This window comes from Bubalus bubalis, chromosome 10 (genome assembly GCF_019923935.1).
Source record: "Bubalus bubalis isolate 160015118507 breed Murrah chromosome 10, NDDB_SH_1, whole genome shotgun sequence".
In the NCBI taxonomy this organism is placed as follows: Eukaryota; Metazoa; Chordata; class Mammalia; order Artiodactyla; family Bovidae; genus Bubalus; species Bubalus bubalis.
This window is the reverse complement of record NC_059166.1, coordinates 89,007,757-89,252,416: the sequence shown is the minus strand read 5'-3', so window position 1 is coordinate 89,252,416 and position 244,660 is coordinate 89,007,757. Positions and strand designations below refer to the sequence as shown.

Below are 244,660 nucleotides of genomic sequence, written 5' to 3'. Positions count from 1 at the left end.
ATAGCTTTTCAAATTACTGTTTTCATTTGGGGAAGATAAATACTCAGGAGTGGAATTACTGGGTCATATGGTAGTTATATTTTTAATTTTTTGAGAACCCTCCATACTTTTCCCAACAGTGAATGCACCAATTTACATTCCTACTAAGTGCACAAGGCTTCCCTTTCTCCACATCCTTACCAACATGTATTATTTGTGGTATTGATGAAAACCATCCTGACAGGTGACTTCCCAGGTAGCTCAGCTGGTAAAGAATCCACCTGCAATGCAGGAGACTCCCAGTTCGATTCCTGGGTTGGGAAGTTCCATTGGAGAAGGGATAGGCTACCCGTTCCAGTCGTTCCAGTATTCTTGGGCTTCCTTGTTGGCTCAGATGGTAAAGAATCCACCTGCAATGTTGGAGACCTGGTTTCAAACCCTGAGTTGGGAAGATCCCCTGGAGGAGGGCTTGGAAACCCACTCCAGTATTCTTGCCTGGAAAATCCCCATGGACAAAGGGGCATGGTGGGCTACAGTCCATCAGGTCACAGAGTCAGATACAACTGAGCGACTAAGCACAGTACATCACATTCTGTCAGGTATGAGGTGATACCTCATTGTGGTTTTGATATGCATCTCTCTGATGATTTGTGATGTTGAACATCTTTTTGTGTGCCAGTTGGCCATCTGTGTGTCTTCTTTGGAAAAACATCTGTTCACATCTTTAATAAGTTTTATTAAAGACTTAATAATCCTAATAATCTATAGCTCTTATTTTACTTCTGATAATTAAAAAAACTTCAATGAAGAATGACATTATTATAAAATGAAATTTTGTGCAGACACTGAAAAACTACCAAGGATTTAATGGCCCATGGAAATACAATACAAAAAGTGACTTAATTGTAATACCAAAGTAGTGTAACTATATAGTATAAAAAGTAAATAGTAATAACCTCCACTGACTGGATGGAGAATGTTTTTCCTCTACTTCTTTGCAACCAAATTTTCTGCAGGAAGTATTTATTTGTAGAAAAGAATTTTTAAATTATATATGCTGCTGCTGCTACTAAATCGCTTCAGTCGTGTCCGACTCTGTGCGACCCCATAGACGGCAGCCCACCAGGCTCCCCTGTCCCTGGGATTCTCCAGGCAAGAACACTGGAGTAGGTTGCCATTTCCTTCTCCAATGCATGAAAGTGAAAAGTGAAAGGGAAGTTGCTCAGTCGTGTCTGACTCTTAGCGACCCCATGGACTGCAGCCTACCAGGCTCCTCCATCCATGGGATTTTCCAGACAAGAGTACTGGAGTGGGGTGCCATTGCCTTCTCCATAAATTATATATAGCCCACGTTAAATTGGCATCTTTGAAATCCAGAACAGAGAGTAATTCACATCACTTAAAAAAAAAAAAAGGTCCCCAAACTTTACTTTCTTTAAGGCTTTGTCTATCGTTAGGCCTTCTGGAAGGTGAACTAAGGGAAGGGGAACTAAAAGATTGCTTGGGCCTCGTAATTTATAATTATATGTATTTTCAAAAAATGACTACAAGTTTCAAGGGATGAGCCAATCTAATATTTATCTAGCAGATAACTCATTTGCTCATATAGCAACATTTATCTCTCAAATAATTAGCATAGCACTGGTAACATAAGTTGATCTATATGTTGTATTGATCTATGTAAATTTCCTTTCAACCTCAGGCACAAGTGGAAAAGATTCAGCTATCAAAGCTAATGGAGAAACGTTTTGCTAAGTTTTGTTGGCTTGTGTGTGTTGGTTGCTAAGTCGTGTCCAACTGTTTGCGACCCCATGGGGTGTAACCCACCAGGCCTCTCTGTCTGTGGGATTTTCCAGACAAGAATCCTGGAGTGCGTTGCCATTTCTTTCTCCAGGGTCTGTTGGCTTGTAATTATATATAAACAACAATGGACGTAATGCAAAAATATAAAACATAAGGCAAGTTTTTTTTCTCCCCATTTCTGCTTGCATCATTATACCCACTAAAAATGTGATAGTTCCTTAAGTCAGAGATCCCCAAACCCTGGTCTGCAGACTGATACCAGTCCATCGCCTATTAGGAACCCAGGCCACACAGCAAGAGGTGAGCGACATGCAAGTGAAGCTTCATCTGCTGCTCCCCACTGCCCGCATTACCTCTGCCTCTGTCCCTGGAAAAATTACCTTCCACGAAACCCATCTCTGATGCCAAAAAGATTGGGGACCACTACTTTAACTGTGTTGGTATTCCAGCGTTTTGTGAGACTGGTCAAGTATTTTGCTTTCAGGGTTTTGTTGTTGTTGTTGTTGTTGTTATTCTAGTGATCTGAGTGATCATGATATATTTTTTCTGATATACTGTTTTTATTTTTTTTAGTTTTTGTTTGTAGAAAAGATTAACTTCTTGTTTCTTCTTTTCTAATTAAAAAGTCCATTTTGACTGAAATATAGACCTGTGTGGCTGGGTCCCTTGTGTTTAGCTGGGTCCCTTGTGATTAGCCAGGCCCCTTGTGATTTTAGTACCCCCTAACACTTAGCAACTAGAGAAAAATAAATTCTGATTAGGCCTTGTTTGCAGAAAAGGCAATGGCAACCCACTCCAGTACTCTTACCTGGAGAATCCCATGGATGGAGGAGCCTGGTGGACTACAGTCCACGGGGTCGCAAAGAGTCCATGGGGTTGCAAAGAGACACAACTGAGTGACTTCACTTTCACTTTTCACTTTCATGCACTGGAGAAGGAAATGGCAACCCACTCCAGTATTCTTGCCTGGAGAATCCCAGGGATGGAGGATTCTGGTGGGCTTCCATCTATGGGGTTGCACAGAGTTGGACATGACTGATGCAACTTAGCAGCAGCAGGGCCTTGTTTGCTCACACATGTTGGCTCCTTGCTCCCTGCCCAGCACCCCTTGTTTTCATGATATAACTTTTAGCTGCTGAAATGCAATTTCTTGGTCAGGCAGGAGGAGATAACACCAGGGTCACAAGGAGAATTTATGAGTTTGTGTTGCAGAAGAAATGGATGACTTTAAGGAAGATATGATCAGCTGCTGGCACCCAGAAGTCTGGTTGCACCAGTGGTTTTCTGAGACTGAAGAAACATAGATTTCCCCCCTCAGTTCCCTAAAACTCCCTCTCTCTTGCTTCCTAACCATGTAAAATTCCCCCACTTAGCTTCTTTGTTAAGAGGAAGCTAAGCAATCTTGCTTCTAGTGTTCTCAGTTTGGCCAAATCAAATAAACCTTTCTCCATGCACACTGGTGTTTCAGTATTTGGTTTGGGCTGCACATTGGACACCCAAGCTTGAATTTGAGAGGTTTGCTAACACTTGTATAACTGAAAGCTTTCTTACATTTTTAATCTAAAACTTACCTTTTCAGATGAGGTCCAAATGGTTGAAATGACTTTTCCAGACTCCTTGATATCGTTCCAGTTCCTTTTCCTCTACTATGCTCTGCCAACATAGTAGCTTTACCCACCTAACTTTTTATTCACCGCCACATCATTATCTCTGTGTGTGTTGTAGATGTGTAAGATTGCCAATGTTAATCTCTAAAAGAGCTCTATTTAATGGGCATAAAGGAAATTAAGCACTTATATAAATACTCAGAAATATTTTAAAAAACTAACCCAAATGAACTTCAGGATCATGAGATCTAAGATTAATGATTAATGAATGAAATTAAGTTGTTGGTTTAATTAATATAGGCATGTCTTTAGAGTCATTAACATTAAGTATAATACTTTTATTATTCCTGTTGTTGTTCAGTCACTAAGTCATGTCCGATTTTTTGTGACCCCTTGGACCGCAGCATGCCACACCTCCCTGACCTTCACTGTCTCCCAGAGTTTGCTCAAGCTCATGTCCATTGAGTCAGTGATACCATCCAACCATCTCATTCTCTGTTGTCCCCTTCTCCTCCTGCCTTCAATCTTTCCCAATATCAGAGTCTTTTCTAATGAGTCGGCTCTTCACATCAGGTGGCCAAAGTGTTGGAGCTTCAGCATCAGTCCTTCCAATGAATATTCAGGATTGATTTCCTTTAGGATTGACTGGCTTAATCTCTTTGATGACCAAGGGACTCAAGAGTCTTCTCCAGCACCACAGTTTGAAAGCATTGGTGCTTCAGCTCTTAGCCTTCTTTCTGGTCCACCTCTCACATCCATACATGATTACTGGAAAAACCATAGCTCTGACTAGATGGACATTTGTCAGCAAGATGCTGTCTGCTTTTTAATATGCTGTCTAGGTTTATCATATCTTTTCCTTCAAAGAGCAAACCTCTTCTCATTTCATGGTTGCAGTCACCATCCACAGTGATTTTGTTTTGGAGCCCAAGAAAATAATCTGTTACTGTTTCCACTGTTTCCCCATCTATTTGCCATGAAGTGATGGGACTGGATGCCATGATCTTAGTTTTTTGAATGTTGAGTTTTAAGTTAGCTTTTTCACTCTCTTCTTTCACCTTCATCAAGAGGCTCTTTAGTTTCTCTTCACTTTCTGTCATTAGGTGGGTATTATCTGCATATCTGAGGTTGTTGATATTCTCCCAGCAATCTTGATTCCAGCTTGTGATTCATCTAGCCTGGCATTTCACATGATTTACTCTGCATATAAGTTAAATAAGCAGAATGACAATATACAGCCATGTATTCCTTTCCCAATTTTGATCCAGTCCATTGTTTCATGGCTGGTTCTAACTCTTGCTTCTTAACCTGCCTATAGATTTCTCAGGAGGCAGATAAGGTGGTCTGGTATTCCCATCTCTTTAAGAATTTTCCAGTTTGTTGTGATCCACACAAAGGCTTTAGCATAATCAATGAAGCAGAAGTAGATGTTTTTCTGAAATTTTCTTGCTTTTTCTATGATCCAACAGATATTGGCAACTTGAGCTCTGGTTCCTCTGCCTTTTCTAAATCCAGCTTGTACATCTGAAAGTTCTACTAGAAGTCAAATAAGATTTTATTATTCCTGTTATAAAATTTTCCAGCAAGGAAAATAACTTGATATGATGAAAGTATTAAATAAATTAAATATAAATGAGATAACATATTGATTACAGATTGTAACATTTACTTACCTTTTAAGTAATGTGTTATAACTTTCTATATTAGCTTTTGAATTTTTTAATATAAATTTATTTATTTTAATTGGATGCTAATTACTTTACAATATTGTATTGGTTTTGCCATACATCAGCATGAATCTGCCATGGGTGTACATGTGTTCCCCATCCTGAGCCCCCCTCCCTCCCCATACCATCCCTCTGGGTCATCCCAGTGCACCAGCCCCAAGCATCCTGGGGCATGCATCGAACCTGGACTGGCAATTCATTTCATATATGATATTGTACATGTTTCAGCGCCATTCTCCCAAATCATGCCACCCTCTCCCTCTCCCACAGAGTACAAAAGACTGTTCTATACATCTATGTCTCTTTTGCTGTCTCCCATACAGGGTTACCATTACCATCTTTCTAAATTCTGTATATATGTGTTAGTATACTGTATTGGTGTTTTTCTTTCTGGCTTACTTCACTCTGTATAATAGGCTCCAGTTTTATCCACCTCATTAGAACTGATTCAAATGTATTCTTTTTAATGGCTGAGTAATACTCCATTGTGTATATGTACCACAGCTTTCTTATCCATTCATCTGCTGATGGACAGCTAGGTTGCATCCATGTCCTGGCTATTATAAACAGTGCTGCAATGGACATTGGGGTACACATGTCTCTTTCAGTTCTGGTTTCCTCGGTGTGTATGCCCAGCAGTGGGATTACTGGGTCATAAGGCAGTTCTATTTCCAGTTTTTTAAGGTATCTCCACACTGTTCTCCATAGTGGCTGTAATAGTTTGCATTCCCACCAACAGTGTAAGAGGATTCCCTTTTCTCCACACCCTCTCCAGCATTTATTGCTTGTAGACTTTTGTTACTTATTGTTACTTTGGTTAAGAAAATAAGCATTGTCCCACAATGACCTATGATCTTATTGACTAAGTGTTTTGAAATCTTTTGATATTTTTTACAAACTTCTCAAAGATCAGATTCTAATTGAGGTTTCATTGACCTTTGTGACTTTCTAAAGGGCCCCTGGAACAACTCAAAAGATTCGTTTTCTCAATAAGATTTGGTCTTATTTGGTGTGTTAAATTACATGGAAAACGTTGTCCAATGAGTGCTAATAACCTTCTTATGTTGTATTAGGTAAACGTCATGATATGAATGTTCTAGAGATTGTGTGAAATTTGTAAAAGTTGATTGTGTCCTAGTAAAATGTTAGCAGTAATAATTCTACTATTATCCTAATATGTCTTTTGCCACAGCAATAACCAACGTTGTCAGTTACATTGTAATCAGCTTTCTAACCTTGCCAAGTCTTGTCATTTATAGTTATTGTTTTACTGATGTTTTTGCAAAAAAAAAAACACACACACAAATACTTGATCTTCAAGAAGATTCATAGAAAGAACTTTATGACAAACACAAGCTTCTGGTAACTTTTAGGTCATAGTGCTGAACTGGGTAAGAAATGAAAGAATTCTAATGGAAAAGCCTGATGGCTTCATAAAACTGTTAACAGAATATTAAGATCAAGAATTAGTCACATAGGATTGAGGGAAATGATGAATATGGTTATAATATTTTTGTGGTTTTTTTTATCTGAAATATTACTGATTTTTAATCGTTCCCTTGAGTTAATTATGACTTACAACAATTTGGTAAATTATGCCTTTGTATGTAGAATTGTAACATTTATCTTTTCTCTCTACCTGTTCTCTCCAGAAATTGAAAACTCTTAGGTTCCCAGCAGCCTTATCAGGTGAATAAGAAAGGCCACTTCCTGGTAGGTGCAGGAATTGCAAGATATCTTGAGGACCTTAAGAAGACAGTCTGTAGCTATTGCAGGCAGAATGTGATGGCAAGTCCTTGACATGACTTTCCCAGCCTTGATGCCTCTTAAAAGTTTACTTTGAGATTCCTTATAAAAATTTCCAGCTTAGCCAACTTAAAAGAGCCTGTGTAATTGCCACTCCTGTTTTGGACACCCAACTTCAACTTAGACCAACACTACCAGACCAGGACAAAATGATGACATCTTCTGAACTAGACAGCTGACCCAAGTTACTGGACCAGGACTATGTACTAATTACTTTGATAATTGTTCATATCTTACTTATGAACAAAATGTATTTATTCCTTGGGCTCACTCATTTGCAAATTTCAAAAATCAATCCAGTTGGTGGACGTGTGGCCAATTACTGCATTCAGTACTCCAGTATTGGTAGATTTCTCCTCTCCAAGGTTCTAGTTGAATGGCCCTTAGACATTTGGCTTAAAAGAAAGAAGCCCTAGTACCATGCAAGCTACCATTACTGCCAATATTACTAAGTGGGATCTTCTTACTGGACAGTTTAACCTGCTTTGAACCTGGCCATGAATATTCCTTTTCACCAGATGCTAAATATTGGGTAGTTCCTAAAGGGACCAGTAGATTTGTGGAACAAGTTTATGGCCTTGGCTCTCCCCAGGTTGGTGAGGAATATGCACAGTTGGTTTCTTTTGGGGCCAAGGTCACCTATGTGTAGCCTTGGAAACAGTGCTTGTCAATCTGCCTTTGATGTTTGCATGCTGATTTTCTATCAGTTTTCCAATGGTATGATCATTTGGCCAGTATATTCATTCCTTCACTTAGAATGGAAGATATCATTAATCACATAGTGGCTTTAACAAAATTTACTGAGCAAACTTTGAATGATAGTCATCAAGCCAATAGTTTGCCCAATTCTGAAGTCTCTATGATGAGAAAAGTGGCCTTACAAAATGAGGGAGTTCAGTTCAGTTCAGTCGCTCAGTTGTTTCCGACTCTTTGCGACCCCATGAGTCCCAGCATGCCAGGCCTCCCTGTCCATCACCAACTCCCGGAGTTCACTCAGACTCAACGTCCATCAACTCAGTGATGCCATCCAGCCATCTCATCCTCTGTCGTCCCCTTCTCCTCCTGCCCCCAATCCCTCCCAGCATCAGAGTCTTTTCCAATGAGTCAACTCTTTGCATGACATGGCCAAAGTACTGGAGTTTCAGCTTTAGCATCATTCCTTCCAAAGAAATCCCAGGGCTGATCTTCTTCAGAATGGACCGGTTGGATCTCCTTGCAGTCCAAGGGACTCTCAAGAGTCTTCTCCAACACCACAGTTCAAAAGCGTCAATTCTTCGGAGCTCAGCTTTCTTCACAGTCCAACTCTCACATCCATACATGACCACTGGAAAAATCATAGCCTTGACTAGACGGGCCTTTGTTGGCAAAGTAATGTCTCTGCTTTTCAATATACTATCTAGGTTGGTCATAACTTTCCTTCCAAGGAGTAAGCGTCTTAATTTCATGGCTGCAGTCACCATCTGCAGTGATTTTGGAGCCCAGAAAAATAAAGTCTGACACTGTTTCCACTGTTTCCCCATCTATTTCCCATGAAGTGATGGGACCAGATGCCATGATCTTTGTTTTCTGAATGTTGAGCTTTAAGCCAACTTTTTCACTCTCCTCTTTTACTTTCATCAAGAGGCTCTTTAATTACTCTTCACTTTCTGCCATAAGGGTGGTGTCATCTGCATATCTGAGGTTATTGATATTTCTCCCGGCAATCTTGATTCCAGCTTGTGCTTCTTCCAGCCCAGCGTTTCTCATGATGTACTCTGCATAGAAGTTAAATAAGCAGGGTGACAATATACAGCCTTGACATACTCCTTTTCCTATTTGGAACCAGTCTGTTGTTCCATGTCCAGTTCTAACTGTTGCTTCCTGACCTGTATATAGGTTTCTCACGAGGCAGGTCAGGTGGTCTGGTATTCCCATCTCTTTAAGAATTTTCCACAGTTTATTGTGATCTACACAATCAAAGGCTTTGGCATAGTCAATAAAGCAGAAATAGATGTTTTTCTGGAACTCTCTTGCTTTTTTGATGATCCAGCAGATGTTGGCAATTTGATCTCTGGTTCCTCTGCCTTTTCTAAAACCAGCTTGAACATCTGGAAGTTCACAGTTCACGTATTGCTGAAGCCTGGCTTGGAGAATTTTGAGCATTACTTTACTAGCGTGTGAGATGAGTGCAATTGTGCGGTAGTTTGAGCATTCTTTGGCATTGCCTTTCTTTGGGATTGGAATGAAAACTGACCTTTTCCAGTCCTGTGGCCACTGCTGACTCTTCCAAATTTTCTGGCATATTGAGTGCAGCACTTTCACAGCATCATCTTTCAGGATTTGAAATACCTCAACTGGAATTCCATCACCTCCACTAGCTTTGTTCATAGTGATGCTTTCTAAGGCCCACTTGACTTCACACTCCAGGATGTCTGGCTCTAGGTGAGTGATCACACCGTCATGATTATCTGGGTCATGAAGATCTTTTTTATACAGTTCCTCTGTGTATTCTTGCCACCTCTTCTTAAAATCTTCTGCTTCTGTTAGGTCCCTACCATTTCTGTCCTTTATCGAGCCCATCTTTGCATGAAATATTCCCTTGGTGTCTCTAATTTTCTTGAAGAGATCTCTAGTCTTTCCCATTCTGTTGTTTTCCTCTATTTCTTTGCATTGATCACTGAGGAAGGCTTTCTTATCTCTTCTTGCTATTCTTTGGAACTCTGTATTCAGATGCTTATCTCTTTCCTTTTCTCCTTTGCTTTTGCTTCTCTTCTTTTCACAGCTATTTGTAAGGCCTTCCCTTACAGACAGCCATTTTGCTTTTTTGCATTTCTTTCCATGGGGATGGTCTTGATCCCTGTCTCCTGTACAATGTCACGAACCTCATTCCATAGTTCATCAGGCACTCTATCTATCAGATCTAGTCCCTTAAATCTATTTCTCACTTCCACTGTATAATCATAAGGGATTCAGGTCATACCTGAATGGTCTAGTGGTTTTCCCTACTTTCTCCAATTTAAGTCTGAATTTGGCAATAAGGAGTTCTTGATCTGAGCCACAGTCAGCTCCTGGTCTTGTTTTTGTTGACTGTATAGAGCTTCTCCATCTTTGGCTGCAAAGAATATAATCAATCTGATTTCGGTGTTGACCATCTGGTGATGTCCATGTGTAGAGTCTTCTCTTATGTTGTTGGAAGAGGGTGTTTGCTATGACCAGTGCATTTTTTTTACAAATTGGGGAAATTGATGATATAATGCATAATGCATGTTGAATTTTTATACTTGCTATGTCTTCTGGTGTAACTTATGACACATATGAAGAATCAAATTTCTGTTCTGAATGATCATTTTCCCAGTTTAGTGGAAATATGAGGAAATGGTTTGGAATGGCTACCTACTCCAGTATTTTTGCTTGGAGAATTCCATGGACAGAGGAACCTGTAGTCCATGGGGTTGCAAAGAGTTGGACACAACTGAGCAACTAACACACACACACACACACACACACACACACACACACACACACACGAGGATCTTGGCTTAAGCCTTTGTTTAATGACATTGTTGCTCCAATTGACAATTTTGATTACAGTTGGTGTGACTTATAAAGTGAGAGTTTCTTGCCTTTTGCACTGTATATCACCTACTCCTATTAAAATAATGATACCTAAAAGCTTGACACTGCTGACCACATCCATAGTTCTCAAAAAATTAATGAACATGAAAAATGCGTATGTGAGGTAACACTGACATAAGTCCTCTTGGACAACTTGGAATTTACCGCTAGTCCATGCCAGACATCTCACTAGTACAACACCCTAAAAGGAAAGAAAGAACCAAGCTATAAAGATGCAACATGAAGGGACATGGTAGAGCCAGGACAGGTAAGCAACAATCCTGGCATTGAGGGGCCAAATGTTTATTCACCTAAAGCTTTCCATTAAACGATTAATGATATAAGAGGGGGAATTGATGAAATAAAGTCATATTTCATGACAAGACAAAAATTTGAACATAAAAATTTTCCTCTGCTTATTTGAGCCTCTTCCCTACCCTTTAGTTTGTATTGTGAATCTGCATTAGCCATACCTCCTTAGGAGTAAACCTTTCCTCTTATTCTTGTAAAGGGCCAAGATGATCCACTAATCATTTTGTACATGCAGATCTGGACTGTATAAACTGTCAATACATTTGAAATATAACCCTTTGTCTCAAAAACATATATCACTGTGCTTTGCTTATGAACCAAATGTATTTATTGTGACCAGCTATAAGGAAACCCTTCCCCTTAAGCTAATTATGAAGAGAAATGAAGTCACTCAGTCATATCCAACTCTTTGCAACCCCATGGACTGTAGCCCACCAGGCTCCTCTGTCCATGGGATTTTCCAGGCAAGAGTACTGGAATGGGTTGCCATTTCCTTCTCCAGAGGATCTTCCCAACCCAGGGATCAAACCCAGGTATCCTGCATTGTAGGCAGCTGCTTTACTGTCTGAGCCACAAGGGAAGCTAAGCTAATTATAGCTTACAGCAATTTGATAAATTATACCTTTGTAAGTGAAACTGTAACATTTATCTTTCCTTTCTCCCTGTTGTCTCCAGAAGTTGCAAAGTCTTAGGTTCCCAGCAACCTCATCAGGTGAATAAGAAAGGCTACCTCCTGGCAGATGTAAGAATCTCAAGATTTGTTGAGGACTTCCTGGCCCATGCAGCCACAGCATCCCCTTTTGGGCTTCCCTGGTGGCTCAGACCAGGAATGAAGCAGGGCAAAGACTAATAGAGTTTTGCCAAGAAAATGCACTGGTCATAGCAACACCCTCTTCCAACAACACAAGAGAAGACTCTACACATGGACATCACCAGATGGTCAACACCAAAATCAGATTGATTATATTCTTTGCAGCCAAAGATGGAGAAGCTCTATACAGTCAACAAAAATAGACCAGGAGATGACTGTGGCTCAGACCATGAACTCCTTGTTGCCAAATTCAGACTTAAATTGAAGAAAGTAGGGAAAACCACTAGACCATTCAGGTATGACCTAAATCAAATCCCTTATGATTATATAGTGGAAGTGAGAAATAGATTTAAAGGACTAGATCTGATAGATAGAGTGCCTGATGAACTATGGACAGAGGTTCATGACATTGTACAGGAGACAGGGATCAAGACCATCCCCACGGAAAAGAAATGCAAAAAAACAAAATGGCTGTCTGGGGAGGCCTTACAAATAGCTGTGAAAAGAAGAGAAGCAAAAAGCAAAGGAGAAAAGGAAAGAGATAAGCATCTGAATGCAGAGTTCCAAAGAATAGCAAGAAGAGATAAGAAAGCCTTCCTCAGTGATCAATGCAAAGAAATAGAGGAAAACAACAGAATGGGAAAGACTAGAGATCTCTTCAAGAAAATTAGAGATACCAAGGGAACATTTCATGCAAAGATGGGCTCGATAAAGGACAGAAATGGTAGGGACCTAACAGAAGCAGAAGATTTTAAGAAGAGGTGGCAAGAATACACAGAACAACTGTACAAAAAAGATCTTCATGACCCAGATAATCACGATGGTGTGATCACTCACCTAGAGCCAGACATCCTGGAGTGTGAAGTCAAGTGGGCCTTAGAAAGCATCACTATGAACAAAGCTAGTGCAGGTGATGGAATTCCAGTTGAGCTATTTCAAATCCTGAAAGATGATGCTGTGAAAGTGCTGCACTCAATATGCCAGAAAATTTGGAAGAGTCAGCAGTGGCCACAGGACTGGAAAAGGTCAGTTTTCATTCCAATCCCAAAGAAAGGCAATGCCAAAGAATGCTCAAACTACTGCACAATTGCACTCATCTCACACGCTAGTAAAGTAATGCTCAAAATTCTCCAAGCCAGGCTTCAGCAATATGTGAACTGTGAACTTCCAGATGTTCAAGCTGGTTTTAGAAAAGGCAGAGGAACCAGAGATCAAATTGCCAACATCTGCTGGATCATCAAAAAAGCAAGAGAGTTCCAGAAAAACATCTATTTCTGCTTTATTGACTATGCCAAAGACTTTGACTGTGTGGATCACAATAAACTGTATGAAATTCTTAAAGAGATGGGAATACCACCTGACCTGCCTCGTGAGAAACCTATATACAGGTCAGGAAGCAACAGTTAGACCTGGACATGGAACAACAGACTGATTCCAAATAGGAAAAGGAGTAAGTCAAGGCTGTATATTGTCACCCTGCTTATTTAACTTCTATGCAGAATACATCATGAGAAACGCTGGGCTGGAAGAAACACAAGCTGGAATCAAGATTTCTGGGCGAAATATCACTAACCTCAGATATGCAGATGACACCACCCTTATGGCAGACAGTGAAGAGTAACTAAAGAGCCTCTTGATGAAAGTGAAAGAGGAGAGTGAAAAAGTGGGCTTAAAGCTCAACATTCAGAAAACAAAGATCATGGCACCTGGTCCCATCACTTCATGGGAAATAGATGGGGAAACAGTGGAAACAGTGTCAGACTTTATTTTTCTGGGCTCCAAAATCACTGCAGATGGTGACTGCAGCCATGAAATTAAAAGACGCTTACTCCTTGGAAGAAAAGTTATGACCAACCTAGATAGCATATTGAAAAGCAGAGACATTACTTTGCTAACAAAGGCCCATCTAGTCCTGGCTATGGTTTTTCCAGTGGTCATGTATGGATGTGAGAGTTGGATTGTGAAGAAAGGTGAGTGCCGAAGAATTGGTGCTTTTAAACTGTGGTGTTGGAGAAGACTTTTGAGAGTCCCTTGGACTGCAAGGAGATCCAACCAGTCCATTCTGAAGGAGATTAGCCCTGAGATTTCTTTGGAAGGAATGATGCTAAAGCTGAAACTCCAGTACTTTGGCCACCTCATGTGAAGAGTTGACTCATTGGGAAGACTGTGATGCTGGGAGGGATTGGGGGCAGGAGGAGAAGGGGACGACAGAGGATGAGATGGCTGGATGGCATCACTGACTTGATGGACGTGAGTCTGAGTGAACTCCGGGAGTTGGTGATGGACAGGGAGGCCTGGCATGCTGGGACTCATGGGGTCGCAAAGAGTCGGACACAACTGAGCGACTGAATTGAACTGAACTGATGGCTCAGACGGTAAAGCGTCTGCCTGCAATGCAGGAGACCCAGGTTCAATCCCTGGGTTGGGAAGATCCCCTGGAGAAGGAAATGGCAACCCACTACAGTACTCTTGCCTGGAAAATTCCACGGACTGAGGAGCCTGGTAGGCTACAGTCCATGGGGTCACAAAGAGTCAGACATGACTGAGTGACTTCACTTTCACTTTCACTTTGAGAAGAGAGGAATACATTCAAGTCTATAGCTATCGCAGAATCTCATGACAGGCCCTTGACATGCTTTCCCAGCCTTCATGTCTTTGAAAGTTTAATTTGAGATTCCTTATAACATTTTCCAGGATAGCCAACTTAAAAGAGCCTGTATGATCAATTGTTGTTGCTGTTTAGTCGCTAAGTCCCATCCAACTCTTCTGTGACCCGCCAGACTCCTCTGTCCATTGGATTTTCCAGGTGAGAATACTGGAGTGGGTTGGAGTTTACCATTCTACCAGACAGAGCAGTCCTCAGAGCTTTCTCAAAGACTGCTGGGTTATAATCCTCAGGCTGGCTCAAATAAAATTTTCCATCTTTTTTCTTAGACTGACTGCAGTTAAGTCCCCTACATACAAACTTTCAAGTTTTGAAGTTTTAAAGATGCAAACATGCTTTCACGTGTCCAATCATGTCACGTGTCTGGCACACAGTCACGTGCATGCATCCTCTGCAAGTAGCTGTGCTTTTGTGTACTTTAATGCACAGTACTGTATAGAGCACAGTAGCACAGTATCTTTATTTCAAGCGAGATTTGCAAGAGGATATCTTCATTGAACTTCTTACTGTGCAGCACGAGGAGCTTACTAAGGAAGACCTGATGGAATGGAGGCCCAAAGAAAGAACAAAGGGAGACAAGAGGAAGAACAGTAACTAAAGAAATTTACGACACAAGAAAGGGCAAGGGGATTTTCTCTATTTGAGGAGGCACTGATAATTTTATTTTTTTAGTATGTTATTGGCTGTGCCAGGTCTTATTTGCAGCAAACAGAATCTTCCATCTTCGTGTGTATCTTTAGTTGCAGCATGTGAAATCTTAGTTGTAGCATGCAGGATCTGGCTCTTGGACGAGGGACCAAACCTGGGCCCCTTGCATTGGGTGCAAAGTCTCAGCCATTGGACACCAGGGAGGTTCCAGAGGAGACACTTAGTTTTTGAGGCAGGGGACCCAAACGTGGAATGGCACACAAAGATTGCAGAATGCAATCCAATGTCATCTACGTTGAGAAAAAAGATCTACTACCCAGACGTCATTGGATCATTTTTTTCTAAAGGATGGGCAGAACCGAACCCAGTAAGGAACCAGAACCTGTGCCATCAATGTCAGGGGGGAGTGAAACTGCAGCTCGCCCTCCGTCTCCCATCGCTGACGATCCTTCGGCTCTGCCGTCTCCCACCGCTTCTCCCTCCTCCAGTCAGCGACTCTTCTTGCCGTTCGCTTGATGCCAGCCCCTGTGTGCAGCTGTCATGCTGCTCTACTTTTAAGGTACTGTACTTTAAGATTAAAAATGTTTTCTTTATTTTTGTGGTTTTTTTAATGTATTATTTGTGAAAAGTATTATAAACCTATTATGGTACAGTACTATACAGCCACATGTGTTAGTTAACTAGTTAGTTAACCGAGGCTAACTTGGACTTGGATACAAATTGCACTTACAAATGCACTCTCAAAACGGGCCTCATTTGTATGTAGGGGACTTACTGTATTGATTAATTTTTCATCAGGAATATAATCTGATTTCTTGTATTTATTGCAACAGAACTTGATCCAAACTGTTTTTAAAGTTCATCTTTTTCTGCTTTTTATGTAGGGTATTTACTAAACTTTCAGATAGGCATTTAAGAAAATCCTTTTGTTCTCACACTGAGATTGTCTAATTAGCCTGAGCTCATTGACTGTGATAAAGATTTTGCAAATCCATGAATAACCGCAATCAGTAGTCAGAAAGACAAGTCAAACAAGATACTTTAATGGTTAATCTCATTAGAGGAAAGATAATGACACCAAAATTCCTCGTAGGAGGTCTAAGAACTTTGGGGAAGGAAATAAAGTTCCATTTCTCATAATTCTACATCGTTTCTCAGCCTTTTGGCTAAGATCAAGTGTAGTCTCATAATTCTACACACTCCTTAAATGGACGAATACAATTCTAATGAAACCTCAGGCTCCATAACTTCCACTGTGTGGCTTGCTTAGTTACTCAGTTGTGTATGACACTTTGTGACCCCATTAACTATATAGCCTGCCAGGCTCCTCTGTTCATGGGGTTTTCCAGCAAGAATACTGGAGTGGGTTGCCATTCCCTTTTCCAGGGGATCCTCCCAAAGCAGGGATTGAACCCAGGTCTCCTGCACTAAAGGCAGAGTCTTTACCATCTGAGCCACCAGGGGATCTTCCCTCTATTGTGTCGAACCTTGTCAGTTACTTCCCATGGTATGTATTTTTCCATCAATTATCAATTATGGGTGCCATTAGTTATCAATAAGGTCTTCCTTTCAAATGCAACATTACAGTTTCTTGTTTGATAGCCAACTGACATATGTGTAACAGTGAAATTATTTTTTCAAAGGGGAAGGGCTATGAAGGAAAGAGACTTTACTTGCTCCATGAGAATCATTCAAGAGATGCAGGAAAGTAGAATCTTAAAAATCTTAATCTCATAAATCACATGTTGGACCATTTTTAGACTTGAACTTACTTTGTGCCATTATTCCAAATACTAAGTTGTTGGAAGTTTGGAGGGAATGGGTATTGCAGGCATTTCATCTTTGTTTGTTTGTTTTTGAAACCCTTGGGCCACTACTATCTATTAAGTTACTCATTTTTTTTTAATGATTTTTATTTATTTATTTATATGTGGCTGTGCTGCATGGCTTTTTATCTCGTTGTGGTGAGTAGGGGCTGCTCTCCAGTTTCAGTGTGCAGGCTTCTCATTGCAGCGGCTTCTCTTGTCGCCGAGTGTGGGCTCTTGGGCAGTGGGCTTCAGAAGTTGTGGCCCATGGGCTCAGTAGTTGCGGCTCCCGGGCTCCAGAGCACAGGTTCAATAGTTTGTGGTGCATGGGTTTCATTGCTCTGTGGCATGTGGGATCTTCCCGGTTCAGGGATAGAACCCATGACTCCTGCATTGCCAGCTGGATTCTTTACCTCTGAGCCACCAGGGAAGCCCCATTTATTTCTTTAAAGTAACTTTAACATATACTTGAAGGATGACTTTCATAAGACAAACTTAAAAGTGAAAGTCAGTTTTTACTGAGCCTGATTAGTCCCATTTTAGTAACTGGAACTGAATATTCAGGACAACAAACATCAAGCCCTCCGGGGATTTCTCCCTGACAAGCACACTGTAAGGAACAAGGTTCGGCACACTGTTCCACCACATCATTTTTATTGTCACCAAATCTCCTGGGAGGAAAAATCTGCACTCACTGCCTTCAGCACCCAGACACTCAGTGACCTAGTGCTCCCAGAATTCAGACCTCTCCTCCACTGAAACTGCCTTGTTAGCTAATTCCTACTCAAACTTCAAGATTCAGGACAGTGGCCAGTTCAAGTCTTTGTCCCCTCAGACTGAGCTAAGAACTGTTCTCTGAGCACGTGGCAATATATACATATCTCTATACCTGCAATGGCACCCCACTCCAGTACTCTTGCCTGGAGAATCCCATGGACGGAGGAGCCTGGTAGGCTGCCGTCCACGGGGTCGCTAAGAGTCTGACACGACTAGGCGACTTCACTTTCACTTTTCACTTTCATGCATTGGAGAAGGCAATGGCAACCCACTCCAGTGTTCTTGCCTGGAGAATCCCAGGGACAGGGGAGCCTGGTGGGCTGCCGTCTATGGGGTCGCACAGAGTCAGACACGACTGAAGCGACTTAGCAGCAGCAGCAGCTATACTTGCACTTACTGTAGTATCAAAAAATATATTTTTATACCTGTCTTTCCTACTGGGTATAAGCTTCTCAAGGTCAGAGATGTTTTTGTTAATTGCTGTATCTCCAATATCTGTCAAGGGAACTAGGACATAAAAGAAACTCAATAAACTTGTTGAATTAACTTAATCTACTTTGAATGAACTCAAATTTGCATGAGAAAGACAATTTACCAACAAACAATTGAAAAATAATGAGGTCAGTGGCATATAAAATGTGTGCTCAGGGTCTTATAGGGGATCTGAAGCAGTACCACACCTTATCCTCTTTATGATGTCAAAAACTAAACTGTGAGGAAATAGACCCTAAGGTCTGAGTGATATTGTGGTTCTCCACCCAGGAGAGAGGGCTTCCCTCTCTCAGTAGGTAAAGAATCCACCTGCAATGCAGGAGACCCCAGTTCGATTCCTGGGTTGGGAAGATCCGCTGGAGAAGCGATAGGCTACCCGGTCCAATATTCTTGGGCTTCCCTTGTGGCTCAGCTGGTGAAGAATCTGCCTACAATTCAGGAAACCTGGATTCTATCCCTGGGTTGGGAAGATCCCCTGGAGAAAGGAAAGGCTACCCACTCCAGTATTCTGGCCTAGAGAAATCCATGGACTATCTAGTCCATGGGGTTGCAAAGAGTTGGACATGACTGAGTGACTTTCACTTCACCCAGGGGAGAATAGAACAAAAGATAAAGGGACATAGAGACAGTTGAACCTTATACTACACTTGTTATTAATGTTTTGCAAAACTGTATATATACCCTTGGTGTCCGTGCTCCTTTTCTCAAGCAAAATCTTAGCAGGTCACAATTTCCCTATGAACAGAGTTGTCTGGTACCCTCCTCTTCTGGGAGATGCTCGGTTTGTTAGCTTATAGAGTCCCCTTGTCCCACTGACTACTTGCACCAATGCTTTATGTGGGAATCAGTGCTTACCTCCTTTGTGGCTCAAAAATGGCTGAATACATCTCTCCTGTTTTGGTAGCCTAGACCATCTGGTGATCTGATAAAATGAGGGCCTTTTGTCTTTGCAGAGTGAATCAATGAGTATTGAGACTCTTGTTTCATCCAGATATTCTGCCTCTGAAAACTTCAGTGGGTACAGAGGCTTCTGCAAGGGAAGAATCACCAGGCAAGTCAATTTGGTGAGGAAGATCTAACCCAGAACACACTGCTGAAGGAGCAACCCTTTGGGATTAGGAGTCAATTACCAAGTGCCTACAAAGCACCCTGCCATTTTGACTATGCACATACCTCGCTTTCAAGGAGGAGAGACAAATGGGAGTGAGAGTCAGTCAGAAAAACTCCAGCTGACTATGTGCTTATGGTCACGGAAAACCATGAGGCAAGGCAGCTGGGAGAAGGAATTATATTGCCCTTTGCAAACATTTATTCAGAATCTTGTATTCACTCTGAGGAATATGCAAATCCTGCCCTTGAGAAACTTACAGTCAAACTAGAGAGACAGCATTGTGTCCTAGTGCTAGTCAACATAAGGCAGAAAGAAAAAAAGGACTCCCGAAGAGAAAGAAAAAGAAAGACTTTATTCTTAGAGATGTTTATCTCTGAAAGAGATGCTAGAAATAATGCCAGGCAAAACTAAAGAACTGATTATCTTTTTAAAAAAATTGGGCACTGCAGAGAACTGGGTTCCTACTGTTTTCTGTGGATCAGGTTGTGATCCGGCTGCGCCAGGAAACTTGCAGTCTAGGGTTGCCCCAGCTGATTGACATCTTTCAAGGGTCAGGAAGATCTCCTGGAGAAGGAAAAGGCAATCCACTCCAGTCTTCTTGCCTGGAGAATCCCATGGACAGAGGAGCCTGACAGGCTACAGTCCAGGGTCACTCGGACATGACCTAGTGACTAAGCAGCAACAATAGTTTCCTTGGGATTCACTGAATACAAATTATAAATGTGGAGTTTAATGACATTCAAGAAAAAATTAAAGAGTTTCGTGCAGTGTGTCCTATTGCCAACAAACGTAAAGCCCAGATAAGTTGCTCTGGTTTCTCTATACCTAGGGGAAGCACCTGTTCTCATTAAAAGTGACTCTAGCTCAGGGCTCAGAGACAATAATCCATTTGAGCATATATGATGGAAAGCCTGAGACCCCTTCTCCCGGGAAGTCATGAAATAAAGAGTCTTTTGGCAAGTGCTCTCAAACCATGTACCCCAAAGGGCTCCACACCTCCAAGAAGAGAAGCCAAAGAGCTGTCCTTGTGGTCAAGACCCCTAACATCTGCAGCTTTCCTGTGGAAGGCATCTTTGTGTAGACAGCAGCCTTGCCTGGTTTTTGGATATGTGTTTATCTTTAAATAATAAATAAGAGAAACCCATTCCTTTGTCTCAAATAAGGCAAAGATAAGTTTCAGATTGGCTATGGCAAGGGACCACCATTTCTGGCACAAGGCTGGCAAATAAAGAGATCAGAGCACAACCCCACCGTCATCCCCACCCCACTTTTCTGAAACCATTATCCAGCTGCCTATGTGGGGGCCGGGCTGACAGTTGCAGGCAAAACCTCAGGAGCATTTGCTCTGCTGAGCACTCTACCTTTAGACAGACAGTGGAAGGCAGTGGGAAGTATCTGAATGTTGATCAACAAAGCATTTGGGGGAGGCTAATGGATAAGGGAAACCCTGTAACCAGTTCCATCTCTTGGTGTCTTGTAGGGACTCAAACCATGATATAACACAGAGAAAAAGCATCTCTCATTTTGGGAGATCTGCTATTTGACTTATGTTTATTCACACTGAAAAACACCATATTTTAAAGAAAATACGAAATGCAGAGGGGACATCTATTTTAAAGCAAATAATTTTAAGTAAAAAGAAGGTCAAATATTCATTTTAAATGATTTTAATTTGATAACTATTATGTTCCAATTCAAAAAAGAATATTGCACAAATGCTTTTGTATCACAATCGTTATTTTTTCTCACCCTGGTGAGATTTTGACAAACATAGTTGGCTTTGGGAAATAACATAGAGAATGTCTTAATTGGTTTAGTAATTTCAATAGCCTGTGAAAAAAATGAAAGTAGGATATTACATTCATAGAAAAGAAAAGAATATATCCACAAATTCACCTGGCTGTAGTGAAAAATAATAAGCTTTTCATGGATTTAATAAAACTTAAAGAAGACAAAATTGAGAATGCTGTGAAAATAGAATGCAGCTCACAAACTTTTTAATGCAATCCTTTGCTTTCGAAAATCCATTAGACCTGCAAGAATTCTAAGAATATTTGATCACACTATAAATCTCTCATATTGGAAAAGTTAACATCTGATATTTTTAAAGCAAAAATCTAAATAAATACAGACCTGAATTGTTCAAATAACAAAATCTGTGAATGGTGAGGTAAAATTACCAAAATAACATGAACAAACAAAAAGAAAACAACACCAGAAAAAAAAAATGAATCTTGTTATGGCACCGATAAACATTTCTGTCTAAATTTATGAATATATGACATTTTCTCTAGGTAACAAATACAGTTTTCATCAGTTATGTAGTAAATGCTGAGAATTTAAGAAAATAAAAATTTTAGTGCTCAGCAAGCAAAAATAATTCCACGAAACTCTCCCCATTTTTATGAATTCATTACAGCAATTTTTATTGTTCTTCTTTTTTGCCTTCTAATTAATATTTTTAGCAGAGGCATAGCACTGGAGTCCAGAGGCACATATATGCCTCAGGTGCCAGATGTTTTTTTTAAAAACTTCCATCTTGCATTTTTGGTGTTTTTAGAATTGTTGCTCATCACATTCATGAACACACCCTACTCTAGCTATACTTTTAATTTATTTCCAGGAAAATTCAACCACAGTATATAGAAAAAAGGCACAACCATATTAATTACATTGTTTAACACACCATTTTATATTTCCTTTGTCACTAGTTTTTAGAAGCTATGAGTTACTTCAATAGTGTTGGTGTTTCTGTTAATGTTTAAGCTATATATTCCATATCATGATTTTTTTTCAAATGGTTGTCCTAAGATACAATTAATTCTTCACATTTTGTGACCATTCCAGGCATCTGATATCTGGAATATTTACAACTAACTTCATCAAACCTTAATGTTTTATGAAATACTTGAAAAAAAATCTTTGTAATCAATACTGTCAGAACACATTCTCCTATCAAAAAGAAAAGGGCAACATAATGAATTAGTTCAACTATGCACCTTAATCTGGAAACACTGATTATGACTCTGCTTCAGAAAACATAATTATTCCATTCAAAATGGATTGTCATTCATACTGATGATTGGAGATTTACTTAAAATAAAATATATAGAAATTATGTGAGCCTGGGATGGTGCCAGGATTGAACACAGGGGCAGCTTTTTCAGTTGGATATTGATAAGGGAATGGCAACCCGCTCCAGTGTTCTTGCCTGGAGAACCCCATGGACATGGGAGCCAGGTGGGCTCCAGCCCATGGGGTCACAAAGGGTCAGACTCGACTGAGCAAGTAATGCTCTCACACTTTCATTGGAGTATGACTGTTTATGATCTTGTTTGTTTATTCACTAGATAAAGACTTCTGTGTTTATTTTCTATTCATTTTTAATAGTTTATTATTTTTGTCAAGACAATTTTTTATTAATTTAGATTAATTTTACTCGTCTGTCACTCACATTCCATTAGAGTTTAAAGAAAGGACTTAATCATAGCAGGGGCAGAAAAAAGCAACCATCTGAGTTGCCCTGATCACACTATCATCCTCTACAAATTTCATTATAAATGCAGGAGAAACAAAATCTTTAGATCCAAATATACATAAGTTACTTGTAATATTTTAAATTAACATCAAGTAGTATTTAAAGTTTTATCATCTAGCCTTTTCACTCTTTGTGTAATAAAATTCTCACAAGTTAAGAAAGGTATCTGCTTCAAAATAAATTCTGTGGTATATCAGAATATTTTTGCCATCAGAAGTATAAGCATTGGCAAATAGGGAATTTAACTGTGAGTTGAAAAATATAGCAATACTAAATAAAACCCCCTTCTCACTGAAATGGCCAGTTCAGAAACATTTTCAGAAATCAAAACCCATAACAATTTTTAAAATCTTCACACGTACACACTCTAGTTTCATTAATCAGTAATGAAAGCCCTGCATGTCTGTGATTCGTTCACAATTATTCATGCTAAGACAAACCCACTGTAGCATTTCTCTTACTTACAAAACTCATAACTGATTTTACATAAAATACAGTTATTTAATTTTTAATACCTACTGAATGTGACTCGCTAATTCCACAAGGTATACCTTAAAACCTAATGTTTCTGTTCCATAGATTCAGTGTGTATTCCCCTCATGGCCTCAGGAACCTGGGTAATGTTGTGGACCAGAGAAATGGGCCAATAGTATTACCTGTGTGCTTTCTAGTTATCCTTGTGATGCTAACAAGCATTCTTTCTTTAATCTCAATAAAGTGACATGATACATGATTTATGCTCCTAGAACCTGATGTGTCAACTCCTTATTTGTCTTCAAAATGATCTTTTTAAAGACCTTATTGAAAACATATCCATATTAACAAAATCTTTTTTAAAAAAAGCTACATCATTAGAGTTTCAAGTAGTTTACTGATGCATATTTTCACATAAACCTAAATTCAACAGCAGGTCTGACACTGAGATTTGATTAATGCATATTGTGCTTTGAATCTTTAAAGAGTATATTATCTAACCTATAGGGGATTATGAAAACGTGTCCAAATCCTAGCTATCAAGAAAAAAGTTTATGTATCTTGGGATTTCTTTTACCACTTTTAAAAAAATGCTGATAGTATCTAGGTCAGTTTTTATTTTCACGTTTTCCTTTGGATAGATTGTGAGGAATAATCTAATATCACAGTCCTTATTATACATCCTGTACATGTAAGTACATAATGCAAACAGACATACAATAGAACTGTCAGGAAAAGCTGTTCCTTTAAGGCTTACTGGTAAAATTTACACAGCTCCTTCTATTAATTTGTTCCATATGAAAACAAATTCATCCAGGGTTTTGGGCACAGAACACCAGAAAGAGCAACTTTAAAAAACTGTCTTAAGTATTTAAAATTAAACTCTTAAATCACAGTGTTGTTTGTTAGTGGTGAACCATGATCAGAACCAGAGAATTGTACAAACAATAATAACAGATCTTCCAGGACCTCCTGCTTTGGTTTTACCTCTTGAATTTACCCTATAGAGTGTTGTACTTTATTTTTCTTTTTTTTTTTTCAGGAATAGCAAATTGATAGAAGAAAATAAGCAGAGCTTACGATTTTGAATGCACCAATACCAATACTTTGGTGAACTGACAGTGTAGTCTACAAATACATGTGCCATAGACTATGAAAGAGGAAACACTTTAGGAAAAAATAATCACATTACAAAGTGTATTATAAAAATAAATTACACAGCATGTGCCCGTGGACCTGAAAGCTTTGCCAAAGGAAGAGAAATTTGACACAAAGATTGAATTGCTCTTGCTACCTATTTTTATATTATCAGCAAAACCATTTTCAGCTTTTACGTTTATATCCTCAAAAAAAAAATTCACTGGAAGAAGGAAATTATTTCCAGTAGTGATCAGTAGCATGGAGGACCTTAGTGATGGTGGAGGGCTGGAGATATATTATCCATTCAACAGGGATTCAGAGGAAATACGCACACCCAGTATGTGCTTGGTTTACCATTTCATCTTGAGTTCATACGCAACTGGTGGATGATGATGCTTTCTATAAAGAGAAGAAAGATACAGCATTTTCAATTAGACTGAAACTCACATCAGTAGTTTACGTGAGGGTCAACACCATACCATTTCACTAACAGACCATAGGCATTAAACAACAAAACAAAAACAGGTGCATGCACCCAGTAGCTTCTCTGGAAGTTCTGTCCTATTCTTGGGTTACTTCTTTATATTGACATAGGAGATTTACCTCTAAAATTCTTAAAGCCTTTTAGAAACCATGTCTAATATTCTAACAATATTCGATCAGTTTTACCCAAGGAAAGCCCTGACTTTGCTATAGATGAGTCGCATAATGGAAACCAGACTATTTCCTAGAATTTCTGTTCTGAATGATATTCACATACTTTTATTTTTTTATGTCTGTGGTCTTGAATTTTAATAAAGAAATATTTATTTTATTACCAGGAAGTCACTAGATAATATTTATCTTTATTCTCAGGAATAATAATAATATTTATATTATTAAAAATAATATTTATTCCCAAGAAGTCACTAAGTACAGATGACTCATTCTTGTCTCTGCTTCTTTTTGTATAATCTACCTGGGAAGATGCTTTATAATTCTTTATATGTTTTTCAATTGAAATTCATTTTATAAAAGTAAATAAAAATAGATTGAGATAGTAATTAGAAGAGTACCAGCAAAAACAAGTGTGTACTCTTTATATTTATTTGATTTATTTCACTTTTATCTTAACCTTTATGCCTTTATGAACATGTATCTTTTTTTTTTTCTTTTCATTGTGTCATTGAGGTACTATATGCCCATCACTGCTGGGCATAGGTTTCCCAGGTAGTAGCCCTAGAGGTAAAGAACCTACCTGCCAATGTAGAAGAGCTAAGACATGCAGTTTGACCACTGGGTGGGGAAGATATCCTGGAGGAAGGCATGGCAACCCACTCCAGTATTCTGGCCTGGAGCAACCCCTGGACAAAGGACCCTGGCAGGCTCTAGTCCATAGGATCACAGAGTCGGACATGACTGAAGCCACTTAGCACTCATGCACTGCTGGGCATGGAACTACATTGGTGAGCAAAATGAAGCATGGTCCTGCATTTGCTGCGATTATAAACAGCAGAGGAAAGAAATAACTAAGCCTCAAATGGTTTCTCTGCCTGAAAAATGTATTGCCTCCCTGTAAACTAATGTAGGGCTTCCTAGGTGGCTCAGTGGTAAAGAATCTGCCTGCCAGTGAAGGAGATGCAGGAGACATAGATTTAATCCCTGGGTTGGGAAGATCCCCTAGAGAAGGAAATGACCCACTCCAGTATTCTGGCCTGGGAAATCCCATGGACAGAGGAGCCTGGTGGCTTACAGTCCTTGGGGTTGCAAAGAGTCCACATGATTTAGCGACTAAGTATGCGGTGTGCTCACAAACATAAATTGAAGCACACTAGTTCACTTTCACTTTTCTGCATTGGAGAAGGAAATGGCAACCCACTCCAGTGTTTTTGCCTAGAGAATCCCAGGGACGGGGAGCCTGGTGGGCTGCCGTCTATGGGGTCGCACAGAGTCGGACACGACTGAAGCGACTTAGCAGCAGCAGCAGCAGCATGTTGTAGACCTAGAGGTTTACTTCACACTGACCACTAGGTGGAGATATTTCCACTCCGTCTCTTGACCTTTCTGAATTGAATTTGGGATAAACAAATAAGCAAAGTAAAATGAAATACATAAATGTTTTATATACTTAATAGTAACTAGTTATGAATGTTTTGCAAAACTTTTAAGACATATATGTGATTTTTCACTGTACCAGAAACTCGGAAAAATCATTAGCTCATTTTGTCTTTTGAAAGTTGTTCTAGCCTCAATTTTTTTCAACACTTAAAAATGAATTAAAATCTTCACGTAAAGACTAAAAACACTAAATAAAATATTATGTAGTTAAAAATCAGAGTCTCTTTTTTAATTTAAAAATTAAAATGCTATTTCCTACTCAACACTGTTTTTTTAAAAAAATTTTTAGAGTCGTTTTCAAAGAGTAAAAACACATAGGTCTCAGACCTCCCTAACAGAATCCAAGTATCTTCCCCATTTTCCTCCCCTAAGAGACTACAGGAAACATATGTTTAAAAGAGTGAAATCTAGAATTGTTCTTATTGCAGATATAATTCAGAATGTGTTTGCCTTGTTTCTTCACTAAATTCTCTCTCAAGTCCCTGGCAGGACTAATATTTTGTTTTACTGTGATACCTTCTTCTCTCCCCTTAAGTGTGCAAACCTCTAAATTCCTAGATTTGTCTTCTCCTAATCCTAGAGTTTTATAGTCTCTGTAATAATAATAGCTTTTCAAGATACATGCACCCCAGTACTCACAGCAGCACTATTTACAACGGCTGGGGCATGGAAGCAACCTAAATGTTCACTGACAGAGGAGTGGATAAAGAAAAAGTGGTACATATATACAAGGGAATACTACTCAGCCATTAAAAAGCACAAAATAATGCCATATGCAGCAACACGGATAGACGTAGAGATTGTCATACTGAATGAAGTCAGACAGAAAGATAAATAACAAATTACATCACTTATATGTGGAATCTTTAAAAAAATGATACAAATGAGCTTATTTACAAAACAAAAATAGTCACAGATATAGAAAACGATTTTATGGTTACCAATGGGCAAATGGCGAGGGGGGATAAATTGGGAGATTGGGATTAACATATGCCCACTACTATATTTACAATAAATAATAAGGGCCTACTGTATAGCACAGGGAACTCTACTCAAAACTCTTTAATGGCCTATATGGGAAAAGAATCAAAGAATCTAAAGAAGAGTGGAAACATATCTATATCTATATACATATATAAAACAGATTCACTTTGCTGTACACCTGAAACTAACACAACATTTTAAATCAACTGTACTCCAATAAAATAATAATAATAGATTTTCAGATTAGTATTTGGTAAAAATACATATGGCAAAAGAGTCCATATATAGAAACAATGTCTTGGTTGGACCATTATATTTTATTATTATTTTTAAGGTAACAAACTGGTAATCCATGCATGGTATTATATATTAATGCTATTAATCAGATTGTGTTACTAAAAAAAACTATCTCAAAAATACTTGATAATGCCAAATAAGAGAGCTTATTTTATTTAATTCAACTTAATAATAAAAGATGGCATTTAATATTTATGTACATACAATTTACTTAAAGGAATACAATTAAACCCAAGTTATTTTATTTTATATAGTGACATATTTTACTTTGCTTCTAAATATAGTGAGACAAGATCTATATGACAGTGAATTTATCATTTGAAACTTATTAAGGATATTTACTAAATCTATGTTTGCTTATCTACATTTTCTTCAAATCTATAAACTGACTCAGATAAGAATCTCCCAGCCAATGCACAAACTTGTGAGAAAATTTTTAAAAAGGTTGTTTTAATGCATTAAATTTTGAGGTGACTCATTACACAGCAAAGCTGTCTGATTCAGAAGGAGTCATGGTTGCCAGCAAAAAATAATAATAATAATAAAATAAAAGTGCTTTGGAGAAGGCAATGGCACCCCACTCCAGTACTCTTGCCTGGAAAATCCCACGGATGGAGGAGCCTGGTGGGCTGCAGTCCATGGGGTCGCTAGGAGTCAGAAAAGACTGAGTGACTTCACTTTCACTTTTCGGTTTCATGCATTGGAGAAGGAAATGGCAACCCACTCCAATGTTCTTGCCTGGAGAATCCCAGGGACAGGGGAGCCTGGTGGGCTGCTGTCTATGGGGTTGCACAGAGTCGGACACGACTGAAGTGACTTAGCAGCAGCAGCAGCAAAAGTGCTTTAGGGATTAGTACCATTATTTGTGTGTTTTTTTAAGGTGGGATTTCCAAGTCCCTTCCTGTTTCTTTATGATTTAAGACGATAAGATAATATTACAACTTTATTGAAGTTATAAATTCTGTCAGCAAATCTTAATTTATCTTCGATTCTGTCGTCAACTCAGAATAAGATCCAAATAGAGGACCAAAGGCCACAGTTCAGCCTCTATCAGCAAACTCAAAAGAGCAAAGCACTTAAATTTGGGGCCCTCTGATGTGTAGGTATTTAATAACAATTTCTGTTTTTCTAATTGAAAGAAGAACTGCTGTACTGCTAAGTCGCTTCAGTCGTGTCCGACTCTGTGCAACCCCATAGACGGCAGTCCACCAGGCTCCCCTGTCCCTGGGATTCTCCAGGCAAGAACACTGGAGTGGGTTGCCATTTCCTTCCCCAATGCATGAAAGTGAAAAGTGAAAGTGAAGTCGCTCAGTCGTGTCCGACCCTCAGCGACCCCATGGACTGCAGCCCACCAGGCTCCTCCATCCATGGGATTTTCCAGGCAAGAGTACTGGAGCGGGGTGCCATTGCCTTCTCCGAAAGAAGAACAAGACTTCTAAATCTTACTCAGCATATACACATGGGTTCATTGCATTCTTACATATAATTTTATATTAACAGTTGATCAAAGAACTTACAGACGTTTTCCATCATATATTTCTCTTGTGTTACTTTGAGTTTTTTTTTCTTAAAAAATTTCAGGTAACACATTAAATACATTGTTTGCTCTCATGATATTATTGTGAAGTGATGTGGCTTATGAATTCATTCTTTTATTACACTAGCTGTTGTATGACTTCCATGGAAAGGATGCATTGTTGTTGTCGTTGTTTAGATGCTAAGTTGTGTCCAACTCTTCGGGACCCCATGAACTGCAGCCCTCCAGGCTTCCCTGTCCTTCACCACCTCCCTGAGCTTGCTCAAAGTCATGTCCATGGAGTCAGTGATGCAAGCCCACCATCTCATCCTCTGTTGTCCCCTTCTCCTCCTTCCCTCAATCTTTCCCAGCATCAGGGTCTTTTCCAAGAGTTGGCTCTTTGCATCAGGTGGCCAAAGTATTGGAGCTTCAGCTTCAGCATCAGTCCTTCCAATGAACATTCAGGGTTGATTTTCTTTAGGATTGACCAGTTTGATCTCCTTGCAGTCCAAGGGACTCTCAAGAGTCTTCTCCAGCACACAGTTTGAAAGCATCAATTTTTTGGCACTCAGCCTTCTTTATGGTCCAACTCTCACATCCATACATGACTACTGGAAAAACCATAGCTTTGACTATGTGGACCTTTGTCAATTCCTAATTACACTTGAGTTCTGTCCTTACAAGCATGACTTATTTATCCTCCATGGGTGGTATCCCCAAAAGTCCTGGCCAGTCAGATGACTTGAGATCCAAAGCCATATACACAAGACAGGATTGGGGGGAAATTTGGGGGAGAATGTCTCTTGAGTGCTAGCATGGGGCAACCTGGCAACAAATTAAATTCTAATTCCTCCCAGGAGAGCCCCTTCAGCTAAGGAGTAAGAAAGATGTATTCCCTGCAAAGTCAGTGCCTTCCTCCTGACCAATGCCTATGTTCATGCTCTGCCAAACTCAAGAGAACCCTTGAGCTCTAAATTTTAAAAATTGGCTCTAGTAAATGAGACCACATCACTTAGAAAGCCTCCAAACTCACCCACCAGAGCAAAAGTTTGACTTGTAGCAGGACTTTGCATTAGTAAAGAAGGGCTGCTTCATTCACAGGAAACCACACACTAAGTTACAGGAAACGGTTTCTGTTGGTTTCTGCATCAACTTGGCTGGTGGATGGCTTGTTCCCCTGTTCCATGGCCCCTGCTCCCAGGGGATCTGCCTAGAGAGCCAGACGCTGACTTAGGGCTCCACTCTTCTTCCTACTTTCTTCCTTCTTCCTGGAGTTTCCTTCTACCAAACCCCAGCTTTGAACTTGCTGCCTGCCCTCCTGCAAAAATGTCCTAGTTCTCTATACCTTTTAGAAGTAGGAGTGCCTGGATATTGTTTACTTTTAAGGTTTAATAAACTGCTTTTGTATTCAGTCTTGTTATTATCACATTCAGACATTAATCAGAGTTCTGATAAAACATCTGTTTTAAATAGGAAGTCCAATAAACTTCCTCTGTGGACTTGGACTTGTAGTCCCTCTTTTGGATTCAGCTCAACTAATTAAAAACACTTCCGCTAATCAGTTCTGTCGTTTGTTTCAGGAAACTTTTGAAGCAGATGACACAAGGTCTCTGGAGGTTTCTCAACCACGTAAGAGTTTATTTGTTTCCTTCCAGAACATTTCCCACTCCATCATCAGACCAAGTCCTCACCTCCCCAATCCCCTCCCTGCTCCTAGGTGGCAGAAGTTACTAATCATCACAGTTATGACTGATAGCTTCTTTTTCAGGCAAGCTGGTTGTTCTCTCTCACACAGATTACTGTTCCCCAGATACAAATAAATTGGAACTAGTTATCCCATGTGTGCATGCCTGATAAGTCACTTCAGTCATGACCAACTCTTTACAACCCTATGAACTGTAGCCTGCCAGGCTCCTCTGTCCATGGGATTTCCCAGGCAAGAATACTGGAGGGGGTTTCCATGCCCTCCTCCAGGGGATCTGTCTAATCCAGGGATTGAAACTGCATCTCATATGTCTCCTGCATTGGCAGGTGTGTTCTTTACCACTAGCGCCATCTGGGAAGCCCAGCCACCTGGGAAGCCCCGTTATCCCATAGGCAACATTAATTATAAATAAAAGTAAATGGTTAGAAAATAGTTAAGTCCTTGAGCTAAGTGTGCTCAGGTTCTACCTTTTGGACACAGGTGCTAGATGCTGGATGCTGAGATCAACTTAGGTTGACATAAGTCTACAACTGATCACAGGATGGCATGGAATACAACATTACGTATGAAAATTGAGTGGCAGCTGTGATTTTTAGGTAAGGCCAATATTTATCAAAGTGCTGTTCTGAGAACTTTAACATAGAGTTACCATGTGCTATGCTGTGCTACTATGCTAAGTCACTTCAGTTGTGTCTGACTCTGCAACCCCATGGACTGCAGCCCACCAGCCTCCTCTGTCCATGGAATTCGCCAGGCAAGAATACAGGGGTGGGTTGTCATGCACACCTCCAGGGGATCTTCCCAACCCAGGAATTGAACCTGCATTTGCTGCACTGCAGGCAGGTTCTTTACCTCTAGCGCCACCTGGGAAGTCCCAAGAGTTTCTGTGTAGATAGCTCAATATCTCAAAACCTTTGGCAATATTATTTTGGCCCATTGAGTGGGTATTTTTATCTATAGATGAATATACACTTTGCTCATTTGAAGTAGTTTCATCATATGAAATCATGAATAAGGTACTAGAAGAAACTGAAACCCTGGTTTCATCATTGAGAAGATAGACACTCTAAGCCTTGGGTTTTTTTTGTTTTGATTTTGTTTCCATCTTTAATAATAGGGATAGTTATCTTGTTGACTTCTAAAGTCTGGTTCATTTCTAAATAGTCCTTGACTTTGCAATTCTATCCATTACACATACATAGTATTAACACAAGTAAAGAGGTCAAAACTATTTTTACTGGGTAAGCAATTAACTATTAGTTTTTAGGAAAAGCATTATGACAGAATCTTTTAAACTGCTTACTGAACAAGAGTGAAGCATATCGTATTATCACTATAAGCAGGAATGTCAGAATCATAACAGATAATAGCTAAATGTAAGCCGTAAGCCAAGGTGAAGTGGTTTGCCAAAGGTTACACTGTTTTCCTCTGATCTCTGGTCAGTCCTATGTCCGTTCAGCAATCCACCTTCTCTCCCTGTTCACCTTAATAACTATCTGCAATCTAAATCCTGCATATGGTGGTGGTGTTCAGTCCTTTAAAAGGACAGCCTCTCTGATCTCTTTTGGAGGGTCCAGCATGAAACTAAAGAGCATGACGAATGACCTGAAACCTTTTCTTTCCTGAACCCCTCTAGGGGACTCAGAAAGGATGAGCCATTCGTAATTCATTCAAGTATGTTTATAATTCACAAGAAGCTCTCAGGTCCCCTTAGTTCTTCACACACATGATGGCTTCAGAGGTGAGAACTTCCCAATCTGGGACTCCTGTTTGTTTTGAATCCATTACCTTCTATGGTAATGATGCTTTTGAACTGTGGTGTTGGAGGAGACTCTTGAGAGTCCCTTGGACAGCAAGGAGATCCAACCAGTCCATCCCAAAGGAGACCAGTCCTGAATATTCATCGAAAGGACTAATGCTGAAGCTGAAGCTCCAATACTCTGGCCACCTTATGAAAAAAGCCAACTCTTTGGAAAAGATCCTGATGCTGGGAAAGATTGAAGGCAGGAGGAGAAGGGGATGACAGAGGATGAGATGGTTGGATGGCATCACTGACTCAATAGACATGAGTTTGAGCAAACTCCAGGAGATGGTGATGGACAGAGGAGCCTGGTGTGCTGCAGTCCATGGGGTCACAAAGTCGGACACAACTTAGCAACTGAACAGCAACCACCTGCCACGGTGCCTTTGAAGGGAAACAGAAGTAACTTACACCACCCAGAATGGCAGCGCTTGGATTTTCCCCTAATTCCACCCACTCTTTCCCTCTGTGTTCTCAGGCATGAAGTGTTGGCATCCTCCCCATCATTCTCACAGGTTTGTACTGCAGACCAAAGAGGAAGCAAGGATGCCTCTCTCTTCTCTAACTCCTAGCCATCCTTCAACTGCTGGTTTTCTCCTCTACGGTAAAGTGCCTGGTTTTGTTTTGTTGACAACATTTTCTGTAAAAATGTAAAAAAAAAAAAAAATAGGACAGGCTTTAAACCTTGACTTAGATTCTGAAATAATGATCTGTCTGTGACAAGACTCGTGACTAAGCCGCCACCAGCCACCACCGCCACGCCTTCACGGAGGGCGATGCTTTTAAAAGAGACTTTGGAGAGAGAAAGACAGAACCACCCAAAGGAGATGCCAGAGGAAGGGCAGCTTCCACGGAGAGGAAGCAAGTCGAGCAAGTCAAGCGAAGGTGAGCTGGCTGTTCTACAAGGCATTCTGTGGGCCTGGGGGTGGGAGTTCAGCTGGGGGGCAGGCAGGGCGGGGCGGTCAGGAGCCAGGTCACAGATCCTGGGTGCCATATGGTCTTTTAGCGTTGACTGATATTTTAACTATGTGTACGAATTACTTTAACAGAAATAAGGCTCCATTAAAGAATAAGTGGGAAGCGGAGGCAGACAAGCTTGAGCATCCTGTCAATGGCTCCACGGGTCAGGGAAGACAGAGGAGTAACTCGCCAGAGAGGATGATACAAGTGAAGGAAGAATTGTGCTGAGATGGAAGGGGCCGGTGCATTGATGTCTTGTGTGGACGTAACAGGTGAAAAAGGGAAGCTGAAAGAGCAGAGGGGTGAAGATGATCATTTGTGTGTGTCGGCTGTTTCTGCATACTATGATGGTCCGTGGTAAAGAATTTGTCTGCCGATGCAAAAGCTGCTGGAGATGCAGGTTCAATCCCTGGCTCAGGAAGATCCCCTGGAGGAGGGCATGGCAACCTACTCCAGTATTCCTGCCTGGGAAATCCCATGGACAGAAGAGCCTAGTGGGCTACAGTCCATGGGGTTGCAAAGAGTCAGACAGGACTTAGGGACTGAAGAACAACAAGACCAGGGCTGCTGTGTAGCTCTGTGAATGGGGCCCCATGTGTCCCCACATTGTAATCTGTGGCAATGGTACCCATCTCCCTCCCAGGATGAGATCTGATGGCATCTGTTCACAGTAGCCCTGGTGAGATCCCTGATACACAATACTTTGTTCCAGAACAGAAGGGAAAAAAACCTCTCACCTTTTCACCCCATTCACTCTTACAAAAGCACATGCATCTTAAAACAAAAACAAAAACAAAAACATTAAATTCACACATGGAAGCCAAAGTTGGAGTGCACCGAATCCTCCACCTCCAACCCCCAGCGGATGTCACTTCTAATATGCAGTTTAAAACAAAGCTAGCCCATCAACGTTGAGTTGGAGCTAAAATTACAAAGGAAAACTGCCACAGCGGTTGCTCTTTATCATTTCTGAAAAGCGAATATGTGTGGTGCCGCCAAGTTTTCTTAGCGGGCTGTATCCCAAGACCCAGATGTATAAACATCCTGTCCATGCATGGTTAAGCATCTTCTGGGCCCTCCCTGTGGATGGAATGAGCTTCCGGGCAGAACCCCTGTAAGCGTGATGTGTGCAGGTGAAAAAGCAAAACAGCAGCAGCAACAGTTGATTAGGAGGTCACTGAAGAATGGCAGGTAGAATAAAAAAAATGCAGCGTTTCATTCTCTGGACTCCTCCGTTTGTTCAAATACAACATGTTATGGTACAACAACACGACACAGCCTAGATGCCAGGGAGGCATTTGAATAACAGTGGAGCATCTTTGTTTTTGAAGGGGATGATGTCCACTCTACAAAAGAGGGGCGCTCCCTTTTGAAAGAACACAAGTCGATATTCCAAATGGCAAGATCTCTAGTTTAAACGTGTTCAGAAAGTTCGTGTTTTCTTTTTTTCTCATTCTCCCTATTCTTCTACCTTGAAATTCCCTTATCAGGGCATGTCGACCATGGTTGCTTAACGTTTTAAAATATGTTTGCTGAGAACTGAGCTGTCGGCTACAGTGATCTAATTAAGTGAGTGTGAATACGGAGACGGGTCTACCTCCTTCATCCACAATTTGAGTCCAGGTTCTACAGGAAACAGGAAGTCCGGTGTGGAAAGAACTCAGAAGACAGTCTCTTTACCCTGAAGCTCAATGATTCCCTAGTGGCTCAGATGGTAAAGAATCTGCCTGCAATGCAGGAGACCCAGGTTCAATTCCAGGGTCAGGAAGATTCCCTAGAGAAGGGAAGGCTAACCATTCCAGAACTCTTGCCTGGACAGAATTCCAGGGACAGAGGAACCTGCCAGGCTATGGGGTCACAAAGAGTCAGACGACTGAGCCACTAACACTTTCAGTTTTGTTTTTGTTTTTTTAAGGGCTTCCCTTGTGGCTCAGCTGGTAAAGAATCTGCCCGCAGTGCAGGAGACCTGGGTCTGATCCCTGGGTTGGGAAGATCCTCTGGAGAAGAGAAAGGCTACCCACTCCAGTATTCTGGCCTGGAGAATTCCATGGACTGTATAAACTATGCAGTCACAAAGAGTCGGACATAACTGAGTGACTTTCACTTTTAAACAATGGGCTAAAAACTAATCATATATCTTAAAAAAAAAAAAATAAAACAAAAAAAACACTACCTTTACACAAATATCCAGAGCAGGGACTAATCAAATGATTTTGGAACCCTCACAATTTAGAAGTGGAAAATAGCAACCTGTAACTAAGTACTTACTGTGTTGTAAAGTTGACCCAGTTGGCTCAAAGACTTGGAAAGGTGCTGCCTACCTGAGACTTCAGATGCTAAGCTGAGGGTTATCAGCCTCATTTGTTATCAGCTCATTTGTGGTCACCTGACTACGAAGCACCACATCCACATCAACGCGGTTATGCAGTTAATCTTGTTGACAACAGCATTTTGCTTTCACTCACTCTTCATGCATATTAAAACATGCTTAAAATAAACAACAATGATACAAACACAAGTAATAATACACTTCACCACACCACACCACACTCACACACACACACACACACACACACTCATGAACTGGTACTGAACTTGCAAAGTACTTGACTGTGAAAATGTTTAAATTCAATTAAGCTTTGCATGATGTCATTTTATGTCTTGGCAACAAAGTATCAAAATTTACTGACCCCTATTCTCTATGCATTACAATCTCTGTTGAGTTATAAATGGCCACTTGGCAGCACCACTCCACAATTTAAATCAACTGCACACTTGAATAGAGCGTGAGTCTGACATTAATGGTTCTAAAATTCCAAAATCTTTACAATACACACAGACACACACAAATAAGTAAAACTCTGTTTTTAGAATTCCATATATTATTTCCATTTTATTTCACATTCAAATTGTTCCCTGAAATTGGCTTCAGGGCTTTGTTTTTGCAAACCTTTAGAGGCCCGGGCCCTGTAATAACTAGGAGATGGCTTCTGCTTTTTGTTTGTTTCCTGCACATGAAGCAAATTTGGAGTTCGATAGAAGCAAATGACAATTGGTAAACTATTTCCTATTTCAGAAAAGAGCTTTTGCAAAATAATTATGGTGGAACAAGGCCTACTTAATTTCATTTACAATTAGGAAATACGGCAGTGGCTTTGGAGAGGTGGTGATCCAGCCCCTACTCCCCACCCCCCAACCCCAATCTTACTGGTTCAACTGATGAGTCTACCTTCTCGAAGCAAAAATGGCTCTAGAGGTCAGGCCCTGCCTCAGGCCCAGCATTCTCCACCAGGCGCGTAACATACAGTAGTTTTGCTAGTGAGTTCTATGTCCCGGCCTCAAAACAAATCCACAAAATAGGAAAGACACATGGCTATTAGTTGATTATTTTATGAACAAGGTATCGAAAACTCCAGTTAGTACACACAGCGAGTGGGCAGGGACAGACAGCAGCAGTAGCATCTGCTCGACCTACCCCCTCCGCCACTGCCCTCAGCCCTTCCCCCCTCCAGGAGAGGTAGCGCTGCTGGCTGCAGATTTCTTCAGCTCTATTTTCATAGACTGAGTCTCAGCTCGAGGCTCGAATTTGGTCAGATTTCCTGCTCCTGGGGCTGCCACTACTGGCTTTCCTGCTTTCATACCTTTTGACATAGGAATGCGGGTGGGTGTAGGCCGCTGGGCTGACCCGTCTTGTCCCGACTGCAAGAGAAGAAAAGACAGAGACACAAGGGCCACGTTGGTGAGTCTCCCCCTGGAAATGGCATCATCTGAACATAAGCACACCACAGGACCACCCACAGATGAGTCCGCCCCAGAGAAGATTGTTGTTAGAAAGTTGGGAGTTGCTTGCAGTCTAGTCCACTTTCCCCTTTTCCCTCTCCTTGAACATCTATGCCCAGTGTCTTTCTGTTCTCAAGCCCCCGACTTTCACTCCTGTTTCACAGAAAAACTATAGGCCACCCTGCATACACTCGGGCATTTGTATCCCTCCTGTCCTCAAACCACCTCCACTTCCTTTAGATGAAGCAGCTCTCCTTTCCCCTCCTAATGAGGCTAACTCTTCTCTTTTTTGTCACTGTTGACCACATCCTCCCTTTTGTTTTTTTGGCCTTATGACAGGGCATGCTAGATCTAAGTTCCCTGATCATGAATCAGACCCCATGCCCTCTGCAGCAGAACCGTGGAGTCCTAACCACTGGACCGCCAGGGGATTTCCTTACACCCTCCTTCTTGAAACAACACAGTGACCTCGGTTCATTTCCAAGGCTAACCATTCAACACCATGGGAATCCAAGTCTATGCCTCAACCACTGATGCCAAAGAAGCTGAAGTTAACAGGTTCTGTGAAGACCTACAAGCCTTCTAGAACTAACACCAAAAAGAGATGTCCTTTTCATCAAAGGAGATCAGAATGCAAAAGTAGAAGTCATGAGATACCTGGATTAATAGGCAAATTTGGCCTTGGAGTGCAAAATGAAGCAGGGCAAAGGCTAACAGAGTTCTGCCACGAGAATACACAGGTCATAGCAAACACCCTCTTCCAACAACATAAGAGATGATTCCTTCTTGAAGGAGTTCCTAAAACTCTCCTGCTGTGATATCTCACTTGGGTCTCACCCATCGCCCTCGTGTCCCTGACTCCTTTTCATTCTCAAAATGGCTTCCAGTTCCAGTTTGCCTGCCTTCTAAATGTGGGTATCACTGTGCTCCATCCTCAGTCCTCTTCTCATTTTCCACACTCATTCTGAAAATCACCTGATTTGTCACCCACATGTGTCTGAGACCCTGAACCTTGAGCCATCAGTTCAGTTCAGTTCAGTCACTCAGTCGTGTCCAACTCTTTGTGACCCCATGAACTGCAGCACACCAGGCTTCCCTGTCCATCACCAACTCCCAAAGCTTGATCAAACTCATGTCCATCCAGTCAGTGATGCCATCCAACCATCTCATCCTCTGTCGTCCCCTTCTCCTCCTGCCTTCAATCTGCCCCAGCATCAGTGTCTTTTCCAATGAATCAGCTCTTTGCATCAGGTGGCCAAAGTATTAGAGCTTCAGCTTCAGCATCGGTCCTTCCAATGAATATTCAGGACTGATTTCTTTTTAGGATTGACTGGTTTGATCTCCTCACAGTCCAAGGGACTCTCAAGAATCTTCTCCAGCACCACAGTTCAAAAGCATCAATTCTTCAGTGCTCAGCTTTCTTCATGGTCCAACGCTCACATCCAACACTCAGAGAACTGCAACCATCATATCTCTTCCCTCAGCCTCTGCTTCCTCCAACTGATCCTTTAAATTGCTTTATAAACATATCTAAAACAGAAATACCGTCATTTAAAAAACTACTACCCTGTTTATGGCTCCCTTTGCCTCCTCTCTGAGATTAAATGTCAATTCCATACTAAGACACATGCGTCTTCAGCATCTGATCCCGGTGTGCATCTCCTCTTCTGCTCCTGCAGGGTCCCCAGGTTCGACTGCTGCAGCCCAAAGGGACGGCTCACTGTCCCCCATGCGACGTCTCCCCACACTGCCAGCCCTGTGCACATGCTGCCCTCTCTCCTTATCTGTGAACACCTCTGCCCCCAGGGAAGACTTCTCCACTGGTTCCTTTGTACACCACGCCCTCACAGAACCACTAGGTGGCTTCCAATCCTGCCTCTCCCACCAAGCCAAGAACTTCAACAGTCCTCTCTACAGTCAGAACCCAACCTGGTGCCTAAAGTGCAGCTAAAATTGCACAAATGATCTAGTCACACTATTCATCCCAAACTTCTTGTTGACCTCGATTCTATGGAAGCTGATCTACCTAAAGTACATGGGCCAGCATTTAGGCCTTAGAAATCTTAGACGGTTGTTTAAAGTTCTACTTGCATATGGGCTTTAACCAGTAATCCAAAATGTTATTCCAGAAAAGAGGGCTATCTCGATCTGACCCTTAAAATGGGAATAAGATGTTCTAGCGGAAACTTTGCTCTAAATCACAACAATTACACCTCCGCTAACTTTTATAAAAAAATCCAATCGATGCTGTGTTGTTTTAAAAAAACAGTATTGAACCATTTGAGAAGGGTGAGCAGTTCTGAATGATATTTAGCTTCTGTAGAGCCAATAACAAAAAGCCTGACCAACAAAGCAGTTTGTAAGTACTTCACTCTTTGAAGCCTGTTCTGGTCTATGCTTGTGCACAGAGAATTAAAGTAAATTATAGTGAAGATACAGGCAAATAAGCCAGTTTCTATACTTAAATAATAAGCTTCCTGTCTTTTTAAGACTCTAATATCTGCTGTAGAACTTGCTCAGAGATTAGGGATCACAATTTCTAGTCTATTAGCTTAAATTAATATCTAAATAATACATCATCTTCTATAATTTCATCTACCAATTGTTCCCAATAAATGAAGAAAATCACTGGAGGTATTTTGAAAAACAGAATTTATTTTTAAGTTCTGGCCTTTATACTTTGGACATACTTTCCTATAATCCATTCAGCCTTCCAGCTGGTTTTAACTAAATATTTATCAAGCACCTGCTCTCTGCACTGTACTATTAATAAAATACAGTGTTTAGACATATAAATTCACTTCTTTTTTAATTTATAAAAATTTTTTGATAGCATAATCTTTTAATCTTACCTTTCAAGTGAAGTATGACTATGACCATACATAAATGAATATCAAATGTCTCAGGTTCTAAAAATATAACCCAGGAATAGCTTTCATTTTTTTGCACATTGGCCAGTTTCTTCCAGCCTCCATTTTAAAAAATACTTTAAACATTAAAAATCAAATTTTCAACCTTATTATTAGCATAAGCTGAGGTGGCAAGAGGCCATCTTTGCAAGAGGGTTTTGGAGTCCACATGATTTAAGTGAAAAAAAGAAATTATCCCTCACAATTAGCTCAAATGAATAAAAGAGGAGGTTCCTTTTTATTCTCATTTCTTGATGTAGACAGTCTCTTGGGAAACATCCGGTAGTGGGTTCCGCAGAGGAGAGACATGTGCTTTGGTTGCCTTTGGGACACTGGGTTATTCTGTCTTCACTTCCCTGCCTGACCCCCGCTTTGGCCTGAACCAGGATCCGCCCTCTACTCACCACTGACTGGGTTCCTCTGGCTGATGAAGTCGTGACCGGGGTAATGGTGATGGTGCTGGTCACTTTGCTCGCGCCAGGGCGGGGCGAGAGGTGGTTCCTGGGCGAGCGGAGGACTGTGCCGGTGGACACCTCCTTCTCAGCCGTCACGTTGACCGGTCGGACAGTGATCACTGGACTCGCCCCTTCAGCCGAAGTCCCCGGGCCTCGCTTAAACTGAGAGCCTAGGTGAATGTGGATTTTGTTGTCTTCCGTGGTTATGATATTGGCATTGGCGTTGTATTTCCGGACTGGGGTTGGTCCAGGCTGCTTCTCCGGGGTGACCTTGAGGACCGTCCTTCCCACGGGCATTTCCTGGGATTCGGGAGGGACATTGATGTCCGTCGGGGCTGCCGATGTGGACACGGTCATGATCTGGATGGGGGACGTGGGCCGGTCGGCAAACGCCCCCCTCCCGCCCTCTGGGGTCTTCTCCCTGGAAAAGGTGGTGATGGTGACTGGGGACATGGCTCTCTCCGGGCCGAGGGTAGCGTCTGCGCCTTTCTGCTTCTGAGACAGGACGTTTGGGGAGGGGATGATGGTGATCCTTGGCTTCTGATTGCCCAGGGTGGGGATGACGGTGGTGCTCGAGAAGAACTCTTCTGCTGTGGGGCTGGTGATCTCCAGAGTGGCGGTGCTGTTCTCGTGGTCCGGGGTCACGCGAATGTGCAGCGGCTGGCCCTGCTTGGGCGAGAGGACCAGCTCTCCCGGGTGCCCTGGGCTGGCACTGGCTCGGGGCCCCTTCTCTGGAGCCACCGGGGGCCCGTTCTCCCTCTTCCTCATCCACGGGATCCAGGACTTCCTCATGGTGAGCTCGTTGGCCGCGGGCGGATACCTGTCTAGAACCGACGAACGTTCCAGAGGCTTCTTCAGTCCTACCTGGCGAAGGTTGCTCATGATGTGGTTTTCTTCCTGAAAGGATTTCCGAATGAACACGGCCGGTGTGTCCTCCTCCGCCGCCTCGCTGCCTAGGGCATCCGTCTGCACGCCCGTGGATGTCACGGGAACGTCCACCATCCTGCGCCCGTTCACGCTGGGTCGCAAGGCGCGGCTGTACCGCTTGGACAGCTCCAGCTCTTTGGTCAGATGGAGGACCTCCTGGCCCATGCTTTTGTTCTTATTTTCTTCTTCCATAAACCTCTGTTGAAGGACAGAGTAATCCACTTGGAGCTGAGAAAGCTGATCTTCTTTGTTCATCAGTTCGTGAATCTTCTCTTTAAGAGCTTGGACCTCAGCTTTTAAATCACGACTTTTGGCTTCTTCCAGCCGAAATCTGTGTCTCAGCTCGGCTTCTTGGCTCACTGCCTCGCCTTTCTCTATGGCTTTGTTCTTGGCGATTTGGTGTTTGATCTCCTCAAGTTGCTGAGAGAGGAAATTGGCCTTATCCTGCTCGGTTCTAAATTTCTGCTCCAGCTGGTCATACTCATCTTCCGTTTTCATCAAGTCTCCTTCCACCACCTCCAGTTGTTGGAGACGGTTCTTCAGTCTCTCAATTTCCAGTGTTAGTTCCTTAATTTTGTTATCTTCGGGGCAGGTGAGCTCAGGTCCTTTTCGAGACCTTCCTCTTGTTATTTCTCTCTCCACTTCCTCTATTCCATCAAGTCTCTTCTTTAATAAGTCCACACTGCAGCTTAATTCAGAGGATTTTTCTTCTTCACTTTTCAGTTTGCCTATTAACTCATCTCTCTCTTTTGTTAAATTGTATACCTTTTCCTCCATTTCAGATTTCAGCTTTAAAAGCTTCTTACTTTCTTCGATGAGTTTTTCCGTGACGTCCATAACCTTTCCTTGTTCCACCTTAAAATTTTTGTTGAGTCCATCCACTTTTTTCTCCTCTTGCTTTATTTTTTCCATCATATTTTTCCTTTCATCCACCAGCATCACGGTAAAGGACTTCAACTTTGTAAGATCGTCTTTGAGGCTTAATTCAGCCTTTTCCAATCGACTTTCAGAACATTCCAGTTCTTTAACCCGACTCTTGACCACCTCCAATTCGTTGAGCAGGTCCTTGGTTAAGTTCTTTTCTTTCTCCAGATTTAAGTGCAGCTGGGTGCACTCGGATTTACTCTTGCTGAACGCTTCTTCCAATTTCTCCAGTTCCGACATTCTCTTCTGTAACTTCTCAACTTCAAGTTTGAGCTCCCGGCTATGGTGTTCTTCCTCCTGCAGTTTCTTCTTCAGTTCCCGGCACTGGGACTCGGTTTTCGTGATCTCTTCGTCTTTACCTTCCATCTCAAGCACGCGCTTCCGTAGATTTTCCACTTCTGCCATGAGGCTGGAGTTGCCGCATTCCCCTTTAGCAATCTTATCTCTTAGTTCCTGAAGCTCTTCTTCTGCCTTCTGAAGGTTTTTGTTGGTCTCTTCCAACTCCTCGATTCTCTGAGTCAGGCCAACCAGCTTGAGTCTGAGTTGTCTGTTGTGAGACTCCTGACTGGCCAACTTAGCATTCATCTCTTCATGCTCCTGGGAAAACCTTGATGCCTTGTTTTCGAAGTCCACTTCCAACTTGAGCAATTTCTGCCTGTCTTCTTTGGACTTGGCAGTGATGGCTTTGAGCTTTTCTTCCTCTTCCCTCAGTTTCTGAGTCAGGTCCTGTACTTTCTGGCTCTGCAGGCCAAGTTGCTCGATATGCATTTGCCTTTCATCCACCAGCATGAGTGCAAAGGACTTGAGTTTCACAAGCTCATCTCTCAGTTTGTTGAGCCGCTTAGCGTTTTCCTTTTCTTTGCGGGCTTGGTAAGCTTTTTCCTGTTCAAGGAGTTTTTTCAACCTAGAAAACAAAATATATTAAAATATCTTATTTTATTACATGATATTTTATTTATGATATGTTTTTATACATATTAGAAGATTGCATGCATGCTAAGTCTCTTCAGTCGTGTCCAACTCTTTGTGACCCTATGGACTGTAGCCCACCCGGCTCCTCTGTCCATGGGATTCTCCAGGCAAGAATACTGGAGTACGTCACCATGCCCTCCTCCAGGGGATCTTCCCAACCCAGGGATCCAACCCATGTCTCTTAGGTCTTCTGCATTGGCAGGCAGGTTCTTTACCACTAGCACCACCTAGGAAGCCCATTAAAAGATTAATCAGCAATAAGATTGTCTTAGATATGAACCAAAAATAAAATGTTATTATAATAAATCCCCTGTCAATTACTGAAATATGAAGGTTTAACACATAGCCATAAACAAAACCAACCAGAAGTCAGGATGCTGGCTACCCATAGTAAGGGGTAGCAACTAGAAGGGTGCCTGGAGAGGGCTTTTCACTAGTTTCTGTTCCATAATCGGTGTGCCTTTTACACAGAATTATTCAGCTTCTGAAATTTCAGTAAGTTGAATCCTGATGAGTACCTTTCTATATATATGTTATACTTCAATAATATAACAATGGAGTAAAATTTAGGTTTTGCAATAATAATGACTATGTAGAATTTTCTGTATTCTAGGCAGTAGTCTTTACTTATTCTCATGGCAAGCCTCTGAGGCAGGTACTCCCACTGTCATCCCAAGGAAGAGTCAGAAAGGAATGGGTCTGGGGTCTCATGCGGTACAGCCCAGGATACTTGCTCTTCACCTCGCATCGTCAGACTTCAAAAGATAAATTTACTTTAACTGAAAGGGAAGACTCAGAAAAGAAGATGCTTTGGGTTTCCTTGTATTGTATGACAGGAGCAGGGCAAGACAAGCTTTCTGATAGAGAGCTGAGCTACATAACTGACTTTAGTTAACACCAGGGCTGGTACAGCATCTTGTCTCTGTTTTCTGATTTAAACATTTCCTTTTAGATTGAGAGCCAGGTAGGGAGGAAACACAAATTCCTATCAATCCAAAAAGACGTGGCAGTCACAGGAATTACTGTTGTATATGCATGAAATGCATTTTCTCTACGGTGGTGGTGGTGTTTAGTTGCTAAGTCGTGTCTGACTCTTTGCAACCCCATAGACTGCAGTACTGTAGCCTGCCTGGCTCCTCTGTCCGTGGGATTTCACAGGCAAGAATACTGGAGTGGGTTGCCATTTCCTTCTCCAGGGTTACGGTGTTAATGTATAGATTTTAATGTTAATGTATAGCTTTAAAAAGTAGAAATATAAGTAGACCAAAGTATATTTACAGTACTTATGGCTGTCAGTTAGCTTACACCAATTTTTAACAGTTCTTTTCAATTATCCATAAAACAAAGTTAATATAATATTTACCATATGTAGTATAAGAATGCGTTTAGTAATTTATGCTTACATGAGAAGCAAGTTATAAACAACCACTAATGTATTTGTTGTAAGTACATTTTTTTCTTTCAGTATATTTTGAACTTTATTTATTATGAAAGATTTATTTCATAATTAGATGAACTTGGATTAGATTAGATTTACTTGGATAACAGCTAATCTGACAGCTGATAACAGCTAACAGTTAATAGTGTCATATTGAACTGTGCAAGAAATGATTGAACATACACAGAGTAACTATAATCAAACCCAGCGTCAGACAGTTACTATAGACATAGCTCAGCTCATGTCATTAAGTTTTTTTCATAGAATTTATTTCTATAAAATATACCGTTGTATCTAAGCATCTATTAACTGAAATGGGTAACTTCCAAACTCATTATGGCTTTATTTATAAAATAAGACAAAAATATTATTTTCAAATCCATGAGTTGAACGAGTATACTGTAACAGCTTCACTAATTGTGGTTCCTACTGTGTAAAAGGGCATTTTATTGATTATCTTATCTTTTTACTTGGCGTCAAAACAACTGAAATGTTACCTTACTGTAGAATAAGAGACTTCAGGGGATATTTTCAAATTCCTTGACCTCACTAGATTGTTAGAGACAAATTCCTTTAAAATATCACTATTCTCAAATTTAAGGCTTAAAGTGTTGAAAGTTCTAAAGATAGTTGTTGAAGAATCTTATGCGTCTGCTATTAGAGGCAGAGAGTAGGAATGGCTAAAACATAGACTTTGGGGTCAGACACAACTGTACCTGAATCCTGGCTCAACTGAAACACTTGACCCTATGTTTTCTAGGCTGTAAAGGAAGGTGAAATGGATACTAAAACCTCCCTCACAGGATGTTCTAAAGACTGAGAGATGGTAAAGTGACTGACACAGACTCAACACATGGATATAATAAAACACAAAAACAAATATAAGAACTAGAGGGCACACTATTTCCTCCACATGGGAAGTCTGTTCAATGCTTTTTGTGTTTAATCTGTAAGTATTTTTACATCATTATCTTGACTTTGATAGTAAAACCTGGGGCAGTGATGTTTCAACCAGAGAAAAGCATAGCGTTTTCTGCTCAGTAGATAATTCTGTGAGCCAAGGGCATAACCTTAGATCTTGGCTCCATAAAACCACATTTTTCAGGTCCTCTTACCTGTGACTGGTTCTCTTTTTCTAGGCCCATTAAACTTTCTCTCCTTCCCTCTTCTTTCACATTTTAAGCCATTCTCATCTTTTAAGGGCTTCCCTTGTGGCTCAGCTGATCAAGAATCTGCCTGCGATGCAGGAGACTTGGGTTCAATCCCTGGGTTGGGAGGACCCCCTGGAGAAGGAAAAGGCTACCCACTCCAGTATTCTGGCCTGCAGAATTCCATGGACTATACAGTCCACGGGGTTGCAAGGAGTCGGACACCACTGAGTGACTTTCACTTTTACTTTCATCCTTTAAAGTGGACCTAACAGCGATACACAACCCATTCTCGGCAGGCTCCCAAAGCCCAGTTTCCCAGTTGGTGTAGCTGAGGGTTAGATCCAGGACTTGGTAGACTTGTATGGCTCAGTCAGGACACTCTGCCAACAGTCTTTCTGCACAGAGACCTGCATTCAAGTGTCTGTAGGCAGGGCATTGGGGATGGGAAGAATGAACTGCGAAGACTTTGCAAAAGATAATGTGGACTTTGTGACTGCTCACTCACTGGCAGGAAGAGAGAGAGAGAAAAAATTACTTCAGTCCTTTAGGTCTGAATAATTGCAAATAGTAGTGCCTTTAATAGAAGCAGGAAAAGAGATGAGAAACGGTATTGGCAGAAATTGAGAGTTGAAGCAACACTAACTTGCAAAGTATACCAGACAATAGTTAACAATACTATATTGTATACTTAAGAAAAATTTTAAGACGGTAGATCTTGGGTTTGTATTTCAATAAGGGAAGTGACAGTCCCTTAAACATGGGAATAAATATGATCACCAAAGGAGAAACTATGCACAGAGAGAAAAAGGAAAGGATGGAGGAAAAAACTTTGGGAAATGCCCAGAAATAAAGGGCAAAAGAAGGAGGAGGAGCTATGGGAACACATGTGGGGAGAGGGGGAGAGGGGACTGAGGTGGGGAGATATAATTTTCTTCAAATTATATCTGAAGAAAAAAACATTAAGAAAAAGCCCTGGAAAGTTTTCTAAGATGCCAGATAAAGGGAGAGAGTTGTAAACAAATACAAAGTGGAATGGAGAGAAAGGTGCAAGGAGAGACCCATGGAACAAAACAGGGGCGCCAAAGAAAGAGAGGGCTTGTCTCCACTGACCTGCCCTTTCGGTCAATTTTGGCATTCCATTTTCAGGTGGCTTTTTTTTTTTTTTTTTCCCCTTCTGCCATATCTACAAATCCTCCTTTTTACATTAAACAAACATTGAGAAGCATTATTATATCATTGTGCACATTTCAAAAACCGTAACGACTATGGCATATTATGTTTCTATTTCAGACAATTTTCTAATAGTTACACTTTCACATTGTACTTTAAACACTTAATTTGCTCTACATTACAGGGCACTCTTTCCACATAATTACATTGTTGAAAGAGAAAATTAAGAGGATTTTGGTGCTTTATGTGCCCACTGGTCTTACTACCTCCCTCTGCTCTATTTTCTATCCGTCTTGCCTTTCTTCAAACATACCCTGGCTCTGAACATATTAACATTAAAAGGAAACAAACCAGAAGACCAAGACTAAGAAAGTGAATTAGTGCCCTAATTCTCATCAGCAGTTGGAAGCAGAGCATTAAGTATTCTGAAATCAAATTTATTCTTGGCAAGTTCTTAATTTTCTGCAAACATTTTATCTTATTTAGAGGACAAAAGGAAGACAATAATCTAATAGATTCTTCATAATTCTCTTGCCTTTCTTAATAACTATTCTTAAATGTAGTCCTCATTTCTCTTTCATACCCAATAAAACTATTTTTTTTAACTTACAAATTTGTCGTTTATAAACATGTCCAGAAATTCAATAATTTTTGTTAAGATGTTAAAAGTATAGGCTGAAATGTTCTGTTTATGAGGTACACATTTTTCAAGACTCATCAAAACGTATAATTAAAATTGGTGAATTTTGTAATATATAAATTATATCTGAAGAAAAAAACATATTAAGAAAAAGCCCTGGAAAGTTTTCTAAGATATCAGATAAAGGGAGAAAATTGTAAACAAATATAAAAGAGTGGCTTAAAATATGGTAGAAAACATAAAATAGGTTTATTAATCTTAAGGCAGAAAGAGGTGAAAGCAGAATTTGAAAAAATTAAGAGAAGGCAGCTGTGATTTTCAGATGGAGTTTGGACTGATAAGAAAACTTTTTCTGGGAAAATAATGTTTCAGGCACTAGAAAACCTTTAGTTCTAAAATTAGTTCTAAAATTTCAAGAGGCTCTTAAAAGAACTTCCCAATCTCAAATTTTTGCTGATACTTGATTTTTAAAAAAATAAGAGATAAGAAGAAAGGTGTTCTGATAATAAAACATTTTATTTACCAAGCGTCTAATATAATACATCCCTGGCTGTGTTAAGTGTTTTTATTAGTTGATTTCATTTTTATAACAATCCTTTGAGCAAAGGTTACTCATTACTATACTGTTTTATAAACAGGGAAGTTATTTGACTTAATCAAGGGAACAGGACTAAGAAGGTAAGATTGGGATTTTGGACCAGATCTGTTTGACCACAGTGCTTTTAACAATAATGTTATTCCTCAAGTAGGTATTGCTTGGAGAGCTGAAGTTTGCAAGACTCTGTTTAGGTTGCATGCGTGCGTGCTAAGTCGCTTCAGTCGTGTCCCACTCTTTGCGACCCAATGGACTGTAGCCCCCAGGCTCCTCTGTCCACGCGGATTCTCCAGGCAAGAATACTGAGTGGGTTGCCATGCCCTCCTTCAGGGATCGAACCCACATTTCTTATGTATCCTGTATTGGCAGGTGGGTTCGTTATCACTAGTGCCACCTGGGAAGCCCGTTTGTTTAGGTTAATTGTGTCTTATTTGATTTAGCGTATCTTTCTGGAACTGTCAAGATCCTCCTTGAACTGTTTCATCATACACCCAGTGTATCAGTTTGTATCCAGAATTTGTCAATGGAAACATGACCCCGGTGATTAATTGAAGGACAGGTCAATGCACAAAGCACTTTAAATACATTCAGGCTCTCTCTGCTGCTGACATCAACCCATTCAGCAGCAGGGACGTCATCACTGGGCATCCATGAGCCTGCGGGGCTGTTTTTCATCATCTTCCTGAGCTCCCAGTCCTCCCCATGTGCCTGTTCCAACCACATCTTCCTCACATCAGTCAACTACAACCAAATTCTCCCAGATGTTTGGGTCCAGATCTAGAGTCATCCTTGAGTCCTAGGCATCCTCATTCAGTTCTTCAACAAATCTTGTCAACTCTACCTTCAAACTACAGATCTACAAAATACAATCTACAGATGAATGGTTCTTACATTTTTAAAAGCTTGTAAAACATAACTAAGAAGAGGCAGATACCGTATGTGGCCTGCTGAGTCTAAAGTAGGAGTCTAGTGGAAACAGCATGGTAAAAGCACACAATTGGGAAATAGTCATAATAGGTGGTTTAATTGAAATGAAGGGTATCTGTGGGAACAGTATGGAGAAAAGAGGTTGGAAAGGAGAGACAAGCCACTCCAAGCCCCCTGTGGGCTAACAGGATGGATCTGAACTTGGGATTCAAAATATGAGGAAGTTCAACAGCTCTGGAGAAGCTAAAAATCAGGATGCTGCAAAAAAAGGAGCTGAGAAATACAATGAAGTCTGAACTAAAGTCATGTCATTGAAAAAAAAGGAGAAACAGGGTCATATAGTGATTCTTAGGAGACAGAGTTTATAGGGTTTGGTGACAGACTGAGGGAGGATGGAGAGGGGGAAATTTGGAGAGACTCTCCACCTTCTGGACAGGGTTATTAGTTTGCTCTCATTGCTTATCACATATAGGCTAGGAGAAGAAAAACAGACTTGGAGGGATAGCTCATGATGCTCCAAAAAAGGCACACTGACTTTGAGGTTGTCGAGAACCTACAAGTGAAATGCTTATTGGGAGCCTGGAGTTCAGGAGATGAATAAAGATACAGACTGGGAGTGTCCAGTGGCAGTGTAATCTAAAGCCATGAGAGAAGGACATCCCTGGAGGTCCAGTGGCTAAGACTCTGAGCTCCCAGTGCAAGGAGTCCGGGGTTCAATCCTTGGTCAGGGAACTAGATCCCACGTGCTGCAACTGAGAGCTTGCTTGCATGCCACAACAGCAACTAAGACCTGGCACAGCCAAATGAATGGATATTAAAAAAAAAAAAAATTTAGTCATGAGAGAGGATGAGATGAATGAGAGGTATGAGACATCAGAGAGAAAGAGGAGCAAGGACAGAAAAAAGACATTAAGATGAGAAAACATCAAGGAATGTAATGAGAGAGGCTCAGTAGGGAGGGCCAGAGAGTTAGGAGGGAATCCAGGAAATAGTGGGTTTGCAGACACCAACAGGGCAGGAAGGGGACATGTCCATAGCACAATACTCTGGAAGGACAGTGAGAGATAGGAAAATGGCCATTGTTTTCATTTAAATTCAAATTTAAAGAAATTTTAAATCCTTCTATTGGATATGTCAGTATGCATATGGACAATTCTTTGCATGAGCAGTTTTCATGGAGTTCAGGGACAAAATACAGAATAAAGCTTAGCTGGGAAAAAAAATAGAGACAAGTACCTGAGACTAATTGTTTGAGATCTTGATTATAAAGGAAGGAGAAACAGGCAACTGGACATAAGACACAGGTAAGGTAGGGCCAATATCTTTAACCTCATGTGTTAGATGTGAGATACTTGCTTGTTCCCACTTTAAAGCCCTTTGTTTATCTTGATAGAAACAGTTTAGTTAATAAATGAATAATGGTAGAATTCATAAAGAGGGAATTATAAAATACCACCATTTTGCAATCCGCAATGAAATAATGGGCATAGGCAAGGCTCATCAATGTTTCCTAAAAGATAGCCAGATACTGTGTACGTATGTATAGACCTCCACCCAAGAAATATTCTTACCAAAAAAAATTGAACCTGAATCAGATTGAGCTTCACAGGGGCAAGAAACATACTAAATGACATTATGATGATACAATCAGGAAAATTCAAAATGTAGAGTCTATACAGTTAAAAAACCTAGTTTCTTCAATAAATAAATCCCAAGAAGAAAGAGTGTGGGAGTTGAAACTATGGATTAAAAGAAATTGAATCTGTTTCAATTCTCATCCAAATTTTTAAAAAAATGAGATAATTGGAAAAATTATATTAAGGAATTATTAAATGTTAGGTATGGTAAAGGATCTTGACAATATTTTCAAAAGAATCTTTATATTTTAGAAATACATATTGAAATATTTACAAATGAAATGATATGTCTGGAATTAACATGAAAAATAATCTAGGGGAGTTAGGATAGGTGAAACCAGATTGGTCATAAATTGATTAATTGTTGAAGTTAAGTACATGGGGGTTCATTATACTATTCTTTCTATTTTTGTAAATTTTTTGAAATTTTCCATAATAAAATTTAACCCCTTATTGTATATAGTCTTTAGCTTTTGTCCACCCAAGTCTCAGCTAGTTTGGAGACTGGTCAGATATTCTCTTTCCTTACAGTACCACATGACTCTCCTATTATTGTGATTGTGGGTGATTTTTTCATTCATTTCTATGTTTATTAAGGTAAGCTTGTTGAAGACTCTGACTTTTTCTTGCTTATTGGGATCCATTTTCACTTACTCAAACTAATGCCAGGAAAAGCAGCTCATATTGTACTGTTCCACAGATATTTGTTAATTTCTTTCCTTTTAGAGTCAAAAAATAAATGGTTTTGGAGGAAAAGGGGGAAATGAAAGATTTTTTTTAAGCCTTCTCCTGCTTTTCCATCTTTGAGATAAACACCGTCCCTGAAACAATTGTCAGTCTCTCCTCCTAAAGACTCAGGGCCGCACTGGACTATGTTCCTTCTCACTTTTTTCCTTGGAAGTAAAGCATGTAAGATTTCACAGATCTTTTTCTCCATCTTTCTTGGCACTCCCACTTTTCAACCATTTCTCCAGACTTGTCAGCATTAGCTCCAAACCAGCAATTCTAATTCTCTCTTTGTCTCTTGTTGTCTCTCCGTTGTCACTTGTCACTATCTTAATCCATCGGACCCCATTTGAAAACTCTGATGTCATCCTAGGTTTGTTTCTCATCCAGACCATGCTAATCTCATCCTAGGTTTGTTTCTCATCCAGACCATGCTAATCTCCCTGCTCACTGTTTCCTTCCCCTCCACTATTTTTGCTCTTCACCTCTCCCTGTGTATATGTCTCTCTATTTTTCAAGAAAAACCACAGGTTAAAACTAGCAAGGGCATGATAGTAATTAGAGATGAATGAACCTTAAGAGTCAAGCTTGCCTACAGTTTGAAGTCTTAAATCACGTGCATTTCCCCCCCAGCTAGAACATATCAGTTCAGTTCAATTCAGTCACTCAGTTGTGTCCGAGTCCTTGTGACCCCACATACTGCAGCATGCCAGACCTTCCTGTTCATCACCAACTTCCAGAGTTTACTCAAACCCATGTCCATTGAGTCAGTGATGCCATTCAACCATCTCATCCTCTGTCCTCCCCTTCTCCTTCCACCTTCAATCATTCCCAGCATCAGGGTCTTTTCAAATGAATCAGTTCTTCGAATCAGGTGGCCAAAGTATTGGAGTTTCAGCTGCAGGGTCAGTCCTTTCATTGAATATTCAGGACTGATTTCCTTTAGAATGGACTGCTTGGATCTCCTTGCAGTCCAACGGACTCTCAAGAGTCTTTTCCAACACCACAGTTCAAAAGCATCAATTCTTCAGTGCTCAGTTTTCTTCACAGTCCAACTCTCACATCCATACATGACCACTGGAAAAACCATAGCCTTGACGATACGGACCTTTGTTGGCAAAGTAATGTCTCTGCTTTTTAATATGCTGTCTAGGTTGGTCATAACTTTTCTTCCAAGGAGTAAGCGTCTTTTAATTTCATGGTTGCAATTGCCATCTGCAGTAATTTTGGAGCCCAAAATAATAAAGTCTGCCACTCTTTCCACTGTTTCCCCATCTATTTGCCCTGAAGTGATGGGACCAGACACCATGATCTTTGTTTTCTGAATGTTGAGCTTTAGGACAACTTTTTCACTCTCCTCGTTCACTTTCATCAAGAGGCTCTTTAGTTCTTCTTTGCTTTACATAGTACAGAACTAAGTAGCTTGGTGGGCTTCTCAGATGGCGCAGTGGTCAAGAATTCACCAGCCAATACAGGATATGCAGGAGAGGCAGGTTCGATCAGGTTCAGATACGTCAGGAAGATCATCTGGAGTAGGAAACGGCAACCCACTCTAGTATTCTTGCCAGGATAATCCCATGGACAGAGAAGACTGGTGGGCTACAATCCATGGGCTCACAAAGTCAGACATGAATGAGCGACGGAGCGCACACACACAATCTATCTTTAAAAGCCACAACTGGCAGCAACTGAAAGGCATGAGAAGCTCATGGCTGATAACAAATTCTTCTTTTGAAGATGGTGAGATTTCCTCCTACTAGGTGAGCACACGCTCGGTGCTTGGCAACATTTGGTAGCAACCAGACGCCACTGTAAAATTCGAATTTAGTCTTCATGAAAATCTAGTATAGTAAGATGCTAATTTAAATTTACAAATGCTATATTCAGAAATAAATCACTTACTATATTACTAGTATAATAAATTACTCTCAGTAACAGTAGAAATTAAAGTCTAGGAAATTATTTATTTTTGCCCCAAACCATTGAAACAACTGTTTTTCCCCTGTTAATTTGCTGCCCAACAGAGGCCCATATTTGAGAATCACTGAGAACATGCTCTCTGTTCCTACATTCCAGTACAAAGCTCTCTGACTCACGTAGAAGGTAGCTAGGATTCATTAATTCACTCGATAATTCAAAAAAAATGGGTTATAAAACATCATCATAAAACAATGTATCAGGTGCTTGGAATAAAAAAAAATAAATTGCAATGCTCTGTAAGAAATACCATTTGTGCTCTGAATTCAGGCTCCTCCATGCAACGGTGGTTAAAGCAGTCAGAGGTTAAAGCGTCTGCCTGCAATGTGGGAGACCTGGGTTCGATCCCTGGGTCGGGAAGATCCCCTGGAGAAGGAAATGGCAACCCACTCCAGTATTCTTGCCTGGAGAATCCTATGGATGGAGGAGCCTGGTAGGCTACAGTCCATGGGGTCGCAAAGAGTCGGACACGACTGAGCGACTTCACTTCACTTCTTCACTTCATGCAATGGTGGAGGTGCGATTGGAGGAAGTCATTGTTCATGTTCCTGTAACTGTTTTTCCAGTCTCGATCCCCTGCTGTGGGAGCAGCCCATATGGCCCCTTTGGGGGAACTACAGTAGGGTCACCCTCCTCCCTTGGGAACCAGGCCTGGCTTGATATGCCAAATGAGGACCGGATTTTGGCCCCATTGCTTTCTGGTCAGGAGCTGCCACCTGCATAGCCACACACTATCAGCCCAGGTCCTCTTCTGTCTCATCCTTCAGATTTTGGTTCACACCTCCTTCCCAGAGAGGCCTTCTCTAGTTAGCCTTTTGAAAACAGCTTTCCTGGCCACATTCCATCAGGACTCCCTGTTTATTTCTTTTAATGCACTTTCCCTGTCTAAAAGGATCTGGTTCCTTTATTCATGTACCTTAGACACTGTCTTTCCATCGCTGCACAAAACAAAAGCACCGTAAGAGCAGAGTCCAGGGCTGAACACTAGCCCTTCTCCTATAGCACCTAACACACAGTAGGTGCTCAACCAGTATTTGTACAATGAGTGAATAAACAAAGGTTGTTCTGATGAAGAATGGAAAAAACACTGTGCCCTGTAAAGGGCAAAGAGCATGCAAATGCAAGAAAATAGGACATCTGAAATTCAGTTCAGAACAGTAGTCAACCTCAGTACACACAGTAGGAGGTGGGACGATGTCAAGAGATGAGACTCCCGTGGAAGACGGAGGTCAGATCATCAGTTTGGATGTGACTCCTAAGGAGTCAGGCACCATCCTGAGGGTTATACAGACTTCTTGAAGGACTTTAAGAACAGTGATAACAGACAATTTCAAAGAAGAGAGTGAAAAAGTTGGCTTAAAACTCAACATTCAGAAAACAAAGATCATGGCATCTGGTCCCATCACTTCATGGGAAATAGATGGGGAAACAGTGGAAACAGTGTCAGACTTTATTTTGGGGGGCTCCAAAATCACTGCAGATGGTGACTGCAGCCATGAAATTAAAAGACGCTTACTCCTTAGAAGGAAAGTTATGACCAACCTGGATAGCATATTCAAAAGCAGAGACATTACTTTGCCAACAAACGTCCGTCTAGTCAAGGCTATGGTTTTTCCTGTGGTCATGTATGGATGTGAGAGTTGGACTGTGAAGAAAGCTGAGTGCTGAAGAACTGATGCTTTTGAACTGTAGTGTTGGAGAAGACTCTTGAGAGTCCCTTGGACTGCAAGGAGATCCAACCAGTCCATTCTGAAGATCAACCCTGGGATTTCTTTGGAAGGAATGATGCTAAAGCTGAAACTCCAGTACTTTGGCCACCTCATGCGAAGAGTTGACTCATTAGAAAAGACTCTGATGCTGGGAGGGATTGGGGGCAGGAGGAGAAGGGGATAACAGAGGATGAGATGGCTGGATGGCATCGCTGACTCGATGGACCTGAGTCTGAGTGAACTCCGGGAGTTGGTGATGGACAGGGAGGCCTGGCGTGCTGCGATTCATGGGGTCACAAAGAGTCGGACATGACTGAGCGACTGAACTGAACTGTCATTTCTGAGCTAACCCTCTGTTCAGTGTGGTAGTTCTGAGTACGTGCTCTAGAGCCAAACTATCCGGTTTGCGTCTCACTCTGCACCATCCTAACTTAATCAAGTTTCTTAATGTCTTTCTTCTTCAGTTTTCTTCTGTATCAAAGCGGGATAATAGTATCTGAGCACAGGGTCATTGTCAGATCACATAAATTTTTACATGTAAAGAGATAAGTACCTAATAAATGTTAGATACTATTAGCAACAACGCTAAATTGAAACTCACTGCCAATCTGTATTCCCTGTCTCTCCACCTGAACGAATTCTCCAAAGCTATTGGGGGTGGGTGCCTCTACTATGCAGGAAAGATCATCTCATTCTTGAAACCTGAGAATGCTGCTGATTCTTTGTGGACACAGATGAGTAGTTTCTACCCACAGTGTGTTATTGTGTAAGTTGCTCAGTCATGTCCTACTTTGTGCGACCCCATGGACTGTTGCTCACCAGGCTCCTCTGTCCTTGGGATTTTCCAGGTAAGAATATTGTTTATTATGTTTTCATATTCCTTAATTTGGTCAACGGAGGAGGCAATGGCACCCCACTCCAGTACTCTTGCTTGGAAAATCCCATGGATGGAGGAGCCTGTTAGGCTGCAATCCATGGGGTCACTAAGAGTCAGACACGACTTCACTTTCACTTTCACTTTTCACTTTCATGCATTGGAGAAGGAAATGGCAACCCACTCCAGTGTTCTTGCCTGGAAAATCCCCGGGATGGGGGAGCCTGGTGGGCTGCCGTCTATGGGGTCGCAGAGTCGGACACGACTGAAGTGACTTAGCATAATTTGGTCAAAATACTACTCACACAACTTCAGGTTGATCAGATAACAGTAGGAAGAAGATGTTATTCTTTCCCTTTGATGTTGATGAAGAGTCAGCCTGGTGCCTACATTTACTGAAAGATTTTCAGGAGGAACAGAAAAAGCCATGAAGCAGAGAAATTTGTCTCTAACTGTGTGGCCTTGAGCTCTTTCTTCCAAGTGGCCCCTCACCCTAACCCAAAGACCCATTCCATCCCCAAAGAAGGTGTCACCAAGGTGCATCACTGCTAATTATGGGATGCGGCCTCTAGGTAACGAGGCTTTCCTGATGGCTCAGTAGTAAAGAATCCGCCTGCCAATGCAGGAGATGCAGGAGCCTCAGGTTCAACCCTGGGATGGAGCAGATCCCCTGGAAAAGGAAATGGCAACCCACTCCAGAATTCTTGCCTGGGAAATCCCATGGACAAAGGAGCTTGGCAGGCTACAGTCCACAGTGTTGAAAAGAGTTGGATAAGACTTAGCGACTGAGCACGTATGCATCTAGGTAACACTGTGCATTATCACAAGAAATACTAACCCTCAGACAATAAGCTAAAGAGAGTGATTTACCAGGGAAGCCAGAGAGTGGGGAGGATTTTGAGGTCCCTGAAACCTCAGTATGAGGGGTCCTCCCACAGGCTAGAGAGGCCTCTCCTGTGTTCACTTAGAACATGCAGGGAGGGATGGAGCCGAAGTCAGATTTCCTGAGCCTATTCAAACAAGTTGAAGATAATCCATAAGGGTACACACATACCCCATTTTACCACTTTACTCTGTACATGTATTTATAGATTGCTGGGCAAAAGTCACATTTGAAGCTCATATATTATGGGAACTCACAATATAAAAACATGTCCTGTGGCAAAGCCTTTTATTAAGATACGATTCATCTGTCTCTTGGGTAAGTCTATTTTCATAAATAAGATTTGTTTAATATAGACATGAAATAAGCAGCAAATTAACTTAAGTACATAAATCACTGATAGCAGTGAATTCACATGCATTTATTTACTCAGAAAAATAACCCTCTCCCTTTAGAAAATGCCAATTGAATTTATTGCCATTGTATCCAAAAGTCTTTTTAAAAGTTTTTAAATATAAGCATATGTGATATTTCATTAAATACTTTAAAAATTATTTTAGCATATATTTTTCAAGTAACTTTAAAGCTAATTTTAAAAATAATAAGTCAAAACAAATAAAGTTCCAAAACTCAGACTTAATTTTTGTATTGATCCTATTGTTGATCAAGAAAAAAAGAAATGTGCCGTGCCCTTCTGTTGTGGAAAGGATATTTAGTCTTACAAGCAAACAGAAATTCATCCAGTCACATGGAATTAAGAATACAGGCAGATCAATGCAGTGAACCCAAGATTTTCATCACAGTTGAATTCAAGATTTTCGTCACTTTAAACACAGAGACAAAACATTAACAATCAATGTTACACAAAATTAAATCTACACAAATGAAAACCATACCATCTGCCCTTATGTACAAATTTCTGTACAACAGGTCATATGGATCTGAAATCATGCTATAAGAATTTGATTAGGACCAAATGAAGGCTTTTCTTTTCTTTTCTTTTCTTTTGTGAAAGACACTACCTTCTAGCCCTATTGAATGCTAAATACAAGCTATTTGTTTTTATACACTCTGCTAAATTCAGACAGTGCTTTTTGGCAGTTTGAAAAATTACTAAAGCTGAACTTTTTACACAACTGTTTAACACGGTCCGAATTTTAATGCCATTTACACTTTAAAATAAAACCTCCTGTTTGCTTTGTTATTCTTGTTATCACTGCCACACTGACTGTTTCAGCATAAACACAGCTTTCTTTAGATCACTGTGCAATCCAATTCATTGCCAACTTTTGCAAGCCTTCTCCACATGTGCAAAGAGAGATCTGCAGAAAATCCACATAACAAGAACAACAAAATCTTTGAAAATAATATTTTCACCTCAAATTAGTTTTTTGCTCCCCAAGAAATCATAAGTTAGAAGAGACATTTATAGCACATGGAAAGGTTGTTAAAAGCCTTCAGAACACATTAGTAGGACTGCTGGCAGCAAGATAAGAGATTTTTCCATTCTTATACAAACTCCCCAAGTTTCTGTAGGGTGAGATTAAGTGTTCCCCTCCATAGAAAAACAGGAGCACGCTTCATACCACAAGGTGCTTCTTGGCCATTTCCAATCAAGGAGCCTGAGGTACCAAGGAAAGTCACAGTAAGCTGGTCATTTTCAAGGGTTGTCACCGTCCACACTCAGAAAAACCTGTCGCCGAAAGTTGAAAAGGTTGTGGAGTCCTTACAGCCCTTGTCAGCTCTAGAAGTGTCCCATCTCAGCTTCCAAGATGCTCTTTGCACAAGACTGAGAAATGAGTTTACTGCCAAGGAAGCCTATGAACAAATGAAACACGCATGGACCAAAGTAACTAGAGTCGCTTAAATCAAAACAGATCTTGACCTCCTTACCTTAATACTAGGAAGCATGGTAGCTTTTGTTTTTGTTTTTTGTTTTGTTTTGTTTTTTTAAGAGGTACTGAAGTTTGTTCAACAGCAGCTCAGCCCCCTACTCCATAGGGAATTAACCGTCACATTCCAGGCCTGTCATCAGAACAATGAAAGGTGAATGTTGTGCAAAACAGCCCGAGACCACTAACTGGTGATGTAATTCTTCCCTCTAGGGTTCATTATTGTGCAGATTTACTCTGGTCTGAGAAAAGGGGTGGAGCTGCCTGGGACTGGCAGGGAAGGCAGCTCTTAAGAAGCAAAATCAGTGAATGGGAATTACGTTCCACCCTGAGGGAAGCTCCCTGGGGAGGGCACCGAAGGGGAGGAGGAGGAAAAAGTTAAAGAAAGGACACGCATAAAATGTCAAATGGGCCTCACTCCGGATTTTTCAAACTACTTAAACGCCATACAGTTCTATTCAACCCACCCTGGAATTTAAATAAGCAGGGATCCCACTGGAGCCTTATCTACAATTCAGCCAAGAGGAGGGGATTCACATTTCAACCAAAGTGCTGGTTAATTTATGTGTTATCTAAATGAAAACACTACAGAGTGTGCCAAAGAATGCCAAGTACCCATTAGTTTAAGAACCAGTAAGAACAATTGTGTCTTGAAAAAAATGTTTACCTGTATTTCTTTCTTTCTTATAAGTGTTTTGAAATGGCAAAAAAAAAAACAAAAAACAAAAAACAACTATGGCCATTCTCACACAAAGTCAGTGAATGCATTCAGCCAAATTTCAAGGAGTATCTGTGACATTTATGTATTGTTCTCAAAATCTTCAATCACCTTGAGGACAGTTTTCTCTCTTTTATTCCCTCTTTCTTCCTCCCTCCCTTTCTTTCTTTTTTCTTTCATTCTTTCTTTTTTTCCTTGTTTCCTTTCTTCTTTCTTTCCTGAATCTGCATGAGTATTCAGTCAAAAAGCCATTAGGTAACTTAGAAGTTCCAGTATAATTTTTTCTAACCAATATGCATACAATATGTATATCATTTGTGTTAAATTATATTTTTATTATAGAATAAAAGCATAATACCAGATAAATTAGTCACATTGACTTTAAAGTTAACAATGAAATGCTTGCAGAGCATTTTTAAATCCTCAGATAACTTTCTATTATATAAATATAAGCTATTATGTTATGGCATAGAGAAAAATATGAAGGAAAAATAATTAAAGATAAATGTTTTCCTACCTCCCTGATGTTCACTCATGCTTTTTGCTTTAAGAACCTGTCTATCTTCTTAACAGCATGAATTAAGGATAAAGACTAGTGCATCCTGTAGGGTTGCAGTTCTGAATAAATGTGTTTTGATTATCAAGTTATTTTGGTAAAAGTTACATAAAGCAGCATTCATGATTCAGGTAAGATTACAGATACTGAACCAATTAGTTGTTTATGGTTTTTTTGTTTTTAAATTTTTTAGAGGGTTTTTCCAAACTGTTTTCACATTGATAGGAAATTCGAGAAGAAAAGAAGGAACTGTAGCCCTCACCTGCTGTACAAAAGTTCTTGTGAGTTTTGCAGAAAGGGGCTTCTTGGCAACTAATAGACCCAAGACTGAATCTTGGTTTGGTATCTACTTGGTAGGTCACTGAGAATATGTTTCATAACTCCACTGGCTTCAGTTTATCCAGCTGTATAACAGGGATATGGGTTCTAACTTACAGGGTTATTATGAGAATTAGGTAGAACAATGTGAGCCAAGGCCACAGAATCTGATAATAGATAGTTAGTTATATGTTTATGCACAGTTTATTCATGCTGAAAATGGGAGGCACTTGGCAAAAATACAAAATTGTGGTTTAAATTTGACACAGACAACACAAATCCACGCTGAGAAGGGAATGAAAGAGTCAGTATTGATTACATACTCAAGTGGTATCTTGCATTCAGTCTGCGTAAGTGGTAGTCCCAGGACTTCCCTCGTGGCTCAAACTGTAAAGTCTCTGCTTACAATGCAAGAGACCCAGGTTCGATCCCTGGGTTGAGAAGATCCTCTGGTGAAGGAAATGGCAACCCACTCCAGTATTCTTGCCTGGAAAAATCCCATGATGGAGGAGCCTGGTAGGCTACAGTCCATGGGGTCGTAAAGAGTCAGATATGACTGAGCGACTTCACTTTCACTTTCAGAAGTCATTGATTATGTTAAAAACCATATCAAATCAGGGACTTCCCTGGTGGTCCAATGGTTAAAAGTCCATCTTCCAATGCAAGGGACATGGGTTCAATCCCAGGTTGGGAAACTAATATCCCACAAGCTATAGGGCAACTAAGCCTATGCTCTGCAACAAAAGCATGACTCAGCAAACACCAAGAGCAGCCTTTTGAGATATATATATCTCAAATCAATATGTAGAGACATATGATGTTAATAGCAAGAGAAAAAAGTCAACTCATAGATTTGAAAAATCATTAAAACAATGCCATAAGTGTCAATCACACTTTTTTCTTTCAATTTTTTTCTTTCTGGCTTAATGCCACTAAATAGTTAACATTCAAAATTAATTTAAAGTCTTATGATTAAGTCTCTCCTAAAATAGCTGTATTTATCATAATTAATTAAGATTCTCTAGACAAATGATGTTACTTATTAGGAGCTTCTTGGAATGAGAGGAAATGTTTAAATGGGCAATAGAACCCTCTTTAAAGAGGGTCACAGTAGCTGTTAATAGAAATGTCCACTATTGGATCCTGAAGGGGAGGGACCACACCTTTTTTTTTTTAAGCTTTATTTAGGTATAATTTGGAAGCAACAGTTAGAACTGGACATGGAACCACAGACTGGTTTCAAATAGGAAAAGGAGTATGTCAAGGCTGTATATTGTCATCCTGCTTATTTAACTTCTATGCACAGTACATCATGAGAAATGCTGGGCTGGAAGAAGCACAAGCTGGAATCAAGATTGCCGGGAGAAATATCAATAACCTCAGATATGCAGATGACACCACACTTATGGCAGAAAGTGAAGAGGAACGAAAAAGCCTCTTGATGAAAATGAAAGATGAGAGTGAAAAAGCTGGCTTAAAGCTCAACATTCAGAAAACGAAGATCATGGCATCTGGTCCCATCACTTCATGGGAAATAGATGGGGAAACAATGTCAGACTTTATTTTGGGGGGCTCAAAAATCACTGCAGATGGTGATTGCAGCCATGAAATTAAAAGACTCTCACTCCTTGGAAGGAAAGTTATGACCAACCTAGATAGCATATTGAAAAGCAGAGATATTACTTTGCCAAAAAAGGTCCATCTAGTCAAGGCCATGGTTTTTCCAGTGGTCATGTATGGATGTGAGAGTTGGACTGTGAAGAAAGCTGAGCACCGAAGAATTGATGCTTTTGAAGTGTGGTGTTGGAGAAGACTCTTGAGAGTCCCTTGGACTGCAAGGAAGTACAACCAGTCCATTCTAAAGGAGATCAGTCCTGGGTGTTCTTTGGAAGGAATGATGCTAAAGCTGAAACTCCAGTACTTTGGCCACCTCATGCGAAGGGTTGACTCATTGGAAAAGATTCTGATGCTGGGAGGGATTGGGGGCAAGAGGAGAAGGGGACGACAGAGGATGAGATGTCTGGATGGCATCACTGACTCGATGGACGTGAGTTTGAGAGAACTCCGGAGTTGGTGAGAGACAGGGAGGCCTGGCATGCTGCAATTCATGGGGTCGCAAAGAGTTGGACATGACTAAGCGACTGAAATGACTGAATTGAACTGAATTGACAAATAAAATTGTAAGATATTTAAAGTGTACATCCTGGTAACTTGATATACATTGTGAAAGATTCCCCCCATCTGGTTCATCAACAGATCTCTCAAATCTCTCTCTTTTTTTTTTTTTTTTTTTTTTTTTTGGTGAAAATGTTTTAGTTCTATTTTCTTAACAAATTTCAACTTTACAATACAGTGTTGTCAATTACAGTCCTCAATGTTTTATATTATATTCTCAAGCATCAATTCTTTGGCGCTCAGCCTTCTTCACAGTCCAACTCTCGCATCCATACATGACCACTGGAAAAACCATAGCCTTGACTAGACGGACCTTTGTTGGCAAAGTAATGTCTCTGCTTTTGAATATGTTATCTAGGTTGGTCATAACTTTCCTTCCAAGGAGTAAACGTCTTTTAATTTCATGGCTGCAATCACCATCTGCAGTGATTTTGGAGCCCCCAAAAATAAAGTCTGATACTGTTTCCACTGTTTCCCCATCTATTTCCCATGAAGTGATGGGACCAGATGCCATGATCTTCATTTTCTGAATGTTGAGCTTTAAGCCAACTTTTTCACTCTCCTCTTCAACCTTCATCAAGAGGCTCTTTAGTTCTTCTTCACTTTCTGTCATAAGGGTGGTGTCATCTGCATATCTGAGGTTATTGATATTTCTCCCAGCAATCTTGATTCCAGCTTGTGCTTCCTCCAGCCCAGCATTTCTCATGATGTACTCTGCATAGAAGTTAAATAAGCAGGGTGACAATATACAGCCTTGACATACTCCTTTTCCTATTTGGAACCAGTCTGTTGTTCCATGTCCAGGTCTAACTGTTGCTTCCTGACCTGCATATAGGTTTCTCAAGAGGCAGGTCAGGTGGTCTTGTATTCCCATCTCTTTCAGAATTTTCCACAGTTTATTGTGATCCACATAGCCAAAGGCTTTGGCATAATCAATAAAGGAGAAACAGATGCTTTTCTGGAACTCTCTTCCTTTTTCGATGATCCAGCAGATGTTGGATATTTGATCTCTGGTTCCTCTGCCTTTTCTAAAACCAGCTTGAACATCTGGAAGTTCATGGTTCATGTATTGCTGAAGCCTGGCTTGGAGAATTTTGCACATTACTTTACTAGCGTGTGAGATGAGTGCAATTGTGCGGTAGTTTGAGCATTCTTTGGCATTGCCTTTCTTTGGGATTGAAATGAAAACTGACCTTCTCCAGTCCTGTGGCCACTCTTGAGTTTTCCAAATTTGCTGGTATATTGAGTGCAGCACTTTCATAGCATCATCTTTCAGGATTTGAAATAGTTCAACTGGAATGCCATCACCTCCACTAGCTTTGTTTGTAGTGATGCTTTCTAAGGCCCCCTTGACTTCACATTCCAGGATGTCTGGCTCTAGGTGAGTGATCATAGCATCATGATTATCTTGGTCGTGAAGATCTTTTTTGTATAGTTCTTCTGTGTATTCTTGCCATCTCTTCTTAATATCTTCTGCTTCTGTTAGGTCCATACCATTTCTGTCCTTTATCGAGCCCATCTTTGCATGAAATGTTCCCCTGGTATCTCTAATTTTCTTGACGAGATCTCTAGTCTTTCCCATTCTGTTGTTTTCCTCTATTTCTTTGCTTTGATCGCTAAGGAAGGCTTTCTTATCTCTTCTTGCTATTCTTTGGAACTCTGCATTCAGATGCTTATATCTTTCCTTTTCTCATTTGCTTTTTGCTTCTCTTCTTTTCACAGCTACTTGTAAGGCCTTCTGAGACGGCCATTTTCCTTTTTTGCATTTCTTTTCCATGGGGATGGTCTTGATCCCTGTCTCCTGTACAATGTCACAAACCTCATTCCATAGTTCATCAGGCACTCTATCTATCAGATCTAGGCCCTTAAATCTATTTCTCACTTCCACTGTATAATCATAAGGGATTTTATTTAGGTCATACCTGAATGGTCTAGTAGTTTTCCCTACTTTCTTCAATTTAAGTCTGAATTTGGCAATAAGGAGCTCATGATCTGAGCCACAGTCAGCTCCTGGTCTTGTTTTTGCTGACTGTATAGAGCTTCTCCATCTTTGGCTGCAAAGAATATAATCAATCTGATTTCAGTGTTGACCATCTGGTAATGTCCATGTGTAGAGTCTTCTCTTGTGTTGTTGGAAGAGGGTGTTTGCTATGACCAGTGTGTTCTCTTGGAAAAACTCTATTAGCCTTTGCCCTGCTTCATTCTGTATTCCAAGGCCAAATTTGCCTGTTACTCCAGGTGTTTCTTGACTTCCTACTTTTGCATTCCAGTCCCCTATAATGAAAAGGACATCTTTTTTGGGTGTTAGTTCTAAAAAGTCTTGTAGGTCTTCATAGAACCGTTCCACTTCAGCTTCTTCAGCGTTACTGGTTGGGGCATAGACTTGGATTACTGTGATATTGAATGGTTTGCCTTGGAAACGAACAGAGATCATTCTGTTGTTTTTGAGATTACATCCAAGTACTGCATTTCAGACTCTTTTGTTGACCATGATGGCTACTCCATTTCTTCTAAGGGATTCCTGCCCGCAGTAGTAGATATAATGGCCATCTGAGTTAAATTCACCCATTCCAGTCTGTTTTAGTTTGCTGATTCCTAGAATATTGACGTTCACTCTTGCCATCTCCTGTTTGACCACTTCCAATTGGCCTTGATTCATGGACCTGACATTCCAGGTTCCTATGCAATATTGCTCTTTACAGCATCGGACCTTGCTTCTATCACCAGTCACATCCACAACTGGGTATTGTTTTTGCTTTGGCTCCATCCCTTCATTCTTTCTGGAGTTATTTCTCCACTGATCTCCAGTAGCATATTGGGCACCTACTGACCTGGGGAGTTCCTCTTTCAGTATCCTATCATTTTGCCTTTTCATACTGTTCATGGGGTTCTCAAGGCAAGAATACTGAAGTGGTTTGCCATTCCCTTCTCCAGTGGACCACATTCTGTCAGACCTCTCCACCAGGCCCCACAGGGCATGGCTTAGTTTCATTGAGTTAGACAAGGCTGTGGTCCTAGTGTGATTAGATTGACTAGTTTTCTGCAATTGTGGTTTGGGCTGCGACAGCGCGCAAGCGCAGGCGGCTGTGATGGAGCACAAGCCTGGCGGAGAAAATCTACCCGACGTCCGAGGTCAGGGTAGAAGCCAGAAGGACCCCATGCCCGAGGGCAGCGGCCAAGAGGAGCTACCCCACTCCAAGGTCAGGGGCAGCGGCCAAGAGTGCCAGGCTGTGACGGCGCAGGAACGGCCGAGAGGAACTACCCCACGTCCAAGGAGTGGTGGCTGCGTGGGTGCATGAGGGCCTAGAGAAGCTACTCCATGTTCAAGGTCAGGAGGGGCGGCAGTAAGGAGATACCCTTCATCCAAGGTAAGGAGCAGTGGCTGCACTTTGCTGGAGCAGCTGTGAAGAGATACCCCACGTCCAAGGTAAGAGAAACCCAAGTAAGACGGTAGGTGCTGCAAGAGGGCATCAGAGCGCAGATGTAATTAAGCCACCATAAAAGCCCCAAAGGATGAAGCATCTGTTTTGGTGAACATGTGGTGATTTGGAAAGAGTGGCACACTTGGAGAGGGTTGAATCTGCTTGCAATGCAGGAGACCTGAGTTCAATCCCTGGGTAGGGAAGATCCCCTGGAGAAGGGAATGGATATCCCACTCCAGAATTCTTACCGAGAATTCCACAGACAGAAGAGCCTGGTGGGCTACAGTCCACAGGGTCAAAAAGAGTTGGACATGGCTCTGTGACTAACACTTTCACTAATAAGTATTAATAAAATGTTTCTCTGAATTCTGTGCAAATTAATGGAACCCAAGGAGAAGTTTATTGGAATCTCCAATCTATAAATTCTTGGTCAGAAACACAAATGAACAGGAGATGAGAGAACATGTTTCCTGAACATTTCTGAAAAAGATCTAGTTTAGCATATGGCAAGCTGGAAATTTCTCAGTGTGTGGGTGATCACTGGGCCTGCCAATTCATTATGCTTTCATCACAAGAGACACATTTTGCAGCAGCGGGGGTTGTGTTCCAGAACTCTTAGATGTGGATATCCTGGGGGGGTTGGAGTGGCAGGCTGGGAGAAGAAAGTCACAGGACAGGACGTGCTAGAAGCATTGCACTTGCATTCCTTAGTTGGGGCAGAACTTTCTTCCAAGATCTCTCCCTGGAGTTTTGGTCAGGGTGTACTAAGTCCAGGCAGTAGTTTTGTACACAATTATCTCCTTCTTTGGGAGAAATATAATCCAAAACTTCTCAAATATTGCAAATTACAGAAGTCAGACAAATCTGTGAGCATTGGAGAGCTGAGAAAATCAGAGAGTACTAGAGGAAAGAATGATGGGTATAAATAAGTAGGTAAAGTTAGAACATGTGCATCATTAGCATACTGTAGGATTTGGTGACATTCAACCCTGAATATTCATTGGAAGGACTGATGTTGAAGCTGAAGCTCCAATAGTTTGGCCACCTGATGCAAAGAGCTGACTCATTGGAAAAGACCCTAATGCTCAGAAAGGTTGAAGGCAAAAGGAGAAGGGGACAACAGAGGATGAGATGATTAGATAGCATTACCAACTAATGGACATGAATTTGAGCAAACTCCGGGAGACAGTGAAGGACAGGGAAGCCTGGCGTGCTGCAGTCCATGGATTGCAAAGAGTCAGACATAACTTAGCGACTGAACAACAACAACACCTAAACCAGAGCATTCCCCTTTTCCAATAGCCCAATAGCCCATTTGGTGTAGAGCAGTCAGAGGTCACCACTTCAAGTTTCCTTCACATTTCAGGTCAGACACAATTACATCCTTAAGCATTTCAGAATGAAATAAATAACAGTAATTCTCAGTGAACTCCTGTAGGATAATTAAGAGCTACACAGAAAATTTAATGCCAATCCTTTTAGGCACAGTATTTCTGAACTAAAGAGGAATGAGTTAAGATTAAGTAAAGTTGCCCTGTAGTTAGTTTGCAGTTGAAGCTCACATTCAGCCCCTCACTATTATTTGAATAGTTTCTTAGCTAAGAGTTCACATACAAGAACTGAATATGTTACGCACTGAGCATGAAAGACCAAGGTTTTGATTAACCTTTTCTGTTTAAACTTTTCATCACCATGAAGTACTTTCCAAACACAAGCATTCTTGGAAAAAGAGTGCACACTTGGTCAAGGAGCCAGAAAAGAGCAACCCGCGAACACTGAAAACACACCTTCCCAAATTCCAACTCCCTTTTTGAAATCCAGGATTTGTAATGCAAATCTGAGTACCTTCCTCCATCTGGGAAAAAAATTAATAGTCATTCATCATCGGTGCGAAGAAACAGCACGTTTTCCCAGTACTTTCTTAACTCTTTCCTGGAGTATGAATTTGTGCCCCCCGCCCCCCCAAAAAAACAACCACTTTTGCCTGGTATTTATTATGGCTGCCCATTTAGGGCAATATTCCCAAGGCTTTTCATTCCAGAATAATCTTACTTATTACTTTTCAATACTTTATTTTGTCCATGATGCTGAAATAAACCATTAGCTCAATTAAAAACTCAATCCAACTAACTTGGAATCTGGGGACCAAAATCAGCCAATCAGTTCTTGGAAATGCTCACTTTTAACCCAGTTGTTTTTGCAACCTTGATTCAGGTGTTTTCTCTGGAACTGACATATCTCACTAATCCTTCAATTAGCTAAAAAGAATCTGTAGATTTTTATTTTGTATTTTCTCACTTATAGAATGCCTGTCAGAATCCATCAATTACCTGGTATTACAACTGCCTGAATTACAATGGACAGTCTCAGTGTATTGATAGATCAGAAATAATTTTTTTAAATCTGTCACTACCTTAGGAAATTATTCACTATATTTTGCCACTTGGGTAGACTCTGAGGCTATAGTTATTGACTGAAAATCTGCCAATTAAAGTTCCATTCTAGCTGAGCTGTTTGATATTTCCTAATGATTTTTTTGGTGTGTTTCTTAAAACTTCCCATCTGCTCTAGTTCCTGAGAGCTTTCAGATTAGTTTTTATTTTCATACATATACTGTACCACTTACAATCAACTTTTTTACCCCAAAAGTATAAGCTAAATCTGCATTAACTTTCAAAATAAGTGAATTTGTATCCAGACTCCATTTAATAACCCATAATAACTTCTCTGAAAAATACATACATTTAAATCCCTCAGTTCGATAATTAGGTATAACTCTTTAGATTAGCTTTGTTTTTTTTTCTCATTGTTTTATGCAGCTGTTGGGGAAAGAAAATAATTATTCCCCAAGTTATTCTAGTAAGTCAGTCCAAACTGGGCTTAAGCTTTTATTCTTTTCACTAAATAAAATGTGTTGTCATTTCTTTTTAATGTATTAATTTTTTAACATACAAAGTTATAGAAAAATAGCTGTAAATTTATGACCTCTGCAAAGTTACTATAGTAGTTTTTCTTCCAAAGGATACCTATAGTTACCACGTAGTTTACTTCTCATAAAATTTTATGTGGCTAAAAATCATAATACTGCCTTTTTTTTTTTTTAGAAAATCATTTTCCTGCTATATATTTTATTCTTCAAATATATATTTTTTATTACATGGGATTTATCTATCCTTTGGAACCTTAAAAAGTAAATGCTAAATCTTCCCTTGAGATGAACCACAGCTGTTAAATTGATGGTTCTCCTGAAATGGTAGAAACCAAGTCAGGACAGAAAAAAATAACCTTGGCTACAATATGAGCAAGTATCCTCATGTTTACAAATAAGTTACCTATCCTATAATAAAAATGACTATAATTTAGTAATTAGTAATTAGCCGTTACTAAGAGGCCCATTACTGAGACCCATTAATAAGAGCCATTACTAAGAGATCAGTTTTTTCCAAACTGATTTGAAATGCTATCTTTAACATATATTAAATTTCTATATGTACTATAATCTACTTCATAAATACCTCAGCTCCACTGACCTGTCCGTTCATGTACCAATGCCACACTATTTTAATTACCGTGGTTTTAATATGGGATTTTTTTTTCTGGCAACTTTTTTCCTGGAAACTTTTCTTCTCTTTTTTTGTTTTCAATACTTGACTGTTCTTGCTTGTGTATTTTTTTATGTGAACTTTGGAATAACTTCATTAGTTCTTATGCTTAAAAAAAAAAACCAATGATATTTTTATTAGGAGCACAGTAAGGCTGTGGATTAATATATGGAGATGATGGCTTTACAACGTTAGTTCTCCAGTCCTAGAATGATAAGCCTTTCCGTTGGTCTCAATATTTTTCATATCTCTAGGTAGCACTAAAACTTTTTCTTTATGTAGCTCTTTCACATTCTTAAGTTTATTCTTAAATAGTTAATATTTAATACAGTTCATACTATTTTGTCCTTTGGAAATATGAAAACTTGATAGTTGAATATTGACAATATGTAGCTTTATACTTTGCCACCTCATCTTTTTTTTTTTCTCAATTTTTATTTATTTATTTGGCTGTACTGGTCTTTGTTGCTGTGTGGGGGCTTTTTCTAGTTGCTATGTTTGGGCCTTCTCTCTAGCTGTGGTGAGTGTTCTTCTCTTGTTGTGGAGCATGGGCTTTAGAGCACACAGGCTTGGTAGTTGTCTTGAGCTGGCTTCTCCAGTTGCAGCATGAGGTCTCTTTAGTCGCATTGCACAGGTGTTAGTTACCCTGAGGTCTGTGGGATCTTGGTTCCCTGAACAGGGATCGAACTCATGTCCCCTGCATTGGAAGGTGGATTCTTAACCACTGGACCTCCAGGGAAGTCCCACTGCCTCATCTTATTGAATTCTCTCTTGGAAGTAGCTTTTCAGTTTTCCTGTAATCTAAATACAAAACAGCAACCCCATGAGACAACAGTAGAGTTTATTTTTCTACTATTTTGCATTGTTCTCAAAATGTGTTAGTTTGAGAAAATGTAAATTGTGATTTAATGGAACTGTCATAGTTTTCTTCTGAGTGTGTTTGATACACTAAGTGTGTCTGAGAGCAGAAGAAATGGCCACCTTTAGGCGTTATACCCTATGCCTTGTGGAAAGGGCTTCATATTCATTGTCTCATGACCATAAACAACTTTATGAGATAGATTATCCCCATTCTATAGATAAAGAATCAGAGAGGTTAGATACTTGTCCAAGAGTTATCTGACTGGTCTAGTTAGTGGCAGAGTCTTAGAACTTGAATCCAGGGCTCTCTGGCTCCCAAAGTAAAGCAAGCGACTTGAGAAAACAACTTGTCCTTAGGTGGCAGATATTGAGGGGTTCTCATACCACGTAGCTAGAGTAACCCAGGGAAGAAGTTAACTGGGATTGAAGAAGTTAAACTTAGCTCAGATGATCCTCTTAATTTCACAAACATCCCTAAGCACACCCTCAGTACTCTGGTGTGTGTGTGCTGCATGCTCAGTCATATCCCACTCTTTGCAACCCTGTGGACTGTAGTCTGCCAGGTTCCTCCATCCATGGAATTTTCCAGGCATGAATACTGGAGTAGGTTGCCATTTCCTCCTCCAGGGGATCTTCCCAACCCAGGGGTCAACCAGCATCTCCTTTTGGCAGCAGATTCTTCATCACTGAGCACCTGGGAAGCCCCCAGTACGCTGGAACCAGCCATGTCAGTTAAGTTCTTTCAGTTGTGTCTGACTCTGCAACCCCATGGACTGTAGCCCACCAGCCTCCTCTGTCCATGGGATTCTCCAGGCCAGAATACTGGAGTGGGTTGCCATGTCCTCCTCCAGGGGATCTTCCCGACCCAGGGATGGAACCCGAGTCTCTTATGTCTCCTGTATTGGCAGGTGGGTTCTTTACCACTAGCGCCGTCTGGGAAACAGCTACTTCTTTCTCCTTAGTACACAGGCACACAAAGGGATTATTACTAATGAACAGTGTGCTAACTGCAGGCCTCGAACTCATATGTGCAAGAAATACGATTATCTTCATATTTCTGTATCTATTTCTATTATGAGCTCCCATTCCATTTTATCTTTTTCTTTTTTTTTTAAAGTAAAACAGCAGTTCTTTCCTCCTTTATCTCTGAAGCAGGACCAGGCTGAGTCCCTGAGAAATCACGTCTCTGGATTCACTGAAGGATGGGTAGGTCAAGGCGGGGTGTCTGGCTGGAGCAGACACAAGCACACGAGTCGCCGAGGCCCAGCATCCGGCTTCCTGCCTTGGGTCCCCGTCTGCCAGCAGCTGCTCCCGCTGCCCCAGGCGCAGCCGCCTCGCCTGCTGTCATCCTACACTGGCAGCTGCTTCCAGCACAGCAGCCTCTGCCCCATTCTACTTTATTTTAGTTAATTCTGGGTAAACTCAGAGGTTTTCCTTTGCAAATTTAAAGACTGCTTAGTCAATCGGTGTCCCCTTCGGGACTCCATTTCTGGAGTTGGGGCTGGGTTCTGGGGCCATCGGGGATGAGGGAGAGGTCACGGAGGCATCATCCTTCCACGCTGGCATTCTCTGAGGTGCACACTGTGGTCTCTGGCCTCAGCTGTCCTCCTGCTCAAAGTGCCGATCCAAATGGGTCACAGTTCTGTTCTCACATCCGGCCCTGAGTCAGCTATTCCCATGGCCTTTCAGGGACACAGGGGAAAAAAAAATCTAGGTATTCTTTTAGGGTGGCAGGATACTTAAGCTATACCAAGCTCTCTCCAACTAGACTCATCAAATACCAAGTTTTATTCTCTTTCTCTTGAGTTATTGGAGAACCACAAGTTTTGCCATGCCCTTTGCTATTTGCCCCCTGAAATTCATCTATTGAAGGCCTACCCCCAGTGTGACTGTGTTTGGAGATACAGCTTTATGGAGATAATAAAGGTTAAATGAAGTCATAAGGGTAGGTACTAATCCAGTCGAACTGGAGGCCCTCTAAGAAGACCTCTCTCCACGTCCATGCACAGAGAAAAGACTATGTGAGAACACAGTGAGAAGGTGGATGTCTGCAGGTCAGGAAGAGAGGCTTCACCAGACCCTGGCAATTCTGGCACCCTGATGTTGAACGTCCAGCATCCAGAACTGTGAGAAAATAAACTTCTACTGTTTAAGCCACACAGTCTATTTTGTTATGGCAGCCCAAGCAGACTGAGACACTCTTGGACTCTATTCTCAAATTCTTCACACCCATGTATCTGGGGTTTATATTTCTCTCCACTTTTCCACCCACACCCCCACACCCCAAGTAAACTCAGAACAGAGCCTCTTCTTTTGCATTGTCTGTTCCTGTGACATTGACCTCTCTTGCTGTCTTGCTCTTCTCTTAAGAGAAGCAGCTTATCTAAACAGGAAAGGAGGAGCGACAAAAATTGAATCAACTTGATTATATATTCTATCTCAAGCTACACATATGTACTCGCTTCTGGAATCCAGGAGGCAAGCTAGTGACTTCCCTCCTCCAGCTGTGGCCACTTTCCCTCGAGGCGATAATTGCTCTTGGCTGGCTGCTCAAATGAGGACCAGGTCACGGGGTGACAGAAGAAATTAGGTTAAAAAATCCAATTATTATCACACTGCAGTAAATTCTTATAATGGGGCAAATGAAAAGCTGTAACAATATTAAAATTGAATGACACAGTCTTTGAAGTAGTAAGGGACAGAGTCACCCAGGGAATTCTGGGAAAGAATACCCCAGAATGATTTAATGCAGAAACCTGTCTCCACAGCCACTCAGGCCCTGGGAGAAGTAGAAGATTGTGCACCTGCAGAGCATACACCTGCAGCGGCAGTAACTCAAGACCACTCACTTGTGACCCAATGCTTGGCACCTGATCAGAGAGAGGTGTCTACTGAAACCCAGTCCTATGAGGGAGGTATTCCTTATTCTTCGAATTTCTGTCTCTGCTGAGTTTTTCCTTTGCTTCTGTTGTCTTTATTTCTTTCTGTTTCATATGCTTCAAGAGAGCGTCTCAATGAGCTAGTTCATCACCATCAACAGAACACACTATTCAGCAGGATTCTCGTGCCATGCTTCCTCTGAGGCCCTAGCCTCCCTAATGTCTAGGTCATCAAGGTTCAAACCAGCTGCATTAGAGACTCAACAGCCGACAGGTGAGTTTTGTTCACTGCACATTGTTTTATAAATTCCAGTGAACAGTGACTCAGATTTTACTCGAATCAGAGTTCTTCCTTTTCCTGAAAAATCTGAATTGGTGACCCTGAGCCAGGGTCAGCTGGACTGAGCTGGATGGTGACTTCTCCTGGTAGTCAGAGCTGGCTCTGCATCCCGGGAATCCCTCCATGTATGCAGTGTGTGCTAAACAGCTGGACCTGTGCCCTTCAGCTATTTCCCTGGCACCTAAGGCATCTGAGTGTGTGGCCTCTGTGATTTCTGTCCAGACAGCTGTCCACTTCCGGGCTAACTGGGTGTGACCAGCATTGACAGAGTCATGCAACAGAAAGAAGAAAAGTTCTGTGAAAGAGGCTGCCTCTGTTTCTCTCAGAAGAGGCCCCTTCAGTGACTCAGGTATTTAGAGTTTCCAGAACTGTCTGGCAACTTCCTGGAATCAAAAGAGAACAATTTGGTGATTGATTCTGGTCCAGAGAGACTCTGATGAGCTGGCCACCCTTTATCTCTCACATTCAAACTACAGATACATTCTCTATTCTCATGTTTCCTATGACTTTCCTTTAATAAAATGTATCAAATAACAGGACTGGTATATTTTTACATGCTAAAATCTTAGGCAGTAAAATATGTTTCTTGCCTGTTGTCTCTCAAGCCCTCCCTTTCAATGTGTTTCCTTTCTCATGGCCAATTTTCTTCAGTTATTATCCCGCCCTTTTGATTAGTATCAGAGTCCTTCTTGTTCAAGTTCTGCTGCTGCTGTTGTTGTAAAAGTTCAAATATGCTGAATCTAATTAACTAAAATTCTTGGTTAGCCAGGTTAAACGCTCATATCTGGAAAACATCTTCCACCATCCTATCCACAGTAAAATGCAACCATAATTGACATTTACATTTGAATCTAATCTAATAGGCCCTGAGGTTGTAACATACAGAATTACTCAGGGTACAGCACTATAAGATCCTGAATCATCAAATATGACTTAATTGGATCTTGTGGTATATTCAACATTTTCATGAAAAAGTAAAATATATTTGAGAAATATTTTCCAAAACAGAAAAAGTAAATTAATTCATATCATAACCTTTGATTAGTTAGAAAATTATGTTGATCAGATAATCAACCTTCCCTGGCATATCTGTTCAAAGTTTTATTACTAAAACTCTGAAGAATCTTAGATCAGAGGCTGTTAATTCAATGAGAACGAGAACTCTATAAAGCTTGGAAAACAATCACATCCACTGAAGGCTTGGCATTTTTGTATAGCTGGGATCTGGTGAAATGAACCTCAAGGGTGTTTTTAGTGGGCTTATTCATATTTCATCCATGGAGTGTCCAGTTCAGGATGAGTAGCAGGCTCCTAGTTCCACAGTGCTAATAGTAGATAGGTTAATGACTGGGGTCTTTTAAGAGGACCAACTCCTTTTCCATCTTGCAACTTTGGAAAGTTATCTGAGTCATTGATTGCCTGGTCCCTTTAGGTAAGACACAACATCACTTCCTTTACACAGTTCCCACCTACTCCTCAACACAAATGCCCTAGCTGTGCGAAGTCTAAATCACCTCAACCTCCATCATTTCAATCACATTTTCCAGTAGGATTTGCATATCACAAGGGTAAGAGGAATTGGAAGGTGGAGTTTGGTCCTGGCGTTCTTTCAGAAGGTCAACTGTCAAACTGTGATTGAGTCTCTGAATTCTAATTCCTCTCCTTTCTCAGAAGCTGTCTATTCCTAGTAGTTTTCTTAGTCAGTAGGATATTGATAGTAGGTGGCGTATCTCATGACAAGTTAAAATCTATGAATTTGAATCCCGAACCCACAGACAGAATGGATATGCCATCCAAAGAATCAACATTTTAAGTCATCTTTCCTTCCTCCAAACATTGGAGAAATGAGGTGTTCATTTCAATCAGAAGATAAGAACTTGGAAGTGGAAAAGGTTTTTTTGTTGTTTGTCAGTTTTTACTGTAAGAAATTCAGTTCAAACATTGATTCTTCCAATTAACTGTTGGCAAGTGACCCTGGTGGAAGGAATTTAGTCTGCTTTCCCATCTTCTAAATAGGGATAGTCACTACACGTCATACAGTTTTAAAAGATTTATTGATCTATTTTTAATTCGTTAATTTGGCTGCACTGGGTCTTCTTGTGCCAGCTCTCTCTAGTTTCAGAGAGCGAGGCTCCTCCTGGTTGTGGTCAGGGGCTTCTCATTTTGGTGGCTTCTCTTGTTACGGAGCGTGGGTTCTAGAGCAATGGCTCAGCAGGAGTGGTGCTGCACAGGCTTAGGTGATCCATAACATGTAGAATCTTTCCAGACCCGGGATTGAACCCACATTGGCAGGCAGATTTTTTTTTTTTTTTTACCACAGGACCACCAGGGAAGTCCCTTCATACAGTTTTATAAGGATTAAACAAGACGTGTGTGTGTCCAATGTATCAGGGGTGTCAATGACATCTAACCCACTGCTGCTGCTGCTGCTAAGTCACTTCAGTCGTGTCCGACTCTGTGCGACCCCATAGACGGCAGCCCACCAGGCTCCCCCGTCCCTGGGATTCTCCAGGCAAGAACACTGGAGTGGGTTGCCATTTCCTTCTCCAATGCATGAAAGGGAAAAGTGAAACTGAAGTCGCTCAGTCGTGTCCGACTCTTAGCGACCCCATGGACTGCAGCCTACCAGGCTCCTCCGTCCATGGGATTTTCCAGGCAAGAGTACTGGAGTGGGGTGCCATCGCCTTCTCCATCTAACCCACTAGTGAGCAGCATAAAGCCTCGGGCTAAGCACAGACAAGAAGGCTCTGCTGTTTCCTGCCAGTACTTCCCACCTACCGATTACTGTCTGCATGATCAAACTTGATGGTTTACATGTCAGCAGCAATACTTTTCTACAAAGTGCTACCATGGAGAAAAGTCCATTTTATTGTGATAGAGATAAGGCAGCTAAATCAAAGAAACTTAAGGGAAATATGCCAGGGAACCAGATGTGCATCTTCTATAATGTGAGCCAAGAATATCTCCTAGGATCCCAGGCCACTAGAGTGACTTCACAAACTTGCTCTGGTCATTCCTGGACACAGGCAAGAGCAATGGTGTAGCCTGTCCCCGCTCGCCAGGCCTAAAGGAACACAATCAAAACAGGGCTTGAAAATTTCCCCTGTATCAGGCCCCCGTTCCTGCATGTGCTAGTTAAGAGATTTCTCACGAGATGCTGGTTTGTGATTTTTTTTAAAAAAACAAACCTATACTTGGAAGGTTTGCTGCAATACTACATGATGATGTAATTATTTATGTAGGCCCAGTTGAGCCTATAGAATCCAAAAGCTTTCAAATTTATAACTCTGGTTAAAGATTTAGACAGCCCTCCTCACGTAATTTACACACACAAACATGTACATACATCCCCCTCAAATATTTCTGTAAGTTCCAAACTACTTTTTGATGTAACTGTATTCCCTGTATTCTGACAGTCTTGAAGCAGCCCTAGAGCATTGCATGATTAAAATTAGCAGTCTTTCAGTTCATACAGAGAATAAAGTTATAAATTCTGAGGGTGATCTCATGTGCTCAGAATTATGTCTTTTAAGGTCAAGCTGACTCAAAATACGGAGACTATAACAGTTAAAAATGGTCTTTATCTTAATGCAATAAAGGATACTTTCATGTATATTGTAAATAGTGCTAGTTAAGCCAGTGCATTATTTATGCTATTTTCACTTTTTGATTTGGGAATATAATTACTCCCAACTTGGGAATATAACTGTAACTATTTGTAAAAATAAACATGAAGTAAATGATGGTAGTAGATTATGATCAGTCTTTTGACTTAGAGTAAAGGAAGCCCAGAGAAATATATTACTCCTCTTAGGCACTTAATTTGGAGAAGGCAATGGCACCCCACTCCAGTACTCTTGTCTGGAAAATCCCATGGATGGAGGAACCTGGAAGGCTGCAGTCCATGGGGTCACTGAGGATCGGACACGACTGAGCGACTTCACTTTCACTTTTCACTTTCATGCATTGGAGAAGGAAATGGCAACCCACTCCAGTGTTCTTGCCTGGAGAATCCCAGGGACGGGGGAGCCTGGTGGACTGCCGTCTATAGGGCCGCACAGAGACAGACATGACTGAAGCAACTTAGCAGCAGCAGCAGCAGGCACTTAATTTGTGAAATTTCTATATAGGATGAACTAAACAACTTCTGAAAAATGAAAAATAACTTCTGCTTCCTTCGTTTTTACACTTTCAGGGTCCAGGTCAGTGGCCACAACAATGGGGAAGCTGGGAGGGGTGCTTTATTTACCTCCGCTATAACCAGCATCAGTCTCCCATCAGAATGCACCAGAAGTGGAACACTGGTGTGTGCTACTCAAACTCTGCTCCAAAACAAGTCCCCAGGCTGCTGCTTCCAACAGATGCTGTTCCAAAGCTTCTCCTATCTTGACAGTCTAAAGACACCACTGGTCCTAAAATATCTGCTTATATCCTCCTGATAACCATAATTCTGCCTTTTATTAATAAGATTCTGTGTCATAGTTTGGACATAAGAGCTTGGAGGTGGGGAGCCCACGCATACAAAGAAAACATAAAACAAGCCATTCTGCACAAGGGACTCATTCGTATAACAGTGCTGGCCCAGTGACCTGCTCTGTGGTCTCAGTTGAGCCATGTCATTTATCCTGGGCCCCAGTTACTCAACCTGTAGAATGAGAGACTTGGAAGGGCTGACCTCAGAAGTCTTTTGCAATGCTCGTTAAGCCAAGGCTTTTTTTTTTTTTAACCAAGGATTTCTCTGAATCTTGATTGCTACTGATCCTATCTGCCTGGGTCCCTTTTTATTATCTTTAACCATTTTCCAGAGGATGTGAGAAACACTTACAGAGTCAGTTCAGTTGTTCAGTTGTGTCCAACGCTTTGCAACCCCATGGACTGCAGCACGCCAGGCCTCCCTGTCCATCACCAACTCCCAGAGTTTATTCAAACTCATGTCCATTGAGTTGGTGATGCCATCCAACCATCTCATCCTCTGCCGGCCCCTTCTCCTCCTGCCTTCAGTCTTTCCCAGAATCAGGGGCGTTTCAAATGTAGGACAAGCATAGACGATGGAGCCTAGCTGAAATGCATGTCTGGCAAGTCCCCTGGCTTTGCACCCCCTCCACTGGCCACCACCTAATCAGAAGCTGTCTAGATGGAGGCAGCCTGCAGAGCCGCACCTGCAGTAGAAGCTGGGTGATTCTAAGGAGCAAACCACCTGGGCTTATCTCAAGTCGTACTTTTTTCCTTCCCTGACACATGCTCCAGGAAAAACAAAGGGAAATGTTTCTGAAGGAAAGTTCTTGGCTCTCTCTCTTCTCTTTTTTTCCCTCACAAAAGGGACTTTTCTGGAGAAAGAGGGAAGGGACAGCAAAACAAAAAAGCAAATGAAGTACTCGGAATAGTCTATGCCGGGACTCCCACTCAGGCTTGGAAAAGCCAGCTCTCCGTCAGCAGTACTCCAGGTGCGGCAGCCACTTGGGGCGCTGGGGCCTCCCTGAGTCACGGCCCAGGGCCTGTGGGGGACAAGCCCCTGGTGACATTGCCCACAGGAAAGCAAGCCCCAGGTCAGCAAACTGCCAGCCCCCATAAGTAGATCTAATTATGATCACTTACTTCAAAGAAGGATTTAACCCCAAGCAGATTTAGCAGGGTTGCTTCCAAAGGGCAGCAGGATTCCTGGGCCTGACCTTTGAGAAAATCCTAAAGGCTTCACTGCTCCAGGAATTCAGCAAAGCCAGTCACTGTGGCTGCTTCAGAACACAGAGAAATGCAGAGAATGCCACCTTAAGTTATCACAGTCCTCCTAGTGAGGGTGTCTAATTTAGCATAATGAGTGTCTGGTGAATGTGGACCCACAGCATGTGCGCTGGCAATCAGTCGGGGGGGTGGGGGGCGGGCCTGGACAAGAACGCTGACAGGAAAATATATAAAGCACTGAAGTATAAACTATTGAGTCAAAAATACTATTTAAAGCCATAGAGTAGTTGGATAAGCATGTACTTTTGGTGACATATCCCAGTAGTGCTCATCAATGTATTACTATGAAAAACAGCTTGAGGCGTATAATTTTTAAATGCAATTTTGATTTTTAAAACTTTCTACACAGCACTTTTGCAGGAGGAAATGGCAACCCACTCCAGTATTCTTGCCTGAAGAATCCCACGGACAGAGGAGCTTGGGGGCTACAGTCCATGGGGTCACAAAGAGTCGGACCCGACTGAAGCGACTGAGCAAGCACACACACGACACTTTGTTCATGAGAGATCATTGTGTACTTGCTCTGGTAAAATTAAACAACTCCAGTGGAGGGGTGGGGAATTGGGATTGTTTGTCTCAAATTGGTCAACATGAAGTTAGAAAATAAATACACTTGGGACAAGCTCACTGTATAATGACTATAAAAGTATTTTGTGAACTATAAAGCTCTCCATCAACTGTTATTATTTCCATGATTCTCATAATACACAGAAATTAGGAAAAGAAAGAAAAAGAAGCAGCTAGGTAAGTACAGTCTCTCCATCCACATGCTTCATTTATATACAACCACTGTAGATGAATTCACCTCAGGCATTTAGCTTAGGTGGGAAATTGCAGAAAAAAGCAGATATATCTCACTCTAGACCAAATGGTTTACAAACAGACCAGAAAATAATTCACACAGCTGTCCTCTAAAATTATTAGATTTCAGATCTTTAAAAGAAATATCAAACAAGTTGCTACTATTAGCTGACCACAGTCCAATACAAGACACCTAGATATACGTGATTTTACACCAACATTAAAACCTTGTTTTCACTACCTATGCTTCAGGTTGGAAAGTTCATAGAAGTTGAGGAGGTGGAGTTTATTCTGGTTGGTTTCCCCAAAATATCAAATTAGACCATCTATTTATCCAAACATGGAGAAGGAAATGGCAACCCACTCCAGTGTTCTTGCCTGGAGAATCCCAGGGACAGGGGAGCCTCGTGGGCTACTGTCTAAGGGGTCGCACAGAGTCGGACACGACTGAAGTGACTTAGCAGCAGCATTTATCCAAATAAGAAGTTGCTAAACTTGAGCCTTTAGGAACAGAAGACAGGCTTAAAGAAACGGGGTGTGTGTGTGTATGTGCATGCACATGCATGCGTGCACCAGGTTCCTCTGTCCATGGGATTTTCCAGGATTGGAAAATCCACTGCAAGAATGGAGTGGGTTGCAGTTTATTCCAGGGAGCTTCCCCACCTAGGGATGGAATCTGCATCCCTTGTGTCTCCTGCATTGGAAAGCTGACTTTTTACCAGCTACACCATAAGAGGAGGGTATTACATGTACTACTTCAGCCTTTGCTCCCTCATCCATTTCTCCTCCCTCAAGGGATGTGCCAAGTCCAATAATGAGTAAACATTACCAATAACTTCCAAGAATTTTAACACAAACCTATTCTGTTTCAGGCTTTTAATTACTCTGTTATGGAAATAACTTTTTCTACAAATAAACTAATATGGGAAGATCAGATCTCCTTTTTGTAACTAAATAGACACAGCTAAGCTGGGACCGGTGAAGCTCTTTCCAAATGGCTCTTATTTGCAAGCCCTAAACACAGACGCGGACACGGTTGGTAACTCAAAGCATCACGATTCAGTGTTATTGGTTCAAAGATCGTGGAATTCACAGATGTAACCATTCAGCTGAAGGAAGGAAAAGGAAAAGAATAAGATAAAAAGAAGATGCTGAAAAAGCTGGATAGTATCAAAGCGTTTCTATTTGAAGTCTCTGCTTCAAACGTGGCAATCCCTGGTCTGAGAAAACTACCTACATATTTGAGGTCTGATGCTACTGCTAAGTCGCGTCAGCGGTGTCCGACTCTGTGCGACTCCATAGACGGCAGCCCACCAGGCTCTCCCGTCCCTGGGATTCTCCAGGCAAGAACACTGGACTGGGTTGCCATTTCCTTCCCCAATGCATGAAAGTGAAAATTGAAAGTGAAATCGCTCAGTCGTGTCCGACTCCTAGCGACCCCATAGACTGCAGCCTACCAGGCTCCTCCATCCAAGGGATTTTCCAGGCAAGATTACTGGGGTGGGGTGCCATTGCCTTCTCCATATTTGAGGTCTACGGGGTTGCAAAGAGTCGGACACGACTAAGCAACTAACACACATACACTGAATTTTTAAATTTGTTTTGTTTTACACTGAGTTTTTAAGAAGTACGCAACCCTGAGAAAGTTAAGCAGGTAATTCTAGTTAAGTAATTTATAACAACCAAATAGTAAGATTTTCCATAACCGTGTTAAGAATGAATAGGATTCATTTTACTAATAAATGGTTAAATTGAGTAATTTGTTTCTCCGAAGAAGTGGATTTTAACCCCAAAGAGGAAAAAGAGATTATTTCTAACAAACAGCAATTAGTAGAGAGGCTTTTCAAACGGAGGTGCTTCGTTGATCAAGCTAAAATGGAAGCTCCCTGAGTATGGCTTTCTGGCTTTTCACATCACTGTGTTGTCATACTTGTATGAACTCCCAACATGGTCACATTAATAGTTCCAGGCAAAGTCTGTCTCACTCTCTGCAAACCATTCAGAGGTTAGGAATTGGGCCCCAGGCAAGTGTCTCCGGAGTCCCTGGATGGAAATCTGACCCCTGGAGGGAAGTGCGCAGGATGAGCGCGCCGCCCCTCAACGAGCATGCGCAGTTACCTCTCCCGCTCCTGCTCCAGCAGGTTGGTGAAGTCGTCGCTCTTGTTCATGTAGTCCGTGTGCTTGTGCTTCTCGTTCTCCAGCTCGTACACCGTGCGCCTGTGACACTTTTCAGCCAGAAGCAGCTGCTCTAGCATGCGCCGGTAGGTTTCCTTCTGCTTTTCCTCGAGTCTGTCCAGCTGAGTAAGCCAACATGGGAAAGAATGTCATATTTTATTTCATTTACTTATGACTCTAAATCATAATAATTTGTCTCTTGATTTATCAGGGCTTCCCTGGTGGCTCAGATGGTGAAGAATATGACTGCAACGCGGGAGACCTGGGTTCAATCCCTGGGTTGGGAAGATCCCCTGGAGGAGGGCATGACAACCCACTCCATTATTCTTGCCTGGAGAATCCCATGAACAGACGAGTCTGGTGGGCTGCAGTCCATGGGTTCACAAAGAGTGGGACATGACTGAGCAACTAAGCACAGTGGTTTATTACCTGAAGGGGAGGGCATGGGGTCTGCTATTCTCCGCTTTCCCCCCCATTCCATCATGTTCTCTAGGTCAGCTGACTGTATGAACTAGGTGGTAAGGCTGTAGTAACTTCTGGCCTCTGACCTTTTTCTATGAACCTATGCATGGTTCCTAAACAGACTTACTGTTTCGATGAGACAGCGCAAAGCCCTGTGCTCAGAAAGAAAGAGAAGAGCATCCCACCTAATCTCACAAAAATAAAGAGCTCGGCAGGCACATGTAACAAATTCCTCCCCGGGTAGAATGAAATTATCATTGCAACCCTTTTTTTTTTTTTTAAGGCCTGTAGTTAACTGAATTTCTAGGAAAAGTATGTGAAGGACCCACAATCCTCTACTTTTAAGAGATACTGAATGTAGGGAGAGTCTCAGAGTTTGTGGAGAGCACATATCTCCAACTAAGAGATCTTATCAAGTATTTTTACAGGACGTTTTGTGCCTGTGTCTCTGGCCAGGCTATAAGATCTCTAAGGGACCATGCCTTGGTCATCTTTTTAGTTCCTGGTGCTTAACACAGAGCTTGGGACAATGTAAGTGTTCAGTAAATGTTTGTTGAATAGGATCCAATCTTACAGTATTGATAGTTCTCCATCCTACTCTCCTCTCCAAACCCTAGTGCAGGAGTTCACAACCCTCAGCACTAGTGACATTTTTGGCCAATTAATTCTTATTTCCTGTGCATTGGAGGATGCTCAGCGGCATCCCTGGCCTGTGACCTCTAGATGCTGGTACTAAACCCTGCAGTTGTGACAAAGCTATCCACAAACGTGTCAGATGTCACCTGAAGGGGAGGTCCCCATGCCCCTCCACCCCCCTGTTGAGAATCACTGCTCTGGGTGAATCAGACATATTTAGGATCCATTCTTTTTTTTTTTAGCTGCACTGGATCTTTGTTGCTGAGGGCAGGCTCTCCCTAATTGTGGAAAGCAGGGGCTACTCTTTAGTTGTGATGCTTGAGCTTCTCATTTTAGTGGCTTCTCTTGTTGGGGAGCATGGGCTCTAGAGCATGGGCCCAGTACTTGTGGCACCCTGGCTTAGGTGCCCTGCCGCATGTGGTATCCTCCCGGACCAGGGATCAAACCTGTGACCCCTACATTGGCAGATGGATTCTTAACCACTGGATCACCAGGGAAGTCCTAGGACCCATTCTTAATCCCATAGCCAACTCCATAAGACTCAGTGGAGTAGGTCTGTGGGGATCAGCTCCAGAGCTATTCCTTGGATGTTCCATGTTTGCCCTTCAGTCATAAGGAGGAACTGAGGTTCCCTCCACAATTGTATATATCCCTTCATTGTGAATGAATCGTTTGTGGGGCCCAAAGCAGAAGAGATATTACCCCCATAATCCTCAGTGCCTTCTGATTAGACCTCCACCCCCCTTGCCTAAGAGCAGGTGACCAACAGACTGGCGAAACCCAGGCTACTTGGTGGCCTGTCATGCCTGAGATCATCAGGGGGGCTAACTGTACTTTTATGCGTTCTGATAAATTTCTGCAGTGTAAATGGGACAGTCTATACAAGAGACTTTCTCACTGCTCCTATTACAAAATATTCTCCCCAAGCACTCTGCATCTCTCCACGAGTGTGATTTTTACCACATGCTATCGAATTTGTCAAGCATTGCTGGAACATCATCAGAAATGTAGAAGGAGCAACTCTTTCCCCTTTTTGATCCTTCTGACTTGGTGAAGCTGAAACTCCAACACCTTGGACACCTGATGAGAAGAGTGGACTCATTGGAAAAGACTCTGATGCTGGCAAAGATTGAGGGTAAGGAGGATAAAGTGGCAACAGAGAATGAGATGGTTGGATGGCATCATCGACTCGATAGACATGAGTTTGAGCAAACTCTAGGAGTTAGTGAAATACAGGGAAGCCTGGTGTGCCGCAAGTCCATGGGGTCACAAAGAGTCAGACACCACCAAGCGGCTGAACAACAACTTTGTTGTAAAGTAAGGCCTTCCCTCCTTGTGAGACTATTTGGAAGAACAGCTTCTACCTGTTTCTTGATACCCTGACCCACTCCTCCCTAATGAAGGAAGGGTGACATATTTGAAGGTTGTATTTGGGACAGGGAGCTGGGCGTTAGAAGTCCAGCCTTTTCATTTCTTAGTTTTGACCCCGTCTACATAAAATGGTACTCTGTGCTCTGAGGGTCCAAACTCTCCCTCACTGCTCCCTTCAAAGTTTAGGAGAGAAGCTGATAGGAACCTGGTGGTGGTGATCTATCTATTTATGTCAATACTAAAGTTAATCTTTCAAGTCATATGTCAGACTCCTGCAGTTATTCCTCCATCCTTTCAAAAGAGGAGAAGATGGGGGCATTATTGATTGGATGGTTGACTGAAATATCCAGAGAGAGAGAGACTATTGGGGTATCTAGAGAAAAAACAGCATACGCTGGTATTAATTGCTCTGGGGCAGCCTAGGTGGGACCTCTTGGCCCTAGCTTAAATATGTTCTGTCCCTGTGGGCCCTTGGCTGTTCTGTTCTCAGCAGCTACCACGCTGGGGCTAGGCCCCTAAGTGGCTGGTGTCAGGGGCCACATTCACCTCACCTGCATCAGCTCTGCTTGACCTCAGTACTGACTGCATAATCAGGAAGATGGTCTTTTTGTCCCTGAATGCCTATCGAAGGATGCTGAGACACTGATGCATACACTGCATTTTTCGCCCAGAACTGCAAACCTGGATTTTAAACTGCAAAGCTAGTAAATTCCTCTTTAGCAACAAAGCATTAGTGTATGAGGATTTAGCTTTCAGTTTTAAATTCTGGATGTAAGAACTGACATGGGTAGCAATAGAGCAGCCTTGCCAGACCCTGTGACTCGTTACTTTGTTTGGAATGGCACGGAGCTCCTAGGAGAGAGCTGAGGTGGACTAACCTCCTATATCTGTGTGGCTTGTCCTGAGACTCTGAAGACCGCTCCCAATACTGTGAGCTCTGTAGATTTGTTAATTGTGTACACTATGTTCCATGGCTTTTGGTTTTCAGGCTCCAAACGGTGGCTCAACCACAGAGGAATGGGAGTTCTTATTATGAATAGTTAAAGTGAAATGGGCACCGATTCCTTTGGAAATGTAGCTTCCACTTGGATGGAGGTGGAAGGAAAATTGAATGAGATCATCATAGCACCAAAAGCCAAGATTTACTGAGAAAAGAGTGTACCTGAATCAAGTTGGTGGAGAAGAAGTTCAGGGACTTGAGATGGGGAGAAATTTCAGTATGTTTCAGATGAAAGAATCACGATTTAGGAACTGATTTTTAGTCTATTATCAACATAGGGCTAAGGGGAAGAGTATTAAGGAATTTAGGAAGCGAGAAATCTACTTGAAATGGGAGGTCTTAAAAGACCAAAGTGTATTTACACAGAAGGAAAATGGATCTAAATGCTCTTAAAGATAAAGCTATAGAAAGGAGATATTTTAGTCCTTGTTGAATCACAGTGGGTGACAGAGGAAGAAGAGACTGGAGAGCCTAGAGAGCAGAGCAACATGACACCCCCCCTCCACCAAAAAGAATAGCTGAATCAGGATCCAGGAAACACTTGAGGAACATACTGCAAAACTGCGGAGGTTCTTCATGAGATCACACAGCGCCCTTCTCTTGCAGACTGCAACAGCTATTCAGACTGGTTATATAAAATGTAGACAGACGTAGAATTAAAACTTGAGAAGATCAGGGTAGGATATCTGAAACAATTTGGGGAGAGTCTCAGGGTGTCAGCTATCCCAGACGGGCTCTGAGTGAACATACACAAGAAACTTGAAGATGTCAATTTTGAGGGAAAGATGAAATGAAAGGGGAGTAGGGCAGGACAGCAGCAGATGTGACCAAGCACAGGTGTGTTGTGAAAATCTCCTTAGGAGGGATCATCCAACTCAAGAAAGTAAAAGTTAGATAAGATTTGTGTTGAACAAGGGTTCCTCTTGGCAGACTCGTCACTCCTTGGTTTTGCTTCTCTCATGGAGGGTGACCACACGATGCACAATGTGGAAGGTAATATACAGAAAACAAATGTCTGAGTCTGAAAGCATCGGGTGTGTGTGTGTGTGTGTGTGTGTGCGCGCGTGCGCGCGCTCAGTTGCTCAGTTGTGTCTGACTCTTTTGCAACCCCTTTGACTGTAGCCTGCCAGTCTCCTCTGTCCATGGAATTTTCCAGACAAGAATGCTGAGGTGGGTTGCCATCTCCTATGCCAGGGCATCTTCCTGACCCAGGGATTGAACCCACGTCTCCTGAATCTCCTGCCTTGGCAGGTGGATTCTTCACCACTAGCGCCACCTGGGAAGCCTGAAACCATAGGGTAAGTAGAGGCAAAAAAAGAGAAAAAGGAAAAAACTCTACAGTCCCTAAAATAGTGATGGAGGAAGAGGGGGACCATTTGAAAAACTAGCCAAAATGTTGAAGACAACAATAAAACTCAGCTGAGCCTTCCTACTGGAGAACAGTTGGGACAAAAGGAAATACTTTTGTTGCCTTGAGTAGGACAAGTTACTTAAGAATTAGAAAGTTCAAACGTAAGAGAGAAGGGAAGTTCTGAGGAATGGTCACCTGGGTAAGGTATGGTTCCCACTCGGCAGTAAGGCAGGGAGGTTTCAGAAAGTCACCTGGGAGAAGGGATGCTACCCCTGAAATAAGGGGGCAGTAAGAAAAACCACTGGTCTGAGATGGGTTGCCTAGTTATGGGCATTGTGAATGAAAAAAGCAAATGATTTCAGAGGTTTTAAACATGCAGGTGGGAAGACCTAGGCATGTAGGATGTCACCACTCAAACATCCCTAAACTTTGAAAAAGGAGAGATGTGTTTCAAGTGTCACTCAGGGCAAGGATAGTACATGCAAACAGATTCCTCCACCCCACCCAAGGTTTGCCATGCCCCACAATTATTAAGCTCTTGATGGTGGCAGACTCCATCTGATGGGGACAGCTTCCCCCACACTGACTAGCATCCTGTCGGAGCTAAAGATTTTCTCTATCCATCCTCCTTTCCTCAGACATCCCCAAAATCTCTGCTTCAGTCTTGGTAAGAGTAACATGAGTCTGCATTATGCTGAGTCCTGAGGTCAAGAAATCATTCCTCTTGAGATAAATTGACCTTGGAGCTGGGGCTTTTCTTGCATTTTTAATAATTTATGAATGTGAGATTGATACTATGGTAACTGCATGTGTCCTAATAATCTTTAGCCTCTTTGAATAAACAGAATAGAGGACGTCAGGATATATTCATTCATCTTTGAAAATGCCTCAGATTAAAATCCCTCTGGCTAAGGCTAAGCAGAATAAGAATTTGGGAAGGAAAGAAACCGAAAGCTTAATTTCTTTAAAATTTTGCTTAAGAATTAAGAATTTTGATATCTTAGAATTTAATGTACAAGGAAGTTCTGGGGGATTTAATATTTTCTGTTTAATTTCTCCCCAGATACCTGGCAAGGCGGGGGGTGGGGGGTGGGTGGGGTGGAATCTACCATATTGGGATCACTGCTTAACCTTTAATGGGTTCTGTTGGATGACCTAGTTGGGCCTAATTTGGTATGAAAAGTAGAATGAGCAGTGGTTTTTGGCTTGAGGTACAGCATGACTTCTGGGCTTTCCAGGTGGCCCTAGCTGTAAAGAATCCACCTGCTAATGCAGGAGACATAAGAGACACAGGTTCGATCCCTGGGTTGCGAAGGTCCCTTTGAGGAGGGCATGGCAACCCTCTCCAATATTCTTGCCTGGAGAATCCCATGGACAGAGGAACATGATGGGTTACGGTCCATAGGTTCACAAAGAGTCGAACAGGACTGAATTAACATGCATGCACGCAGATACAGCATGACTTCTAGGAACAAAAGCTAGACTATCTGCTCATAGTCCCAGGAGGTAATGGAACAGTGACATATGAGATTCTTGCATCATGAACTTGGAAGCAACTCCCTTGCTCCTGAGTAGCAAGAACTTGATTATAAAGCCCAAAGGGTTAAGAAACCAAAAATCTATAAATGGTAGAAGGGAATCTTTTCTCCTTGCAGCATCCTCTTTCTATCGTTTTTGCCAGTGTTGGGAAAAGTAGCTTCTGTTTTTCCCTCTTCCTCATCATTTCACTCCTCCCCAGGGGAGAACAATGCTTCAGACTGTTGAGCGGGGAAGGAACCAAGAAGCATCATCATGTGGGCAGGAGGCAGTGATTCTGGGTGTGTGTGCTCTGAAGACCTACCTCTCCCCATAGGGGTCATTCCAAGCTCTAACTTGGGAGAAAAGAATTAAGATGCCCAAATGATGCTCTTTAACCAAGCCGAGTTCTTCAATCCAGGTGGTTATAATAACAATATAAAATTGATCCTTTCCCCTATGTCTTTTACTCCTCACATCCCTCCAAGTTGGGAACTGATGAAGAGTGTGAGCAATTATCACCCTCAGTTCCCAGCAAATACTGATATTTGTTGAGTAGCTACTATGTTCCAGAAACTATGTTAAAAGTTTTCCAGTCATTGCTTCATTTAGTCCTTGCAAGTCCATGAGACGTGCACGTGACAGAGAACCCCAAAGCTTAAACAGCTGAAGTGACCTGCCCAAGCCAGGGATTATCTCAGATGTGAAATTGGATCCAGCCAGTTGACTCTATCCTATCATAATATGCATGTGTGCTAACTCACTTCAGGCATGTCTGACTCTTTGTGACCCTATGAACTATAACCTGCTAGGCTCCTCTGCCCATAGGATTCCCCAGGCAAGAATATGGAGTGGGTTGCCATGCCCTCCTCCAGGGGATCTTCCCGACCCAGGGATGGAACACACATCTCTTATGTCTCCTGCATTGGCAGGTGGGTTCTTTACATCTAGCGCCACCTGGGAAGCCCATCCTATCATATAATTATCTCTTATTGTTTAGAGAAAAGATGAGAACAGAGCTCCAGTTCATTCTTGTTGCAGAAATTACAAAATTGTGGAACCATCAATCTGTTGTGAATACGTTCTAAAGCAGATCTTTCTGAGATCTGTCAAACTAAGTTGCTGCAAAGGCTTGTCTTAAGTTATGTTACAACAACTTGCTTCATACTTTAATTTCTGTGTTCATTACTCATTTATAATACTAATTTCACATCTATGATTTTTTTTTACATGAATTCCAAAGGGTCAGTATGTCTAGATCCATCAACTGGTTCCCTGATTCTGCATCCAAATCCAGCTTTGATGTGAGAGTATTTTTAACATGTACTATTATGAGTAATTAACAGCAAGAGTTTCTAATACAGTCCTGTATAAAAATGATTAAATATTGTCCTATTAGATTCCCTGCTCTAAACCTTCCATTGGGATTTTGCCTCAACTTTTATGTTTTAGCCACTCACATAGACCATTTAAATTATGACCAAGTCTTTTATAAGATATAAAAACCAAGTGGCTTTATAACCATAAATATCAATAATAAAAATCAATTTAGTTTTAGGCTACCAGTTTGATAATAATCTGAAAATGCAATGCTAAAAACCCATAAGCACCTCAAAATTTTATACATATCACCTGTAAAAGAATAAAAAACTGAAGAGCAGGTAACTATCATAACCACATGAGAAATATATTTTGGGCTTTAAGTATATTTAAGAAAATACTTCTACAATTCTTATCAGTGAACTGTATCCACAATAATTCATGAATTATTAAATTATACTTTAATTCTAGATTGAAAGTGAAAGTGTTAGTCACTCAGTCTTGTCCGACTCTTTGTAACCCCATGGACTATAACCCACTAGACTCCTCTGTCCATGGTATTCTCCAGGCAAGAATACTGGAGTGGGTTGCCATTCCCTTCTGCAGGGGATCTTCCTCACCCAGGGGTCAAACCCAGGTATCCTGCATTGCAGGCAGATTCTTTACCATCTGAGCCACCAGGGAATAGGGCATCTGAAATAAATGTTTGCCTTTGAAAGGAAATGTTGAAGTGTGTCAAATGGAAGGATGCAGAGACCTCCCTTTGAGGCTCCCTGCTCGGGGACTTGTAGGGGTAAGTTTTTACCTCTGAGATGGGTTTCTCATACACATCTTCTCCTATGGACTTCTCCTGGGCCAGGATGGCATCTCGGTGCAGGATCCGGAGCACTTTCTCTGGCTCCGCAGACCCGTAATGAGCCTCCAGAACCTCAGGCTTAGTTTTCTCCGTCTTCAGCATGTGGATCACATCTTCTCTGGCCTGTGATGGAAAGCACAGCAAGGTCAGATGGTTGACAACATGTATCCTTTGCCGGGCTCACAAAATCAACACGGAGTTTATTGAATATATCCCGTGTCTCGTCACGGTTATTGGCAAATCCACTGGGTGCTTTTTGTTCTTTTTTTTTTTTTTTTTACCAAAAGCAGATTGGCAAGCAGATACTCTGCTTCAGGTTGCTAGGAAGCAGGCAAGCAGAGAGAAGGGTTTGTGCTAATATTAACTACATAAAAATTGCTGTAAGTAGCAATGATTCTGAGAAGGGGGAGGACTGGTCCTGGGGGTACTTAGCCCATTTCAGTACTCATGAGGTCAACGACGATGTAAAGTTTTCAATTTATGCCCTCAATGTAGTACTCAAATCTGGCTTAAAATAAAACCCTGCTCTCTCCCCCTCTGGTTTTTACTCCATATGTAATTAACAAAAACAACCTTTATTAGCGATTTCCTGTTTCCCATCAAGTGATTCATCTTGCACAGTAACACATGGTCGGCAGCTCACATGATGCTGGGTGGGGCTTCTCAATTTAATGTATTCCCACTTGAAGGTGAAAAAAATTTGTTTTTATAATACCAAAAGCATTTTTGTATTAGGGTATAGTCGATTAACAATGTTGTAATTTCAGGTGAACAGCAAAGAGACTCAGCCATACATAAACATGTATATGAAATTTAACCCCTGTGATATCCAGACTGCCAGTCAGAGGAGTCAGGTTGATGGAATCGGAGTTGTTCTTTTGTTTTTTTTAGCAAAATTTTAGTGTCTTATTGATGCTCTTGAGAAAACCACATGATTATAGGCTTTCAGTCCTATTGACTATGGTCCGAATCACATAGTACAAATATATCTGAATATATTTCCTACTGATGAGGACTGATGAACTTTGTAGCTATTATGGAACTGACATTTACTCAACGTACTCCCATTTGGTCGTATACTTGTTTTTCCAGTAAAGGTGATGGGTACGAAGTACCCTGACTTCATCCCAGCTTGTACCAAAGAACAAACTGGTGGCAACAGAATTCAGTCTGTGACAGTGGAGGAGATTTTTTCCCCTGTGTGATGCTAATGGTGGGTTTTAAATCATAAACCAGGCTCATTATCACAGCATTCTAAAGAAAGGCGCTAACTCTTATCTCTGAGACAGGACCCCTAGTATAAAGTTTGTCTTTCATGTGATTTCTTGCTTTTATTGCTTTTTCGTAGTCTCTGAATTCATCTAATTCCAAATGGCCAAAGATGAATTTATTACAGAAACGTCAATAGACTGGAATTTGCAGATTTTCCCCATATTGTTTCTGCCACATATACTTGTGTTCTTTCAAGACAAAAATGGAAAATATTAATTTTGAAGAAACCAGTGGTTTGGGATTAGTGAGAAAGTGTAAGTCAGAAAATAGTTTAATGGAAAGGCAATGTGTTTCCGTGCAGGGCAAAAGGACAAAGCACAGACACAGCATCAGGCTAGCCATGCAGCGTTTTTTGCAAATTAGAAAGAGGTGCCTGCTTCTTCCAGGAGTCACAGCTCTGAGTAAGGGTGCAGCCTGCCTAGCGTGCAAAGTGTACTCCTACTGAATCCCTTGCCAGGCACCTCTGTACAAGGCCCAGCTCCACATCTGTGTATGGTGATCTTGTCCTGAAGGAGTCCAAGGTATGTCCATTGTTATCAGACAGTGTAAACAAAGAGCTTTACAACTGTAAATAGGTAGCTATTTTAGTTTAAAAGTTTAAGCTATCTGGTTCAAAAATATGTAAATATTATTGGTATGTTTCTTTTTAACCAAATCTTTCGAATTCTCTTAGAAGAAAACAACTGATATGAAACACCCATTTCTTCTCTCCCTAAAAAATGTGCTTATGCTTGAACTGTATTGATTGTGATATACTACATATACCACACATTTCATTCTGAGTTCAGTTACCCTAGACACCAATTACCAAAGGAAAAGAGGTTATGGTTATGTAACACTGTGCATTATATATTTAGAATGACATTATTCATCAGGAACTAAAAGCTTTTTAATTGCTGTAATAATAATCATGGAAGGAATATACATGTTGCCTATAAATCACTGCTATTTAAAATGGTTTAATATGGTAAATCAGTCATTCATAATTCACTGATTAAACCATGGTATCTGTTTCATCAGTGAAATAATGAAGATTGATCACAATAAATATTTTTTATTACTTTAAACATGACTCAATAATTGAATCATGATTCAATTAAATAAAACCACTTTACATCTCTGCTTTGGGAGTCTTGTTAATTTTTGTAGAAAGGAATGAAATTCAAAGTGTAAGAAAGTTCCTGTTGTTGAACATGACTGTTTTCACGTGGAAGTTTTACCACAAGCAAGCAGTTAAAGTCTTAGGGTTCTGGGAAGCTGTTAAATAAACCACTGTATTTAAAGATGTAAAACAACCCAGAGGGAGAAATACTTTGAAGAGGGTTTAAGAAAGGAGAGAGAAGGAGATCAGAGGGAGAAGAGACAATGATAATGTTTAGTTGACTTAGCCATGATGATGGAGAATGAATAGAAGATTAGGGTATAGAAACAGGCACAGAAGGATCCCATCCTCTCTTCCATCCTACACAGTCACCCTTCCTGCCAAGGGAGGCATACAGAGTCCAAGAACAAAGATGGCCATGCTGAATTGAAACCGCACTCCAGGGAACAAGGGGTTGTCTCAACTGGCTGCATAGAGAGCTGATCCAAAACATTTGAGGGCAGCAGAGAGCCGCTCTGCAAAGCCCAAGACCAACAGGTGAATGTGATTCATTCACCAAGTGAAGGGTGGGTCTCTGGACTTTGGGGCTTCCCCAGTGGCTTAGCCGTAAAGAATCCACCTGCAAGTCAGGAGCCGCAGGAGGTGTGAGTTCGATCCCTGGGTAAGAAAGATCCCTGGAGGACAGCATGGCAACCCACTCCAGTATTCTTGCCTGGAGAATCCCATGGACAGAGGAGCCTGGTGAGTCCATTGGGTCACAAAGAATTGGACATGACTGAAGCGGCTTAGCGTGCGTGCACACACACTGTGGACTTTGCTGTCAAAGTAGGGAGGGAGGCAATAGAATAAGACACAGAAGAGGTGGAGCCCACACAGGTGACATAGTTCAAAAGAGGGCTGAATCCAGTCATCCCTTCAATAAATATTTGTGCACATTCAGTATTGGAGATATAATTGCACTCTGAGGCATTGAAGTCTAGAGGGAAACCGCAAAAACAATTGAAAGGTATTTACATTTATAACACAGTAAGCCTTAGGATGGAGGAGATATCAGAGACTAAGAACTTCAGAAGAATCTTTATGACTTGAATCTTAGCTGAGAGGAGGCTTCCTAGAGAAAGTGACATGAAATCTCACATGAGTACTTCAGTTGGAGAAAGACGGGTGGAGCTAGGGTAAGACTGTTCTTGGCCAAGGGAAGCCTGTAGGTAAAGGTCAAACTGAATGGATTTAGATGCCTGCGCTGGGGCCACAGGAGGCTAGAGTGATAAACAAGGGACAACTCATGAAAAGCCTGTAAACCAGACAGTGAGTGTGCGTTTTATCATGGAATAGCAAGAAACCTTGGACTTTCTTTTTGTTTGTTTGTTTGTTTTGTTTGGGCTGAGCTGGGTCTTCATTGCTGTGCCCAGGCTTTCTCTAATTGCAGTGAGACTAGTCTAGAAACTAGACTGCGAGGGCTACGCTCTAGTTGTGGTGTGCGGGCTTCTCTACGGTGGCTTCTTTTGTTGCGGAACGCAGACTCCAGGTGCATGGGCTTCAGTCGTTGCAGCTTGCAGGCTCAGTAATTGAGGCTCGCGTGCTCTAGAGCGTGGGCTCAGTGGTTATGGTGCATGGGCTTTGTTGCGCCTCAGCTTGTGGAATCTTCCCAGAGCACGGATTGAACCCGTGTCCCCTGCATTGGCAGGCACATTCTTATCCACTGGGCCACCAGGAAAGTCTGAGCCTTGGAATTTCTGAGCAACAGAATTGCGACATGGTCAGATTGGTGTGGTAGAAAGCTCATTCACTGTGTTAAAAATGCACAGATTCTGAATCAGCATGTCTAATGGTGCAATCCAGGAACTGTGATTAAAGCAGAGCTACACTTAGACATCACTGTGTATGCGTGCTTGATCATGTTCAACTCTTTGTGACCCCTATGGACTAGAGCCCACCAGAGTCCTCACTGTGTCCCTGAGTGCTAAGTCACTTAAGTCACGCCCAACTCTTTGCGACACTGTGGACAGTAGCCTGCCAGGCTCCTCTGTCCCAGGGATTATCCAGACAAGAATATGGGAGTGGGTTGCCATGCCCTTCTCCAGGGGATCTTCCCAACCCAGGGGATCAAACCTAAGTCTCTTTACATCTCCTGCATTGGCCAACAGCTTCTTTACCATTAGCCCCACCTGGAAAGACCAGGCTCCTCACTCAGTTCAGTTCAGTTCAGTTGCTCAGTCGTGTCCAACTCTTTGAGACCCCATGAATTGCAGCACGCCAGGCCTCCCTGTCTCCTCACTACTTTAGGCCAAGTCAACACCAAAAGCACTTAAATTATCTGGTATGTTAGCTCAAGCCCCCCAGCAGGACCATCTGATTCCCAAGGATGTGCTTGCCCCAGAGGTTTCTCCTGTTCTCATTGGGTCTTCAATCCCACTGATCTTCACCAAGGAATCGTGTTCACTTGAGACCACCAATATAAACCAAGAGGGTTGCAGGGAACTGGTGAAAGTATTTGCTACCTCTGTGCAAATGAAGGTGACCAACTCTCTGATTTTGCCTGGGACTAAGAAGAACAAAATCCCACAAAGCTGGACTTTGGCACATCAGGACAGTCCCAGGCAAACTGGGATGAGTTGGTTATCCAAGGGCAAACAGGGAGTGGACAGGAGACTGGGTATTCCAAAATGTTCCTACATCTTACAGGGCAGCCATGATGGACTTACTCTACTCAAGAACTGAATTTCACGGACAGTGTTTCCAAAACTTAGCTTTCTTTAAAGGCAAAATTCCATTGTTGATGACTGTGCCTGGTGACAACTTTAACTATGTTTTAAACTTGTGGGATTTTTTAATCTTTGGGAAAATCCATAATGAGTGAGAGACAATATTTAGTGTTTATGCCCATGTGACAAAGCCATTCCGCCCTTCTAAATAGGTACGTGTCTAACTCTGGGAGGACGGGGAATCAAGATGAGCCACTGAACTTCAAATTCAACACGGTGCCTCCTCTTGAAGCTCTCAGATTAGTTAAAGACTTGGGGTGCGTGGTAAGTAGTTTAAAACTTTCAGAACATTGATACAATATTAATTGACTTGAATGTTTAGGGCAAAACAGAAGACTTAGAAAACATTTGCTTGAGGTGAACAGCTTGGGACAGCTTCTTAGATAGTGCCACTATGATCCCCAGCATGATGGTCCACTTACTTGAGAGGGAACACAGCCAGGTGGGAAGTTTGAGATGCCTACTCCTAACTGCTGATATTGCATACCTCAAGCCATTCCCTGCTAAGAGTGGTTGACCTTTAATGGGGGATATATTTTGAGGACAGAATAAATTTATTTCTATGCTTTGGAAGAACCAGAATGTCACAGTTTTTAAAAACTATCACTTTTTCATATATTTAATTAGCTACCTAAATATGAATATGGATATCACTGCATTGAGCTAAGGGACCCTAGGAAAGATGGTCCTGGAAGACTAACATATACCCATTCTGTAAATACTTTCCCATTCTGGGAACTCAACTCAATGTTCTGTATCTATTTAAATAAGGTAATTTATTAGTTTATTTGGCCTCCTTGTCTCCTAGGCTGTGAGCTGCTTTGAGGTCAGGGACTATGTCTACAATGCCTACTAAAAGAGTGCCTACCCTCATGATAGCAACTCAGTAAATATTTGTTAAAAGAAAGAAAATTAAAGCTAATTGATGTAAAGTCAGAGAGGCATAAACTGACACTGAAAAGTTCAGAACAACCTTAACTAGCCTTGTTTAAAAGATCTAAACAATTACATTTTTCAACTTCTGCTCTTCCATCTGACATTCTTGTCTACAGTTTAGGAGTCACTTTCTTCTGAAGTTTATTCCAAAAAGAAAATATGTAAACTGAATAAGGAAAAACAGTGCATTCCACCAGAATGTTACTACAGGAAACAAAGTATCTTTAAATCTCATACAAATTGAATTATACTGTTCTTTCTAGTTATGTAAAATGGAATATTATAAACGTATTAGAAGAATAAAAGCTATGTAATTTATGGTAGTATTAGCTATCACTATAGAAATTAGTGGGGGTTTTTTCCTTTTTTTCCCCCCATTTTTTCCCATTTTTTTTTTTTTCCTCCTCAATGTTAGAAAGCAAAGGTAACATAATTTGTGCCACGGCAACATACAAGGAGAAGATTCAGACATGGTTAAAGGGCCATTAAGACTAAAAATGTGTCTTTAAGTTTTTCTCTAGAAATTTCTCTCTATAACTCTATGGTTAATAGTAGCCTAAAAGTCTCTATACAGCTTGTTCATTAAAAATCACTTCTTTGTAGCACTTCAGCTGAACTATCCAAAAAAAAAAAAAAAAAAAAAAGCATTTATTAAAATATCACTCAAGACAGAGGAGACATATGTATACCTATGGCTGATCCATGTTGATGTATGACAGAAACCAACACAATATTGTGATTATTCTTCAGTTAAAAATAAATACATTAAGAAAAAAGAAATATCACAAGCAGAACTTCCCTGGTGATCCAGTGGTTAAGAATCCATTTGCCAATTTAGGAGACATGGGTTCAAACCCTAGTCCAGTAAGATTCCACGTGCCCCAGGGTGAAGCCTGTGTGCCGTAACTACTGAGCAGGCTCTGGAGCCCGAGCTCCACAGTAAGAGAAGCCGCGCAATGAGAAGCCCGCATGCCACATCAGGGTAGCCCCTGCTCACCACAACTAGAAAAAGCCCACGCACAGCAACAAAGGCCTAGGGCGGCCAAAACTAAATAATAAAATTGTTTTAAAATCACAAGCAGATGCTATTTTCGTATTAAAACTTGCTTTTATTAATACCAGGATAGCTTGAATTTTTTAAAAGGAAAATTCCTCAAAATCCCAGTGATTTTTTTTTTTTTTCAGAAATAGAAGAATCCATTCTAAAGTGCATATGGAATTTCAAGAGACAACAAATGTCCAAAAGGGACAGCCAAAGAGCCAGTGTCGAAAAAGAACAAAATTCAGGTCTCATACGTTATAATTTCTAAACTTACTACAAAACTACAGCAATCAAAACATTATGATACTGGCATAAATACAGACATTTAGACCGGTAGAACAGAATAGAGATCCCAGAAATAAAACCTCGTATACACAGTCACATGATTTTCAGTAAGAATGTCAAGGCCGTTCAATGGAAAAAGGATAGTCTTTTCAACAAATGATGCTGGGAAAACTGAATACCCAGAATGAAGATGGACCCTTACCTTATACAAAAATTAACTCAAACAAATCAAAAACCTGAATGGAGAGCTAAAACTCCTAGAAGAAAACATAAGGGAAAAACTTCATGATATTGGATTTGGCGATGATTTCTTGGATATGACACCATAAGCACAAGCAATAAAAGAAAAAATAGATAAATTGAACTATATCAAAATTTAAAACTTCTGTGTATCAAAGAACAGAATTGACAGAAAAGCAACCCACAGAATGGGAGAAATTATTTGCATATCATGTTTGATAAAGGATTAACATCCAGAATATATATAGAATTGCTATAACTCAACAACAAAAACTGACTTTACAATGGGCAAAGGACCTAAACAGACATTAATTTTTAAAATTTTATTGAAGTATAGTTGAGGTACAATATAAGTCAAAGGTATAAAATATAGTGATTCACAATTTTTTAAGGTTATACTCCATTTATAGTTATATAGAATATTGGCTCTATTCCCTATGTTGTACAGTATATCCTTGTAGTTTACGCCTAATAGTTTGCCCCTTTTAATCCCATGCCTTTATATTACCCTTCCCTCCCCCCACTGGTAACCACTAGTTTGTTCTGTATAGATGTGAATCTGCTGCTTTTTTATTGTTGTTATATTCACTATTTTGTTGTATTCTTTCCATTCCACATATAAGTGATATCATACAATATTTTTGTCTTTCTCTGCCTGATTTCTTTCACTAGCATAATGCCCTTTATGTTCATCCATGGCATTACAAATGGCAAAATTTAGGGGTTTTTTATGGCTGTGTGTGTGTGTATGTACGTATACGGGCTCAGTCGTGTCCAACTCTTTGCAACCCTATGGACTATATAGCCAGTCAGGTTCCTCTGTCCATGGAATTTTCCAGGCAAGAATAGTGAGTGGATTGTTATTTCCTACTCCAGGAGATCTTCCCAATCCTGGAGTTGAACCCAAGTCTCTTTATATCTCCTGCATTGGCAGGCAGATTTTTACCACTGTGCCACCTGGGAAGCGCCTTGCTTTTTTTATCCATTCATCAACCTAAGTGTTGATGGACACTTGGGTTGCTTCTATATCTTGGAAATTATAAATAATGCTGCTGTGAATGTTGAGGTGCATGTATCTTTTTGAATTAGCTTTTTTTTTTTCCGATACACACATGGGGTTGCAAAAGAGACATTATTTAGCAACTAGTTAACAACAACAAAAATCTAAATAGGTATTTCTAAGGTATACAAATGGCCAGCAAGAACATGAAAGGACACTCGATAGTGCTTATCATTATAGAAGTCAAACCACAGTGAGATACCACTTCACACCCATTTGGATGGCTATCATCAAAAACAGTAACAAGTATCAACAAGGGTATAGAGAAATTGGAATCCTTGTACACTGTAAAATGATTTAGGTACAATGGAAAACAGTATGGCAGTTTTTCAAAAAATTACAAATAAATTATTGTATTATCCAATAATTCCACTTCTGGGCATATACCCCAAAGAATTGAAAGCAGGAACACTTACATTTATAGTAGCATTATTCGCAATAGCCAAAAGGTGGAAACAACCCAAGTATTCATTGACAGATGAATGGATAAACAATGTGGTCAGTCAGTCAGCCAGTTCAGTTGCTCAGTCATGTCCAACTCTTTGCAACCCCACGGACTGCAGCATGCCAGGCGTCCCTGTCCATCACCAATTCCCAGAGTTTACTCAAACTCACGTCCATTGAGTTGGTGATGCCATCCAACCATCTCGTCTTCTGTTGTCCCCTTCTCCTCCTGCCCTCAATCTTTCCCAGCATCAGGGTCTTTTCCAATGAGTCAGTTTTTCTCATCAGGTGGCCAAAGTATTGGAGTTTCAGCTTCTGCATCAGTCCTTCCAATGAATATTCAGGATTGAGTTCCTTTAGGATGGACTGGTTGGATCTCCTTGCTGTCCAAGGGACTCTCAAAAGTCCTCTCCAACACCACAATTCAAAAGCATCAATTCTTTGGCACTCAGCTTTCTTTAATAGTCCACTCTCACATCCATACATAACTACTGGAAAAACCACAGCTTTGACTAGACAGACCTTTATTGGCAAAGTAATGTCTGCTTTTTAATATGCTGTCTAGGTTGGTCATAACAATGTGATATATACAAACAAAGGCTTTCCTGGTGGCTCAAATGGTAAAGAATCTGCCTGCAAGGCAAGAAACCCAGGTTCAATCAAGAAGATCCCCTGGAGAAGGGCATGGCAACTCACTCCAGTATTCTTGTCTAGAGAATTCCATGGACTGAAGAACCTGGTGGGCTACAGTCCAGAGGGTCACAAAGAGTCAGACATAATTGAGTGACGAACACACGTATACATATAATGCAATGTTACTCATCCTTTTTAAAAAAAGGAAATTCTGACACATGCTCCAACATGGATGAACCTTGAAGACACTATGCCAAATGAAATAAGCTAGTCACAAAAGGACAAATACTATATGATTCCATTTACATGAGGTACTTAGAAAAGTCAAATTCATAGAGACAGAAAGTGGACTGGTGTTGGCAGGGGCAGGGGAGAAGGAGGATGGACAGTGATTGTTCAGTGAACAGAGTTCCAGGTTTGGAAGATGAGCAGCTTTCTGCAGATGGATGGATGGTGGTGATAATACACAAGGTGAATGCATTTAATGCTGATGAATAGTACACTTAAATATGGTTACAATGGTAAATTTTATGTATATTTTGCCACAGTTTTAAAAAAATTAGAAGTACCACTTTGTTATCCCCCCAAAAATGCAAATAAGAAAATACAAATCACCCTCAATCCTTTATCTAGAGAATACCACTTTTTTGAATAAAAAGGTAAAATTCCATGTAATAAATTGTAAAAGTACAGTCATATTTTCCTTGTGGTTACTTAGCTGAACATCACAGTCATCCATGGATTTAAACATTTTCATGACTTGTGTGGTTTTTTTTTTCTTTTTACCACATTGGGATATTAATAGCAAGACAGCTGCTATGTCCCAGATTAGAAATTAGATAAGGCCACAGGTTGCCCCCTGCGGTGCTGTGATTCTGTAGTGTATAATTTCTTAAATTCTGAAAGACTGCAGGCTCTTGGTACTGTGCTAATAAAGACTCTGGGCAGAGACCTTAAACGGCCCACCCCTATATGTAATCAGGTCCCGCAGACAGGGTCCAGCTTTCTGTAAGCGGGTTGAGAAGCTGAATTCCATAAAACGTGGGCGAAGTGATTGCTAAGGTACAACTACATGGTTGTTTCCTCACTGTGGTTATTTATCCAGCTCTGTGAATTTAACCCTCTCAACAGAAGCCAGCCAGAGTAGACCCAGGACTAACAGAGCATCTGTGCAGACCTGACACCAGGCGTCTCTCTACAGACCCCTCTGGTCCAACCCCGCTATTTATTTATGTAAATTCTGTTCACTTCTCCACTTCATCCTATGATTGTCTCCTCCACAGATGGTCCCTCCAAGAATTTTCTCAAGCTTGAGTGAAATCCCTCTATGTAATCTTGTCTGGAGGATTGACTGGCAGGGCTATTTGCATGAGGGACCGAGGCTCTTCCTGGGAAAGAGCTCTTCCTCCGGGCGGGGGGAGGGCGCCATTTTGGCCGAAGGACAATGGGGCAGGGTCAGAGGGCAAGGGTCAGTCTGAGTGCAGCCCAGTGCCTGTCACTCCAACGCGCCCCCCAGCTCAGCCCCCTCGACCCACGCCTGGGTCCCAGGGTGAAGGACTGCCGTGAAAGAAACCAGTAAGAACTAGAGGAATTGGTAAATTAGAATGCAGCAGTAAGCAGGAAAGGCGGGAAGGGGCAGCCCCTCTCTGTGTGTCGGGCATCCTGCTCTCAGGATGGATGCATAGGCTGAACCCCCTTCAAGAAGACATCAACTAACAGACACGGAGGAGAGAGCCCTGGATCGCAGACAACCATGCGGGCTGTACCTTCAGAACAGCAGGCCTCACTGCAGTAGGCTGGAGGGGGAAAGAGCAGGGGCAAAGGTCAAATGGTAGCCCAGAGCAGGGTGTGCAACACGTGTGGGCCACCCTCTGAGGACTCCTTGCGTGCTGGGGAGAAACCTAAGGGGCCTGGCATCCCCACAGAGCAGGTGGGGGCGGGGGCAGGAGAGGGAAACGATAGTTTCTTTGATCTTATTTTTATCCTCCCACTGGTGAGGACTGGGAAATACAAGTAATACTCTTTCAAAGAGAAAATATTGCCTGTCAAAAAGATAAGGACATATCGCCTAGATAAAATTTATAGGGGTGGTTTGTTTGAATCGTATAACACGAAATTCCTTTGGATTTGTTGTGCTTTTTGATGTATTCATTTCAGCCTCTGACCTAAGTGAATTCTATATTGATGGCATTTGACCAAATTAGAAAAACTAGAGTTTCATTTTTTGAACAAAAACACAAGAAAATCTCAGCCATTATGAACCTACAGGGCATGAAGTAACTCAAAAATATTTACTTTAAAAAACAGATTTTTTCCATTGTAGGGGTTTGGGAGTAGGATGAACTCCCATAGTGAATTCATTTAGAATTCAAATGAATTCTGAAGGCCCTCTTCTCTTAAAGAGAATATAATATGCATAAGTTAATGTCTTTTTGAGAACTTGGAATGGTCATTCTAAGTATCAGCTCTTCAGATATACTGAAGATGTTTATTGTTACATGCTTTCTTAACCCACTTGCTTTTTTGTCTTCATCTTTAAACAAGTTGCTGATGGTAACTTTCAGCTAATGTTTTCTCCTACTCAGAGAAGCAGTGCGGTGAAAACAGTATGCAGTTGGGTCTTTTGAGTTGGGCTTCTCTTGTGGCTCAGCTGGTAAAGAACCCGCCTGCAATGTGGGAGACCTGGGTTCAATCCCTGGGTTGGAAAGATCCCCTAGAGAAGGGAAAGGCTACCCACTCCAGTATTCTGTCCTAGAGAATTCCTTGGACTGTATAGTGCATGGGGTTGCAAAGAGTCGGACACGACTGAGCGACTTTCACTTTCACCTTTGAGTTAGAAACATACATCAGCACTGCTGCTAGTGTGACCTTGAATGAGTGAGTTAGCTTCTCTGAACTCAGTTTCTTCATCTGTAAAATGGGCACAGCAGTAGTTCCTTTACAGATTTTACTTGAGCTGATGTATAAAAGGACCTGGCAAATGTTAGCTACCCTGCCTTTTGTGACCCAGTCACACTGTGGCTCTGCTAATGTGACCTTCAGCCGGTTAGCTCTGAACTTCATCTTCCCCATCTGTAAGAGACTGAAATATATATGACGTGATTAATATGGTGCCTGGAGTGCTGTGCTGCCCAATAAAAGGCAACTTCCTCTTTTTTCTTTTCTCATAGGACTAAATTGACTGATGTGGAACAGCTAGATCTACTGAGCAACACAGCCAAAAGCCTTTCCACAGGGCCTTCCCTGATGGTCCAGCAGTTAAGAATCCACCTTACAGTGCAGAGGACGCAGGTTCAAACCCTAGTCAGGGAACTAAGACCTCCCCACCTGCCTCAGGGCAAGTAAGCCCACAAGGCACAGCTAGAGAAGCCCCTGGGCCACAACTCGAGAAAGCCCGTGTGCCACAATGAAGACCCAGCGCAGCAGAAAAAAAAATCCTTTCCACAAACTGCACCAGTTAGTCAAAGCCTAAGGCAGTTCTCCTCGTCCCTGTGGCTGTCCGTTTCCTGTGACTCCCCAAACCACTCTTCACAATCCTGTGATTCTCGGGCCTCCGGCTTCCCAGACAATGGCAGCCCCCGCGCCTCCGGACCTCCCGCACAATTTGTTGGTGATTTGAAGGAGCAGCTTCCTGTCTAATTCAGGAATCTGGACTCCACGGTTTATGCTAGAGTCTGCAGTTTCTTCATCACCCGAGTCAAAAGTTTATACTGCAGCAGAAATGACTTGACAGTTTTTCCTAAACTTTTCTGGGTATTCTATTTAAAACCTGGCATCAATAAGAAACAATGTCAAACAGCGCATCTTGTGCTAGGACTCGGGCTGGACCCCGGCATTGCCTCTAAGTGAAGGTGCAGCCCAAGTCAGGCCCTCTGATTTAGGAAAAGAAAAGAAAAAGAAGTGAATAAATAGAAATGTTCATTTCTTATATTGCATCTTTGGTGTTTAATAAAATTCCTGTGAGTTCCTAGTTGGAAAGTCCTTTTTTTTTTTTAAAGAAAGGAGATCCCTGAAAAAGTCACAGTATCTGTTTGTGATTGGCTAACAGCTTTTATGGACACCATTTGGCTCTCTGCTGCCAAATCTCAGGTTGAAATGCCAAATCTACCTTTTCAAAGAGAGAATGTAGTTGATCACATCTGTTTATACAATTACCATGCTTTTTCACTCTCTTGGGCCACATTCAAAATTTTTATTAAGAAAACCTCACGTGTGCTGTTATCTAAGTGCTAGTGCTCTGCGATTTGAGAACAGGTGTAAAATGTGCAGACCTGCCCTTCCTGTCGCCTGATACTTCTCTAATCCTATACTCATCACTTTGTAACCGCCATTGCTTGTTTTCTCCCTCTAGGAAAGACTGGGAGGTCAGAAGCCTCTTGTTCTCTTGTGAACCCAGCTGCTAGCACAGGGATCAACTCATTAACTTTGTGAAATGTGTAAGTAAAATGTTTGTATGTGTGTTTTGTGCATGTATCCTCTTTATTTAACACCCATGTCCCGTGTTTCCACTCTTCTAAACATGTATATTTTCTCTTTTGAGGACAGAAGAGTTTCTTTAAAGTCTACCTTTTACCTTTCACTTGGGCTTCCCTGGTGACTTTAGTAGGTAAAGAATCCACCTGTAATGTGGGAGACTCCAGTTCGATCCCTGGGTCGGGAAGATCCCCCGGAGGAGGGCATGGCAAACCACTCCAGTATTCTTGCCCTGAGAATCCCATGGACAGAGGAGCCTGGCGGGCTGCAGTTCATGGGGTCGCAAAGAGCTGGGAATGACTGAGCAACTAAGCACAGCACACAGAAAGCGTAGGCCCCAAAGATGTTAGCTTATTACTTCTGCACATGTTCATGAAATCTCCATCAAATCTTCCCATGATTCAGGTTCCCCGTTGTATACAAGGAACAAATACAAATGAACAGCTGTTGATTTTCATTATCTGCAACAGTTGTTTTCAGTAAAGTTAGCACAGATAGTGAGTTGGGGCACACAGAACCATTGCTCCTGGGAAAAATGTAGTTAGGTTCCCACAAGTCTCTTATCACAATAATTTCATCATCCATCAGTATATAACCTTGTTTTATGTGTTTCTTTGTTTAAAGACAGATAAGTGAATGATCGAATGAATATACATTTCCCCCTGACTTTGCAGGGGAAAAGCTTTTTCTCTGAAATGACAAAGAAAAAGATTAGAGATTCTACTTGTTAAAAAAAAAAATCATAGCTAATTAAGTGCCTACAAAACATGCTTGTAACAACTATGATGAACTTCTCTAGTAGCTTAGTGGTAAATAATCTGCCTGTTTTGTAGGAGACATAGGGGACTCAGGTTTGACCCCTGGGTCAGGAATATCCTCTTGAAAAGGAAATGGCTATCCACTCCAGTATTGTTGCCTGGAAAATCCCATGGACAGAGGAGCCAATTCACAATAGTTCATCAGTGCAGTTCAGTTGCTCAGTCGTGTTCAACTCTTTGTGACCCCATGGACTCCAGCACGCCAGGCTTCCCTGTCCATCACCAACTCCCAGAGTTTACTCCAACTCTTCTCCATTGAGTCAGTGATGCCATCCAATCATCTCATCCTCTGTCATCCCCTTCTCCTCCTGATTTCAATCTTTCCCTGCATCAGGGTCTTTTCAGTTCTTCGAATCAGGTGGCCAAAGTATTGGAGTTTCAGCTTCAGCATCAGTCCTTCCTTCAGGACTGGTTTCCTTTAGGATTGACCGGTTTGATTTTCTTGCTGTCCAAGGGACTCTCAAAAGTCTTCTCCAACACCACAGTTCAAAAGCATCAATTCTTCAGTGTTCAGCTTTCTTTATAGTTCAACTCTCACATCCATATATGTCTACTGGGAAAACCATAGCTTTGACTAGACGGACCTCTGTTGGCAAAGTAATGTCTCTGCTTTTTAATATGCTGTCTAGGTTGGTCATACCTTTTCTTCCAAGGAGCAAGCGTCTTTTTATTTCATGGCTACAGTCACCATCTGCAGTGATTTTGGAGCCCCCCCAAAATAAAGTCTGTTACTGTTTCCACTGTTTCCCCATCTATTTACCATGAAGGGATGGAACCAGATGCCATGATCTTAGTTTTCTGAATGTTGAGTTTTAAGCCAACTTTTTCACTGTCTTTCAGTTTCAAGAAGAGGCTCTTTAGTTCTTTGCTTTCTGCCATAAGGGAGGTGCATATCTGAGGTTATTGATATTTCTCCCGGCGATCTTGATTCCAGCTTGTGCTTCTTCCAGCCCAGCATTTCACATGATGTACTCTGCATATAAGTTAAATCAGCAGGGTGGCAATATACAGCCTTGATGTACTCCTTTCCCGATTTGGAACCAGTCTGTTGTTCCATGTCCAGTTCTAATTGTTGCTTCCTGACCTACATGTAGATTTCCCAGGAGGCAGGTTAAGTGGTCTGATATTCCCATCTGTTGAAGGATTTCCACAGTTTGTTGTGATCCACACAGTCAAAGGCTTTGGCATAGTCAATAAAGTAGTAGATGTTTTTCTTGAACTCTCTTGCTTTTTTGGTGATCCAACAGATGTTAGCAATTTGATCTCTGGTTCCTCTGCCTTTTCTAAATCCAGCTTGAACATCTGGAAGTTTATGGTTCATGTACTGTTGAAGCCTGGCTTGGAGAATTTTCAATGTTACTTTGCTAGCATGTGAGATGAATGCAATTGTGTGGTAGTTTGAGCATTGTTTGGCATTGCCTTTCTTTGGGATTGGAATGAAAACTGACCTTTTCCAGTCCTGTGGCCACTGCTGAGTTTTCCATATTTGATATTTGCATATTGAGTGTAGCACTTTCACAGCATCATCTTTTAGGATTTGAAATAGCTCAACTGGAATTCCATCACCTCCACTAGCTCTGTTCCTAGTTACACTTCCTAAGGCCCACTTGACTTCACATTCCAGGATGTCTGGCTCTCAGTGAGGGATCACAGCATTGTGGTTATCTGGGTCATGAAGATCTTTTTTCATAGTTCTTCTGTGTATTCTTGCCACCTCTTCTTAATATCTTCTGCTTCTGTTAGGTCCATACCATTTCTATCCTTTATTGTGCCCATCTTTGCATGAAATGTTCCCTTGGTATCTCTAATTTTCTTGAAGAGATCTCTAATCTTTCCCTTTCTATTGTTTTCCTCTATTTTTTGCATTGATCACTGAGGAAGGCTTTCTTATCCCTCCTTGCCATTCTTTGAAACTCTGCATTCAAATGGGTGTATCTTTCCTTTTCTCCTTTGCCTTTAGCTTTTCTTCTTTTCTTAGCTATTTGTAAGACCTCCTCAGACAACCATTTGGCCTTTTGCATTTTTTTTTTTCCCTTGGGGGTGGTCTTGATCACTGCCTCCTGTACAATGTCACAAACATCTGTCCATAGTTCTTCAGGCACTCTGTCTATCAGATCTAGACCCTTAAATTTATTTCTCACTTCCACTGTAAGGGATTTCATTTAGGTCATACCTGAATGGTCTAGTGGTTTTCCCTACTTTCTTCAATTTAGGCCTGAATTTGGCAATAAGGAGTTCATATTCTGAGCCACAGTCAGCTCCCAGTCTTGTTTTTGCTAACTGTATAGAGCTTCTCCATCTTTGGCTGCAGAGAATATAATCAATCTGATTTCAGTATTAACCATCTGGTGATGTTCATGTGTGGAACCTTCTGTTGTGTTTTTGGAAGAGGGTTTTTGCTATGACCCAGTGCATTCTCTTGGCCAAACTCTATTAGCCTTTGCCCTGCTTCATTCTGTATTCCAAGGCCAAACTTGCCTGTTACTCCAGGTATCTCTTGACTTCCTACTTTTGCATTGAAGTGAAGTGAAGTGAAGTCGCTCAGTCATGTACGACTCTTTGCGACCCCATGGACTGCAGCCTACTGAGCTCCTCTGTCCATGGGATTTTCCTGGCAAGAATACTGCCATTTCCTTCTCCAGGGGAACTTCCCAACCCAGGGATCGAACCCAGGTCTCCCGCATTGTAGGCAGACGCTTTACCATCTGAGCCACACTAGAAGGTCTTGTAGGTCTTCATAGAGCCATTCAACTTCAGCTTCTTCAGCATCACTGGCTGGGGCATAGACTTAGATTACTCTGATACTGAATGGTTTGCCTTGGAAATGAACAGAGATCATTCAGTCGTTTTTGAGGCTGCATCCAAGTAATGCATTTCAGACTCTTTTGTTGACTATGATAGCTATGCCATTTATTCTAAGGGATTCCTGCCCATAGTAGTAGATATAATGGTCATCTGAGTTAAATTCACCCATTCCGGTCCATTTTAGTTTACTGATTCCTAAAATGTCAATGTCACTCTTGCCATCTCCAGAATTATCACACACATATAATTTAAATAAGCAGGGTGACAGTATACAGCTTTGATGTACTCGTTTCCCAATTTGGAACCAGTCAGTCCTGTCATTTATGAGATTTCACCCAAGTACTGCATTTCGGACTCTTTTGTTGACGATGAGGGTTACTCCATTTCTTCTAAGGATTCTTGCCCACAGTAGTAGATATAATGGTCATCTGAATTAAATTCACCCATTCTCATCTGTTAATGTACAATGGTCTTTTTGAGGTGCACAAACCATTATAAAATATAAAAATTCTTTACCCTTCTCTAAGAACTAATTTTTATGGACTTCCCTGCTGGCTCAGTGGTAAAGAATCTGCCTGCTAATGGGACTTCCCTGCTGGCTCAGATGGTAAAGCGTCTGTCTAGGATGCGGGAGACCCAGGTTCAATCCCTGGGTTGGGAAGATCCCCTGGAGAAGGAAATGGCAATCCACTCCAGTACTATTGCCTGGAAAATCCCATGGACAGAGGAGCCTGGTAGTCTATAGCCCATGGGGTGACAAAGAGTCGGACATGACTGAGCGACAGGGCTAATGCAGGAAACTTGAGTTCAATCCCTGGGTCAGGAAGATTCCCCTGGAGGAGGAAATGGCAACCACTCCAGTGTTCTTGCCTAGAAAATCCCGTGGACAGAGGAGCCTAGTGGGCTACGGTCCATGGGGATCACAAAAGAGTCAGACATGATTTAGTGACTAAACAAACAACAAAGAACTAATTTTCACCTATTGAGACCAAGAGTGCTCTCACTGAGGACACATTTTTCTAAATGATCCATATTGAACTAGTTTTACATTGATAATTAGATACAATGTTTTTTAAAAGAAAGCTCTGGAATGGGTAGTATGAACGCAGAAGAATAAATCTCTAATAGTATAATTTCTCATACTCTGGTACCTAAAATTATGAAGCAGTTATCTTTCTATCATGTCTAAAATTGCTTATGTAAGTAAACATCTATTCCCACAAACATGTCTGTCTCTATATATGTAATATGAAATTACTATGTATTTTTCAGAGAAGATAGAGTTGAATTTAATAACAACCAATTCTTAAATTATACCCAAGTGTGAACAAAATTATTTTCATGGACATTATTCATTTCTCATAGCCCCATTCTATAGATGAAGAAAATAAGGCTCAATGGATTAAATAGCTTGCCCAGGGTTACATGATTTGTAAGAAACAGAGTTATCTGATTTCAAAATATTTATTCCTTCCATTACAAGTTGCTCTGGGAGTCAGTACCAGTTTTGTGTGAGAATATGTTATAAACACAAAGCAAGGGAAGACCCTGGAATGAAACTCTCTGGGCACTGTCTCCTGTACTAACATTCATCCACAAATGGTACCACCACCATCTGGTCCAGTTTCCCCACACCACATAACTTGATTGGCTTTCCATGATCCTGCCAATATTTTTTTAGCACTGTCATTTTTTTCGTAATTTCCCTAAAAATGTCACACTTCTCTCTTCAGGCCAGGGTACATGAGGTCAGTGAACCCAGTCCTGCAGATTTCCTTCTCTGACTCTCCAAGACCCCTTGCCAAGCCACTACTGCTGGGAGACAGCCTAGAGTTTGACTTCTTGCAGTGTCCTTTGAAGTAGACAAAATATGCGCTCACGGACATCTGTCTGTTATTTCCTGCACTCACAGCTTTGTTCTTCTTTATTGCCAGAGAATTCTATGGATGATGTCACTGTTCTCTGAAGAGAACAGGCCATCAGAGCTTTTCATTGACATAATTAATTATCTGTAGCTTGATTCTGAGCCAGAACATTCTCAAGGCACAGCCCCCAAAGAATTAACTCTACTGTGCTTGCTATTCTTAAACTTTTAAAGAGACAGGGTGCCATATCTTTTTTTTCTCAGCCCCTGATAATGGTATTTTTGTTCAGTGATATCAAGTAACAAAAAGTGAACTGGGGCAGGATTCTATGATTTCACAAGGAAGACCTCCGGTTCAATAGGCAGCAAACTCGAAAGGTCGCTACAGATCAAGTATACAAAGCAAAGCTTTTAGGCTTAGTCTTAACAGCTACAGGACTGCATCACAATTACTGAATAGACTCTTTGGGGGATCCTGTGAATCTGCAGCTAGAAAAATGAGATTGCAAGCAAAAGGAACTATGTTAAATTATTCACAAGGTGAAAAGTTTCATTTTATCAGCCACAAAGGCCTGAAACATCAACATATTTAAATTTTACAAGACATAGGAAGTTGCCAGAATGATCATATATTTTGAGTCTTCACCTATCTCTTGGTATCAATCTAACGCAAACTAGCCAGTTCATCGGAAAATGTCACTCACTACTCTGCTGGGTTTCAAGATTATGTAAATGAACTACTGTCTCTTTAAAATTGGGGCTCTATGGGGAAGGATCAACACAGCACATATCTGTGCTCTGAAGGTATCCAGGTCCTGAGTTCTGGTCCCCTCTTCATGGGGTGAGTGATAACACAAGATTCAGAAAGTCTCAACTTTCTCAACTTGGGTAGAAAGAGCAGTATCCTTTCTGACTGAAAAAAGTTTCTAAGATTGAAGATTTGAATGTATATATAACAGTTGCCTCCCCCAAAGGCATTATTATTTATGGCTTCTTGCTGCCTTGATTCAGCAAAAACTAGTTTAAATTATGCTCTCTCTGAATTATTTTAGTTTGGTAAATTATCTCTTTAGATCTACTGTCAACATTTTAAAAATTATAATAAATGTTGATAACTTTACAAAATCATCAACATTTATTATATTATAATTTTTAAAATGTTGACAGTAGATCTAAAGAGATAATTTACCAAACTAAAATAACTTTACAAAATCAAGAGTAAAGGAAAAGTGAAGGTGTGTGCCACTTTCTCACAAATTCCACTCCCCAGGGCTAATTCTATGAATAATTTGAAGTGGGTCTTTTCAGGATTGTTTTTCTCTATAAATATGGAAATGCAGGTGTGTCAGCACAGACGTATTCTCTCTGTCTGTCTATCACTCTCTCTCTAGGATTATCGGGAATTTATTATATGCCAGAAAATGTGCAAAGTGTTTTGGAAACATTATCTTGTTTAAACTTCACAATAACTTTAACAAATAGGTATATTGTTATCACCATTTTGTAGATGAGGGATATGAATTGGTACTAAGCTTGGTAATTTGCCCAAAGTGGGTAGTGGCAGGATAAAAATCTAGGCAGCCTAACTCCAGAGCTGGCAATCATAACTTTATGAATTCTCCCTATGTACCTATTAATACAGAGCCTCTCATATATGTACCGTTTTATTTTTTCAAATAGAATGGAAAGCTTAAGAACAATAAAATTCTTTTGATGCTAATTTTCATTTCACTGAAACTAACAGTTATGTCTTGCTTATTTGTTTTTCAATAAATTGATTGTCTCTTCTACTTATACATGTCCAGCTCTCAACCGAGTCTTTTTCAGTTTTCTTAATTTTTCCTGCCTGAATCTATAACCCAAAGTTTAAATTAAATACCAGTTATGCCCTGCCCCACCAATTCTGAAGGAAAGACCAGATAATTGTGTTGGACTAGAATTCCACTGTGTTGAATTTGTTTGAAATAAAGATCTCTACTCTGATTATGCCTGTAGTAATTACATAAAGTCTTTACCAAACATCTCTCTGATTTGTTACCTTCTCTGGATGACAGCTGCAGGGCCTGGTTACTGCTTCTTTCCCCCCGACATGGGCACAGAGCTCAGATGAAGCAGCTAATTGTCCTTCTTCCCTCTCTCCTTCCTCCCTTCCTTGTTTCTTCCTATTTACTCATTTGTTAATTTAGCAGCTATGTGTAAAGTTGATTTGTTTTAATATTAATTTATTTGTTTGGCTGCACCGGTCTTAGTTACAGCATGAAGAATCTTTTATTTGCAGTATGTGGGATCTAGTTCCCTGACTGGGAATTGAACCCAGGCCCCCTGCATGGGGAGCTCAAAGTCTTAGCCACTGGACCACCAGGGAAGTCTTGTTATTTTGTTAGTTGTTATGATGAATCCCACATGAGTAGGACATAATCCTATTCTTGCATGAAACCATGTGAGTTGGGAAGGTAACTTAGAGCTAATTACTCATCAAGCTACCTTTTGAGAAGAAGGGTGGAAGGAAAGTGCTACAGCATAGGGAAGTTAGGAGAAATGAATTTTAATTTCAGTTTTTTGACCAACCTAAATGGCTTCAAGCCATAGCAGAACACTTAATTCATAGGATCACAGGAATTTAAAGTAGGAAAGACCTCAAACCCTTTAATTTATAGCTAACGAAACAGAGGTTCAGAGAAGCCAATGGTCTGCCCAAGGGATACAACTGACTGGTTGTTGATTATATATTGGCTGCCAGGTCTCTTGATTCTCAGACCAGAGAGCTCTCCATTATACTAAATCACTAATAAATATGTGGCAACAATCTCAAGTAGGAATTAACCCATATGCTAATTAGTTTTTAAAGTGTGACCTGATCAGTTTTTTGGCCAAATCAGTTTTTTAAATAAACATGTGAATGCTGTTGGGCACACTTGAAGGAATCTTGGCATGCTCTAAAATCAATGCCCTAAAAAAATACTTGATATTTCCCTGAAATTTGTTTATATATTCAAATATCTGTTCATGTATTCAAATATTCAAAAATTATTTGTCCACTAGCAATAGGAATATTGATATTCAGCTCAAAATATTGGATTCAACATTTTACCTTAATTATCAGATCAGAGAGTGCATATATAAAGTATTATTTATAGCATGCTTCTTCCCATGTGCAGTTTCTACATCAACAGTTTTTTTTTTTATAGTCTTCTTGAGAGATGTTGGAAAAACTTGATTTTGTTATTTTATCAACAACTACTGCCAATAACCAATCATCAATCAAAGTGGGAAGCACTCTGGTTAAGCATGTTATATATCATTGTTTCATTACTTGCAGTCCCTTAAGATTTTTTTTTTTTTTTTTAGGTGCTATAGGCTCAGTTTATTTTTTTTTTAATTTTATTTTATTTTTAAACTTTACATAATTGTATTAGTTTTGCCAAACATCAAAATGAAAAAAAGATTTTTTTTTTCATGATTGCCTATCCTTGAACTTGATTTGACAGCATGACATTGATTCTGTTGTTTAAAACTCTCTGCCTTATTAACTTGTATACTGTTTCCATTATATCAGCTTTTTCATAATAAATGACCAAAAACCACTGGCCAAGATTCATATTAATTGCTGGGAACTTCCAGGGAAAAATCTTTGATTATGTAAGAATAAATAAAATGGCTTATGGTCCCCCTCATCTACTTCAGACCCCTGCTGCTTATCTGTAGTTATCAAATGGCCAAACACTGTTGTTTCAGACAACTGATATGCGTTGACCTCCACTGAGTTTCTGTGGTTAGGAATCTTATCTGAGCTGTCATTATCAGGCTTCATCATCCAAAAGCCAGTGGTCAGATGAAAGCATGGTGAAGATGACTAAACAGAAGAGGCAGGTGGATGACATCAGACAAGCAGTGTTGCCAGATTGCTCAATGCTGAACTCATCATTTCATGTTCTACAGTGGTTAGTCTTAAATAATATGACGGGAATATCCCCAGATTTCCAACTTCAAGGCTAAAAGCATGTAGTCTGAACGGCCTCTTTCTATAGCCACTCTTCACACATGCTTAATCCCAAGAGCTAATTTAGCAAAACACCATGGAGCTGCAGCAATATGGGCTCACTCTTTCCAGCTGAAGCCCTAGCGGTCATCTCACAGATGGGATCATTTGCACGGGGATCAGTTGAAAGGCCTCCATCCCAAGATGACTTAACCACAGCAAAACCATTTGAAGAATGTCTTCCTGACATGTCTGGTGTGGCTCCTAAGGACTCACTAAAGTCATAAATAAAAAAAAACAATTGTGACCTTCTGATATTGCAGCTGCTAAAGTGGAGGCACTTGGTACTTAAGGTACCACAAGTAAAACCCAGAGAAAACTCATCTCCCTTACCTCTCAGACTCAAGACTGCACTTGGCATCTTTGATAATGCTGTATCTCACCAAATCCCCACCTCCTGAGACTCTTTCACTATGCTCTTTGAAATGCGCATTCAACCACAAGCCACTTCTCAGTTCACAAACTCTTCTGAAAATGTTCCCATCACCTCCTTGCTCTAAAAGCAGTGATTCTCAAATTTGACAGCACACTGGAATCATGTGAAGCCTTTTAAAAAGTACCAATTCCTGTCTTCCACTTCCAGTGGTTATTTATTTGGTGTGGGTGTGGCCTGACCATTTGCAGCCAAGTTTGCGAATTACTTCCCTAAGAGAACCTGGCTCTTCCCTGAAGACCCCACTTCTCTAAGGGCCCTCAGAAGAAGTGGGTAAGTTTCTCTCCCACTCTCCTTAGATTTCTCCTTGTTCCACATCACCACTTCCAAATCATTCTCTCTCCCTTTTCCTTAAAATGTCCTAGCTCTGAATCTCATGACAATATCAGTTTGTATCTTTCTGTTTGCAGTGACACCATTCACAACCCCAGAGCATTCACTCCCCTTCCTTCCTTGAAGATGTGACCTTCTGGTTTGCTGTTATGCGCTCTAACACTGACTCTGTCAAGTTTCTTGCTGATTTCAGTATTCCCTTAGATGATTATTCTCATACCCTGACCTCCCAACTCCCCAAACTTCTCTCTTCTAATAATTCTGTCTTCCATACTATTTCAACCCCTCACTTCCATGGTCATCTATAGTCCTTGTCATTATTACCAAATATTGCAACCAACTAGATCCACTGACTTTTTGTGCCCTTTTCCTTCTTATCCAGCTTCAAACTCAGTCACATACCATCCTCAATTTCATGCCCCTTCTCTCACTTGCTTGTATTCTCTTGGTCAGATCATGGCCTTGGTTAAATCTAATTCTGGGTTAAGTTCCATCTCTTAGGTACTTGTAGGCAGAAAAAACACATCATGCCAACCAATCTCATTAAAAAAATTTTTTTTTAATTTGGCTGTGCCAGGTCTTAGTTGTGTGCTGCGGCAGCATGCGGGATCTTTAGTTGTGGCACGCCAACTCTTAGTTGTAGCGCGTGAGACCCAGTTCCCTGACCAGAGATCAAACCCGGTGCCCTGCATTGGGAGCATGGAGTCTTAACCACTGGATCACCAGGGAGGTGCCTGATCTCAGTTTAAATTCATGATCACTAACTTGACCCAGGCTGTTAGGTTACCAAAAGATCACACTATATCCCTCTCAGTTCATCCAGTTCAGTTCTGTCACTCAGTCGTGTCCGACTCTTTGCGACCCCATGAATCACAGCACGCCAGGCCTCCCTGTCCATCACCAACTCCCGGAGTTCACTCAGACTCACGTCCATTGAGTCAGTGATGCCATCCAGCCATCTCATCCTCTGTCGTCCCCTTCTCCTCCTGCCCCTAATCCCTCCCAGCATCAGAGTCTTTTCCAATGAATCAACTCTTCGCATGAGGTGGCCAAAGTATTGGAGTTTCAGCTTTAGCATCAGTCCTTCCAATGAACACCCAGAACTGATCTCCTAGTCCACCCTTATTCAGTACAATTTAATAACTTCTCTCGTAGCAAATCCTTCATACATCTTTCCTCTTGCTACCCAGCCCACCAAGAAAATTGAAACAATTACAGAAGGACCACCACAATCGCCCACGATCTCTGTACACTTACTTTATCTTTGTCCATATACACGTAACCTTCTCTTCTGTTACTAGAAGTGAACTGTTTGTGTCCCTAGTTAACACCAAACTTCTTGACTTATCCATTAGATCCTATCCTCTCTTTATGAACTAGGACACAGTTCCAGCCTTTGCCCACCATTAATGTTCTCCATACTAGCTCTTTTCATAAGTATGCAAACATACTGTTATTTCTACCATCATAATAAAACCCTCTCTTGACTCCTACAATTCCCATTTCATTTTCTCCTTTTCTCTATAATAAAACTCATTGAGAGAGTTGCCTATACTTGCTGCCTCCGATAATCTCTTGTCCCAAATGCGTGGCACTCATTTGAGCCCACTTCAATCAAGTTCCTGTTCCTGTCACCCCACTGACACCTCTCTTATCAAGCCTATGACCTCCCTGTTGCTAAATTCAGTGGTCAATTTCATTCCTCATTTCCTCTGATCCATCAGCAGCATCTGACACCTGGTCTTTCTCTCCACCTTGGAAAACTGCTCACTTTGACTCCAGAAAACTGTTTTGCTCATTTCCCTCCAACCTCTCTAGCTGCTCATTCTCATTCTCCTTTACTGATTCTTCCTCCTCATCTTCTCAAACTCTCAGTGCTAGAACTTTCCTCCAGGGCTCAATCTTGGACCTTCTATCTTTTCTATCTAAATTTGCTTTCATCATGATTTCACCCAGTTTCATGGCATTAAATACCACCCACATACAGGTGATTTCAAACTGATAACTCCAGACATTTCCCTTGATCTCCAGATGTATATCCAGATGCCTAGTGGATGTCTCTCTGTACTTGAATGTCTAACAGCATCTCATGCATAATGCAAAACTACATTTCTGGTCTCTACTTGTCTACTTAGCTCCCCAGATCAGTAGATAAAGAACTGCTGACAAAAGAAAAGACCTCTGCATTTTCCCTATACGCTACACCACTGTCGATACAGTGAAACTAGAACTGGCTCGGAGTTCACGGAAATGGAATGAAAGAAGACACGATGACATTCTAAAATGTTAGACAGTTATTCTGCAAGTATTTAAGTGGCAATACTTCATACATAGAGGTTCTGATTACCATGAACAATGAAAACTATTCAAAAGAAAATAAATGTCTTTTTTTTTTAATAACAGAGTTTTGGTTTTTAAAATCCTTTAATATCCTTTGAGTATAGTGACCTCTTTTGCTTGCAAGGCATGCGAGATCCTAGTTCCCTGACCAGGGGTCGAAGACACATCCCCTGCACTGGAAATGTTAACCACTTAACCACTGGACCATCAAGGAAGTCCCTAGAGTCACCTCTTTTAAAAGTAAATAAGAAGAAGTGTAATTAGAAAAGACTGGCCTTTTCACATATGAAAGTATAGTCCTTGAATAATTTAAACATTGTGGTACTAAAATAGAGAAAGTAGTAGCATAAAATGGAGAAATCTATGGACTAAACTCTAACTTAGAAATCGATTTAAATATTATACTATAGGATAGAAGTGATAATGGACATGGGTCTGAGTAAACTCCAGGAGTTGGCGATGGACAGGGTGGCCTGGCGCGCTGCAGTCCATGGGGTCGCAAAGAGTCAGACACGACTGAGCGACTGAACTGACATGAAAGTGAAGTGTCTCATCTTAAACAAAGAGGAATTCCAGATGGATAAAATAATTTAATGGGAAAACTGGGGCAGGGGGGAGTACTAGAAGAAAATTTGAAAGAAATCTTTCATAATCTAAGAGTAAGTCAGCCTAAGTTTGATACAAACCAGAAATCATAAAAGACTGATGTCCTACTAATAAGACTAATAATTCTTCATGGCAAGACATGCTGAAAATAAATTCAAAATAAAAATAATGAGATGGGAAAATATTTTGCTTACTCATATCATAGGCCAAGAACAAACTTCTTTACTAGCTAAAGTGCTAGTTCTAATAGGGAATGTTCTATTAGGGAAAGATGTTCTAATAGAGAAAGATGTTCTAGTGTTCTAATGGGGAAAGATTTTCAAGGCATATTTGATATCTGAAAAAGGCCAGTTGCAGAACGGTATATATTATATGCTCTATTTGTGTAAAAAAACAAGAATATACACATACTTACATACATTATACCTTTTTCTAGCTTTTCAACCATATGTGTGAATTAAGTGTTCCAATTTTCAAATCAAATATTTTTAAGTTACCTAGATTTACTGTGGTGATCATCTCACAATAGACATAAATATCAAATCATTACATTGTACAATTGAAACCAGTACCATGTTCTATGTCATTTTACCTCAATAACAATAAATATGAAAGGTAATAAAATTATTTTATCATACAAGAAGCATTTTTAACATAATATTTTTAAAATATATAAACTTTACCCCCAGAATTATGTTCCTATACCTGGTCTGATTTGGGACCGCAGGTTTACTACTGAATCAGGTCATGGCTCCATGCATACACTTATTTTATAATTAAAAGGTGATTCCTGAGCATGTAACTACAATCAGACTCCACCTTGGAAGAGGCAAAGAAATGACACAATCAAAATAGCAAAACCTCTGAACACCTGGACAGAACAGAACTTCTCTCCCAAGAAAGTCCTCAAGGAAACATGTGAACAAGTTATAACAGGTAATGGAATAAGCTTTTTAGCACAAACTTGTAGGTGTTTGTCTGGAGAATTGCTTTCCCTGCTAAGGACCTTCACTCCATGTGGAAAAATATTAAGAATAGAGTAGGACAAAATCAATGTATACAATTAATGCGATGCTCCCATTAGCCAACCTTAAACACGGGGAATGTTAGTACCTTTTAGATCATTTGCCTAACACACAATGAAAGAGACTAGTCCTCAATAAAAAAGGGCTCTCATCATTACTGAGGAGAGAAAATGTTCAGGGGACTGCAGACAAGTCTTTAGGGCAGACCCACAGACAGGGGATGCAACGAGAGATGAGCCTGAACAGGTGAGCAGATGCCCGTGCAAGAAGGCCCTCTCAGAGCAGCAGGGAGTGTGTGAGTGTTTTCGGCAGAGAAAAGATTTCACTGATGCGTGTTTTAAAAAGCTCAAGCTAGCGGTGATGTGGAGAACTGTGGGTGACAACACAGCAGGGAGTACCAGCTAGGAAGCTGTTGCAGTAAACCTTGTGAACGGAGGTAAGGACGCTGAAGCAAGGCACCGACGGGGAAGGTCATGTCCCTGCAGTTATCTCAGGTCAGGGACCCTGTGGCTTTATTCCTCCCCCTGGCATTCCCTCTACTACCCAGGCAGGATTCCACGACTGCCTGTCAATTGTTCCCTGGTCAGTTGAATCAACTGTCATACGGTGGCAGATAGTCCATGGGAAGGACGAGGTTGTTGATCCACTCTCTGCTATAGAGGACAATGGTGTGATACTATGGCACAAGGCAGTGAGACTCAGGAGGATAAGGAACCTTATGATCACTGTGTCTTGTCTCATAGGTGAAGAAGGGGACCCTATTTCCCTCCCCCTTAAGCAATTAGAGCTCTGGAGAAGGGGAGGGGGAGGGCAATGTTCACAGCTTCCTGTGTTCCATTCCTCAGTGATTCAGAAGTGCCTTTTGGTCAGGACATGTAAATTTCTTTTCAGGAGACGTCTGCCCAGTTATTTTGCAGCCAGCGAATCTGGCACTTCAGGCTGGCATGTTAGACCACAACCACCTACAAACAAGTAATATCACATACTGCAAAGATAAATACTCAGGGCTCACCCTCTGTAGGCAACCCTGATCTTATCTGCACACAAATGATTGTCCTTTGTAAACTCAAAGCCAAGACTTTACATTCCATTTTTTCTTAAAGGCGTGCACATTTTGATTGTTTTGGCACACAGTTCGTCTTACACATTGTTTGTTTTCAGGTTTTAAAAAAAGCTTGTTTTTTTAAAAAAGTTACATGTATGTAATTCACGTCATACATATATCGCATATTAAATTTTTTCACAGTTCCAGGATGGGGGGGATTATAATGTTGCACTTCAGGGTAGACCCATTTAAGGCTCAGAAACAGTAACACCACTATTCAAGGGACATTCAGTTTCATTGGTCCAATTGTTGGTTTTGAGCCCATTAGGCTATTTCCTACATCTGCTCAGGGACCTGCAAACACTTGGTTTATCACTGATTTTCCTCCTAAATTACCTATTCCCCACAGAGCCTTGGACTTGCAAATGTGCTTTCATTATTGCTATTTTTAAAAGGCAGGGGGGAGCAGAGTCTACTAAAATTTGTGCACATTGTTCCTTGTTTCCTTTCAGGCCCTTGATCAGGAAATGTTTAACATGGGAGTAAGTATTGCCAGGGATTAGTGGCTGCTGCTTGGAAAGGTTGATGGAAGTTCTTTCCTGCCAGTACAAAAATATACATCATCAAAGCGCAAGACTGTGTCCACAGACAGGATTACATGTGAGCTGAAAAGACCCAGGTGACAACGTTTTTCTTGAATCAGTCCATATTCTTTCTTTTGCTCATGCACTAATATCACCATGAAATGATTTCAACAATTCTCATCAGTGCCCTGATTTCTCTTTTAAATACAGATGGTTTGGAGACAAATAGCTCTCTGTTGACAGCCACGTGACTTGAGTCTCTCTGAGCCCTTCCTGTGTTTTGAGACTGGTCTATGACTGGTTGACGTGATGCTTATGAAGTCAGATTTCAAATCCCAAGTGAGCCCGTCAACTTTGCAAAGAAAAATTCTCCACACGTTGTCTGTCCTTGCAACCCCATCTGGCAAACCTGAGGATGCCAAGGTCACTCGAGGTTCAGAACAAACCCCCTGCACCATCACCACTGCCCCAGGAAAGGTCTCCTGAAGGTCACTGGAACTGAAACAAGGGAAGATGAGGAAGGAAGTGCCTAAAAAAGGCCATTCTTTATCCACTAAGTCTTTGTCCAGTGAGTTTCAGAAGTATCACCAGAACTGCTCAGAAGAGAAGAGGGAATAAAAAAGAGGTTACAGGCTGGCCAGGGAATTTGTAAACTGCTCACAGGTATAAGCAGTGCTGCTACAGCGACATCACACTAATCTGGACACCATCAGTTTAAATTCAACGGGGTATAGGTATGCAGCTGTGCTTTTGACTCTTAAAAACATTTAATAACTATAAAAATGTGTTATATGAATTTATAAACCAGAAAAAAGCACCTAAACTTAAAATGAAGATTTTACTTTACTTTTCATGAAAAATGTTTCCAATCACCAGTTAGATGATGATGTTGGCATCATCACGAGTGGATTCATTAGAAGTGATTGCAACTGTTCAATTTGTTATAATTCTACCAAGAAGCATGAAAAGAGAGCAAATGCAGGTGAGGAGATAAAGCAGTCTCCTGATGATAGGGATAGAGCAGGATAATTAGTTCAGAAATCCCACTAGGGGGTTCAAGACAGTAGTGATATTTTAAGGGTGTTTAGGAGGCTGCAGACTAATGATCTGGGGAAGGAAATGGCAGCCCACTCCAGTATTCTTGCCTGGAGAATCCCGTGGACAGAGGAGCCTGGTGGGCTGCTGTCCATGGGGTCGCACGGAGTCAGACATGACTGAAGCGACCTAGCAGCAGCAGGCTAATGATCACTCAAGAAAAGAATCCAGTATACCACCCTGAAGGAAGACCAGGTGCATCCAAGCGCCAGCTACACGCAAGCCCCAAACCCTGATAGTTAAAGCACGACAACAGATATGGAGTCTGAATCTTGTTACATGAAGTCAGGGATCTAATGGTTCTTGAAGACTAGCATTTCTGCATGTAGCCAAGACAGAAATATAGAGGAAAGGGGAAAGAAACTTGGTGAAAGGGGGGCATTGTACTCAAACTGAGATGAATGACCACATTTTAGCATAGGTTACAGTGCTCAGTAGCTTCAGTTGTATCCAGCTCTTTGCAACTCCGTGGATTGTAGCCCACCATCCTCCTCTTTCCCTGGGATTCTCCAGGCAAGAATACTGGAGTGGGTTGCCGTGCCCTCCTCCAGGGGATCGAACCGGGGTCTCCTGCATCGCAGGTGGATTCTTTACTGCTGAACCTCCAGAGAAGCCCATATGTTACCACTCTTCTTTTAATATACGTATGATTTAAACAGCGCCATGACAGTCTTGGTTAGATCATACAGGGTCAAAGGAGAAACTAATGATGTAAGCCTTGACGTCTACCCCAAAATGAGGAAGATGGTGGTCTTCTCCTCTGCCCACTTTTCTTTGAGTTATGAAAATGCAGCCTTTAGTTCTGGGGCTGCATTCCCTGCCTGTATCTTCCATAACTGTCCTATGCTAATAAGCCTTCTCTTTGCCTATCACTTTGCCTCAGGCCGAGTTCTTTCCACAACTAGACAAAAGAACCTTCAGTAAATCCTGACACCAGGTGAGTGGTTTCAATTAAAAGACAGTAGGTTCAAGTCCCCTCCTAAGTCAGAGATCCTGGGTTCAAGTCCCAGTCTGAGTTTTGGCTGGGTTTAATCTCATCTAAGAAGCAATGTGGTTTCCCTGAAAGGAACCCAAACATCAATTCAAGTTGTCATTTAGCGACCCTCAAAATTATCCCAAGTTGTACATTTCAAAATTAACTGTTTTACATGGAAATAATTCTGCTGGCAAATAGCAGATGCTTCTGATCCCTTATCTGTGAAATGAAGTCCTCTTTTCCAGTGAGTCTGTTCTTCCATTTGGACTACAAAAACAACAGGGGTATACTATTTTTCTGGCACACAATAGGCACTGACTTTAGGGTCAGAAAGGCATGGTACACCTTACTAGGTCATCCTTGGGTGAGTTTCCTTAAGCCAGCTAAGCTTCTATTTATTTCTCGTCTAACTCTTTAGGGCTATTGTGATTATTAAATCAAATATGAAAGTCTTGGCATATGGTCAGCAGCACAGAAAGGAAGAAGTCAATATGGATATTATTATTATTTTTCTCTATTTCTTTGTCATTTATTCATTTCTTTAACTTCATTTTATGTTGTTGTTCGATGGCTAGGTCGTGTCCAACTCTGCAACCCCATGGACTATAGCACGCCAGGCTTCCCTGTCCTTCACCATCACCCTGAGTTTACTCAAAGCATTGAGTTGGTAATGCCGTCCAACCATCTCATCCTCTGTCGTCCCCTTCTCCTCCTGCCTTCAATCTTTCCCAGCATCAGGGTCTTGCAACAATTCGGCTCTTCAAATCTGGTGGCCAAAATATTGGAGCTGCAGCTTCGGCATCAGTCCTTTCAATGAATATTCAGGGATGATTTCCTTTAGGATTGACTGGTTTGATCTCCTTACTGTCCTAGGGACGCTCAAGAGTCTTTTCTAACACCACAGTTCGAAAGCATCAATTCTTCCCTGCTCAGCCTTCTTTATGGTCCAACTCTCACATCCATACATGACTACTGGAAAAGCCATAGATCTGACTATAAAAAGTTTTAAACATACACCAAAGTGAACAAACTAGTATAATGAAACACTATCCACCTCTTCATATACTTTTTTGGTGGGGAGGAGAGACTTAAACGTGTCAAGGGATATGCCAGACCCTTTCACCTAGCAATAAGTGGCTGAGGACAATGGGGTTTTCAGGGTACCATCTGGTCCCCAAGTGAGAGACGGTTCTGCCACTAGTATTGGCCTGCACATCCAGTGATAAAATGCATAAAGTACCGCAGGACACAGGTACCATGAAAGGTAGAAAACAAAACCACAAAGTCCGCTATCACCTGGTGCTTCCTTGGAATATCCTCACTCTTGAGCACTATGCTGAAGGTTCTGCCAAAGCCAGGATTTAACATGAAATACTTTTAGGAAAAAAAAAAAAAATAGTAATCCACTTAAAAAAAAAAAACTATATTTCCTAATTGGGACGAAAAGTCATTTTCAAAAAGCATTTATCAAGTGCTTTACAGAGTCTATCCTCTAGGAATTTATAATTTAAGATTGTTTATAAAAAGAAAAATATGGACACGTAGAAGTTTTGTTAAAAATAGTCAAGCGAGATAGAAAATGATGGAGGTGAATGTATCTATGTGAAGAGATTGGAACCTGGATAGGATGGAAGGAGAAAAGGGAGTGGGCATGTAGTCAGGAGAAGACTGGAAAATAAGTGACCTAAATATTCCACATGCAGACTCCCTGGGGGATGGAGACCATGCTGACGGACAACATGTCTAAAGAAGCCCAGGAACTCTGGTTATTTCAGCTCCTCTTATGTGAAAAGTGGTCATGCCCCCAACAAGTTGCAGATTGTGGGAAGGCAGAGAGGGAGATTCAGGGATGGGAGCAGGGAGGGGAAAGAGGTGTATAAATCAATCTGGGAAGAAGGTAGGATCAAGTCAACAGAACTAACCTTGATATAAAAGGATACTTCTCTCTGAGTGAGGACTTCCCTGGTGGCTCAGATGGTAAACTGTCTACCTGCAATGCGGGAGACCTGGGCTTGATCCCTGGGTTGGGAAGATCCCCTGGAGAAGGAAATGGCAACCCCCTCCAGTACCCTTGCCTGGAAAATCCCATGGAGGGAGGAGCCTGGTAGGCTGCAGTCCATAGGGTTCCAAAGAGTTGGACATGACTGAGCGACTTCACTTTCCTTTTCTCTCTGCATGAAGGGGAAGGGGAGAAAGGGAAGGTGAAGGGTGGAGATGGGGGAGGATGGAGAGAACTTGAGAAGACTTCCATTGTGTAAGTAAGAGAGAAGACCAGAGCATCCGGGAGTTATGAATCAAGGGAGCAAGGGACGGTGTTGGGGGGGAATATTTGGGGAAGACATCTGTGTCTAACACCTACAAACCTGTTTAGGTGTTCCCTTCCAAGACAGAACAAAACAAACAATAAGCCTCCCCCAACCCCTACTATCCCGATGGCCAGCCCCACCATCTTTCCCCATCCACAAACTTCTCAAGAGCAAAGCTGGCCCAGGCACTTCCAGACACCAGCAATCTGACACCAACACTCACCATTCCTTTAAAGCTGCACCTTTTGAATGCTGGCTCAATAAAGGGCTGCTCTCTAAGTCTTCTTCCTGAAGTGCTCTCCTTGGCACCCACAAGGCACCAGGTTCAGGTGGTTGAGGTCTGTCTTCCTTTAACTTTAATCATGCCCTCTCTTCGTTTTTGGCCAATTCTTTTCTCTCTCCCCATCTTTTTTTTTTTTTTTAAATTTGCCATGCAGTAATTTATTTAGCAATATCTATTATTAATTTCTATTTGCAATTGGATTAGATATGTAACTATATCCATGCCTTGCAGTGCATCAGGATGACAAGACAAAGCAAAGAAGTGGTTTCCAGTGAAGTCCACTGTATAGGTTTCATGTGAATGATGGCCTTGTTACCAAGTTAACTATGCAAAGCAATTGCTTTGAGTTACATTGAACTGTCATATTGTACGCCGTCTTAATCATAGTTGTTCTCTAAGGCAGTGTCTGTCTTTGGACTTGACTTTTTCTTTTATTCTCTATCCCTTGGCTTCAACGACTATCTCTCCAGGTGAGGGCCCTGTGTGTTGCCCCATTTCCATGATGCAGCCATTACATGTGGCTATTTAAATTAATTATATTAAATAAAGTTTAAATTTCTGTTCTTCAGCCATCTTAGCCATATTTCAAATCCTGAAAAGCCCCCTGTGGCTAGTGGCTACCGTACAGGACAGAATAGATATAAAACATTTCCTTCTTCATAAAAAGCTCTTTGGGACACCACAGGTCTAGACCTGATCTCTCCCCTGAACTTCTGACCTGTCAGTATTCTAACTGACATCTTTCCTGGAATCACACATCTATTATGCCCCAAATCTTACTCCATTCAATGCATTTTTCTCATTACAGTGATCTGGCAGAAAGTGAAGAGGAACTAAAAAACCTCTTGATGAAAGTGAAAGTGGAGAGTGAAAAAGTTGGCTTAAAGCTCAACATTCAGAAAATGAAGATCATGGCATCTGGTCCCATCACTTCATGGGAAATAGATAGGGAAACAGTGGAAACAGTGTCAGACTTTATTTTTTTGGGCTCCAAAATCACTGCAGATGGTGACTGCAGCCATGAAATTAAAAGATGCTTACTCCTTAGAAGGAAAGTTATGACCAACCTAGATAGCATATTCAAAAGCAGAGACATTACTTTGCCAACAAAGGTTCGTCTAGTCAAGGCTATGGTTTTTCCTGTGGTCATGTATGGATGTGAGAGTTGGACTGTGAAGAAGGCTGAGTGCCGAAGAATTGATGCTTTTGAACTGTGGTGTTGGAGAAGACTCTTGAGAGTCCCTTGGACTGCAAGGAGATCCAACCAGTCCATTCTGAAGGAGATCAGCCCTGGGATTTCTTTGGAAGGAATGATGCTAAAGCTGAAACTCCAGTACTTTGGCCACCTCATGTGAAGAGTTGACTCATTGGAAAAGACTCTGATGCTGGGAGGGATTGGGGGCAGGAGGAGAAGGGGACGACAGAGGATGAGATGGCTGGATGGCATTATTGACTCGATGGACGTGAGTCTGAGTGAACTCCGGGAGTTGGTGATAGACAGGGAGGCCTGGCGTGCTGCGATTCATGAGGTCGCAAAGAGTCAGACACGACTGAGCGACTGAACTGAACTGAACTGATACAAACTCTGATTTCACTGGAGAACATACTCCAAATAATTGAGAAATATTTACATAGGTGAGTTGGATATTAAGATGTAGTTTGTTTACAAATGAGGTCAGTTTCACTGAAAAAAAAAATACAGGCTATAGTCATTTATAGGAGAATTCTGTGTCTTTCACATACTACTCCTGTATAGTATTTCCCAATGTCCAGAATGTCATAAATAATAAAAGATTTATTTTACAGGGCATTTCCTTTATTATTATTTTTACATTTCTCATAAAATCACGCTTCTCCCCTATAGCATCAATGAGGGTCTTATTCTCACTACAGAGAAGGCAAATTTCTGATTCTAATAGGAGCACTAAAAATATTCTGCCTAACAGTGAAAATCAGCGGCCAAGCTCTTTGCCAAAATACTAACAATACTACTGGATACATGAGATTCTGAACCATCACATTCAACAAAGATCAGATCTGGTCCTGATTTTAATCAGAGAGCAACCTATCTCTTTGCTGCCTCCTAAACTTAGCAAAGACATACCATTCTCAGCATGCTGACCATTTTAGTGGTGTAAGATTTCACTGGGCAGCCTTTCTCAGAGTGACCTCAGCCCCAGATTCTAAAGATGGAGCATATTAAGTACAGGTGAGTCATCAATTTCAAAAGCCAGCAGAGGAACTAAAAACCTCATTCTTCAGAAGTGCAGAGATTCTATGGGAAGTCCTACCATGTGACAAATGGAACTCAGGAAAAGAAAAGCCATCTCTAAGGAAAGAAATGATAAATGGCACTCTTGTAGGATAAGCCTATCAATTTCATCTGAATTGACTATTAGCATCCCCAGTGGAGTTATGAGATCTCTTGTTAAAGATGACAGAAAGGTAGAATCATAGTATTGTAGTAGGAATATCATAAACATTTGGGACCATTACTATTAAATCAATAACACTGTGTATACTAAGAACTCACGCTTTATATAGTTCAAAGTCTTTTGCAGACATTAAAAAAATAATCTTATGACTGCCTCATAGGACGTACAAATATTAGGATATTCTGAGAACAATCATTAGTTAACAGTAGATAAACAATGATGTCCAGCCCTTTTCTAGGTGCAATGAGGCTCAGGAGAGAAGCAGAAGACACAACCCCTTCTCTCAAGCTGTTTCAGGCAATGGATATAAGTAAGTACATAAAACACATGGGAAATGTGTATGTGATTGGACCTAAAAGAAATTTGTGTAAGGTTGGGGAAGAGATGAATAGATGGAGCCCAGAGGATTTTTAGAGCAGAGAAAATATTCTGTAAGGTGCTAATAATGGTAGATACGTAACATCATGCATGCTAAGTCGTTTCTGTTGTGTTTGACTCTTTGTGACCCCATGGACTATAGACTGCCAGGCTCCTCTGTCCATAGGATTCTCCAGGCAAGGATACTGGAGTGGGTTGCCGTGCCCTCCTCCAGCGGATCTTCCCAACCCGGGGACCAAACCCACATCTCTGTATCTCCTGCACTGGCAGGCAGGTTCTTTACCACTAGCACCACCTGGGAGGCCCACATATCATGATACATTTTCCAAACCAACGTACACACCAAAAGTGAGCCCTAAGGTAAACTACAGGCCTTGGGTGGTTACGATGTGTCCATGTAGATTTATCAGTTGTAATATGCCCAACCGTACTGGGGGATGTTGATAATACGGGAGGGTATGCATGTGGGGTGGGGCAGAGGGCGTGTATGAACATCACTGTACCTTCCTCTCAATTTTACTGTGACCCCAAAACTGCTATAAAAAATTTAAATCTTTAATTTAAAAAGGAAAAACAGGAATATTGACTAGTACATGAGGGAAGTGTAGGATAGAACAAGGACAATACATGTCCTCAGTTTTCGTAAAGATTTTCAGTATCTGTTCTGTAAGTAGTCTTAAGGTGGAGAAATATAGAGAAGCCAGGGGAAAAACACTGGGATGGTAATAGTATTTGAGATTGTACATGTGAGTGTCTAGATCAGGGCAGGGGGACAATTGGAGACTGCCTGGTTTGATAGGCAGGGTCAAGTTAAGGAACATAAAAGATACGCTTTCACGGTTAAGGGGAAGCCTGTTAATAAATAGATTTTTACAGACCAGTCTGATCAATTTAGATTTCAATCTGATAAGGTCTAGAGATCTCTTGTAAATTCCTAAGCACCTGCATGACATGATCAGAGAAGCACTTTACAGAAAATAGTCTGGCAGCAATTATCTGCTGACCTTCTGCTCCCCAACCCTCATACTTACTACATGATACAGACTAGCTCTCCACTCCAAATCCCACCATCATCCTAAGAGGTTTCAACACTCATGACTTTAGCCAATATCCTAACTTCACCATTCCTTGACCTCATTCATTCCAACTGCCTTCACTTCCACTCCCAGGACCGCACCCAAGACTGTACATTAGTAAAACCCACACCGCACAGAAAATTTAAGTGCGAATAGCCCAGCTTCGTCTCTCCAGCCCTCTTTGGCCTGTCTTCCCATGGACGTGCTCACTCTTCCCAATATCACTTCCTTGCTGGACGCCGTCTCACCAACACATGCCACTTCCTTTCACTTCTGTCTCTCCACTGTATCCATGGGGATGACTTCAGCCCCAGATCCAGAGCTATAAGCTATAGCGCCCCTGTACACTCGGGCATCTAATCCACTGCACACACCTGGTCTTTCTACTGGCTGAGTCCTCAACTCCACTCATTACTGTTCCTGTTTGTCCACAATCTCCTTCCGCTAACATTGCCCTGGGTAGCAATGCAGCTGTACGTCATTATCCTTAAGACCATGGCTTGGGTTCAGTCTCGTTGCTTTCAGTAGCATAGCACTGTCTTTTCCTTGCTGTGAAAACTGAGGCTTTGGGCATAACTCCCCCAGTTGCCCACCCTTCCTCTACAAATGGTGTATTTATCCCCACCCATTCTTCCTTCTCTCTGTCACAGAAGAGGAAGTCACCCTACTTCTCAAGGGCAAACCCCAAGGTCAGCCTCCAAACCATACTTTTAATTCCCTCCCTCCTGCCTCCTTTAAGACTTTGGTTCATCACAAATCCTTGCTGTTTTCTGTATCTTTGACCCTACTCCTTTTTGGTCCCATAACCCTTTAACCCATAAAACACAGTAAAGTCTGTTTCATCATTCAAAAAACTCCCTTCACTTGAGTTTCCTTCTAGCTACCGTTCTATCGTTCTCCTCCTTCATTACCCAAGGTTTTCCAAATAATATCTACACTGGCTGACTGTAGCCACCATAACAGCCCAGAAAGTGGGAAGTACACAGACAGGGGGCCTCCCACGTGGCGCTAGTGGTAAAGAACCCACCTGCCAATGCAGGAGATGCAAGAGACATGGGTTCCAATCCTTGGGTCGGGAAGATCCCCTGGGGGAGGCAATGGCAACCCACTCCAGTATTCTGGCCTGGAGAATCCCATGGACAGAGGAGCCTGGTGGGCTATAGTCAGACACGACTGAAGCGACTTGGCACGCAAGCACACAGGCAGGGAGTAAGCTACAGCTCGGAGTTAATGCTAATAAGGTCAAGTACCAAACATTTCCCCGCAGGATTTTTCATTCAAGTCACACTGTTTCAGTCTTTTACTTTTTAATACTCCCATGTCTCACTTAAAGCCCAGAAGTAGAGCAAAGCAACATGGTGATTTCAAAGCAGGAGGTCAACAAATGTACGAACAGCATACTCTGCGCCAGACAAATGATTTACTACAGTGTGAAAGAGAAGGGAAATTTGGCTTATTTGCCTGGGTCCAAAAAAAAAGATCCGATTAACTCTTCAAGACAAAAATTCATGGATTTTCATTAGAACATGTTACTCTATTTCTTTAACTTCCCTTCACTTCTCAAACTACTGACAATAGACTCACACTCAGTGAAACTTCTCCAGCAAATGTTCCCAATGACCTCCAGACCCATAAACCCAACAAACATCTTTCAATCACATCCAGCTGAAATTCTCTGTTGATTTGACTGACACAATTTCTCTCCTCTTCTTGACAATCTTGACTCCTTTGGCTTCTGCATCCTCCACTCCTCTGGGATCCTCACACCTTCTGACTGTTGTTTTTCAGATGCCTTATTTGTGGTCTCCAAATAGAGCTGTAGTTTTACCTCCACCAAATACTTCTCCACAGAAGGGAGACCATTCACCATGAACATAACCCATACTTGTCCACCTGCTGTCTGTTTGATTCTGCCAAGTTAGTGCCTATGCTCCTCTGTGCCTGTCCAAGACCTACAATTCTTGGAGATCTAATTCTTCAGTGAAGCTTTTCTTAACTCATCTCCTGGGATTTTCACAATCTTTCCCATGTTTGTACTCCCTAATATGCTTTGCAGCAGGGGAAGAGATAGTTAGATCGTATCACCAACTCAATGGACATGAATCTGAGCAAACTCCAGGAGACGGTGAAGGACAGGGAAGCCTGGCGTGCTGCCGTCCATAAGGTTGCAGAGTCAGGAACGACTTGGTGACTGAACAACAGCACCAGGCGACTTGGTGACTGAACAATGACAACAGCAATTTGCATTGCAGCTACCCTAAAAAATATACATTCTCATCTGTCCTACCAGATCATGAGCTCTTTCCTCATGACTGCCATGAGGAAAAACCATGCCAAAAACCATGCTTGGCACATAGCAGGAGCTCATCAAATTTTAGCTACGAGTATTATTATTACTCACTTTTGCATTTTTCAGGCTTCCAGTAGTGCAAGATCAATCGATTTTAAATTAGTTAATTAAAGCCCTAAGAATGACTGGCTTCCCTAGTGGCTCAGACAGTAAAGTGTCTGCCGGCAATTTGGGAGACCTGGGTTTGATCCCTGAGTCAGGAAGATCCCCTGGAGAAGGAAATGGCAACCCACTCCAGTACTCTTGCCTGGAAAACCCCATGGATGGAGGAGCCTGGCAGGCTACAGTCCCTGGGGTCGCAAAGAGTCGGACATGACTGAGTGACTTCACTTTCACTAAGAATGAATAAACTCTGTTGGTGAGAAAAAGACAGTGGACAGAGGGCTCACCTATAGTAGGTAGTAGAGAGGTTAAAAAAAAGAGAGAGAGTGAACAATAAAGAAAATGGCTGGAACCCCCAAGGAGAGAATAGAGGGAACTTCTAACAATCCACAAGCATATTATCGATTTCATAAATTACCTTGGAAATACAACAACTTCTTCTGCCAGGCATCCAAATGAAGGAAGATTTCTGTGTGTGGTAATTGCCTCTGACTCAGCCTGGCGAACACCAAAGCCCAGGGGGAATGGTGGTGATAGGGATAGAATATGGTATTGATGTCTTTGAGCTATGGTGTTGGCAAAGACTCTTGAGAGTCCCTTGGACTGCAAGGAGATCCAACCAGTCAATCCTAAAGGAATTCAGTCCTGAATGTTCATTGGAAGGACTGATATTGAAGCTGAAGCTCCAATACTTAGCCATCTGATGTAAAGACCCAACTCGTTGAAAAAGACCTTGATGCTGGGAAAGATTGAAGACAGGAGGAGAAGGGGGCAACAGATGATGAGATGGTTGGATGGCATCACCCACTCAATGGACCTGAGTTTGATCAAGCTCCAGGAGTTGACGAAGGACAGGGAGGCCTGGCACGCTGCAGTCCATGGGGTCATAAAGAATCAGACACGACTGAGCAACTGAACAACAATGGTAGTTATTACATGGGTAGCTACAGAAGTCCCAGGAGGGTACTATAGATAGAGAGGGAAACCTAGGAAACTTGGAAGACCACTATAAGTTAATGATCACTCAAGAAAACTGTTGGAATGTCATGGAATGAAACAGCCTTGCTTAACTATAAAGCCAAAAATAAAAGTCTGAGTTATGCTAGATGGGAAATTAACCCTGAGTACTCATTGGAAGGACTGAGGCTGAAGCTGAAGCTCCAATACTTTGACCACCCGATGCGAACAGCCAACTCATTGGAGAAGATCTCGATGCTGGGAAAGATTGAAGGCAGAAAGAGAAGAGGACAACAGAGGATGACATGGTTGGATGGCATCACCGATTCAATGGATATGAACTTGGGCAAACCTGGGCAAACTTGGGAGATGGTGAGAGCCAGGGAAGCCTGGAGTGCTGCAGTCCATGAGGTCACAAGGAGTCAGACACAACTTGGTGACTGAACAACAACAATGAAAATCCTAGTTTGACCTCATAGGGTCAGACACTCGCCTGCCTGATATATCCCTAGCTCCTCCTTCGTATCTAGAAGCCTCACTCCTTGAAGAAAGTGGTCTTCCCCCTTCCCCGCTTCCTTTGACTATAAAACTGTAGCCCACTTAATCCTCAGGGCAGAGCTCCCCAACCTGCCCACTTGTGTCTCTTACAAGCAACCTATATTAATAAATCTATATCTTTTCTATCAGTTTGCCTCTTGCTGAATTCCTTCTATGCTAAGACACAAAGCACCTGAGCCTCAGGAAGTCCAGACAGCAGATGAGTGATCCCAATTAAATGACCGTGGGTCGGAGTCCCACGCAGCATTTTGCCCAGGTCTGAGTCCCAGGACATGGGTTTAAGTCCCAATATGAGGTGCACTGTTTCAGGGGTGCCTTGTCGAATTACATTATCTAATAAGCCTATTCTCTGATCCTCCTTATACACAGGTAGAAGAGAACTACCTACATAGACGAGAGGGAAAAAAATGATGAAACCCAATTTGAGTTTTGTGTTTTTCTAACAGTATTTGAGTGGCTATGTCAAGGGAGTTTACTGTATAAAAAAGCTAGCTATTTTTTGCATTAAGAAAAATAATTAGTATTCTCTTTTTGAATTATCCTACAAGAATATCCTTCTGCCAAGTATTCTGTATTATGGCTTTTTGATGTGAGTACCATTTCCTTTGAACTTTGGTTGTTTTTAGTTCAGCCAAATTGACTGGCTTCTTAAAAGTGCTATTTTTGGACAAATACAAGGGGAAATTAATCATGATGCCCAAATGATGGCCTGGGAGTACTATTTCATTATTTTCAGTTTAGTCTGGGGAAAATGTAACCAGTTTTTCACCCAGAAAGTAAAAATGTTTCAATTTATTAGAAAGTACATGTTACTGGAAGCAGTCGAGGACAGAAGTGTAATCATGGAAACTATTCCAGCTGCTTCTATGCAGGCAATGCTGTCTGACATTGTGCTGAAATGACAAGCTTGCATCTGCTAAGGTGTGGCTTGAAAAGTCTGGAAGGCTGTCCCTGTTGACGACCAGGGGCATGACATCACCAGTTCCAGACAAGACTCCTTAAAATGCAAAAATCCCTGCGAGGGACAACTCCATTTCTAACGTACACCTTTAAGGTGAACTTCAGGAGTTCCCTGGACACCTCCTTCCTGGCAAAAAGCAAGCAGACAAACAGGAACAACAACAAGGAAAACCCAGCAAGTTCGCAAATTTTGCAAAAAGCCAGCGCTAACAATAAAGGTCATTCTGTCTATAAGGTTGATTCAACAGATTCCCACAGATTACATACAACAGATTCCAAAGGCCACAGAGCACTGATAGCAGAAAACACAGAAAATTGTCTGTAGTGTTCAGAACCCTGGCTGCAGAGATGAAGAGAATGAGAGAGATCGCAAAGAAGTTTGAGAAAGAGAAAATTGGCATGAAGCGTATGAGTAAAACTGCATCTCCTCCTTTGCCTGCAAGTCACTTCCAAGGTACATCTCCTACAGGCAATAGAAGTCGCTTTAGTCATGTCCAGCTCTTGGCGACCACATGGATTGTAGCCCACCAGGCTCCTCTGTCCATGGGATTCTCCAGGCAAGAACACTGGAGTGGGTTTCTATACCTTCCTCCAGGTGATCTTCCTGACCCAAGCATCAAACCTGCACCTCTTAGTGAGTCTACCTGAAAGAAATCCTGGAGACAGAAGAATAAATATAAAGGTCCTGGATACCCCACTTTCACATCCACTGATTGGAAAAGACTATTAAAGGAGGGACACTGGACTGAGAGAAAGGGAAGCTAGATTTGGAGTAAATGTTAACTAAATTGCTGTGCCACCTTGGGCAAGTCACCTAACTCATTTGAGTGTCAGTTTCACATTTGTAACATAAAGGAGGTGGGTAGACACCTCAGAGCTGCTTGTCAGCCCTGATACTTTATAGAATCTTGGACCACCACCAGCAGAGGAAGGTGTTTGAGTCATTCCACAGCTGCTTCATAAAGGGAGGGTGATAGGTAGCCTTTGAAGCTCTGGGAGACAACTCGCTAAAAGCTCATAAAATACTCATCAAGCTGCAGAGCATACAGGCTGAGCTGTGGGTCCCTAAACTCTCTGCCTCTCTTCTCAGCACCAGATCTTTTTTCAGACAGACCTTTTTCCCCCACCTTGTCTCTAGTGTGGTAAACCTGCTACATAGCTGTCCCATTTCCACCCGCCCACTCACATTTGCTGATGCCGACTGCCTCCCACTCTCAGCTACAACACACACTCACCCTCTTGTGACAGGAGCTCTAAATAAAGGAACACTCTCATTTTTAACAAGTTTAGTATTGTGAAATCTACATTTACAAGTCCATGTACTTATGTTTGCATGTGTGTGCATAGAAATGCACATGGGGGATGGATTACTTGCTTTGCAAATGAATTCACCATGGCATTCCTTACAATATCAAGTTCTTCATTTCTCTTTTCCTCCACTGCCTCTCCTACAAATATTTTACACCCTTTCCTTATTTATTGCTGCTCAGGAATACATCTTGTGTAAGGTAAGGTCTTCTGTATTCACAAAGGTTAAGGGAGAGCAAAATGCATTTCTTTGTAGCCTTCTGACTAATTTCTTTGTCCCAGGTGTGTGGACTTTTATTTTGCATACCTAGGCTCTAGAACTATATCTGGCTATACCACCAACTAAATACAGTCCACAGTCTACCATGATATAACAGCCTTCTACAGAAATTATTAGAGTCTAGAAAAACCATAAGCTTCACATAAGCCACCAGGTCTGGAAGAAATAAGCTGATGACATTCCTTTGTAATGATTTCTTAGATTATGTTGTACCTCCCACTCAGGTCAATAGCCGTATTCTGGGGGCAGCTTAAAAATTTGGACTAATATATTCTGTCTCCTGACACAATAAACATTAATAGGCTGAATAATAACCACATTTCTGGCAGTGGTGAAGCTATTTTTAGTAATGGTGGTGCTCTGGAAAATTTCATCTTTTGCTTTGAAATGCAAAGGTGATTTTTCTCAGCCCATAAATGGTAAGCTCAAGCATGCTCGATTGTTTTTAATTTGAGTTTTGTATGTTTTCTATTTCTCTTTACCCCAGGGGTTTCCTTATCTGAGGGCACACACAGATTAGAACAGGAACAGATCAGATCCCCTGGTTTAGGGTAAGTTGCAAATAATATGTCTGGTACTAAGGGCACCAAACAAAGGCTTCATCTCATTCAATTGTTAGTGTTCCCCTCGAGGCTTAGGCAAGCTAAGAGCCTAACAAAAACAAGAAGGAAAACAGCGACCTCACTCTTAAGTCATCCTCTCCTCAAAAAAAAAAAAAAAGTTATTGTTTTCCCACTTCCAGAAATATAATTTTCCAGGGTTCAGAAACTCAGGAGAATCCCAGCTCCGTTTTAAGTGCTTAAAAACATTCTCTTAATGGGGGACCTGGCAGCCACAGAAGGCGGGAGGATGGGCAGTGTTAAGTGCCCAGGATCAAGCATCAGAAGGCCTAAGATGACATCTGGCCAACCCATTAACCCTTCTGGGCCTGTTTCCTCATTATAAATTATAGATAATGACACCCACATTCTTATTGAGATCAAATGAGATAAAAGAGTTGAAAATGCTTTGTGGAAGGATTAGGTTTTCACAGCACTGTGTTCTGCTTACTTGAGTGCATCTCAACTCCTATGACGCTGTAGAAAATTAAAGCTGAAAGTCACCCCCAAAATGAGAAAAGTGTAAGACTGCTTTAAATGAAGTTTCCTTCTCTTTCTCTCTCCCTCTCTTCTTCCCTCTGTCTCTTCATCTCTCTTTTACCCTACCTCCTAGAAAAAAGCAAAAGTAACAATTGATCTTAGCTCTGCCTTCTAAGCGGAGAAGGTGATGGCACTCCACTCCAGTACTCTTGCCTGGCAAATTCCATGGATGGAGGAGCCTGGTGGGCTACAGTCCATGGGGTCGCGAAGAGTTGGATAGGACTGAGCAACTTCCCTTTCACTTTTCACTTTCATGCATTGGAGAAGGCAATGGCAACCCACTCCAGTGTTCTTACCTGGGGAATCCCAGGGACGGGGGAGCCTGGTGGGCTGCTGTCTATGGGGTCGCCCAAAGTCGGATATGACTGAAGTGACTTAGCAGCAGCAGCAGCTGCCTTCTAAGAGTCATGAATTTGAACTTCCCTGGTGGTCTAGTGGTTAAGAATCCACTTGCCAGTGCAGGGGACACGGGTTCAATTCCTGGTCCAGGAAGATTCCACATGCCTCAGAACAACTAAGCCGGTATGCCACAACTTCTGAAGCCTGCTCACCCAAGAGCCCGCAAACCACTGCGACAAGGAGCCCACCCACCAAAACTGGAGAATAGTCTTCCCTTGATGCAACTAGAGAAAAGACTGCAATCAGCAACAAAGACCCAGAGCAGCCATAAATAAATAAAAATAACTTAAAAAAACAAGAATCATGACTTTTCCTCAGTTTGCAATCATAGCCAGTGGCCCTAAATTAGATAACCTCATCGATTACCTACTACCAAGTGCTATTAGTAAATTATTACCAAAAACACGTCATGTAATTAGGGAGCTTAGTGTGGCTGTGTACACATGCTGTATTTAAAATGAACAACTGACAAGGACCTACTGTATAGCACGTGGAACTTTGCTCGATGTTACATAGCAGCCTGGATGGGAGGGGAGTTTGGGGAGAATGGACACATTCTGTATGGCTGAGCCCCTTCACTGCTCACCTGAAAACATCACAACATTGTTATGTGTGATCAGCTCTACCCCCACGCAAATTAAAAAGCTCAAAAAAAAAAAAAGTCATGAAAAAATTTTCTGCTTCTAGAGAAGCTTGACATTGAAATCAGCTCTATCCATGTATCCGTTCATTCAACAAGAATGTATTCAGTGAAACTTGCGCCAGGTACTAGGGGTTTAGGAATGAACAAGAAAAACATTCACTTCCCCACGAAGTTCACAATCCAGGGAGGGTCTCTTATTTTACAGCTTCAAACTAAAAACACAACAACTGAGAAAATCGGACTCTACCTGTAGCTCCCCTTCCATTATACTGAGTAGCTGGATGAGATCTTCCTTGGACAACTCCAAGGATTTCTTACTTTTCCGTTCACTTTCTCCAGATGGTTTTAGGTGTCGTTTGACAGTTCCTGAAGCCATGACATCCTCCTCCTTTCTGTTGGATTTGTTCTTCTTTTTCGTGTCTTCTGAGAGACTTTTATCAGCAGCGTTGCTGATGGTGGAGGTCTTGGGGCAGGAGACATGCCCGTTGGATGAACTTTCACCGCCCTGGTTTCGGGATCGCATTCCCACCTACAGCACATGAGAAAAGAGAAGATGTCTTTACCACCACTGAAATGATTTTTGCCTAACTGCTTAGAAATGAATAGCGGCTTCACAACGTCACCAAGAAAGAAAAATCAGGAGATCAATCTCGAGTCAGCTTCCTTATAGCTTTAATGATCACATCATTAGAAACTTCAGGAAAATACTTTGACCAATCTTCAGAGGAAAATGAAAATGTGATTCTAACGTCACAAACAATCCGAAGCCGGGTAATAGGGATCAACGTCAAGCAGTGCTAATTCACGCCGATGGTAGGTATCTTTGATAGAATGGGATAACAACGGCACTTTACCTATATGGTCGCCCTTCCCCAAAACATGACCCAGGGCTAATAATGAGAAAAACATCAGACCCGTCCCAACAGAGAAAGACTTCAAAATGCCTGACCCGTGATCTTTAAAACTATTCAGGTCATGGAAAACAAGGAAAATCTGAATAATTGTTACCGCCAAGAGGAAGCTAAGGGCACATGACAACTAAATGATGTAATGTGGCATCTGGATGGGATCCTGAAACGGAAAAAAGACATTAGGGGAAAATTGAGGAAACATGAATAAAACATGGACTTTAGTCAATAATAATGCATCACTATTTGTTCATCAATTATAACATATGTACCATACTAACATGAGGTTTTAATTATAGACGTAACTGGGTGTGGGGTCTATGGGATCCCCCAGTATTATCTGTGCAAGAATTCTGTGAATCTCAAGGTTTTTGTAACATAAAAAGCTTACTTTTTTAAGTGATTCTAAATTATCTATCAGAAAATGCAAACCTCAAGCCCTGCCAAGAACAAGTCAGAAGTCACAATGTGCAGAGAAATCCACATGGAGTCGGGGGAGGGGCTTGAAGTGAAGAGAGAAAAGGGGAAACGCCAAGGGAAGAGGGCGGGGTAGTTTTTAGTGATATGGGATTCTACTTTTCCATGAACTCTTTTTCAAAATTGGGTGTTGTTGTTCTTTTTTAATGTCAGTCATTTTACAGTAATAAAAGTACAAAGGATTGGGAGGAAAAGACCACCTTCAAAATCGAGATTTTTAAAAAATACGTTGAGGTGAAATAAAGAAAAAAACAAAACAGCAATTAATTTGTCCATGGGGAACTCACTTGAGTCATTCTATTTTGAATGTTTATGCAGTCTCTAAGCAAAAGAACTCGATTAACAGATACATTACAAACAAACACACTGAGCTCAAAGGCAAGGCCTCTAATCTAAATTCAGGGAAGATCCCTCTGATATCCTGGGGGCTGTACTACAAAATTTGCCTAAATCCTTAAATATAGGAGCTTAGTGCATGGGTTTATTTAAAACTCACAGTATAAATAGTTCTTCCCTTGAACAGCTCAGCAGCAAGGTTTTCATTACCCATTCCAGATAAAATACAGAGACTTCTTTTCTGGAAGTAAATTTCCTTTATGAACCCAACCATAGTTAAGAAACCAAGAAAAGCTTTTCAAAACGCCAGGCTTATAATAGAAAAACAAACACACAGTGTGATGTTGCCTTTTAGATAGCGAACACTTAATTCTTCTAAGAAATCTTGAAATCTACATTCATGCTCCTTTTTTGAACGGAACCCTTACAACAAAATGGACCCTTGTGTGCGTGTGTGTGAACTTTCTATAGCACCCTAATTTTGAAGACTATAAACTGGAGAAGTGGTCCTTAACACCAGCGCCATGTTTTCTGCTTCATTCAGTGATTAGGTCCTAAAATTTTAGAGCATCCTTTGTGCTTCCTTGGTGAACAAAGAATAGATGTTCTTTGTAACGGAAGCCAGAGCACTTCAGAACAGACCTACTGTATTTCATCACAGCTTGTTTGGAGGCAGAGTGGGCTGACTTAAGTCCCAAGCCAAAAAAATGAAAAGATGTGACAAATAGTTTTGAAGGGGAGCACGTTATGCCACCCTAAAATATACCTCTTTGGCATACTGATGACTTTAAGCTCATTATTTTTTAAGAAACAACAGGGACCCGTGAAGCTCTGAAACCTGGGTAGAAATTACCCTTTCCTAAGACATATTTTGGAGAAGGAAATGGCAACCCACTCCAGCGTTCTTGCCTGAGAATCCCAGGGACAGTGGAGCCTGGTGGACTGCCGTCTATGGGGTCGCACAGAGTCGGACACGACTGAAGTAACTTAGCAGCAGCAGCAGCAAAACATATTTACATTTATAAGAAAGCCTCCATTTGTAAGGGTGTCTCCCTGGCTATACCAGGAAGAGAACTATAACTCTAAAATCTCTAGAAACTCTTAACCAATGCAGAAGGCAGTGACTCAAATCTGTATTTACTATGCTTTCATTGTTTACTGTGCTTTCCTCATAACTCTCATAAGTGGCTCAACATCTTTCTTTTGCCTTTAGCTGAAGCTGGTATATAAGGTAATGGCTTGGTCATTTCAGAGAGTTACTCGGTTTTCCTGTGTCTCTCCCATGTAAACAGGAGGTATGCATGTCATTAAACTTGTATTTGTGTCCTCCTATTAATCTGTCTTTTTAATACAGGGGTATAACAGCCAAAGACCTTAGAAGAGTAAAGCAAAAATTATTTTTCTTCCCCCACAGTTTCAAATTTAACTCCTGACACAGCACAACTAAGACACATGGGCTTCCCAAATTGAATTGTGATTCCCCATGACTCCATGCCACATGTGCACTTCTTTGATCTAAAACAATTTTCTCTTAAGGCTCTTTGGGATGGAACATCAAATATTGATCTAACAACTTCAATTTAGAACACGCGTTAATGGAAGTTCCAGGCAGTATTTCCCAAGGTGGTAATGTTTTAAACTTAATCATACACAGCCTCAATCACACACAACATTTGTATTTGACTCTAACATGTGCTTGTGTCTTATTTTCCTGGATTTCCTGTATCTTTTATAGGATCTATGGCATTAGGATATTTGTAAAATAAGACAAATGCATGACTATCTATATATTACATGCCCTTAATTATATTTGCAAACACATGGGAAAATGGCATTTACCTAGTACCAACTCTATATTTGGGCTTCCCTAGTAGCTTAGCTCGGAGAAGGCAATGGCACCCCACTCCAGTACTCTTGCCTGGAAAATCCCATGAATGGAAGACCCTGGTGGGCTGCAGTACATGGGGTTGAAGAGTCGGACGGGACTGAGAGACTTCACTTTCACTTTCACGCATTGGAGAAGGCAATGGCAACCCACTCCAGTGTTCTTGCCTGGAGAATCCCAGGGACGGGGGAGCCTGGTGGGCTGCCGTCTATGGGGTCGCACAGAGTCGGACACAACTGAAGCAACTTAGCAGCAGCAGCAGTAGCTTAGCTGGTAAAGAATCCGCCTGCAATGCAGAAGACCCTGGTTCGATTCCTGGGTTGGGAAGATCCCCTGGAGATATAATAGGCTACCCACTCTGGTATTCTTGGGCTTCCCTGGTGGCTCAGATGGTAAAGAATGCAGCAGACCAGAGTTCAGTCCCTGGGTCGGGATGATCCCCTGGAGAAGGGGTTGGCAACCCACTCTAGTATTCTTGCCTGGAGAATCCCTATGGACAGAGGAGCCTGGTGGGCTATAGTTCACGGGGTTCCAAAGAGTCAGACATGAGTGAGCAACTAAGCACAGCACACACAGCAATTCTATACTTAATTGTTTCTAAACAATCTCAGTCTAATATTAAAGCTAAGCAAGATCCTGTGGGGCTTTCCCAGGTACAAAAGTCCATTCATGTTCCCCATTTCTTGTTTGTAGAAAAAAGGCTTTTCTGTCCTAGGCCTTCTATGAGTGCCAAAGAGCAGACTCAACCAATTAGGGAATTGAGGGATGGCAGAAGCAAAGAGTCAAGCTAGAAAAGTAATGATAGGGACTTCTCTGGCATTCCAGTGGTGGGGAGCCTGCCTTGCATTGCAGGGGATGCAGTTTCGATCTCTGGTTGGAAAACTAAGATGCCACCTGCCTCAGAGCAACTAAGCCCTTGAGCTGCAGCTACTGAGCCTATGCTCTGGAGCCCACACCCCACAACTAAAAAGTCTGTGAGCTGAAACAAAAGATCCCACATGATGCAATGAAGATCCTGTGTCCTGCAACTAAGACCCAGATAAATAAATACTTTTTTTTAAAGTAATGATATCTTAAACAATAATTCAGCAATAAAACAGAATCCTAGCTCCTCCTCAAGGGACACAGAGAAAATCTGATACATATTTTTGAGTTGTTATGCAGAAATTAAGATCTCCCCCTACTCCCAGGTGGAGGGTGGTAACTACATGCTGACCACCAGCAGGTAAACCCCAGATTGTTTAGAACTAGAAGGTTGATGATGAAGATTCCTGAAACATCACCCCATTCCCTCACCACCAACCAACCAGAGGAAAGTCATGCACCCTACAACACTCACCCCAAATGTTACCTTAGGAAAACCTTCCCTGAAAACCATCGGGGAGTTTGAGTCCTTTGAGCATAAGCCACCCACTCTGCTGTGGGTCCCTGCAACAAATGTGCACGTTCCTTCACCATAAAATGGTGTCAGGAGATTGGCTCTGCTGTGCAGTGGGCGAGTGGACTCGAGTTTAGTTCAGCAGCAATATTAATACTTTTAAATAAAACGTTTACAGTATTATCAGCCTTTATGGAATTAATAGAATTACATTAAATAATGAAGATTATAGATTGAATTACTTGTAGGATTTTTACAGAAAAAAACATATTTTAGAATTATCTAATTGTTTTATACCACTAATCAGGTCAAAAGCTTGAGTTCTCTATTCTCTTTCACATTAATTCACTTTTGCTGATGAAATATCGCATGTGCTAGACCTGTGATGTTAATTCTGTCTTAGCAAGTATTTTTTTCTCTGTGACACCGAAATGTCACATTAATTACTTTTGCTTTGACACGTGCACACAGATTTTAGTCCTTTCCTAGTCATCCTAGTCCTTTTAGTCCTTTTCCTAGTGATTAAATATCTTTTTCTGGATCACACAGCTACTCCTAGTAAATAGAAGACCTAGGATTTGAACCAGGTGAGACTCTGAATAAGGTCTTCTATCTTTACCTCCACAACAAAATCAGCAGTCAGCACCTGTTCTATCTCAGAACTGCAAAAGTACTCAGAGACAGCAAACCAGTCAAGAAATGTTTTAGAATAGAATTGAACAACATGTAAGAGGGAGAAAAACTTAAGTTCTCCATAGTGTAACCAAGTCTGCCCTCAATAATATCCACTTTAAACCACTTTATTCTCTCAGTAAGACAAAGTATCCAGATAAGAATACTTTCCAGACTTTCATGTTTCATATTTAGTGATATTTATACTCTTCCTTGGGATTCCCAGGTGGCTCAGTGGTAAAGAATCTGCCTGTCCATGTAGGAGTTGCAGGAGACTTGGATTCAATCCCTGGGACCGGAAGATCCCCTGGAGCAGGGCATGGCAACCCACTCCAGTACTCTTGCCTGGAAAATCCCTTGAACAGGGGAGCCTGGTGGGCTACAGTCCATGAGGTCGCAAAGAGTCAGATGCATATGCATGCGTACTCTTCCTTATTTTAGCAGCTCTCACTTACTGTTTCTTAAGTGTTAAACAATGTGCTAAGCATTTTACATTATACAGCATCTCATTTAAATTAACATTCACATCAGCACTAGTAGGTGCTATTATTCTCAGTTTACAGATGAGGTCATTGAGATTTAAAGAGATTAAATATCTTTTTCTGGATCCCACAGCTACTCCTAGTGATTAGAAGACCTAGGATTTGAATCCATGTGTGATTCTGAATAACTACTCTCTATATGGCTTTTTTCTAAGTTCTTAAACAGATGCAAATTAAAAGGGGAGGGATCACCCTGGAAAGCAGATGACTCAGAAAGTTTTACAAATGTTTTCTAAAATAATACTTTTTCACTTTATATCCCAGAGTTGGAGAAATCCATCTATCTGTCCTCCTCCATAGGCACTCTTGCAAAACTCACACAGCCACTGAAATTAGGTTGCTAAGCAAAAATACGCTTTCCGAAATCATTAACCTGCTGCAGAACTTGTAAAATGATGAATCATTTAAAAGCCTTTCTGAGAAGCAACTAGGCTAATTATTAAAGATACAGGTTATGAAAACAGGATGCAGTCTGAACAGGGATCATTACAGACTTAATGTGTTAAAAAGTCCCAGAGCTGAACAATAGTAAACATTTAGTCAGAGTTGGCCAAGTTCTATCCTTAATGCTCACGGGGTAGCAGGAGGTAACAGAAAAGGCATCTGGCACTCTGTAGGCCTCTTACTATTTGGTTGGCGGGGGCAGAATACATGACTCCCAAATATGCCACTTTAGCAAACGGATTTTTTTGAGCTGAAGGCAATCAAAACCCAGCAGATTCAGGTAAAGCTCTCCTCCTCTTCATCAACTGCCTAAATTTACACTGGAAAGGGGGCCTATACCAGGAGGAGAGCTATCACCAGAGATACCTTTTTACCAAAGAAACATAACTGATAACACGGCAAAATCTGTTTTTCAAACCTTTCCTCTGCCTTCACGTGAATGGTCTTCCTCCCTTTCGTATCCGCAGACCCTCACCCCTTTCCTTAGCTCAAGATTTTATACAAGGTTCAGTTACCTGGCTGCTGTTGAAGTCTCAGCTTTTCACGGGACTACTGGTGGTGCCGGTGCTAAAGAACCTGTCTGTAACGCAAGAGACAGTAAGAGACTCAGGTTCGATTCCTGCGTCAGGAAGATCCCCTGGAGGAGAAAATGGCAACCTACTGCAGTATTCTTGCCTGGAGAATCCTAAGGACAGAGGAGCCTGGCAGGCACAGTCCATATGGTCGGAAAGAGTTGAAGTGACTTAACAAACACATACACTGTACATATAACATTAAACTTGGTTTTCTCCTATTTCTCCAGGCCAGAATACTGGAGTGGATAGCCATTCCCTTCTCCAGGGGAATCTTCTCAACCCAGGGATAGATCACAGTTCTGCTTTGCAGATGGATTCTTTACCATCTGAGCCACCAGGCAATCTTCTTTCTCCGATTATTCTATCTTATATCAATTTCATTACTAAACTAGCCAAGGCGGGGCTTCCCATGTGGTCCAATGGTTGAGACTTCATTTTCTAGTGCAGGGGGTACAGGTTCAATCCCTGGTTAGGGAACTAAGATCCCACATGCCTTGTGGCCAAAAAACCAAAGCAAAACACAGAAGTAACACTGCAATAAATTCAACACAAGACTTTAAAAAAATGGTCCACTCCCCCCACAAAAAATTCTTTAATAAATAAATAAATATCAGCCAAAGAACCTAAAAAGAGAGAAGAGAGAATTTTTCCCCTCCCCTTCAGTTTAATGGCTGCAAGCATAGGACATGTAAATAACAAACTTTCTGAACGAAGCCAAGAATGCCTTTGGTTCATCTCAGTGTGTATCCTTTCAAGAAAGTCAAGACTCACATCAGATTTGGAACTTTTTTTTTAAAGTGTTATTTGAGGCACAGGTTCTTCTACTTAAAAAGCAAATTATCCTAACATAATTCATGAAATATACTTTCTCTTCTTTTCATAGTAATTAGTCAGCAATATTTTCATAGAATTTTCTGATTCGCATGTGAATAAAAGAAAGACCAAATTTTATCCCAAACCTCCCTCTTCTATGTCTTTTATGTCAGCGTGTACTGTCAGATGAATACTATCCTAGGAATCAGAAGATATTTATAACAATTTTGACTAATTTGTATGGAACTAATAAGTATTTTTAGAGCCTTTGAACAAGCAGAAAGAGAATGAAAGAGGGACAAGTCTACAACAATTAAAGGCTCACTCTAGCTTCCATCTTTATTAGCTCCTATAACACTTGACCTTGAATTTTCCTTAACAGTCTCACTCCTGCTCCTTCCTCCTTCCAGGTTTATCTTTCCATGTTACTATTCAACACTGGTCACAATATTCTCCATCCCTACCACCAAGAAAAACTTCTTTTCTGCACAAGTTAGGTCTTGGCATCATTCCTTTACTTGTTAACTATCCAACTCCTATCTGTTCCTGATTTTACTTACATTCTTTTTTAAGAACCTACCCAGTACACAGGGTGAGCTGGCACAATAATTTTATTTATATAACTTCAACTTTTTAATTATTTTATAGAATTATAAATATGACATATAGTAAAAGGGAAAGCACAGAATTACAGAAAGTGTACTTTTTACAGTGTAGCTTGGCAAAAAGTTTCCTGCAAACGAGGCTTCCAGAAAATCACCCTGGATCTTTTGGACATAAATGACAAGTACCCACAGCACCCAAGACTAAAGGCAAAAGAAAACATTGTTCTAGTTTCATGTGAAGCTTAAGATGCAAAAGACCAATCGGATCAACTAGTTTATCCACTGTCAGTGCCAGATGATTCCCTCTGTAGATCTAATTACTTGGTTAAGTCTAGTTAGAAATGTTCCAGCTCAGGAAATGTTCAAACATTTCTCAGAAGACTGTTCATTCCAACAGCACAGATTGTTAATAAATTTTTCTAGGTTTGCCCTTAAACTTTCTTTACAATTTTCTTTCATTTTCATAATCCTGTTTATGTAGCAAGCTACATCAAATGGTATTTCATTTCTCATTATCTACACTCATAAATCCTCAAAATAAACTAAGGCTCTTGTTTATGTAAAACATTTTCATTCGACTACGACAGCTCTATCCAGACCAACTGAAAATTCTTCTAAATAATTTCACAAAATATTAGAATTCAAGGAAGAGGATTCTCTTGGAGTCACTACAGTGATGTTGTAACCAAAAGTTTGAGGAAAATATTATCACTGTGGCAAAATAGAAAAATATTATTCTACTGTAGCCTAAAACCATGGTACAATATTTTATGAAGTTCTGCTTAATATTTTTCAAGGAAGATAACAGCAGACCTGGAAAAGGCTTCCAGAAAAGAAACAAAAACAGAAAATAACAAAAGGATAGATCAGGAAACTGCCATGAAATAAGAAAAAAAAATTTTTTAGTTATATATTGAATCTGAAAGGATGTACAATTTGAGGGTGTTAAAGCCTGAATGTAAAATAGATTGGCCTTTCTTATCTTCATGTTGATAAAAGAGGGTTTTGGTTTATCTCTTTATACTAATTTCTAGCATTTATAGCAAGGCTAGAGATTTTTTTTTTCTTTTTTCTTTTCTTCACAGAAACAAGGCTACTGTCAACTGTATAAAAGAGAAAAGCCTTTAAATATCCAGAAATATACTATTATATAAAGTAATGATAACATATAACAGTTTTTGACATTTTTAATATCAATGACTCATTCTTGAACCTCAAATACATTTAAAGTATTTTTATAGTCATAATACTTTATTATAATTCTGATGTCACTATTCCACTAGACATAGAATATAATATATAGGTATTGGTTATATAAGAAGGTTATGCAAGACCTTCCTTCAAATTTAAGTGATGAAGATAACTCTAGTTTTCTGGTAAATTTTACCTATATTCTCTCTACTTGACCACTATAATTTGTTTAGACATTTAAACAGTACCTGTGGCCTCTGAAGAATGTCACCATTTAGTTTAATTAAAGTTGCTTAATATTTGTTTTATCTGACAAAGAAAACATCTCTGGAAAATTACCAGACTCTTGGTTAGCCAGAGTTAGAATTCCTTTCTGTATTTCATCACTTCTGAAAAGGCCCACAAACGACAAGTCAGTCATTTCCTTTCACTCACAAAAGAGCCAGGAAGAAAAATACCTCAGGCTTTCTCTCAGCAGTCTATACGTGATGAATTGGTCTTAAATATTACTTCTATTCACAATAATAGTAGCTGACTTTTACTAAGGAGCTTCTGCTCTGAACACTGGGTGAAGTGTCTGTCATAGCAAAGTAGCATCTCATAGAATCCTAATAACAATCCATAAAGCAGAGGCTATAATTACTTCTCTTAAAAAGATAAGGAAAGTGAGGCTTAGAGAGATTTAGACATTTGCCCAAAATAGCATAGCCAGTACCTGGGAACGCCTGAACGAGAACACAGGCTAGTTTGCCGTTCTCTACATTCAAGGAGAACCCAAAAGTCAGCTTTAATCTCCAGATCAGAACCACTGCAACACAAATATACTGGTAGCCCTCCCTTCCCAGGGCTGATTTAAGTTTAGTCACGGGGTATAGCATCCGGCAAACAGTCTCAAGCAACAATTAATACAGAATTCCACTATTTCCACAGACTTTTGTCTTCAATTTCTACTTGTGTAATACCTTGTTCTTCTAAGACCACATTCTTTCCACCCTGCTCCCCTGACACTGTCTACTGCTCAGAGCCTGAGACTCTCAAAGGAGCTGAGAAGTAACTCTGACCTTGCAGTTTTTTGACTTATGACTCCTTGAATTGGAAAAGTCACTGACTCCAGGAATAAAACACTATACAGCTGGATATGAATTAAAATGGTTTTTTAAGTTAGGCAAATTAGGAAAAATTCCAGTTTGCACAGTAGCTGATTATTCTAGTCAGCCAAGGTCTCCTGTTCAGAAATAAAAAGTTTGTCTTTATGCAAGAAATATTCTCAAACAATTTAACTGCATTTTTCAAGAAACCCAAGGCATATCACAATTGCTGGATGTTAATAAGATGGGTTAAACTCCATGGGGAGAAAGACATACACTGGTTTGGATGATATCATGGCTTCATGCTGACAAGGGAGAAGATGGAACATTGCACAGATCACCCCATCCATATGCTGACGATGACTTCATGCATTCTAATTGCCTCTACTATGTCAATTGTATTCAGGTGTCCTTTAAATGCCTTATATTTTAAATGTTTCAAACATTTCTAACATAAAAGAACAACCTAAAATCTGTTGTAATGTAGGGAGTCATGGGTTATGTCTGTTTTAAACTTCTCCTGACTTCAGTCTTAGCATCCCTGAGCTTCCCTTCCTTGGAATAGATCAGGGTATTCAGAGTGTAGGGAGTCAAAACTAAGAACAAACAGCACAACGATTGTACTTTATAAACCAAGCCAAGAGAAAAGTAAGAATGATTCCTATTGAAACATACACTATGAATGCAACTGAAACCATGATTGTCAAAGACGTCTGCCTGATGTTCAAAGATTCTCTTCACTCTGATGCTGTGTGAAGAGGCTATGTATTCTATGGCAATCAACCAAATTTCATCAACTTAGTTGCTACGCTTATGCAAAAAAGCTGGCGAGTACAGTCAAGAGGAGAACTTTGTGATTCACTAATTAAGGTGCATTAGAAGTTGGCTCTATCTAAAATGCCACGCTACCACAATGCAGAAGTTTCAGACTCACTGTGTGGGCAGGAAGTATGTAAGACAATGAGTCACCACCTTTCGGAATAATTTTCTCAAATACACAATGGCCCCTAGCCCCGTCTCTTCTCCACCCTTCAGTCATCTTATCTCAGCACACCCTAACCCTAACCCTAACCCTAACCCTAACCCACCCAGCTCCACAGCAGACCTAAAGGTGTCCAATGACCTCACATATTAACATCCTCAGCATTTCTTTTTCTAAAATGCTGCATCTTCTCAAAGATGTCTGCCATTAACCCCAAGGAATCAAGAGATCCAACTCCCCGCTTGTAATCCCTTAAATTCTTTTTCATCTTTAAAATGAGGATAATAATGTCTGTTCCACCCACTGTGTGTCTGTAAAATCGTAATGCCTGTTTTACTCTCTGTCTGTGTGAAAGTATTTACTAGCAGTGGTAAAGCAGGAAGCATTAATTTATGGCAGATTAACCACTGGGGTCATCAAACACCTCTCAGTGCCCCATTGTAGGTCCCACCAGAGATAGGCACTTTATTTTCAGCTCTGATCATATCATAGAAGTCAGCAAACTTTTTCTGTAAAGGGGTAAATATTAAATATTCTGGGCTTTGCAGGCCATTGGGTCTGTATTCCATTTTCTGGGCTCCAAAATCACTGCAGATGGTGACTGCAGCCATGAAATTAAAAGACGCTTACTCCTTGGAAGAAAAGTTATGACCAACCTAGACAGCATATTAAAAAGCAGAGACATTACTTTGTCAACAAAGGTCTGTCTAGTCAAGGCTATGGTTTTTCCTGTGGTCATGTATGGATGTGAGAGTTGGACTATAAAGAAAGCTGAGTGTAGAAGAATTGATGCTTTTGAACTGTGGTGTTGGAGAAGACTCTTGAGAGTCCCTTGGACTGCAAGGAGATCCAAGCAGTCCATCCTAAAGGAGATCAGTCCTGGGTGTTCTTTGGAAGGACTGATGCTAAAGCTGAAACTCCAATACTTTGGCCACCTGATGCGAAGAGTTGACTCATTGGAAAACACCCTGATGCTGGGAAAGATTGAGGGCAGGAGGAGAAGGGGATGACAGAGAATGAGATGGTTGGATGGCATCACCGACTCAATGGACACGGGTTTGGGTGGACTCCAGGAGTTAGTGATGGACAGTGAGGCCTGGCGTGCTGCAGTCCATGGGGTCACAGAGTCAGACACAACTGAGCGACTGAACTGAACTGAACTGACTGTATCATGAAGGCAGCCACAGGCAATATATAAATGGCTGGGTGGGGCATGTTTGCTCCCTAGTCCTTAGTTGGCAACCCTGATTTAGACTGTGTGACAAATATGAATGATGGACGCATTTAAATTGGGAGAAACTCACTCCCTACTCAGAAATTTCCCTATACAGAAATTTAAAAAAAAATAATGATGGAAATAAAAGAGAAGAAAAAAATTAGGGAAAAAATAGTGTAGTAGCTATGCCATCTACCTACGCATTCTCTTCCTCTCTTGCAGGTAAGTTGAGGAAGGACAGCTTCACCTGGTCCTTTCCTTTCCTTCACGAAGTTTGAGGAAGCTAAGGCAGAAGAAACTGACAGGCTGAGATTTGAGAGGAGGATTCCCCCTGGCACTAGTCATGTCATGAGACACAGACAGAGAATAGAGATTTAGCAGCAAGTCTGCTAAGCAGATGATGGAGACTTAAAAGTGAAAGCGTGTCCAACTCTTTGTGATCCCATGGACCATACAGCCCATGGAATTCTCCAGGCCAGAATACTACAGTGGGCAGCCTTTCCCTTCTCCAGGAGATCTTCCCAACCCAGAGATCAAGCCCAGGTCTCCCGCATTGCAGGCGGATTCTTTACCAGCTAAGCCACAAGGGAAGCTGAGGTTGTGAGTAGGGCTTCCCTGACAGCTCAGTTGGTAAAGAATCCACCTGCAATGCAGGAGACCCTGGTTCGATTTCTGGGTCAGGAAGATCCTCTGGAAAAGGGATAGGCTACCCACTCCGGTATTCTTGGCTTCCCTGGTGGCTCAGCTGATGGAGACTGATGCCCACTAAGTGTGTGGAGGAGACAGAGAAGTGGAGATACACATGCCCAGCAACAGTGGACACAAAAGCCAGGAGGGACAGCCAGGGAAATAACGGAAGAGTCATGAGGCAAGGGTCTTCACAGCAGATCACTCAAACAGGATGAGAAGGAAGGTGCAGTTACCCTCAGGGAATCTGCAGCATTGGAGAGAGTCACAGAGAGACATGAAACAGCCCAGAAAGAGCTGCAGCCCGGCTGGGAGATGACAACTACGAGCACGGCAACTGGCTCCGCAAGTGTGTGACCTGGGCAGTTGTACCAGTTTGATTTGATTTGTTGTTGTTGTTCGGTTGCTAACTCATGTCCAACTCTTTGAGACCCCAGAGACTGCAGCACACCAGGATTCCCTGTCCTTCACTATCTCCCAGAGTTGGCTCAGATTCTTGTCCATTGAGTTACTGATGCTATCTAACCATCACATCCTCTGCTGCCCCCTTCTCCTGTTGCCTTCAATCTTTCCCAGCATCAGGGTCTTTTCCAATGATTCAACTCTTTGCATCAGGTGGCCAAAGTATTGGAGCTTCAGCTCCAGCATCAGTCCTTCCAATGAATGTTCAGGGTTGATTTCCTTTAGGATTGATTGGTTTGATCTTCTCACATTCCAAGGGACTCTCAACAGTCTTATCCAGCACCACAATTCTTCAGTGCTCAGCCTTCATTATGGTCCAACTCTCACATCCATGCATGACTACTAGAAAAATCATAGCTTTGACTATATGGACCTTTGTCAGAAAAGTGCTGTCTTCGCTTTTGAATATGCCTCCTAAGTTTGTCATAGCTTTTCTTCCAAGGAGCAAGAGTCTTTTCATTTCATAGCTGCAGGCAATGATTTTGGAGCCCAAGAAAATAAAATCTGTCACTGCTTCTACTTTTTCGCCATCTACTTGCCATAAAGTGATAGGACCAGATGCCATGATCTTTGTTTTTAGACTGCTGAGTTTTAAGCCAGCTTTTTCACTTTCCTCTTCCATACTCATCAACAGGCTCTTTAGTTCCTCTTCAATTTCTGCCATTAGAGTGGTATCATCTGCATGTCTGAGGTTGTTGATATTTTTCCCAGCAATCTTGATTCCAGCTTGTGATTCATCTACCTGGCATTTTTCTCCAGATTTACTCTGCATATGAGTTAAACAAACAGGGTGAAAACAGCCTTGTCATAATCCTTTTCAAGTTTGAACCAGTCAGTTGTGCCATGTCCAGTTCTAACTGTTGCTTCTTGACCCACATATAGGTTTCTCAGGAGACAGGTAAGGGTCTGGTAGTCCCATGTCTTTCAGAATTTTCCAGTTTGTCATGATTGACATAGACGGAGGCTTTACTGTAGTCAGTGAAGCAGAAGTAGATGTTTTTCTGGAATTCCTCTACTTTCTCTATGATCTAATGAATGTTGGCAATTTGATCTCTAGTTCCTCTGCCTTTTCTAAATCTTGCTTGTACATTTGGAAGTTTTCAGTTCATGTACTGCTGAAGCCTAGCTTGAAAGATTTTGAGCATTATCTTGCTAGCATGTGAAATGAGCACAATTCTATAGTAGTTTGAACATTCATTGGCATTGCCCTTCTTTGGGATTGGAATGAAAACTGACCTTTTCAAGTCCTATGGCCACTGCTGAGTTTTCCAAATTTGTTGACATATTGAGTGCAGCACTTTAACAGCATAATCTTTTAGGACTTAAAATAGCTCAGCTAGAATTCCATCACCTCCTCTAGCTTTGTTCATAGAAATGCTTCCTAAGGCCCACTTGGCTTCACACTCCAGGATGTCAGCTTCTAGGTGAGTGACCACACCACTGTGGTTATCTGGGTCATTAAGACCTTTTTTGTACAGTTCTTCTGTGTATCCTTGCCACCTCTTTTTAATCTCATCTGCTTCTGTTAGGTCCTTACCATTTCTGTCCTTTATTGTGCCCATCCTTGTATGAAAAGTTTCCTTGGTATCTCCAATTTTCTTGAAGAGATCTCTGATCTTTCTCATCCTACTGTTTTCCTCTACTTCTTTGCACTGTTCATTTAAGAAGACCTTCTTATGCCTCCAGGCTTCCCTGGTGGTTCACCTGGTAAAGAATCTGTCCGCAATGTGGGAGACCTGGGTTCGATCCCTCCGTTGGGAAGATCCCTTGGAGAAAGGAACAGCTACCCACTCCAGTATTCTGACCTGGAGAATTCCATGTGCTGTGTAGTCCATGGGGTCGCAAGAGTTGGACACAACTGAGCGACTTTCACTTTCTTATCTCTCCTTGCTATACTCTGGAATGCTGCATTCAGTTGGGTATACTTTTCCTTCTCCCTTGCCTTTCACTTCTCTTCTTTCCTCAGCTATGTGTAAAGCCTCCTCAGACAACCACTTGGCCTTCGTGCATCTCTTTTTCTTGGGGATGGTTTTGGTCATACTGCACAGTGTTAGGAACCTCCATCCATAATTCTTCGGGCACTCTGTCTGCCAGATCTAATCCCTTGAATTTACTCATCACCTCCACTATATAATCTTAAGGGATTTCATTTAGTTCATACCTGAATGGCCTAGTGGTTTTCCCTACTTTCTTGAATTTAAGCCTGAATCTTGCAATAAGGAACTGATGATCTGAGCCACAGTCAGCTCCAGGTCTTATTTTTGTTGACTGTATAGAACTTCTCTACTTGGTTTAATGTTCTGCTATTGCTGCTTTTAAATTCTTGATTTTTTAAACTCGAGGCCCCACATTTCCATTATGCCTTGGCTCCCCTAAATTTTGTGTCCAATGTTTACAGCAGCAGGGCCGTCCCTCTGGACCAGGTGCGAACGCCAGCAGACCCCAGCCCCGGAAGAAGCACAGTGTCTGTGGGACACCAAATATGAAGGAGGAACATTCAGCTGGAGGAAAGGAAAGGCGGAAATGGAATTCTGATTCGTTCTAGGATTTAGCCATCATATTGAATTTACCAGAAAATAAATTCACCTGATAAAATTGAATTTAGCAGGAAACAGCCAGGTTAAGATCTCTGCTTCAGGTGGGGATGGGAGGCAAGGAGAATGAGAAGAGGGAGCCAAAGAGTGAGGAAAGCTGAGTTCAGTCACAATGAAATGAAGTATTAGAATTACATCCTTGAGTTTTACAGGGTGTGTTGGCTGTGAAATATAACACTGGTTACAGTTTTATAAGCCATAAAGTACCACAGGACTTTCGGGCAATATATGTAAAGGAATTTTCCTTTAAATCACGTTGCTATTGCCCCTGCTCTGGTTTTGAAAAAGAAAAGCAGAGAATAGACTTGTACAAGGGCAGGGGAGCCAGAGCTCAAGTCTTCCAGGAAAGAAGAAATCGCACAGCACCTGGGAGAGGAGGCAGATGAAGAGAGGAGACAGGCTTCTCCTGAGCCACCAGGGAAGTCCTTTAAAAATGAAAATTAAAGGACTAATAAAGAACTTAAAAATTTAAAAAAAAATTATAATTAAAAAAAAAAAATCTCTGTCCTGAGGTCCCGCTGCCTTCCCTGCCCGCATTTCACTCCCCTCTCTAGGAGCCTTCCCAGTAGGTTCCTCTTTGTGCCTTTCATTGAAATTATAAAAATCAGACCCCACTGATCTTATTCTAATCCAAAGGGGGCTTTCCCAGCCCAGACTTGCCTGGGGTGTTCCCCAGTCCCAAACCTGACCCATCCATCAAACTCCAAGTCTTCTGGGTTCTAAGGACATAGTTAAGAAATCACCTGGCTGGATTTAATCCCATCGCAGTATCAGTACCTAACTCTGTATTTTTCAGTCTTTATTAACCCTAGTGAACATTTGAAATTAAGGGAAGTAGTCATTTAAAAAAGATTTGATTGAAGGTTTTGACAGTTTTTCTTTAAACCAAACCACTAGGTGATTTTCCTCTATAAAATAAATCATGGCAGAGGGAGGGTAAGAAGCACTTTGGGAACATATTTTTTCCTTCTCTCTTGTTGTTGTTTAGTTACTAACTTTTGTCTGATTCTTTTGACTCCATGGACTGTAGTCTCCCAGGCTGCTCTGTCCACTGGATTTCCCAGGCAAGAATACTAGAGTGGGTTTCCATTTCTTTCTCCAGGGTTTCTTCCCAGCCCTGGGATCAAACTCACATCTCCTACATTGGCAGGTGGATTCTTTACCCCTGAATCACCAGGAACACACATAATTACACAATTCCTCTTTCTCCACTACTAAATGCCAACATCCTCTTTGGTGTCCTAGCCCAATATTCTTTCTTTGGAGAGCCAAGATGAACCCAACATTGACACAGCAGACAGGTCTTGCCTCCTAACACCTGGCCCTGAAGCTAGGGTGGGGGAGAGAGGGGTCGGGGGAGGCGTGGAATCCAGGGTTACACCAGCGGCCAGGGCTCCGGGAACACGCTGCCAGTAGAGGAGCACCTCTGCAAGTCCAGGGCAGTGATTCTCACACTTCAGAACCACCAGAAGTGTATATTAACACACAGACTACTGGTCCCCATGTCCAGAGTTTCTGATTCCACGGGCCTGGAGAAGGCAATGGCACCCCACTCCAGTACTCTTGCCTGGAAAATCCCATGGACGGAGAAGCCTGGTAGGCTGCAGTCCGTGGGGTGGCTAAGAGTCGGACACGACTGAGCGACTTCACTTTCACGCATTGGAGAAGGAAATGGCAACCCACTCCAGTGTTCTTGCCTGGAGAATCCCAGGGACGGTGGAGCCTGATGGGCTGACCGTCTATGGGGTCGCACAGAGTCGGACACGACTGAAGCGACTTAGCAGCAGCAGCAGCAGGATGGGCCTGAGAGCTTGCATTTCTAATGCATCCCAGGCAATGTTGTTGCTGCTGGTCCCAGGCCCACACATGGAGCACCCACGCCCTAGGGCTAAGATGGGCCCAGAACATTGCAAAGGGGCCTCAGAATATCTACCTACTTCAGCTAGAAACTCTCTGCTTTCCCATAACTAAACTAGAAATAGTTGACTTGGCTGGAAAAAATGTTACTTGTAACTGTTTACATGACTGATTACATGGCTGATTATCATTCATCTTCCAACAGAGGCCCTGTTTGAGCATTTAGATTTGTGGGGTTACAAAGAGGCCAAAACCCTTTTGCAGATATAGGGTATATATGTATATTTAACAAGACACTTTTTATCAGAAGACTCATGAATAATCTACATTTTCAGATGTTTTACTGAAACAAATCAGAAGATCTGGCACTACTGAGCCATCTTTTCACATATCAACATTTTAGCTGGGGTTGAGTGGTGGCTGACCCACTGAGATGAAGAATTTACTCACTAGGTCACACATGTCCTTACCACTTTCCATTACCTCTTGAACCCTGAGACCCAGGAGTCAATTGCTATATATTTATAACTATAGTTGCACTCTTTTTCTTCTAGTACCAAAGGAGAAGAGAGTTACATCAAGAAAGTTTCATGCTTCAAGAAAACAAATATTTAGTACTGACTACTCCGATGACTGAACATGCCAACACTCTGATAGCTTTACTTGTTTCTACCCACCTGTCTTCTGAATCCATCTGAGTCTGAGTCTAGCCTGGATAAGCATGGATGGTAGGCAGAAATGCATGGTTAGGGACGAGACAATAAGCAGACTCTTGGGAATTTCATGGTGGTCCAGTGGCTGAGACTCCATGTTCCAAACGTTAGGGGGCCTGGATTCAAACTCTGGTCAGGGAACTAGATCCCACACGCCACAACTAAAGATCCTGCCTGCCACAACGAAGATCATGTGCTGGCACAGTCAAATAAATAAATAAATATTTTTTTAAAAAGCAAATATAGGTTAAATCAATCTAAAATGCAGACACTCAGGTTATTGGTGGCAGGGTGGGGTGGGCAGGGAAGCAGACTCTTGAGTGGGATGGTCAAAAAAACGATCTAAAAAGGAATTATCCAAAAAGAAGAAGCTGCGACATCATAAGCTTGATGGAGGACAAGGTCACTTAGCCATGGGAAAGAAAATGTTGTGCATGGTGGGAATATGCCCCCACGATGCTGATACAGACATGCAGCCAAAGTCGTGGCTGATGGGGGCTGCAGTGAAGGTATGCGTGGAAAAAAAGGCGTGAACCAGGAGAGGATCTGTGAGGAGCTGGGGCCTTGCTTTGAGAACCAGCAAAGCAAGAGGCAGAGGGAGGAGCTGGGGAACTTCTGCAGTGTTGCTGATGGGACCAGCAGAGGCACCAGAGGCATCAATAGGTAGTCAGGCTATCTCAGGGGCAGGACAGTGGGCGGCCTGAGAGTCCAGCCAGGGGACCACCTCTTGAGTTAAGCTGAGCAGGGAGGAGGTTCAGAAATTGTGTGTGTATATGCATGCTCAGTCATGTCCAACTGTTTATGACCCCATCAACTGTAGCCCACCAGGCACTTCTATCCATGGGAATTTCCAGGCAAGAATATTGGAGCAAGTTGCCAGTTCCTACTCCGGGGTATCTTCCTGACCCAGGGATCAAACCCACATCTCTTCACCACTGTGCCATCTGTAATTATTTAGGTAGAAACTAAGACAAGGAAATTCCATGCTGATCTCATACTATTCACTCCCTGGCTTTCTCAGCTTGAGAACTTTGGGCTAAATTTCATCCCACAGACTTTTTTGTACGCCACTGTACCAAACAACAAGCACACAAAAACCATGCTGGGTGCCAGGATACACACACACACACACACACACACACACACAAAGAAAAACACGTTCCTTCCCTCAAGAATGTCATGGTCCAAAATAGTGGTCTATAATTTTTTTAACAGTTCAATCCATTCTTTAAAAATGTAATCACTTATCCTAACATTTGTATATGTATCTAAAAAGTATGTCTCATGCTAATCTTCTAATGTATTGAGCATATTGTAAATTATATCATGAAACAGAAAAAACCTAACTAAATAAACAATAAACATTATCAATAAATATAATGGAAACTCATACCCCAATGACTTCTCATGTGATAATTAATCCACCAAACAGATATTTAAACAGATTTTAAAAATAAAAAGAAGCTTAGGAAAGGCTTTAATAGCTATCTTAGATCTGAGGAGTGACTGGTCACGATCTTGAATAACTCCTTAGACCATGAAGAAATTGGAAATGTGCACAGATGAGATGGTTAACCGGGACAGAGGGACAGGCTATGAGGACCAACCACTGCTCAGATCACGGTGCTTGAGCAGGGCCCAGGAGGGTGAATGAACTCTTTTCGGGGAGAGGAGAGAGTATAAACAAAAGTCTGTAGCTGTTCAGTGGCCTGATGTGGACTTAGGAGGACTTCAAAATGGAGAACAAATGCAGCAAAATGCTAATTATGTGCATCACAAAACGTAACAGATTAACTCAAGTGAGTCCCATCTGATAATAAGACTGCACTCTGTGTTGGCATGTTCAGCCTTCAGTTTGTCCCTCGCATGGCACTGTTATTCTTTCACATCAGAAAAAATAAAAGTGAACCTTGGTGGTCGCCATGGTAACTAAATAGTGGGAGTGAGGGCATTGGAAGGTCAAGGAATGTTCTATAGTTATGCGTGGAGAAAGTACAAAACACAGGTTATTTTTAATTTTGGCTCTGCTCCTATGATTTTCATGTCTGAAAATTAAGATGTACATAAATAGTAAAGTCTGTTTCTCATGCAGTCATGAGAAAAAATACTTTCCCAGTAATTCAATACAACCTCCTTATTTTGTTGATGTTTCATTTTCATCAGCTGCCATTCAAGCCAACAAAAATGCCCAAAGTGAGTATTTTCCAAATTTGTAACCAGGGAGGGTGGGGTGGAGGGTGTCCTTCACCCTCCTTCCCCTTGCTTTCCGTCCTCCTCTGTTCTTTGTACACTAGCATGACTCACCGTCCACAGGACACAGACTGGGGATTGCTTTTCTAGGAGTGTGATGTGTTTGCTTTCGGTCACCCAGATTCTCTCATCTAATGGCACTTGTGGCCGAGGACAGAGATGTGCCAGGCAGCTGCCACACCAGAGCGGGGAGGTGACGTAGCTAGTGAACCCCGGGTTTTCCCCCACACAGGGCCCAGCCAGCTGTCCTGGCAGAGAAGAACCTGATGACTGGACTCCAGGGCCAACTGAGGGGAAGGGCCTGATGCTGCTCTGGCCTCTCCACACCTCTGCTCAAAGGAAATGTGCCCAAGGACTAGCAGGAGCAGAAGAATAAATATAAAACAGAAAGAAAAAGAAACATCAAGACCTCAGAAGATAAGAGAAATTTTAAGAGATTTTACCTCTGAAAAATCTCTCACAATACTTTATGCAAAAGATGGTGACAGAGTGAATTGTGTGAAAATAGTTTCTCTTCAGGAGAAGGAAATGGCAACCCACTCCAGTGTTCTTGCCTGGAGAACAAAGGATTACAAATAGTTGGATTTTGCTTAAACAAAAGCCCTCACCAAGAACACAGATTAGCGATTATCTATGTCTCCGTAGATTTCACTTAGATTATAAACCAGTCACAATCTATACTTGGCAGGCTGTTTAGGTTTTACCAAAACAACCCCGCTGTTCTCATGAAATTGTTTTGTCACTTGTATATTTATAAATGCCGCACCCTACATATGAGTGTGCCACTGAAAAGGAAATTGTAGAACTGACCTTTCTTTGCCACTTTAAAATGTAGTCTTCAAAACCAAATTTAAAGATAGAATTCATGTTACCGCCATCAGTGAAATTATTTTCAGGATCCACTTTCTTATTTTCATTCAGTACATACTCATTACACAACTCCACGGTGCCAGGCCTGGGTAAAGGAAAGGCCTGCTGGGGGCATCTGTGCCATCACGCACTCACAGTCTAGTGAAGTTGTCCAGTTGAGGAGGTGAGTCACGGAGGGAGCTGGAGAAGCTAGGAAGACCTTTCACCTATATTATCTGATTAGCTGAGTTATTTCCAGGTTTTAAAAATTTTTTTTTAATTTTAGTATATTAATTTTTAATTTTTAAAAAAATCTAGTATATTAATTTTTTTTAAAAGAGTCAATATTTCTATCTCAAAGTCAATTCCACAAAAATGTTTCTGAGCACCGTCCCCATGCAAGGCAGTATAGGTTTCATCCACAGTGGCTCAAAGGGAGAGATCTTTAATGTGATCTTTCAAAACATGAAAAAGGCACTCTATATTCCAGCAGTTGATTTTTTCAAGGCACAAAATTATATCACACATGTACTGGTGACTCAGTGGTCCCTGTAACTTTGTCCTCTTCTCTCCCAAGGAGTGTGCTAAGTCACTGGGGATTTCTTTGCTTTTTTTTTTTAATCTTAGAATGTGAAGGAGTGGATAGGTGATTGTTTGGAGCCTAACCAACAGTTAAATCATGTCTCATCGAATTCGGATTCCACATTTCTGTGCTGTTGCCATTCCACAGACAGAGAACTTAAAATCAGGTCCTGTGGCAGGAAAGCTAAGGCCTCTTAAAGTCTGCTCCCACCCATGACTGGGGACCTCCAGACTCTCTTCAAAGACCCTCACTCAGCTGTTTCTAGAAGTCCCCAGTGGAAGGGGTGGGCAACGGCTCATCAACGCTCTTCTGAAAGCTAGCGGGAGATTTGCTGACACTGCCCTGTGTCTTGCTCTTGCTGCCCGTGGCCTCCGCTGTCGTCAGTGAAGCTGCCGTGAAGTTCTCAAAGGCAACAAAGGAGAGATTGCAGGAAGAGCATACGCCTCAAATTTTAACCCCAAAGCTCAGGTACCAACCAAACTTCCCACACACGGAAGGCAATGGTAGAGTCAGAATCTCTGATGCTTTTGAAGTCCTTATATCACTGAGGCCCCAAGAGTCACAGAAGTCACTGCACACAAAGCCACCACATGGGACTGTGGATGCACCAAAGTTGGGAGCAAGGGAGTCTCCTGAGACGACAGGAGACATAGTGGGAGTAACCTGATTGAAAGTGGGAACCAGGGGTTACAAGTGATATCATAAAGCTGCATTTGCTTAAAAACCACACTTTTATGGCTTATAACGTTGATTCTTATTTGGTGCCTCTTTAAAGGGCTGCTCATGGAGAGTACACGTGAGATAAAGCCGTGTCCCCAGATATCTTTTGATGATGGCACAGGTGTTTTGGATTGTCATCTTGTGCCCCGAATGAGCTTCCCTGGTGGCTCAGATGGTAAGGAATCTGCCTGCAGTGTGGGAGATCTGAGTTCGATCCTTGGGTCAGGAAGATCCCCCGGAGAAGAGAATGGTAACCCACTCCAGGATTCTTGCCTGGAGAGTTCCACGGACAGAGGAGCCTGGCGGGCTACGGACCATGGAGCGGGTGGGGGGCTGCGAAGAGGCAGACACGACTGAGCGACTAACACTTTCACATTTTCACTTTCCCTTGTGTCCATAGCGTGTCTGACATCTGGTGAGGTTTTGCTGGACATTGGCAGAAATCCTTCAGATACAGATTAAGGACAAAAAGCAGTAATGTGCTGGTAAGCCAACTCTTCAGAGAAAGGAAAAGAAAATCCTTGACTCGTAGGTAGCATTTGCAGATTTCCATGGTGTAAATTCCCCGGTCGGGGCCAAGTTCAAGGTACCAACATAACGTCACTGAACACAGCCAGTGCCACTTGGCTCCAGCACAGGACTGAGGAAGGGCCAAGTGACTGCTACAGCCTCACTCCCTGGCTCTTGCTTCTCCCCGCAGACAATCAGACTGGAAAAATTTCCCTGCATTCCTACACTAAATATGATGGAGGCTGAAGTAAGAAGTGAGAAAGAAGGCAACCGGTTATCAGACAGACCTAGCATGAGTTGCCTGTAATGGACCCTCTGTCTGCCTGACAAGGATAATAAGCACATTCTGACCAGCTAAGCCTCAGTTCCAGGAAGGCAGTGTTGCAAAGCAGAGAAGCAGGAAGAAGGGGGAACAATCAGAAGGAGAAGAATTTGTCTTCTTAAAGCACGTGACAGTAAGCTAGGGAGAAAACACATGAGTTTGTATGGACAAAATGAAAGCAAATGGCCTCTTGTGAAGAAAATAGGGTGGATTTTGAACTGAAGTCAATGTTTTGGTATTGTTTGCTTTTCTTTTATTAGAAATACAGCTAAGTTCATAAGGATACTGGCTCTCTAATCTTCCTCACACTCCTCTGCTTCAGCAGTCCTCTTGGCCAGAGATGCCTCATGGGAAAGCCCGGTTAACAGTTCCTGATGTGTTGACACAGTGAGGGATCTCTACGGAGATGCTCGCTGCGAGGTAACTGCCTCGAGCACAGTCCAAAAGATGACGTCAAAGATATGTACAAGCAAACAGTGACCTTGAAGGCCGATAATGCATCTGATGGACTATGCAGAGCGTGCTCACTGGTCATGAGCTTCATGATTTGCTGAGGATATATTTGAGCCGGGGAAAGAACTGTGGTCAAGAACCAAGAATTAGTCATCAGGAAGGTTGGCTAAGAAGCTAACTGGACGTTCCAAAGAAATTAACTGCTCACGGAACATGTCAAAAAACGTAACTACTTGCTTTGTGCCTCAGTTTCTCCATCTAAGACAACAGATCACTAGCTGTTATCCTTTTCAGAGGGGTAAGCTATGAGATTTCCTGAATTAATTATTTCCTGAATTAATTAATTAATTAAAAGGATAGATTTTAGAGACAAGGCCCAATGTATGATGGTTGTCTTAGCCAAGTCACATTGTAACGATTCCTGCATTATCTCTGTTAACATTCTATGACCGGGGCAGGCTGACAGTCCAAAGACAACCAGTTTTACTGCTATGAACCCAAGAATATGCTTCTTCCAGCTGTGCTAGGTTGTATGCCTGCCAGTAGATCCTTTGGGGCACAAAATATTAATCAAAGAGGGTTAATGGTTCATCATAGGCTATTTGTCGATAGTGAAGCTACAGAAGATATAGCCTTTGAGTCTTTGTCATTCACTGAGCTATGGGATGAACCCAACATCCAGACTTCATACTTTAGAGCAAGACTATTCACAGCACATGATGAGCAAATTCAGCCCAGAGACTTTGCTTTTCTCATCTTCCTCTCCTTTATTCCATGGGGTTTTGATTAGAAAGCTTTAGATAAATTTAACCCAAGTAAAGAAAAAAAACAGAAACAGAAATAAAAATAGAAATGAAAATTATACTTATTTTTGTCTGCATATTACAGCTTTGGTATACTTATGATCCCACAAGATCATAAATTGCTTGAGGGCAAAAACTTGCTAATTCACTTTTGTAAACCCTGAAGCAATTAGCACAGGTCTTACACAAAATTTATGAGCAATATATGTGTAATTGAATTAAAATAAGGGGGGGAAAGGCAAGATTTGAGAAAATGCAATGGACATCAGCATATTATACTTGATCTCCTAGAAACAATGGCCCATTCTGGCTGAAATAAATTGAAGGAAGAAAAAAAAAAAAATGTAGACTGATGTCTCAAAAAGTCCTCAGAAATCATAAGGACCCTGTAGAATGATGCTTCTACTCATGGGCTCTTCATTCAGAAGATGGTGAATTTACAGGATTTCTCAAATATTACAGAGAAAACAGGAAAACCAAAAAGTTGCTGAAAGGTTCAGAAACTAGATAAATTTTGAATGACTCCAAAGGAAAGCTCTGCTGGAGATGGGGATTACAGACAGGCTGCTGACCAACTTGCCAGACTAATATTACCTTCTCCCCATATACCTTCTAAATGAAATACTCCAGACCTCTAAATACTCACCCTCAGCACATTAACCCAGAGGCCCTACATCATAGCAGTTCCCCAGTTTGTTGAGAGAAGGACAACTAAAAGCTTGTGAGAAAAGGCAAAAGGAATAATGAGCAACTATGGTCATGACTGGGGATTTCCTGGTGGCTCAGCTGGCAGAGAATCTGCCTGCAATGCAAGAGACCTGGGTTCGAATTCTGGGTTGGAAAGATCCCCTGGAGAAGGGAAAGGTTACCTACTCCAGTATTCTGGCCTGGAGAATTCCATGGATGGTCTAGTCCATGTGGTCGCAAAGAGTCAGAGACGACTGAGCAACTTTCACTACCACTATGGTTATGACTGGAGTGTGCAAACCTGTTGTTCTCTGTCTTTTAAAATACAGAACAATACCACCATGTGCAAACAGTAGAAGTCCTTAAAGCACGCAGGAGGGCTGACATGGAACAACGAAAAGTAAGCTAATCCTGACACTGTAGAACTAGTAGACTACGTTCACCCCTTGGTATTAGTCAAGCAAATCAATTTTGAAAAGGATTTAGATAAATAAATGGATGTTCAGAGGATGCATGCATGCTCAGTTGCTTCAGTCATGTCCAACTCTTTGCAACCCCATGGACTGTAGGCTGCCAGGTTCCTCTGTCCACAGAGATTCTCCAGGCCAGAACACTGGAGTGGGTTGCCATGCCCTCCTCCAGGGGATCTTCCTGACTCAGGGATCAAACCCACATCTCTTACTTCTCCTGCATTGGCAGGCAGGTTCTTTACCACTAGCACACCTGTGAAGCCCTGATCAGTGGATAACAGGATGCTAAAAAGAAGGCTATGCATGGCACTAGCTTTTGAGTGTAATGTCCTAGAAAGCAACTGCCACACCCTTCTTGAAAGGTCATTGAGGATATGTTATTGTTTGAATGTTTGTATTCCATAAGTGAAAAGTGAAAGTCATTCAGTCGTGTCCGACTCTTTGCAACCCCATGGACTATAGCCTGCTTGGCTCCTCTGTCTATGGGATTCTCAAGGCCATAATACTGGAGTGGGTAGCCATTCCCCTCTCCAGGGGATCCTCCCAACCCAAGGATTGAATCCAGGTCCCCACATTGCAGGTGGATTCTCTACTGTCTAAGCCACCAGGGAAGCATAATGTCAATGTGACAGAGTTAGGTGGTGGGGCCTTTAGGAGGTGCATAGATCATGAAGATCAATTCAGTTCAGTCGCTTAGTTGTGTCCAACTCTTTGCGACCCCATGGACTGCAGCATGCCAGGTTTCCCTGTCCTGGAGCTTGCTCAAACTCATGTCCATCGAGTCGATGATGCCATCCAACCATCTCATCCTCTGTCATCCCCTTTTCCTCCCACCTTCGACCTTTCCCAGCATCAGGGTCTTTTCCAAGGAGTCAGTTCTTTGTATCAGCTAGCCGAAGTATTGAAGTTTCAGCTTCAGCATCAGTCCTTCCAATGAATATTCAGGACTGGTTTCCTTTAGGATGGATTGGTTGGATCTCCTTGCAGTCCAAGGACGTCAAGAGTCTTCTCCAACAGCACCACTGAAAAGCATTAACTCTTTGGTGCTCACCTTTCTTTATGGCCCAACTCTCACATCCATACATGACTACTGGAAAAACCATAGCTCTGACAAGACAGACCTTCGTCAGCAAAGTAATGTCTCTGCTTTTAATATCATGAAGATGGAGCCCTCCATTTTCATCCTAACAATGTAGGACTAGTGGAATATATTCACCCCTTGGTATTATACTCAAAGGCTAATGCCGTGCTTAGATTTCTTTTTAGCATCCTGTTAATCCACTGATTGGGGTATCACAGGTGGTGCTAGTGGTAAATGGGAAAAGTGCTCTCTCTTATAAGAGATCCCACAGAGCCCCCAGCCTCTTTCACATGGAAAAAAAATAAGCAGGGAGATGTCAGCTGTCTGCAAACCCAAAGAGAGCCCTCACCAGAACCTGGCCGTTCTGTCACTTGGGTCTTGGACTTCCAGCCTCCAGAATTGTGAGAAATACATTTCTGTTGTTTGTGAGCTACCCAGGCTCTGTTGTACTAAGACAGGGAGCCCTGTGCAAAATAGAGCTCTGGGTTAGAGGGACCACACATCTGAACTACTGCACACTAACACTGGACTACAAACTAGGCCATTGCTAAGTAATTCTCAGTTAAAGAGGAAAAATGTGTCATCAAACCCGCCCTGTTATATACACCAGTCAACACATATTTCTTAAGAATCTTCTGAATCAAAGTGCTATGGACATCCTCTCTCATCTGTGTCAGTTTAGAAAATACATGAATTGGTATGACCAAGTGTTATTGCTCTGATGGTTTACTTTTCCTGTCAAAAGTAAACATATATGTATAATAACATCAAGTAAATCATAAAAAATGGGCTTCCCTTGTGGCTCAGATGGTAAGGAATCTGCCTGCAATGCGGGAGACCCAGGTTTAACCCCTGGGTTGGGAAGATCCCCTGGCGAAGGGAATGGCTACCCACTCTGGTATTCTTGCCTAGAGAATTCCACAGACAGAGGAGTCTAGAGGGCTTTAGTCCATGGGGGCACAAAGAGTTGGATATGACTGAGCAACTAACACACACACAATGATATAAAGAGACAGGGAAAAAATTTCTAGGGTTTTTTTTTTTCAGACAAAATTCATTTTGAAAATGTGCTGCGGGCTCTTTTGACGACTTTTGTGTAAATCTAAAATTATTTCAAAACAAAAGGTAAAAAATACATTGTGGCAAATGCAAAAATGAGATATAAATGATCTTCTAAATGCAAAAATGAGATATGAACTGATCTAAAATGAGCTATGACTTGGAGCTTAACTCCAAGGCAATACAATTCTAAGAACCTGGAAATTCAGGATTCCATCTGCCTTCCCTATCCTTCAGGACAAGTCAGCCTGTTTACTGCCAGGCCTCTGACAGTGCAGGAAGTAGAGGATAAATTGCAGATGAAGAGAGGTTTCACTGTGGCTGAGCTTATTGGAGATATTTAACGTGTGTACCCTTAAAAGCCGCACTAGCAGCAACAGGGAAAGACTCAGACCCATCGACATAGTGTAATGGCAGGCAGGATCAGCTTCTTCAATCAAGAATCATGACTCCATGATGTTGAGGACCCACTGAGAACATCCCCTGCCACCAATTTGTCACTCTAGACTTTGACTCCCCTGACTTCTTTTAAGAAACTGGTGTGATTCTGGTCAGAATGGTCATCATTAAAAAGTCTACCAATAACAAATGCTGGAGAAAAGGGAACTCTCCTACACTACCAGTGGGAATGTAAATGTGTGAAGCCGTGCCACTGTGGAAAACAGTATGGCGATTCTTCAGAAAACTGAAAGTAGAAGTACCATATGATCCAGCAATCCCACTCCTGGGCATATACCCAGGCAAAACTATGATTCAGAAAGATACATGCACTCCTATGTTTATGGCTCCATGATTCTCAGGAGCCAAGACATGGAAACAACCTATACGTGCATTGACAGGTGGATGGATAAGGAAGATACATACATATGTACAGTGGAATACTACTCAGCCATGAAAAAGAACGAAATGATACCCTTTGCAGCAACATGGATGGAACTAGAGATTATCATACAAACTGAGGTAAGACAGAAAGAGAAAGACAGACAACATATGACATTATTTATCACAGGCATAGAAAGCAGACTGGTGGTTGCCAAGGGGGAGGAGATTGGGGGAAGGATGAATGGGAGGTTCGGGTTAGCAGATGTAAGGTTTATATATAGAATGGATAAACAACAAGGTCCTACTGTACAGCACAGAGAACTACATTCAATATCCTATAATAAACACTATATTCAATATTGTGTAATAAACCATAATAAAGATGTATATATGTATACAGAATCGCTTCACTGTATGGCAGGAGTTGACACAAAACTGTAAATCAACTATACTTCAATTTAAAAAAAAAAAGAAATGAATGTATTTGACAAGGGATACTTGTTCCATTCTCTACTCTATTTCTCTTATATTTTTTCCCAAAATCCTCATCCACATAAATTCATACCTGCACACGTGCAGACCTTTAGCTGGTGCGACCAGTGGATCATGGCATCTGGTCCCATCACTTCATGGGAAATAGATGGGGAAACAGTGGAAACAATGTCAGACTTTATTTTGGGGGGCTCCAAAATCACTGCAGATGGTGACTGCAGCCATGAAATTAAAAGACGCTTACTCCTTGGAAGGAAAGTTATGACCAGCCTAGATAGCATATTCAAAAGCAGAGACATTACTTTGCCAACAAAGGTCCATCTAGTCAAGGCTATAGTTTTTCTTGTGGTCATGTATGGATGCGAGAGTTGGACTGTGAAGAAGGCTGAACGCCGAAGAATTGATGCTTTTGAACTGTGGTGTTGGAGAAGACTCTTAAGAGTCCCTTGGACTGCAAGGAGATCCAACCAGTCCATTCTGAAGGAGATCAGCCCTGGGATTTCTTGGGAAGGAATGATGCTAAAGCTGAAACTCCAGTACTTTGGCCACCTCATGCGAAGAGTTGACTCATTGGAAAAGACTCTGATGCTGGGAGGGATTGGGGACAGGAGGAGAAGGGGACGACAGAGGATGAGATGGCTGGATGGCATCACTGACTTGATGGACATGAGTCTGAGTGAACTCTGGGAGTTGGTGATGGACAGGGAGGCCTGGTGTGCTGCGATTCATGGGGTCGCAAAGAGTCGGACATGACTGAGCAACTGAACTGAACTGAACTGAACTGAACCAGTGGAATAGCCCCTCCTGCATTCCTTGAAGACCCAGCTGATGAATAGAGGACCAAGGAGCTCCCCTAAGAGCCATCTTTTCACCATTAGATAAAATGGTAATAGTTAAGCTATAGAATGACTCTATAAATGTGGTCCACAATGAGAAATTTTGAAATAAAAGTGGAAAGTTTCTGGACTTCCCTGGTGGTCCAGTGGCCAAGAATCCACCTGCCAACGCAGGGGACAGGTTCCATTTCTGGTCCAGGAAGATCCCATATGCCTCAGGGCAACTAAGCCCACACACCACGACTACTGAAGCCCAGGTGCTGTAAAATCCAAGCTTCACAACAAGAGAAGCCACTGCAATGAGAAGCCTGTACACCTCAACTAGAGGTTCAACCCCATTCACCACAACTAGAAAAAGCCCGCGTAAAGCAATGAAGACCCAGTGCAGTCAAAAATAAATTAATTAATTAAATAAAAGTGGGAATTTTCTTAATTGTTTGGGAACATGATTCCCTAACTCATTTCTCCAGGTTTTGGATCAAATGAAAACTGAAGACTATTAGAAGATTTGCAGTTAGAAGTCATTATGCTCCTGAGATATCCATTAAACAAAAATTAAAAGTGAACTCATAGGTGTTATTCTAAGAAATTCTATTCTCCAAATTACACTGTTTGAAGCTCTTTATAAAATCACGATGCAAAAGCAATCAGCAGAAGGAAAAACAAATATTTATATTTATGTTAAAAGCATTAGAATTATAAGTATCAATTTTAAATACACCATATTAAGGAAGTAAACAATCTTTAAATGCTTTTCAAAGATCTGTAGTCAATTCATTCCCTGTCATTCACTAGCTCATTTCCCAGCTACATGCTTCAAATTTTTCTGAAAAATGTAAAGAAGTGTTTTGGTAACTTATAATCTAATGGGATTTCAAGGGGAAAAAATGAAAGAAATATATATTGCATGCTGATTCCCAGAAATACCACTGACTTGTGTGACATTGGACAACTCACTTCACCTCTCTGCCTCATTTGTAAAATAATGGTATTGTGCTTAATTAGAAGTTGTTAACTGGCACGCCTTTGGCCAGATCTAGTCTTTGGACGTAATTTCTTAGCCCAGCATGTTTTAAAAATTGGTAAAAATGACACATTCAAATCCAAATTCCTGATTTCTCTTTAAAATTATAAGGTCAGCAACAGTGAGCTTACATCTCATGTGGCAACAAAGGCTGTCACTGAATAGCAGCTGTCCTTTGTAGATAAGGCATTGGGTCTTTGAGTTATTAATACTTAGCTGCCTGTTTAGCAACTAAGTTTCTGATGAAATAGATGACCTCAAGTTTCTTTCAGCTCTAATATTCCCATATTTAAGGTGAGTCATATAGCAAAAGGGCTTCCCAGTTGGCAACAGTGGTAAAGAACCCATTTGCCAATGCAGGAGACATAAGAGTCGAAGGTTTGATTCCTGGGGGCAGGAAGATCCCCTGGAGGAGGGCCTGGCAACCCACTCCAGTATTCTTGCTTGGAGAATCCCATTGACAGAGGAGCCTGTCCAGAGGGCTACGGTCCAAAGGGTCACAAAGAGTCAGACATGACTGAAGCGACTTAGCATGCATGAATATAGCAGAAAGTCCATTCAACCTCTCTAAGCTTCAGCTCTATTGGAACACGGGGATAATAATTATCTCTGACTACCTTTGGAGAGACAGAATGAAATTGTGGATGGTGACTGCTTCACCCAGTTCCATGCATGTAGAAAGTGCTTGATAAACAGCAGAGGTAAGAGCATAATGACTCAAATTCAATTCTTCTCTGATGGCCGATCCAATCTAAATCACCATTGCCATTCTGCTGCTTCTCTTCCAAGTGCACCATTGGTCCCATCCCAAATCAAATATTTGCCTCTAATCTTCAGATACACTTTGTTCAGTTAATAATAAACAGGTGGAGATTCCTGGATGAGATGCAGCAATGTAAAGAAAACAATGTTAAGTGTCTCGAGTTTTCACAGTCCCCATTTCTGATTGAACTAGCTGTCAATACGGGATTTGCTGTAAGCTTTGATGCTACTTACTGCTCTTGCCAGGTACACAGTGTACCATCGGTTATTATTGTTAAACACAAGTAACAGAGAGCTCACGCTGGGCTTCTCTTTCATGCAAAAACCACCAGTGAGCCCTAGAGAGCAAGCTCCCACGGGAGCATCTGTCATAGTGTCCCTGCCGCTTCAAGTTACTCTGAAGTCACTCACACACATTGAGTCACCCTGTCACTCACTAGCTCATTTCCTCAGCCACACACTTCATCTATCAGATTGCTTTATTAATCTCGGAGCCGAAGCCAGCCTGTTCCTATATGTGATTGCCACAGATGCGCCCATACTTTAAAGACTCATATCTAAGTTAATTTTGACATACACATAACATTACTGTATGTGTACAGTTGTTGCAAAAATTTTTTTCTAATTTCTATCCAACAATACTTTAGGTTAAAAAAATATAAGAAAAATAAGATAATGTGTACCCTCCTCAGAGTTTGTTTGATTGGGATTTTTACTCACAACTGGGCATTATTTATATGACCTCAGAGCATGCGGCATTCTACTGACTTTCAGTCCAGCTGAAGGCTGAAACTGAGGCAGATGGCAATGGGGCCGCCACAGGGAAGCCCACAGTCAATGTGGTCAGACTTCCATCCTCTAACTGGATCTCCTCTCTTCCCAACTGCACAACGACCACCCTCCCCCAAGCATCAGTCCCTCCAACTCATACTCTGCAGAGCTCTCAGAGAAAGAGATTTAACACAGAAGTGTCTTTGTGTCACTCCCCTGCTCAAGACTCTTAAGTCATTTGCTATTACCCAAAAGTAGATCCCGGGCTTCCCTGGTGGCTCAGATGGTAAAGAATCCACCTGTGATGCAGGAGACCTAGATTCCATCCCTGGGTTGGGAAGATCCCCTGGAGAAGGAAATGGCAACCCACTCCAGTATTCTTGCCTGGAGAATTCCAGGGACAGAGGAGCCTGGAAGGATCACAAAGAATCAGACACAAGTGAGTGACGAACACAACACAAAAAATAAATCCTACAGTCCTGGATGACCTAGACCCCATCAAGCTCTCTGCATCTTCTTCCTGTCCTTGCTCTCAGAGAACCAAGCCCAGCTCTCTTCCTGAACACACTACCTTTTCTCCAGGCCTGTGGACCTCTTCTCCCCACCATTAATTCCACTCTTCCTTCAAGTGTCAACTCAAGCATTGCTTTCTTCCGTGGTTCCCTTAGGAAAACTTAGCTGCCTCTTTCTTTACTCTCCTGAATGTTGTTCACACATAACTATGGCAACCACCATGCTTATTTGCCTATGTGTGAGCTTCCTGAAAGCAGGAACCGAATCTTTAAATATTTTTACTCCGAACACCTAATACAGTGTTCAGCATATTGTAGGCAACTGGATATTTGCTGAATATTGAATAAATGAACCTGCTTTGTTTCCATGGCCTATATATTTACAGATTCCATTCTGTAAAGTCATAAGCCTGTTCTTATTACCACTACAACTAATTAACAGTGTATTTCTGCACATCTTTCATTTCAAATACATTTTACTTTCATTTATTCCTTTGGGGCAGTTTATCTGTTGTGCTTAATATCTATTAACAACGACAAACTGTGCGATCCCATCAATACAGTGAGATCATTATTTTGCTGAATCTTACAACATGAAACTTTCTAAGCATCCATAGTATATTTGTTGTGAAATTTAGAGGATGATTATGCCACAGAGTACTTTGAGAATTACTTTAAAAATATATAATCAGACTAGTTAGATGACAAAGATTAAAAAATTAAAGAGATGTTTACTTATAATCACCCAGTTCTAAAAAAAAAAAAAATCACACAATTTCTGTTTTCTGAATCTATTGATAGAGCTCAATTTTTATGAAAGTCCCCTCCTTGTTCCATTCACCGTTTAAATCTTTTCACAACTAAAGGCATGCACTCTGCTAACCACTATGGAGAAGCAGGGTTTGCAGCTGCAATCATTATAAAATATAATAAACTCTTACATTAAATGAGCCAAAGCCTGAATTCTTTACAGTGACATAACTGTGTTTCTTCTTAGTTAAATTCTGAAGATGTAACCACTACCTACCTTGGTGAAATCGCCCTCTTGCATGTTTAGCCCGAAACTGAAATGAGCTAACCTACGTTTCATAATCATCCACGGAGAAAATTGTGGCTGTAGAGAATGGCATGCTGTCTGTGAACGGGACCATGCCCGTCAGCGGTTTCAAACCCACAGTGGCTTCTTTAGTGGTAAACATTCAGTTTACCTGGGTTCACACCCTTGACTTTCACTTGGACAAACCTGAAAGCCCCAGCGAGCTAGAACTGCCAACTTTTGCATAGTTTTCTATCCACAACCATCAGTCTCTCCCTGGCAATAAAAGGAGACTAAACCTTGGTTTGCCCCAGCGTCACCTGGGAAGATGATGAATCTTTCATTGCATCTGAGCCAAGGATGACGTTACCCAGCAAAGTAAACTCGGTGTACAACGTTCTACCAGTTCTATAATTTGGGGAGTTGGATTCTCTACACACAATATGGCATATTTCCTGGAGAGGCTAATGGAGCCAGTTGCTTTTACTGGTGCCAAGTGTCTGCCCAGTGATTTAAAACACCTTCCCTTTTGGTTTTTTACTGTTCAGTGTCCATTCCCTTGGTTAACATTGGTGTCATATCAAATGAAGTCACCAAACCTCAGGGAGGAGACAACTTGCCTCCAAATAAAGTAGCATATTATGCTGAGGCGACGTTTGGTCAGAGCTGAAAAAGAATGCCTGGGGCACAAAGCTGGTATGAACACAGCTGGTCTACAGATGTGTGCAGTGTTTCATTAAGAACCTATACTGTACATATTTTAAGCTAAAATCAGGTTTCAATTAGGTAAGGATATGGGCTCAGATGGTAAATAATCTGCCTGCAATGTGGGAGACCTGGGTTCAGTCCCTGGGTTGGGAAGATCCCCTGGAGGAGGGCATGGCAACCCACTCTGGTATTCTTGCCTGGAGAATCCCCATGGACAGATGAGCCTGGAGGGCTACAGTCCATGGGGTCACAAAGAGTCGGATATGACTGAGAGACTAAGAACACACACATATAAGAGAAAAATGACTGTACACATGTATAACCAGATTATTAGATTTCTTTGAAGAAATCTTGTTTTGTTTCTTTTCTGACAAGAAACACTTAATAAAATTGATATACAATGCCCTGAGAATCATTGGCAATTTATCTTCTTCCTTTGTTTTTAATTGGCAGGAAGCATTTTCAATGAAAACTGCAGTTTACCATGCATGTGAGCTAGAGCAAAGAACTGGTTTTTCAAATCTCAAAACTTTGGACAAGGGCAATGTCAACTAAGGGAAACTTTGCAGGGGTGGGGCCTGAGTTCCACCAATCACGTGAAGAGGAGTACTTCCCATCCCTGGGTTTATAGACTTGAGATCTGCTTTATCACACTGATGTTAATTTAAATATTCATAGGACAGAATAAAAGATGAAGGTTAGTTGTCTAGGGAATAAAGAATAGTAAATTTTGAAAGCTAGTAATGGGACCTATTAAAAAGCAGAGACATTACTTTGCCAACAAAGGTCCGTCTAATCAAGGCTATGGTTTTTCCTGTGGTCATGTATGGATGTGAGAGTTGGACTGTGAAGAAAGCTGAGTGCAGAAGAATTGATGCTTTGGAACTGTGGTGTTGGAGAAGACTCTTGAGAGTCCCTTGGACTGCAAGGAGATCCAACCAGTCCATTCTAAAGGAGATCAGTCCCGGGTATTCTTTGGAAGGACTGATGCTAAAGCTGAAACTCCAATACTTTGGCCACCTGATGAGAAGAGCTGACTCATTGGAAAAGACTCTGATGCTGGGAGGGATTGGGGGCAAGAGGAGAAGGGGAAGACAGAGGATGAGATGGCTGGATGGCATCACCGACTTGATGGACACGAGTGAACTCCGGGAGTTGGTGATGGACAGGGAGGCCTGGCGTGCTGCGATTCATGGGGTCGCAAAGAGTCGGACACGACTGAGCGACTGAACTGAACTGAACTGAATGGGACCTAAGAGGAGCTGGAGTTATTTCTGTTTTATAGGTGTATGGGGCTTTGATCAAGGAAGCTTTGAAAAAATCTTCATGTTACAATTTTGGGTGTGCCCTCAGGTAAGCATCCATGTGAGGTTACATGAACAAAGTGTTTTCTTTTTTTGGCTACACCAGATCTTAGTTGCAGCACAAGGGACCTTTCTTGTGCCGATGTTTCGGGCCCTGACTCTCTAGTTGTGGCATGGATTGAGCAGTTGTGGCATGGGGGCTCTCTAGTTGTGGCACACAGTCTCAGCTGCTCCAAGGCATGTGGGCTCTTAGTTCCCCAACCAGGGATCATGTCCCCTGCATTGTAAAGTGGATTCTTAACCATTGGATCCCCTGGAGAAGGAAATGGCAACCCACTCCAGTTTTCTGACCCGGAGAATCCCATGGACAGAGGAGCCTGGCAGACTACAGTCCATGCAGTCACAAAGAGTCAGACACAACTGAAGCAACTTAGCACAGACCACCAGGGAAGTCCCCAGCAAACTGTATTTTAAAATCTACGCAGACCCAGATATTGTCACAGATGCAAATCGGGCCTCTCTTCCAATTCTTTGAAGACTGAGTTCTTGAGGAAATCAAACTAGGTGTCAATATGGAAGAATGGGAATTTTCTCAGCATTCTTCAACATTTTTCAAATAGAAAAAGAATTTAGTTGTAATATTGAACTCTTTCCACAGAGAGCTGTTCTCTGCAGAGTAACACCTTCTAAAACAAATGAAGAGAAAAAATATCTTTGTAATTTTACTTCAAAGACAGCATTCCAGAAACTAAATAAATTAGAAAATCAGTGTGTATTTCAACTTTAAAATTAGTAATTACATTTCCTTTAACCTGGGCTGGTAAATACACAGCATGAGTTTTGTCAGACCTCTCTCCCAGATCACGAATTGGCTGTGGCGTTTTCGGCTGTTGAGCCTGAATACATTTCCAGAATTCACATTACTTCACCTGAGACACCTCGACTAGTAGATAGGAATTCCTAGTCACAGAATATATGTTTAACATTTCTGTTCTCAATTCCTTTAAAAGTGATTAATTTTTATGGGCTGTGTGTGCGAGTGCTAAGTCGTTTCAGTCGTGTCTGACTCTGTGTGACCCTATGGACCGTGATCAGCCAGACTCCTCTGTCCATGGGATTCTCCAGGCAAGAATACTAGAGTGAGTTGCCATGCCCTCCTCCAGGGGATCTTCCCCACCCAGGGATTGAACCCATCTCTCTTACATCTCCTGCATCAGTAGGCAGGTTCTTTACCACTAGCACTACCTGGGAAGCCCTTTTCTGTGCTACCACTCTGTAGATTAGGTAGCAAGTAAATTCTTTCATGGCTGATTCATGTTGAGGCTGACAGAAAACAACAAAATTCTGTAAAGTAATTATCCTTCAATTAAAAAATAAATAAAATTTTTAAAAACGATGCCTAAGTAGTCTGGCTAAACACAAGGCTGATCAAACCTCACCAAGGACACAATAGTTAAGGAAACGGTGATGCTTATTTGACTGCTGTGGTGAAACTTCTGAGAAAGACACTCCCCAGAATGCATGACTATATCCTCAACTCTCACCTTATATCTAACTCAAAGGCTGAAGTTACGAGGGTTGATGACTCATTCAGAATCATCAGTGGAGTCTGGGATTTCACTCAGAGCAATATGATAACCAGTTAGAACCTATTACTCTGGAATAAAATGCACATAATTCTGAGTACTAAGTTGATATATCGAATTACTCTAAAAGAGAATTCATTGGTGGCATTATTAAAAAATCATAAAACATTTATACACCACCTCTTAACTAATGTTATCAATTTATGCCACTTTGGAATAATATAAGTCCAAATTAGTAACATAAGTCCCACTAGTAGACTTTTTGTTCCATGTTGAGGCAGAGAATGAGAGGGAAAAATATGCTTGAGAACAATTTTTTTAAAAAGCCATTGACTTGCTATGTTTAAGTTGGTTTATTACTTTGAAATATGGATGCTGCATAAATGTTATAAACAAAATTCAAAGGCAAACTACAAAATGGAAACATTAGTTGCAGGTACTATGTACAAATATGTCATTAATATACTTATTAATTATTAATATGAGAACAATATCAACAATTAAAGATAATTATTAAAGAGCTCCTATAAATCAAAAGCACTAATACATTAAAAAGTAGGAAAAGAGCATCAACAGTTGATTCACAAAGAGAATAAATGAACTTCTCCTCTAACATGAAAATACATTTAATTTCATACACATACAAAAGTATGTTTAGAAAATTAGTGAAATTTACAGCAGAACAACAAGAACATACCATTAACAGAGATAGATAGAGTTAGAAAACTAATTGCTGGTGAGGGTATGTGAGATGAGTACTCATACACAAGTCAGGAAAATGTAAATTGATATGAGGTAGCACATATAACAAACTCCTCTTCTTTCTGCAAAGTAGCTTGACAAATTGTGTAAAGACCTCTCAAAATAGTCAACCATTTTTATCTAATAATCCCAACTTCTGAGCCTTTATTCTTAAGATATAATTAAAGATGCAACCAGAAATTTATTCACAAGGATTCTTATCAGTGTTTCAATAATAGTATTAGATTCAAAATCCCAGGGCAGTAGAGACGACTTATTAATAGATGACCAATAATGTGGAAATCATTAAGTAAATTATGTTACTGATTGATTGATAAGGTTCATTAATTCATAAAGTAAGAATTACATATAAAACTGTATCTATAGTATAATGCTAATTTTGTTAATATGGTAGCTAAATTACTCAAAAGGACAGAATTTAGGAAATTCATCAAATTATTCCACAATTATTTATGGGTGGTGAATTGTGCACGGTTTTTTTCTTTGTACTTATTTTTTCCAAATAGTCTAGAGTAAACATATATTACTTTGGCATTAAAATGTCGCTTTTAAAAGTAAGATATTAAAATGTCATATTGTTACGAGCAAGAGGGACAAACAGAAGGATGAAAGGACTCACAAAGAATATTTTGTATTGTTTTGTTGTGTCTCTTTTTTTTGGCCATGTCCTGGCGTGTGGGATCTTCACTCCCTGAGCAGGGATGGAACCCATGCCCCTTGTGTTGGAAGTGTAGAGTCCTCACCACTGGACCACCAGAGAATTTCTTGACAAGGAATGTTGATGACTGAAATTCTGGTGTAATTTACTATGAAATATGAACAGTAATTCCCAGCAAGGCATGTGTGATGACATAGCAGTCTTCCCACCACAATAAAGCCAAGAGTAATTCACACATCACCTGGTCATCTGGAATTACTCTGTGTAGAGTTTAGGCTATCTCTTCTTCTCTTATTCTTCTCCTACTCTATTTCCTTAAGTTCTCTTCTTACTTGAAGTCTCATCTCCCCCATGAAATCTTTATGCACCTCAATGAACTGCAGCCTCTCTTCCACTAGAAATCTAGAGTATACATTGTCTATATCTCTCATTTCACACTTAAACTTTATTGTCCTGTTTTTTAGTCTTTTTTTTTTTTTTTACCTTGGAGATTTTGATGCCCCAACTGGATTTTTAAACTCCACCAAGAAAGAGAGAATATTGAAAATTCTTTTGTAGCCCTATTCAGTCCTTTAAGAAATATCTCATGAGTACATAGTATGTGCTAGACATGAGCTCCCTGCAATCTTCTGGGAGAGCCTGATACTTGGTGCCATTTATACTCAGTGCAATCTGCAACAAACTGTGACAACATAATGCAAGGAGTGCTGTGCTCAGTATGCCAGCAAATTTGGAAAACTCAGCAGTGGCCGCAGGACTGAAAAAGGTCAGTTTTCTTTCCAATCCCAAAGAAAGGTAATGTCAAAGAATGCTCAAACTACCACACAATTGCACTCATCTCACACGCTAGTAAAGTAATGCTCAAAATGCTCCAAGCCAGGCTTCAGCAAGATGTGAACCATGAACTTCCAGATGTTCAAGCTGGTTTTAGAAAGGCAGAGGAACCAGAGATCAAATTGCCAACATCCGCTGGATCATGGAAAAAGCAAGAGAGTTCCAGAAAAACATCTATTTCTGCTTTATTGACTATGCCAAACCCTTTGACTGTGTGGATCACAATAAACTGTGGAAAATTCTTAAAGAGATGGGAATACCAGACCACCTGACCTGCTTCTTGAGAAACCTGTAGGCAGGTCAGGAAGCAACAGTTAGAACTGGACATGGAACAACAGACTGGTTCCAAATAGGAAAAGGAGTACGTCAAGGCTGTATATTGTCACCCTGCTTACGTAACTTATATCCAGAGAACATCATAAGAAACGCTGGGCTGGAGGAAGCACAAGCTGGAATCAAGATTGCCGAGAGAAATATCAATAACCTCAGAAATGCAGATGACCCTTATGGCAGAAAGTGAAGAAGAGCTAAAGAGCTTCTTGATGAAAGTGAAAGAGAAGAGTGAAAAAGTTGGCTTAAAGATCAACATTCAGAAAACAAAGATCATGGCATCCGGTCCCATCGCTTCATGGAAAATAGATGGGGAAATAGTGGAAACAGTGGCTGACTTTATTTTTCTGGGCTCCAAAATCACTGCAGATGGTGATTTCAGCCATGAAATTAAAAGACGCTTACTCCTTGGAAGGAAAGTTATGACCAACCTAGATAGCATATTAAAAAGCAGAGACATTACTTTGCCAACAAAGGTCCATCTAGTCAAGGCTATGGTTTTTCCAGTGGTCATGTATGGATGTGAGAGTTGGACTGTGAAGAAAGCTGAGTGCCGAAGAACTGATGCTTTTGAACTGTGGTGTTGGAAAAGACTCTTGAGAGTCCCTTGGACTGCAAGGAGATCCAACCAGTCTATCCTAAAGGAGATCAGTCCTGGGTGTTCATTGGAAGGACTGATGTTGAAGCTGAAACTCCAATACTTTGGCCACTTGATGCGGAGAGCTGATTCATTTGAAAACACCCTGATGCTGGGAGAGATTGGGGGCAGGAGGAGAAGGGGACGACAGAGGATGAGACGATTGGATGGCATCACCGACTCAGTGGACATGGGTTTGGGTGGACTCCGGGAGTTGGTGATGGACAGGGAGGCTTGGCATGCTGCAGTTCATGTGGTCACAAAGAGTCAGACACCACTGAGCAACTGAACTGAACTGAAAGAAGTAATGAAGACAGAAATGACAAAGAGCAAGGTATTTATTTTCTATTGCTGCCATGACAAATCACCAGAAAATTGAACAACACAGAACAACATTCATTTATTAGCTCAGAGCTTTTGGGTCAGAAATCTGGGCGTGGTATAGTTCAGACAGGTCTTCTGTTTAGAGTCTCACAAGAATAAAATCAAGGTGTCAGCATGGCTGCATTCCTTACTGGAAGTTCTGGGAAAGAATCCACTTCCAAACTTATTCAGGTTGTTGGCAGGATCCAGTTTCTTGAAGTTGTAGGAGTGGGGTCCCTGTGTCTTTGTTGGGTTTCTGCTGGGAGGTTCTCAACTGCCTAAAGGACTCTCTTTGATTCTTGCACAAGGCTCCTTACAGCTCAATACCAGCAACAGTACATTGAATCCTTCTCATATTTGGACTCTCTCTGACATCTTTTCCTGCATCTTTCTTGCCTCCCATTGGAAAAAATTTCTCTGCTTTTAAGGATGCATGGGAATAAGTTAGGTCTACCTGAGTGATCCAGGATAATCTCCCTAATTTCAGGTCCATAAGCTTAATAATATCTGCAAAGTCTCTTTGCCTTATAGCAAAACATATTCACAGGAGCCAGAGATTAAGGTGTATACATCTCTGGGGGCCGTGCTGCCTACCGCAAATAGTAATAACAAGGAACAAGTGTATGGAATACTCCAGACTGAAATGATGGACTCAAGAAATTTAACTGAATCCCAGTGTTTTCTCTTCTTAGGAGAAACATTTCTGCTATGAGCCTGATTTCCTGCTAACCGGATCTAGATCACATTGGTGACCTTTTGTTTGGCAATGTTTTGAATTATCAGAAACCATTTTGAGCCATAGCTGAGTTTTCTCCTATTACCTAAATTCCAATTTTATTGGTTCAACTAATTTATTCTCATTTTTGTCCTAACATCCATGAGATGCTGAAAAATCCAAGGAACAAGAGAAGTTTGTCTGGGGGTGTTGCAGGCAAGGAAATTTGAGCTGTGTGTTACCTCATAACACTGAATTATGCAATTTCTCCACAAGACGAGATCAGCTCCTGAGCTAAATAAAAAGAGCACCTGGGATGTGGGAGCATTAGAGAATGCTGTCTGGCCTCTTCGGGAATGGAAAGAACAGAGTGGTCAACGACTCATCCCGTGGGACCACAAACAGACTTTCAAGAGATTGCGGAGGGGACAATGCCAAATTCATATGACAGACAGCTCTTTAATGCTTGTACAGTGCCACTTATTCATCTGAGAAGGCAAAAGGAAATGCTTTCAACCCTGATCCCAGACACAGAAAGGAGCCCAGGTTCACGCCCCTCCCTGCCAAGAACAGAGTGCCACTCAACTTCATCTTGCCCATGAGATGAACAGCCACCCAGGCCTGTAAATGACATCACATCTTGAGGGGTGAAGAAAATAAAACTGTGGGATTTTTTTCCTTAGCATGACATGCATTCACAGTCCATTTCCACTGCAATGTCTGAGCACTAATGTGAGCTGGGAAGAAAGATAAATAAAGAAGAAAAATTGTCAGTAGTTGATATTTGATTTGGGGAGGCAATCACATTAGAATATGTAGGCAGAGGTGTTTTGTGAATTTGAAGCAGAAAGATGTTTTTTAAAAAGATGGTTTCAATTACTATGCTCAATTCCAACTTGTTTATCTCATCAATGAGGTGACTGACTCTAGAATAGCCTGACTTTCTCAGGATCATGTCCTTGCCCTATTCTAAGAACTGTCAAGGGTTATCTATTACCCATTAGGGGGAAAAATTGTTTTTAATCTTTTAAATTTTCATTCAAGTATTTTTCATCTTGATTCAGATTATCTTTAACATCAAATCACCAATTAATTACTGAACTAAGGTCACTCAGATGGTAAAGAATCTGCTGTAATGCAGGAGACCCATGTTCTATCCTTGGGTTGGGAAGATCCCCTGGGGAAGGGAATGGCAGCCCACTCCAGTATTCTTGCCTGGAGAATTCCATGGACAGAGGAGCCTGGTGGGGTACAGTCCATGGGGTCACGAAGAGCTGGACATGACTGAGTGACTAACACTTTCACTTCATTTTTTTTTTTTTCAGGTGCTGTGGGCATAGGCAGAATCACTAAATTTATTTCTTAAAAGATGTTCTATTTCCCACAGGAGCAATAACTCTATTTAAACTCATCTGCTTAACTATACTTTAAGCTGACCCTTAATTTTCCACCTTGGTATCTTTATTCATGCCATCTCACGTCCCTAAAATGCTCTCCTCCTTCACTGCTGCTGCTGCTGCTGCTAAGTTGCTTCAGTCGTGTCTGACTCTGTGCGACCCCATAGACGGCAGCCCACCAGGCTCCCCCATCCCTGGGATTCTCCAGGCAAGAACACTGGAGTGGGTTGCCATTGCCTTCTCCAATGCATGAAAGTGAAAAGTGAAAGTGAAGTCACTCAGTCATTTCCAACTCTTCACAACCCCATGGACTGCAGCCTACCAGGCTCCTATGTCCATTGGATTTTCCAGGCAAGAGTACTGGAGTGGGGTGCCAATGCCTTCTCCACTCCTCCTTCACTATCTCTTTCTAAGCCTTACCCATCCTCCCAACACAGCTTGACCATTCTCTTAGGATGCTTCCCCAAACACTACTAGACCAGTGGTCTCCAACAAGGGCAAATTTCCTTCTCAGGGGACATTTCCCAATGTCTGGGCACATTTTTGATGATCATAATGGGTGGAGGGTGCTACTAGTTTCCATAGGTTAAGCCCAGGGATAGTGCCAAACATCCTGTACTGCATCGGTCAGCCCCATGACCAAGACTTCTCCAGCCCAAAATGTCAAGAATGCTTAGGGCAAGCCACCCTGTATGAGAATAAAGTCAAAGCTCCTCTCAACTCCTATAACACGGAATGTGTGAACAATCTTTTAGCATTTAGCATAAATTTTGTGTTCTTTTTCTACTTTCTCTGTCAGCATGTATACTTTTCCTAAGTGACTGGAAGTTTGTAAAAGAGAAGAGCAACTTCATGCTGTTCAGCATGTCCTTCCATGTTTGATCTCATGCCTATAGCAAGCCCTGAAAAAACTCTATCAAGAACAGTGTTAAAATACACTTTATATCTGCATCTCCATCCTTTCCCTGCAAATAGATGCATCAGTACCATTTTTCTAGGTTCCATATACGTGTATTAATATATGATACTTCTCTCTTTCTGACTCACTTCACTCTGTATAACAGGCTCTAGGTACACTGTGCTATGCTTAGTTGCTCGGTTGTGTCTGACTCTTTGTAACCCCATGGACTGCACCTGCCAGGCTCTTCGGTCCATGGGGATTCTCTAGGCTCGTGAGAAGTCGCCATATAAAAGTCAGGGAGACCAGCCTGGCACTCTGTGATGACATGGAGGGGTGGGGGGGGGGCGGGGGAGGGCTCAAGAGGGAAGGGATATATGTATAATTATGGCTGATTCGTGTTGTTGTACAGCAGAAACCAACACAACACTGTAGAGCACTTTCCCTCCGGTTAAAAACTAAATCTAATAAAAAAAAATACACTTTACTCTTCAGTACCAATGAGGACCCTGGCTTAGAGTTATCACTGCCATGTCTAACCAGCTCCAACATCTTCAAGATTCCCTCATTTTTATGCTGTATCTTTAGCCCTCCCTGTTTCATAAAGATAGGAAATGCCAATGAAAAAAAATGCCAGAATCCTAAACTGGTGAAAAGAGCTGGGCTCAAGTTGAAAAACCAGTGTTAATTCTGGCACAATCCAAAGACATGGCCTTAAAGCTTTGTTTCATTTGATCATCCCTTTTCCCACATGCACACTTCATTACAGTACTCCTCTCTGCCTGTACAAGCCCTCAAGAGACTGGAATAGAAAAGAGAGAAAGTCAAGTTCAGGAGGCAATGGCCCCACTTTCAGCTATGCCTGATGTAGGATGAAGTCCCCCCAGAGCAGGACACGGTTAAAAACTTCACATGTCCTCAGCTCTGACGAGACTACCCTTCACCCTACTCTTGTCTGGAATTCAAAGTAAGTTCAATAGAGTTGTAACTTCCCACATGGTGTTTGTTTCTACACTCTTGTTTTTAAAAAATATCTAATTCTTCAAACAAAACCTTTCTCTCTCTTAAATTCATATTCTCTCTGGCACACTCTTTCTCTTCTTCTTTCTCTCGCTCTCCCTCTCTCTCTCTCTCGCCCCCCTGCTTTGACAATGCCCTCAGCATATGATTTGTCTTCCCAGAGGAAAATCAGCCATGATCAAAAGAAATGATCATTGTCTAACATCACTACTCTGCTGTTGCTGCTAAGTCACTTCCATCATGTCCAACTCTGTGCGACCCCATAGATGGCAGCCCACCAGGCTCCTCCATCCCTGGGATTCTCCAGGCAAGAATACAGGAGTGGTTGCCATTTCCTTCTCCAATGCATGCATGCTAAGTTGCTTTAGTCGTGTCCAACTCTATGCGACCCCATGGACAGCAGCCCACCAGGCTCCTCTGTCCACAGGATTCTACCCTAACAAAGCTGAAAATATTATTTTTTAGAACAAATATGTCTATGAACACAAGATTAACCAAATGGGAAATATTTCTAAGATTCTATTCTATTGGGTGCCTGGCCTATCCTTATAACTAATCCAAAAGACTCTAGGGAGAACAGAACCACATCTTCATTAAACTTTTTACTAGACAGAGATTTTGAGTCGGGGGAAGGGGAGGAAGTGATTTTGCTCCCAGATAGGGTTGCCACATTTAGCAGATGAAAATACTGGAGGCCCAGTTAAATCTGAATTTCAGATAAAGAACAAGAAGGGCTTTTAAATAAGCACTTCATATGAAATTATTTATTTACTCTCACAACAACTTTAAAAGATAGGTACGGGCTTTGCAGTTGGCTCTAGTGGTAAAGAACACACCTGATTATGCAGGAGACATAAGAACCGCAGGTTTGACCCCTGGGTCGGGAAGATCCCCTGGAGGAGGGCATGGCAACCCACTCCAGTATTCTTGCCTGGAAAATCCCATGGACAGAGGAGCCTGGTGGGCTACAGTCCATAGGATCACACGAAGTCGGACACAACTGAAGCATCTTAGCACACACGCATTATGCATGGATGGAACTTCAAGAGGTTAAACAGATTTTCTCAGACTCAAAGCTGACAAGAAATGGATTTGAATCTAGGTCTGACTTCAGAGTCCAATGGCTTGAAAATTCTGATATTTACCAAGTCAAAACATACTTCTCAATGTCATCAAAATAAAGTTTTTAATATAAATACATCCCATTCAGAAAAACATATTTAAATTCATTCATTTTCTTATTTAATGTTCATATTTTACTGTTGTTGCTTTTTTGTTCAGTTCTTCAGTCGTATCCAAATTTCTGCGACCCTATGGAGTGCAGCATGCCAGGCTTCCCTGTCCTTCACCATCTCCCAGAGCTTGCTCAAACTCATGTCCAGTAAGTTGGTGATGCCATCCAACCATCTCATCCTCTGTCATCTCCTTCTCCTCCTGCCTTCAATCTTTTCCAGCATTAGGGTCTTTTCTAATGAATCGGCTCTTTGCATCAGGTGGCCAAATTATTGGAGCTTCAGCTTCAGCATCAGTTCTTCCAATGAAACCAGCATCCTGTATTTTAGCTGATTAACTATCTGCAAGGGACATTTGGAAAAGTCTAGGAAATGGCAACCCACTCCAGTGTTCTTGCCTGGAGAATCCCGGGGCAGTGGAGCCTGGTGGGCTGCCGTCTATGGGGTCGCACAGAGTAGGACACGACTGAAGCGACTTAGCAGCAGCAGCAGCAGAGATAGTTTTGGGTGTCAAGACTAGGGAGGATGGGGCTTCCCAGGTGGCACAGTGGTAAAGAATCTGGCTGCCAATGCAGGGGACACAGGTTCAATCCTGGGTCCGAGAAGATCCGACATGCTGCAGAGCGGCTAGGCCCATGCACCACAACTACTGAGCCTGGGGACCGTAACTATTGAAGCCCGCGTGCCCTAGACCCTGCTTTCTGCAGCAAGAGAAAACGCTGCAATGAGAAGACCTTGCGCTGCAACCAGAGAGTGGCCCACGCTCACTGCAACCAGGGAAAACCCTGCATGGTGACAAAGACCCAACACGGCCAAAATAAATAAAATTATTTTAAAAAAAAGACCAGGAAGAATGGGGTCTTCCCTGGAGGTCCAGTGGTTATGATTCCATGCTTCCACTGCAGGAGGTACGGGTTCCATCCTGGTCAGGTAACTAAGATCCCACATGCAGCACTGTGTGGACCCCAAAAAATTAGTGAAAAAAAAAACATTAAGGAGTATGCTACTGGCATGGGTAAAGGTCGGGGCTGCTAAACTTCCTACAGTGCAGAGGACAGCCCACCACAACAAAGAACTGTCTAGTCCAAAATGGCAGCAGAGTCAAGCCTGAAAAATTCCGATCTAGAATCACCTTTCAGAACATCTAGTTTGCCCTCTTCTTTTAGCGTGAGAGGAACACAAGACCCAAGGGACTTCAAGACGCAAGCTCTAAGCCTCACCACTAATTACTTGCAAAGTTGGTCAACTTGGAGGCACAGCCAGAACACTAGTTCCATTTCTGTGTGGCCCGGAAATGTACCTACTAAAGCAGATACACTTAAGCCTTCCAAGTGTATTCCTTCAGGCTTCTCCAATAGAGAACACCAGTCAAGCCCCTGGGTGGCCTCTAGCTGGGAGGAAAAGGAGGTATAGGGCTTGGGACGAAATTTTTGTTCAAATATTTTTCCAGATCTTTTTCCCCAAACTTAATTTTATTTATAGGAAAGGAAGGGATGAGTGAAAATTCTGGCTTGGAATGAGTTACAATTGTGCCTCTTCCCTCCCCACCCCCACTCTCACTTTTTCTTTGACCTACAAAGGTACATTGTCTGAGTCTTGGAGAGAGCTTAACTTTCCTTTTTCAAGATCTCTCTGCTCTTGGATGAGGGGAAATGGCTTAAATGGAAAGCAACCCAAAGAAGTTATTAAGCATTACAAAGGGAAAATGAGGTTATTGATGAAACGTACTAGAGATTATTTGGGGGGTGGCCAAATGTCAGAGGCCTGTGGAATAACACGAAGCGGTGTACTGAAAATGTATTCAGACGTCAATTCTTGCCACATAAGTTTTGCCTGGAGGCCCCAAAGCAAGCAGCATGGCTCATCTAAGTGCAGAGCCGGCCAAGATAATCCAATGACCTAAGAATCTAATGACACTATACTCTGTCTCTGATCTCGCTTGGTTGTATTTTAACAGACTAATTTTTATTGCTTCTCTTCTGTGAGTGTCTGTGATGATTCCCCGCCACTGGCTTACTGAAAATTTTTTTCCTTAATTATGACTTGAGGTTTCTCGAATGCAGTTTTTAAAAATGTTCATTCAGCAGGTTATTAATTATTAATATGATTTTTTGGCAGGTCTGAAGAGGAGTAATTGCTTTAACCACATCATCTAACTAAGGAATACTCATCTTACAAAAAGAATTTTTACACGAAACATAAAAATGAATTTAAGAAAGGCATATACTATTGGAGATTTGGGGGAGTTTCTCATTTCCTTCCCAGTCTGCTCAGCTCGTTGTCAAGCTTGCAAACGAAAGTTTAAAACTTTGCCTTATCCTTGCCCTTTCCAGCCCTGGTACAACTAACTTCTGAATCACCTGCTTTTTAAAATACTCTTGGAACATTCACTCTGTCGTTGTTATTTATATTAACATCCACATTCCCTTGTGTGCCCTGCTTAGTCGCTTCAGTTGTGTCCACCTCTTTGCATGGCTATCCGTGGACTGTAGCCCACCAGGCTCCTCTGTCCATGGGATTCTCCAGGGGAACCTAGAACCTATTATACAAAGTGAAGTAAGTCAGAAACAGAAAGATAAATACCATATTCTAATGCATATATACGGAATCTAGAAAAATGGTACTGAAGAATTTATTTACAGGACAGCACTGGATAAACAGAGAATAGACTGTTTCTCTGGAACAGTAGATAGGTAGATAGATATCCATGTCAATAGATAGATGGACATGGGAAGAGGGGAGGAGAGGGTGAGATGTACCGAAAGAGTAACATGGAAACTTACATTACCATATGTAAAATAGATAGCCAATGGAAATTTGCTGTATGGCTGCTGCTGCTGCTAAGTCGCTTCAGTTGTGTCCGACTCTGGGCGACCTCATAGATGGCAGCCCACCAGGCTCCCCCATCCCGGGGATTCTCCAAGCAAGAACACTGGAGTGGGTTGCCATTTCCTTCTCCAATGCATGAAAGTGAAAAGGGAAAGTGAAGTCGCTCAGTCGTGTCCGACTCTTCGCGACCCCATGGACTGCAGCCTGCCAGGCTCCTCCATCCATGGGATTTTCCAGGCAAGAGTACTGGAGTGGGGTGCCATTGCCTTCTCCGCTGTATGGCTAAGAAAGTCAAACAGGGGCTCTGTATCAATCTAGAGGGGTGTGGTGGGGAGGGAGATGGGAGGGAGGTTCAAAAGGGAGGGGATATATGTATACCTATGGCTGATTCAGGGTGAGGTTTGACAGAAAACAAAATTCTGTAAAGCAATTATCCTTCAATAAAAAAATAAATAAATTATTTAAAAAAAAAAAGAATACTGGAGTGGGTTACCATGCCAAGAATGCCAAGATCCTCCTCCAGGGGATCTTCCCCACCCAGGAACCAAACCTGCGTCTCTGTGTCTGCTGCATTGCAGACAGATTCTTTACCCAATGAGCCACCTGGGAAGCTCCCCATATTTCCTTACAGACACATAATTTTCAGTTCCTTTTTTTTTTTTTTACTGGGGTGCATTTTAATAGGATGCTTTTCAACAGCAGCCTTGCAATTGTCAGATGGTTCTTGTCTCTTAATATTTAGGTTACCTGTATACTTTGCATTCCCAAAAGAAATAGAAGATAATTTTCAGACTCCTCAAGACAGTTGTGCATTTCCTAGAAGCCAACATTTCCAAATATTTACATTAACTCCAATCAAATGTTATTTTGAGAAGTAAATGCTACTGACTCGTGGTTCTAATTTTCATCTTATTTGGGAAACACTTGGGTCCCAACACAGCCAGTGGAGAAGGTAGTGGTCCTGTGACTAGGAGCCCCCAGAATTGTCTCTGCCAGTGGCTCTGGACCTAAAAGACAACAGGAAATCTCCCCAGCCCAACAGATTAAAGCATGTCTAATGATTCTCTGCTAAGAATCACAAGTATCTGTTGCATCCCCATAACTATAACCTTCTTCAAGGAATATGAGGCACCATCAAGTTGAGTAGAATTGCCATACCTCTTTGCTATACAGCAAATATATAAAAATTTTAAAGAGATTAAATTATTTCCCCAGAACTTAATACCTTTTGGAGAAAGTCACCTTCCTGCCATTCTAAAGACACTCAACTCTTAAACACTTTTTTGATGTCTTAAGATCATTTCATGTACATTTATATATTTTAAAAAAGAAACAATGCCCTGAGGAAAATCTGTCATGTCCTAAGCAAATAGCTGAATATTGTCCAGGAGTAACATTAGATATTACATTACTTCTGAAGTTGAGAATTCAGTATCAACAAATTATTTTACAAAGCAAAGACCTTAGAATTTCAGCTATCTTGGAGGGAAGTAATTATCAGAATAATTAATAATGATTTTCATCTTCCAGTAAGGCTTGACTCAATACCCAAATGACAAGTTCTTTCCAAAATGAAAATTCATCAACTATTTCTGAGATGCCATTGTGAACCCCAGAAAATATGTTTTTATACACGTTATCTCAGAAGATAACAAAGGCCATATGGCCAAATTCAGTATACTGAAATTCATAGACTGAGCTCTTCTGCGTGTTAAAAAAAAAAAAAATCATTAGAATACTTGTTAGCATTTTAATTTTCCAGCTTTTGTGGACATGATTTATTTATAAGAGAGATAAGATATGTTGATAAAAATAGAACCGGTCCAAACAAGCTGATTTATGAAGAATTATTTAGTGCTTTCAAGTATTTCTGTGGCCAAGATGTTGGGTATATAACTCATGCGGTGTTTACTGCAACGACTGCCCCCGCCTCCCTTTCTATCTGAACTTTGTACTTTGTTACAGTCATCTCAACAAACCTCATTCCAGTACATCAGATCTCTCCTACTCTGTTTTTTGCTTTGTGGGTTTTTTAATCTCTTTAATTCCTCTGCCCATTTTTTAAACATTTACTTATTTTTGGCTGCATCCAGTCTTAGTTGATGGCACCCGGGCTCTGTAGTTGTGGCTCGAGGGCTCTGTAGTTGTGGTGCATGAGCTTTGTTGTTCTGTGCCATGAAGGGTCTTAGTTCCCCGACCAAGAATTGAACCCATGTCCCCTCCATTGGAAGGCAGATTCTTAACCACTGGACGACCAGGGAAGTCCCCCTCTCCTATTCTTTGAATCTAGTTTTTAGAGAACTTCAACCCACCAAAAATTTTTAAGAATAACAATAGCTAAGATATACAGCCCTACTATGCCCTGGGCATTGCCCTAAGCTAAATCATCTTGCATGATGATCAGAGCTAGCTTATAAAGTGGTGCCATTACCCAGATGAGGAAACTGAGGCACAGAGAAGTTAAGTCCTTTGTGTAATATTGCTGCTGCTAGAAACCCAGGCAGTTGGGTTCCAAAGTCCATTATTTTACTGCCTATTTAACATCATAGACATATGACATCATAACATTTAACAAACCCAGAAAAGGTATTAAAAAGCAGAGACATTACATTGCCAACAAAGGTCCATATAGTCAAAGCTCTGGTCATGTATGGTTGTGAGAGTTGGACCATAAAGAAGGCTGAGCACCAAAGAATTGACACTTTTGAACCGTGGTGTTGGAGAAGACTCTTGAGAGTCCCTTGGACTGCAAGGGGATCAAACCAGTCAATCCTAACGGAAATCAGTCCTGAATATTCATTGGAAGAACTGATGCTGAAGCTGAAGCTACAGCTTCAGCTGTGGCAAAGAGCTTTTGACCACCTGATGCAAAGAGCTGACTCATTAGAAAAGACTCTGATGCTGGGAAAGACTGAAGGCAGGAGAAGAAGGGGATGACAGAGGATGAGATGGTTGGATGGCATCACTGACTCAATAGACATGAGTTTGAGCAAGCTCCAGGAGATGGCAAAGAACAGGGAAGCCTGGCATGCTACAGTCCATGGGTCCCAAAGGGTCAGACACGACTGAGTGTCTGAACAAAAACAACAACATAAGAAAAGAATATTTATTGACTTGGACCTAGAATTTTCCTTTTGTCTAAAATTATGTTTACATATAATGGGATCATATTTTTTTAACTCAACACAACATTATGAATATTTTTCAAAGCCTTCATAGAACAAAGAGAAAAACTACATCTATTATTCTTAAAGCACTTGAGCCAATTGAGACGCTTGTCCTGATTGGGATGTCATTTCCCTCAGGAAACTTGCAGTCTGAGACACATGGTATACTAGAAGTCATGACTGGACTAGAATTTGATCCTAGATCCTAGGGGCATGGGCAATTATTTAATTTCTCCGGACCCCTTTTATTCTCTGATTTTCAAAACAAGGGTGTTAAATGAGGTAATCTCCAGATTCTTTGCACTGAAGCGTCTGGATTCTTACTGAGCATCGCATTAGCAAGTGTGAAGTGTGTGTGTGTGACACACGGGCTTTTTGGAAGATAAGACAGGGTGTGAAAGGTCAGGTAGGGTAACAGCAGGCAGAAGGCACCTATATGAACTTTCAGGGGGCCGTGGGGGACAGTGGCTTGTGCAGAGGCGTGGCATCCCCGAGGTAATCAGGGCGTGATGAGCTGTTGGCAGTGCCCCTTCCCAGTCTGTGCATCTTTACCTCTCTGCCTGCACCCTCAGTCTCCTTGTTCACACCCCACATTTGATACAATCCTTCCTGTCACTTCTCTTTCTCGCCCCACCACCAGTGTGAAGCCCACAAGGACCTGCCCTTTCTGAATATCTCATTTCTTTAGGGCCTGGCTCCAGATACATTACAATCAGAAGTGATGTTTGAAACATTTAACCACCAATCAGAACGATGCCAGCTACAGGGCTGAAGTGAGGTTTTGAGGCTCCCTGTGGCCTAAGTTTGAATGCTCTTGTTTCTGGATCGTAGAGAGGCCCAGAGACTCCCGGGGGAGGGGCCGCACAGCTGCAATGGCAGGGTCACCAGCCAAATGGGAGCTCACTGGCTCCATTAGAACAGACAGCAGCTGTAAACAATCAGTTCACCCATCCTGGCACGTACCAACTTAGTATAAACTCTGCCAAGAGCAAAAATAGTTGAAAAGAAGATTAAATCTTTATCAGTCAAATCATATATACGCAAGCATACATCTGTGTGTGCATGTGTATACGTGTATACACAGACCAGTAGACATGGATATATATAGCTGTGCACAGCACCTGCTTCAAAAAATCCCCTTCTGCCCTCACTCTAAACTCTAGAAAATTCTCTCTGAAACTCAAGCCTAGCCTACTGCCAGGCTCTGTTTTCACTCTACCGCCACCCCGGCTATCTGGGGTGCTGCGGTGGGACAGTTTCACATCAGTGGCCACCACCCCTTTACTCGCTCCTCCTTTCTAGTAACATGTGCGGCATTTCGTCTTCTCCTCCACCTCCATCGGGACCACCGCAGCTCTAGAGCCATCTAGGTGGTGAGAGGAGGCTTCAGGAGAGGGGGCTACTGGCTAGGGAAGGGTTAAAGATAGTGGCTACTCAAACTTTTGGTTATTTCCCATTGTCACATGACCTCATCTGTATGTGAGAGCTTCACAGTGGCAACAGAATAAAAGATGAGTACATTGTGGGACTTCCCTGGTGGTCCAGTAGTTAGGATTCTGTACTTCCACTGCATGGGCTGCGGGTTTGATCCTTGGTAGGGAAACTAAGATCTCACATGACCTATAGGGTGGCAAAACAAACAAACAAAATGAGCACATTGTATGTGAGAAAAGTACAGTCAAAACATTTAATGTGTAGGACAGAGTAAGGGCTTCCCAGGTGGCACTAGTAATAAAGAACCTGTCTGCCAAGGGTAGGGTTGGGAAGATCCCCTAGAGAAGGAAATGGCAACCCACTCCAGTATTCTTGCCTGGGAAATCCCATGGACAGAGGAGCCTGGTGAGCTACAGTCCACGGGGTCACAGACTTGAACATGATTGCACACATACACACACATCCAATACGCAGAATAAGCAACTAATCACTGACTTATCTTGTTCTATTATAACCTAACTGGCCACAGGGTATGTGGATTCTAAGTGTGGGGAGGGCTAGGGATGAGCCTAAAGAGAAAGAAAAAGAGTTAGCTAATTATGCTCAAGTATAAATTTAGTAAACGTATTTTTAACATAAATATCTAGTTTGAGATTATGCAATTAAGAAAGCAAATCAGCTGAAAAGAAACATACTAAATGAGTTCTCTATGTTAACTTATGATTCTTCTAAAACTTCCAAAACTTAAACAGCTTTCTGGGTATCACTAAACAAGGATCCTTGTGCATAACATGGGCCACTATGATATATTTGATTTAGAAAACAGCCAAAAAACACGAGTCTTAACAAAAGAGAAACATTAGTAAAAGCATTATGAGTTAAACCCAGAATAAACTCTCTCATGTTTATCTTAGTTTACTCATATTAATTCCTTTAGCTCTCATGACTCTTACTGAGAGTTGATGAACTTTTTCTTATTTTATTTCCTTATCCAGAGATGTTTATAAATGGCCACACTTCTGAAAGAAGGTGCTAACTGAGTTATTCATATTAGGACTGGTGAGTATTTATTTAACAACAAACTGGAGATAAAAGCAAAGTGGTGAAAGAGGACAGCTGAAAAAAACTGCTGTGCTTCTGTGGGTTTTTTTTTTTTTTTAATTCATGTTTTATCAATTAAAGCTACAGAAAACTATCTTGAGGTCTAAATATTTAAAAAGAAATATTATGCTTCATAGAGGTCATTCTGGCATAGATGATGGACTGCTTCACGTCTGCCCATAAGAATCCAAGACATCAGACCATTGACGTCATCCTCTTAAGGTTATAAGTCTCCACAGTTTTGATTAACTCAGGACTGATGCTCAAATACTTACCTTTAATTATTTTATTCTTTTAAATTAACAGCAAAACTTCCTACCCTAAGACTTAAAAAGAAATTATTTATGCTGCAATGATAAATAAAATATACTTAAAGTACAGTACTTTGGGTTTAACTGCTAAAAATATTCGGAGAAGGCGATGGCACCCTACTCCAGTCCTCTTGCCTGGAAAACCCCATGGACGCAGGAGCCTGGTGGGCTGCAGTCCATGGGGTCGCGAAGATCCGACACGACTGAGCGACTTCACTTTCACTTTTCACCTTCATGCATTGGAGAAGGAAATGGCAACCCACTCCAGTGTTCTTGCCTGGAGAATCCCAGGGACGGGGGAGCCTGGTGGGCTGCCGTCTATGGGGTCACACAGAGTCGGACACGACTGAAGCAACTTAGCAGCCACAGCTAAAAATATTATGAGGCTGGGAGGAACAAAATACCAGTATATATCCTAATATGGCATCAACATTAACAATAATAACGACAACAAAAAACTGCTAAAGTGCTTTCTGCAAAAATCACAGAAAAACCCTGTGCCTGAAGAGGGCCCATCTCCATGCCAGTACATCCCCGCCTGCGGGGAAACATTTCCTTTTTTAAAGCCAAAATTAAGGCCTGGACATTTTGTGAATGGTTGCAAAGCAAAATTTATGGACAGGTCTTCTCCTACCTAGCTCTTGCTAAGATCAAAATGATGACATCTTTATCCCATCTCACAGCTGACAAATTATCACCTTCTGATGTACAAAAACTTGCAGTTAGTTCACAAACAGAAAATATATTTCCTTGCCTATCAGTAACACTATTTCTCTCCCAGATTGTTCTCCCAATCAGGATGTGCTTATCCAGTAGCCTATTCAACTACTTTAACAGACATCCTAAATCATGGGATGTCCGAAATTCAGTTTCTGGTCTTTCCCTTAAGGTGCTCCTCCTCAGATTTCAAAACCTGGCTCTGTGAATGGCATCTCCATCTTTCTGGTTGCTAGGCTGAAAACTCTGGAATCCTAACTGACCACTCCCTTTCTCCAATATCCACTTCTAACTCATCCAGATATTTATTGTTGTCCTTACACAGTACATCAGGGTCTGACCACTTCTTACCACTACCACCCTAGACCCAGCCACCATCAGCTTCCCCGCAACCCCACCACATACTGCAACAGCCTCCAACTGGTCTTTCTGCTACTGTCCTTGTACCACTGCAGTATCTTCTTGACACAGAAGCTACACTGAATCTTATAAAACTTTTCAGATCATGTTCCTTCTCTGGTCCAACCACCTGAAAGTCAAAGTTCTTACAATGGCCTGCAAGACCCTATTGATCTGTTCATCTGTTACCTCTCAGAGCCCTTCTCCAGCTACCCTCTCACTCCAGCCACTTATCTTGCTGTTTCTCAAACGTGATGCTCATGCCCCCAACATAGGCCTGTGCCTTGGTATTCTCTCTGCCTGGAATACTCTTTGCCCAAATATTCTTTTACCTTACTCCACACCTCTTTCAAGCCTTTACTCAAATGTCACCTTCTCAGTGAGGCATATCTGACCACCCTATTTATAATTATAATCCATATTTCTCTACCCACACCCAGCACTCCTGATTCCTCTTACTCTGCTTTATATTTTATTTTTCATAGTATTTGTCACCTCAAAACTTGTGGTATGACTTATTTATTATGCTTATTATTTATACTACCCCCCACATTCCGGCATATAAGTTCCCGTAGGAAAGTGATATTTGTCTGCTTAGCAGTAACTAGTACATGACAGATATTTGATAAATATTTGTAGAATTCATAAGTGGATGAATGAATGCTATGCTTTATCAAATTCACCACTATTCTTCATATCTGTATTCATTCATACATTCATTTACCAAAAATGTTATCAATCACCCAGTGTGTGCATGGGTGCTTACTAAGTTGCTTCAGTCATGTCCAACTGTTTGCAACCCTATGGACCTTAGCTCAGACCAGGCTCCTCTGTCCATGGGCTACTCCAGGCATGAATACTGAAGCAGGCTGCCATGCCCTCCTCCGGGGGATCTTCCCAACCCATGGATAGAACCCAGTCTCTTCCTTTGCCCACACTGGCCGGCAGGTTCTTCACCATTAGCACTACCTGGGAAGACCCAAGCACCCAGTACCTAGTCTATATTTAGTGTGTATCTATGCTCCATTTTCCCCTTAGACAATCAAAACTCTGGGATCACATTTGATATACTAATCTACAGAGATAAAACTATTGGAATGGAAAGAATCTAAATGAAGAGGTTATCTAGCTCAGAATTGTCCAATGGCGCATTCTGCGATGACAAAAAGGGTCTATATCTGTGCTGTCTGCTGCAGTAGCCACTAGTCACATAGACTTGAGCACTTGACATGCAACTGGTGTAACTAAAGAGCTGAATTTTTATTTTGTGCTAAGTAAGTTAAATTTAAACAGCCACATGTGGCTAGTGGGTCTTACAGTGGACAGCACAGCCCTATTTCATCCCTCTGCCTCCACCTAGAACTTTCCCTAAGATACCCAAGGCAGGTGGTTAGCTCTACTACTTCCTTTCTCTCATAAAAGATGACTAGCAATTAGTTATTATCACTTATATCATTTCTATGATTCATAAATATCTCTTCTTTCACAATTATGGTTATTTTGTCAACTGAGTTTTGATAATATACTAATCAGTTTATAAAACATGAAAACTTCAGGATTTACCCTCTAAACCCAACAGCACATTCTATCTACTTCACTATCTGCATGCCATAATTTAATTTTCTAACTTTATTTTACAGCTTTACCAAGGTATTGTAATTGATGTACAATTAATTGTGCATATTTCAAGAGAAGAATTTGATGAGTTTTGATGTAAGTATATATCCAGGGAACCATTGCCATATATATTTTAAAATTCAAATGACCAGCACCCATGCTGCCCCACAGGACATCATTGTGTACACTGGGGGAATGAGCACATTTTCTCTGCCAGGAAGCACACTACAGTGAAAAGTGGTGAGCTCGACTTCAGCTCTCATCTACCTTCTCAGCCAGAGCCTTCATACAGCGAACAACACACACGACCATAAATGGCAGTCCTGAAAACTGGTCTCTTAAACTTATTTTTAAAACATCCTCCTAAGGTTTTAAAAAGCATGCTGGTTTCCATTTCAAGGTGACAGAATGGGAATAGATTATAGTCTGTTCTTCTCACTGTGAACTTAAGATTTTAGAAAGGATAACTGGAAAATAGTATCAACCTTTGGAGGATCATAAACTGTAAGAAAACACTGGAAGACAGAAAGAAGATGGGATTAAAATGACGATGTAAAACCACAGCTTAAAACAAGAATAGGAGAGTGCTACCAAAAATGTTAGGAATGAATAGCAAAGACAAGGGAGTTTGGGGACAGCAGACAGTTTGACTATCAGAGAACAGTAGCACAAATAGCCAAGAAGTTTGGACTGTGAAAACCCCCTTTACCAACCCAGGCTACTATTGAGTCAAAGAGCAGAAGCAACAATTGTTGCCTTCAGCTGAAAGCAACCAGTATGGGAAATGAGGTCAAAGAAGCAAAGCACCATCTTGGGTGTCCTGGATGGCTGCAGCTACCCAAGAGGATGGAGCCACCCCTCACCTACCAGAAGCCGGCCTCTGAGGCACTTCACCCAGTGGCAGCCCTATGCCTCCTACATACTCTTGAAAACAGACTGATTTCAGATCTCCAGCATCAAATCTTAACCCTGTATCTAAGCAGCTGCAAGTATATATAGAATGGACTGCCCAACCAGGAGTCTCAACTGCAGGAACAAACACTCAGGAATAATTATTAGAAGAAGGCCAATATCATTAAAAAGAAATGAGTTCTTTGTTTTAAAAAAAGGTAAGAACTTACATAAAGGAATCAAAATTGATAAAGAAGTCATAATAAAACTTTAGAGTATCCATAAGGATATTTGTTTAGTCCCTAAGTTCTGTCTGACTTTTTTGTGACCTCATGGACTGTAACCTGTAAGGCTTTTCTGTGAGGATATTAAATCCATAGAAAATGAATAATTAGAAATAACTGAACAGCTATTAAAATTTTGATCATTGAAATAGAATACTCAATAAGAGGTCAAAGAATGGACAGAGTCCAAGAACAAATTTCTTAACTATAATGTTAAGTTCTTTCAGAATGCATGAAAAGGTGATGAAGGGGTATAATATAATATAAAAATTAGGAATCATGTAAAATAGACCCAAATATCCAATCACTCATCTAAGAGATATTAGAAGTAGTAAAGGAAAGTAATATATACATTAGTCACAATTTAAGGACTAGCCAAGCACTGAGTAAGATAAACTTTTAAAACTCACACCTAGACATTATTTTAACATTTCAGAAGACTGAGAATAAAGGAAACAAATCCTAAAATCTGTAGGAAAGAAAAAAAAATGCTCTACAGAGAATCTTCTTAACAATGGTGGGCGGGGGGTAGTTAAACCTACAATTTTATACCCAACCAAACTATCATTCAAGTATGACGATGGAACATGAAGGACTCAGTGAGTTTGCCATTTATAAGAACTCTTTGAAATAATTACCCCATTTAAAATAAAAATAAATATAGTACTAAGGAAGCAATGGTGAACAAAGAAATCCATTAAATTATATTGTTAATCCTGGTTAAGTTTTGATTAAAAAAAAAAAAAAGATAATTTTTACCATAACAACGTAGACCTAAAAGTCCAAATAATGTCCACATGGGGGAAATGGTAATGAAAGGAAATGCTTCAAATAAAATTGAGGTATACAGAGATTTCATTTTGTTCAATGAATATAGAGAGACACTGATAAACTCTAGATATCAATAGAAAATATATTAAGTTGAATGCTTTAAAAATTGAATAGCAATTACTAGAAAAACCAATAAAATTTTTACACTATCAGGAAAAAAGTAGAAAATTATTAAATCAACACAAAAAAGGAAGGAAAAAACTGAAAACAATATTCAAATACATAACCTAAGTTTACCAGGCCCATGAAATTTTGTAGGCAATTATTACCAACCCTTTAAAAAATAGAAATTCATAGTTTACATAAACAAGAATGGAAAGATATGAGAAGCTACTAACCTACTTTTAAGTATGGGTCATAAGCTTACCCAAAATTCAAAATAAGATCATATAATGAAAGAAAAATTTAAACTAATATCAAAACATGGATGCAGAAATGCTAAATAAAATATTACAAATGTAAATTCCTCAATCCATTAAAAGAATAATGCATTAGTATCAGGCAAGTTTTATCCAAGGAATGTAAAGATAGATTTTTCTAATAATGAACAACCATTGTAATTCACTAACTTAGTCACATGATTTAGGAGAAAAATAATTTCAGTGATGCTCCAAAGATTCAAGTGTAGAAATATATATATATATATAGTTGTGTGTGTGTGCATTTGCATGTTGTGTGTCTTTGTGTATGAAAGCTAAGAACAAAGCAAAACTTCTTTAATTTGATCAAAGGTATCTACCTGAAAAATACAGCAAAGATGAAACTAACTAGAAACATTATCTTTAAGCTTAGGGACAAAACATGAATGCTATTGTTACTGTTCAATATCAAACTGGACATCCTAGCCAATGGAATAAAATAAGTAAAACCATAGTAGGTGGTATAAATATTGGAAAGTAAGAGATAAATTACTATTAGTTATAAAGGACATGATAATCTAGCTAGAAAACTAAAGGTGCTTAGATGAAAAACTACTGTAACTAAGAAGAAAATTCAATTAAATGGAAAGATACAAAATCAACATTTAAAAATTAACTACTTTTCTATACTATTGGTATCAACACTTTTCAAAATTTAAGTGGGGAGGGGGCAATCACATTCCCAATAGCAACAGAAATTAAATTATAAGGTCCTTAGGAATAAGCTTAATAGAAATAATTAAAGCCTTTATGGCTCAGATGGTAAAGAATCTGCCTGCAATGAGAGAGACCTGGGTTGGAAAGATCCCCTGGAAGAAGGCACGGCAACCCACTTCAGTATTCTTCCTTGGAGAATCCCCATGGACAGAGCAGCCTGGAGGGCTACAATCCATGGATTCACAAAGAGTTGGACATAACTAAGTAGCTAAGCGTGACACATGAAAAAAATTACAAAACTTTATGGAAAAAATATAAAGTGGCCTGAATAAGGGAGGAAATTTACCACATTCATAGATGAAAATCTCAATGTTTTTAAAATATAAATTATTTTCAAATGAATATATAATTTCAATGTAATCCTATTCAAAATCCAACTAGAATTTTTATTAAGTTTTAAAGTTTATATAGAAGATTGTATGAACAATGGTAACTAAAGTCATTTTTTAAAAAAAGAAACACAAAGAAAAGCAACTTGTTGTAATACTAGGTTGGACAAAAATTCGTTCAATTTTTTTTCCCCAGGATGGCTCCAGTAGCACTGAGTTTTATTTAACTTCATTCAAAACTAATTTTGTTAGATTCTATTGTGATAGCTGCACTAAAAAAAAAAATTATCAAAACTGGTTAATTTTTATGTAGCTATTTTAATATTGAAGATGGGAGAAAAAAGCAACATTTTCAGCATATTATGCTTTATTATTTCAAGAAAGATAAAAACACAACTGAAATACAAAAAAAAACAGATTTGTGCAGTGAATGGAGAAGGTACTGTGACTGATCGAACATGTCAAAAGTGGCTTGTGAAGTTTCGTGATGGAGATTTCTTGCTGGACAGTGCAAGAACTGGTAAACCAGTTGACGTTGATAGCAATCAAATGGAGACATTAACTGAGAATAATCAATGTTATACCACAGGAGACAGCCAATATACTCCAAATATCCAAATCAAGCCTTGAAAAGCATTTGCACCAGCTTGGTTATGTTAATCGCATTGATGTTTGGGTTTCACATAAGTGAAAAAACCTTCTTGACCATATTTCTGCATGCAATTCTCCATTGCAATGTAATGAAAATGTTCCATTTTTAAAAAAAATTGTGATGGGCAATGAAAAATGGATATTATACAATAATGTGGAATGGAAGAGATTGTGGGACAAACAAAATGAACCACCACCAACCACATCAAAGGGCAGTCTTTATCCAAAGAAGGTGGTTTTGGAATTGGAAGGGAGTACTCTATTATGAACTCCTTCTAGAAAACTGAATGATTAATTCTAACAAGTACTCGCCCAGTTAGACCAACTGAAAGCAGCACTCAATGAAAAGTGCCCAGATTTAGTCAACAGAAAATGTATAATCTTCCATCAGGGTAATACAAAACTCCAGGTTTCTTTGATGACCAGGCAAAAACTGTAACAGCTTGGCTGGGAAGTTCTGATTCATTACCTTATTCACCGGATATTGAACCTTCAGATTTCCATTTATTTCAGTCTTGACAAAATCCTGTTAGTGGAAAAAATTTCAATGCCCTGGAAGACTGTAAAAGGCACCTGGAACAGTTCTTTGCTCAAAAAGATAAAAAGTTTTGGCAAGATGGAATTGTGAAGTTGCCTGAAAAAATGTCAGAAGGCAATGGGACAAAATGGTGAATACATTGTTCTATAAAGTTCCATAAAGTGAAAATGAAAAATGTGTCTTTTATTTTTACCTTAAAGCTGAAGGAACTTTTGGGTCAACCCATTAGATATCAAGCATATTAGAAATCTATAGCAATTAGAACTATGAGATATTAATGTTTAATATAAACGCAATAGAGTCCAGAAACAGACCCACATACAAATGGGAATTTATTATACCAGGTACTCATTAATAATAAAGACCTTATACTGGCACAAAAACAGACTTGTAGGTCAATGGAACAAAATAAAGAGCCCAGAAATAAACCCACCCACCCACACTCAGTTAAGCTAACAAAGGAGGCAAGAATATACAATGAAGAAAACACAATGTTTTCAACAAGCGGTGGTGGGAAAATTGGACAGCTACATGTAAATCAATGAAATTAGCACTGGGACGACCCAGAGGGATGGAATGGGGAGGGAGGAGGGAGGGGGGTTCGGGATGGGGAACACTGTGGCGAATTCATTTTGATATTTGGCAAAACTAATACAGTTATGTAAAGTCTAAAAATAAAATTTAAAAAAAATAAATTAAATTAAATTAAATTAAATTAAAAATAAAAGAAAAGAAAAAGAAAAAAAAAAAAAGAATACTTCTTGACACCAAACACCACAAAAATAATCTCAGAATGGTTTAAGACCTAAATATAGGACATGATACCCTAGAAGATAACATAGGCAAAGCATTCTCATATATACATCATAGCAATATTATCTTAGTTCAGTCTCCCAAGGCAAAAGAAATAAAAACAAAGATAAACAAAGGGGACATAATCAAACACTAAGCTTTTGCACAGCAAAGGAAACCGTCACCAAAATGAAAAGACTACCTATTAAATGGGAGAAAATGTTTGAAAATGATGCAACTGATGAGGGGATAAAATTCAAAATATACAAAGAGCTCATACAATATCAAAAAATACAAACAACCCAATCAAAAAATGAGCAGAAGATCTCAATAAGCATTTCTCCAAAGAAGACATGAAGACAAAAAGGCACATGAAATGATACCCAACACCTCTAATTTTTAGAGAAATGCAAATCAAAACTACATTGAGGTATCACTTTGTGCCAGTCAGAATTGCCATCATTAAAAAGCCCACAAACAATAAACCCTGGAGAGGGTGTGGAGAAAGGGGAACCCTCTTGCACTGTTGATGGGAAAGTAAATTGATACAATCACTATGGAGAACAGTATAGAGGGTCCTTAAAAATCTAAAAGTACAGCTACCTTGTGATCCAGCAATCCCATTACTAGACATATATTCAGAAAAGATGAAAAATGTAATCGAAAAGATACATACACCTCAATGTTCATAGCAGCACTATTTATAATAGCCAAGACATGGAAGCAACCTACGTGTCCATCAACAGATATATATGGGCTTCCTGGGTGGCTCAGCAGTAAAGAATCCACCTGTGATGTACAAGACACAGGAGATGCCACAAGTTCAATCCCTGGGTCAGGAAGATCTCTGGGAGGAGGGCATGGCAACCACTCCAGTAATCTTGCCTTGGAGAATCCCATGGACAGAGGAGCCTGGCAGGCTACTGTCCACAGGGTTGTGAAGAGTCAGACAAGACCGAAGCGACTGAGCACATATACTTATATACATACAAATATTACTCAGCATGTGTATATAAGAAACTATTAGAAGATAATATAGGCAAATATGTGCAACCTTGGAGTCAGAAAACCATCTAAAATAATACACAAAGGAGCAAAAGTCATAAAAGAAAGTATAGTAAATTTGACTAAAAATGACTAAAAATTTAAAAACCTAAATGACCAAAGCATATTAAAAGTTAGAAGGCAAGCAGCATAAACAACAACAAAGAGTTAGAATTAATAAGTCACTTAAAGAAAGAAAAAGCCCAAACTAATTGAAAAATGGGCCAAGGGTATAAATTGGTAATTCACAGAAGAAGTAATATAAACGGTCAAGCTTTATATAAACTGTTTCTCAACCTCATTTTAACAGAGGAAATTAAAATTCAGTGAGTACACTCATACACAGCTGGAGAGAATATAAGTACAAGGACAGCCATTAAGAGGTGATTTTTGCATAACATATCATCCTAAAATCCTACTGTTAATATCTCCCCCAGAGAGCTACATGCCCAAGGGAGAAAGTATAAGGATCTTCACTGGAATGTTATTTGCAATAGTGAAAAATTCAAAGCAACCTAAATATTCACGACAAGAGGAATGTCTAAATAAATAATTGTGCACCCTTTCTGTGCAACATCATGCTGTAACTTTCTAAAAATGAGGTGGACCTGTAAGTACTGACATGAAAAACTGTCTAAGTCATATTATTAAGTGAAATAATGAAGCCATTGTTTATGTTAAAATACATATGCACACAGATAGGGGCAACTCCACGGAGAAAAATCTAGAAGCATTGTTAATGGTGACTGTTTCAAGGGAGAGGGCTAAGACAGCGGGCATTGGAGAAGGGACTAATCAGAGGTACTTTCGTTTGATCTATTAAGTTCTGATTTTTAACAAGGAGAATCTACTACTGAGGAAATTTTAAATGATTTTTAATGTACAATCTATTTTTAATATGCGTCACAAATGTGGAAGAGATGAAGTTATAATAAACTGTAAACTAAGTTGCTTTAAACCGGTGAAATGAATGGAACAACAGTCATTAAAATCTAGGCTATTTCTTTCTTTATTTAAGCTTTCTTCCTTTTATACACAGTACTGAGCATCCAAAGAAACCTCATGTCACACCATATTCTTCACCCTCTGGTCTTAAAAAAATGAAAAGTCATCTTGGGTGGGGCTTTATTTTTTGTGGCTGTTTTCGGGATGAGGTTTGAATTACCCACCCAGGATGCTGTGACGAAAGCGCTCTTTCATTTCTAATATGATTCTTCTGGAAGCAAGAGTCATTCTCTCAGTGCAATTATAACATGTGAATGTTAATTTAACAGAATAGTCCTTCTCAAGTCTTACTTTAATATACATTGGGAGAAAAATTTTGTAATTTAAGAATGACTTGTTTTTTTAGAATTCTGACTCTCACATTTACTGTTTTTGATAGGATGTTAAAAAAAAAACGGGTTGAATTTGGCTTTTAGTATGAAATGTAAAACCATGAAGGCCAAACATACAAACATTTATTTCTTGATAACCACAAGTGGCCTATGATTAAGACAGAACCTGATAATTTAAGGAAAATTAACTTGTCTAAAGTGAGAACAGAGAATAATTCATGAATGTACTCATTTTTCTTTCTCCTTCCCCATTAGTCTACATTGGTCTTTAGCTCTGACATGTAAACCAGTGGGAAAACATTAACTATGGTCAATGGACTGAATGGATTTATTTAAGAAGAAATATTTAAAGAACTAAAAGCATCAAATTATCTCCACAACACATATATTGGTCACAGAGACAAAATATAAAATACATCATAAATCTTACTTCTTCCAAAAACCTCATCTCAAGCCCCATAGATATTGAAAGAAACAGCACATATCCAAATTTCGAAGTGTCTTAGCCACATTTTTACCTTTCTTTTCCCATCACTTATTTCAATATTTTCTTACCTGTTCAACTAACATCTATATCCTACAGGGAAGACTGTGGGCACAGCAGAGCTTTGGGCCTTTTCAATCAGTAGAGTCTGGATTAGAAATCAGGTATGCCTATTTTCAAAATGACTAAATATGAGAAGATTATGTGCTGATGTTGCTTTTAACTTAATAGAAGATCCCTGAGGAAGGACATATCTGAATTTGCTTTGCTGTCTCCAAGGTGCCTATTTATGATACAACATCGTAGGTCCTAAAAATATGTGACAAGTAAATGAATAATGAAAGCAAAATTCAAATTAAAATTACTAAATATTCAATGGAATTTTAAGAAAAGGAAACTTCTTTACAGTAATAGAAAAGTAATAAGTAGGAGGTTAATTTTTAAAAAATTAAAATGGAAGTGCTGAGTTTATTATTAACTATTACATTTAAAGGAAAATAATGGAGCCTCTCCTGAAAGCCATTTCTATTTATAATAATCAATAGTCAAATATGATATAGGTGGAAATTGAATGTTAGGAATTTCCCCTGCCTTCATATAACAGTTTCTCAGAGAAATTTTAATCACCGCAACAGCCTCCAAATGGGAAGCTGATTTATTCAAAAAGATCTCAACAAGGACAAGCAAAGGGTTTATGGTCCTTTAACTTCTTTTATATAAAAGTTAAAACACAGGAATTGAGGGACTTGAAGACTGCTGTGCAGAGCAGGGCATCTGGAGGTTCCCCTGTGATAGCACCAATCTTCCTGGTCTTCAACCTCTACAAAGGTACCCCGCTCTACTGAGGTCATTTAAGATGCTTCCTGTTGCTATTTCTAAAGATGTTTTATGTCCTCTTGCCTTCACTCCCTTTCCTGGGGGCTGTAATCTTTAATTAGAAAAGGTAGGAAAATATTGGAATAATTGTAGAGAAAAGTAAAAATACTACCCAGACTGAACTTAGCAATGTGCTGTTTCTTCCAATCTCTATGTTTCAGAAACTTAGAACAGTACCTACCTCTGTGCACATATAATTGATGACAACCCCAGCATGTTTCTCTGAGTTTATAAAGACGAGGTGAATGGAAGGTCAGTTTTTCAGGTGTAGCCCTGGTCAACAGGCCCAAGCCCCAAGCGTGCCCAAGATATATTTCTGCAGTTACTACATTTATAACTATACTGGTTTCTATTTAAAATTATATAATGCTACATGACAAGTCAAAAAAAAAAAAAAAATACTGTCTTGGAGAATATATCTGTTCTTTCTTCCAAATTCAGTAAAATACTCATTAAGAGCTATTCCAATCTTTATTTTTTAAAAAATGTGTTCTTAAGACATTTTCATGCCAATCGTATTACTTATTAAAGAATTTCACCCGATTTACTTAGTGAACATTTGGAATGATTAGACATATTTACATTCACATAGAGATTTTAATTTCAAAAACCTATTTATTGTTGAAATACTACAGGCACTGCAAGGAAGCTTACCAGTTTGGTACTGGAAGAACTAGTTTGTAGTTAATTTTAACAAAATGTCTTTTTCTCACTAGGCCCCAAATAAAATTTTCTGGCAAAATATATTTTGTGTTCCTCTGGGGCCGTGATAACAGCTTAATTTTATATGATCCCTATATATGTCAAAGTGTATAGAAATGTCTTACCATTTCTATAGTTAACAAAAAATAAAACATAAATATCCTGGACGTGGTGAAAGCTAAACACTGCTTTTGAAAAAAAAAAAAAAAAAACATAATATGTTATAATTAACCAAACTTACCAACTGAGAGAAAAATTCAGCTGATTGCTATGGTAACTTTCAAGTGTTGACATATATCCAGAGTCCATCATTCTGAAATGGTTGAGGGACAGTTGGCCACATTTTTGTTCACAAAATGAAAATACTGTGGAGCAGAAAAGAACTCCTTAAGGTAGGACAGTTCAAGTCAGAGCATTAGCCATGTGACACAGTTTACAGGCAATAAGCCCACTTTTCACTGACAGATGGAAATAGGTTCATTTACTTCACAGGAATACTAAGATCGTGCATGTGCATGCTAAGTTGCTTCAGTCATGTCCGATTCATTGCAATCCTATGGACTGTAGCCCTCTGGGCTTCTCTGTCCATGGGATTCTCCAGGCAAGAATACTGGAGTGGGTTGCCATGCCCTCCTCCAGGGGTTCTTCCTGACCCAGGGATTTAACCAGCATTACGCTGGCAGGCAGATTCTTTACCTCTGAGCCACCAGTCCATACTAAGTTCAATAACTAAGAAATAGAAAACACTGGAAAAGTTAATATATTTTAGTGAATTTCTTTTCTGTAGTTTCTAGGGGTAAGCTTGGTGAGAATCCATAATATTCCAAAATACTCAATTTTTAAACCGCTTGCAGCATAAGCAGCTGAATTATATCCTGTATTTACTGAATATCCACTCCATGTAGTCTAGCCACATGTCAAGTCTGTAAGGGAAAACAAAGGAGATACATCTCTGCCTTCAAGAACTTCCAATTAAATGGGAATATAAAACAACAAGGTGAAAATGAGCAAACAAACAAGAAGGTATAAAATCAAATACAAAATGGAAAATAATTACTTGCCAAAATGTATAGACCAGATGAAAAGTGCCATTAAGGAACAAAGGTAAGGAATCAGAAAGTCCTATTTATTACAAGGAAAGTGTGAGGTGTAAGTTTTTTGTGGGTTTTTTTTTTGTAGGTTTCTTTTTTTTTAACTGAAGTATAGTTGGTTTCCAGTGTGGTGCTGCTCTCTGCTGCACAGCAGTGACTCAGTTATACACATATATACCCTAAAAAAGAATGAAATAATGCCATTTGCAGCAACAGGGATGCAACTAGAGATTATCTTACTGAGTGAAGTAACTCAGAAAGAGAAAGACAAATACCATATGAAAAAAGCCCAGGACCAGGTGACTTCACAGGAGAATTCTACCAAACATTTAGAGAGGAGCTAATGCCTATCCTTATAAAACTCTTTCACTAAATTGCAGAGGAAGGAACATTCCCAAACTCATTCTATGAGGCCACCATCGCCCTGATACCAAAACCAGACAAAGACAACACAAAAAAAGAAAATTATAGGCCAATATCACTAATGAACATATACACAAAAATCCTCAACAAAATTTTAGCAAACAGAATTCAGCAACACAACAGAAAGCTCATACACCATGATCAAGTTTTGATTATTCCAGGGATGCAAGAATTCTTCAATATACACAAATCAATCAATGTGATATACCATATTAACAAATTGAAAGATTAAAAACCATATGATAGTCTCAATATTTGCAGAAAAAGCCTTTGACAAAATTCAGTACCCATTTATGATTAAAACTCTTCAAAAAATGGCATAGTAGGAACCCACCTCAACATAGTAAAGGTCATATATAACAAGTCTACTTGTTATTATTCTCAATGATGAAAAACTGAAAGCCTTCCCTCTAAGATCAGGAACAAGACAAGGGTGTCCACTTTCACCACTATTATTGAACAGAGTTCTGGAAGTCCTAGTTACAGCAATCAGAGAAGAAAAAGAAAGGAATCCAGATTGGAAAAGAAGAAGTAAAGCTCTCAATGTTTGAGGATGACATGATACTCTACATAGAAAACCCTAAAGACAGTATCAGAAAATTATTAGAGCTAATCAGTGAATTTAACAAAGTTGCAGGATACAAAATCAATACACAGAAATCACTTGCATTTATTTGGACTGCTACATTTCTAGTTTGTTCCTTCATTTGTGTAGTACTTCTCTGCCTTTTCATTATTTTTTTTAACTTATTATGTTTGAGGTCTCCTTTTCCCAGGCTTCAAGGTTGAATTCTTTCTTCCTTTTGGTTTCTGCCCTCCTAAGATTGGTCCAGTAGTTTGTGTAAGCTTCATATAGGGTGAGATTTAGGCTGAGTTTTTGTTTGTTTGTTTTTCCTCTGATGGGCAAGGCTGAGTGATGTGGCAATCCTGTCTGCTGATGACTGGGTTTGTATTTTTGTTTTGTTTGTTGTTTAGATGAGGCATCCTGCACAGGGTGCTACTGGTGGTTGGGTGATGCTTAGTCTTGTATTCAAGTGGTTTCCTTTGCATGAGTTCTCACTATTTGATACTCCCTAGGGTTAGTTCTCTGGTAGTCTAGGCTCCTGGAGTCAGTTCTCCCACTCCAAAGGCTCAGGGCTTGATCTCTGGTCAGGAATGAAGATTCCACAAGTGGTTTGTTACAGCATTAAGTGAGATTAAAACAAATATCCCAAAACAAGTAACAAAAAATGAATCCCAGACAAATGGCAGTTATAAAATCAGGCAAGTAATAATTAAAGTAATGGAATATACACATATACATATACACCCATGAACAAAATCAAAACAGTCCAACAAAAATAAAGTACAGTAGATTGACCCAGAGAACAAAGGAAATAAAAAAATTATATTTACCAGTTAAGAACAAAACTAAACTAAAAAAAAAAAAAAAAAAAAAAAAAAATGAACAAAACTAACTGAAGCACAAACTGGAAAACAAAACCAAAGCAAGGTGCCAAGCGGGGAATAAGGCAATGAAAACAAAGCTAACAAATATGTTGAAAGGAAAGGAAAGAAAGAATAGTTATCAAAGTTAAACAGAGGTAGATAAAGAAGATTTATATACATTAAAGATTAACTGCAAGGGGAAAAGAACAGTGGGAAAAGCAAACAGAGGAATATATGTAGAAAAACAATAATAGGCTTAAAAAATTAAAATTAAAAAAAAGAGAGAAAAGAAAAAAAATTGGAAAACTCCACAGAACTGCAAAAGCCCAATGTAGAGGCAGAGGTTTATAACAACAATAAAAAATGTGACTGAGAAAGAAAAGAAAAAAAAAAAGCTGAAAAGCTTAATTAGATTTCACAGTGCCAATAAAACTGACAACTACAACAGAGTGGGGGTGGGGGATTAACAAGAAAAAAAAATCCAAACGAATCTATAGAACAAGTGAAAACATCAGAATAACAAATTTTTTTCTTGGGTCACTGCTGTCGGAGTCCTCTCCCTCACTGGGAGTCACAGTCCACCTCACCTCCCTGGGATGCCCTCCAACCCTGTGCTGATCTCTGGACCTTCTGTGGGGGCAGTTCAGATTCTAATCTGGTCCTACTCATGTGTGTTCTCGCTTCCAATGTCCACAGCCATCAGAACTAGAGTGCTTTCTTATGTGGGAGCTCTCAGTGACCTTTTATATATTCCATAGACATGAGTCTGCCTAGTTGATCATGTGGATTTAATCTGCAGCTGGTGGAAAGGTTTTGGGTCTTCTTCCTGGGCCACACTGCCCCTGGATTTCAATTGTGGTTTTATTTCCACCTCTGCATGTGGGTCGTCCACTGGGGTTTGCTCCTGAGGCTGCCCTGGAGAATGTGGGTTTGCCCCTGTGAGGGCCAGTTGTGGAGGTGGTGCAGCTGCTTGGGTCACAGGGGTTCTGGCAGCACCAGGTACTCAGGGGAGTTGGCAGCTAGGGCAGCAGGGTATGGCAACTAGAAGGGTATTGTGCTCTAGAAGGGTATGGCAACCAGTATTGGCCAATATGCTCCAGTATTCTTGCCTGGAGAGCCCTCCGTCCCTGACAGAGAAGCCTGGCAGGCCACAGTCTACAGGGTCACAAAGAGTTGAACACTACCAATGCGACCCTGTGTGCACAGATGCAAGACTCTTTTTGCCCGTGGCAGCTCTGCCCCAGTGAGAATTGAGCGTGAAGGTGGCACAGCTGCCGGCTTGCGGGAACCCTGGAAGAGTCAAGTGTGCCGGGACACAGACTGCCTCCACCACAGGAGTTATGGCCCTATCAGGGTCTCTTTTTGAGCCTCCTATAGCTGGCGACCAGAAGGTCTCTTTGGCCAGTCTTTCTCCATAGCTCTGCTGGTTCAGGCACTTAGAGGGCTCCCTTGCCTGCGGTCCTTCTCTGTTGTTCGGCACATCAGGCACATAGAGGGGCCCCCCTGGCTGGAGTCCTACTCTGTAATTTGGCACATCAGGCACTTGAAGGGGCACCCTGGGTGGGGTCCTACTCTGTAGCGCCTCAGGCGTTTGATGGGCCAGCCTCTCTATTCTTCATCTGCGGATGCTGGCATGCTGGGGGAGAGAGGCTGTGGTGATGCCTCCATCCCCCACGCGTGACGCAGCTGTATCGCCTTGCTTCCATGGCTGCCTGGCTTTCCTCCACAGGCATTTCCCACCACTATCTCCTCCTCCACATCCCCTCAATCTGTCTCTCCACAGTAAACAGCGACCCTTGCCCTGGGATTGCTCCACAATTTCTAAACTCCAGCTCCCAGCCACTGCGCCTTCCAGGGGACCTGTGTCCCTGTCCAGGGTATGTATGGCTGTGGCAAGGACTGCCTGATTCTCATTCCATTCAGGCTGCCACAGATCAGCTGTTTCACTCTCAGCCTTAAATGTTTCTCCTCTGACTCAGACAATTGCCCCGCTGTGGGGATCAGACCCCTGCTTCAGTTCCCCCACCTGCCGAGGGCAGGTCCAGTCCTACTAACGCTCCTGTTTTCCCCCTGGTTCCTTCATCCTACTAAGTTTTGTGTGGTTCTGTATATTCTTTTTCCACTGGTCAGGGATTCCTGTCCACTCCCTGCTGGTGTTCTGCATGCACTTCTGTGCCTGGAGGTGTATTCCTGATATATCTGTGGAGAGAGATGTACTCCATGGCCACCTACTCCTCCGCCATCTTTTTCTCTCCCTCCCTCATGCACTCTTGTTGGGAATGTAAATTGGTGCAACCACTATGGAAAACAGTATGGAGTTTCCTCAAAAAATTAAAAATAGAGCTACCATATGATCTAGCACTTTCACTTCTAGGTATCTAACTAAAGAAGATGAAAACACTAATTCTATAAGATCTGAGTCCTTATGTTCACTGAAACATTATTTATAATGACCAAGGTATGGCAACAACTTAAGTGTCCATTGATAGATGAATGGATAAAGATGTGATATATGTATGTGCATATATAGATGCATGCTTACTGTAGAAATTTTAAGTCATATATTTATCCAGAGATGATCATTGTTAACACTTGGAATCTAGTCCTCTAATTTTTCCAATAGAATCTTAAAGTAGATATTTTTGTAATATATTTTTTTATTAAATAGTCACTTTTTCAAATTTGATGTCAGAACAACTCAAAGTCATTCTTTTCCTGATTAAGAAGACTGTGCTATTAAAGATATATGTTTGCCTCTAAGTTTTCACTACAATAAAAAGGCTGCACTCATATAGCTCTTATTCATTAAATGTCTACAGTTAAGAACCCATGCTGTATTTATAGCCACTTCTCACTCCCCCAAGTGGTTATCATATGGTAACTAGACCCAACAATCTTTGCCTTCCAGCATAGTCCATGCATGCAAACAGAGGGACGGAAGTGGGATCTCTCTGCTGTAACTTGGTACCCCTGAGCTCCGTTTCCTCCCAGGCAGCGTTTCCTCAGGAGGTCTGCAGTTAACATGGAGGCAGTGGGTGAGCTGTCCATTTGGTTCCCCAGAGGAGGCACAGAGCTTCCATGAGACTAATATATTCATTAGCTATTTTAAGAAGATAATATCAGACAAAAGTTTAATTGACCTCCTTTTTATAGTGAGTGCAATTAAAAGTTTCCTATAAAATGGATCTCAAGTGTAAATCAACTTTATTTGAACTGTAAGTCACACACAGTCTAGGCTGGTCAGTTGATCTAGGCTGGTCACATAGTTCTAGATAAGCAGGTAAGGATTTGATGTCACCAAATGTGGTTAGCCTTCCACGAAGAAAATTTTATTTTATAACCTGAACTAATCACAAGGAGAATCTGACATACAGCAATGGGTGGCTCAGCGCTAACTCAATTCCTCTCCTGAAACTGCCTTACAGTTCTTGTTGTATTTGTGGTGGCCTGACATTGCCCTACCCCATGATTCTCTACATAGGATTACCCAGCACATGGTAATAATATAATCCACTATTACATTATTATGTCACATATAATATTAATACAGTATTAAAATAATAAGAATATTTTCTGTGGTTTAACAAGGTAAAATGGCTTTGAATATTGCTTATTTTTTGATTCTGATATCTTTACAGGTAATTTTTTTTCATAGGGAATTCTGTGTACAAATCAACCCTATCAAATATCAGAAAAATCCATGAGAGAAAAAAATTATTTCATGGGCTTACACCTTGGTTTTCTAAAATATAAGGTAAGCCCTTATGTTTTCACTTCAGTTCAGTTCAGTTCAGTTGATCAGTCGTGTCTGACTCTTTGCGACCCCATGAATCGCAGCACGCCAGGCCTCCCTGTCCATTACCAACTCCCGGAGTTCACTCAAACTCATGTCCATTAAGTCGGTGATGCCATCCAGCCATCTCATCCTCTGTCATCCCTTTCTCCTTCTGCCCCCGATCCCTCCCAGCATCAGAGTCTTTTCCAATGAGTCAACTCTTCACATGAGGTGGCCAAAGTATTGGAGTTTCAGCTTGAGCATCATTCCTTCCAAAGAACACCCGGGACTGATCTCCTTTAGAATGGACTGGTTGGATCTCCTTGCAGTCCAAGGGACTCTCAAGAGTCTTCTCCAGCACCACAGTTCAAAAGCATCAATTCTTCAGCACCCAGCTTTCTTCACAGTCCAACCCTCACATACATACATGACTACTGGAAAAACCATAGCCTTGCCTAGACGGACCTTTGTTGGCAAAGTAATGTCTCTGCTTTTGAATAGGCTATCTAGGTTGGTCATAACTTTCCTTCCAAGGAGTAAGGGTCTTTTAATTTCATGGCTGCAATCACCATCTACAGTGATTTTGGAGCCCAAAAAAATAAAGTCTGCCACTGTTTCCACTGTTTCCCCATCTATTTGCCATGAAGTGATGGGACCAGATGCCATGATCTTAGTTTTCTGAATGTTGAGCTTTAAGCCAACTTTTTCACTCTCCTCTTTCACTTTCATCAAGAGACTTTTTATTTCCTCTTCACTTTCTGCCATACATCTGGTCTTATATGTCATTATTCTTAATTTGTCATTCACTTTAACTGGGCTGTAAGTAGAAAAATACATAGACAATTGCTTCTATAGTTGGGTCCAGGCCATAAACAGCACACCAACCTCAGGTTGGTGTGAACCAAATTAAACAAATAAATCGACCACAATTAGCGAGGAACCTAAGTTGGGTACAAAAAACCAATTACACACCATCATTATATAGAACTTTCTCAAGAATATTCCACATACATATTTTAAATCCACATTTTATAACTCTCTTTTTAAATAAAGCACTCATGAAAAATTTCTGGAATTTATTTGAGGATTTTACATAACCAAGATTCTGACCTTTTCTTGGTATATTAAACACCCTTTACAATCATTGTACTTATACCATGCTCTTCTAATCTGTTAATGGAGTAGACACTATTCCCCCTTAAGTCACCAAATTCCAGAATAGAAAAACAAACATTAGAAACTGAGAGGAGAGTCAGGTCAGACCGTCTCCTTGTTCCCAAGCATCTAGTCTGACCTCCCACGTAGAGTGGTAATTTGTGCTTCAATCTCTGCTCTGTTGTACCACAATCTAGCAGAAATGGCAGTTCCCGGTTCCAAGATGGATATTTCTCAGGGAATGAATGGGAATGGAAAATAAATCTTGAGGTTGAAGGTTAATTATTGACAAAAATTATCCTTTGGCAATAACAACTTTCTCTGTAATATTAACAAAAGTGTCTTATGTAGTTTTGATGTATATTAATCTTGAAAGATGTTCTAAGACTGGCTGAAGCAGAAGAAATGACAGAAAGAGGGTTCTGAAAAGAAAATAAAGAGGAATGAATGAAGAATAAGCCCAGAAAGCATGGGAAATTGAAGGAGAGGACAGAAGTCATACATATCAGGGTCTGAATCCAGATGGGGAGGGAAAAAAGAGGAAACAGAACTCCCACAATCAGAGTGTAAGTATGAAAGGGAGGGTATGAGGGATAATAAAGGAGCAAAGATGTGACTTCCCTGGTGGTCCAATGGTTAAGACTCCTTGCTTCCAATGCAGGGGATGCAGGTTCAATCCCTGGTGGAGAAACTAAGATCGCACATGCCACACGGCGAGGCCACATACACACACACACACAAAAAAAGCAGCAGCAAAGAGATGAGCATGTCTTTGTATTGGCTGTTTAAAGAAAGTGGGCTTCCCTGGTGGCTCAGATGGTAAAGCATCTGCCTGCTATGAGGAGACCCAGGTTCAATCCCTGGGTCAGGAAGATCCCCTGGAGAAGGAAATGGCAACCCGCTCCAGTACTCTTGCCTGGACCATTCCATGGATGGAGGAGCCTGATGGTCTACAGTCCATGGGGTCACAAAGAATCAGACATGACTGAACGACTTCACTTTCAAAGAAAGGAGGGCTACAAAAGGAGAAGTGATGAATTCGTTGAATAATGCATTGCTAGTTAAATCACTAAATAGAAGTTGGAGATTCTGCATAATTGTGCTATTATTCACACTTACATTCTAATTAACAGAATTATATATAATGTGTAGGCTCACTTTATCTGTGGGTATGAGAGAAGTAAAGGGAACTCATTCACTTGTACCCAATGTACAAAAAAGAATGCTCGGAAGGACCACCACAGAAACAAAGCACCGCTCTCGTCTCAGCACATCTGTTATAGGACCAAACGACACAAGACGTGTGAAATGCTTACTGCCTACCTTCACTCTGGGAAATCTTTCAGAAGTGGCTTTTTCCAAAAAAGGACTTCCCCAGAACAAAGCACAACAATATTAGCACAGGTCTGGGTGTGGTTTTACTCACATCAGTGCTCCCTTCGTGTTCACAAAATGTTTCTGCTCTCAGACCAGTGAGAAATAGCTGGGCACGACAGGCGCCAGGTACCACCCTCACAAGACCCCTCACAGGATACATGCACACCACAAACCACTCTCCAACTAGCTTCCCTCCATCCTCTGGAATAACAGACAGAACTGACGACGAGAGAGCTGTTGGTCTTCCAAAATGCCCAACATCTAGAGTGCCAGAGGCAGGATGAGACAAAAACCATGAGCTCCTACCCAACAAGTATCTTGGGAATTAACCCAAGCCCAATAATGTTCCGGCTTCCAGGAAGATAAGCAGCACAATGCTGTGGCTTATCTATGAATTCCTATATCCGAATTAACAAGCTATATGACTTTAGCTTCCCTGGTGGCTCAGATGGTAAAGAATCCCTGCAATGTGGGAGACCTGGGTTTGATCCCTTGGTTGGGAAGATACCCTGGAGGAGGGCATGGCAACCCACTCGAGTATTCCTGCCTGGAGAATCCCCATGGACAGAGGAGCCTGGCAGGCTACAGGCCATGGGGTCACAGAGAGTCGGACAAGACTGAGCCACTAAGAACAGCACATGACTTCGAGAAAGATAAACTTTCTGGTCTCAGTCTCCTCATTTCATAAAAAGCAGTCGAGTCAGTCATCTCTTAGCATCCATCAGTATCTAAAAATATTATGGTAACCATTTTTTTCAGAGTAATTCGTGAGTTTAGCAGATTGCTGAAAACTTGAGCCTTAGTATCCCTTTCCTGGATCAGTTTAATCTTGTAATTCTAACGAGCTTAAGCAGTTTTATGTCATGATCAAAGGCAAGGATTCCTTACTCTAGCTCTCTGTTTGATCTACCTGCCTCTTGGTCCCCCCACTCTCATGATCCAGTCAAATGTGTCCATTTTGGATATTAGCTTCTGTTTTGATAATAACATTACTCAGGAAATACACAGCCATCAGGATGTTCCTGGCACTTCAGTGATTAGGCAGAATGGACTTCTGTGATTAGGTACGCTTATTTCCACAATTCTAATCGAGTAAGATCCCTCCTAGGAAATCCTATCGAGCTACCGAGAATGAAGTATGTGGGCTTTTCTTTATAATAAGAGCCTCTAGGTCTGCCAAATTTTTAGAAGTCAGTAGGCAGTATTTGAGAACAATAGGAGGAAAAGAAAACAATGCATTCTCAAAAGCATCACATGTGTTTGGACTCCTATTTTTCAAAATGGAAATGGCCTCATTTTTTTTTTTCTGATTATTAAGATTTTTACCACATATTGTCAAATTGCCTTTCAGGAAGCTTGCCCTAGTTGATTTTCCCACCAGCATTGCACAGTGGCTACTTCCTCACACCCTCACCAAACAGGTATCAGATTCTGTGTGTCTTTGTCAATCCGTTGGTGAAAACAATACTATTTTCTTTTCATTTGAATTTTTAATTATCAGAGGTTAGTTTTCACACATTTATTACAAATTGTTTACTTATGCCGTTTGTCCATTTTTCTTTTGTTGTGTCTCTTTTGCTTTATTCGTGTAAAAGAGCTCTTTATATTAAGGATATTTGTTCTTAATTATTTTTGTTCATGAGGTGTTTTTTTTTTTTTTTCCTGCATAAAAGTTTTCACTCTGCTTTAAGGAGTAAAATAGTTTAGTCTTTTGCTTTACTGCTTTTTTTGCCCTGTTTAGGAAGTTCTTTCTTACCTCATCTATATATATATATATTTTTTTTTTTCAAGTATTTCACTCTCAATTGTAAATTTCTGGTGAATTTAAGTATATTTTGGTATAAAGGGTGACTTAGAGATTTCATTTTTTTCCAGTTATTTCAAACCCATTGACTGAAAAATCCAAATTTTCTTTTCTGGTTTGAAATGTCTCTCCTTTCTAACACTAAACTCTTTATATACAGGTTTCTGGAGTTCTGACTGTTTTCCTTTGATCTCCTCATCTGATGTGAACTTATTCTGACACCACTACCAAAGTGTTTTTAATGAGTGTGGTTTCAAAATTCATTTTATTATGTGGTAAGGCAATGCTCCCAACTTGTACTTCAAAAATTTCCTGGCTATTCACACAAGATTCTTGCTCCAACAGCAGTTGGGCACTTGAAGTGAAGTGCTGAATATATGTAAGTATTTTTCAAAGTGCACAAACTTGTGAAAGCCCTAAAGCAAATAATTTTATAGGAAATATCCATCCCTCCCTTTTCGACTTATTAAGATTAGTCACTGCTATTTTTTTTCAACCGTGCAGTTGATAGGATCTTCGTTCTCAGACCAGAGATTGCACCCACACCCTCGGCAGTGAGAGCACAGTGTTCTAACCACTGGACTGCCAGGGGATTCCCATTAAGATTGGTCACTGCTTTGAAAGAATGCTTGGGGTGTAGGTGGTGTTGGGCATCAAGAATTTTCTAGCCCACAAGATGCATATTTGGCTTGCATATTATGGCCACAATGGTTTTAAGTGTGATGAAAATGTGTGCATCCTCTTTATCACACTATTCTTAAAAACGTTAAAATTATCATATATGTGGAAAGAATGCAACTTATAAGCACCCCACCATTCGTAAAGCTATGTGGACTTGTTGAAACAAATCAGTTATTGAGCCTTTCAGTCATATTCATTTCCTCTGCCTTCCCTTAGACCTTGTTTGTCAGTTCCTATCTTGCTTTCAGCCTCTAGGGTCCCCTTTCCTCACAGCAAGAGTCACTTTATCACCCCCATCTATGATCTCTGAGTCAATTACTCACCACCCCAAACCAGGTGAGTGCTCCCACCATCCCCTTCACTCCCTAGTCACCTGGCATTGAAATTGCCATTGGTTTTACCTGGAACCCAGTTAGAGAATAGAGACCATATGCTCTTCACCATTGTACGAAATCCCTAGCTCAGTCCCAGACACAGGCAAATTTCAGTAATATTTAGTGAGTGGGCGAACACTATAAACTAAATGTGACACAGGAGGGATACAAAGAACTCTAGCCCAGGACTCTGGAATTTAACATCATCTTAATTGTTCCAACATTGCATTAGAGTCTCTAGGACTGCTCCTCCTCCACGGTGATTCTGTCCCTGAACCCCACATCCCTGCTTTCTTCCCTGGTCCTGCTGAAAGGCTTGCCCCACCTGCCTGCCAGAATACCCCATAACCTCAGGTTAGATCCTCAGATGCCAGGTGTTAGCTTGAACTCCTTGTCATTTAATGCCACAGCATTTGGAACCTGTGTACCTGTTCTCAGTTAGCTACGTGCATAGGCTTTGTCTGATGGAGCCTAAGATATGTTCTTCATATCTTAGAGCGGATTGTATGCCTCTCACTTCCGAATCAGTTGCTTTCATACAGCCCAAATCCTTTTAATTGCACACAGTGCATGCTACACAACTCTTTGCGGCCCCATGGACTGCATCCCTTCAGGTTCCTCTGTCCATGGCATTCTCCAGGCAAGAATAGGATCTCCTGGAGGAGGGCATGGCAATCCACTCCAGTATTTTTGCCTTGAGAATCCCATGAATGGAGAAGCCTGGAGGGCTGCAGTCCATGGGGTTGCAAAGAGTTGGACATGACTGAGCTAATAAGCACATGAGTGCATGAGTGCAAAGTTACTTCAGTCTGTCCAACTCTTTGCCACCCTGTGAACCATAGAAGCCCGCCAGGCTCCTCCGTCCATGGGATTCTCCAGGCAGGAATACTGGAGTGTGTTGCCATGCCCTCCAGGGGATCTTTCCAACTCAGGGATGGAACTCGAATCTCGTATGTTTCCTGCATCAGCAGGTGGGTTCTTTACCACTAGCACCACCTGGGAAGCCCTGCCACACAATAGTAATGATAACTGTTGAGGTCCAACTCCTGTGAAACATCTGGGAACAGAAACCAGAATAATAATCCAGATATAAATCAAATTGTAAGATTTTTAACCATACATTCATACTATGTGGAAAAACAAGAGCTCTTTTTTTTCCCCTCTAATCTCTCTCTCAAAAGGGCAAAATTTTTCACTTTCTGGGAAACCACAAGTCACCTTCATCTGGTTTTCCCCCTAGTCCTCGCCTCTTTTTGAGTTCAACATTTCACGTGTTCATTTTGGGGAGATTCCATTGCAATACATCACCAGGAACACATGTGTTCCGCTGGGACCTTATTCCCTGGAAGATGTGAATGGTGATGTAAATAACAGCATCATTGGAATTTGGAGTAAGTAGTGCAGGAAAGAAAGTTATGGTGAAATAAGGCAGAATCGGGCAACTATAATCAATGTTTCCTCTTGGGGTAATGCAGAGAGTATTGATGCTGATAGAGAACTTCAGTGGTATTCATCAGCTGGAGCTGTCGGCAGGACATTAATTAAATGGCAGCTGCTGCTTTACCACTTGTAGGGGAGGGGAGCAATGCTGAGTCCAAAATAGATTTCCGAGGATGAGAACATTTCCAGCTAGTAAACCAAATAAGAGCCCGGCTCTGGTTTTTGTTTTTTTTTTTATGAGTTTTGCAGCACATGAGTGAAGAGATGAGGAACTATTAGACTTGCGTTGATAGTTAGGTCTTATGCCACTACATTTAAAGTAAGAGTTCTAGTTGGCTGTTGGAAATACACACGTATCATGCGAATCGTAGCTACAGAGTCTAGCTTCGCTTCCACTCAGTTAAGGATTCATTATTCTCTGATGCTCTAATGAACATTTAAGATGTCTGTTGATTTTTAACTTGTAAAAAAAACAATATGTGGCCATTAAAGGTTTAGAAGCAGAGAAATAAACAACGTTGGTCACAGACTGTTATTCTCATGTTTTTATAAAATTATGCTCCATCCAATTACTGATCAAAACTGTTCAGTAATGTTTATTCCTCAATTCCATGATATTTAACAGATTTACCTTATTGAGCACTTGTTTTGTGCCACGTGCTAAAAAGAGTCCCAAGTCATACCTGGATCTATTTATCACATTAGTGTTTTAAATTTACATGTAAATATTTATCATGGACTATTTTTAATAAATCTTTACTTTTTGTTGACTTGCTATTGCTCTGAGAAATAGGTGCTACAGTATTTGCCATTGGTGATTTTCAACTTGGTAAAATTCATTGAACAGACAATGCATATAGATTTTCCCCAAGGTATGAAAAAGCCTTCTCTATAGAATTTCAAACTTACAGAATCAATCAGAAAATTAATTCCATATATATGACCTAAAAATGTAGACTTCACGAGGTCTTTGGAATACAATGACCCTCCGGCCAATCAATTCCATGGGAAAGACCAGCTTGTTTCCAGCACACCTGCTGCTATAGAAGTGAAGTAATTAATCCCTTCCTGTTGTTGATGTCATGAGAAGTTAGGGGGTGGTATGAAAGTCCAGACTGGGGGAATCCCAGGGAAAACAGTGAACACAGCCAAACTCACAGCATTAGGGGGAAAGTCAAGGTCTGAACAAGAGAGTAAAGTCTGCGGTTAGAATTTCCATGTAAAGGTAAGAACTATGTGTCCGAAGTTAAGACAGAAAATATTATATTGGTCTGCAGAAGAAAGACAGAATAAAAGAAACAGTCACTGGGGAAAACGGAATACATTGGAACAGCCCCTAAGAGATTGGGTTGCCTCCAACTGGCCCACTTATTGGGAAAATAAAGAATGCAAGGACCCAATCTCTAGTCAAGCAGTGGACCAATTAGTGGGACTCAGAGCACCAAGGCCAGCCGCCACAAGACCCCTGATGCTGAAACAGGGAAGCAGCTGCCGTTCAACACCTTACATTCTCAGAGTTGGCTCCAGAACAGCAAAGTGATTAGAAGATTAAGAGCACAAGCTGAGGAGTCCCGTTGCCCGGACTCTAATCACAAATCCACCACCTCTTGTTGGAGGGCCTTTGGCGGTTCCCTCAGCATCCTCTTCTGTAGAATGTAGCGCATATGGATATCTACCTCATATCCGCCTTGTTAGTGCCTAATGTATAGAACACACTCATTAAATATCAGCTACTTTGTTATTTATTATGATCATGTGATAGAAAAGTTAATAGACTAGGACCGTGTAACTTCCACCAAGTGACCTCTCTTTCCCCTTCCTAATACTTTCTTCTTTAAAATGAAAAGACTGTGCTAGATAACTGGTTCTCAACCCTGGATGTACATTAAAATCACATAAAAGCTTCTAAAATAGGTCTGTACTTGGGCATCCACTCAGGTTAGCTTGAATCAGAACCTCTGGGGCTCTGCCTGCACATCTGCACTTTCAAAGCCCAAGTGATTCTGCTGGACAAAGAGCATTCAGGACCGCAGACTTAATGGCCTGATGACCCCGAGGGAGCTCAGAGTCCAGTGGTTTCCACTCTCTTTGGTATGGGTGACCCCAGGACCAAAGCTGTTTAATCATCAACAATCTGAGACTCGGAGCCCCCGTTCCTGCTCAAAATCAGACCAGGTATGGCAGTGCCGAGAGCTAGAAGCCTCACAGAATGTCTTAATTACCACACAGTTTGGGAGCCAGGAGGAACCTAGAATAATTGAATGAGAAAAAAAAAAGGACTTCCAGAAGCCAACCAGTGAAGCCCTTTTTCTCCAAAGGATATAAGCACGAATTCTTTCCCTCCGTTGACACTGTTACACCTTTTTACATAAAGACACGGAGGACAAAAGAGAAATTCTTGGTTTGTTGTAAGAAAGTCAGGAGAGATCACGTGAATGAAAAAGAACACCTTGATGAAATGTATTACTGCCTCTACTTTGGATTAACTAGATCCCTGCCACAGAGCAGAGAGTGTATTTGCTCCAGGTGTTTAGCGCACAAGTCCTGGGTGCTCACCAGTACTGAACAGGGGCCGTTCAGGGCTGTTCACCAGGCTGAACAGGAGCAGGGGCTGGGGTGTGTTAGTACAGTTGTGACAAGACGCTGTTTGTAATTCATAGAATAGAACTTCTCATGACGCTAGGGACGCAGTCTGTTTTATGTTTACTTCACATGAAACATTCACCTTCCTGGGATATTCAATCCCACCACCTAGGATATTTGATACACTGAAAAAGTAGAGTATTTATGGCTACTAGCATAAGAAAATGCAAAGCATTATCCTCTCCATCAAAACTGTATTAGAGCTGCTCTCCTTTTATTAATACTTCAGACAACGCAAAAGTTAAGTGCCATACAAGCAAACATAAACTCAAAATTTCCAATTCGATCCAGACAGATTTTTAGCATCATTTTTAACTCTTGGTTTTATTTTTTGGGGGGTATAGTTGATTTACAGTGTTGTAAAACTTTCAGGTAACTTTTGGTTTTAATAAAGATAAAGGAATTAAAACATCTCATACCATTGTTCCACTGTAACAAACCAGTGACTGCAAGATACCAGGTAATTTTCCTTAAACTACAGCAAGCTCTCTGGTTTTCAGAACGAACAACATGCTGCCAATTGACAACTCATTACCTAAGCAAAGTCACTGGGAGCCAGTAAGAGCTCTTATGGGCTTCCCAGGTGCCGCTAGTGGTAAAGAACACACCTGCCAATGCAGGAGACATAAGAGATGCCAGTTTGATCCCAGCAACAGGAAGATTCCCTGGAGGAGGGCATGGCAACCCACTCTAGTAGTCTGGCCTAGAGAATTCCAGGGACAGAGGAGCCTGGCAGGCCACAGTCCTTAGGGTCATCAAGAGCTGGACAAGACTGAAGTGACTTAGCATGCACAAGAGATCTTATACAGAATGAGACTTTCTGTCCCCTTCCTCACTGTTTCCCCCAACTAACTTACACACACCACCAAAGGCTTCTTTCGGAATTACTGCTACCAGCCGCTGGAATAAGTATGTTGCAGGACTCTCTCTTGCACCACTTAACAAATGGAATGCCCATGACCAAGACAGAGATCTGCAGAGCATTTCATGACAATAGAAGGTGGAGTTCTAACTTGTCAACAGGAGCAACAACATACCAAAACCTCCAACAGCATCAAAGGATTCGGCTACGATAGCACACGTAATAGGTCATAAATTCAAACACTCCAAGGCCTCCTCTTTCAGGGAATCATCTCAGCGGTGTAGAAGCTGAACACTGCATTGTTCCATCGCCACTGGAATAAGAGTTTCTGTGTTCCAAAGACCCCAGGCCTATCTCCTCCTGAGCTGCCCAATTCCAGTGGCCACTGCAGCTTCTGGCTCCACTTCAGGACTCTCGAGAAGAGCCCCAAATGGACTTTCAACCTTGAGTCTCTTTGTTCTTTGTCCTCCATGACTTCAGACTGCAGGGGCAGCTGACCCCCTGCAGGGTCACATCTCACCAAAACCTCTTGAAAGAGGAGGGAAGAGGGCAGGGCACAACTTTTGAAAGAATGGCATAGCCCAAGAATACAACATAAAACAATTAGAATCAAATGAGTCCAAGATGGCAGACAAGTCAATGTCGACCAGACCTTGATCCTGAATAAGCAAAGCTGAATGACATACCCAGAGGTGCCATGACAGTTCCAAGGCACCATCAAAGGGCCAAAAAAGTGGGCAGTAGCCCAATTCCTGGACATCTCCACTCCTTCCCCAAAATAATTGGAATAATCCTCCCACTCTTTAGCCTGTGAAATTACCCAGCCCAGAAAAACTAACCATGTCACATTTCATGGCCTTATACTTGCCCTCTGCAATGGCCCACACTCTGCCTGTGGAGTGTGTTTCTCTCTGAATAAATCTACTTCTTACCTATCACTTTGTCTTGCACTGAATTCTTTCTGTGATAAGACATAAGAACCAGAGCTTCATTAATATGCCTTTTGGGCTGGGTTCAAGTCCTGATCTTAGGTAAAGAGCTTCAGCCTCACAGTCATTGAAGTACAGGTCCTCCTTGAACAGCTGCCTCCTTTACAAGAAAGTGGTGAAAATATGGACTAAATGAAGGCAAATTGCCCAGATTTGAATCTCAAACCTACCACCAAGTTACTTGTCATCTATAGCGCTAATTTTTCTAATCCACAAAACAAGAGATAAAAATAGTGCCTCATCAGGTTGTTATGAGGAGTAAATAAAATCATCCAAAACGCCTGGCACAGAATAATCTCCAGTGTCTGCTAGTATTATGATCACTTACGTATAGTAAATAATTATGCACAGCTCTATAATAAAACGTTATGTAGATAATCTATATTAAAAAGTACCTATTATTATCATTATATTGTCTTTTATATCACTATAAAACAATTGGGATTCAGATGTCCCAGTCATTAGCTGGAACACCTGGCATCCTGGGCAACTATCTATGGAATGAACAGAATATGGAAGGTGGGGATTTGTCACCAAAGTTGAGGGGCCCCCGAGGAGCGAATTCTACCGAAGCAGCTGGCTTCCTTGAGGGCCAAACAAGCAGGCTGGGACCAGAGCAACTGGCCTGGTGGTGTCCAAACCAGAAGATGAGCTCTATCAAGACAGCATGTGAAAGTCAAGCTTGTGTGTAAAGGCCACGCCCTCATCCAAATTCCAGGCTGCCCCTGAAGCATGTGTCACTCACTAAACAGTTAATGAAACACAAAGAGCCCTGAATATCTCCAGTGTCACACTGCAAGACTTATAGAATAATTGGGAAAAATGTGAGCTGGCAGAAGTCTTCCTGGCTTGCACTGGCAGGCAGACCATCTTTGTTTTTCATTAGCGTGTGTTGTCAGAGTAACTGCAAGCCTCCAAATACAGGCCCGGGCTGTCATTTCCTCATGTACTTAGGCGGCCACACTGAAATAGCATCATGAACTCAGCAATGCCTCTTCCTTTCCTGTGGTGCTGTGGTGCCTCAGTCAAAGAAGCAGGCCCTAAAATGAGTTACTGAAGACCTAAGTATATTAAAGAGATATAAAGAAAACTAAAGTTCATTTATCCCTATTACTGTATTGTCTATGACTCATGTGTATGTCAGGGTAGTGGGGGGAATCTTATTTTTGCAAAGATCTTTTAGATAAACAAGGCAAGTTGGCAGTAACTTGATTGTCTTGGTGATGTCAGTAGTCTACTGTTTTCAATCAAATTATCTTTTGGCTTTAAATCTGTAGCAAATCATTTTTTAAAGACTGCATTTGGCCAACTCTAATATGTCCATTTCATGGCTTTCTTTCACCTTTTCCTTACAAAGATAAGCAACAGATAATTCACTACTTCAAAGTAACTTGGAAAGACTGCTGCTGCTGCTGCTGCTAAGTTGCTTCAGTCGTGTCCGACTCTGTGTGACCCCACAGACGGCAGCCCACCAGGCTTCCCCGTCCCTAGGATTCTCCAGGCAAGAACACTGGAGTGGGTTGCCATTTCCTTCTCCAATGCATGAAAGTGAAAAGTGAAAGTGAAGTCGCTCGGTTGTGTCCGACTCTTAGCGACCCCATGGACTGCAGCCTACCAGGCTCCTCCGTTCATGGGATTTTCCAGGCAAGAGTACTGGAGTGGGGTGCCATTGCCTTCTCCGTTGGAAAGACTGGAAGATTGCAATTACAATTATTGAAAAAGCAAAAATAAACTACTTTCAAGTGTAGACATAGGTCTTTGGCCAGTGAAGCAAAAACCATCCTCATCTATGTTTTGATGAAGGCGCCGGATGACAGCATTAAAGCAAAAACAGAAAAGTCCCTGAACCTTAAGGGCTCAATGAAAGTCAGACCACTTGAGATAAATTCCGCATTAGCTTTAAAAATTCTTGTTAAAGTCTGTCTCTCACAGACCTCGGGAACACATAAATCACGCAATATTATGCACGTTGACACTATTTCCCAAAAAGGAAACACAACACCAACCTTCTCTTGACTTTTCAGTGCTGCTGTGGCTTAAACAAAGCTCTCGGGGACTAGAGTGCTGGTTAATATCGTGTTTCTTCATCTCTTTGCTGGGAGTTTCTCAAGTTCTGCAATCAGCTGGTCAAAAGCCAACTAGAGCTGCCCAATTCATGTTGGACTTTCCTAATTCTAAGTTCTTACACAACTCACTGCCTAGCCGTTGAAATTACACTGCCTTAGCTGCCACCATGAGGAAAGCGGTATTCTGCCTGCAGCCTTGTCTCCTCTCTGAATAGCCAGAAAGTAGGACTGACCATTTAAGGAAAAAGAAGAACATGATCCAGTACATTTTCCTGAGGTTCCCATATTTTTGCTCTAGAATCTTTATAATGTATTCTATAAAGCCAGCAAATTTCTCTTATTATTTTCTTCCTTTTCTTTCCTTCCTTTCCCTTTTCTTTCTTTCTAAAACAAGGTCTTCACTAGAGAATGATCATTCTGAAATTCAGTTTGCTTTATCTTTTAGAAACTCATCCTTTCGATCACAAAAAATAAAGCAAAATGGATAGGTCTAAACTGTAAGTACCCCGCATAAGGTTTGTTGGCACTAAAGTTACTAAGAAACTTCTCCACTTATAAGAGTGCTTCATATATTTTTGGTTAAGTTAAATACACAGAATAATAAGCAGCCCATAACATACTTGTACATCTTTATGCTGGAACACTTTTTTTTTTGCCTTGGAATATACTTTCTTGTCATGTTTAAGAAGAATGACTAGGATTAAGGGCAATAAATAGCAAGAATTCACTTGTATTTGGTGAGGTTGAACGTAGTGTAAAATGACCTTTTCAGTCTTTTCATTTTTATCTGTTACTAGGTTAGTAAAACAAAACATCTAAAGGAATAAATAGAGAGTGATAAATTTAATAATATATCCCTCCTTGAAGGAGGAAGTTTCCCTTACATACATTACCAAGCACCGTTGGCTATAAAAGAGACACCCAAACTCTATGTATAAACACACTTTATCTCCATTTGCAAATATAGAAACCAGGGAACCGTGTATGCTGTGCATGATTTCTTGGCCTTCTTAGTAATAATTCTATAAGACAGCGCACTGCTGAGTGAGAAGGGAGGGACCGAAATATAAATTCCATACTAAACTATTGGCTGGAGCTCAAATCATGTCTTCTTAGAATACCCAGCCACAAAATATGTCGCTAACAGGATTCCACATTTGAACAATATATTCTTCCACCTTTCCTATGATCTATGAATTTGATTTGACAGAGGAAATGATAACTATATTTAAGGCGTAGTAATAGAGAAAGAATAACTTAAATTTATTGAAAAGTATTGGGAAAATATAAGTTTTATTAACTCATTTAATTTTCCAAATAACTCTGAGGAAGATAGCATTATTATTCCCAATTTACAGATGAGACAACTGAGACACAGAGGGTAATTTGCCCAGGGGCATGGTGAGCTGAAATCTGAATCCAGGCCATCTGACTTCCCTATGCAATTAGCCTTTCCTGTCACCTCCACGTCCATGACATAACCTTTCTGTTAGCTCTTCAACTCAGACACAGTATAAGGAAACAAAACATATTTTTTTAAGGAAACAAAATGTATTTTATCAGCTTAGCTTTTATTCTATTGCTGTATATCTTAAAATAATTAATTTATAAACAAATGTATGTTTCAGGTTTTTAAATGTTATTTTTCTAATAAGGTGTTACCAATTTTAAACTTTTTTGCTGAAATATTAGTAGATCTCAACCTAAGCTTACCATTCACTTCCCATGATGCTGCTTTTTTAAAACTTACCTGTTAGGAGACAAATAAGTGAAAATGTTGATTAAACAAGCTCTATAAAATCCTGTTTCTTAGGGTACCTGTTTTGTGAAGAAATGCTCATCTTTCAAAAAAGATAATTAGCATTACTTTAGAATGTATCGGAGAAGGCAATGGCACCCCACTCCAGTATTCTTGCCTGGAAAATCCCATGGGCGGAGGAGCCTGGTGGGCTGCAATCCGTGGGGTTGCGAAGAGTCGGACACGACTGAGTGACTTCACTTTCACTTTTCACTTTCATGCATTGGAGAACGAAATGGCAACCCACTCCAGTGTTCTTGCCTGGAGAATCCCGGGGACAGGGGAGCCTGGTGGGCTGCCGTCTATGGAGTCGCACAGAGTTGGACACGACTGAAGTGACTTAGCAGCAGAATGTATATTTTACCACAAAGTTTCACTTCTAAAGAATAAGTAAGGGACTTCCCTGGTGGTCCAGTGGCTCAGATTCTGCATTTCCAATGCAGGGGGCTTGAGTTCAACCCCTGGGCAGGGAACTAGATCCCACACGCCACAACTAAAGATCTCACATGCTGCAACTAAGACTCAGTGCAGCCAAATAAATAAATAATTTAAAAGAATAAGTAAAAATCATAACCACCAAGAAAGCACTGTTAAATGAATATATTAAATACTTCATAAATTTCACTGGGAAAATCCCATAGTGGTTCTTGCTGAACACCCATTTAAATGAGTAATTTTAACTTCCTTGGCTATCTCAAAATATAAAGAGAATGTTTTTCTTTTGGTGAACACAGAAAAAAATTGGTTCAAAATCAGGATTCACACTTTATCTCACACAGTAAGGCTATAAGTGATTTAAAACAAAACTGAGAAATGTCTCTCTTTAAAATATCGAGGGAAAAAAAATAATAATAAAAAAATAAAAATAAAATATCGAGGGAAATTTTTTAAAAGATAAGCACGATATTTAAACATTTTAATGTTCAAGGCCAGATTTTAATTCATGATGATCCACAAATGGAAGGAATTATGATTTAAATGAATAGTGCCAAAAGTAACTATATATAGAATCTGGTACCAAAAGATAATAAAAGTATGTAAGTTACAGTATTTTGAAGTCTAGGTATATACACAGGATACGCATGTATATTTACATATGTGTGTGTGTATGTATATATATACATACACACATACATACAGTCTTTATATGTCCCCCTTCCAGTTTCCTTCTTGAGATGTACATTATCTCCACAATCAAGTATATGAGCATAGTTACAATCACTTTTAATTTTTCTGTGCTCGTTAAACTATGAAGACCTTTCTTGAGAAATTTTTGAGACAAAAAGCTATTAACTGCATTTATAGTGGCTTCTCTTAATTTTATACTAATCTATATGCTCTCTCATGCTCATCATTAGAAGTCCAGAGCCAAAACTGTTCGTAGAACATCCACAAGATGCATGGCACGGAACAGCTTCAGAGCCAAAGGGTGTTTAGGATAATGCCTTGTACCTGGTCGCTTTCATAAAATTGTTCTGAATTTAAAGAGGTAAACCCCATTCTGTTCTTGCATGCGTGCTCAGATACTTCAGACCTGTCTGATTCTTTGCAATCCTATGTACTCTAGCCTGCCAGACTCCTCTGTCCATGGGGATTCTCCAGGCAAGAATACTAGAGTGGGTTGCCATGCCCTCTTCCAGGGGATCTTCCCGACCCAGGGATTGAACCTGCATCTCCTGCATTGCAGGTGGATTCTTTACCCTCTGGGCCACCTAGGAAACCCAAACCCCACTCCAAAAAGCCCTAATTCTAATAGAGCACCAAAAGATCCAAACTAAGAGGGAATCACTTCTAAGAGGTATGCCCCAGGAAATCACCGTGAAAGGGGAAGCCACTGTTGTGAGTTTTAAATAGTGGACAAAGTCTTTTCAGGAAAGGGGAGGAAAAGTGTTCCAGGCAGGAGGGCACAAAATGGGCAGAAGTGGGGCACTGAAATGCACAGTATGTAGGTGTTTGGAGAAGGGCCTGAAATGTGACCTCTCTGAAGCAGAGGGACATTTGTTGTTGAGTAGTGGGAGCTGAGACTGGAAAAGTTAAGTATGTGCCAGATGATGGAAGGTTTTCAAAATACCCGGCCTAGGTGTTTGGCAGCAACTAGAAGTCAAAGAAGATAACTGAGGAGTAGAAGAGACAAGCACAGGAAAATTAACCCCACAATCATGGGGGGGGTCGGGGGGGCTTCCCACGTAGCTCAGTGGTTAAGAATCCACCTGCCAAGCAGGCGATGAGGGTTCGATCCCTGGGTTGGGAAAATCCCCTGTAGAAGGAAATGACAACCCACTCCAGTATTCTTGCCTGGGAAATCTCATGTACAGGGGAGTTTGGGGGGCTACAGTCCATGGGGTGGAAAAGAGTCAAAGACACAACTTAGCGACTAAACAACAACAGCGTGTGCAAGGTGGTTTGCATGGTAATGAGGGGTGGAAGTGCAGCAGAAATGTCATGATACACACCAGACCCAGGATGAAGGGAACAGATCTTACAGTGGTGGAGACACAGCAGTGAAATCTCTTATGGTGAAGGGGAAAGGGACGACTCCAAAATAACACGGAAATGTGAACTGGAGTGAACAAGAGAACACAATCTATGCAGTCGATTGTTCATATACTGGAGGAAAGCACGTGCTCTAACCTGAGCTATTTTTGATTCTCAAGGGTAAACTTACAGTCATGAAGACAATGATACTCAAAACTCAGTCCATCAGGAAACATAGCTTTCACGCAGAGCCAAATGCTGCACTCTGTTATCCTCACACTGTTCCACCAACTCCAAAAGAAATTACCCGCCTCCAAAATCTACTAATGGCAGATTTTGGCAGTACACATACATTTGTAAGCCAACAGTGTGACCCTTCCTAAGATCAAAACAAGAAAAACGTAAAGCATTTAGTTCAGATTTTTCAAAACTCTTTAAAGACAAAGATGCTGCGTCTCCACTAAAGTATTAGAAGTTTCATTCTCTGACACCAAGTTTCAACAGAATACATGATTAGCTGCATTTGCTTTGTAAACTAATGGCACAATCAGAGTCATGAAATATAATACATACTGAAATGATGTACTGTTTCATTTTTCTGAGCATATGATATATAACCTTTAATTAGTTTTTCTTAACATTCTTAACATTTACTGGAAGAGTTGATACATTCTGGTCAACAATGTGTTCAAAACTGGCCTTGGGTAAATTATTTCTCTGAAGTTGACAAAATAGACTCAAATGGTTTTTTAAATGTGCATTTGTATCTTCTTTGAAATTATCCTTGGTTTAGAATATTCAAACAATCATGTTCAACTAGAGGAACAAACTTCTTATGCAAATCCAACCCAACTACAGACACAAGTTATCAACTAACCACGTCATCAATGTGCAGCCATGACTTTTGTCAGAGTCAGTGTGATGTTGATCACTCTAAGCAATTCTGATAAAACTGCAGGGCAACTCCTGGAAGCAAAGACAATGCAACAGATGAAAAGAGGATGTCCTTCACACTATGGTGAACACATTCATACTCAAATATGTGCAACTTAAGACAGAATTTTTCTAATACACTCAATTTGAGTTTTAAAAATCAGGATCTATCTTATCTGTATACAAGCAATTACTCAAAAACCACACACACAAAATAACATTCTCCTGCATAGTTTATATTCAACAACTGCAAAAGCAGTGATTTGAAACCAGGTATATCTTGTGCCTAGTCAGAAGCGCTTGGGGTGACTGTAATGTAACGAGGTCAGAACTAGCACGAGGTGTACCAGCGTAATCAGAGACGGCGGGTAAGGGAGAAGCGGCCGGGCGAAAGTACAGCAACACACACACACACGGAACTTCCCTCTCATTTACCACACGAGCTGCTCAGCGAGTTTCATTACATGAAAGTGCTTTTGCTTCTAGGGAAAATATCCCCTCCATTGGTTAGCCATCCTCACTGCGAAAGGACTGTGACGTTGTCCTTTGTCAGATTTCTGTTACCTGCCAGAAAATGATAACTTGGCAGAAATACTTTCATGGCTATTAGAGCATCATAACGATCTTTGTGTTTAAAAAGCGATCGGGTAATTCTGAGAAAGAGATGACTTTCTGATTCTTTAAAAAACAATTCAGTGATTGTCCTCAGTTTCAAATGTGTTATCAGGTAGTGGAACAGTGAGACTCAAAGGAAACAGACAACACAGAGTCAGAGAGAGCTCTCTTCTTGTGGAAGCAGAAATGTCTTAAGAGAGTTAAGTAGCTGTGCGTTTCGGTCTTACCTGACTGGCAGGCAGCTCGTCTAAACCAAAGGTACGTCCTTTACGGAGGTAGCTTATCCTTTGAAGAACCCAGTGGCTTGCCCCACAGCCCAAGAGAGACTGGAGTCCTGGAAAACCATCCAGCCCAAAAGAATACAGAGGAAAAAGCTTTCCCACTTTCTTTCCTAGGACTAGCCAATAGCTGAAGTCATGCAGGAAACGGGGTAGTAGAGAAGGGAAAGCGGCTCCTTCTCCCTGAAATCCCGATCAGCAGCAATTGGAGGCTGTTGTATCTCTCCCACCCAGACTTTTGTTTAAAAGTTTTTTCAACTGTTGCTAGGTGTTGTTGGGTTTCTGAGATTAGGTTTCTCGTCTTCTGCTCCCTTCACAGCACTGTCAGAGCTATGACTTTGTCGAGGAGCTGAGCTCGCGTGTGCTATATTTAACCAGTGTTCTCAGCAAGTCAAGCCTGTCAACAGCTGAGAAGTTTGGAGCCGGCTCTGCTCAGTTCCTCGGCAGCCGGGTTATCAGTGAATACAGCTCTGCTCGCCCCGGAAAAGATTGCGGGGAAACGGCAGACCCTTTTAAGGACTGCTGCTCATGACACAGACGTAATTATTGCTGGAAGCCCTTAAACGCCGAGTGTGATTTGGAACTCGGGTTTTTAAAATCAGAAAAGAAGCAGTGGCAGTTGCCTCGAGCAGAGCAATTTACCAAAGCAATATTCTCCTCAATTAGGCTTTCTGAGATCAACCTTCTTGGATAGAAAAGTCTTAAAAAAAAACAAAAACAAACTGTAAGGCGATCGTTGGGGAAATTCACAGTAAGAGATCAGTCCCAAGCAATTTTTTACATTGATGTGTTACATGCACACTTAAATTACATTCATAACTGTCATAGCAGACGTAATCAGCTTTTATACCTGACTGTTATTAAGGTAGTTTTATCATAAAGGAATGTCTGTAACATAACGTTTTTGAAAGGAAAATCTTAGTGTTCTTCTTGAGATCATTCATTCAAAGCAAGAAATGGAGAAGGCTCCAGGAAAACCAGGACTTGAGACACCTCTGGTTGTCCACAGCCTTGTCTAATCATTAACCCTCGAGTCTCCAAAACCAGAGTGGTCACTTCTACCCAGAACTCCAAAATGAAGAATGCCTTCAGATATTTTTATTTGCTTTATTCTATGTCAGAAAATAACACTAATCTGTCAAGATTAAGAATCATGAAAAAATGTGTGTTTAAGGCTATTCTCGGAAATGGCTTACTAATTACCCATGTGGAATTAACAGTAAGAGGAGCTAAGAGAAGGAAGGGAGACAGACACACACACACATACACACACACACACACACACACATTATTGGCTAACACGTGAGAATATTGCCCTGACAAAAAAAAGTCTCATCAAAATCACTAAAAATGTTGACCCCTTTCCTAAGACAATTTTATCAGTTTAAAGGTATCCTTTCTTTTGACTTGGAAACTAAATTTGGACCAAGGAGGCATGTAACGACATAGATTTAATATTTTAAGTACTACATACTTGCAGCAAGAGGCTTATATGCTGGAGAACCCTAATGTCTGTCTGGGAAAGACTGCCACTTTTCACAAGGGGTGTGTGTATCCTTCTTTTTAAAGAAATGACACTGACCTTCAATGCTAGCTGATCCTACACCTCAACCTATTAGAAAATGTCTCAGCTGTTCCCATGCCATCCACCTCACTAACAGCATTCATCTTCTTTCCCTTATTTATTTAGTGCTATTCACATATAAAATTTATTTAGTACTTTTACTGCATTTATTTAGTACACATAAATACATTATTTAGTACATATATTTAGTACTAATTCATTTAGTACTACTTATGACATTATGTAGTACTATTTACTACATATAAAATTTATTTAGTAGTATCCACATAAAAAAAGCAGAGACATTAGTTTGCCAACAAAGGTCCCTATAGTCAAAGCTATGGTTTTTCCAGTAGTCATGTATGGATGTGAGAGTTGGACCATAAAGAAGACTGGACACTGAAGAAATGATGCTTTTGAACTGTGGTGTTGGAGAAGACTCTTGGGAGTCCCTCAGACTGCAAGGAGATCAAACCAGTCAATCCTAAAGGAAATCGATCCTATTCATTGGAAGGACTAATGCTAAAGCTGAAGCTCTAATACTTCGGCCACCTGATGCGAAGAGCTGACTCGTTAGAAAAGACCCCGATGCTGGGAAAGTTTAAAGGCAGGAGGAGAAGGGGATGACAGAGGATGAGATGGTTGGATGGCTTCACCAACTCAATGGACAGGAGTTTGAGCAAGCTCTGGGAGATGGTGAAGGACAGGGAAACCTGGCTTGCTGCAGTCCATGGGGTCGCAAAGAGTCAGACAGGACTGAGGAACTGAACAACAACAATGTATAAAGTTACGTTTGTTCAGATTCTTAGTACTTCTGGGTCTGGGCCAACCTTGATTTTTTTAAAAAGACTTCTATTAAGATGAAAGCATTCTTATCAACTATACTACAATGGAAAAAAAGATGAAAGCATTCTTAAAAGAAATTAGCTTCCAGAACGCTAATGGATCTTTCAGAGATAATCTATCCACAGGCTTCTAATAGGAAATGGAAGTGTGCGACAGGGCTATGAGACCGTTTAGAACCACTAGGAGAACTTTGTGAAAAATTACAAAGGGGTGGGCTGTGGGGAGATCATTGTTCGAAAAATGCCCACATCCCACACATAGGCCACAAGCAATAGCCCCCAATTCCCTAAAGAGGACTTGGGGAATGTATATTTCATACCTCCTGGGAGTTCACTTTACCAATTTCCCCAGTCCAAAAGGAAGCAGAGAAGCAAGTTAGCCAAAGTCAAGAAAAACAGGGGCAATAACCCAGTTTGCCTTTATCATCTAGATACTTCCATTATGAGAGAGATAGTTATTTATTTCTTCCTTAACAAGCTAAACAATCACAAGTTTTAGTGCGGTCTTTTTCCTTTTCTTATGAAAACCCAGTTCCCACTGTTGTTTTCTTTAACCTTTGGACTAGCTGTTCATTGTCGGCTGTTAGTTATTTTTAAAATGTGGTGAGATGCAACAATATAGAGAGTATTTCCTATAATTAGATACTGTTGCTACCTTCTAATCATGTTCTTTAATTATGGTAGCATGTGTGCTGGTTTGACTTGGAACTTCATCAGTCTCTCTCTCATTCTCTTTCACAGAGACAGACAGACAGGCTCACACACACACACACACACACTCTCTCTCTATAAAGTGAATCTATTTTGAAGCCTTCCCTCCCACCCCCTGGGAATGATTATCCAGACAAAAGCATTTCCTTCATTATCCACAGAGGAAGTAGTGCCATTAGGAACTATTAGAGATTTGTGTTTTGTATACAGTCAACAAGGAACTGATTTTTCAGCACATATTGTTAATGTATTACCATTCAGCTGCATTTTTTCCCAGTCTTAAGTGTGAGCATTCTGAGAAGCTCTGATAAACTTACAACTAAAGCTGAATTTCCCAACTTCAAGAATGAATCATGATGAAACTTCTTGATAAGAAGATAGATTAATGTTATCAGTGAGAAAAAAAGCAGATGAAACAAATAAAGGATTTGGCACATTATGCCTACAATCATTTCTAAAACCAAAATTTACCACATGGTTCATTTTAAGAGGCACAGTGATTTTTAAGTTAAAATTTTATGTTATTTAATATATGCAGTGAAGAGAAAAATAGACCTTGACTTGGAAACTTGTTCAGGGCAACTGGGCGTTGGGGAGCGCAGCTCACAAGGGGAGTCTCCAAACATGGTCGGTACCACATAGTGGCTGGTTTAAGACTGGAATATAAGCTCCCAGGAAGCACAGAATGCTTCCTGTTTGTTCCTTACTGAATACTCAAACACCTAGAGTCGTGTGTTCAATAAATAAGGATGATTGAAAGAGCAAGCGAACATACAAAAGATTAAAGAAAAGATGGAGAAAACTTGAGAGCGTATTATCTATAAACTTACAGAAAATGCATTCTGGGCTCTTTGGACAGAGTGTCATTTATTAGCTGCATGTTCAAAGTTGTAGACAGAAAGACTTATAATATTTTTAAATTTCAAGGGAAAGTAATAGAATTCAAGATAGTAATTAAAATGCCCATGCAGAGTTCTAAGCCTGCCTAGCATATACAAACCTATTTAAATCTACTAATAACCCAGTGAGGTGGGTATTATTATTACCCCTCATTTTACAGATAAGAAAAGTGAGGCATAGAAATATTAAGTAACTTGTCCAAGGTCACAAGTTAGTAAGTAACAAAGCCAGGATTTGAACTAGGGAATCTGGTTCTAAAAAGTTGTGGCCTATTCTTAACAGTCACTGAGAGTCAAAACATATAGACTTCTCCATATTGTACCTGAATATATATGCTTCTGAGAAAAAAAAATACACTTAAAATTTCACAGCTTTGAGGCAGATAGAAAAAAGTGGCATAATGTCATGATCAGCATAGTAAAATAAAAGTTTATTGGAACTGAAGTCTTGTTGAATACCAGAAAAGAGAAAATTGGACTGAAAAGAAGATAATTGCTTTGAGGGGAAGAAAAAAGTCTATTTTTAAGCAAAGGATATGAGCTGTTCAGTATTCTCTCTAAAACAAACAATGCGTGATGAATGAGTTCACTGCTCAGTGAAATTCTAAAACTGCATTCTAAAAATATAATTCTGGTCTATGATTTGATAAGCAATTGAAAAATGTTTGTGAGCTATGCATTCATAACCAAAACTTCTCAAAGACAAAAATAATGGGGATGGAGGGAGTATTATACATTAGCTAGTTCTTTGATTGGAGAAGGCGATGGCACCCCACTCCAGTACTCTTGCCTGGAAAATCCCATGGATGGAGGAGCCTAGTAGGCTGCAGTCCACAGGGTCGCTAAGAGTCGGACACGACTGAGCGACTTCACTTTCGCTTTTCACTTTCATGCATTGGAGAAGGAAATGGCAACCCACTCCAGTGTTCTTGCCTGGAGAATCCCAGGGACGGGGGAGCCTGGTGGGCTGCCATCTATGGGGTCGCACAGAGTCGGACACGACTGAAGTGACTTAGCAGTTCTTTGATATGAAAATGATATTCTGATACATTTGCTATGGTCAGGTTTTACAATTTTCAAATAGTTGCATTTTCTGTTAATCTAGCTATGGTTCTATTTAGATTTTATTAAACTTTAAATGATATAGTACTGATACATATATTGTAGTATCTACATTCATAATAGAATAACTACTTTGTTCTACTTAAAAATAAAATAGTGTCACACCTACATCTATTCATAAAATTATTCAACTAAATTATTTTCCCAATAGCTTCAGAAAAAAAGAGAGGCAAGACTAAGTTGTAAAAGTTACAAGATAATAATATTTTTGCGCTGGATGAAGCACAGGCTGGAATCAACATTGCTGGGAGAAATAGCAATAACCTCAGACATGCAGATGACACTACCCTTATGGCAGAAAGTGAAGAGGAACTAAAGAGCCTCTGGATGAAAGGAGAGAGAAGAAGCTGGCTTAAAACTCAATATTCAAAAAACTAAGATCATGGCATCTGGTCCCATCACTTCATGGCAAAAAGATGGGGAAACAATGGAAACAGTGTCAGACTTTATTTTCTGGGGCTCCAAAATCACTACAGGTGGTGATTGCAGCCATGAAATTAAAAGATGCTTGCTCCTTGGAAGAAAAGCTATGACCAACCTAGACAGCATATTAAAAAGCAGAGACATTACTTTGCCGACAAAGGTCCGTCTAGTCAAAGGTATGGTTTTTCCAATAGTCATGTATGGATGTGAGAGTTGGACCATAAAGAAGGCTAAGTGCCAAAGAATTGATGCTTTTGAACTGTGGTGTTGGAGAAGACTCTTGAGAGTCCTTTGGACTGCAAGGAGATCCAACCAGTCCATCCTAAAGGAAATCAGTCCTGAATACTCATTGGAAGGACTGATGCTGAAGCAGAAGCTCCAATACTTTGGCCACCTGATGCGAAGAAGTGACTCATTGGAGAAGACCCCAATGCTGGGAAAGATTGAAGGCAGGAGGAGAAGGGGACAACAGAGGATGAAATGGTTGGATGGCATCACCAACTTGCGGACATGAGTTTGAGCAAGCTTCGGGAGTTGGTGACAGACAGGGAAGCCTGGCATGCTGCAGTCCATGGGGTCGCAAGGAGTCGGATGTGACTGAGCGACTGAACTGAACTGAGCAAAGTAAGCAGTTTACATGCATGTATAAGACACTAAAATCCCTACTTCCCTGTTTATGTGCTTGAAAGTAGGTTAGTAGAACTTAACCCTGAGAGTTACGATAGGACCATATTCTGCTTATGCATATGGTTCACAAGCATCTTATTTTTTGACAAGGTCAGATAGCATTTGCCTGAGTGAATTTCCTTCTTCCTTTCCTATTCTAGAGTCATCCCCCACTGTTGCTCAATACTCTAAATCTCAGTTGTAATGAATAAATTTTAACAAAATTTAATGGAATGAGATATTTCCTCTCCAAGAAATAGACACAGAATAGGAAAACCAGTGATTGGGGGCAACGAAGCCATGCAAAATAATGCGCTTTTCTCCATAAAGCTTATGGGTTTGTACAGATACACACTTTGTAGATAATTATAGTTAACTGGAAAAAAAAAAAAAAAATGAAAGCACGGTAGTTAAGACCTCTGACTCTGGAGTCAGGCAAAGCTAGTTTGAATTAAGACTGCAGTGCTTTATTACCTGTGTGAACTTAGCAAATTATTTTATTTTACACAAGCCTCCTTTTCCCGTTCTGTAAGATTAATAAAAGAAGTTAAGACTGTTCATAATAAGCAAACACTAGAGACTCCCTAAATGCTTTCTACAATGGAATGGTTACACTGTGGCACAGTTGGACAGCAGCATTCTATACAGTAATGAGGATGAACATATAAAAATACAGATAAATCACTCGAGCGAAATGTTAAATGAAAGAAACCAGACCCCAAACAGTTAGTGCCCCGTGTGAGTCCATACATACCGAGTTCAAAGACAGGCAAAACTAGTCTCTGGGGCTGGAACGCGAGATAGTAGTTACCGTTGGGAGGTGGGGACACAGCTGGAAATGGACAGGGGGCCTTCTGTGGCACTGCTGATGTTCTAGATGTACCAATGCATTCAATTTGCAAAAATATTAAGCTGTACACATATGATTTATGTATTTTTTGTCTGAATATTGCTATTGCTGTTGCTGCTGCTGCTGCTAAGTCGCTTCAGTCGTGTCTGACTCTGTGCGACCCCATAGATGGCAGCCCACCAGGCTCCCCCGTCCCTGGGATTCTCCAGGCAAGAACACTGGAGTGGGTTGCCATTTAGTAAAAAATTTTAAAATTAAAAATAATTTTAACTATATAATTCCTAAGAGTTCATATCTTCTGAAATATTTACAGATAAAATAAAATGATATCTGGGATTTCCTGCAAAACAATGTAGTGTGAGGGGAAGAAAAGAAGTGGGGAGAGGCTAATGAAACAAGGCTGGCCATAATCTGACAGTTACTGAACTGTGCAATGGGTGTTCATCACAGAATTCTCTCTACTCTCACACTTCAGTTTCCTATAATAAAATGTCTTCAAAATTGTGCTTACTGTCAGACACATAAGTAGATATTCAATAAATGGTAGTTCTTCTTTTCATTATTAATATTAATGTGACTGTCATCTTAAAATATCTCTATGAACTGAACTCTTTGGACCCAAGTAAGTCTTTACTTGGAAAACAAATGGAATTCCCCTGATGTCATGAGCTAACTAAGAAGACGACTGGATTAATATTAAAGACACACTATTAGGGACTGAGGTCAAAAGTTGAAAGAGAAGAGAGCAAGGAAAGTAAAAAAAGTCCTGCCTGAGGCAAATTGGTCCTTAAACCATGGGGGAAACAGGCTTCCTTCTTGCTTTCATCAACATATGGATTTGCCTATCTGATAATGAAAGAGAAAACTGTCAAGAAAGTAAGATATCTAGGCTTTAAAAGCTGTAGGCCAATAGACGTGGTTTCTAACAGGAAATGTCATTACAAGGGTGAAAGACTCAGGGTGAACAATGCTCAGAAATACTTAAAATTGATTATCCATTTATAGCTCAGCAGGCCCTCATGTGCATAATATTTGCATTCTTTACCCCTTTCATCTGAAAATGTGGTAATAATTCATCTGGGAGAGCTGGAACAAATAATCAGGGATAGGAAAGTGTTTTGAAATGATAAAATAAGTAAAACTTGTACTTCAAAGCTTTCCTTTTAGACACCTACCTTGATGACTATGAGGTAAGTCAACCATATGATGAAATGATGAAGAAAGTTCTTTAAATGCCTACTATCAAATAAATATAAAAATCTGAATCTACAGAATGTAGAAATCAAAATCATTAGAGTGAGATCATAAAAAAGAAAATGAAAATCCTAAAGCAATTGTTTTTTAAGGCAAACTTAACTCTATACCTTAATTATACATTCCTTGGTTATCTCTCAGTCACGTCTGACTCTTTGCAGCTCCATAGGCTATTCAGTCCATAGAATTCTCCAGGTCAGAATACTGGAGTGAGAAGCCTTTCCCTTCTCCAGGGGATCTTCCCAACCCAGGGATCAAACCCAGGTCTCCCACATCACAGGCGGATTCTTTACCAGCTGACTTACCACAGGAAAGTCCAAGAATACTGGAATGGGTAGCATTTCCCTTCTCCAGGGGATCTTCCGACCCAGGAATCGAACCAAGGTCTCCTGCTTTGCAGGCAGATTCTTTACCAACTGATTGATCAGGAAAGCCCAAGTATAAATTCCTTGTAGAATTTTTAGCCATAAAAATAACATTGCAGAAGAATATTATTTAATGAATCAGAAAGAAATTCCCCAAAATTTACGTGAAAACAGCAGATAATAAAATAGCATTAATGAATTATTGTGTTATCACGTGGCAGTAGATATATTGAAAATAGGTATGATATAGATATAAATATCCCATCCCACACCATGACATGTATTTCTACAGAAATACATATATATATATGTATATATGTGTATGTATATTTATATCTGTAATACATAAATGACAATAATTGTAATCATCTTTTCCTGTGTTTTCTAATTTTTTAATTGGTGTTTTGTTTTCACAGTAAAAAAATAAGATTACTTAAAATCATTTTTCATTGGTGATTTTCCAGGATTTTGCTGAGGTAGGACTTGAAGACCTGTGTTTGGTATGACTTGCCTTTCTTGTTACTATTCAGGATTTCAATAAACCAGCCCTAGGATAACGTAATGATTGAACAGAAGAACACAGCTGACTTTTGTCTGGTGTGGGTCTGGTATTCATTAATTGAGTTCCTCTCAATATTTGCTCACAAATAAGGAAAAGAAAAAGGTCATATTTTCATGATTCTTCAAAATGAACTACAGTTGCTTTGCATGCTTTTTCTACTTTATTATCCTTACAAATGTCTTCATTCTTCATACCATTACATCGTTGCATTTGCTTCTCTAACTTTCTCCCATGACATTTTCCCTCTGAGCCATAGATTGTGTCTGGGCTCTGCCTGGACATTCTGCATGGTGCCGGGAGGAAATATTTTCAGTTTGGGGGCTTACCTGAGGAAAGGTTCCAGCCATTGTGCTGCCATAGACTGAGGGCGACTGGGGACAGAGAAACACTTTTTGCTCTCCCCCAGCAATATCTGGAATATGACATCACTATCTGAATATGTCTCATGGTAGATAGAGCCCTGGGAAAAAGGACAATTTGCTCTGACTTCAACTAGTGAATGATGTTTTTTAAATGACTTCATCCCTCTAAGCCTGTCTCTTCCATGGGCAAGTGGAGATAATGGAATTTCATCTGCACAGCCCCCCTCCCGACCACTCGGTACCCTCCACCCCTGTGCCAGTCTTGTCACACGAGCTAACGGTGAGCCAGTGCCTAAGAGTGCGTGGAGCGCGAGCGGAGACAGGGGCTCACCGCCGTCTATCTCCACTACCTACAATCATTTTCATTGCCTGAAATCAGTTTTGTTAACTAAAATGTGTTCCTTGTTAGAAACATAAACATCTTCTTTACAAAACATAATTTACTGCCTAGGCTTTTCTGCAACTTTCTAAACTGTTGAAAACACTGTAAACCATGTAAAAATAGGAAAGCAGGAATGTTTTTCAAAACTGCTGATTAAATTAGTTGTAGCCTTGCTTAAGGGGAGAAAAAAATAGTTACCGTTTCCAGGCCAAATTTTGCTCCTTTATGCCAACAAATAGTATTCTAATCCTCTGTCTGTGTGTGCTTAGAAATCCTGCCATCTGTAAAGCAGGTGCATTCGAATGTAAATTTGACTGACAGCCTTTGTCAGAAAATGAATGCATGC

The 244,660-nt window shown here is 41.0% G+C and overlaps 1 protein-coding gene, 3 long non-coding RNA genes and 1 other non-coding gene across 17 annotated transcripts; 4 read left to right on the top strand and 1 right to left on the bottom strand.

The window, feature by feature from the left end:
- The first annotated feature begins 14,093 nt into the window (after nt 1-14,093).
- On the top strand, nt 14,094-34,867 carry LOC102395764. Of its 2 annotated transcripts, XR_006542499.1 has the most exons (6): nt 14,094-14,445; nt 15,300-15,511; nt 30,764-30,812; nt 31,369-31,484; nt 33,168-33,574; nt 33,739-34,867. It is a non-coding gene; the product is annotated as an uncharacterized LOC102395764 (long non-coding RNA). The 2 variants fall into 2 exon arrangements; XR_006542498.1 differs by lacking the exon at nt 14,094-14,445 and having other exon boundaries at nt 14,626-15,511.
- On the bottom strand, nt 20,789-234,791 carry FILIP1 (filamin A interacting protein 1). 7 transcript variants are annotated; one of them, XM_006061996.4, is made up of 7 exons: nt 234,259-234,791; nt 138,969-139,250; nt 91,282-91,455; nt 82,765-82,943; nt 40,743-43,548; nt 37,125-37,348; nt 20,789-24,688 (listed from the first exon to the last, which is right to left on the bottom strand). In XM_006061996.4, the coding sequence occupies exons 2-6, from the start codon at nt 139,242-139,244 to the stop codon at nt 37,142-37,144; spliced, it is 3,642 nt and encodes a 1,213-aa protein (XP_006062058.1). In that variant the 5' UTR covers nt 139,245-139,250; nt 234,259-234,791; the 3' UTR covers nt 20,789-24,688; nt 37,125-37,141. The 7 variants fall into 7 exon arrangements, with proteins under 7 accessions (XP_006062058.1, XP_006062060.1, XP_044780439.1 ...); XM_006061998.4 differs by having other exon boundaries at nt 37,291-37,348; XM_044924504.2 differs by lacking the exon at nt 20,789-24,688 and adding an exon at nt 208,344-208,467 and having other exon boundaries at nt 36,514-37,348.
- On the top strand, nt 91,159-104,411 carry LOC123327798. 6 transcript variants are annotated; one of them, XR_006542496.1, is made up of 5 exons: nt 91,364-91,477; nt 92,906-93,125; nt 96,624-96,735; nt 98,593-98,694; nt 104,282-104,411. It is a non-coding gene; the product is annotated as an uncharacterized LOC123327798 (long non-coding RNA). The 6 variants fall into 6 exon arrangements; XR_006542492.1 differs by lacking the exon at nt 104,282-104,411 and having other exon boundaries at nt 98,593-98,745; XR_006542497.1 differs by lacking the exons at nt 91,364-91,477; nt 92,906-93,125; nt 104,282-104,411 and adding an exon at nt 91,159-91,269 and having other exon boundaries at nt 98,593-98,745.
- TRNAP-AGG lies at nt 109,797-109,868 on the top strand. The gene has a single exon. It is a non-coding gene; the product is annotated as a tRNA-Pro (tRNA).
- Nucleotides 115,715-121,826, top strand: LOC123327799. The gene is made up of 4 exons (XR_006542500.1): nt 115,715-115,816; nt 119,606-119,758; nt 121,405-121,571; nt 121,687-121,826. It is a non-coding gene; the product is annotated as an uncharacterized LOC123327799 (long non-coding RNA).
- Nucleotides 234,792-244,660: the final 9,869 nt, after the last annotated feature.

Excerpts from the sequence above, each read along its gene's own strand:
- FILIP1 (XM_006061996.4), bottom strand. The coding sequence starts at position 139,244 with ATGCGATCCCGAAACCAGGGCGGTGAAAGTTCATCCAACGGGCATGTC. Across the intron at positions 91,456-138,968 it reads TAATGGAAGGGGAGCTACAG|GCCAGAGAAGATGTGATCCA; the intron begins GTAGAGTCCGAT and ends TTTCCATCACAG. Across the intron at positions 82,944-91,281 it reads ATGAGAAACCCATCTCAGAG|CTGGACAGACTCGAGGAAAA; the intron begins GTAAAAACTTAC and ends TGGCTTACTCAG.